Source organism: Mauremys mutica, chromosome 9, assembly GCF_020497125.1.
Source record: "Mauremys mutica isolate MM-2020 ecotype Southern chromosome 9, ASM2049712v1, whole genome shotgun sequence".
In the NCBI taxonomy this organism is placed as follows: domain Eukaryota; kingdom Metazoa; phylum Chordata; order Testudines; family Geoemydidae; genus Mauremys; species Mauremys mutica.
The window spans coordinates 77,255,039-77,495,874 of NC_059080.1; the positions used below are offsets into that span (position 1 = coordinate 77,255,039).

The 240,836-nt window shown below is 42.5% G+C and overlaps 5 protein-coding genes across 5 annotated transcripts; 1 reads left to right on the forward strand and 4 right to left on the reverse strand.

Moving 5' to 3' along the window:
* Positions 1-5,062: 5,062 nt before the first annotated feature.
* TM4SF18 (transmembrane 4 L six family member 18) lies at positions 5,063-13,170 on the reverse strand. Its single transcript, XM_045029233.1, has 5 exons — positions 12,795-13,170; positions 10,681-10,770; positions 9,853-9,995; positions 6,878-7,058; positions 5,063-5,440 (listed from the first exon to the last, which is right to left on the reverse strand). The coding sequence occupies exons 1-5, from the start codon at positions 12,969-12,971 to the stop codon at positions 5,426-5,428; spliced, it is 606 nt and encodes a 201-aa protein (XP_044885168.1). The 5' UTR covers positions 12,972-13,170; the 3' UTR covers positions 5,063-5,425.
* A 10,368-nt stretch (positions 13,171-23,538) lies between these two features.
* Positions 23,539-34,586, reverse strand: TM4SF1 (transmembrane 4 L six family member 1). The gene is made up of 5 exons (XM_045029624.1): positions 32,103-34,586; positions 29,089-29,178; positions 28,850-28,998; positions 25,492-25,672; positions 23,539-24,323 (listed from the first exon to the last, which is right to left on the reverse strand). Exons 1-5 carry the CDS (start codon positions 32,277-32,279, stop codon positions 24,309-24,311), a joined length of 612 nt encoding a protein of 203 aa, XP_044885559.1. The 5' UTR covers positions 32,280-34,586; the 3' UTR covers positions 23,539-24,308.
* A 4,547-nt stretch (positions 34,587-39,133) lies between these two features.
* On the reverse strand, positions 39,134-70,089 carry LOC123376837 (glutathione hydrolase-like YwrD proenzyme). The gene is given in 10 exon segments (XM_045029079.1): positions 39,134-41,167; positions 43,765-43,927; positions 47,072-47,243; positions 47,936-48,020; positions 52,400-52,560; positions 57,157-57,331; positions 58,761-58,891; positions 58,894-58,934; positions 62,282-62,435; positions 69,986-70,089. Coding segments are annotated over 10 exon segments (1,347 nt in total). The 5' UTR covers positions 70,035-70,089; the 3' UTR covers positions 39,134-40,951.
* Positions 70,090-83,899: 13,810 nt separating this feature from the next.
* Positions 83,900-94,677, forward strand: TM4SF4 (transmembrane 4 L six family member 4). The gene is made up of 5 exons (XM_045029625.1): positions 83,900-84,284; positions 84,570-84,659; positions 88,325-88,458; positions 93,239-93,419; positions 94,147-94,677. The coding sequence occupies exons 1-5, from the start codon at positions 84,111-84,113 to the stop codon at positions 94,162-94,164; spliced, it is 597 nt and encodes a 198-aa protein (XP_044885560.1). The 5' UTR covers positions 83,900-84,110; the 3' UTR covers positions 94,165-94,677.
* Positions 94,678-105,678: 11,001 nt separating this feature from the next.
* On the reverse strand, positions 105,679-225,923 carry WWTR1 (WW domain containing transcription regulator 1). The gene is made up of 6 exons (XM_045030617.1): positions 224,624-225,923; positions 156,814-156,950; positions 129,290-129,495; positions 113,746-113,879; positions 112,666-112,778; positions 105,679-109,607 (listed from the first exon to the last, which is right to left on the reverse strand). Exons 1-6 carry the CDS (start codon positions 225,037-225,039, stop codon positions 109,423-109,425), a joined length of 1,191 nt encoding a protein of 396 aa, XP_044886552.1. The 5' UTR covers positions 225,040-225,923; the 3' UTR covers positions 105,679-109,422.
* Between the last annotated feature and the right edge of the window lie 14,913 nt (positions 225,924-240,836).

Below are 240,836 nucleotides of genomic sequence, written 5' to 3' on the forward strand. Positions count from 1 at the left end.
AGCCCCCCAGCGTGCAGTCTGGGACTGTGGTGGGCCCACTGTGCACACCTGACGCTCTCCTCTCTTGCCCATGCTTCCCCTCTCCTTGCCGGGAGCTGATTAAAAAAAAAAGAAGCAACAAGCAACTCACAAGCAACCAGCCAAAAACAAGCCCAACTTCAGCATTTTTTTTTGCAGGTTTGGCATAACTGAAAAGATGTTTACTTTGCCTCCTGTACCATCAACAAAGTTACCAGCTATGTTTGGAGTTCAGAATTGCTGTTAGCACATTGAATAGGGGAATAGGCACAAAGTAGGAAGAATGCAGGTTGGGTTTTAGCTACCAGGCAGAGCTAGCAGTGCTGCTAGTTCAGGGGTTCTCAAACTGGGGGTCTGGACCTCTCAGGGGGTCGCAAGGTTATTACATGTGGGTTCACGAGCTGTCAGCCTCCACCCCAAACCCTGCTTTGCCTCCAGCAGGGCCGGCTCCAGAGCCCAGCGGGGCAAGCACCCGCCTGGGGCGGCCCTTTCCCGGGGAGGCGGCAGGCTGGGCCGGCGGACCTGCCGCAGTCATGCCTGCGGGAGGTCCACCGGAGCCCCGGGAGCAGCGGACCTGCCGCAGGCATGACTGCAGAGGGGACGCTCGGCCGGCGGCTCCTGTGGACCTCCCGCAGGCATGACTGCGGACGGTTCGCTGGTCCCGCGGCTCGGCTGGACCTCCCGCAGGCATGCCTGCGGCAGCTCAACCGGAGCCGCCAGACCAGCGAACCGCCCGCAGCTGCGGGAGGTCCAGCCGAGCCGCGCGACCAGCGGACCCTCCGCAGTCATGCCCGCGGGAGGTCCGCTGCTCCCGCGGTTCGGGGGCGCCTCCCGGGCATGACTGCTTGGGGCGGCCAAATTTGTAGAGCCGCCCCTGGCCTCCAGCATTTATAATGGTGTTAAATATATAAAAAGTGTTTTTAATTCATGGGTGGGGGGGTCGCACTTAGAGGCTTGCTGTGTGAAAGGGGTCACCACACAAAAGTTTGAGAACCGCTGTGCTAGTTACAAAGATCTAGTTTGGGGTTGGTAATTTGGTTAGAGAGGCTTTCACCTCTAGGTCATTATTCCAAATCCAGCCTTGGTTTATCATCTGGTGACCTATGTTTTAGCCTAGACCCCTGAGGACCCTGACACAGGTAAGGGTCATTACCAAGGCAGCATGGAGAGAGGCTTGCATAGCTGCTGCCTATTCGGTGGATAAAGAGAAGATTTCATTCTCTAGAGCTGTCAAACCAGCTCTTTTCATGAGCAATAAAGTCAAACAACTTTGTTTGAAACTACATAGATGTGAAATGGAAGCTTCTGACAGAGTAAATATGGACCAACAAGATGTTACCATGCTGGAGGGACAAAGTGAGAAACAAAGACAAGGGCTCTTGCATAAGCTTATCTCTCTCGCCAACAGAAGTGGGTCCAATCAAAGATATTACCTCACCCACCTTGCTTCTCTAATATCCTGGGCCGGACAGGGCTGCAACAACACTGCACACACAGTGAGAAACAGGGGCGGCTCCAGGCACCAGCACGCCAAGCGCGTGCTTGGGGCGGCAAGCCTCTGGGGGCGCTCTGCTGGTCGCGGCGAGGGCGGCGGGCAAGTTGCCTTCGGCGGCATGCCTGCGGAGGGTCCGCTGGTCCCACGGCTTTGGCAGACCTCCCGCAGGCTGCCGCCGAATTTGCGGGACCGGGGACTTACCGCAGGCAAGCCACTGCAGGCAGCCTGCCTGCCGTGCTAGGGGCAGCAAAATACCTAGAGCTGCCCCTGGTGAGAAACAGTCAATCCTTCTCAGTGGTGCTAAAACAAACCATAAGATACCTACAAATAACATCATTGTTTCCTATGGCTTATGTATCTCCTATCTGGCTTCATGATCTTCTAGTCTCTTGCTCATGTCTCTTCCCAGCCAAACCCATGTCTTTTTGTTCCATACTTAGAATAATTGCAGGAGTGCTTGAGTGAGGGCGGTGTTCAAAAGATACCAGTAAACCATTTGCTGTAAATGTCCTTTAAAGTTTCTGGTCTCACTCAATTCAGTAAAACCTCTCTCAATAGCCACTGTGTGCTTAAGGATATAATACAGGCTTATCTCATTAATCAACCCAGAGCCTGAACAGAATAGCTTGTTTCTTGTCTTTCACCAGTACAAAGGAGCCTTTTACTTAATGAAGGCTTTGCCATGCTGGGGATTTCTGTTCTTGAAACACACCACTCATGTGATTTCACAATCAAAGATAAAGCATCAATAACTTAAATTAAAAAAAAAAACCTTAAAAAAAAACAACCTCCAAAAAATAGCAATTCCATTGCATCTAGGGTTGAAATCCAGATTAAATAAAACATTTGGTTGGAAAAGGTTTTTATTTTCTGCACATTGGATATAAATATTTGGGTGATCAAACACCTGTAACTTCACATGTTTGATTGCTACAACAGTGCCCCAGTGTTACTCTAGTCAAGGAGGAAATGTTCCGGTCTAAGGAAATGCCAAGTGGGCAGCTTCACATTTTGCCAACATTCCTTTCCACCATACACCTCTGACCTCCCATTCCACCCTGGAATGTGATCTTGGGGACTAAACCCTTTGTGACATTAGTCACTGAGACCCGTACACGATGACAAGCCCTTACGGTGTGAAGCCAAGTCTCTTCCCCCATTAAGAATGGCCATCCATCTGGTGCTCTTTTAATCCCCCTCTTTTTCCAAGTATATCCCGTTCCTCTGCTCTCTAATTACAGTAAGACCTCAGCTACGAACACCAGAGTTACGAACTGATCAGACAACCAGACACCTCATTGTGTATTTCCAGTTCCAAGTCAGGCAGCAGCAAAGACCACACACACACACACACACACACACACACACACACACACACACACACACACACACACACACACACACACACACACACACACACACACACACACAAAAGGAAAGGAAAGGAAAGGAAAGGAAAGGAAAGCAGTATTTTTATCTTCACAGTAAAGTTACAAAGCTGTATTGTCAGTTGTAAACTTTTGAAAGAACAACTCTAACATTTTGTTCAGCATTACAAACATTTCAGAGTTACGAACAACCTCCATTCCTGAGCTGTTCATAACTCTGAGGTTCTACTGTAATTCCTCCTTTTATGGAAAATTCCTGTAGAATTTAATGGGAATTAAACTAGTAGCTGTCAAGCTGTCTGGAGTGTCTCAGGAGCATGAGTACCACCCTCAAGGCAAACTGTTGAGAAACAGGCACAAACCTCAAACTGGTTGTGAGTTCTAGACTTACATTTGATCAATCAAGTGTAAACTCCTCAGGCATTTTAATGGCCTACCCAGGGAGTCACAGACAATCCCCTTTGAGCTGCTTTATTCTTTTTCAGAGCATGATGCCTTTCCTGCTGACTTTTATAGGCTCAAAATCTCCCCCCATCTCTGTAATGAGCTCTGTATTTAGAAAGGTATTTGTAAACTAGATTTTTTTTTTTCTTTTTGCTCAGGAGGTTTAGTGTCCTAAGGTAGGGGTTGGCAACCTTTCAGAAGTGCTGTGCCGAGTCTTCATTTATTCCCTCTAATTTAAGGTTTTACGTGCCAGTGATACATTTTAATGTTTTTAGGTCTCTCTCTATAAGTCTATATTATATAACTAAACTGTTGTTGTATCTAAAGTAAACAGTGTTTTTAAAATGTTTAAGAAGCTTCATTTAAAAGTAAATTAAAATGAAGATCTTATCAGTTTAGTGCAGTGGTTCTTAACCTGGGATGCACGCACCCTCTGGGGGTGCGAGATGCCCTTTCTGGGGGTGCAAGACATGCGAGATTTTTTTAGAAGGTAAATCATCGAAAACACAAATTAAGCACAGGTACATAAGTACAACTACTTTGTTTCATCAAACCTATGTATTTATTAAGATTATACATTTTTTAATGATTACTGTAATATACAAAGTTTTCAAGATTTTAAGCTAATTGTAGTGTAATTTTTGATAAGGGGTGCGAGAACATATTTTGAGAACTCCAGACCGTCAGCAGGCTGAGCGGGGCCGGGTGTAGTGTATTAAATTGCCCCCCATAGGAATGTGCTACTTACGGAGTACTACTTCGGACTGCCAGTCCTGATGCTCTGAGTGGCATAAGGGGACAGGGAACAGGGGTGGTTGTATAGGTGTGGGAGTCCCGGGGGGCCTGTCAGGGGTCGGGGGTGTGGATAGGGGTTGGGGCAGTCAGGGAACGGGGAGCACCGTTCACCCAGGCCAGCAGTGGGCTGAGCGGGGGCAGCAGCCGGGACTCTGGCCAGAGTGCCAGTAAAAATTGGCTTGTGTGCCACCTTTGGCACGCATGCCGCAGGTTGCCAACCCCTGTCCTAAGTACTTGTCTACTTGGTGCCGGGCAAAGCACATAAGAGGGGAGTGATTTATGAAGCACTTTAATGTGTCTCGCTCTAACTGTCCCATATAGACTCTACTGGTGTGCTCAGAAAGGACTGTGTTAATGTGAAGTAGGTTCCTTTTTAAAGTGCATCAGCATTCAGCAGGGTCTACATGGGGCAGTTAGAGTAAAACACACTAGTGTGCTTTACAAATCAGACCCTTCTGGTGTGCTTTGCTTTGCTGTGTAGGCAAGCGCTTTTAGTAATTCTCCTAAAATATGTTCTAAAGGGATTATTTGGCTTTGAGTATCTAAAGATAAAGAAACCAAAACCTGTTATTAGGTATGTTGGTGATACCATGTTGAGCGTAGCTGCCTTTCAAGCAGTTGACCCAGGGCTTTAAATCACGACTGGATATTTTTCTAAAAGATATGCTATAGCTGAAAAAGAAGTTAGGGATGCAATGCAGAAATATTGAGTGAGGTTTGTGGCCTGTGTTATGCAGGAGGTCAGGCTTGTAGAAGATCCCTTCTGGCCTTAAAATCAAGTAATTTTCTACTGATCAAAAAATTGAGACCTGACCCTATACACTGATGTCAATGGAAAGACTCCCCTTGACTTACTGAGGCCCTTGGAGACCATTTGAAATATTTATAAAGTCTAAATAAGGAGACGAGACAGTGGAATCTATGAAAGCATGGCAGCTTTACAGCACTTCCTTTATTGAAAACGAGATTTCTCTGTGAAGGCAGTTCCATAGTGCTCATGCAACACAAGCTGGATGGCAAAGCAAAAGAGACACAGTTATCATTGTCTTTCAGGATTAGTTGTGGTTAAGAAATGGCTCTCGTTTTTACGAAAACATGGGAGAGCTTCATTTTTAGCTATCAAAAGCCATTTAAGTGAATATAAAGGTACATCTCATGAGAGAAGTGGATGTGAAAAAGAAATCAGTGGAAAATTCGTTTTAATGGCACCCACAGATCTGCTATGTAGAACAGTAAACGCTGGAGGAGTGAAGCCTGGCTGGCAATGAAGCGTTCTCTGCCACATTTAGATAATCCCCGGCTGTCAAAGGAAATGGGAAGAAGTAAGGAGACTTGTAGCATTAACTCTCAGTATAACTTACAATTTGCACAATGGAAACATCCACATGATACTAAATCAACAGAGCTTCTCAGGATAAAACAGGGCCCATCTGTGTTATCAGTGAAGACAGAAGCAAAGCTCCTATTGACTTCCGTGAGAGCAGTATTGGGGCGCCAGGTGAATCAAACCTGTTTATTACCTGAGTCCCTAGCAAGCAGAGTGTTATGCTGGGGTTCAAATCCCTGAAACAGTGACATCCCCATTAGAGGCTGTTAAAAGGGGATTTTTATCTCCATTTACTCCAGGCATCTTTTATTTATTGAATAATCCTTTGTTTCACTTCTAGTAAGTAATGTAAATTGTGTTGATTTCAACATTTCATAAAGGAAAACCTAATGATTTGTAGTTTCTCTATACTTCTGCTCAGACGTATAGAGCAGCAGCTGCTTTTGCTTTATAGGCCAAGGTAAACATGCTTTAGTTTTCCTTCCCTTCTAGAAACACTTGCCAGTGCATTTTGATAAGACATTCGCTTGCTGTTTAATAAACGCAAAACAACCTGGAGGGTGTGCTGAATGATCTGCCCACGATGAACATTGGGGGCTGCATAAGAACACTAAAGGCTTCCAAAGCCTAATGAATGTGGCCATTCTTGAACTAGCACTTCCAGCTCTACCCAGCTGCCAGAGCGGACGATGAAACATAATGAAACACTTTTATAACGGCTGGCTGCCATGCTGAAAATGTTATTTCACACCATAATGCCTACTAGTGGCACCACCTATTTAAACTAAGGTCATTCAACGTTATTTTTTATTGTAATGTTGTTGTGGACCAGGAGCCCTTTGTGCTAAACCCCTCACTTCTGAAGCAGGGTTTTCTTGGTCATTTTAATAGGGCTCTGCTGATATGTCCCACAGAACAACATTGTGCACATTGACATAAAATACATGCCAAGTTCTTGAGTGCCAAAACCCACCAGGTTGTTTCTTACGCTCTCAGCTATGAAACCCACTTGATATTAAAGACAAACTTGGACTTGTTCCTAGGAGGTAGATGTTCAGTACTCTTCACTGACATCGAAGTCCTGTATTCTCTATATATTAAGTACTGATGTTTAATTTTCAGGGTCATTTTATTTAACCTTCACAGCCCCACATTTCCAATCAGATGAGTTTAAGTGAGAAGCCTGGGATCCCTGCATGTTGTATGGAATAACAAGGTGAATGTGTATAGTATAATATGTTGTTAAATTCACCTCACTACAACGCCTGGTATCAGATTAGAAAGTAATGTTTCAAATTCATAAAAACCAATGGCCAGATCCTCAGCTGATGTAAATCGGCATCTGAGTGAGGTTGATGGAGCAATGATGATTTACACCACCCTAAGATTTGGCACCAGGTCTTTTGTTACCTGTATAAAGACAGAGTAGGTCCCACAGAGTATCTGTTTTAATTCAGCCATCACTTTGAGAAAGCAGATGATCACTTGAAGTCCACTAAGGGCTATGAGAATAGAGAATAAAATGATGTTCCATTCCACTACATGCGCAGGCTCAGTGCACCGAGACCAGGAACTGTACTCAATGAGGTAACTACCAGAGAAACAGAAAAATGGGGAAATTAGACCAGTTTAATGCCTTGAAATTTTACACTCAATAATAATAATTCTAACAGTAATCAGACAAAATAATAAAACCTGTTTGTTCTGACAACCTGGAGCCAAATTCTGGTCTCAGTTACACCAGTTTAAATCATAAGTAGCTCAATCAAACCCCGTGGTGTTACTCAAGACTTACAATGGTGTAACTGAGCCCAGAATCCAGATCAGCGTTCACAGAATGCATATTCTTCATTCACTTCACTGCATTTTTGTCATAGAAGTGTCTGAAGTTCTGCATTTTCTGCTAATGATACAAACTGAATTTAAACAGAGACCATTTAGAACCCGTCTATTTCATGAGTACCAGTCAAGCTGCAGCTGATTATACTCTGGCTGAAGTTGGGGTTTTTAAGCAGCATAGATCAGCAACGCCCAAATAATATTTCACTATGGCAAGTGGATGGAGTGGTGACTGAGGGCACTGCCTAAGGGAGTATCACCGTTTGTTATTCTCATTTGGCCTTCAGGCCACCTTCTGCCTCCCTGCTAGCCCTATAGAGTATGTCATTCACCTTCTCTGTTGTATCATCATAACAATGTGAAGGAGATGCAGTATTGCCATCCTCAAGAGATCAGAAACTGTGAGTCAGATGTCCCTTTCTGTCCATGTGTGATCATTTCAGACCGAAAAGCCAGTCTTTAACGCACACAACTGCATGCCTCTCCCTGGCTGCTCAGATGGAGACACCACTTACCCAGGGGCGGCTCTAGGTATTTTGCTGCCTCAAGCACGGCAGGCAGGCTGCCTTCGGCGGCTTGCCTGCAGGAGGTCCCCGGTCCCACGGCTTTGGCGGCACGCCTGCGGGAGGTCCGCCGAAGCCATGGCACCAGCGGACCCTCTGCAGGCAAGCCGCTGAAGGCAACCTGCCTGCCGCCCTCGCGGCGACCGGCAGAGCGCCCCCCGTGGCTTGCCGCCCTAGGCACGCGCTTGGCATGCTGGTGCCTGGAGCTACCTCTGCACTTACCCTGTCCTCACCCTGAAGATAGGAAATGGAAGGCAGTTCCCCTATTGCTATCTTGACTCTCTCCCTTCTGAGTTTATTCCCTTTGATAAAAGAAGGGTTGGATGGTAAATAGCTTGAGAACCACTGACCCAATTAATGCACCATGATTCACACTAGCACATAGAATTTATTTTATTTTTTAGAATTGATGAGTTACAGATTACATATCAAAGAACTTCTAACTTGTATCATCCATTCATACAGGTGATGATGGCACAAACAATATAGGATTGTTCTAGCCTTTAGCAAGAAGCAGCACTTCCCTGATACCCCTCCCCCCCCCCACAAGACTTCTCTGCCCAACACGGGGTAGCACTTTGGGCCCCCCTCTCCCACTACTCCCTCTGCTTCCGGGGCCCCTTTCCACTCCCCTGCACCCTAGACCTGCCTCCTGCTCCCCCGCATTCTTCCCATCCGTCTTTCACAGTGTCTCTGCTGCCTCTCACTGCCCCTGTGTTCTGTCCACACCCCTCTCCCCCAAACCATAAAATGGCAGGCATTTCCTATGGGCTTGGCTTCAATCTCATTGAACACAGTAGGAGGTGGCAGCCTACTTTAGTAAGGGCAGCTTCACTTCCACATGCTGATAGACTGCAGGGACATGGGGGCCATCTTGCTGGCTTCAGCCTCCTTGACAGTAATGGGAGATGGTGACCATTGTGAATAAGGGAAAATTCCTGCATTGGCACCTTTCATCGTGTTTTTATAAGACAGATTAAAAAACCCATATAACTAGTGTGGTGATAAAAGCATGAGAGTTGGCAATACTGGAAATGGCATGGTGTTATTATTGGTTCCAAGAACCATCACTGTAATCATATTTGCTGGCCTCCATTTCTCCTCTATTAATAAATTACACAGTTTGGGCTGAATCCAGAGTCCCTCACTTGGCATCTGGCCCTTCATGTTCAAATCAGGCTCTTTTTATTTATGAATTAAAAAACAAACAAACAGAACATTGTCATTATTAGTACATATCTCAATGGTGTCACCATAACATAAAAACAGAGAATATATCACACGCGTATAAGGATCCACTTCTTTCGTCTCTTCTCCAAACTGAAGTCAGTAATTCCTATATTTTAGAGCCATGGCTTTCAACCTGTGGTCTGCGGACCCTTGGGGGTCTGCAGGCTAAGATTTTCAAAGGGGTCTGCACCTCCATTCAAAAAATTTTAGTGGTCCACAAATGAAAAAAGGTTGAAAAACCACTGTTTTAGGGAACAATCCCATACTTGCTGAGAAATTTAGCTTTTCATCTTCTTCTATCTAGGATTTCATGACTAGTCCAATGCTTAGTGTGCTCCACTGGAAGTTGGAAGAACTTGACTTTATCTTACTTGAAATATTTGCATATTAAAAAATCTTATCCTTGAAAAGGAGACAGTTTCAAACTTCTGCATTCAAAGCAGTCACAGGTTGTAGATCTGTCCTTGACATATTCTTACCAGCTTTGATGTCTCACTGGAAGATAAGCCGAATTAGCTGAACATTAAACTTTCTCTGTAAAGATGCAAATAATTTTTTTCCTTTGTGTGTTCTGCTCAGAAACAAATTTGAAATATACAGTATTCATTGTGGAGCAAAGATTTTTAAAAGCTTAGAAAATACATATGCTGTGATAATGGGTAAATTTATTTTTATCTATAAATTACCTCCAAAAGGACCTATTTATCTTCTTTCTGTATAGTTTCTTATAGTAGATATAAAGATGTTTCTTACCCCCCTGCAGTGTCTTTGAAGATATAACCCCAGCCAGCTGGCGTATTGCAGAATGGGCCTTGCACTAAGCCCAAAGTAGAGATGATGACACTATATGCAGAAAAAGCAATTCCAAGCAGGGCTAACACAACTGAAATGAAACTCTGTATTGAAGAAAGAATAAATGTTGTCAGCATGGGGGTTTCCCTTAGTCATCTAATCAGAGCCAACCATCAAACAATGTGCCCTGGCTCCTTTGCCAGGTTTGTACCTTAAAGGCATGGTTGTTCAAAATTCAATAGGAAATGGGATCAGGACAACAGTGAGACCATCCCTGGCAATAGCATTCTCTCTTTTGGGATTGCGTCCTCAGGGAAAATGCCAAATTTCTCCAGAGGTCAGACAGTTTTACTCCCATTGGTTTTTAAGCTGTACTTTTCCAAACACATTGTAGGAGGCCAGGAGGGCACCACAACACTCAAGACTTGTTTGCATCCCACTCAGCATTTACACAGATTATTTATTTTCCATCTAATCACTTCCAAATGTAAGAAGGGGGTGTGAGGAGGTGAAGGAGCAATTCAGCAGGGGAGAGAGTTGAAAGATAACAGTCCAAGGCCATCAACTCTTTTGTTTCCTGGGGACTTCACCTGTGCAGTCGGAGGAAGCAACTGGACTTGTGGTAACCCGTGGGGTTGTCTCTACCCTGACCCAGGGTTCTGTCCTAATACAGAGAGAGGAAGGAACTAGCCATAAAGAGGGAGTCAAGGTTTGGCTGGGGGAATGAGGGCGGAGGGGAACTCAGAATGAATGCTGAATAGAGAAACAAAAGGCAAAACAAAGACTCACCCTGTATGTTTTGTTACAGCTCTCGCTCTGGCAGCATTGATAGAACGTGTCACGCTCCAATGTTATTAGAAGTGCTGCTAACAGAAGCATCTGTAAGGGGGAGACTGTAAGATGAGTGGAAATAACTGGAGATACTGCGCCTGATTCTCTCCTGCCCATGCACAGTAAGTGCAAAATGCCACCAGTCTGAACTGGTAGCACTTTACACCCAGTTTGCACAGAAGTGTACAACTACTGCAGGTGCACGGCAGCGGAGAGTCAGGGCCACCGTATTTGTTAGACATGACTGGAAATTTTGCAGAAAAGAACTAATGAGCTTCACTTCTCTCTCTGCCAATTCTCCACATGCAGCTTAAGATTTTCTCAAAGTGTTAAGTTATTCGACATTGGTTGAGTAATTTCACCAAGTAAATCTTGGACTTTCAATCATAATAGTTTCCAACATTTAAAAACAACATATCCAAGGGGCTATGGAAAGGGCCATATGAGGAAGGGAAGGGATGGCCCCCCTGGGCTGGAGGAATGGGGAAGGTAAGAGGAGGAGTGCTAATGTAGACAAGGTGCTGGCAATACCAGCATTTTAAGCATCATGTTGTGTAGATCTGCTTAAAATACCAGCAGCCACCTGGATTTCTGCCTACACTAGGACTCTCATGGATGATCCCACCACTGGAACTGAACCAATGGTAACTACAATGGGAAATTTTAGTAAAAATATCCTGGTGTAGGCACAGCCTGAACCTCTTGCTGTTTGATTCTCTGTAAAATGAGGATAATGGTAACTCTCATGAACTCCCATTAAGGGCTCTGAAATGGAAAAGTGCTGAATGGAAGTTTTGAAATCTCTATATAGAGTATTTCTAATTTTTGTGGTTGGTGTTTCCCAAACCTCCAGCTTATCAGTGTTTCTCCTTTTGAGTTTCTGGGCCTTCAGTAATTTTCTCTGATCACCACAAGTTTGACATTTTTTAAAGTCTGACGTAGAACATACACAGTGATAGTTTCAAAATTAGGTCTCATCTTTATTCATTTAACATCTTTCCCTTTTTTATGCATCAGTAGAAAGACCCTACCAAATAGAATTGACATTAATAATATAAAGTACCTGTCTAAACACATTAGAGGGCTGTGGCTTTTTAACATTGTGTACTATGTTCATAGGAACTAAGGGTGCTGGGGGTGTTACTGCACCCCCTGCCCTGCAGTGTTTTTCACCATATACAGGGTTTACAGTTTGGTTCAATGGCTCTCAGCAACCCCACAATGCAAATTGTTCCAGCACCCTTGACTATGTTACCACATATAAGAATATTAAAAATCTATTAGGGCTTGGCTACACTCGAAACTTCAAAGCGCTGCCGCCGGAGCGCTGCCGCGGCAGCGCTTTGAAGTGTGAGTGTGGTCGCAGCGCCAGCGCTGGGAGAGAGCTCTCCCAGCGTTGCAGGTACTCCACCTCCCCGTGGGGATTAGCTTACAGCACTGGGAGCCGCGCTCCCAGCGCTGTGGCACTGTTTACACTGGCGCTTTACAGCGCTGTATCTTGCAGCGCTCAGGGGTGTGTTTTTTTCACACCCCTGAGCGAGAAACTTGCAGCGCTGTAAAGCACCAATGTAGCCAAGGCCTTAGAAAAAAGTTACTGTGCCTGATCTTCCACTGGCTGTAACTGATAGCTTTATTGATTAGTGGCCATAGCACATCGTGATATAATATGTACAGCATCTGCAGTCAGATTTGCAGTTACATATATAAGAATTTTCACTTTTAGCATAACTCCAAATCCAAGTAGATGGTTAGCCAATCCCCTCCCACACACTACTGCACAAGCTTTGCATATGTGGCAAAAAGCATGCAAATCACCTCCCAAAATCATGTAAAAAAAAATCAATCACATACATGCCAGTTTTATTCAGCAGTCCATGATCAGTGCTCTTGATTTTTAAAGTTGATCAAATTTGCTGCCTATAAAATTAGCTAAAATAATTCATCTCCCCTTTAAAAACAAGATCATGACACAATCACACCTTGCTGCAGGGTTATCCCTGCTGATGTGATTGTGCTAACATCATTTGCACTAGCATTTACAACTCAATAAAATGCACAGAACCGACACTTACCATCACACCAGAGAAACATATTCCTTCAAAATACCACACGTAGTTGGTGAGCTGGTTACTGGTAGCGTATGAAGTTTTCCCATTAGGGAAGTATAACAGGATATTAACAACAATACTCCAAAGTGCAAGAGGTATCAACAGACAACTCAAACAGCCTCTGCATTTTTGTAAACCCATCTCTTAAGAACTTTAAATCCTTTCCCTATTCTAAGCCCACACAGGGCTACTTCTTTTAAAGTTACAAAACCCTGCCACCTTCTTGTTTTGATGCAGTCATTTTGTATTCATGGGAACCTGGTTGCTGGGTTCCAGTGCTAAAGTAAGTGCTTTACTGTTTGTAGAACAAAGGGCAAAATATCACTGGCTGAAGGGCTAGTCTATCTCCTGTGCTGGAGCGTGTGACTGTTTCTTTAAGTAACTTTTGTTTTCCTCTAAGGGCTATTCCTTGGGGAGCTTGAGATTCAAATGAGTGTCTAGAAGAATCAGGAAGGAAGACAACACCGGGTTATAACAACAGCACATCAAGTGTGTGTATATCACTTTTTCATCTTCTAAAACACATGGTTTAGAAATATTAACAGAGTAATCCACACAGCACCCTGCATACAACATGCCTCACAGGTAGGCCCTGGACTGTGGGACCTTCCAAAGTTTACTATGTTCTGAGGGGCAATGAAGTATTATTAGAACTAACATCTTTCATGTACTTTTAAGTTATTATCTTACAGCACTCTTGTGAAGTAAGTAGGTATCACTGTTCAAAAACTGGGTTCTATTTCTGGCTCACTTCTGTGTCTCCCCCCCCCCTCGCTTTGTTTCTTCTGTCTGTTTAGATTGTACGCTTTTGGGGGCTAGGGCTGTTTCTTACTATATGTATGTTTGGAGTTTCTAAGTGCTAAGTAATATCAATTATGAAGAATAACTTGAGCAATGGTGAAAGCAAGGCACAGAGAAGATAAGGATGGTCTTGAGGGTAAGGCACTAGAGTGGAACTTAAGAAATCCCTGGGTTCACTTCTTGGCCCTGGGACACAGATTTCCTGTGTGATGCTGGGCGTGTCACTCATCTTCTTTTTGCTTCCGTTCCTCCTCTGTAAAGTGAGGCTAATAATGCTCCTTAGGGTTTGTGAGTCTAAATGTATTCATGTCTGTGATGGGGCCCATAGAAGTCTCTAGACAGAAAGGCCGTGTATTACCTATGGCTGCAGAGAAAGCCAGGATTACAGCTCAGCATGCGTTGGCCCCTGTGCAATAGCTTTATGCAATATCTGTAAACAAAATTATTTGAAGGGGGGAAATAGCAAATGAGTGGGCAGGGAACTGAAAACAGCAAACCTTCACCCAAAACACAGTTTGTTTGCAGTCCTGTCCCTGTAAATGAGGGATCTCCTCTAATAGCTTGTGTAATCCTTCTGCCAGGTGGAGCCAGCAGCAACCAGGGCCGGGTTCAAAAGCTAGGGGTCCTTTTCCACTGATACAACAGAGAACCAGCTCGAGCCTCCACCCAGTAACCTGGGAAATTTACACACCATCCCTGGACACCTCTGAGAGGCAATACTTCCCCACCCGCAAGCACAGAATCTGAATGTAGAAAAGAAACTTTTAATAAAAGGAGAGAAGTAACTTGGCGTTAATTTGGGAAAACACTGCAAACAAGGTTCATAAACATAAACCATGAGTAAAAGACCCACCCCCAAATAGGTTGGGCAGTGTCCTTTTCCCCTCATGTTCTTAAATCCAGCAACCCAAAAGTCCCTTTCACGTGCCCAATCCTTCTGACCCTGCTTACACTTGCAATGCTGTGCAAATTTCTCATGTACAATACAACAGAACATTTCCCAACCGGTGGTTAATTGTATTGGGCAGTATAATTGGGATCATTAGGGATTATAGAATTATGGAATTGGAGATTATCCAGTCCACCTTTGAGCCAATACAGGATATTCTCTGCAGAATGTTTTCTAGGGTTTTGTCTAATCCAATTTACAATGTCGTAAACAATGAGTAAGGCTACATTTTAGCCATGGGTATTTTTAATAAAAGTCACGGACAGGTCATGGGCAATAAACAAAAATTCACAGCCCGTGACCTGTCCATGACTTTTACTAAAAATGCCCATGAATAAAACTTGGGGAAGGGCTGCCTGGGGGCCCTGTGAGTGCTGGGGGAGGGTGCTGCGGGGGCGGGCGGTGGCACACAGCCCGGGACCGGGGTTAAAGTAAGGCTGTACGGGCCGGTACGGTGTACCGGTAAAAAGTGGCCGCTGGTGCTGGCCTGTACCGCTGACTTAAAGCGCTGCCGTGGCAGCACTTTAAGCAGGGTCCTTTGCCGTGGCAGCACTTTAAGTTCGTTGCTCCTTTTGCCCACCCTGGGCCACCAACGGGGGTGGGAGGACAAAAGAAGCAGCTGCCCCAGGGCCAGAGATTTAAAAGCCCCCGACCCTTTAAATTGCTGCTAGAGCCCCGGGCAGCGCAGGCCAGGCAACGCGGATGGGCTGGCTGGGGGATGCTGACCACCAGCCCTCACCTTCCGCCCAAGGCCAGGCCCCGCCCATTCTGGGGGGGAGGAGGGGGCAGAGCCGGCCACATACCGGTAAGAGTTCAATGTTACTTTCACCCCTGCCCAGGACCCCCGCTGGTGCTGGGAGGGCCCCAGGCAGCGGTGTGCGGCTGGAGACCCCCGCTGGTGCTGGGGGGAGGTTGGCGGGGCCAGCAGCCTGCCTACCTGGCACCACGCCTCCCCCCCAGCAGCAGCAGCAGCAGTTTCAGTGTGGGAGGGGGCAGGAGGTTGGGGCACAGGACAGGGTGAGGTGGGCTCTGGGCAGTGCTTACCTGGGGGGCTCCCTGGAAGCAGTGACATCTCCCTCGCTCAGCTGCTAGGCGGAGGCATGACCAGGTATCTCTGTGCACTGCTTCCATCCAGGGCACTGCCCCCGCCCAGGGCATCGCCCCTGCAGCTCCCATTGGCCAGACTGCTGCAGAGCTCCCTGCATGCCTCCACCTAGCAACTGAGCAAGGGGGATGTCGCCACTTCCGGGGAGCCCCCCAGGTAAGCACCACCCAGAGTGCTCCTCACCCTGTCCAGTGCCCCAACCCCCTGCCCCCTCCAACACCCAAACTCTGCTGCAGCAGGGGAAGGCCTGGTGGCTCGAGAGTGCCCCAGCAGTGGCCAGTGCGTCTGGTGCAGGGGCTACCTGAGCTCCCCCTGAGCCAGGTGCACTGGCCACTGCAAAAGTCATGGAGGTCACGGAAAGTCACAGAATCCGTGACTTCCGTGACAAACTCACAGCCTTAACAATGAGGCATGCACTCACTTCCTTGGAAGTCTATTTCAGAGCCTTTTAGCTCGGGGCTGTCTGGAAGCTTTAATAAATATACAGCATACATTTTCCCTGTTAGTTCAGTCCTATTTTGCCACCATCAAGAATACTGCTCCATCCTCAGTCTGTTGAATGAAGTCCTCATACACCCTGTGGCAACTCTGCCTTGTTTGCTGGCCATTACATATCAGGGTACGTCTACACTACGGGATTATTCCGAATTTACATAAACCGGTTTAACAAAACAGATTGTATAAAATCGAGTGTGCGCGGCCACACTAAACACATTAAATCGGTGGTGTGCGTCCACGGTCCGAGGCTAGCGTCGATTTCTGGAGCATTGCACTGTGGGTAGCTATTCCGTAGCTATCCCATAGTTCCCGCAGCCTCCCCCGCCCCTTTGAATTTCCGGGTTGAGATTCCAGTGCCTGATGCGGCAAAAATCATTGTCGTGGGTGGTTCTGGGTAAATGTCGTCAGTCACTCCTTCCGCTGGGAAAGCAATGGCAGACAAGCATTTCATGCCTTTTTTCCCTGGATTGCCCTGGAAGATGCCATAGCATGGCAATCATGGAGCCTGTTTCGCCTTTTGTGACTGTCACCGTATGTGTACTAGATGCCGCTCACAGAGGCGATTCAGCAGCGCTACACAGCAGCATGCTTTTGCTTTTGCATGATAGCAGAGATGGTTATCAGCCATATTGTACCATCTACCATACCATAAATTGGTAATAAGATGATCGTGGCTACCAGTCCTTTTGCACTGTGCCATTTGCTGCTGTCATAAGTGCCCCTGGCTGCTCTTAGCCAGGGGCGCAAAAGCCAAAATTGGGAATGACTCCCTGAGTCAATCCCTCCTTTTTGGTATCTAAAAATAGAATCAGTCCTGCCTAGAATATGGGCAAGTGTACTAGAGAACCACTGTATCAGAGAACCAGAGAGCACAGCTGCTCTGTGTCAGATCCTGCAGAAATTATGAGCTGTATTCTATTCACAGGGGGTGCTCCTGCAACAACCCCACCTGTTGATTCCGTTCTTCCCTCAGCCTTCCTGGGCTACCGTAGCATTGTCCCCCCACTTGTGTGATGAAGTAATAAAGAATGCAGGAATAAGACACAGTGACTTGTTAGTGAGATATGAGTGGAAGGCAGCCTCCAGCTGCTATGATAGTCCAGACAGGACAGTAAGGAGTGTGTAGGAGAGGAGCCCAGCATCCCTCTGCTAGTTCAGGGGCAATTGAATCTTTTCTTTACACATGAAGGGTGGGGGCTGATGGAGCTCAGCCCCCTGTTGCTATGATGACGATGGTTATCAGCCATATTGTACCATCTACCAGGAAAAATTAGGGCCAGGCGCCCTTGATCGACCTAACAGATGCTAGTCAGCATGGTTACCAGTCCTTTTGCACTGCCCCATGTGCCAATAGGCTGATGATGAGGATGGATACCAGTCGTTTTGTACCATCAGCCATCCATAGCGTGGGGGGAGCAAGGATGTTGGTGTTGAGTGCTGCACCATTGCGTCTATCTGCAGCATTCAGTAAAGATAGGGTGACATGTAAAAGAGTCAAGAGAGGATTGTTTTCCCTTTCACTTCTGGGGGTGGGTGGGGGTGTGCGTAAATTGCCTAGCTATGCCCTGACCCACCGCAGACACTGTTTTTGACCCTAGAAGCATTTGGAGCTCAGCCAAGAATGCAAATGCTTTTCAGAGACTACAGGAACTGTGGGATAGCTTGAGTCCTCCAGTCCATGAGCGTCCATTTGATTCTTTGGCTTTCCGTTACGCTTGTCACGCAGCAGTGCGCTGAGTCCCTGCTATGGCATCTGTCTGGAGATATTTAAAAAATGATTTTGAGCGCTGATAGAACAGATTTGCCTGCCCTTACAGCGATCACGTCCGCATCGTCCATGCGGGAGCTCTTTCTTTATTTTGATTTTTAACTGCATCACCACCCGTGCTGATCGGAGCTCCATGCTGGGCAAACAGGAAATATTCAAAAGTTCGCGGGGCTTTTCCTGTCTACCTGGCCACTGCATCCGAGTTCAGATTGCTGTCCAGAGCGGTCAGTGGTGCACTGTGGGATACCGCCCGGAGGCCAATACCATCGATCTGCGGCCACACTAACCCCAACCCGATATGGTAATACCGATATTAGCACTACTCCTCTCGTTAGGGAGGAGTACAGAAACCGGTTTAAAGAGCCCTTTATACCGATATAAAGGGCCTTTTAGTGTGGACGGGTGTGGCGTTAAATCGGTTTTACGCTCCTAAAACCGGTTTAAACGCGTAGTGTAGACCAGGCTTCAGAATGAGGTTTCTGAAGGCTCCCTCTGGTGGATATTAAAACTCAACTTGATGCTTTTTAATAATAATAATAATAATAATAATGTTCTTTATTTGTATTATTTAGCTTTGTGAGATTTTGGGTCACATTCTGCTCTGTTACACTGACATAAGCCTGGAGGAAAATAAGTGATACAATTCTGCACTTACAGCAGTGTAACTGAGGGCAGAATTTGGCCCAACGACTCCATGCAACTTGAAGAGGCGTAATAAAATGTGGTGCTGCAAAATCCTTTTTGATATTCACTAAATGTTTGTTTCACTGTGAAAAGTGTATAAAGCAAAAGACAGACTATTTGCCCAACCTTACCTGGCCTTACTCAGACAGCTATAGACACCTGAGCATTCCAGGGTATTAGGGACACCACAATAATTGCCTTGTTTTTGGGGGGTGAGTCTGGGCCCTTGTCCATTTCTGAGGAGTTACTGAATTAATTCATAAGAGCCAATGAAGAGGCTGAGGGCACAAAAAGGGAAGTTGTACTGAATAAAAAACAATTAAGCTTCAGGAGGTCGGGATGTGAAGATACTTTGGGGTATATTTTCCCTTTGCTCCCTAAAGCAAACAAATGTATGAGCTGCTTAGGCCCCAGTTAAACTTTGCCCTTGGGGTCCTCTTTAAAGTTGATTCTGTTCTCTGGTTGGTTTATGCACCATTCAAAGCAGCGGTAGGGAAATAGCTAGGAGAGCACAGAAGGAAGCTGTACAATACTAGTTTTGTGATCAGACTGTTCTCTCCACCTTTTCTCTGACGTGAGCCTCCTTTTCCTCGAGTCTTCCTCCTTTCTCCAGGATCCTCTGTGTTTCTTACAGGTCTCTGAGGATCCCTCATTTACCCCCGGTCTTAAGCCCAGATTCCCTACACTGTCTTGGGGCCTGCTGTTGCTCCTATTGAAGTCAATAGCAAACCTCCCTTTGCAGATCTTGGCAGCTTAACAAGACTGGATGGGACAGGACGTCCTTCATCGAGGCTGCTCCATAGTGACCCAAAGGGACATTGTTGATTAAAGCAAGGCATGTCTTATCCAGAAGCTGAATTTTTATCCAGAGCCCAATGGTTAGTTGAAAACCTGACAGCATCTGCTTTTTTTTAAATTGAAGCCTATAGTAAAAAGTGGCCATCTGTGTTTGTAATCCAATTTGCTGCTGTTTCCAGCTATATTCTGTCCCAGTTAGACTACACCTCTCTGAAAATGAGATTTCATGCACAGAACTTAGTCTGCACAAATAACAGTAAACGATGCAATTCAGATGCCTTGTTGCTCAAATTAAGTTCTGCAGATACCATATTAAATTGGCTTGTTCCTTAGCATGTTGTGACGCTAGAACACACAGTAGCCGTTTTATATGTGGTATTAGGCAAAATTGGTAAACTCCAAGGTCAATTTCTCAACCATGTTGATCAATGTTGCAAGAGCCCTCCTTCTGTTCCTGTAAACCTCTGGGAGCAGATGCTGTTACCAAGAGACTTTGATTACTCATGGGGTGAGTGACTTCTCTGCTAACTGAATCAGACTTTATTTAAAGTCATTATTTTCCTAGGGTTTGATTGCTACACTTCCTATACACGCTTTTGTGCATCAGCCATTAATAAAGGATTTCAATTGGATTTTTCGTTCTGAAGTGATCTCAGGGATCTAGCACTAATGCTGCGTACTACCACTACAGAGATCAGGGCTGAGCTCCAGTCAAACTTTTCTCCCTTTGTGCACTAATTCTAAAGCTGATTCTGTCCTCTCCTCTGTGTCCTGTGTGGATAGATAGTGCAAGGAGAAACAGCCATCTGAGCCCAAGGTAAAAAAACGTACAATTCCAATAGAATATTATATTCTGCGCTATTCCCCCCTGCCCCCAGCTTCCCACCCTTCATCCTTAGCCTAAGGTCAGAACTCGGTTTTTCCCTCAGCTTAACTCCACCACTCCCCCGTCAAATAATTCTGTTTCACCACCAAAATGTCAGCCTAGACCATGAGCTAGAGAATATCTTATCCCATTACAGGGAGGACAAAAATGCCACAGCTACAGGAGGCACAAACATATAAGAGCTGCCATACTAGGTCACACAAGTCCATCATACCCAGTAGCCTGTATCTGATAGTGGCCAGTACCTGTACTCTACCAACTTCTTTCCTAGCCTTTATGCTAGCATATAGAGTTCACCTTTAATAAATTCATCCCTAGAGGATGTCTCCACCCTCCGCACCTGTCGGCTTTCCTCTAGTCCTTAGTTTACAAAATCCTCTACAACCAGCGGCGTGGTTCCCTTTTGGTTACGGTTGAGCCCATCTCTTCAGTAGAGGCTACTTCTTCCCCCAAAGGCTCCCCAATTCCTAATGAACCTAAATCTCTTCTCCCTACACCATCGTCTCATCCATGCATTTAGAGCCTGCAGTTCTAAAGGCTGAGTTAGTGACAGTTTAGCTTTAACAAATAGCATCTCTGGAGTTCATCCCATGGGAGTTGAACGAATGACATTGACTGTTAAAATGGATTAGGCACCTAGGCTCAGATCCTCAAACATATTTAGGGGCCTATCTGCTACTGAGGATCCAGGTTCTACAGCTGCAGGCAAACGTCTTCCGTCTGGGAGACCCTTGCATTGCCGTGGATCAGTGAGAGAGATCAGGGCTACATGTTTAACAATTTCTTTTCTGTCTCAAATGTGCATTCTCAATGTGCAGATTTAGTTGTGAGGGATAGTGTGCTAAGCTGCACCTCAGAAATATGTGTTTAACTTCTGGATACCTTAAATGATAGTGATCATCTTCCTCGCTTGGAGTACTATTATATAATGTACATTTCTGTCTCTGTGGAAAGACTGTAGCAATGCAATGAATAATCTCCAGGATTATCCAGGGCTCTGAAATATCCTTTCCAAGAATGTCACACACACAAGTCAAATGACTTGTAACACCTTTGCTAGGTGAATAATGGTGGTCAGCATTTTGTGGCTTGAATCTCTTACTTCTAAGAGGCAAGGTGCATACCAGCTTTTCAGCTGTGGAATGGCACCACCTTGTGCCAATTCATTACTAGCTTGGGGCACATCAATGTGACTTTGCCTTTCGAGATGATATTCATTATATGCTGTAAAACATATCTTGACGGTCTGACAGATAGAGCATTTATTGCAACATCCCTGAAAGACCTTATTGTATGAAGTTTATGTATTATTGAGGGCCGGGATTGTGTATATAAGCTCTCTACAGGGGAGATGTGACAGATGTGAGACCTGGGAATTCAAAAGACTATATAGAATATGTGCCAGACATGTATGGGACTTTTGGGACAAGAAGTGTGAAATGGATTTCCTGAAAATCCCTAGGGAGGGGTTAATGCAAATTCACCAACTCCAATTATGCTAAAATTCAGCTGTTTGAAGCTATGCTCTGAGATGAGCGTTAGTGTCTGCTGAATACCTGTTCCGGGGGCCAAGGTCAAAGGCCCAAGCTGTATAAAGAAATGGCTGACCTGCCCAGCCACTGTGCTGGTTCTGAGACAGTTGCCCTTGTAACTCCAGGAAAACCCAGTTGTGGGTTTCGAAGGACTAAAACCTACCAGTTTTGGAGTTGGGATGATTTCCAGTAAGGTTTCTAGCTTTATTGTTTCAGTATGTCCTCCATAATGCTTCTACCTTAAGAATAAATATGCTTGGTTACAAGGAGCTGTGAGGTAACTTATAACTGCCACCATTAGACTGGTCAGAGCCTTCAGAGAGACAGAAAAATGCAAGTGTTGGCCTTTTTAGGCAGTCTGGTTTGCTGGGGCTATCTCAGTCTTGTTCATGGAGCTGTGAAGCCTTAAAATCCCTGGACACAAGGAAAGAGATGCTGATCTCTGCCCAAGAGAGGTTATAGCTGGGACCAGAAGGCTAAAGCAGGTGTCCTTGGTTGGCCACAGAGGGAGAATACAGGTACATTTGCCTAAACTGTGACAGAGCTTCTCACACATGATGTTGGAAGAAAGCTGTCTCCATTTTGCTCACTATTTACATCTATGATGTCAGGTGATGCCAAATTATCACAGCGTTTGGTGTTTATTCATGCTGCATGATGATCTTCTCTTCTGAGAGAATCATAGGACTGGTCTGAGGCAGACAGGATACATCAGCATGGTTATGTGTCACAGGGTTATTTATTTTTTTAAAATTATACTCAGATTCCTGCAGGGACTTGCTAATGCTCATCTGCAGTTCTTGGGTTGAGAAGTTTGCACCAGAACTTTTCCTAGTAAATAGGTTTGTACAAAAACACGTTGCAGGTCAGATCTTGGTTCTACACCTCCTTCTCCTGGCTGCATTCCAGGTTCTCCAGCATTTTCCCTCGGTCTCTCATTGTTACATTACCCCTAATGCAGCCCCACTGGTGGTAGCAATGGTGGAAGCTCTAGTGTAAACATCTTTCAGGCATTTTTACCATCATGTTGTCTAAACTTGCTCAGATCAAGCTTAGACAACATGGTAGTTAAATGCTGGTGGCCAATGGCAGCTTGCCTACACTTGTGCTCCATTGGTACTCCAGTAGTGGATTTATGGCATTGCAGAAGAGAGGCAGAAAGAGCCTATTTATCTACCAGCAATAATCAGGGAACAGAAGGGACTGGAGGTTGCATCTTCCTCCCAGCTGGAGAAGAGGGTAAGTGCTCCGATCCTTCCTAACAGTGAAGAGTCGAGGAAAGAAATGTTGAAATCCCAGAAGAGCTAAGGAAAATGTACATAGGAAAAAGTTTGACCACTATACCTTTACCTTTATAACCCCATGTGGACACTCTTCTCCTAGTATAAGAGTGACTTTGTGCAGATTAGGTTAAACCCCTTCCCAAGTGATACAAGCTTAACTACAAGCCACTGTTATGCTGAACTAAGAGTGGCCACGGAGAGTTATAATTAAAGCACTTTAGATACACACCTTAACTTATACAAAAAAAATTCCCATGTAGACATGATCAAGAGAAACAAAACAGCAAAAGAAGGCGGAGGGGTTGGGGAGATATGAAGGTGGGTGGAGGAGAGGCTAAAAGGCAGCAAAGCTATAGGAGCAATAAAACTCTGGACCAGAAAGAAAACACTGACAGCTGGTGGGTGTCTATATTCTATTTTATTGGCAAATAGAGAGGGAAAGAAGTTTGAAACAATCCAAGTTACTACTCCCCTCCCAACTCCCCATTTTCCTTTCTTCTGACTTGTCTTTTTTTTGCTGCTGTTCTATCTCCACCTCTTCCCTGGGGAGATAGGGCTCCTCAGTATGTGCCTACCCTTGTCTGTCCATTATTTGGCACCATCTGTATTCTCTGTTAGACTAGATGAATACCAGAAACATGGTATTCATGGTATTTGGTTTGACCCAATTAAAGCAGCATTCCTTCTGTGAGTGACAGCTCCTACTGAGGGCTTCAAGGTCAGGATGGCAATGGAACACTAATGGAAAAAGCAGCTTCTGTATGAAAATCAAGAACTACCATGCCGGTAGTGAGAAACTGTACCCAGCAACACAATTAATCAATCAGCTACTTGCATTATGTTTAAATAAACCAATGAAATCCTTGTATGCAAAGTATATGTTTATAATGACAAAAATCACAGCAGGCCAAATTCTGCTGTCAGGTGCAAACACATAATGACTATTGTGTTCTTCGGCAAGCCTGCACATCTTTCCAAGAACAGAACCTGGCCCAATCTGTGAATTAATGGTGACAGTGCATAGTTTGGTAAGAAGAAATGTAACATGAATAAACTGTTCTCTTTATAATTTACAGTATGTGCAATATAAAACAAGACATTCAAATACACGTTTTACAGAATACCACAAAGATATAATTACAGTGATTTTAGCCCATCTTCAGGTGCAAATGTTCTAGCAAACGTATTTCTGTGGGGGGAAAAAAAGAATACGTGTTAAACAAGGGAAAACAAAATCACAGAATCACATACTTTGTTCATTGTACAAAGTAAAGTTAATAGGCTGTATAATGTGTATTCAGCTTGTGGATCTATTTCCATGCCTGCTAATCCTCAAAAATCCATTTATGACAGAGCCAGAAATATGTCTCAATGTCCCCAGTTAGATCATGGTGGGGAGGAGGAGAGAGAAAGAGACAACAGCTTCAAAGGTGCCATCATAATCTACCATGTCAATAATATCCATGATTAAAGCGCTGTGGTGTAATAAACATGAAACATCTTCTCAAAGAAAACATTTTGAATATCTGCATAAAGAATGCCTTTTGAAACATCTTTGAGCAGACATCATTATGGCTTTTGTTGCATTTTAAGGGCAATCAAGTTTTACCATCATTCTGTACACAATTTCTTTTGTTTTTGAGAACTTTGATCTTTTTCATTGTAAAAGTTGCCAACTTTTTCCTTTCACAAAAGAATAAAAGCTATGGCGGACGGAGAGTCACAGTGAGGGAATAGTGGATGCCAGGGAGAGTGGGTGTTTTCAGGATACTTGAGTGAACCTAGTAGAGCAGACTATAGACCAGCTTGTCTGGTATCCTCAGTAAGCCATATATCACTCCCACTGAAATCAGTTTGGCAGTTTAGCAGATGTTTCAGTGAAAGGTCAAAAACAAACTAAGCCACAAACCTATCATACAATTGTGTAATGTTGTAAAATGGGGGCAGGGTAGGAGATCAGGACAGAGAATTTCTTCCTCACCACAAGACTTAGTTCATGCCTGACGCATATACCTTATTCCCTGCATGGCTAAGGTGACCAATAATTTCAAAAGGTAGAAAAGGAGATTTCCTTTTCATGTGCATATCTAATTCCTTGCATGTAGCTGATCACTTGCCCAAATTCACTCACATTGTATTACAGTCAAATGCCCCAGAGTTTTTGTGAATGATGTGGCTCAAAGCTCACTTACTGAAACTGAGCTTCAGAAGAGGAGCCATGACAGGGAAATAATGGAACTGAATGTTCTCCTGGATTAGACTCTGATGTACTTTAGTTATGGATAATACATTAGGCTATATGCTTTTTATGGGAAGTGTGGTTGTAATCAAATGGTCCCTTGAATAGGTGCACTTACCTCTTCCCGATTACAGCAAACCCCACATATTCCTCCGAGAAAACCGTTGACTACTTGGATGGAACACAGAATTAATTCAATCCCCCCCAAGACTAGAAGAATGGAAAAGAGGGTCAAGTTCCATTCCACGATATTCCTTGGCTCCCGACACTCAGACCACCTGTCACGCTCAAGCAGATACCTGTTCATATCAATTAAAAATGTATTAGAAACTCATGATTCAGTGAAGCGTGTCACCCCCTGGTATTTAATGTATATCAAGCGAGCAGTTGCAATATGTGGGCCTAATTCAGATACTACTAACCTTGTAAGTGGGGGTCAGGGAAGCAAAGGTTTGCTTCATGCAAAACTCCCTGGCACTCTAGAATGCAAGAGCAGTTATTAGGTGTAGACGTCTGATAAACCTAGTCTTGATTTTGTTTTTAAGTATAAATAGAGGGCAGGAGCAGAGTGGTAGGGGACAGAGGTAGCATTAACACACCTTTTTAGTCTCCCCAATTCCAGAGTCAGACAGAGTGACCTGGTCCCCAGCATAATTTAGAGCAGTCACAGGGCTGCTCTAAGTTATGCCATGGCCCTTTTTCTCCTAGGAATGGCCACTAGGATGGGGGCTAGGATGGAATTGGTGTAGAAGACAGCATGCTGGAGGTTGCCCTTTTGCAAGGGTGTAGCGGGGTGGTTACCCCGCTCCTGCCCTGCAGGGCTTAAAACAGTCCTGGGAAAGGGCTGTGGCAGGGGAAAAGCTGGGCTGATAGGGAAAGCAGCCACAGCTGCAGCCAGTGCAATCAGGGCCCAGCTGGCCCTTGTAAGAGGGCAGTGGGCCAGAAGGAAAGAGAGATACTCTCTCTAGCTTCCTAGAGAGAGAAGGACCTGGCTGCCTGGGAAGCTGAGGAGGGTACCTAGGGTGGAGCAGTGCTGGGGAAGGGCAGAGGGAGCTGGGGAGCTCCAGCCTAGCAAAGTTAAGGGCCCACAAAAGGGTACTGGGGCTGCAGAGGGGCAGCCGATAGATAGGCAGAGGCAGCTGGTCCAACCCCCCTTGCCAATGATGAGTGGTTAACAGACTGTCATCTGCTCCAGTGAACAGGGGCTAAATGGAGACTGGCAGTAGCCACTGAGGCAAGGTGGGGATACAGGGTTGGGGGTTCCCCTGGGAAGGGAGACTGGTGGGCAGAACCCCTGGACAAAGGGCACCGGGGCCCAGGAGAGATATGGGGGCCAGCGGCAGACGCGACACCAGCCTGCAGATGGTGCTCCGGGCTGGAAGGAGATAATTCCCTGGACAACTAGCGGGAGGTGCTGTGCCGGTGAATTGTTGCCCCGCCACAAAGGGACTTAAATGATGCACAGCCTGCTGAATGAGCTGAACTCACTGGACACTTCTCAGATGGGGCTCAGAACCGTGCAGGATCCGGCCCTTGTTTTAAGATAGTGATTGCATCCAAAGGGAACTTTGCTCTCCATTTGTCACTGTCTTACATGAGACACTCTACTTGGTATCTGCAAATGCCCTTGAACTGCTCTGACCACAGCATGAACTCACTGTGTCCTAAAAGTAAATGCCTGCAGCTCCTGCCCAACCATCTGATCAGAGTATTCAGCAAAAAATTACTCATCTCCTTTCTGTGCTAGTGAAAGCTGAAGAAACCATCATGACAAACAATAGCCAGGTGTGTTCAGATCAGATTCTCTGCTTCAGGGGGCCAGTGGAATGTAGGTGCGGCTTCCTGATTCTCAGGCCAGCCAGCTCTGCTCTGGCACCAAACATGCACTGCTCTGGAAACAGGCCTCAAGGGGCTACCCACCAGTAAGGTATTGCTGGAGTATGTTGTCCTCTGACCATGCATGCACTCCACACCCTTACTACGCCCCTTACATGGGGGCTGACTTGGAAGTGATGTAGGACTCAGCTATGCCAACTCTATGTTTCATGGGGACTCACTCCACAAAAGGAGAATCCCAAACTAGGGAAATCCAGGGGCTTTGGGGCACTTTTGTGCAGACCAAATAGTTCTATTGCGCAAATTTATATCTGGTCACACTTTTTATATTGAGGGTACCTTCAGAAATAATTTGTTTTAGATGCAGTGTGTGTAAAGTCCAGGGTTTAAGCTTGGGAACATACCTTGGTATCAACTTCAACAGCTGGGTAAATTCTACCACATTGAGTTGCAAATGCTCCCAAACCAAGATGTTCTAAACTGATTTAAAGATCTTTGATATGTGGCTTCTGCATCTTGCTTCGTAACTCTAATAACCCTACTATTAATCACCCTCCATGACACATGGTTTCTCAATATGCTTCAGAATATTTAGGTTTCAAAATTTATAGGATCATCAGGATAGTGTGTTTCTGGTCTCCCTTTTTAAAAACTGATTGTTAATAAAGTCCTAAAATTGTGTCGTCTGTCATTGATTTCCACAAGGCGGGATAGGGGAAGGGGTGGGAATCAGAATTTGGTTTGTGGATCTCCCACAGTTGGGTAGACAGGAGTGTTACCTGGGTGATGCTCTCAGCCCCTGGGAAGGAGGTTGTCATTCATACTGAAATACTAGGGGTCCTCTGATGATAAATGCAGCTTCTGAAAGAAGCACTATGCTGATCACCTGCAGAATGCTAGGGAACGGTTGTTGGGCTGCTTGAGAAATATTTCCAGGCTATCGTGGCTAAAAAGGGCCATATCCAGAGGCCTGTCACGCACAGTGTTTCCTATGATAAGGAATGATGCCGCTTTGGCAGTCATTTTGTAAAGCTTGGGATAGTTGTGAGTCCCAGTTTATATGTTCTTGAGACTTCTCTTTCAGCCTGAGGGTACCCATCAGCTTTGCTGGAGGGGGAATAATCTATGAGCCAATTAAGTGACGAGGCAGGATGAGAGCTGGAGAGGAAGAGAGTGTGTGTGCTGTTTGGAAACTAACAGTTTATTGCAAACACAAATAACTTAGTGACCACACACTGGTCCTGATTTCACAGGTGCTGACTCCTCTTGAAACTTTAGTGGGAGTTGCAGGTGCTTGATACCCCTTTTTATCTTGCTCCTCAGCTGTACAGGAGACGATTAAGCCCCCAAAATGAGAATACAGTAGATCCATTAGTTTCTACAAAGATCAACAGCCTTTCTCCCTCTTGACTAGTTTAGGGTCCAAAAAGCAGTCCTCATTCACCTGAGTAGTCCTATGGAAACAATGGGACTACTCATCTGAGTAAGGAGCAAATTCATGGGACAGTTTCTCCTCTCATTTTACACCAGTGCAAACCTGTGTCAGTGTAATTACCCTCCTATAAAACACAGTAAGCAGTATCGGGTCCATGGTGTTTATATAGTGGAGTGCACAGCTTGCTGGTAAACAGACTACTCACCCTCCACTGGAGTTAGTGAAAGGATAGACCCAGTTCTGTTCTACAGCAGAGCGGCAGTAAGGGCCATGGGATAAACCTAAAGCTGAAATGATGAAACAGTAGCCGGACCCCAGGATTCCGATGATGGCGGCCAGAACAGAGGACAGCATCTGCAGAGTAAACACACAAGAGACTCTCAGCACTCTGACCATTCCCTCTGAGGGGCCACCCAAAAACGATTAAGCAAAAAACTCACTTACTGCACAGCTTTTTCCACAGTTCTCATGCCCGCAGCATCCACAGCAATTATCGTGTTCTAGTCCAATGAACACTGCAGCTGGGAGGAAGATCTACATAAAAACAAATAATTGTGCCTGAGTGTTTGGTAAAGTATCCTACAGGCAGGGAAAAAAAAACAAAACAGCAGGGCTGTCCCTAGGGGGTGCAAGGCCCAGGGCGGAAGTGATGGATTCGTCTCTTCTGGGACGGACTACGCTGGCCAATTGCATCGGCCCGTGGGGCCCAGACGGACGTCTACAGGCCGTGCATATCAAATTCTGTCCTCACTTTGTTTTTATTTAGATTTATAATTTCACTATTTAAAAATTCTACATAGCCGATTCGGTATTTCTCCTATTCTGCTCAAGCGGAGTTCTCCCCTTGGCTTCAATAGGGGCAAGACTAGGCTTAGGGATAGACTGATAAACTATGAGAACTTCATTATTTTTTTTTCTGTTTGTACAGTGCCTAACACAATGGGATCTTGGTCCATGACTGGGGCTCCTAGATGCTACTGCAATTCCAATAAATAATAGTAATAGTCTTCCCTGTCAATCCAACACCGGTTTTGACACACTGTGGGTCAAATCCTGCAGTCCTCTCTCAGCAAAAGTGCTCAGCAAAGTAGATGGGAGTTTTCACTGAGAGAAGGGTGGATTATGGTTTTGTGGGGTCCTGGTCCAGAGTAAATGGGGGCCCCTCCACACCCCTTCCACCTGCAGTCCCTCCCACACCCACGCTGCTGCTGGGGAAATGGGGTCAGGGCTTGTACCACCCCATCTCCTCTCCTGGCACTCCTGCCAGGGAGCAGGGTCGGGGCATGAGGGCTTGCCCTGCTCCACAGGAGTGCCAAGCGGGCTGAGTGGAGCAAGCCCCCATACTCCGACCCTGCTCCCTGACTGGAGCACTAGGCAGGCAGAGCAAGCCCCTTGCCTCAACCCTGCTCCCCACCAGGAGCGCCGGGCAGGTGGGCAGAGTGGGTTGGAGTGTGGGGACACCCATTTTTCTGGGGCCTCCCAATTGGCCAGGGCCGGCTTTAGGCCTATTCCACCAATTCCCCCGAATCGGGCCCTGCACCCAGTGACAATCCCTTCCCTGGCTAGAGGCGCCTTTTTAATTTTTACTCACCTGGCGGCGCTCCGGGTCTTCAGCGGCACTTTGGCAGCAGGTCCTTCACTTGCTCTGGGTCTTTGGCGGCACTTCGGCGGTGGGTCCTTCAGTGCCGCTGAAGACCTGGAGCGAGTGGACGACCCGCCACCGAAGTGCCACCAAAGACTTGGAGCACCGCGCCCGGTGAGTACAAGCCCCACGTGTTTTTTTCGTGTTTCTTTTTAGTCATCCCTGCCGGGGCCCCATCAAAACTGTTCAAATTGGGCCCCGCACCTCCTAAAGCCGGCCCTGCCTGGGTATGGGCCTGTTGGCCCAATGGCTAATCCACCACTGTCCACACTACTAGGCTCTTTTGATGACATCCATCATTTCAACTATAATGAGGTATGATGACACTAGTTACTGAAAAGTAGTTGCAAGTGTTTTGCTTATACAGGATATCTAATATGAATGGAGTCAAAACACAAGAAGTTTCTAATGTGGGTAGAACTGGGCAAAATATTCCACATAGAAAATGTTTTTACTTTATTTTCAAGTTCACAACACTGCCATAGAATTGCAGAATTAGTGTGAAAACGTCTGATGAATTGACACTTCTCCAATTTTCCACTCTGAATCAGTTACAATAAAAAAATTCACACTTGCAAATTTTCAAGCTGCGGTGAAAAGGGAGTGAGCAGCATGACCTAGTGGATTAAACACAGGAACTGCTGAGGCCTCAGCCAATGGCTGGTCTGACTCATATTTTGTACTCATAGCACTTGATAAACACTATCCAGTGATTGCTCACAAAACCCTTAAAAAGGAGGTAAATATCTGTTGTGAGCACTACACACATACTTTAAAACATATGGAAAAGTAAAAAAAAATTCTTTAATTGAAAACCACAACCATGCACCTGCTGGCTCTTAAATGACATACTAGTGCCCAAATCCTCCAAAGACTTGTTTAGGTTCATAACACTATGCACTAAGCAAGATCATTAAAGTCAAGCTGGAAATATTCACATAGTTAAGTGAGTCTTTTAATATAAGCTTCAAGGGCCCCATCTTGCAATCGGGGTCTGCCCTGATGCAGGGTTCCGCTCACATACAGCTTATTTCAGATTCGGGGCCTAAATTAACCATCTGCTGTCCTGTAGTGAAAGTTTCAGTACTTCAGAAAAAGCAGTATATCCTCCTTCCCTATTTCTCCTAACACACTTGGTACGGCAACTCCCATCTTTTCATGTGCTGTATATTTATACCTCTCTATTGTATTTTCCACTCCATGCATCTGATGAAGCGGGTTCTAGCCCACAATAGCTTATGCCCAAATAAATGTGTTAGTCTCTAAGGTGCCACAAGGACTCCTCATTATTTTTTCTAATACACTGGTGTGACAATAAACAACTGTTGAATTTCCCTGAATGAACACCTAGGACATGGCAGCAGCCAGTGCCTTCCAGAAATCTTAGGCACATTTGAAGAAATGGTTACTGCTTTTAATCAAATATTATCATTTTTAAAAGGAGAATAGATTAATAGTAAACTACTTTTATAAAATACAATACAAACCCATTGCCCAAACCTGCCAACATTTACACATGTGAATAACTTTACTCACATGAGTAGTCCCACTGAAGGGTCAGGACCTTATTTTGCATTTCTTTGTCATACAAACTGTGAATGCTCCCCAGATTTAAATCATACAAGATGGCAGATTAATAGTGTGATTAATAGTAATAATTTATATGGCATCACATATATGCTATAAAGTTACAGAGGTGTAACCGCTTGCTAAAAAAGCAGTCAGACAAAAATCCTACAACTGACAGAGAAATATGAATCGTTAAGATGTTCCTAGTAAGAAAACAAAGGAAAACGTGCTAGCTTTAGTTACTTACCAAAATCCCCCCTCCTATAATTCCATGAAGGCACGTCACATACTTGCTAAGCCGATGTTCTGAAGCGAATCTTGTTTCACCATTGGGAAAGTAAAGCAAGATATTAGCCACAATGCAGAGGAAGGCAAGAATGAGCAACTTGTACCCAATGCACCTAGCACACTTTCCAAAACACATGTCTGAAATTCTGTAGATCTTTCTTCAGTAGCTCAGCACTATCACAGACCAGCCTGTACGGTTCCCATCCAAGTGTAAAAGTAAGAACAGGTTATAGTCACACCTTCTTAAATACTCTAGGTTGCTTAGTTACCTGGATGATGACTATATGTCTACTTGAGTGTCAGGCCTGGTTGCAGAATGCAGGAGCAAGATGAGAGGAATATCACCACCCATTTTAAATGAAACATTTCACAACAAACGAAACCCAAGGCAGGGAAACAGTATTTTCCCACAGTGCTGATTTTGGCTTTAATACACAGTTTGGAATGAATTACAGTGGATGTGATTAGGCATGAAGAACAACTTTACGCCATAATGAAAGCTCTTTTGGGAATCAGAAAAGGGTCAAGAAAAATTAAAATTAAATCAACTTCTAGGTTTATGGCCTGATTCAAAACCCACTGCAGTTGGTGGAAAGACTCCAAGTGACTTCAGTGGGCTTTGTATCAGATTCTTAGTGAACATGTAAGAATAACTGAGCCTGCTGGTATTTAAGAATGTGTAAAACACAATCCCATGTTTTCATCAATGAATAAGAACTCATATGGCCTTGGGATGAAGCAGAAAGATGTCTTAAAAAACAAACAGATATGCTCCTAAAGATGTGTCCTTTTGTATTAATTGTCATTATAGACTAAATTCAGGTTTAATTGAGATTTGTTAGCAGCCATTTTTGTCACATCTATACAATGCAAATATCGGTAGAAAATAGTAACTTATTACAAAAATATTATTGGAATGAAAATGTTTGGAGTTCTGACTGCAAGAAATAATCTTAGCAATAGATAATATGGAAATAGCACATGCTAAAACATACTAACTTGTAAAAAAAAAAAAAGTTCCTGACAGCGAAATATACTATAGTAAGGACATGAAAATTATTCTTCCTTTAAGCAGTACATGGCATGTAGAGGAAAAGGACCACTAAACTTAACATTTTCAGACAAAGCAAAGAACTTGAAAGTGCTTTTGTCTCTTAGGTTACACGAGAGAATATCCTCAAACTCTGCAGAACAGGAGCAGAGAGAGAGAGACAGACAAATGGTCAATTTAAGATTAAACAGGACTGACATGAATTTTACATTTTTGGAGACTTCAGTGTGAACTATTAGACCCTCTGTGTCAGTGGAGTAAGGTGCAAAATTATTGTGTGAAGATACTTGTTTAAAAACATATGTAATGAATATTATATATCAAGATATGTCATTAAATCTTCATTTTTAGGGCAGTTGGTTTTTATTTTGTTTTTGTTTTTTCTCATTTCAACTCATGGAAGGTATCAGGCTGATACTGCTTCCATCTAAGAGTTATGGAGTAGATGTGTTGAAAAAGCAGTCCTAAAATCAATGTACTAAGAGTCAAATCCTGCTTCTTCAACTCATGCAATTTGATTTACACACTTGACTTCGATAGGCCTACTCATGCAAGCAATGCAAGCAGGCTTTGAACCTTTAAAAAAACAGTGAACTTTCTTGTGCAGATGTGGAGGCGTCATGGACCCTCCGGGTATTGTAACTTTTGGCCTTGGTAATTTCCTTCAGTACAAGATAATATCCTCTGATTGTCAATAGTGTAGGGTTGAAGTTATTGTGTGTGTTATCTTTGAAGAATTTAAACCAAATGTAAACATCATCCCTTAGATTTCCTCAACAGCAGGAGAGTATATACTCTAACCAGATGAATCTTCAACTGAAAACTCCCTTAATTCTGTTATATTTAATATATAATCTCTGGAAACCAGATACAAAAATCTGTTCTGTTAATACTTCCATATACTTAAAAGTAACAAATTACATATGGTCAAGAATTTCCTATTTAATTTGATTTTAAAAGCATAATTTAATTGTGAATTGAAGTATTTTTTTCCAGACTAAAGGAATTAAAAATGACAGTCCTTTTAGCACTAGAGATATCTAGTAATTCAATATATTTCTTCTATCCTGAAGCCAGTATTTGGCTTGTCAAAAACTGGAGTTTCTATTCTTATTGTCATTTAAGGGACCAATCCTGCATTTGGTTACATAGACAGTCTTCCATGACACAACTAATTTACATGCAGGACAGGAGCAGAAAATACTCTTCTCAACAATTATATTAAGAGCAGGGACCGGATTGTGATCTCACTTCCACAGGTGTGTACATGATGAGCTGTTCCACTGAAGTTACACAACTGAAAGATCAGAATAAGACCTCAAGACTCGTATGCAAGAGCTACACTTTCTGTGCTTAGGATACAAGGACAACTACTTACTTGCCCAGTTATGGTCTCACCTGCCCCAGTGAATTTCCACTCCTTTTTTTCTTACATGACGAACCCCATAACAATGTTGTCTGTCTTGAAGATGAGAAACTCATGCCAGAAAATTACATAACATGTGATGTCAATAGAAGTGCATAATAAAAAGAAAGCACTAAGTGAATTCTAGATTATGGCCCCGATCTTCAGCTAGGGTTGCCAACTTAGTAATATATAAAAACCGGACCTCCAGCAGGAGTGTTGGAACCTTCCCTGCCCCGCCCTGGTCCCCCTGCGGCCTTGCCTCTGTCCCACCCTTTCCTCCTGAGGACCCACTTCCTTTTGCTCCTTTTTCCCCTCCCCCCATTGCTCATTGCTCTTCTCCTTTCTTCCCCACTCGGGTCGCCTGCAGAGCCAGGGCTGGGACGCTGCAGCTGCCTGACACAGGTAGGAGGCAGCCCTGGGTGAGTAGGGGCTGGCGCGAGTGATGACTCAGTGCCTCTCTGCCTGCAGTAACCAGACTTTGGGTGTCTCGTCAGTAGATCTGACCTGACACTGTCGAGTCCCCTTTTTGACCAGACTTACCGATCAACAACCGGACACCTCGACACTCTATCTTCAGCGCTTGCTAAAGAGCACTTGGCAGCACTCACTGCAGGGAGGGTGGGTGAGACACAAAGGTGGCTTAAAATGACCCCATGCACATTTGCACACTTTGATCTATGGCAGCTGGGGCTCACTGGGGCACAGAGATGACCAGTAGATGCCCCTTGTTTACCCAACTACACCCTTGTGCTCACCTCGGGGAGCAGATTTGGTGCAGGAGCCATTAGCGCAATTGCCCTTTAGCCAATGACGTCCCTATTGTCCCAGGTCTGGATCAGCCAATGACGCAATGCAAAGCTGATGTGGGACCGGGTATGGCTCTCGTGTGCCAGAGATCTCGCAATGCCTAAGAGTAAAGGCCACTTACCTCAGTGCCTAAATGTGGAATTTGGTTTTTCAGCGACTCTGAGTACCCAGCAGCCCCTTATTTTTTTAAATTTAACTCAATGTTACTTTGTTCTTACAACAATAAGGGGCAGCTTGTTTTGTTCCCCCTCTCACACACTCACAAAACAATTAGAGACAGACATTTTGTGATGCTGAAAGCAGGCACCAAACCAAGAAATGACTGAGCTAACTTTACACTCAGGCTTTGAAAAGTTGCACAGAGTATAATAAAGTAGTAACTAAATCAGTGAAGAAATGAGCTTTACAAATCAAGTAGGAGAGGAAGAATGGTCTTGTGGTTAAGGAACCAAACTAGGCCACAGGAGATCTGAGTTGAATTCCTGGCTTCGCCACCAGGCTCCCTGTGTGGCCTTGTGCAAGTTACTCAGTCTCTCTGGGCCTCTGTTCTCCATCTGTAAAATGGGGATAACAGTAAGAGTGCCTGTCTCCGGTTTGTCTAACAAGGGCAGGGGCTGCATCTTACAATGTGTGTGTAGAGCACATAATAAAAAGGGGCCCAATCTCAGCTGAGGACTGTTGGCGTTACTATAATACAAAAACAGTTATAATAAAGAAAAAAGGAACTGGGGATTTTGTTAAGTAAAACACATGGCACCTACTAAAATGATTAAGCTTCAGCTGCAATTGCAACTAGTAGCTCTGCTCTCTAGGGGTCAATCCCTTATTAGTGATGAGTACTTGTGACTTCCATTTGGCTCCAAGTGAACCATTCCCATAATTGGCATCCTTGATATCAGCAGCACTGCAAAAAATAGCTGACAAATACATGGGTGGTATCTTTGGGCCTTGCAGTTCTGTTATCTGAATTCTACAATACTCTGTAATGCTCACAACAATATTGATAAGACCCATCACTCTGTATTAAAAATAAAATCAATGTCCAAGTTACATATAGGAAACAGGCCACCTAAGACATCCACTGTATCTGAATCAGAGAGGAATCAAGAAATAAATAGAGGGCCTCAAAGAAATTTGTGAGAACAAAACTGAACAACACGCAGGTTCCTAAGCAGGTCAGCCAGCCCATGTAAAATCAGTGGAGGAGTCATTGTTGCAGCGATAAGAACTGGCCCTTGCTAAAGAAGGAGTCACACCCCTCCATATGTGCCTGGATATTAGAATGAGAAAGCTGGAAAACACCCTAATCTACAGTTCTCATATTGCAAAACAAAATGATCTCAGCTATTCTGCATATGAATTGCTCTCAACAGCAGTGCATGGTAGACATTACCAGAAAACCTGTTCACCATCTCCAGGAAAATTCAGAATGGACATGCTTGAACAAGACTAAGGAAATTTCGCTTTCATGCCTCTGGCCCATATATATGTGAAGAGAAGTTTGTGACTCATTCTGAGGCCGTGAACACATCCTGGTAATAATAGCAATGCCATACCATTCTGCACAACTCTGCTCTCTATTTAAACAAATGGCCCAGCTGATCAATATACCACATTCAGATACAAATAACTGCCCTTCTATGCACTGACTGGTGATAGCCTAATTCTCCATGTGCTCAGCCTTGCTCTTCATCGCACTTCCAGTGTACAACCGTGACACTTATACAGGAACTGTTCAGCATTTCAACGTGTTGCATGCTATGATGTTATACAGCCAGCTTCACCAACAGGCATACATAGCCAGTGTTCCATATATCATCTATAACAAGCAACTCCAATAAATAATACCATTTGGGCAGTTTTATATGCAGATTGCAGATCATAACATAATCTCAACTGGACCTGCCATCCTGAACAGTGCTCTAGGGCAGCTGGTCATGCACAGCAGACAGCAGCAAGTACATATTAAACTGTGTGACTGGGAGTGTGCGCAGCAGTGCCTATCAGCCTCAATCACTGATGAATGCAGCCCAACGGGCTCTGAAAAATAGCTAATTTAGTCCTCGTGTTTATATGACAACCTCCTGTACCCTGCATTAAAAGTGATAAAAGGAAATACTTCTTTACATAATTTATAATTAACCCATGGAACTGATTGCTACAAGATACAATTGTAGTCAAGAGCTTAGTAGGATTGTGAAAAGGATTAGGCATTTGCATGAATAATGAGCTCATTCCAGTTAGCACAGAAAGAATAAAAACGTATAAGGCATGCAAACTGTCTTCGTTCATAAACAAAGCCATTAGCTGACAACCTAGTATGTAAGTAGTAAAGCTGTTGGAAAATTGTCAGCAATACTAAAATTCAGCAAAGAACAGAAAAAATAATTGCAATGTTTGTCTCACCAGCATTATTAACCAGCCCGTTTTGAGAAACCGCAAGGCTACTGCATTTTGCTAAAGGGGTATGATCGCTCTCTGAGTCTGGGCTCTAATGATGTAATGCTGCTAGTGGAATTGTTTTTGATAGCGAATTCTGTGAGTGGAGTTCTGTAAATCTTATTCTGGATCGGTCTTGATAGACAGCCCAATTCTCCTGCTTGGGCAGCTGAATTACACTTCTTAGTCATTAGCTGTTTTTTCTTTTTCTTTCTAATTTGCCTTTGTCCATTTTAATACTCTTACCGAGTGTTCTGTTGCATGTGATGATGCTATAGAGCCAGTTTCACTGATGTAACAACTACATAAAGTGGTCATCACTGGACATTAACTGATGCCTTGGTACAACCGCCGTGGGACTCAGAATGCTCTTAGAGCCTCGTTCAGTGTTCTCTGGTCAAACTCTCTGTTTCAACAAGAGCTACTTTTTGACCGTGTGTATGTCTGGCTGTGACGTTGCATACAACACTGTACCTGTGCCAGTGTTTAAAAGATAAAAGCAGAGGACTAGGGTAGCTTGAGCTCTATTCCTATTTCTGCCACTGATTCACTGGGTGACTTTGGACAAGTCACTTAACCAATATGAGCCCATTTCCCTATCTGTAATACAGGGAGAGTAATACTTGCCCACCTTTCTAAATGGCTTTGAGATTCTCAGATGAAAGGGGCAATGCAAGTGCACAGCACTATTATTAATGTCCTGCAAGCAACTTGTACTGCATACCATGCATGGTAGTGGCAGCGTGTTAATCAGCACAGACTAGCATATTGGTGGCACCTCCTGGTTGTGTAAACTGTGTTCCCCCAGTGCAAGTGGAACACAAATATGCTGATACAGTTTCTGCGTGTTCATGGTGGTAGCACACAGCGCTGTGCAGAATCACTCCCTTTAGACTGAATTGCTTCGAGGCTAGCGCAATGGACTGGGAGCAAGAAAAGCTGGGTTGTACTCTTGGCCCTGCCATTGATTTGGCAAGTCATTAAACCTCTGTGTGTCCATCTGTAAAATGGAGACAATATTAACAATGGGGCGGGAGGGGGACATTTACCCACCTCTGCAAAGTGTTTTGAGCTCTATAGTTTAAAAGGGATCGGTAATGTTAATCATATCAGATTTTAAATTATATTTTCAGAATCAGAAAAATGGTACCTGTGCTCTCTTTATTAGCATAGGCTACCTCAGGTAGTAGCAATTAATAAACAAGTTGTTGATGATAGTTAAATGTTTTTCTAACGATTTTTGCTGGATAATGCCATAACTACTTCTTTGCAGTGTTGTTGTAGCCCTGTTGGTCGCAGGATATGAAAGAGACAAGGTAGGTGAGGTAATATTTTATTGGACCAATTTCTGGTGGTGGAAGGTACAAGCTTTCAACCTACACAGGGTGCTTCTTCAGGAAGTTGAGAGTCTCAGCCAATTGCAAGTGAGGACAAATTGTTAAGCAGAAGGGGTAACGCATGTTGGAGGCAGTTACTTGAAATAAAGTGGGCAACTCCGGGTTAGATTGTTAGGCATGAAAGGTTTGAAGCAGGCAGTTAAGGGTAGCAGGCAGTTTGGTGCGTTACAAACTGTAGTAATGAGCCATAAAACCAGTGTCCCTGTCCAGTCCATGGTTTTTGGTGCCTAGTAGAGTTATGAACATAAGTTCCCAAGCTTCCCTTCTGAAGGTGTTATGCAGGTTTCCTTTGAGGAAAAGTATTGAAAAATCAGTTATGAAGTGATTGCTTTGTGAAAAGTGTGTGCCCACAGATGATACTTTTTTTTTGTCTTTTTCTGTGTGAGTTCATTCAAGAGGGTAGTGACTGTCTGGTTTCACCCACATAAGTTGTTATTGGGGCATTTGATGCCCCAGATGAGATACACCACTATGTGCTTGCTACCCTTAACTGCCCACTTGAGTGTTGTGTGCAGGGAAAGTGCTGGGAATTTGAAACATGGTAGCCACCTCCATCTCCCACTTTCTTAAAACTCATGGAATTTATTTATGGCCATTCCTACCTCCAATGCAGTTGTGGAAAGAATATTTTATTTGTGTTAACAGACTTGGACAGATTGCAGGAAACTCCTAAATATTGATTCCATCAAGGCTGAGTTTCAAATTAAAAGTTAATTTAAATTGTACAGGTAGCATTTAATGAACTGATTTTAAAAAACAGAGGTATTGAAATTTTAAAACTGATAAGTACCATTTTAAACATTAAATCGAAGCTTATGATAATTGCATTCTATACTGAAGGGCAGCAGAAACGTACACTTGAGAGAAAAATACGTGATATATTAATGGAAATGATGTTTCCCTAAAATGTCTCTTAAAATAAAGCATTGTTTCTTACTTTTCATGTAATTTTCTCTTATTTCCATGCAACAAAGGTGGTCACTCTAGACAGAAAACCAATTCTTAGGGCACTTTGGGCAATTAATTTTCCCTCTCCTTTAGTTTATATTCTCTTTCAATTCTTAATGCACCTGTCAAGGCACAAAACAAGATAATCAAAAATGAGTTACTGTGGTCCAGGAATGGACTTTATTTTATTTTTTTTAAACTCCACTGTTTGGGTGAGTGTAACTTTTAGAGCTCTTTAATTAGTTTTCCACAAATATGCTGCAATAGTCATCTGACATTTGCTGTTAATATTTTTACCATTGTTAACTAGAATAATCATAGAAAGTGAACAAAGGCAGAGGGAATTCATTTAAAACTTCAAACCAAAGTTCACACAAATTGTAACTGAAGCATTTATCCACCTCTGCTTGCTACTGATTCCCCAAGCAGGCTTCAAAGAGATTATTAAAGTAAGCCAGATTAGACTCTAGGAAAACGTCCTCATATTAATTTTAATACACTTAAAATTTGCATGCAGTGCTTGTACACTGTCTTTGGAGAATGAGACCTTTGATATAAATTATACAGTGTTTAACATCTCAGAGTCCTTTGGTAGAAACAAAACATGAAGTTGATCTGAAACTGGCTGATGGCTGATCTGTCAGCACTAGGATAAAGCGCATAGATCAGCAAGATCACTGCTCTGTTGGGCTGCAGGTTTTCGTGGCCTGTCCAGAGTATACTGAAATGAAAGGCTCTTAAATAAGCAGTGAATCCTTCTAATGTTCTGCCATACATTCCAAAAGACTTACATTACTTATATCCTGCACGTGTCCTTGAGGCTTCATGAACCCACCCATTACTCCAAAGGAGCACAAGAGGTCCCCAGTGTCTGCTGCAGTAGCAAGGGCAGGAATGATCATGTGGTACAGCCATTTTCTCAGGGTGAGGCAGTTCAGGTGACTTGGAGATTGTGAGAAACTGGATCCTCTATTCTAGAAAACAAATACAAACCCTTACTAATAGAATAGAATCCCCCTGGGATTGCCAAACACGATCCATCTGGCTGGACAAGAACCACGCAGCCCAAAGTAAACATGCACAATCGTTACTAGCTTTTCAAATTGTTGGCCAGCTAGCCCACTGACTGACATCACACATGGCATCACCAACATGTATCAAAAGCTGGGCATGAGCGAGAGCAGCTCACGAAAGCTATTCCTATGCAAGACGTGGAGCACCCAAGTAGCCTCTTGGATATAGGCAGGAGATGAAACTATACATAGACAAGCCCACCCATGCACTCCTGGGGAAGATAGCCTGAGAAATGATCCTACTAACTACAGTGAACAGCTCTCAAATGGCAACATTTTAATAGTGACCACTGTAGCAACTGTTTGGGCCTAGCATCATCCCTCCAAAGTGTGGGGCCCGTGTCTGGGCCTCATCACTGAAGTCAGTGAAGGTCTGTGGAGCTCCTGTTCCCCTCTAGGGGTAAGTTTGGCCTGGGGACACAGTCAGGAAAGGGTCACACGTAGAACAGTTTGTGCCAACGTAGTCGATTCAAGAAAAATATATAAGTAGTATCATGCCAAGAAACAAGTGTATTACAAATGCCCTGGAGATCACAGATTCAGTCTTGGGGTAAAATTTTCAGAAGTGCCTAAGTCACTTAGGGACTCAAGTCCCATTTTCAAAAGTGACTTAAGCACTTAGAAGCCTAAGACTTCTTGAAAGTTAACAGGTGTGAGGCTCCTATGTGCCTAAATCACTTCTTAAAATGAAACTTAGACTCATAAGTCACTTAGACACTGAAAATATTGCTCTGTTTATGTTTTTATTTTTAACGTGATAAAATTGACCATTTTCTAATATACAAGCAGAGTTCAATGCAACCACTAAAAGCCAAATGGTTCTTTAATTATTATTCTTTAATTCTAGTGTGATAGGTAAGGAAGGTGGAGTGGAATAGGGCAGGGGAATGTGGCAGTGAGGGGCGTGGGGCACTGGGGGAGGAGGATGAGATATGGAAGAAAAGGGGATAGGGGAATCGTGGGGGAAAGCAGGAGTCTGGCATGCGGCATCCCCTTGGCAGCAGCTGGGGCTCCCCTGTTCAGCAGGCCCATTGAACTGGAGCGGAAAAGCAGACACCTGGCAACACTACCTTGCCCCCCCACACACACACACACCCCAGCTGAGCCCTAACCATCTTCACTTGGATCCCCGGCAGAGTTCCATTCCCCCTGCACCTGGAACCCCTCAATGAGCCTCTGTGCATCCAGATCTCCCACTGAGCCGTCCGCACCCAGATTGTCCCACACGAAAACCTCTCACCCCACACCTGGCTCCACCCACACTAATCCCCGCCACACTTGGATCCTGCTGGACTGAGCCTGCCCACCCACACCTGGTGCAGAGGAGAAGGACCCCCGGGTGTTTCTGCGGCAGGCCCAGCCCTTGCACTGTGTCAAGGGCAGGTGCAGCCTCACTGCCGAGTCACTGTACCACTGGGGGCTTCATAGTGATCTCCCACCACAATGCAACCAGTGGCCTGTGCATCCCCACTGCCATGCTGGAGCCACATTTATTTACTGACAAATAAAATATGCAGAATTTTAAAATATTGGGTGCATAATTTTTATTTTTTTGGCGCAGAATTCCCTCAGGAGTATATAGGGCATGAAAGGTACTTTAGACAGCAAATTCTCGAAAAGAAAATGTATGAAATAACCTCCATCTCTCAATAGTTTTGGCAATATTCACATATATTTATAATTCATAATCTCCAAATTATTAATTTCTGAACTGCCACTTCTAATCTTTACTTCTGTTTAATGCATATTACTTAATGTGAGGTGGCTTAGCCATTTTGCTAGAGGAAAGAACAAGATATTTCTACATATTTTATCTAGGTATAACACTTACAATCTATTATGGTTCTGCTCATGTTCCAAAGACTTTTTATAATTCAAATTGAAATGAAAATGTACACTCTAAAAATATAAAATTTGAATCTATCACAAATGTATAACAATTTTCCTTGGCTGTGGGGGATAAAATAAAATTTGAAAATAAGAAATGTTTCAATTCCATATCCATTGTTACTTACAGCTAGTATTAACTGGCCAAAAATAAATTAGCAAAGGCTAATTCATTTTCACTGCCCAAGAAATGATCCAAGGAAGAATGTATGTAGTTGTTTATGTAGGAGAGTACTGAAAAATGTACATGGGTCCCATTGTTCTACATCTACTAAAAACTGACTGGACATGTCATTACCGTGACCTGCTGACCATGGCCGTTTATGCTATTAACAGCAAATGTCAGGCAAGTCTGAGCTTGAAGCATCAAACTCTGTTTATAGACAATTTATCATGCTAACTTGGTATAAACCCAAAGAAATACCTATGAAAATTTGTTTTTTGTTTTTTTAAACACTGGTCAACTCATTTCACAGTCTGATCTAACTTAATAAGAAAATATATATTAAGAAATGTAAGTTTAGGATACTGTATGGCAAAGCACTCTAACTGCCTTTTTAGAGAGTTTTCATACAGACTAAACCATGTTATGTTTTGAAAAAAATTCTCACTTGTAAAGTAAATCCACAGCCACCTAGTTCCAGTCCTATGCCAAAGCCCATATAGTTGCTGTTGATGAAAGAAGAGGCATTGCCTTGAGCATGGACCACAGTGAAGTAAACTGTGTCACTTCCTACTGGCAGCAAATTTCCTTTATTATATTTGTCACTGGCTCTTAATAAAATAAAAACCATTAGTGTGCAACAAAAATCACTATTTTATGGCCCAATTTAAATTGCATCATAAGGGTGGCACGTTGCTCACCTTACTCCCGCAAGTAATCCTAGTTGATGTCAATAGGAATATTCCTAAAAGTATGATGAGCAGCATTTGGCCCTGAATTTTTTGGTGTGGGTTTTGTTTGTTAAAACAAAGGGCCAGATTCAGGTCTCTACTAATATAATCTGGATTAACTCCAAAGATAATAGAGTATAACGAAGATCAGAATCTGCTCCAAAAGGGCCATCATGTAAAATTCAACTGACATCATTGAAAGATAAAGCCCAGGAAGGATCCAAAGTCTGTAGTTCTTTTATGACCAGGTAATGCCTAGATCAATAAGTGGTTTCTCCTGTATATCCCATGTTTGGTTAAGTACAACTATAGCACTGCCAACACATTTAAGTAAACATTTTTATCTAAAGTACACAAAAGCAGGCTAGCATGCGTTGGTACTTTTTTTTTTTTTTTAAATCACATTTAGAAATACCCTATTTTAGTCACTGTTCTCTTGAATTTTGAGACCTAGCATAAGTCTTTCATGCAGTTCATTACTTTAAGAATATACATTTAAAATACCCTTTAAAACCACCCTCAATCCCCTGGCTTCACTATCAACTAATGGAATTATTTCTCAGGCATTTCAACTAGAAAGAGCGATATGACAGGGTTGTCCCCTCATCCCTCTTTTTTAATGTCTCACTTGAACCACTGGCAATAGACATATGTTAGCACTCAGCTGTTGAAGGTGTAACTATAAAGAGGAAAAAAATCCAAAATCGGTTTATATGCCGATGACATTTTTGTACTATTGAAGAATCCATCCTCATCAATCCCATCATTATTGAATCTAGTTGATATTTTTAGAAAGATCTCTGGTTTTTGCATGAGCTGGAATAAATCACAAGCAATAACAATATCCAAAAGACTAGCTCCTTCTCAGTTTCATCATTTTCCATTTCAAATATACAAGGAAATATGCTACTTTCTGTCCTAATCGTCCCAAAATAGATTTGCGACACACAGTGAATGTTGGAGATGCAAACAGTCACATGCCAACCATTCACACTTCCTCTATACCTGTCATAAAATGCATGTGGCCAGGAACACAATATTCAGTGCTCTCTCAAAAACTTAAAGCGTTGTTATCTTTCCTTCCCCAAGCTTGTGTATTTTACAGGTGCTGGATGAGTTGGTATTACATTGCAGTAACTATTTTAATGGCCAAAAGAGTTATTCTGAGAAAATGAAAAACTGAAATTCCTCCCTCATGCACAGACTGGCTTAGTGAGCTCTCTACTACTGCGTTAATGGAAAAAATGACTGTCTAATAGAAACATTTGGAAAAAATAGGAGGCTGTCTGTTCACACATTGCATACTTTTCCAGTTTATTATATATTAATCCCTGATACTCATAGGTTGTGTTCTCACTTATTTATCCTTTTAGTCACTTTAATAATTGATGCCTGCATGACCTCTATGTGTTCTGGGGGTGGATGGGGGTGCAAGGGAGGGATTGTTTGGTTTTGTTCTGTTTTTTCCAAGCGTTACAAATAATGAATACTGAATTTTGTTTTTGTATGGTATTTCCATGCTGCACATGTATTTATATATGTTTTATTTTGTGTTTATATTTTATATAAAAACAATAGAAATAAAGTTTTAAAACCCCACCCTAAATGTTTATGCTTAAAAGGGCACTGTAGAGTTTGACCAAAATGTAAACACCTCCAGCCTCCAATGTGTTATTCCTCCCCTCCTGATACTAATAAAACTATCAGCCATACACATACGTACAAGAACAGTGTTAAAACTCCAGCTGGTAAACTGGATAAGCCACCAGCAATGTGCTCAGGGAGCCAGATTTGTTGCAGGTTTCACTAACAAATTTATTTGGGCATAAGCTTTCGTGGGCTAGAACCCACTTTATCAGATGCATGGAGTGAAAAATACAGTAGCAGGTATAAATATACAGCACACGAAAAAATGGGAGTTGCCGTACCAAGTAGGTGGTCAGTGCTAATAAGGCCAATTCAATCAGGGGGGATGTGGCCCATTCCCAGCAGTTGAAAGACGGTGTGAGTATCAACAGAGGGAAAGTTACTTTTTGTAGTGGCCCAGCCAGTCCCAGTCTTTATTCAGGCCTAATTTGTTGCAGCGGCTCATGCACTGCATGTCACACTGTCTCTTGTTTAGTCCCCTGCCACATTTATTCTATACTAGCTGGCATGGGACTAAACAAGAATAGATTTTCTGCCACTCTGTCAGAGCAACAGAGTCAGAGCCCGGGAGTCTGTTTTGCAGAGGATTAGGAGTTTGAGTGCTGCAGGCCTTCTTTTGGAGAGCTGGCAGATTTTTCTGTATCGGGGGCAGTGGTGTATTTACATATGCAACAGATGGGCCAGTGCCCTGGACACCAGCACTTGAGAGACAGAGAGAAGGGTTGCACAGATGATTTTTCATGCATTCTGTGTTTCACTATGGCCTCTTGGATGTCTCTCTGATCACAGGGATCGAGATACAGGGCCTTTTCTTAAATAGAGCAGGCCAGGGAAAATATTCTTAGTCTGGGCCCTGAGCAAGAGAGAAGATCAATCATCATTGGGTGACTTTTACATTAAATTGTTTCAGGGATTCATTTTGAGGGCTGTCAAACTTATTTTAAGATATCTGGGCTGCTCTCCACTTTTTACACGCTATATATAGTGCATATTTTAAATAAAATCCACTCCTTGATTGTAATAAGCCATTATTGCCCTAATTAAAAGAGAAAACTGCCACTTTTATCAATTCATACGTTAAATCATGTTTGATAGTTTCCTATCACATTTCATTTTATCTTTTAGATACAAGCTGGGTTAATGACGTAACACAAACAGTAAACTCTTTGTACTTTACACTGAGCAGTTTAACACAGGGACAGATTAGTGTTAAAAGGATATTCAGACCACAGCATATGCAGAAATAAACTAAAAACTCCAACAACTCTTATAAATAGAGCCTACTTACTACTATAGAATGGACTTTTCTTTCTCACCAAGATCAGAAATGTACTTACACTAATAATCCACAAAAGCAAGCGAAGGAAGAAGCCTTACCTTTGTAAATTAACTACCTCCGAGCATCCTTTGGCATATGTTTTAGAAAGAAGTTATTTTGTAGGTACTGGAACTTTGTCACGGTCAGCACAGAACCAGAAAGTAACAGAGGAGCTGAGTTTTAAGGCTTCAATCAGCACATGTAAATAGTCAGCAGTGTTATGGCCCATGTCTAAAAATGGCAAAAAAATGACAACAGTTTTAGTTTATTTTTAACATTTCAGTGTTTTTTCAGGCTATAAGGACATTGTTTACCCTGCTGTTATTGGACGACATTAATTACTGAATTGATTTCAACGGAGTATTATAAGGGATGGATCCGATCAATTCTTTCCAGGGATACTAGGGAAATAATCATTCATTTTGGACTTAAGAATTCTTCAGAATTTGGCTTATAGTCTTCAGTGGTATTAGGTGTTTTATACCACTTGACCCTATCTGAACAACTCAGAATTTTGAATTGGTATCAAGCTATTTATAAAATATCACACTATTTTTGAAGTTATATCAGGGCCACTCTTCAAAGTAGTAGTGTAACTTGCTAAATTTTCAAATTTATATTAAATTTTCAAAAACACAAATCTCAGAGAGGTTGTTTCATACTAGAAAATGTCCCAGTCCAAGTCCCACTGTACTCTGTTTACTATATTGTGATATTTAGTAGAGAATTATCCACTGTAGAGTGGAGTCATGTCTAGTAACAATTTTATTTCCCCTTCTGCTTGGCTTTGAGGAAAATTTTCTTTAGCGTTGAAAAAGAATATTAACATGTCTGGAAATCTTCCTTTTGTGTCTGCTTAAATTATCCTCAAAGGAAAATTTCACAGACACAGAAAAATTCTTTCCATTGGACATAACCCAGACCTTTAATATTAAAATTGTCTAAAATGTGCAGGATCAAAGCTGTGATTCCTTGTCCATTTGGAGGGATTTCCCAAACATTCACATCCTGGAATAGCAAGAGGTATTATTATTCCCCCCTTTTAAAAAAAATACTTTCTAAAGGTTTCCCGAATATTATGACATACTTATATACCAACAATGATGTAATAAAACTGGGCATTTCTTCAAGGCAAAGAGAAACCAGGTAACATTAAGGTGGTATAGCTTTTCTTTCACTCTACCTTGTATAACAACGGTATGGCGCCCCTATAAAACAGTACAGTATTCTACATCAATGGCCCAAACCATTGTCATTACACTAGTGTAAGCAACGTTGTTTTCCTCTTTTATTGTTGCCATAAAGGATGAAATGCTGGTCCTCTGCCTGGGGGCGGCTTTTGCCCATAAAGTAAATACAGACATTGGCTTTGTAAAACACTTTGAGAATTCCCATGTATAGTCTTTCCTAAATATACGTTGGCTCAATGGAGTATGTGGGAAAATGGGAGCCTATGTTTCAATTATTATAAATAAAACTTATTTTTTGAGTGCTTATGCAAACTTGTTCTCGTAACATTGAACTTATCCAGTTCAGCTTGTTAAATCTAATGTTAAAACCATTAAATTCTATATCTGCTTTGAAAAGTTAAATACCTATTTATCTGAAAAGTTTATCAGCATTAACTGAGTAATATATGGAGTTGCCTGTCTTTGAATATTAAATTATACGCTATAACCCTGTGAGTTTATTTTTAAATTAATAACAAATGAGCCTGCCCTGTGTTCTTTGACAATGCCCTCACTTACATCAATTGGAGTTTTTCCTGAGTAAGGACTATATGCAGGGATCTGCAACCTTTGGCATGTGGCCTGTCAGGGAAATCAGCTGGCGGGCCGGGACGGTTTGTTTACCTGCACCGTCTGCAGATTCAGCCGATCGCAGCTCCCATTGGCTGCAGTTCGCCGTTCCAGACCAATGGGGGCTGTGAGAAGCGGCGTGGGCTGAGGGATGTGCTGGTTGCCGCTTCCCGCAGCCCCCATTGGAATGGCGAACTGCGGCCAGTGGGATCTGTGATCAGCCGAACCTGCGGATGCTGCAGGTAAACAAAGCATCCCAGCCCGCCAGCAGATTTCCCTGATGGGCACCGGCCAAGGGTCGGCGACCCCTGGACTATAGGTTTGGATCTAGATTTGTCCAGTTATTTCAAAAAAGCGTGCGTAAGTTGCTCTGGGTATGTTCCCTTGTATCTATATTTAGCAATATTACTCAGTATATAGTGGGTGTGTATCTATGACTAATGATTTTATTAGCAGGTCAGGAAGCACTGACTGTCTTTTGACATACCTTAGTTAATAGTTGGGTGTGCAAGCACAGCGTTTGATTACGTACATACTCCATGAAAAATGCAAGAATCAACTGTTCATATGGTGAGAATAAAAACAATGCACTCAAAAAATGCTGCTCAGCAGCCCTATGATATTGGATTAGTGGGAATATTTAGCTATCCAAAATATAATTTCCAAATTCATGTGACATCACACACAGTCATTGAATACTGCATTTGAAAACACTTAGGGCCCAATCCTGTATTTTTTTATGCACCAACAGCTCCTGTGGCACTTAATGGGAGTCTGGGATATGCAAAGAGTGCAAGATCAAGCCTAGGAAACCACCAATCCCTACCATTAAAAAAATCTTTGTCTTTTGCATTTTCAATTAACATCATACTTTGGGAAGGCTCTGCACTGACAGCAATGGAGACCTGTACTCACAGAACTGGTAAAAGCACATGCAGTCCTAGCATCCCCACACTGCATTACAACTCTGAAAGGACCATCTTTAGAGGTGAGAAAGTAAGTTGGTTTCCATGCCCATTCAGTAGTTGGCATCTCTGCTGAGACTGCCAACACAAGGGCCAGTGCTGTATGAGTTGTGATAGTGGTTTTCAAGGAGAGGAATCCCATCCATTAGGAACTGTGCTCAGGCCGCCCAGGTGGCTGGAATTTAAATCAGCAAAGTGCAAAAAGGAAATAAGATGCCCATTTTTAACAGGGAAGATAATTAGCCATTGGAACAGATCCCAAGGGCTGTGGTAAGACTCCAAATGATGGAGAATTTAAACCAAGACTGGATGTCTTTCTAGAAAATATGCTCCAGTTCAATCACAACTTGATGGGTGAGATGCAGGAGTCTCACCATGAAATTCTGTGAGTTATGCAGGATGTCAGACTAGGTGATCACCCTGGCCATAAAAATCTATGAGTTTCACGGCATATGAGTTTCATGTAAGTCACTGAACAAAGTTCAGGTGACAGTTTTCTACATTGCCTTATTAGTGTCCTCCCCGGACATGGCTGAACTCCCTGCAGCCAGGGGCGGCTCTAGCCATTTCGCTGCCCCAAGCACGGCGGCACGCTGCAGGGGGCGCTCTGCTGGTCGCCGGTCCCGCGGCTTCGGTGGATCTCCTGCAGGTGTGCCTGCGGATGCTCCACCGAAGCTGCGCGGGACCAGCGGACCCTCCGCATTCATGCCTGCAGGAGGTCCACCAGAGCCACCTGCCGCCCTCCCGGGGACCGGCAGAGCGCCCCCCGCGGCATGCCGCCCCAAGCACGCGCTTGGCATGCTGGGGTCTGGAGCCGCCCCTGCCTGCAGCTGCAAAGAACAGCATGTTTTTGTCTCCCTTTAGGCTGGGGAGGAAGAGGAATCCGCTTGTGTGACAAGGGAGGAGAAGGAGTCAGATGGAAGGAGGGTGTGAGAAAGAGCATCAAGAAAACTGTTGAGGTAGTAAGGAGGAGAGAGGGTACCTGGATATGGGCTTCAAATGTTTCTGAAACTCCACTCTGGTCAATACTCAGTCTTAGTCCATCTCTTTATGCAGATGCTCAGAATAGTTCCTTTCCAACCACCCCACAGTTACACATTCCCAAATCCAACCCCTGCTGGAAAAGCAAAGAAGGGGAGGGTCTGATTGTGATCCCATTGTGTAAAGCTATGGAGAATCTTCAGGCCAGCAGTGGGCATAGGGGAAAGGAAGGGTTTTTATTTTGCCAATCTGGCCACCGTACAGAGGAGAAGTTGTGGGACAAAGGAAAGAATTCCAAAGATGATTGGCAAGGAAACCTCAGTTCCATTCCAGCCTAGGCTGCATGATAGAAAAGTCCTACTCTGAAGTATGAGGGAAAGGGAGGTAGGAGAATATAAAAACAATGACCAATATATGGTAGCTTCTTGTGGAAAAAGCTATGAGTGTGGGGGGAGGGATAGAAGGCCCGGGAAATCACAAGGCTGAATTTTCTCCTAATGCTCCCTTTTCTGGCCTCAGGGTCCAATTCAGCAAGGTACTTAACAACTTGCCTAACTGTAAGCACGTGACTAGTTCTGTTGATTACAATAGGACGGGTGCTTAAGTTTAGGCACAGTCTTGTAAGTCCCTTGCTGAACTAATAACTCAAAATTCAGCATCTTTTTGGCATTATACAGGGGACTCAACTCCTAAGTACTTACTCAGTGAGAAGTCAATGGGAGCTTTCCCAAAGTAAAGACTTCAGGAGGTGTACAAATAGTACCTAGAATTCACAACCTGAATGAGAGAGATTCACTGGCAGGCAGAATACTAGTTTGCTTTCTTTTTAGTATGAATGTTTGCAGATGGATCCCTGCTAAGTGGCAAAGCGCAGCTGCTGGCTACCTCAGCTTTGAATATTAAAACAAACGGCTTAGCTCCTGTAAGTCACGTAGAAAGTTGCACTGGACAGCAGATCTACACAGCTCTTCCCCCTTCCCTTCCCTGATAAATACTGCAGCTCAGTGATTTCTTGCTGAATTCCTCAGATGGATGTAGAAGCTTGAAGGGCATGGAGCTTTTTCCCCATGCTGAACAGACTGTCCAATCTACATTCTATTAAAAATAATTACAATTAAAAGAAATAGTTTCCACTCTTAACTAAAAAAATTTGATTTGCTTTTTAGCCGTTCATTAGCTCATCATATTCACATTTACAGTAAGGCAAGCTTGAATCAAACTCATGGATCAAAACATTTCAAACCTCAGTGTTCAAAATCCAGATCTGAATCAAAATTTTACAGCTTGAGTCCATCTTTAATTTGTAATGAATTCATTAGCTAATTGCTAAGAAACAAAACAGGGCTATGTTTTCTATGTTAGACCTGCACAATTGCACACACACATTACTCATAAATAGCTGATGTGAACATATAGCTAGGATATTTGTATGCCTATATAGCCAGTTAGCCGCCTAGATGGCCTTATGCACACAAATGGCATATGCATTCACAAGGACAAATACTTGACTTATTAGTGCATGGTGGGTATTCGCAGATATAAATTAGGCATGCAAATACATAAGTACACTTCTTCATGCCTAACTTGGTAAACCAAACTCACGATCTCTACCGGGTTCAGAACACTAAACTGTCCAGAATACCTTGTAAATCGGTTTGACTTCATTGGTGACATGGCTTTTGAGATCTTCTAAATCCATTATTCCTCCATTTTTCTGAACAGTTTCTATAATAGCTTCTGCAACACAACCTTTGTAGAATCTTTTCTTGCCAGATTTTGTCAGCTCCTGAAAGAGTTGTTGCACATAGCGTGGAAACTACAAAACAAAGGACATTCTAGCGCGGCAAGTTTGTCTTGGTCTTCATGTGGATTAAACTATTTAACTCTACTGGTTATATCATTTGGATGATTTCGGTGATTTACATGGGCCAGATGTGTAAAATCCACTCTGAGAATGATTGTGCATCTGGGAAAACTTTGATCCAGTTCTGCCCTGTCTTATATCCTATGCAACACATTCAAAGCATTGCATCTCTATTGAAATGGCAGTCTGTCAACAGGGGAGCACTTTGCTTGTTGTCCCTTTTGGTTACTTTAAGCCATCTCTGGTTGAGTTCAGAGCTTTTTGAGCAATGTCTGTTGTACCTAGTGCTCCCTAAGGGTTAAATTTGTCCTGGCTTACACACTTGCAGAATTCACTCACTCACATTTGGTAATCCACACTGCTTTCTCTCTATCCACCACATCATTAGTTTTGATTAGAGAAGACATGACATATTTGCATTGGCAGCACATAGTATTTCATCAGCAATGTACTTTGCATTATTAATACATAGGCAACGTATGGGCCCAATCCTACTCCCCCAGAAGTCAGTATCGAGAAGAAACTCTCACTGACTTCAGCTCAACCATGACTGAGCCTCAAGTCAGAAAGTTACATTTCCATTGAATGGTGAGAATGGAGAGACTTAGTCAGGTTAAGAGAAACTAAGTTTATTAAGCTGAAGAAGCCAAGGTATCACAGATACTGGTGCTTCAGCAGGTAGGGCAAGTAGCTTTGTCTTATAATTATATGTGCATGTATGTGTAATGCATTTATTCAAAGAAGCAAGGGTGTGACAGATACTAAAGAACTAGCATATAGGTCACACAGCAATAGCTTAATGTTAAGAATTGAAGGGAATTCCATAGCTATATAAGTAAGCAAAATACAGGGCAGGGTGCATTTTTAAGCTACAATAATGAGATGCCTTAGGGGTATAGCAACAACCATAGCTTGTCATTACCAAGCCAGGATGCTTACTGTGACTTTAGAATGTTAAATTCTAAAGAGGAAAACTTGCGATATGAAAAAAACAAATTTTCAGATTGAAAAACATGTAGCAGCCATATGGTTATATCTGAGAGAAATAGTCCCAGCTACTTTAAAAGTTTTAGTGATAAATCATTACCAAGTTTAAAAACTATTCATTAATTCATACACTGGACTCAAAATTACTGAAGGAAATCTTTAGGACTTGCATCCGACGAAGTGGGCATTCACCCACGAAAGCTCATGCTGCAAAACGTCTGTTAGTCTATAAGGTGCCACAGGACTCTTTGCTGCTTTTACAGAACCAGACTAACACGGCTACCTCTCTGATATTTAGGACCCTGATGTTTCTTCAGTCTGTTCCTGCCTTTCACAGAGTCTCTCCTATCACAGTTGCCAGAGATAGCAGGGTAAAATAGATAAGCAAAAGAACACTTTTTTTGCATACTCATTTAAGATAAAATAATGTTAGGCCTTGACTGAATGGATTTTAGCCAGTTTCTGAATCTGCAGAGTTGTCGCCCTGTTTCCTCACAGACGCAGGAGGAACAATATGCCCATTTAATGAGAACAAATGTAACTCACACACCTTCTGGGTGTGGTGTTCTGTCCCATCTAGTGACACTGAGACAACTTCCAGAGAGAGATAAAATGAGTTTGCTCTACAGTCTTAGGGCTTGTCTACAGTGCTGTAACTTTCTCACTCAGGGGGGTGAAAAAACACCCCCTAAGCGCAGCAAGTTTCAGCGATGTAAAGTGTCAGTGTAGACAGTGCACTAGCGCTGGGAGCCACGCTCCCAAGTCTGGTAGCTTTGCCTCTTATGGAGGTGGGTTTTTTTAGAGCGAGAGTTCTCCCAGCGCTCTGCCGTGACCACACAAGCTGATTGGGAGGTGCAGGGATGGAAGGGAAGGTGCTGATCGGCAGGGCTGCCAGTGGGCAGGAGGCGCTGGGAGCGGGGGAGCTGATAGGGGACTGCTGCCGTATTACTGTGGCTCTTTGGCAATGTACATTGGTAAATTTTGGCTCCTTCTCAGGCTCAGGTTGGCCACCCTGGCCTAAAGCTTAGATGCTCCTAGGAAGCTAGAAAAAGTAAAGTCTGTAAAGCTACTGGACAAATCCTGCAGATTTCTATATCTATTTCTAATTGGCTGTTAGCTAAGGGCTAGTCTACACGGGCAATGTTAAAGTGCTGCTGTTTCGTGGCATGCAGGAGGCTCTGGGGAGGAGGAGGAGGAGGAGGAGCGAGGGCACAGAAGGCTATAGGGAGGGGGCAGGAAGGGGTGGAGTGGGGGCAGGGTCTGTGGCAGAGCCAGGGATTGAGCAGTGAGCACCCCCTGGCACATTGGAAAGTCGGTGCCTGTAGCTCCAGCCCTGGGGTCGGTGCCTATACAAGGAGACTAACATTAATTTCTGAAGAGCTGCATGTGGTTCTGGAGGCACAGGTTGGCCACCCCTGCTTTAGGCTCATATTAACCACAAGGCTGTCAGAAGACAGGATACTGGGCTAGATGGACCTTTGGTCTGACCCAGTATTACCATTCTTATGTTCTCTCAGGTGAGTTCCCTATGCAGGCTATGGAATATTCTGAATCAGGGCACCCTCAACTTCCTCTGTTTGAAGCTGTTCCACTGTGGATAAATAATCAGAGTCATTGGGCCAGAGAGAGAGCACAAGCATGAGAATGACTTTATTTCCTGGTGGTTCAAGCGTTCACCCAGGATGTGGGGGAGACAGCATCCAGTCCACCTGCTCCAATGATTCTTTAATTATTCATCCAAAGTAGAACTGTGGAGTGCCAGATCAAGGCAGAAACATGGTGTCTAAGGAACTTTTACTAAAAATGTATGCACCGAGAGAGTTTAGGTCCCTACAAGGTTCGGCAGGGGGTGTTTTGTACATACCAGAGGAGCTTGATTCTGGGGTTTAGATGCCTAATATGGCAGTTAGGTGCCTAAATCCTGTTGTGAATATAGCGCTTGATGAACAAGCCAAGTAGAGAAAAGTCTGCGAATAGAAAGGGTTATAGCTGTGGGAGAACTGCAATCTATTGACCTCAGATGTCTGCATTATGTGCGCCTTTACTAGAGGGTTACAAACATTGGGTGGGATAGGGAATTTGAGGGCCTAATTCATTTCATTGCTGGTTAGCGGTTGCTGTAGTTGGTGCTGACAGCACAGTTTACATTTAAGGATTTTTTAAATTTAAATTAATCTGCTGTGGTTTTTTACTATAGCTTTATTTGATCTATGTCTGGAATTTAAGATTCGGGCATACTTGTTATACCTTTATGAAGTTTAGTTTGTTCAGCTTTCAAGAAATATTATTTATTTGTATTGCAGTAGCACACAGAAACCGATTGTGCTAGGCACTGTACAATCACAGAACAAAAAGGTGGTTTCTGCCTCAAAGATATTATAATCTCACTATAAAACAAGACACAACAGCTGGCTAGAGAGAGACAGGTGGAGGACCACAAGTGAACAATGAGACAACATTGGTCAGCATGCTAAGCAGTGGTCTCAGGATTAGAATTTAAAATAGAGTGCATCTACAGAAAGAACGGATGGAGAATACAGGAAAATGACCTCTCCAAATGAGAAATATGTTCAATGAGGTTTTTAACAGGTGGCATGGGATTATTCAGGAGAAGAATCTTCATACAAGACCAATTAGTACAGCTGTTTTCTTGGCCCCATATAAGTCAATGGCAAGAGTCCCACTGACTTTGGTAGGAGTAGGGTTTCACAAGGCTATTTTCCACTCATACCAGTGTAACTCAAATGACTTAAAGAGTTACTTCTGGTTTATACCACCATTAGCGAGATCAAAATCAGGCCCTATGAATCTTTAGCCGCTGCACTGCAGGGTTCCACCCCAACCTCTGTGTAGAGATAGAAGGCAGCAACCTGCTTTGATGTGACAGAGTTTTAGCATTTCAAAGGCAATGGTGAATCAGACGGGGCATTTTGCCCCAGGAGGTACCTGGTACTGAAGGGATGAAAGGACAAACAGTGGGATGAGGTGTGTCGTCTCTCTATATAACAAGGGAGTGTTCCCTTAAGTAACAGGTTACAATCTGGTACCAAGTTGTTAAATATTAACAGGAGACAACTAATCAACTGAAGCTCAATGAACTCCTCTCCTTAATCAGCCAGACTCATTAAGAAACAAAAGGAAAAAAATGTTAACCATTTACAAAAAATGTATCTATTAGAACTGTCCCATTATAATACACACATTTCTGCAGGATATGCGGCATGGTAATCTGGGGGGCATAGTTGTGCAAATCATGTACTATTTTTAAAGAACACAATAAACATTTAAAGTGTTACTTGTTCATATTTTTTACATCTAGTTTGTCTCCTACTTCTGATCTCCTGGTTACCTGATCCTGCCGGACTCCTGCTCTGACCAGTAGGTCAGACCACCCACATCCCAGTTGTGACATTAATAAGGAGATGCATGCTAAAATAAGTTTAATTTTACAAACAAAGCAAAACACCTATTGGTTACTCAGTTGGTTCCAAATGTCCCAGGGACTGTAATCTAAACACAGATTTCCTTATGTCAAAGGTGTTGGCCAAAAAATGGATTGCAGAACTCTTGTCCATGATGAGGAGCGTAGCCATGAATCAGTAGCTCTTTTCCAGGTTTGTTTCCAGGTGCTTGTAAAACATGAGCACCACATTTCCAATGATAGGCAGTAATCTCTGACACAGGAAAACATTTCTCAGCCAATTTGATAGCAGGTTGCAGAATCTGTCCCATGGAGAGCGGAATAAACAATTAGGAAAAAATGACAAAATCATTTCCAGATTATTGCATTTGCAACTTGGGCCCAAAACAGCAAAATCTTGCACATGGGTTTAACTTTACACATAAGTCGTTCCACAGAAGGCAGTGAGACTACTCATAAACATCATGTTAGGTATTTGTAACTGTTTGTAGGAGCAGGACCTTAGTTCTTACAAAGAAACCAACACATAGCGTATCAGACTGCATCAATATGGCACTTTACCTACAACTGTGCTTAAAGTGCTACATTTGTTTTGGAACTTCTGATTCTTATTATTTTACACATGCAATGCCCACTTGTAGCAGTTATAGGTAAGTAATGCCTGTAAGTGACACTTCAGTGGAGTAGCACGGTACCAAATTACTTTTTCCCTCCTGTTCCCCTGTAATGTTTTGCTCAGCTCAGTTTTTACGGCAGGAGAGTATCCAGATTTCAATGCTGACTCTTTATCACTGTTTTTTCTCACCTATTAACAATGAAAGAAGGGCAGGTCTAGGAGGATAGAGGATTTTTGCCATCCCTGTCATTCTGGGACACGATTTTCCCACTTTTCCTTCTTGCTGACACAACGATCGTTGCATGGAGCACAAGCGGTGCCCCGTCATGACTACCCCACTCCTCCCCCAAGAACTGAAAACATCCCATCTCTGCTACACTCTCAGCTGCTACCAGTCTAAGGAGCACAAATCCTAAGTATTGCTCCTAGCTCAGTGCTCAAGTGAGCTTTTGATTTTCAAACACCTCTCAAATATTCTTGGTAGGGAAGAGTATTAGGATGGGATGGTGTCATGATCACTCCCCTAATGCAGTAAGTGGTTGGTAATATGAAAGGGAACTTTAAATGTAAACGGCTAATCTGCTTCTCTTTGGGATTTACTTTATAACAGTTTCCCTCCATTTAAAAAAATGCACTACTGTAATTTTACAAATTAGTGTTTCCTATATAAAGGAACAAAAGGAGAGCCATCTATTTAAACCAACACCTAAAGGTAGCTCCTGAATTTTGCCTTCCCATTCCTTTAAAAATGAAAAAAGCCTAGGAAAGGACATAAACCAGAACTCAAGACGTAACCCAGCCTCTTAGGAAAGTTTAGATCCATATCCAACCTTTGCAGCTTTGTCCCATTAGAGAGATGGGGCAGGAGCAAGGCCAGAGCCAGAACCACAACCCCAAATCTGAGCAAATGTCTGCACTTGAACTCCTCACCCATGAAAATTGTCCTTCAGTTGTGAAATTACTTGGAAAAGAGAAGACACAGACATCAAAAGGAAACAAAGCTGGATTAAACAGAAGATAATGGGTAAAAAACTCACAACACTGCTAGCAGAATTTCTATTTATATTGTACCTAGAATAATCTCTATGTGTATTAAACAACATTTTTAAACAAACATTTTCACTGAGCTTCACCTTTTTGCTTCCATATAGGGAAACAGCTTTGCACCAGCTAGCTGTTGTGCTTAGCACAGTGATATTATGAGCATGGAGGAAGAGGCTTTTTGTCTCATTAAAACTTGCACTTTTAACAGCTCAATGGTCAATGCCTCTGGAGACCTGCCACAGCCACTGCAAGGCAAACAGAAGTGCAAACATAACATGACAAAATATCAGGCCATCAGGTTCAGTTGACAAAGAGCGATAGTAACCCTGTAAGCACAGCACAGCAGTAACAGCATGCCCAGCAACAGCATAAAAATGCACCGGAACAATTATAACAAAGTCACATTTTTCACAAACCAGTTCACTGTGGCCCATATCCTGCAGGCCTTACTCTGCAAAAACTCCCATGAAATAAAACACATTATTTGCCAACCATATTTAAAAACAAGTTATTTGAATTGCCACCCTGACTTTTCCCCTATTTCATTTCTGTCAGAAAGTCAGCAGTCATCCTGTCAGGGACACTTTCTGTGAGGTGCCTTAGCACAACTGACAACTCAGTGGGAATGTCCATAGGAGCTGAGAGTGTGTGTATCAGAACCTCCCAGGATATAGCTCTTGGAAAGTTGGATTTCCCACCTGCATAAAATACTGGGTTCTAGCTGTTTCTGAGATAGTCACTGCTAAAAATAGATCAGAACTGAAATGGGGCAAAAGAAGGTAAGATGGTAATCAGAAAAATGTAGCTTTAAAGCCTGACATCTTATGAACCACTGGGAGTAGAAGTAAATGCTGTATCATGCTGGTCAGCAGGTTTTCAATGAGATACAGCATTTAGGACCAATCCTACAGACTTTGTAGAGCAAAAAAATTCTAGCCTTGGTGACTTGTGAAAAAATTGAACCTTCAAATTGCCGCTGGTCCCTTCAGTTAGTAATGTTTCTGGGCCCTGTTCCAGGATTCAGTATGGCAAGTCCAGGATCCCAGACCAATGTAATTTTTTCCCTCTACTCTTGTGTTTTAAGTTTCAATCAGACTTTATCTCATATTTATTTCCAAGAAATTATCTTTATTTTGCTATCACTTTTATATCGTTGATATAGTTTGCGCAAATTATTCCAATGAATAATGGAAAATATTTTCCAAGGGAAAGGATTCTCTAATGGTATTTCCAGCAGAGAGCCCAAGGGCCCTTAGTACAATTGGATATAGCTCAGAGTTATACCATTAAAATAGTTTCCTGATACTTCGCGGATAGGTGAAGAAAATCGATGTTATCTGCATTAGAGTATTCATTGCTCTCCCTCATGACCATAACAAACAAGAATGTAAGGGCACCTGGAAGTGATATTCTTTCCACAGTAATACTCTCTGGTAGGCTATAAAGCCAACTGCCTGCCTCCTTTATAGCTTCTTGATTACACGTACAATAAACGTCCACTGTGGAATGACAGTTATTTCTTTGCCGTTATGAATAATGCATTTGAATAGAATTCAAATATAGGAAAATTAAACAAACAACTGAAAAGGAAACGAGGTGCAAATCTGGACTCTGACCTCTTCGTAACAAATGTCTCTCCAGTGAAACTGGCGCTGGAGACTGGCTAGCCATCTGGAAGTTCGACTGTAATTCAGAAAAGGCATTAAACAACTCAGCCTGAGGGCACTCATGTAAAAACGAACAAAGAGGACAGGGTAATGATGTTATGGATGTTGTCAAGCCTCGTGTAGACAGAGCCTAACTCTGTATGCCTTTTCTGGTGAAATTCCTATTGAAATCAGTCTAAATTCTGCTCTCAGTTACACTTATGCAATCCCAGGAAAGCCTAGTGGTTTGAACTGGAGTTTTGCCTGTATAAAGGGCTGAAAGATCAAATTAATGGCAACCCTCTCATCTGAACTTGCTCACCCAAAACAATACCAGTCTAGGGTTTGATCCTGTGAGGCAGCTGAGCGCCAGCTGCTCTAACTTCCATGGAACATTCTAAGGCTCAATACTGCTGCCATTCAAGTCAATGGGAGTTTTCCTACTAATTTCAAAGGCAGCAAGATTGGGCCTTTATTTAGGCCATGTCTACACTATAGCTGTTACAGTGGCACAACTGTGGCGCTGCAGCTATGCCACTGTAGCACCATAGTACAGACACTTCTTACATTAACGAAAGAGGTTTTTCTATTGATGTAATTAATCCATCTATCTGAGAGGCAGCAGCTCAATCGTTGAAATAATTTCTTCCTTTGACCTGGCTGGGTCTTCACTGGGAATTAGGTTGACCACACTATGGCACACACGGAGTGAAATTTTTCACAGCCAGGAGTGACGTAGCTTGGTTGATCTAATTTTTAAACGTCAACTGAGCCTTACTCTGAACTCAACGGGAGCTCTCTCTGGAGTCATCCAGTCCCCAATAGATGAATAATTTTTAGTTGTTATACAAGGAGGATTTTCCCAACCTCAGACAAAGCACTTCTGAAAGCCACAACCACTCCAATCTGGCTAACAAATAATACTTCCCTTTTTTGTATCAGCCTCCTGTGACTTTTAGTAATGAATAAAAGTCTTTAGTTATTACAAGGAAATCCAAAAGACCTTCCCTTCCTCTCTGGATTGTGCTTTTATAAAATGAACCCTAGAGATGTGATTCTGAAAGTCTTCTGCATGTGGAATCCCTTTTTAAGCCCATATGAGCTTTCCCCACACAGAGGGCTTACAGGAGCAAAGCCTAAATCAGATGGTAATTAATGTTATTAATTTTATTTTTAATTTGCAATAAAGTCAGGCCAGTGCCAAGTGAAAATTTGCAGAGACTCAGTCAGGAAAACATTTTTTTCTAATCGGGTGTAATGTTCTGTACCCAGAGACCTAATTTTCCCTCAAAAATCAGCATTTGGATCAGCAAAACTCACAGCTTATGAGCCCAGATTCAAGAGTAATAAACTGGCCTCAATTCAGCTGAGTGGTCTGGAAAGAATTCTGTGCCTGACAGTAACATTTCACCCAGATGCTTCTTCCCAGAACAATTAAAGATCTCTTGCTGATACTGCCCTTCTTGTCCCTCGTCTTCAACCCACAGACACTCACTTTTCTTTCACACATTTGAACTAATTCCATGGAAGGAAGGAAGGAAGGAAGGAAGGAAGGAAGGAAGGAAAGTGCAAGAAGAAATATAAAGTGAAAAAGAGATTCTGGGCCAGATTTGCTCTCATTTATAACAGTGTAAAACCAAAATAACTTCCTTTAAGTCAGGAGTTACTCCATATTTATATATCAGAGGGGTAGCCGTGTTAGTCTGGATCTGTAAAAGCAACAAAGAGTCCTGTGGCACCTTATAGACTAAAAGACGTATTGGAGCATGAGCTTTCGTGGGTGAATACCCATTTCGTCGGATGCATGTCCATATTTATACTTGGCTCAAAATCTGCATCTAGATATGGATTAAATAGACAACGAACTCATGTGAGCATTTTTCCTCTCAAGTGCATTGGACTCCAACACAGGATCGTAACTATCTGTCCTTATCTTTGGAACTTACCTTCCACTGAGACCTTGAACCTTCTTTGTGTTTGCATCATAGCAGAGACAGAAACAGGCCAAACCTATGCCAGTACTGCACGGTTCAGTGAAATTTAAGGCAGCAGCTATAGCCACAGCAGCATCTACGGTATTGCCACCATTCTTTAAAATGTCTGCAAGAGAGAAGCCTGTTAAAATCTGATAGACGTCTCAGAATTTCCTTCATAGTGCAGGGGAAAATCACAGCCACGCTTAAAATAAAGAGTCTAGTAAACACCAATTTAGCAGTCACAGAACCAAAGGATTAGATGGGAGTATTTTTATGTGCAAAGTAGAATCCCCTAACTCAGGGCTTTTCAAACTTCCTTGCACCGCGACCCACTTCTGACAACAAAAATTACTACATGACCGCATGAGGGGGAGACTGAAGCCTGAGCCCGCCTGAGCCCTGACACCCTGGGTGCGGGAGCCAAAGCCGAAGCCCAAGGGCCTCAGCCCCAGGCAAGGGGCCTGTAACCTGAGCCTGTCACCCAGGGCTGAAACCCTTGGGCTTCAGCTTGGGCCCTGGGCCTCAGCAAGTCTAAGCCAGCCCCGGCAACCCCATTAAAATGAGGTCGCAATCTACTTTGGGGTCCCGACCCACAGTTGAGAACCGCTGCCCTAACTGTTCAACAATAAAAATTCTGAAAACTGTTTTCTTATTTTAAAAAAAGGTTTTGTTCCTTAGAAAGATAGAAATGCTAGGAACTAATTTCTAAAACAAAAATATGAGAATACTGGCAAGTGGGGAGAGGAGAGGAGACTGAGAGAACATAAGAAACAACATAAACATCCATCAGAAACTCAGAACAATACAAGGGGTGAAATCGTGCCTCCACTGAACTCAATAGAATTTTGTCATTGACTTCAATGGGGTTGTATTTCATCTACAGAGCTTAAGGAACAGATAACAGAGCCTCTTGTGTTTTACTCATCCAGGGCTTTATATTAGTGGTTCTCAAATGCTTTCATTTATACCAGTTCATTAGAGGAAATCCTCTTGTGGACCATCTCCCCATCCTCCATCTTCCCAGCATCAATATGAAAAGAACTCTGTAGACCATCAGAAAAGATCCTACAAAAAGATCCTACAAGTGTCCCTGGGGGACACTTTATGGAGGTACATTCCATATTGCTACATGCCACTGAAATTTACTATGCCACAATGAACATTGTACCGCTCTGAGGATACATGATGTTGTTAAGCTCCTGCAACATGAATAACTCCAGAAAGAACAGGAAATTTACATGAGACTGAAAATGTTGACAATAGCCAATTACATTTTCTCTGAGGGAGATGAAAGACTTAATTTTGTTCCTCTAGTGAATGATCGAGTAGAAATGTTAAGCAGTTTCATGTAAATGTTTCTCCTGTTTAAAGCAAAGAAAACCATTTTTTATATCCTGCTCTGGCAATATGTCTGACTCCATCATGTTGAATGGAAAGAGAAAAACTAAATTATACCAGGCAAGAGGACTGAGACATTAAACAGATAGCTGCTGGGCTCTGACACTGATGAGAACCATGTTTGTGAGTGAATTTGTAACTAGCCAGACACAAAATCAGGGAAATGATTCTGATTTTTTTATAGGAATGGGTTATGACAAAATTGTAGTCATAAAACAAGCATTTAAGAAAGCATGTGATCACGCGCACACACACACAAATGTTTTACATCTAACCCTAAATGTAACAGATTTTCCATCTCTATTGTTTCTGATTTAGCCACTAGGTGAAATATCACCTATTATTGCTAATCCATTCTATTGTTATTCCAGTAATACACAGAGTTCAGAATCAGGATTGAGGCTTCTTTATGTTAAAAATGTACAAGCCTGGAGTAGAAAACACAGTCCATACCTCAAAGAATTTACAAGCTAAATAATAAAGATGCAACAAGTGAGTATAACAACAACAAAAAGGTGTTTACATATGCACAGCTAGATGGTTTTGAATCAATTTGTATATTAACAAATTAGAGAAACATCTGAAAGTCCTACTGCCCAGCTACCTGGCTGTTATTAGTTGGCAATTTCCTATAGAATAGGGGTTCCCAAACTTGGTTGGCAGCTTGTTCAGGATAAGCCCCTGGCTGGCCGGGAGACACTTTGTTTACCTGAGCGTCTGCAGATACGGTTCTCAGCTCTCTGTGGCCGCGGTTCACCGTTCTGGGCCAATGGGAGCTCTGGAAAGTGGCGCAGGCTGGGCCACCGCTTACCACAGCTCTCATTGGCCAGGAATGGTGAACCGCGGCCACAGGGAACTGCAAGTGGCTGTACCTGCAGATGCTCAGGTAAACAAAGTGTCTCACGGCCCTCCAGGGGCTTACCCTGAACAAGCCATGAACCAAGTTTGGGAACCCCTACTATAGAGCTACGCAGGTTTTAAGGGTAGCCACTTTATAAGTCAGTTCATCAAAGATGTTTGGCATGGTGGCTGGCCCCTTTAAAAAGAGTCAGAGTCCAGTCTATCCATGACAGGCTTTTATAAGGAGAACAAGCCTTTCTTGGCCCATCTGTAGTAATTAACTGCCTAGGTGGCTGGTTGGCAGCTAAGTGACTAAGGAGCACCTGTACTTGATAAAAGGCTTCCAGAGGTTAGTTAAGAGGGAGTGTTCCTAGCAGAAGAGGAGAATTATGAAGAGCTGCTAGAGAGACAGGCTCAGAAAGATTGCTGATGCTGTGCTTTCCCAATGCTAGGCTGGACGGCTGATTTACTAGCACAGAGCCCAAGAGGAGGGCTGTGAAACTTTTCAGAACAAGAAGGGTAAGCCTGCCTGGCTTGTAGTAAGCAGGCCCAGGACTGCCAGACTCCTGAACTTGAGAGAGAAGGCCTGTGGGAATTAGCACCCAGGCTCCCAGAAGGATGAACTTCAGGGACTAAAACAATTGTACCCTAAATAAGAATGAACAACTTAAGTCCTGTGTAGCGGGAAGCTTGTCTGGGAGAGAATCATTGTGAGATTGCACAGGAGAGGGTTCCAGGAAGACTTTCTATAATGTTTTCTTATAAAATATCTTCACTGGTAATGGAACAGGAAGTCCTCTGTATTGTGCAGTTTTGTTTTTAAAACTATGGGCCAACATACAGTCAGACAGCTAATGCTCAGGTTCCCAGATGCTAAAATGATGGGTGTGGAATAAGACATTAAAGATCATCTTCCCCATCTGCTCTGCTTCCTTGCCTCAGTGCTAATATGAAGGGGCCATCCACTCCAGGGCTAACAACTATTTACTAGTAGTTTGGTCCCTAAACCAGCTCAGTCTTCAATGATAATAAGAACTAGACCCAATTTCTGTGATGTTTTCTATGAATGGAAATCATCTCCACTAGGGGCTGAGTCAAACCAACCAAACATGTCCCTTAGAGCACTGTCTGCTCTAGCTAGGCCCTACCTAGAGCATTTGTCTTTTCTATCTATAAAGGTTCCCCCAGCCTATTTCTTCTTTTAAATATTCTGAACACATCTGCTTTCCTATGTTCAAGCATGATGCTATTAATGTGTAACTCTTAAAAATATCTGTCTGAAACGACACCTGTCACAGACCCTTATCTGACCAGAAATGTCAAGAACAAAGGTTAAACAAGATATAGGGGAGGTGGTGCATGTTGCCAGCCTCTGCTGTAGGAAGTGGCTGGGGGTAATCTAATGGTTAGTGGAGCCCACTGCAAGGGGAAAGCTAGTGATATCTGGCTTTCCCCTACAGACAATTTTATCCCATTGACTGTCCTCCATATGCTTCACTATGATAGCATCCCGTCTTGCCCTATGAGAACATCAATCCCATACATGATCATCTTCCCCATACCCATGTTGTCTAGTAACCTGTATGACCCCTGCCCTGAATATAACTGGCCTCCATTATGGCTTCCCCTTCTGTGATAAACACCTCCACTTCTAATATGTGGCCCCTTCCCTCAAACATCCCTGTGTATGCTCCCCTCCTTTGTGAGCTGTGCAGAAATGGGCCCTTGGCCTGGTTCACCAATGAGGAGAAATGGGGTCTATCTCTGTGTTTACACATGCGCATTGTCTTGTTATGTGGGTGCCTAAAAGCCTGTGTTCCCTATTGACCTGATCCTTCCCCCTACTGAAGAACAGGTTGGCAAGAAGGGAGGAATGGTCCTTTGCCCCTCCAAGAGGCAAACCAATTACCTCTACTTCCCACCCAACCAAATCCCCTTATTGCCTAAACTGAAATGATGCCACAAATAGGGAAAGCTGTTGCCATGTGTACCTATTTTTAAAAAATTATTTCAAAATATGACACTACCCCCAGTTATTTTATGCAGATTTCCTTCGGTATTTCCTTTTTTTTTTCTTCCTATATATAACTTTTCAACAGCACAGGCCTAAATGGGTTGGGTTTTGGTGCTGGTACGCACCTTTGGTCCCAGACATACTCCCACTGAAGTCAATGGCAAAACTCATAGGCTGTATAGCTGGGGAGGGAAGGGGAGAATAACCACCCTGGACATGGCCCAACCATTTTTTGGCCAGGCCAAACATGAGTGGTGCTGTGACTCGGTGTGTGGTATTGCAGTACCACTCATTCAAATTGGGATTGGCCACCCTTCCATCATGATGGAGTAGCACGTGGGCCAAATTTGAATGAGTGAGTGTTGTGACCTGGCGCATGGGATCAGTGGTGCTGTGACCCTGTGTGACAGGTTGCAATACCACTCACGCCACCCAATCTGGAGGGGATGGGTGTTGGAGGTCAGGCTGTTGGGGGTGGGGAGGGGAGGTTAACAGGGAAAGAGGAGGGTCAGGTGTGGTAGGGGGGCAAACCTAGGATGCTCTGCAGCCCCTGACAAAACTCCCATTGACTTCAGTGGGATCAGAAGCAGGCGCTGAGGCAATCTGTGAACTCGTGACACATAGTGAAATTCAAACAACACACAGTGAATGGCTACAGAAACTATGGGGCTGATTTTTCACAAGTGCTGAATACCCATAACTTCAGCTGAAGTCAAAGCAGTAGCAAGTACTCAGTTCCCCTGAAACTCAGGTCATAATTGCACAAATAGTACAATCATCTTGAGATCCGAGTTTAAAAAATGTGGGTTATGATGCGAGAACTGACAGTTTGCTACATTTTTTTTTAAAGTGTGAAGTACGATTTTCTTTCTCCATCTATTCAATCATAGAACCAAAAGACTATTCCTAAGACCAGTATTTGTTGCAGGGAGCTGATTCCAAGCAACACAACCACTGATACAAACCACTGGGGATCTTTGCAAACAGAACTTAAGCTATGACATCGCCTCCAGGCCAATAAATGTATGTTTAGTCCAACAGAAAATCTAAAAACAAAACAAAAACACGCACCCACCCATTAGAGAGCTGATGACTGAACACAAATCTATCTGTGGTCATCTCTATTAATAAACAGGCAAAATCTTAGTACCTGCTCTCTTATATTTTAACTTACACACTGTAATAGTATTTTTGCCTGTCACATTTCCAGCTATGCTCAAAACTGCACAGCTGTATCCAATTGACTGCAATTAGAATTTTTTGAATAAGTCTAGTTAGATTATTTATTCAACAACTACATTTTTATCTCTGAACAGATTGTGGTTTCTCAAACTTGTTCTTCATTTTAAATTATTTGCAAAAATAACCTTGTGAATAATGCTAGGTCTGTAACTTGTCTGTATATCGTTCATTTTTTAGACCAGGGGTCGGCAACCTTTCAGAAGTGCTGTGCCGAGTCTTCATTTAGTCACTCTAATTTAAGGTTTCGCGTGCCAGTGATACGTTAACATTTTTAGAAGGTCTCTTTCTATAAGTCTATAATATATAACTAAACTATTGTTGTGTGTAAAGTAAATAAGGTTTTTAAAATGTTTAAGAATCTTCATTTAAAATTAAATTAAAATGCAGAGCCCCCCAGACCAGTGGCCAGGATCCAGGCAGCGTGAGTGCCACTGAAAATCAGCTTGTGTGCCGCCTTCGGCATATGTGCCATAGGTTGCCTACCCCTGCTTTAGACCAATATGCCAACCCTTAGCTGTTTTAGGTGGACACACAAGTTGTGTAATATGTTTCCACCTCCTCAGTAGAGAGCATAACTCTTTTCAGAATCAGGTTCCCAGTGTTGAAAACCTGCAAATTTAAGTAATAATTGTGTGACAATTAGCCTGTAGACTTTATTCCAACAAGCTACTAATATAACTGAGGCCATAAGCGTCCTAGAGTTTGGCTAACAAGACCAGACACCGAGTTAAAGCAGTATGGATTTAAAAAAAACCTTGCAAGGGCTCATTCCCCTCAACCATAGCACACAGGCCAGCCTCTAACTAATGCTTGCATAAAACTTTCCCCGTGGCGAGGTTATTCCCTAACTACCTCCTGTGTGGCTTCTTGTCCTTTCCCTTGGAGAAGCTGTACTGCTGGAGCAGATTCCAGCCTAGCTGGACCACATGGCTCCACTCTGGTATGGCAGGCCCCAGCATCACAAGTCTGAAGGGTGCTGTCCATTGCTGGGGTGAGGGCTGCCTTATGCTGCGCTGCCTTCTCCAGCAGAGGCCTGGTGCATGGGCAGAGACAGGGTAAACCCCTCAGCGCGTCCACACTCAGTCTGGGCAGAAGCTTCGTGCCGCCTCTCCCAGCTTGCTGCTGCAGCGGTGAAGGGAAGGGAGGCCCTGGGCATGAGGGACTGCGGGGCTGATAGTAAGTGGCTGCAGGGAGGAGGGCGCAGGCGAGATGCCAGGCCACTCTGCCCCATGCTGCGTGTGGGACGGGCCTGGGGAGCATCCAGCCAGGCCCTCGCACACTGGGATCCTGCATGGATAGCAGGGCCAGAGGGCAGGGTGAGCCCCGGCAGTTGGAGCACTCACTCTAGCGCCTCGAGCCGCAGCCGGCGGCCCTTCCCTCCCTTCATGGGCTGCTGCAGTCCCCTGGGGCAGGGAGCAAAGGGCTGGTGCTCTTCACATGACAGAGCAGGTGCAGAGTGTCCAAGGAAGCTTGAGTATCCCTGGTGCAAACTAGAGCTGTCACTTCCCGAGGCCCCCCATCCCACTGACTGCCCCTGGAACAAGCTAGGGCCAGACTAGAGACCTGCCAATGGGACCCCCAAATCAGGTGCCCAGAAAGGACAAGTGCAGCCAGAGAAAAATAACTGATTTGACTTGGTCTGTTTGGAAAAACCTTCATTAGAACATGGGTTTTGGTAGGGTTCTTTGCAGACCGTTGGAGAGAGATCAGGTAAATTAGCTCACTCGGGTTCTTTTTTTATTTAAAGACAAAACAGCCCAACAGAGAAAGGAAATGTGCTCCAGTAGCACAACTGGTTAGTGCACAGTAATTATAGTGCTGTGGAGTGACGCTGGTGTTGTGAGTTCAAGTCTCACTTAGCACATCAGTTTGGAGAAGGGGGTAACTCAGTGGTTTGAGCATTGGCCTACTAAACTCAGGCTTATGAGTTCAATTATTAAGGGGGCCATCTGGGGCAAAAAACTGTCTGGGGATTGGTCCTGCTTTGAGCAGGGGGTTGGACTAGATGACCTTCTGACCCTGATATTCTATGAAAGGATTAATGCTTTATTTCCCAGATTGGTAAAGTCTGGCAGCATTCAAATCTGTTCTGAAATTATGAGTTACACACAGGGTTAAACACATAATTAACTCATGTACAACGATGGAAAGTTACACATACTTTTTGATCAATTTCTTACCTTGTTTTGAATATAGCTTTCCAGAAGTCGGCAAACCCAGAGACGACATGCTTCAGCACTAGGCTGGTACAGATTGCATATCAGTACAGCCTCCACAAAATCATCTGTCATCGTCTGTGTGAGCTGTATCTAGCGCATTGTCATATTTGGCAAGCTTTAACAGAACATGCAGCCCTCTGACAGGTTCTACATGTACAGGGAACTGGGGGAGCATACAGTTCACGGTAAGCTTAGCATAAGTAAAAAGCATGCTGGGAATGTGATTCAGAGTTACACACTGTTATCATAAGTAAAAAGAATACAAAGCCTTCTAGAAATATATATTGGCTAACAGTTTTAACTGACTGAAGTTTTCTAGTGCAGTCATGTACTGAGGATCGCTTAATGCTTAGAATTTATCTCGATAACACACTTCCCCCACTAAGAGCTTGTCTATACCACAGCAAGAAGTTATTTTTAGAATTTGGTGCTAACATTTTTTTAAACACAACATGCCCTGTCTATGCTAGATATACAGTTGTCTTTTAAAATCAGTGTTTGCCAAAGAAAAAAAGGGAAGTTGGCAGGGAAACAATTGCCAAGAACCAAATAAAGTATTGCAAACATTTGAGATTATAAAAATAAAGTTCTGAACAATTACATCCCAGTGCCCTTCTAACTCATGTTACTGTTCAGATCCAGTTATGGTGAGTTTGGCTCATAGCAACAGAGTGAGATGGCAAAAGGGAATATTTTGTCATATGTTGCTTGTGCATTGAGAACAAGAATATATCATCAGGATGCTTGTTTGCAAAAAGCAGGACAGGATTGAAGCAAAATTAGGTTTTCATTTTGTGGTATCAGCATTCGGGATATTTTCACTCACTCTCAAGGAATCTCTTGCTTCTGAATATGGTATTTCTCTCTGAAGTACAGTTCAATCAGGAGGACAATTTTAGATGCGTGGGTATGTTGCTACATGTACAATATATAGGATCTTTTGAGGCGGCTTCAATGATGAACCTTGATCCATTATTTTGAAATGTTTTCATTACTTATCCTTAACCTTTTCCTGTTGCTCACAGAGCCCTGATGAGTCCAACATAAATATATATGCTAATCTGCCTTTAAAAGAATTCAGGAAACTTCTGCTCTGGCTCTGAACTGAGGGCATGAACCTTAAAAGAATACTGTGCTCTAAGATGGCCATATGCTCTTTCCCATTACATAGCACAAAGGGACGTGCAATGTAGCAACTAGTTACCAAAAGTCTGGGAATTTCCTATGTGAGTAAGCAGTCTCTCAGTGCCAAGCTCCAGCAAGAAATACAATGTACACTAATCAGGCAAAGGCACGGGAAACCCACAAATCTGCTGCCCCCATGTGAAGTTGAAGGTCATGTATGATTGACTCATGGATTGCCTAATCCTGGCCTCATGTTCCAAAAAGACACCCAGATTTGGAAAGAATGTTGGTTACAGCAGAAAGCAAGACCCTCTTCTAGGGCACATGAGTCCGCCCTTTGCTGTGGAAAAACAAGAATGAGTTTGGAGTTCTGCTTTTTAGCTCAGTCTGGATGTCACTTAGCCTTAATGTATTCCTGCTCACGGGGAGTCATAACTGAACACGTAGGGGCTGGCAACAGTGGAGCCAACCAAGGCCTTGCATAAATTCACATTTAGATGAAGAGTGAAGTCAGTTCAAGTCATTCAGTAAGCAGCTGGAACAGAAATATAAGGGGTCTGATCATGCTAGTTGGCCTGCAGGGTTATTGACATAGAGGGGGAGCAGGAGAAATGGTGTCCCCTTTTTTTTTTGGTAAGGTCAGCATCCTCAATCTGGACCTGGAGTAGAAGATTTGGGATTGTTGTTAGAGGAGAGGGTTTGTCAGGAATCCCAACAAAAGTTTTATCATGGCATCTGCCTTTGAGTCACATGTCAACTGGGGGGAGGGTTGTTGAAAGCAACGCAATTTATACCTTTGTTCCTCTCTGCCATGCCAGCATTCACAGCTGGGTGGAAAAGAGTCGTACTCTTGTATTGTTGTTACTGTAGCACCGAGCAGTCCCAGTCAGGGGCCAGGGGAGCTAACTGCTGTACAAACACAGAACAAAAAGATAGTCCAAGCTCCAAAGTGCTCACAATCTGGGGGGGGTAGCTCAGTGGTTTGAGCATTGGCCTGCTAAACCCAGGGTTGTGAGCTCAATCCTTGAGGCCCCCATTTAAGGACCTGGGGCAACAATCTGTCTGGGGATTGGTCCCCCTTTGAGCAGGCAGTTGGACTAGATGACCTGTTATTCTAAAAGATAACAGAGGGTTACAGACAGGCCAATGGGGGAGTACAGAGAGACAGTGATAGTCAACATGTTAGGCAGTGGGCTCTGCCACTAGCAGCCAAAACTGACAAGTTTTGCCTCAGTTTCACGCCCAAGGGCAGGTTTGAGTAGGGATTTGAGGTGGATAATACGGTAGCTGTGTGAATATTTATGGGGAGCTTCTCCCAAAAGTGAGCGGCAGCATGGGTGAAAACACAAAGGTGCTTGTTTAAAAATTTAACAAGTGGGCCATGGAGGCTGACGTGGGCTGAACGCAAGCAGGGGCTAACCTCTGGATACTGAATGAGAGCCAATAGGTAGGGTGGGGATAGGTTGTGAAGGGCCTTGAAAGTGAGGACAAGGGGCATGGCTGCACAAACAATTAGTTTGTGGCAAGCTGGGGTGTGAATCTATTTGCAGGATCCTGCTGCAGACTAATTATCTATGTGCACCTTGTTGATGCATATTAACAGCTTGTTAATGTACTTTGATATAGTCCTCTTTGAAACAGGACAAGAGCACAGCAGGCTAGTGCAGGCTAGATTCACACCCCAGCTGGCTGCAAACTAAGGGTATGTCTACACTGCACAGTTGTCACCAAAACTTTTGTCTTTCACCCACAGGAACTTTACCCCTGTGAAAGACAAAAGTTTCACCCCACCCCTGTGAAAGACAAAAGTTTCACCCCACCCCTGTGAAAGACAAAAGTTTTGCCAACACAAGCGGCAGTGTGAATGCAGCTTTATCTGACGACAAAGCTTATGCCGCTCACAGGGCTGGAAGTATTTTGTCATTCACACTCGCTGACTTTTAGTGACAAGGCTGTGTCGACACAGCCTTGTTGCTAAAAGCTCCATAGTGTAGATAAGCCCTAAATATTCATGTAAACAAGCCCATGGAGCTTAGAGTTGATACAATAGAGAAAAGGGAGGTAGTGAAGGGATGCAAAGAGAGGAGGGGTGATGCAGTCAAAGTGAAGGGCTAGCAAAATGATCTTAGTAGCAGCAGCATTCTGCTGGGATATCAGTGGGGCAAGATTACACGCGAAGGACCAGACAGAAGGATGTTGCAGGAAATGAGATGTGAGATGAGCACAGGCAAGAGTTTTTAGGTGTGTGGAGGGATAGGAAAGACTGTGTCTCAGCAATGTTATACAGACAGAATCTGCAAGTCTTAGACATACTTGGATGTAAGGCCTTAGGGGGCCTAGTTGAAGATGGCACCCAGGTTATAGCCTGAGCGACAAGTGCAATGACCCCCAAAACTTTACAAAAAAATAGATTTGCTCCATCTACAGTAGCTGTGTGCTGTCTGACCATCTGCGCCCATTGTACTATCTGAATTACACACACCCTCCACCAATGGGGAATGACATGAAAGTCAGTGTAATGTGGTGGAGGGGAGGAGAGTGGAGACTTTACACTTTGGAATTTCCTGCCTGTGAAGGCAGTTGGCAGGCTGCAGAAACCCATGGCGACTCTGTCTAAACCAGGGGCGAACAAACTTTTTGGCCTGAGGGTCACATCGGGTTTCGTAAAGTGTATGGAGAGCCGGTTAGGGGAGGGGGTCATGGTCCAGCCCCCACCTCCTATCTGCCCCACCCGAGACTCCTGCCCCATCCAACCCCCCCGTTCCCTGACAGCCCCTCTGGGACCCCTGCCCCATCCACATACCCCTGCTCCCTGTCCCCTGACTGCCTCCAGACCCCTGCTGCCCCATCCAACCCCTCTTCTCATTCCTGATGGCCCCCAGGGACCCCTGCCCCTCCAACCACCCCTTTTCCCTGTCCCCTGCCTGCCCCAGGAACCTCTGCCCCTGCCTGCCCCCTGCCACCCCATCCAACCCCTCCTCCTTCCTTCCTGACTGCCCCCCCGGGATCCCCCATTCAACCCCCTGTTCCCCCCCAACTGCCCCGACCCCTATCTACACCCCTGCCCCCTGACCACCCCCCTAACTCCCCTGCCCTCTATCCAACCCCCCCTGCTCCCTGCCCCCTTGCTGCGCTGCCTGGAGCACCAGTGGCTGGCGGCACTGCAGCTGCGCCGCCCGGCTGGAGCCAGGCCACGCCGCCGCCACCACACAGCACAGAGGACCGGGTCAGGCCAGGCTTTGCAGCTGCGCTGCCCCAGGAGCTCACAGCCCTGCTGCCCAGAGCATTGCGCCAGTGGTGGGGCGAGCTGAGACTGCGGGGGAGGGGGAGCAGTGGGGGAGGGGACGGGGGGCAATCCACCTGGGCCAGGAGCTTGGGGGCCAGTCAGGATGGTCCCACAGGCCAGATGTGGCCCACAGGCTGTAGTTTGCCCACCCCTGGTCTAAACCCACCTAACGCTGGCCTGTGGCTGAATAGCATATGCTGAGTGTGCTGCCTAACATACAGAACTTCCTCCAGTGGTTTTTGTGCCTGTTTGCTGTGTTGTAATAAGCCTCTTATCCAAAGCGTTTGCTTTGACTAATGGATGATTAAAGAGCACACTTCTTCCTGAAATGCTCCCCCTTAGGTCTGAACACCTCCACGTAGGCACACCGGGCGAGATTTCTCCTCTCTCGCACTTAGGGCCCCATCCTGCTCCCCTTAAAGTCAGTGGGAAAACTCCCATTGACTTTTGTCGTGTGAGCCCGGAAACAGATACATCACAGATCCAGGTCTGAGTAACGACAGGAACATGTGTATCTAGGCATGACACCGAATGGAGGCACTTATGGCTGCCCCAGGGGAACTCTCTGGGCACTTAGAGCCAGAGGGAGCCCTACAGAAAAAAAGGCAGAAAGTAGTGAGGCTCTGAAAGAGGCAGGTACCCCAAACAATGCATGCGATTCACTACACTCCCTGCCCCCAGCAACACAAATATCTGAGGGGTTTTATTGACAAAACCAGCAACTAGACAAGTGACCAAATAGCAAGTGTGAAAAATCGGGACACTTTGCGGGGAGGAGGGGAGGCATGGGAGTATAGTTGCCTATATAAGACACAGTCCCTAATATTGGGATATCTGGTTACCCTGTTCTAGAACCAGTACCCTGAATCACCACCTAGAGATGGATCACAAGTCCCACCTATCCTGAGAGCACCTAATGCACTGATATAGCTCCACCAATTCACTGGGAACCACGGGTGTTAAATGCTTTGGGTTTTGTATGGAGGAGGCAGCATCCCATCCTCAGCCCAAAAACTTGTGGAACTATGTCAGTCCCAGTATTTTAGGTGCCTTCCCCAGCTAGACTTTCAGTGGTGTGAGACCCAGGTCCTTACGCTGGAGTGAGAGGAGAATCAGACCCATTGTATCTTTAATTGCAAGTTACTTACTTTTTAAAGCAAAGCACTGAAAATTCCCATGGCATCAAATCCTGAGGCCATTTCATGACACTCTGAGCCAAAATTCTCAATGCAGCCAATGGGTGTTTGACTGATCAAAGGCTGTGTAAAAACTGAGTTTGCAGATGAAGGACCTCTGCTAAACTCCTCTTAGGAAATGCTAAGCACCCTGAAACTCTACTGAAGTCAGTGGAGACGCAGGCGTTCAGCAGCTTGCAAGAGTTCATTCCAATATAGGAACAGGCCCTCACATACTTTTTTCCTGAGCACACAAAGTAAGGTATGTGGTTATTCTGGCAATTCTGCTGAACCTCTTTACTGAATTTAAGATGGATTTTATATCATGTAAAACATATTTTCCTTCCAAATCAAAAAAATCAGAAAATTGAATGAATACCACAATTTTAAAATGTATTATCTATTTAAATAGCGCTGAGGATGTAAGATAGAGTTGGAGCTTTCATATCTTAATCATATGATCTGGCAATTGATAAAAATGTGCTGGGGTTATTAAAAATATGTGATTTTCTAATTCAGTCTTTCCTGGAAATGGCCTCATATTGTGCAGCACAGCTTCCAGAGGTCACAAAATAAACATAAAAGTCAGCCTTTCAAATACAAGTATGGAAAAACGCAGGCTCTGTGGCCCAATCTGCAGAAAATGTCTGCAGTCTTCTGGGCAATATAAGCTCTGGAAGGTCATGGACGCCGGCACCACCACACCCTACTCTGTCAGGGGAAAAGGTCAACCCACTGTGGTAGGCACAATGAAAAACAATCTGTGGCTCCATGGCAGGGAGTGAGACTTGCAGAGCTATACAGGGGAGAGAATGTCATGTAAATAAGCTCCTCCTGATAGCTCTGCATCTTCCAAGTCTCAGGGCCGCACAGTTTGTGGAAGTGAGAGCATCCCTGGTCATGCAACTCCTATCTGTCTATCTATTTACATGGCCCTCATTACCATGATATGTGAGCACCACAAGTATTTAAGAGAAATAATAACAATTGCAAAATATAAATTTTCCCTTCATAACCTGTCAGAGAAAACTTGACCGGACAGTTGATTTTTTCTGCCTGTGAAGGAGAGTAGGATGTTGAGGTTGATTGTGTATGTGCATGAAGAGCTATTGAGGGAAAGCTAAATCCATTAAATAAGTTTTGAAGCGGGTTGTGAACATTGTGAAGTTTGGGGTCATCCTTTTCTTTCATGGGAATGAATTTCTGGCCCCCAGGAATGAATTTCATGGGAATGAATTTCTCGGGCACTCACAAGCCGCTCCCCTCCTGACTTCAATGGGAGTCCGACGTGCACAGCTGACAGAATGACCATGCCACTTGGATTTCAAAAAGAGCCAGGAAAGGAACATGGCAAACTAATAGCAATATTACTACCAGGACTGCTGCTAAGAGTAAAGTAATATGAATTCATAATAAGGACAATACTTTGTTGTTCTTGTGCTTGTTGCAGTCTTTGACCAAAAATGACTACAATGTTGTATACAGTCAATTCTGTGTACATTGCTTGAAAAAAGCCACGTAAAATACAAACTGTTCTGATGGGCCTTCTCTGTGCTCCTGAATGAGTGTGCTAATGGCAAAGGTGGCATTTATCCTGGTATAGACAGTGGGCCAAATTCAGAGGTGATGTTTAAGGTGGCATAAATTAGATTTCTTTTATGCTCAGAATCTCTCGCACTCCCTGAGACATACTTACATTCTACTCATGTGTAAGAAGGTATATGTTAAAACAACCCTTACACTACTTTACCTGCTTACAGCATTTTACAGGTCCTGAGCATGTTAAATGCACTGGCCTGGGTCCCATTACACATGGGTAAATTAGCTGTAAGTTGGTCTAATGGAATCTTATAGATTCCAAGGCCACAAGGGAACATTGTGATCATCTAGTCTGATGTCCTGTATAACACAGGCCATAGACCATCCCCAGAATAATTCCTAGAGCAGATATTTTAGAAAAACATCCAATTTTGGTTTAAAAATTGGCCATGATGGAGAATCTACCATGACCCTTGGTAAATTGTTCCAATGGTTAATTACTCTCACCATTAAAAATATATACCTGTGTGACACATGGCTAGAAAGGGTTAAACATCCTGCAAAATAAATAACCCTCAAAGGACATGTAGGGAGATAATGTTTGTGTTTTTGTGTATTTACATATGCATGAGAAGGGTACACAATGTAATCTACAGTCCTTGTCTATGCTGTATTCTGATAATCAGAGGTCAAAAGAAGATCCTATCATTTAAATGAATTGTAAACACGGGATATCTATCCATTCATCTCTCTTTGAAATGTACTGTGAGTGGTGAAGGAACAAGCAAATGGTCTTATGTTAATTCGTATAGCTAAGTACTGGTGATGGACCTCCTTCAAAGTCATTCTAATTATCTTTTGTTCCCCGAGGAAATCCCAACTTGTCAAAAAGGACATGAAATTGTATAAAAGATCATTGGGTCCTGATTCTGTCATCTCAGTTCTGCCTAGGCTTCATCAGGGGAAGTTTGAGTCACAAGACTGAGGTCCCAGTTATGCTGGCACACCCTGAATACGATATTTGGACATTGGACTATAAACTATGAACTATTTCTGAAAGAACTCTTTGCAGCTACAAAGCTCACCATCTCTGCTATGAATCTGCACCTAAATGAATTGAACTCTTGTCTGTATGTACATTGATCTTTTGACCATACTCTCTCTCTTCTGTTTTTTATAATAAAATTTAGTTTAGTTAATAAGAATTGGCTGTAGTGTGTATTTGGGTAAGATCTGAAACATTCATTAACCTGGGAGATAAAGTTTCCAATCCTTTGGGATTGGCAGAACCTTTTCTTTTATATGATGAAATAAGATTTACAGAAATTTTCGTCATATTTGATGTGGGTACCTGGATGGAGGCCTCAGGCTGGATCACTTTAAGGGAACTGTGTTGTTTGAACTTCTGAGTAACCAGGGAGGTAATAAAGAAGCTGTTTTATGCTGGCTTGGTAAATCTAAGTATTGGAATATCCCCCAGCTTTTTGGGGTTTGGCTGCCCCATTCTTTGCAGTTCACCCTAATTGAGTGACCATAGCTGGCCCCCACTAGGACCCCAGTCACATCTTATTTCCAATGTGAGAGGGTCTAATTTACACCACCTTCTGTATCTCCTGTAAATTTCAGTGAGCACCACATAGGAAATCTATGGCCTTATTAAACACTATGTTCCTCTATGTTTCATCTTGTCTAGTTACACAGGACAAGATGAAAGGTTTTCACTTGCAAATCCTAAACAAAGCCTAAAATTGATTGGGAATCCTTTCTCCCCCAAGAATGCCTTCCTATAGTAGCACATTTTCACCTGTGTTGTTGTTTCTGTTTGTTTTCCTAGTTTATTTCATTTATATAGAATGTATAAATTATTGTGCAATATGGGTTAGATTCTATCCATAGTTTAACTGGTGTAAATCCAGAGAAATTCCATGGACTTCTGTAGAGCTACTTAAAATTTAACTTGTAAAACTTGAGAACAGAATTTGAACCAGAGAATCATTATGGAAATTCTTACTATTGATAGAAATGCGGATTGAAAACTAATTCTAGTAGATCTTAAAGCAGAGGTGGTCCACTGAAAAGCCAAATAAATCAATATTTTCTTAAACGGTACCTGAATAGTCCTTCAGATCTGTCTCTCTCTCTCTAAGGGACATATTCAGTTCTTTTGCTCTTACGTATGCATATCTTTATCAGGGTATATGTCTCATCATTAGTTCAATTTCCCCTGTACTTTATCCATCTGACGTTTAAATTATGTCACTTTATAATGGCATCTAGAGCCAAACCCTGTTATGTATGTCTTATCACACATTCTATGTAGTAAGGAGCAATTAACTTATCAACTAGTAAATGCAAGAAATAAATACTGTGAATAATTTAAGCAAGTCCCTTTTTTGCAGTATGTAAGCATCTGATTTAAAGAGACCTTCTGAAACATCCGATTCTGCCCCGTGATGGAGACATTATGCTGGATTAGATGAACCACTGATGTGATGTAGCATGGCAAATCTTATGTTCCTACTAAGAGTTCTAGCACAGAGAAGAACTTTCCCAGAATCCATTTCCAAAATTCCATATGCTGCTATCACTGAGAGCTTTTGAGTTTTGCCTTCTGTTGTTTCTAATGTTTCTTAGTAGACCTTGTACTGGCCCTGTCTCACAATCTAGAGAAGAGCTGACTTGCTGCTCCCGCTGTTTCTAAAACAAAGAAGAAAGAAGAAGAAGAAACTTATTTTACTGTATCATGCCTTTCATCTGAAAATAACCCCAAAATAGTGTTATGGAAATGCATCTGCCTCTGCAATCAGTGGCATGCTAGACAATGGAAAGAGTTGCCGAAGGACAAGGGAACAAATTCCTACTTGGAAGAAAAATGCCACTGGATCTTTAATATCCGTACAGACAAGACCAGACCTTGTTTATTAAGGTCTCATCTAACAGCTCCCAATAGAATAAACAGTGTAGGAACAAATCCTGATCTCATTTATACTGGTGAAAATCTGGAGTAATTCTACTGAAATCAATGGAATACCTCTAGATTACTCTGGGGTAAATGAGAGCAGAATTTGGCTCCTAAAATCATCTTCTCAACATTGAAAGGATGAAAAGCTGATTTTCATCCTTGTCAGTTTGTATTCATGATTCACGTAGTGCTCATATGAACTCCAACCTGGTGATAACCACACTAAGCCATCCGTACTAACAGTGCTCACCCTTCAGCCTTTTTCAACCAATCTGATTTGTGCTGGAGCGCTGAAGTATAAAGAGTTTGGAGACCAAAACACCTCAGAGAACAGAAGGATGGACCTCTCTGTGATCAGGTCTTGAGTCAATCAAAGGCTTCTGTATCAGCAGTGTTCAGATTGAGAAGCTCTTCGGGGAGCCTAACACAAAAAGAGCAACCATCCAGTATGTGGATAGCATCCTTCACAGCACCACAGAGGCACAGTGGGCTGTCCTAGGCATGGTTGGTCTTGATGCAGCGAACCATGCCACACTGGAATTAGTTAAGCTGACTCCACAGGGGACATGGGAGTTCACAGCCAAATAGTATTTTCATCCAGCCTGACGTAGGAGCTTCCAGTAGATTGTTCCATTTCTTGTAACATGATCTCGTTTCATGGCCATGTTATGCCGTGAAACAGCTACTCCATGGAGAATGTTTGAAACAGGAAGTTGAATGGAGCCTTCCATATTGAGCAGGCATCTGAATGACTGTTTTTTGATTCATGAGGTCTCTTCTATAAATGAACTTGTTCTTTTGTGCCTCAAGTTATTATAATTATTTTACTCACCAGTTCTTGGATTTCCATATGCTTCCAATAAAAAACAGTTTTCAGTGGGTATCTGCAGTTTCCAGCTATATACGTAAGCATGTTAATTTATCTTAATTAAGGCAACAATAGGCATATTAGAAACATATGATTATCAGTTACCAGCCAGAATTTCAGACTGAGTGCTCAGTACTTGCCTGGCTGCCAATATCTCATGGGCAGCACTGTGTGGAAAAATCAGGAGATTGTTCCTACTATTCACTCAACCAGGGGAATAGTTGGCTCAGTGGGTTAGTGCACTAACCTTTACCTGCAGAGGTTCAAATCTTGATGGTTGGACATATTCTGATAGCCTTACACATGCTGAAGTACATTAGTCCTCAAGAAGGCTCACTAAAGTCAACTTGAATAAAGGGATCAGAATCTGGCCTGAAGTCAGATGTGAAAATGGGTTTTGTAGTTTCCTCCATTAACCACCTGCATCACTGGGAGAAGGACTGTACTCAGTTCTACCACCAATATTGTTCATGATTAAAAATTAAGAATTATGATGTGTAATGTTTGTTTATTCCTTGTATTGCAGTGGAACCCAGAAACCCCATTCTTTGCTTAGTAGAAGCAAAGGCTGGAATAGCAGAGTTATACCTCAGTAATGAGTCATACTGGGGAAGCCTACACAGAGCCTGACACACCTGCTCACATCTGTGCTGCTTGTCCCTCGCTTATATAAACATTACATTTAGCCACAAAGAAGATTTCTAACATCACAACTTTTGCCTTAAATAGACACTGTCAGGCTTGGCATATGTGAAACGTGACCTATTTTTTGTTTTTGTAAACAAGTGCTGTTCTTTATACACGCTAGGGCAGATCCCCCAGTACAGTAAAGCTACCTTACTACTCTGATGGTGAAAACAGCCCTAAAATTGACAGATTCTGCCACTTGAACATCCTCTGCCTAAGGAAATCTTTGGGTTGTGCTTGTTCAATGACATGGTTAGTGGCCTTTATGCTACCTGCCCTTCTGGCTTCTGATGCAGGGGACTCAGCAGTTGAAAAGGCAGGTTGGCTGGGTCCCTTTGCAGTCAGCAGCAGCCTGTATAAATTAGAGCCGCCCTGAGGCACAAAACTACTATGAGAAGAAAACTTGTTCCAAGTTTGAATGAAAAATACTTCAGTGGTATCCTTTTGGGAAAAGTCACCTGTTTATGAACACAACTCAGAATCTAAGGGCTGGTCCACACTAAGAAGCGGGGTCGAACTAGGGTACGCAAATTCAGCTACGTGAATAGCGTAGCTGAATTCGAAGTACCCTAGTTCGAACTACTCACCCGTCCAGACGCCACGGAATCGAAGTCCGCGGCTCCAAGGTCGACTCCGCCACCGCCTTTTGCAGTGGTGGAGTACCGGAGTTCGAACTATCGCTTCCAGAGTTCGAACTATCGCGTCCAGATTAGACGCGATAGTTCGAACTCCAAGAAGTCGAACTCACCGCGTCGACCCGGCTCGTAAGTGTAGACTAGCCCTAAGATGTCACCTTGGAGACTTGACTAGAATGGAATCCTTGTCTTCCTACCAGTGCTGAGCATTAGTGTGAAACTCAGAAGAAGAGGGTCGTATGTAGGGGCTAAGTGTGAAGGAAAAGGCCTAAAGTTTAGCACATGTATTAAAAGTCCCTGAGGTCTGTTTTTAACTGAGGCACTTGTTTGAGGGTCATTCACTTTGGTTTGTTCCACCACATTTTGCACATGGCCTAAACCCTATTTGTAAGCTGTGCAGCCTGTTGTGTGCTAGGTTTCCTGGAGTGGGAATTTAAAAACGCTAAGGACCAAATTCTGCACTGTTACACCCAGGAAACCCCATTGGCTTCATTGACATTTTCATGGATATAGTTCAGAGGATAGAGCCAGATTCAAAGACCACTGAAGTCAAAGAGAGTCTTTCCATTTCCTTCAATGGACTATTGATCTGGCCCACAGTTTGACTCCACCACTCAGTATTTAACTGAAGAGACTAGCAGCTTTACTGAGGTCTGTATAGAAAGTCCCACATATCTGGCGTGAGCATGAACTGGGTGTTCTGTAAAAACAGGTGGGATAATCCTTACTATGATTGCCCCAAAGTCCTGCTAAGCGGCATGGAGGGGACATATTACATACCACTTTTTGTAATGGGCAAGGTTCTCATAATACACCTATAGTCATATCAATTTCAGAATTATAACTATGCACAAATGATATCTCAGCACTAAGGCTGTGATACTCCAGCTTGTGCAGATACACACCTGTGCCTGCATGGCACCCACACAAAGTCAACGAGGCTCTTCATGAGCTCAGGGATCTGCCTGCCACAATTCTGCTTGCAGGATTAGGATCTAATGCCTATTTCTGTTTAAAGGGCTCAACATTACTGTCGTCACACAGACAAAACTCTAACTGATTTTAAATGTAAGTTTTGCCTAAGTAAGCAGTGTGGTGTCGGACTCTAAGAAATCCTCCTTTAAGACAACAAAGAAAATAAAAAACACAAAAAAGGAGGACATTCAATGACTCTTTTCTAAATGCCCCCCATTACGCCAGGATGCTAATGGCAAAAGATGCCTATGCAAATTCTGATTTTGAGTGTGCACTAATTCTTAGGAGAGTTCAAAATAAGAAATGCTTATTAGCTTGACCATCCTAAGCCATTTTCTGAGGGGGATTCCTGACTGCAGCTGGCTACAACCATCACAAACTGATTAATGACATGTTTTCTATTCAATGGCAGCTAAGAATTATTTTCCAGTGTGGGCATGGACAGTGTGTTACAAAAATGACTATCCAGAACTGAACAAGATATTTTCCAATAAATGGACTCCGCATGACTGACGGTCTAGTCTGCGCTGGTAGAACATTAACAGAGGCTATTGGTTGTCATGGTAAAAACAGAGGTTGGTCTGACTGTAATCTCATTTATGGGGGGGTTCAGAAAATTGACATCGTGGCAGGGAGAGCTTATAAGTAACCGGAGCACTGGCTTACTAACAGACTGCAACCTCTCCGAAGGAAACATTCTATAGGTTGAATTCCCCAAGGGCAAAACAGAATTGGATTTTGTAAATTATTCTGTGACCCTCCTGTTTAAAACATTGACAAGAATAAGGGGTTTTCATTTTTCTTTAGTTTCGTTTGTAATTTTGTTTAGAAAGTATGTGCTCCGGTGGTTGTGCCAAGTGCCTGGGAATCACCCTCATTCCTCTGGCTGTGCTATGTACTCTAGCTAATATTTTGCTGTTTTTCCCCGGAGGAGAAGTTGTCAACAATAATGAACACATCACAGATGAAGTTTGGTACTTTGGAGGGATGTTGGGATCCGGTGTATTGGTGAGTAGACAAATCGTGAAATTTTCACTTTTATTTTCTAAAGTAAAAGGTTGGGTTTTACTGTAATTCCCCACCACTTGAAATACAGTACAACCAACATTGCAAATGACTCTTCATTGTGCACTTTGTTTAATAAGTAAATAGGCAATTTAAAACTTGTTTTGATTTAGTCATTAAAAATTCAATTTAGTGATAAGAAAAATAAGACACCGGACTAATAGATTAAAACATAAGGTTAACTCAGCATGGTCCAACCTAATCGAACTGTATTTTTATTGTTGGTAGATGATCTTTCCTGCCTTGGTATTTTTGGGCCTTAAGAATAACGATTGTTGTGGATGCTGTGGTAATGAAAGCTGTGGAAAGAGGTTTGCGGTAAGTGGAAAAGAAGGATGTGGCCAAAAAAAAACAAAAACAGCCAAATGGTTACAAACAATGACATTTATATCATGTCTGTCCAGATATATTTATGATGTTCTAAAATGTGAATATGTAGTGCATGTGTTTGTTGTCCATAGCACAAAGTGAAAAATCCTGGTATCCTTTTGTGCCCTAAGCCAAGGATTATTGATGTGCCAATATGTTGTTGTACCAGGACCTCTTGATAGTACCAAGACCACATTTATCATGCTGCCTTGTTGGGATGCCAATGCAATACAGCTGTCACCCTGACATGGCTTGTTAAAAATAAAACAAATTTCCTAAAGACCCGCATTTTGCTTTTCTCAGATGAGGGGACAGTTATTTTTTTTTCTTTTATGGCAGGTGTCTTTTGCTACATTACAGTCACTGTATAGCTTTACTGTGGACTCTACACAATATGTAATGTGGATCTTCTGTAAAATATTATAGCCATTTCCATCGTACAGTTATTTCCTCCTTTTAGCAAATCCACAGCACACCATAAGAAAGCCCCTCACCACCCAACAATATTAAGCAAAGGGTTGAAAAGGGTGGTGGTATGGAATGTATGATAGCAAAATAATAGGTTAAAGTAACAGTGTGTTGAAAGCAGTGTTGCTGTAGCCGTGTTGGTCCCACGATATTAGAAAGACAAGATGGGTGAGGTTATATCTGTTATTGGACCAAATTCCGTTGGTGTGAGAAACAAGCTTTTGAGCTATGCAGAGCTCTTCTTCAGGTCTCAGAGAAGAAGAAGAGTACAAGAAGAAGAGCTCAGTGTAAGCTCAAAAGCTTGCCTCTCTCACCAATAGAATTAGGTCCAATAACAGATATAACCTCACCCACCTTGTCTCTCAGCGTGTTGAAAGGCAGCTGACAAGAAGCTGGTGGGGCATATAGAGTGGTTGCTTCAAAATAAGATCCAGCATAAATTGTGCACCTCAAATTGAAGTTTAAAACTTGACTCGGAATCAGTGCCAATTATAGGGCACGATACAGAAGCACTTTGCAGGACGGCATTTTGTTTGGTAATAGTTCTCCAAACTTTTAAGTATTATGACTTTTAAGGTGGGGGAACAGTGTGTTTCAAATGGAGACAGGTCCAAACACCCCCCTTCACCTCCCCAGTCTGAAAATCCCTGCACTGCACCACCAGGGGCGGCTCCAGACCCCAGCATGCCAAGCGCGTGCTTGGGGTGGCATGCCGCAGGGGGCGCTCTGATGGTCGCCGGGAGGGCGGCAGGCAGCTCCAGTGGACCTCCCGGAGGCATGCCTGTGGAGGGTCCGCTGGTCCCGTGGGGCTTCGGTGGAGCCGCGGGACCAGCGGACCCTCCTCAGGCACGCCTGCGGGAGGTCCACCGGAGCCGCGGGACCGGCGACCGGCAGAGTGCCCCCCCCACGGCATGACGCCGTGCTTGGGGCGGCGAAATGTCTAGAGCCGCCCCTGTGCACCACCACCACATTTTGGGGAGCTGAGATGCAGAGTCCAGTTCAAACTTTTTCTATAATGGGCTAAATTAAAAATATGGATCCAAACACCCTGAAGACATTGAGGAATTTTGGCTCTGGAGCCAAATGTGGAGCTGAACTTTTTGGCTTAGGCGCATTTCTAATTTCAAATGCTACTTCCTCCATCTTACACAGTGGAGGGGTGGAGCAGCTAGCACAGGAGATGGTGTAGCTGCCTCCATTTATTCTATGCCTGTGGAGACTACCTCTACTTAGGGATAGCAGACTTAGCGGGCTGGAGAATTTGATCCAGAATCCTTGTGGAAGAATGCACTTCTCATACTCAGTAGACTAGAATGGGCCAGATTTTTATCTCAGTAGCATGGTGTAAATCCAGAATAACTCCACCAAAGTAACAATTACTCCAGATCTGAACACCTTCGACTAGTGCATTGACGTGACTACACATCTCTCACATGTTGTTTGTTCTTTCATCTTCTCCCCAGGGCCCTGATTCTGCATCAAGAATCACTAGTACAATCCCCTCACGGCTGTGCAAAGTCCTGTTGATTTAACTAGGGCTCTGCATAGGTGCAGCAGGCTGCAGTAGTGGATCCCTGTGTAGGTTTAGGCAGGGGCGGCTCTAGGATTTGCGCCGCCCCAAGCAGGGCGGGACGCCGCGGGGGGGTGCTCTGGTGGTCGCCGGTCCCGCGGCTCTGGTGGACCTCCCGCAGACGTGCCTGCGGAGGGTCTGCTGGTCCCGCTTCTCCGGTGGACCTCCCGCAGGCATGCCTGCGGATGCTCCACTGAAGCAGCGGGACCAGCGGACCCTCCACAGGCACGTCTGCGGGAGGTCCACCGGAGCCGTGGAACCAGTGGACCTTCCGCAGGCATGCCTGCGGGAGGTCCACCGGAGCTGCCTGCCACCCTCCCGCGGGACGCCGCCCCAAGCGCGCGCTTGGCGCACTGGGGTCTGGAGCTGGCCATGGGTTTAGGGTCCAAATCAAACCTTTCTTCTTTATTGCTAAATTAACACTGGAGGGGGTTAATTGAGCTTAGAAGCCACACATTCCATCCCACGGCATCTCACTGCCAATTTTCTGTTGCAACAATTTATTATCCCAAATCAGTTCAGCTGTTGGAAAGCTTTTATACCTACCACATAGTTTGAATTGTTAAATACATTTAATGCTTTGCGGATAGCTTCTACCATCATTTCACCTGAGCAACTCAGTTGAATTTAGCTGGATTGTATACCTGCGAACAGAATTTGTCCTTTCATGTTAATTTGAACACAAAGGCTTATGTTATGGAATTCATATTGTCTTGGAATGATTTAAAGATTTGATTATGTGAAGGTAACAAAATGTTTTCGAAGTGCAAGCAAAGGCTTTGGTTCCTCAGTGATTTTTTTTTTTTAAATAGTCATGAAGAATGCCAGAATAACATTCTTGGAAAACAAAGTCTTCGTTTAGCCACAGAATAGATGCAGCATGAGTAGCAGAAGTATTCCCACCTACGTCCTTCAACTCTGGTCTAAAAGGTCCTTAACCTTTTGGTGTAATATTGTAGTCCATACCTCATGTCCACTCAGTCCTTTGCCTCTCCACGGAAAGTGCCATCTCTGCATTAGTGCCAGCTGTGACGTTGGTTATGATGAGCACAAATACACAATAGGAAGTAAAGAATGTGAAAAGGGAGGGGAAATTTACAGAGGCAGAATATAATTAACCAGACCAAAATTTGATCAGGACACCAAAATTAACAATTCTGCTCTTGCGAAATGTGCCATTGCATCTTCACAAAGGGTTGGGACTTCAATTTTGGCCATGATCTCAACTGACAGAACATTCAGTGTGGCACAATGCCCCCGAACACCAGACAGGGTTAGTACTGATTGAGGGAAGAGTGCCATATTCTGAATCACCATTACCACTTCCTGTAATATCAAGGTGTTCCTTTGAGGTCTTCTATGCAAATACTACTCCAGTCTGACTTGGTTTAAGCTTCTAAGGACCAATGAGAATTGGAGCACAAAGTGGAATGCCTGCAGACATGCAATGTACATTAGAGTCTACTTACATAATGCATTTATCTTAACTGTTCAGAAGTTAGGGTTGAGACTGTACTACACATTCTAATTGTTTGCAGAGGTCAAAAATAACTTCATCTTTTTCTGTCTCTTTCAGATGTTTACTTCTATAATATTTGCTGCAGTTGGACTTCTGGGAGCTGGATACTGCTTTATTGTGTCAGCAGTTGCTCTAAATAGTGGCCCTAAGTGTAACGATGGCAGCAAATGGCACTATCCATTTGAGAATGGGTAAGATACTGCACTGCATCATGCATGGGTTAGCTAGAAAAGATGTGATATATTCACTCACTGAAGCGGTACTGCGATAAAGAAGTTTGTGATGTCATTTCTAGCTTTGTAAAAGCAGCAAAGAGTCCTGTGGGACCTTATAGACTAACAGACGTTTTGGAGCATGAGCTTTCACCCACAAAAGCTCATGCTCCAAAACATCTGTTAGTCTATAAGGTGCCACAGGACTCTTTGCTGCTTTTACAGATCCAGACTCACATGGCTACCCCTCTGATTTCTAGCTTTAATTCTGTTGTGTAAATAGGGAATCACACACAATCACATTACTGAGACTGCAATGTGGCTGCCTGTTGGATGAAGTGTTGCCGTGTACTGTGACAGTACATGGCTACACAATATTCTAGAATAAGAATACCATCCCCAGCTGAAACTAGAGGTTTCAAAGAGCCCCAATTAAGATAAATTTACCACTTGTCAGTTTATTCCTTAGATTTTTAAAGCAGTATGGGGGCGCTAGACTATAATCATATGATTAAGAGTGTTTTTAGTGGGAATCTCAGATCTGAAACTGAGGCTGTTAATATTTAAGAGTTAGTCTTTATGTAATTTTATTTTGGTTATGGAAATTGGAGGGAGTTGTCCACACTATGCAGCTGAAACTTCTTTGGTATCATGCATATGTGTCACTTGTACATATATCCTTGAATTCCCTGGCAGGAGTTTAAGTCATCTAAGTTCAAACTGGAAATAAGATGCACATTTTTAACAGTGAGGGCTGTTAACCATTGGAACAGATCGCCAAGGGATGTGGTAAATTCTCTGTTACTTGGAATCTTTGAACCAAGGCTAGAGCTCTCTCTGAATGATGTGTTGTGGTTCAGCTGAAGGGTGTTGGTCAAGGTGAAGGAACCACTGGATGAAATCTAGGGCCTGTGTTATGCAGGAGGTCAGATTAGATCATCATAAACATCTCTTCTGGTCTTAATTCTGTTACTCTCTGAATTAACAGAGCATTAGGAGTATCCAGAGGCAATATTAAAAAAAACAATCACCCAAACTGGGTTTTGAAATAACCTTCACATTTTGATTGAAATTGGCAAAGCCCAGAAAATGGCAATGAGGTCTGCCATTCCATCCTTATCGCATTGTACTGTGCCTCAGGACTGGCTTTTAGAACAGCCAGGGACGTGTTTGTGCTGCTGTGTTATCTAGGCACGAGATGAAATACAGGTGACTTGTCAGCATTTGCTGGTTTGTTAGAAATGTTATTTCCCTTTTCTCATTGTAGTAGAATTTCCTTTGTTTTGTTTTAATAACAATGTAAAACCATAACAATTAAGAAAAATATTTGAGTCTGAAAATTTACCATTGTTTCCATGTTTGCAACTCCCATTGAAGGTAATTTAACATTTTGTAGCACCGAAGTCAATGAGAGTTGCATCCTCTAATCCAAGGTCAGACTTTGGTGCTTAAAGCGTTGAAATCTATCTAATCTATCCCTGAGATGAAATGAGAGCAAGCAATATACACTAAGGATGAATTTGCTCCCCGGGTTCTAAATGTAACCCTATGATTAATGATACGATTCTGTCATGGAGGTCACAGATTCTGTGATTTTCTGGGACCTCTGTGACTTCTTCTAGGGCAGGACTGTGGAGTAGCTGTCAGCCCCAGGGCTGCCAGAGCAGGAGCCAGCCCTGGAGCAGTGGCCACCAGAACAGCTGGCCAATGGCCAGCCTCAGGCCACAGAGCAATGGCCACCGGAACAGCAGGCTTGGTCAGCCCTGGTGCCACCAAAGCAGTGGCCATCGTGGCCAGCCCCAGGCCCACCAGAACAGAAGCTGTCAGAATAGCTGGCCAGCCCCAAAGCCACCAAACAGCTGACTGGTGGCCCACTGCCATGGTTCCCGGTCTGCTGGAGCAGTGGTTGGGGCTGGATTAGCCCCTCCTAGGCTGGAGCAGCAGCAGTCAGCCCCTGACACAGGAGCAGTGGCGGGGCTGGAGGAGCTGTAAGCTCTGGCAATGCTCTGTTTGTCCCCCCATCCCAGGATATTTTTAGTAAAAGTTATGGACAGTTTGTGAGCTTCCATGAATTTTTGTTTATTGCTCACTGTGACAGGTTCCCCCCCAGGGTGCTACCTGGAACTGGGGGACCACTGGGCCCTCTGACCCACCAGCCTGGGCTCCCTCTCACACTGTGACAAGCTGCAAAGCCCTCCAAGCTTGCACTTTCACCAGCATTCACCCAGGTAGGGACACACCAGCTGCAGTTACATGCAGGCTCTCTAACCACCAGCCTCCCAGCCTAGGACCCCAGAGCAGTACCATCTTGCCCTGGTCAAATCTATCCAGTATATGGGTTTAATACCCGGTCCACCTCTCCCTCAATGTGAAGAGGACCATGCACATTTGTGGTAACCAAGCTGAGATTTTCCCCAGAAACCTTAGTCAAATGCACAGTGGTTTGGATTAAAACATAAAATAAGTTTATTAACTACAAAAGATAGATTTTTAGTGATTATAAGTGATAGCAAACAGATCAAAGCAGATTACCTAGTAAATAAACAAAAACACAAACTGAGCTTAACATACTAGATAGGCAGGATATGAATTAGCAAATTCTCACCCTGAGTGATAAACAGGCTGGCAGATTCTTAAGGCACAAGCTACATTAGCTTTGCAGCTTGGGTTTCCCAGCTTTACATACACAGCCACACATTCCATCCCAGTTCAGTCTTTGTTCCTCAGGTGTTTCCAGGTGTGTTGTGTAGGGAGAGTGAGGTACCATCATGATGTCATTTCCCCCATTTATATCTTCTTCCCACTCGCTGGAAAGCTTTTTTGCTGTGACCTGGGTCAAACAGTTCCCATTGTGCAGTGCTATCTCTGAGAGGTTTCTATGGTACACAGTCTTTGGGGTCACCCTTGTGTTTATGTGCATTTATTCAATAAACCATTAAGATTGTTTGGCCTTTTTACTGTTGTACCTGAAAAGCTGCTTGTGGGTGTTTTCAACCTCACATATTTCAGTAACACATACATCGCCAAACTTCATAACTTCACATATGATGACAGCACATACAACCCAATGAGATATTAATGTCTAGCAGATCAAGACTTTTAGAATGATACCTCACGAGGCATACTTTGTACAAAACATATCCTAATTATATAACAGTGGTGAATAAGGGGGTGCCAGGGTGTCACACCTGCGACTTGTCCCTGACTTTTACTAAAAATACCCATGACAGAATCTTAACCTTATCTATGATACGCATATGCATATATAGATGTACTGAATTTACCACTAGATGTCAGGGTTGCTCTATACAACTGCATAACTAGAACTGTGTAGTAAGAAAAAACACTTGACTTTTGAAGAAAGAAGGATACAAGTTTGTATGATCACTGAACAGGCAGATCTTTGGCATGGATCTTATTTGATGGTCTTTCTCATCTTCTTCCTTGCTTTAATCCCATTAGCTGGAGGCCACCCTACAAGTCCTCTCCCTCCAAAGTGCTCTGTTTGATGCCATATCCTTAATCACACCACATGCTAATATGTCTTCTTTTATGACATCCCACCACTTCTTGGGTTAGTGTCTCTGTCTTTTTCATTCAGTCTTGATCTGTTGGGCCCTCTTACCCACATTGTTGTCAGGACCATGCTTTACGTGACTCAAGCCATCTGAGCCTGCACCCCCTCATTTTTTCATTTATGGGTGTTACTTTGACTTTGTCTCTAACTTACACATTCCTCACGTGTTTTTTTTCTGGCTTACACCACTCAGCATTTGCAGTTCTGTGGAACAGATCATTTGCTCAAGTTTCTTCTTTGTCCAGCACTCACCACCATACATTCAAACTGGATGGACCACCATTTACTAGACTTTCCCTTTTACTCTTCCTGGTATCTTCCTGTCAAATACTACATCACTTAACTCTCTCCATCTGAGCCAGGCATTTATTATCCTATCTCTAATTTCAGCCTCCATTTCCGCATTTTTCTGGATTCTGGAACCCAGACACTTGAAACTTTGCATTTTTTGTATTGTCTGCTCAGCCAGTTTCAAGGATAACTCTTCAGTGCTCACATTACTGAAATTACAAGCTATATACTCTGTTTTTTCTCTCTGCTTATTTTGATCCCTTATCTCTCCAACACATCTCCCTGTTTATTATCTAGACCATGTTTCTACTCACTGCATAGAACAATATCTACAGCGAACAGCATGCACCAAGGTGTCTTCATTTGTGAGTTTGTTCTGAGGGTATCCAGGATGAGGATAAGAAAGAAAAGGTTCAGTGCTGATCCCTGATGTACTCCCACCTTCATCGATAGTTCATTCATTTCACCACTAGAAGTTTTAACTATAAATGTTGCATCTACATACTTGGCATGAACAAGCTTCATATGAAGTTCTGGTACATCTTATTTGACAGTTCTTTCCTGACAAAATAAAATGAAGTATATAATTGCCTTCAGAACATATTTATTCTTTCTTTACCAGCTCTTTGTTCATGCTGTAGTCAGCGAGATGATGTCCATGTTTATAAATGCAATGGAATTATTTGAAATCAAAACTCTTTCATTATTCCACAAGCAGAAATATAAAGTACCATTAATAGTGATGTGGAAATTATTTTAGAGTCAAGTGGAATACAGTGACTCACTTTTCAGATTACAGTAACAACAAACTAGTAGTAACACTAGCACTGCATTACTGATTTACATTGACTTCTATTGTCTTTCTCATCTGCTTTTTTCTTTTTTACACAGGAATTATCTAAGCAACACCACCATGTGGGACTTGTGCAAATCACCTGAAAACATAATTCCCTGGAATTTGACCCTCTTCTCCTTGTTGCTGATAATGAGTGGAATCCAAGTAGTGCTTTGTGCTATTCAGGTTGTCAACGGACTCATTGGAACAATCTGTGGGGACTGCACCTGCTGTGGGGTAAGCAAATTTGTGTCTTCCTCATGTGATTACATTAATCAAAAATGCCTGTCCATATTCTTGCCCCACATAATAGCTTAATGTAATTGCAAAACTCCCAAGTGTGTTATGGAGAAAGGATTTCAATGTTGTTTTAAGTGACATACTGTGGAAGATTTAAAAGATACTGGGCCAGATTCTCAGCGCTGCTAAGTTCCCTTTGCAGTGCTCTTGCGGCTTAAAGGGGACTTAAAACTGCCCTAAGTGGGCACCTGGGGATTACCTGGGCATAGGGGAATCCCTAAATGGCATAAAGCTGCATCACCCCCTACCAGCCCTCCTGAGGTACAGGGCATGTCAGAAGCATGCTGGCGATTGGTAACAGGTGAAGCCCAAACCCACTGGACTCTAGTGAGCTCTATCAGCACAAAAGTTCTAAGGTGGATTTTGCAGTTGGTGCAACTTAGACCAGCCCTGAATTTGCTCTAAATTGCAAGAGGGGCTGAACCAGCCCCACGCAGCCTCGGGATAATTTGTTCTGGAATAATTCCAGTTCAAAACCCCAAAGCATTTGCACTTGCTGAAAACATAATCTGAGTCTCTGACAAATTACAACGTGTGAAACAACACATGTTTACAGAGCTTATCTAATAGACTCCCACAGGGCTTGCAAAATAATAATAAAATCCATTAAAACTCACATGAATATTAACCCATGTAAGTGATCTGTGCATTTTTATCCTTCTAGGGCAATGGAGCTATTTAAAGAGAACGAAGCCTGCAGAAAACTCTTCATATGAGGAGAATCCCTTTAGAGGCACTTCTTTTGTATGTTACTTGGTGAGCCATGTTCCTCCGCACACACTCTGAGGACGAAGGTCTAGAATGAGGGGCATTTCACACTATTGCTATGAAGCCCTGACTGCCCTTCACATGCCATTTAAATCCCACCTCCCAGAATGAATTAAGTGGCTGTTCAGCTATTCCACTTATATTTATTTTTGTAAAACAGCTTCCATCTGAAAAGAGCCTCTTCAGAGTGGACGTTCATCATCTCTTATGAATTAGCTCGCTGACTGGGGACTGATGAATGCTTCTAATACAAGTTCAGTTGTAATTTAATTGTATCTGTTTCTTTTTGACACTTATGAAATGAAAATGCGACAAAGCTGTAAGTTTCTTTTGGACTCTAGAATAAAGTTTTATTTGTTTCTACATAGAAAAGTGAAGATTTCTGTGCTCCAGACCTGAGATCATTAAAATGCTCTTTGTAAAAAGACTGTGTGTTATTAATGATTTTCATTTGAAGTCTAATGGGATTTTCCTTTTTGTTGACTGTGATTGACGCACGGCATCGATCCTGCACAACATGATTATTGTGCATATAAATACAAGGGTAAAAGCGATGAGCACACTGGGCAGCATGGAATGCAATCCTGCAGGAATGAGTGTGTTGTTACTAAGCCCTCAAGTTATTCCTGACTCATATCAGGAATTAGGCAAAAAAGGGAAATACACAGCAATTAATTATGATCTTGCTTATGCCAACATTGTCTTAGAGTCACCCACTATCTGTCTTACTTAGAATCATAGAATATGAGGGTTGGAAGGGACTTCAAGAGGTCATGTAGTCCAATCCCCTGCTCAAAGCAGGGCCAATCCCCAAAAAGATTTTTGCCCCAGATTGACAAGTGGCCCCCTCAAGGATTGTACTCACAACCCTGGGTTTAGCAGGCCAATGCTCAAACCACAGAGCTATTTCTTCCCAGTCACTTCAATCAGAGATGTAACCGCAGACACACCTGAACTAGTTTTAATCTCGCTAGCTTGAATAACTATAGCAGTGACTCTGTGGCAGCACCTGCTAGTGCAGACTTGTACAGCCCCTACTGCCTGGCTTCATTTCTATTCATTTCTGTTATTCAAGCTAGCTAGATGAATGCTAGCTCGGGTACGTCTACACCCATGCTGGTGTCATATCTCTAATTGCATGGTAGACATAGACTATCAACTAATGAAGTCCGCACATGGGACTGGAGACTTACTGCTTACTGTGAGGACTTGTTCTTTTTTCTACTTGCAAAAGGCAAAATTAATAACTACAAAGATAGTGACAACTCTGCATGCTGGTCATAGGAGACCAGTACTTCCCTCAGATGCAACTCCCATAGAAGTCAATTGGCCAAATTTTGTAGTCCTTGTTCAGTCAGAACTTCCACTGAAATCAAGAAACCAAGCCATACAACTCTTTCTCAGTCAAAACTCCCACAACAGTCAATGGGAAGTTGATCTGAACAAGGACTACAGCATGTGGCCAGTAGGAGTTATGTCTGTGTATGTGGGCTTGAAATGTTTGCAGAAGGAACTATAATACTCTGCATAACCAATAACTTCATTTCACTAGAAGAAAAGGGTTTTGGTTTTTTCCCCTCAAAGATATGGCAGAAGAAAAGATCCCACCTTGTCAGCTACTTTTAATGAGTATTCTTCAGAGGCCAGGTCTACACTATAAACTTATATTGGTAGAGCACAACTGGTGGCTGAGCTCTGTGACTTTATCCTCGTGCACAATTATTTCAAATTTGGTGTTAATATATACCTCCAGACCTGTGGTACTGCTTTGGGCACTTGCATGGCCCCACAATATGCCAACATTTTAATAGCTGACCTGGAACAATGCTTCCTCAGCTCTCATCCACTCACCCTTCTCTACCTACACTACATTGATGACATCTTCATCATCTGGACCCATCGGAAGGAGACTCTGGAAGAATTCCACCATGATTTCAACAGTTTCCACCCCACCATCAACCTCAGCCTGGACCAATCTACACGGGAGGTCCACTTCCTAGACACCACAGTACAAATAAGTGACGGTCATGTTAACAGCACTCTATACCGAAAACCCACCGACCTCTATGCCTACCTCCATGCTTCCAGCTTCCATCCCGGACACACCACACGATCCATCGTCTACAGCCAAGCACTGAGGTACAACTGCATTTGCTCCAACCCCTCGCTCAGACAGAGACTAACATCTACAAGATCTTCACCAAGCATTCTCAAAACTACGATACCCGCACGAGGCAATAAGGAAACAAATCAACAGAGCCAGACGTGTACCCAGAAGCCTCCTGCTGCAAGACAAGCCCAAGAAAGAAACCAACAGAACTCCACTGGCCATCACCTACAGTCCCCAGCTAAAACCCCTCCAACGCATCATCAGGGATCTACAACCCATCCTGGACAATGATCCCTCACTTTCACAGACCTTGGGAGGCAGGCCAGTCCTCACCCACAGACAACCCACCAACCTTAAGCATTCTCACCAGCAATCACACACCGCACCATAGCAACTCTAACTCAGGAACCATCCCTGCAACAAACCTCGATGCCAACTCTGTCCACATATCTACACCACCAACACCATCACAGGACCTAACCAGACCAGCTACAACATCACTGGTTCATTCACCTGCACGTCCACCAATGTAATATACGCCATCATGTGCCAGCAATGCCCCTCTGCTATGTACATCGGCCAAACTGGACACAGTGGTGTAGTCAGGTTCTACGTGTTGGGGGAGCAAATATAAAAAAGGAACCCCCCCGGCTCCTCCTCTGGCCATGCCCCCCCTTGGCTCCTCCTCTTCCCCCCCCAGATTAACCCCGGGGCCCGGCTCAGGACTCCTGCGGGCTTCCCAGGGGTGCAGATACCCCCGTCCCCCTGCGGTCCCGGGAGAGTGTCTCCTGCTCAGTGCGCTCTGCAGGTGTCCCCCGCCGGGCTATGCAACCCGTCCCCACCCACGGGGTCCCGTCCACCCCGGGCTCCAGGCTCCTGCGCCGCACCAGGGCCCCCCGTCCAGACAGCGCAGCCTGTGCCCCTGCCCTGCGGGCCCAGCCCCGGAAAGCCCCTCGCCCGGACCCCCCAGTGGAAGGCACCAGACCACCACTGCTCACCTTCCATCCTGCGCCGCCGCCTGTCCCCGGCCGATCCTGGCCCTGCGCCGCGGGTGGATCCTGGCTCTGGCTCGTGAGTCGCTGGCCAAGCCTCACTCCATGGCGCTGCTGGGCCGGGCTGGGCCCTGACCCTCCCGTTGCTGTCCGGGGTAAATGCCAGCCCGGATCCACAAGCTCGCCCCGCTCCCAGTGCTCAGTGCGCTCCACACAGGGCTCGTCAGCCAGGTGGCCTTAAAGGCGCAGGGGCCCTTTTGCCACCCCCCCGCCCGCCACGATGGGATGCGGGGGCCGCGGAATATTTCACTGGGCTGCGAGCCACTGCCGGGAGATGCTGCTGCTGCCGCTGAGCTTTGAGCCGCCCCAGGAAGTGGCTGCAGCGATGTTGGGGCCGCACTGAGCGTGGGGCGCAATGGCCGAGGAGCCGGCCCCCTCGCTTCTCCGGCTGCGCCTGCCGCCCACCCCCCCCATGGCTCCTCCAGCCGTGCTGTCCCCAGCGCCGGCCCAGCAGGTGCCGCTTTTGGAAAATGTGCTGAGGGGAAGTGGCTGCTTTCCCTGCACCCCGCTAGCTACACTACTGACTGGACAGTCTCTACATAAAAGGATAAATGGACACAAGTCAGATATTAGGAGTGGTGATATACAAAAACCTGTAGGAGAACACTTCAACCAGCCTGGCCACACAATAGCAGATTTTAAGGTAGTCATCCTACAGCAAAAAAACTTCAAAGAGAAACTGCTGAGATTCAGTTCATTTGCAAATTTGACACTATCAGCTCAGGATTAAACAAAGACTGTGAATGTCTAGCCAACTACAAAAGCAGTTTCTCCTCCCTTGGTGTTCAAACCTCAACTGCTAGAAGAGGGCCTCAGCTTCCCTGATTGAACTAACCTCGTTATCTCCAGACTGATTCTGGCCTGCATATTTATACCAGTTAGTCATGAACTCTGTGAGAGAGCTCATCTACTGGAGTTCTTTCCTGGGCCAAAATGATAGTGGACAAAATGAAGGCCTAAAGAATTGTGACGGAGGAGACATTGGGGGCAATAACTTACCATAGAAAGCTAAGTGGTACTGCACAATGATGGTTTTAACAACTACTGTAACAGAGATCCAATTGCCAGAGGTAAAACTCACAAATAAGCTAATGTAACCCTGCTATGAACAAAGTTCTTTAGGAGATAAGATCTTTATTTTAAAGGAACATTGCAATGTTGGACTAGCGGTGGAAAGGCACAGTGTTCCAGTGCCACTTACCTCTTCCCCAGGGACCTGGTGCCTTTCGTACCAACCCCCCAAAAAAATCTCTGATAGGAGAAGTTGCCCATTGACCTTAAAAACATCAGGGAAGGAGAGAGAACCAACAGCCACCAGGCTTCCATCAAAGACATGTGACAGAAAGGAGGGGGTTCTGTGGCCTTGCGGCCTTAGAATGCCTATCAGCAGGGGTGAAAGTGAGCTGGTGTGGGCCAGTACATCACAAGGTAAGCTGGTTTGGTTTTTTGGGGTGGAGGGGGGAGAAGGGGAGGAAAGATGGAGTCAGCAATTTGCATGAGAGAACATGGGGAAAAGTTATTCTGCTCTCCAAATTGAAGATAGTGACTATCTTTTTCAGCTCCCATTTTTTTCCTTATCAGTATAATAGCAATATTAATGTAGCTGGAAGCCTGGGATCCAACTTTGCCCCAGCACTGCAATAATGAAGTGCGTATGTAAATCCACATAGGAACCAATTTTGTCTTTGCTTCTATGGGAGCAGCTCAACAGGACTTCGATGGGAGTTTCATGTAACTAAGAACAGAACCAGGCTCCTGCGTATAGCATATTACAGAATATAGGTAAACATGCCCTGCCTCCCCCAGCCGTGCTGGAAGACTGATAATTAGTGTCTAACCTTGTTTTGAGAAGCAAGTTTGTTAATTCAGGAACATTAATCAAGTTTCTTTGGCAGAAACCTTACATGTGTGTTTGCTCAACAAGGTCTTTCAGCTGAGGCTTGAAGAATATTTCTGCTTTAATTCCATGATAGGCTATATTGCTCCTATATCTTCTCATGCCAGACCTGTTATAAAACTGTTTCTTGATGAGTCATTGCCAAAGATTGTGATCTATGGGAAGCCTCATCCATTTAGGAGTGGGGAAGGCTCAACATTTTGGCCTCCCCAGATGGCAATTTAATAGTCCCACTTGCTGGCCTTCTGTGCTTGCTTTTCATCAGCTGCTCCACTGTAGGCTACACCAAGAAAACTATGTCACACATGAGAATCCTGCAAGGGATTCCATGGAAATGCTTTGCCTCTGTGCAACTGTTAGTCCCACTTTTCCCTTGAGAATCCTTACTGGTAATGCTTATTGCCCCAGAGATCATGCCTAGAGAAACTTTGAAGACATTTCTGTGAATCCTGCATTTCACTTGCAATCTTTCCTAGCAGGGCCTCAAAGTTCATCTTTATCTTTAGCATCAACAATAACAGCTTTTTGCTGTTTCTTCTCAAGCTTTTTAAAAAAGAATTCTTTCAAGTGTGATGACTAGAATTGTGCATAATGCTCACACAGCATAACCGCGTCTGAGTTTCTTTACGGGGTTTCCCAGATTTGTCTGCCTGCACTACCCAGATTTTCAAATTTCATGACAAGAAAACTAGGTTAATCACAGTTAACTTCAGGCCGGCCCAAGCACTCTGTTCCTCTGTAGTTCTAGTCAGTGTCCCTTTCACAACTGTGCCACTTGCAGCCCTGGCACCTACAGCTGCAGCCACACTTACAGAAAGTTCTGTGATTTTAGCGGTGGTTCTACATGTCTGTCTCAGGAAGAAAGGCTGAAGTTAAGCAGCCATGAACTGCTTCTTTGAACAAAGATGGGGGAAGGCTGCAAAACTGGGGTGTGTGTAAAAAAGAAAAAGGCACCTTTTCCACCCACTAGCCCTACCCACCCAGTGCTGTCAAAACCTTGCCCTCCCACTCACCTCTGACAAACACATATGAAAATGCTCCTTAAGGAAATACCCTGAAAGGCCCCAAACCAGTTCTTTTCAGTTTACTCCTCCTATGCTATCTGCATATGCAAATCTTTGTCTCAGTTTCATTTCCAGAGCTGAGCTGTCACCAGAGGGCACCAGGTAATTTCTTTCCAGCTATGTTTGACCAGTGTAGACAAGATGCCGCATTCTATGGACCAACATGTCTGTAACACCACGGCATCCATTCCCCAGATGAAAGCCTGGGGCATGTGTTAGTAGCACTTTTTTAACCTGCAGATTGTTCTGCTGCCATGTTTAGCTTGGTAACTTTCTGGCAGGAAAGGAAGAAAGAGAATTGAAAGTGTAGTATGCGTGAAAGTGCAGAGGGGCAAGTCAGCGCTGCAAGGAATGGCCTGTAAGGGCTGAGTGTGGCCATAAGAAGTGAGACACTAGGGAAGTGACACTTGCTAGGGAGCCTTTGGCTCTCGTAGGTGGTGCTTCACTCACGAGGGGCCTTTTCTTCTTTGTTCGTCTGCTGACAAAAAATGGATTTTAATACATTTATTCAGGCTGTTGTGATCAGTGAGTGTACATAATTATTGGGTGTCATTGGGTTTACTATCTGGAGCACAGCAGTTCTTGCCACATATCCCACTAAAAGGGCTGGGGTGTGGTTTTTGGTTTGTTTTTGTAAACCTTTAGTGCTGCCAGAAAACACTTCCACGGAAACTTGTCAGGGACTGAGTCATCCCGGGACTTCATCTTTACCCCACATTCTGTTGTATCACACTTTTATTCATGGAGATGGCTATGATGCACATTTGCTTGTTGGTCACAGGTGTGCCTTAGGGCATGGCTTTCAGGCCATGAGACGTTTACAAGCATAACATACACTTTAAGTGTCATTTCTTTTGCAAAAGTCCTTTTGGAGTGATAATGCAGTTACAAGTAATATCCCATGCTGCTGGACACAAGCCCCTTCTCCATTCAAGGCGAGAGGCTTGTGCCCAGGTTGTGTGAATAGAGGGTCCATCCACATAGATCTCAGGCAGACAAGCTCGGTCTTAGCTCCTGCAGCTCTCTGGCAACACAGCTCAACTATGTTGTCATTGGCTTCCCCACTGCAACCTACATCTCTCCCTGAGCAGGGAAGAAGTCATGAATGGGAACTAATGCCACACTAGATTCTCAGGAATTAAGGCACTGTAAAATAAGAACATTAGCCTGATCTAACAGATGTGAATGACTGGAGACTGATGCTTTTGGCTAACATGGCCATTTTAAAGGAAATACAAGCATCTTTTGTTGGGTAATTGTTCCCTTCGAACTTCAGAAACAAAACTTCTGAAAAGACTCACCAATAAAGTAACATATAGATCGTCTGATAAATGACATTATGCTGATTATTGTATTCAACTTGGTCCACCTGGAGTACTAAATACAAATGGAGAGATACAGCATTTGACCATCCCAGTGTACCAGCCTCTTAAGACTGAGCTTGAAGTTAGACTCAATTCACCAGTCCTGTAGTCACTCTGAGGCAGGCAGAGCCTGTTATGTACTTCTGCACCAGACTGGCTACTGAGCTTGCTTATACACACCAGATGTATTCATCATAAGATCTTTTAATGCTCTCCCAGGTACAGCTGAGGTACCTTTAAATAGGACATTTTACATACATTACCACCTACTGGTGGAACAGAATAATACAGTTTAATATTCCATTACAGAGTCAATTAAACTCAGAGACCAAACCATAATCTATTAAATATATTTGTGCATTTTCCTTTTAATAAATGTTTCACATTAAATAATTCCAAACACCTCCCTTCGGCATCCTAGACAATGATCCACAGGGCAACCAATTTTTCCTGAAATGATGAATCACGATTCATCAAGCTACAAAATGTCAGGGACTCATCAGTTAACTAATAGCAATGGTTTTGTTCCACTGTTAGCTGACAGCGTTTCTACATCCTCACTGCATTGTGCCATTCATATGTGTTTAAATGCTTTCAGCCACTGTATAATGACTCTAGGGCAGGGATTGGCAACCTTTGGCATGTGGCTCACGCAGAAAATTGGTTGGCGGGCTGGGACAGTTGGTTTACCTGCAGCGTCTGCAGGTTCAGCCAATCGCAGCTCCCACTGGCCATGGTTTGCCATTCCAGGCCAATGGGGGCTGCGGAAAGTGACATGGGCTGAGGGATATGCTGGTTGCTGCTTCCCGCAGCTCCCGTTGGGCTGGAACAGCGAACCATGGGACATGCGATCGGCTGAACCTGCAAACGCTGCAGGTAAACAAACCATCCTGCCTGCCAGCGGATTTCCCTGACAGGCCGTGTGCCAAAGATTGCCAATCCCTGCTCTAGGGTATAAGCTGTCATTGCTTCTCCAGTTCTTCTGTGCTCCCATGTCCTCCAATTCTCTCACTACTCTTTCTTTCTGCCCCTCACATCTTTGTTTCTCCTTGGATTTTATTCTTGTCTCATAGTTCTATCCATGTCTGAACTAAAATCTGCCCATCCCCTTCCTTGCCTTAATTTTACCTGGCACTTTGCCTCTGTCTTCACTGATCAGCCCCCAATTGTTACTGAATTTACATTAGAAATATTGGTGCAATTCCCTTAAGAGGTAACTTGAGGTGAACCACACCACAGAAGTCCAATGGACTGCCAGTTATGACATATGCCATAAGGAACTGGAACTAGGCACCAAGAAGCATGGATACTATGTTCCCTTGGAAATCCAAAGTCAACTGGGCCACCTGTTTCTTATCTGTGTCCTGTAGCATTGATGCATTTCCCATGACTTTGAGCAGCAAAGAATCCTGTGGCACCTTATAGACTAACAGACGTTTTGCAGCATGAGCTTTCCTGGGTGAATACCCACTTCTTCATCCGAAGAAGTGGGTATTCACCCAGGAAAGCTCATGCTGCAAAACGTCTGTTAGTTTATAAGGTGCCACAGGATTCTTTGCTGCTTTAACAGAACCAGACTAACACGGCTACCCCTCTGATACTTGACACCATGACTTTGAGACCCACTAAGGTCAAATGCAGCTCTGATTACAAAAGGAAATGCAAGTGTGAGTCTTGTCTTAGTCTCTGGTGGAGATTAGCTCACATCACATAATTATCACACAATTGGGCTCATTAGGAGCTTCTGCTCATGATGAACTAGCTATTTTTAGACACCATCTACAGTTTCATGTAGGGTATTCATTAGTCCAACTCAGATTTATATTATTAATGGCATTAAACATTTGCACTGCGCAGTTACCCATCACTTTACAGCTCACAGATAAGACACATTCCTTTCTCCCAAGACAAGACCTATCAGGCACAGGACAGCTGTTAACCTTTAATGAAAAGATACATGTAAGAAAGATACGTGTAAGATAGTTATATCAACAGGTGCTACAGTAAAGGATATCAAATTCCATAGTAGCATAGTGGAGCAGATGGATGCGGCAGCTGTTTCTAACTACCTTTGATGTCATAATTTTATAACTGCTTGTGCAATGCATTATTAAGGCCCCTCTTTTTTATTAATGCAAGTCACAGTAAATGGATTCTATCCTATTTGACATCTTTGTGAACAGCTTACCAGGCTACAGTGCTTGTAAGTCCTTGAAGTACTTTACATTCCTCTGGTGTAGAATTAGAGTACATATGTAGTATTTGCTGTAGACAAAGGGCACAGAATCAGGGTTTCAGGAAAACAGCCTTAGGAAATAAGATGTGGTTGAGATTCAGAAAGGCTAAGGGATTTGAGAAAGCCAGTCTAACAAGCAAATTGTTTGGGGGAATCCTTCTGTTTTCCTTCACCCCGTGGTCAGCATGTATATGTTAAGTTCTAACTACTTTTAAAAAATTATCACCATCAAAGCACCTTTCCAAAATAGTTCCTTAAGCCTCACAACACCCCTGCGAGATAGAGAGGAAGATAAATTGTTCACTCAGCTGTTAATTAGGGAAAACATCATGTGATTTGCCAATGAGAGAATCTGGATTAAGTCTCAGGAGCTCCTGGCTCACAGGCCTGTATTCAGATCACTAGTCCAAATCACCAACAGCACTTCTGTTACAGTTGGTGGCACAATGTGTTGATGCATTAGCCAGTCACCCAGGGATCAAATCCTGATTTCATTCACAAATGGGGTAGACTCGTAGTTCCTTTTGTGAATGTTTAACCACATCATAAAGTAACCCTCACGTTTTCCAAAACTGGTAGTCTTTGACCAAGAGTCTCAGGATTAGAATGCAGTGTTTTGCAGGTCATGTATTAGGCACAGGGGTAGTTTGGGGAAATTTGTATACTGCTTGTTCATAATAGGATTAAAGCCAAGCAGGCTATAAGGGCTTCATTTTCATGAGCACTGAATTCAGATCTGGCACTTTGCCTCTGTCTTCACTGATCAGCCCTTACATTACAGATCTTCAATTTCATTAGGTTGGCTGAGCTGTAATCATTGGAAGGTACGGCTTCATTTTATCTTTAAATATTGGATCTAACTAATGGCTAATGAAGGCAGCGCTTTAAGAACGGTCCTTTGCTGTGGCAGCGCTTTTACGTTGCTGCCCCTTCCCCTCCCACCCCCCACCACCCGTCGGCGGCCCTGCCGGTATGGACTCCATCGTATGACAGCAACATACGCCACAACACAGTTGTATGAGTGCAGTAACTGATTTTACAAGATACGCGATGTTATGCACTTCACCCACATATCAGAGTGCAAGATATATGGCCCAGAAGCATGGGGAAGTCTAAGTTCACAAGCATGCGTTTAGGATAATTTCAGTATTCGTCTTAATAACACATGGTAGATAAAGGCCAGATTTTCAAATGTAGGCCTGGAGTGTACACAAGCTCATTGACTTGTTTTCAGCAAATGATGAAAAATATTCTGTTAATGTGAAATTCACGTCCTGGGCAGAGGGGCAGCCCCAGGCCAATGCCTCACTTATACTGTGTTGTGAGGGCTTAAGTGGTACATAGACCTTAAGGCGGTGGTCCTCTCTGGAAATGAAATTCATTGAGTGACATTGTAGTGAATGCACTAATAGCGGTGAATTAGGAGGTGGTGTGGGGACAAATGAGTAGGGTACCTCTGGGATGCATGTTGGATGTGGCATGGGTGGGTGTAACCGGGATATCTATCACCTAATACCTACTCATAGCTATTAATAACCTGAACCATAATTCTGTATATTAAGGTTTCTTTTGCTAAATGTTGGCCACTTAAGCCAAAGGTAATCTCTTTCCACAGAACTTTATTCCAAGTGGAGTTACACAATGCTCAGTAAGTTCTAAAATCCTCCAGAAAAATAATAATAAAAAAAATGGTACGGAACAAAAATGCAGCCAAAAGCTTTCATTCATTTATTTATTTTCTCTTGTATAGGATCAAAGAAATAAAAACCAGAACCAAACTCTGGGTACAATAGTTTGATCTGATTGATTCTGATGCATACCCTCAGTATGCAAAATAACCTAAATTAAAAACAACTGCTCACACATCATAACATAAAATTAGAAAGTAAATAAAAAAGTTAAAGTATTAGCACATACATGGATGCAGTGTATAAAGAAACAGTTTGTTTCATCACCCATTTTCCCATATTCAAAAGACATTTTAAACTCTCCCGGCCCCCCAAAACACCCCAGCATTCATTTTCATAGTCAACCCACCCTCCCCAAAAAGTTACATTCTAATAGTGTTATCAGAATACAAGTTGTAATTAACATCCTATTACTCCGTAGCCCCAACATTTATGTATGTCATGCTCAGTGATGGTCAACAGTACAACTGTCCCACTAGCATATTTACTGTATTGAGACAAGTAGACAGTGTGAATTCAGTAAAATAAATGTAATTTCACAAATTGAAATAATAGTGAAATATTGTAAAAAATTAAATTGTTTCAATAGAATTACAAATACATATGCTTTTTGAATACTTATACTTCTGTCACAGCCTGTTTTTAAAGTCAGAAAACTCCTGGAAAGGAGGACTTCACAACAAACAGGATAGTATGGGGGTGGGGGAGAGTGTTTGTGCATGTGATCCAGCTAGGACGACCAGACAGCAAGTGTGAAAAATCGGGACGGGGGTGGAGGGTAATAGGAGCCTGTATGAGAAAATGACAGGTTTCAGAGTAGCAGCCGTGTTAGTCTGTATCCGCAAAAAAAAACAGGAGTACTTGTGGCACCTTAAAGACTAACAAATTTATTTTAGCGCTGCAGCTCACGAAAGCTCATGTTAAAATAAATTTGTTAGTCTTTACGGTACTAAAGACCGGTACTTTACGGTACTTTCCACAAGTACTCCTGTTTTTTTTTGTATGAGAAAAAAGACCCAAAAATCGGGACTGTCCTTATAAAATCGGGACATCTGGTCACCCTAGATCCAGCACATACTCTGTAGAAAAAAGAACACGTTATGGTGTAAAAAATTACTTTATCTTCACCATCATTTGGTTCAGAATGAAAAAAGGTTTGACCTAACTTACGGGCAGTTGCTTTACAGTAGCAATAATGGTTTCCATAGCACCTTTCCATTCAACTCTGCTGCTGTTTTATTATCACAGGAATATGAAAACAATTACAAAATATAATGTTTCTGGGCCTTATTCTCTTCACTCAACCCTCCCGACCTACACCAGTATACATGTGGAGAAGCAGGCACCAGCTTTAGAATTCTGCTCTGTGGATCTTTGTTTGTTATGACAAAAAAAAATAAAATAAAAATAAAAACATTGACTTACTAGTAAATGCTTACACTAACTTTTCTAAACTTTAATTATAAGATTGACTGAATCATGGTAGGGTTCGATCCCTTGGTTTAAATTGTACTATTAAGCCAGTGACTTCAATGGAGCTTAACTGATCATACAGCAGCTGAGGACTTGGCTTAAAAAGTTTTACTGTCAAAATAAGATACTATAAATCTCAAATTCTCTGACTATATAAAGCCATTTGTGTAACTAAAAGAACAAAACCATAGGACCATCTGATTTTCATTTAAGTTTATAACCTGAAACATGATAAATGATACTACAGTAACAACGTTCAGCCGCACTCGGTCCCTTGTTTGTTCAGAAAGATAATTTCCAACATCTTAACGCTTAGGTCTAACATAAGTGGGGGGGGGGGGGGGGAGAAGAAACTAAAACAATGCCCATTCAGCAATATTCTGTGCAGATGCAACTCTGCCTCCTCATCCCGTGTTATATTAAAATATATATATAAAGAACTAGTCTTCTCTGTATAATAGAACTTCATTGGGTAGGTCTCTCCCCTCTCCTGCTTAAAAGACAAGATAGCTTCCATGCCACTGTGGTAACATGCAACCAAGCAGCTCTTCTCTCACAAGGAAGTTTCTTGTATTGGGTTCATGGTATGTTATTGTTTAAGTGAACACGGCTGGTTCTTCTTACATGTGTGTCCCTATCTGCAGCCATCCTTCCCTCTCAGGTACTGTTATTATTTTCTGTTACATAATCATTCACCTTTCCAATCTAGTCCATATTTCTGCCACTTCATCTCTAACCCTTTCACCTGCCTCTTTCCCAACAAGATAGAAAAAATTCTTTAGCGTCCAATATTCTGGTGCATAGATAGGATCTTATGGATTAGACCTGACAAACAGACATTTACACTGAGTGCTACATCTCTTGCTTTCCCCATATAAACTGGATCAAGCTCAGAGACTTGTATTAATGCCTTTCATAAGATACATTTTTTTCAAAATAAAAAGCTTAAATTCATAGATTATAAATAATAAATTCAAAATACTTAAGAATTTCAGGACTTCATTTGCATTTCAGGGAAACTTTGCATGCTTTGTGTCCTTGATGCTTTCTCAGCCCCAAACATTTGAAAAAGAAACCTTTATAGGATATACAGTAGATATGAATATACAGGATAGTATGCCATGTGTCTTGTATACCAACTCTAGCAAGCAACAAGGATTAGGATTTTAGCAACTTTACCAGACATACGAGCACCTGCCTGGTTATCACTGATCTGATAAAGTGACCATCTGTTTACAAGTATTCAGTGACCTGTACAGTTTCATTGATATTGTCAGTTAAAAAACACTACTACTGAAAACAAGAAGAACAAGGCTATTTTTTTTTAACTGCTTATGGTATTGTCAAGTTGTGCCACTCTTCTGTCCTGATTTTTAAGTATATTTTTGCAGTTGTCAAAAATAGAGTTGCCACAGATTTATTTTAAAAAATGTGTTCATGTATTTAGTTATAAAATTGTAGTGCTTAATAAAATAAACATCAAAATCTAAGATGCATTTTTTTAAAATGACATGTTTATGATTTTTTTAACGCAGTGGTTAGTACCAATCTGGTTATTTTACAATATTATTGTAGTGTAAAACTGTTACTGAACCACTCAGCTACTTTCAAATTGGAAGTATTTATCTGGAAGCTATACAGTAATATACTGAAAAATAAACTGCAATAGTACGGTTTGTGCCTTTGCAAATGTATAATAAGGATTATTATAGTTGCTCTGGAATCAGAATTATTCTGTATTCCATACTGCACAATCTTACTAATAATACAATGATTTTAAAGCTCAAAGCTCAAGTTAAATAGATAAAAAAGCATTTGGTACTATTGTCATAAATATAATTATAAAACTGCACTTGTGGTCTGATTCTGTGCAGATTTTTTTGAACCAAGCTGCCTATGTGTGGTCAGCTTTTTTTGTTCATTACGAGTCGTAATTTTAACTGAGAGCCCATGAGTTTAATCATGGACACAGATCTCTATCCCATACTCTGTCCATCTGCGATTCCCATCCCCCCAAAAAGAAACACTTCTATTTGATCTGTAAAGGAAACACAGGTTACAGATGTGTAGAAGCAGTTCTTGAAAAACAGAAAGAAATATATATTTTATATTTAAATTACTGTCAATCAAATTCAGGCACAGGTTAAATTGACCATAAAGGTGATATAGCAAGTCATTAAGGCAGCAAGTGTATATCTGAAGATTTTCAGATGCTCTACCTCTATTTCAAGAGGGAAAGGAAATGTTGGCTTGTAGTAAGGGCTGAATCAGCATTGAGTGATTATTAATTACAGCCAAGTGAGGAACGGCTCACTCTTGTTGAGTACGGACTCCACATCATTGAGGATAGGGATCAGGTCTTCAGACTCTAAAGTCCCAAGGTCTACATTTGTTCCTGGAAGACAGTCGAGGAAATCAGGGAAACGTGTCTGTTGCGAACTTACATTCATAGGAGTCTGCGCCACAGTTTCGCCTGTAAAAGAAAGAAGAGTTGTAGAGATGCTGGCTTCCTTCTAAAAATGATTCTAAAACAATGCACACGCTGAAAAGTGTAGGCACACTTCCCTCTCCTCCCCCACGCCTCCCACAATCACCACATTACAAGTATCTTCTATAAACACTACTGTCGAGCCTCCTTTGCTTACAGAAAAGCATATCCAAAGAACGATTTCTCTTTTGTTGTGCTGTCAAAAGCACAAAAAAGGTCTTTTGAACAGTATTTGAATAAGCAGCCTCTGTCTCCTCACTTAAGCAGTACAGTGAAATTCATCCCTGTGCAGAAGGCTAATGGAGTCAAATACCACTTGAGCACTGTGCTCTGGCTCTCTGCACAGGAGTCAATTTCATCCTTAGCCCATAGTTCAAACTAAGGCAAATGACTGTTTTACAGGAACTTTCCTTTGCAATGTTATTACTCTATTTTTGGGGCTCAATTGACAATAATGAACAGTAAAATAATTAAGGGCATGACTGTGTACTCACTGCACACCCAGAACTCCCACTGATTCCAAAGGGAGTCTTGAGTCCCATGGACTTCACTGACTTATTTCAGTAGCTGAAAAGAACTGGTGTGTTTACTAATCATTTACTTTCATCTTTTAAACAACGTGAAGAAAGTAATACCAAAAAACTCAATATCTAAATGAACTGGACACATGTTTGGAAAGGAAATCCCAATGCAATTGCTCTTCTTGGGAGACTGTTCTCATGACGCAATGAATTCCCACAGAACTAGACAACACAGAGATGTGGAAGAGCTAAAACCAATTCACCTAGGATTAGATTCTGCCATGCTTACTCATGTGGGGTAGTACTTTATTCCCTGAAGAATTCCACTGACTTAGTGGTGTCACGTATTAGGCCAAATGAGTAGAGGAAGAATCTGGTCCTATATTCCCTGCAAATCAAATCTGGGCCAGATACATAGGAAATCCTTCCGAAACTCACTGGCTCACTTTTGGGCTATATCTTCAATTTTCAGTCAGGGGGATTTCACACACAACTCTCTATACTGACAGATGAAAAACAGGGCCCCTTATTGTGCTCCCTTTTTCAAGTTGCCACTGAAGAACTTGGCCCTACACATTCCTTGCATGCCCCAAATTCCCACTGAAATCAGTGATTGATGTAGATAAAGAAGGCTGAGAAGGGGGCCAGTTGCCCCACAAAGATGCCAGTCTGGGAGCTTGAATTGGGTGCTGTTTGTATCTGGAGTCAGAATATTAGGGCCCGCATTGTGAATCTCACCCATATATGAATAGCAGCCCTGCAGCTAACCATATAATAAAGTGGAATCCTGAAGTCACTAATACTGTTAACAGAAAAACTATAAGCAGAGTTCACTCTAACAACAACTACAATTGTTCATTTGCATGACCAGGGAAACAATAAGCAGGTTTTATTCTTCACTATAAATAGAGTTTTACTCTATCAGATTCCACTGCAAGCAGTTGAGTGGTATATGCTTGCTGGAAGTTATTTATATTGTGATAGCACTCACAGGCCTCAATCATGGATTAGGGCCCATTGTGCTAAGTACTGTAGAAGTGCAGCACTGTACTATGTTATATTAACTTTTCAACAGTCCTACATACATTTAGATTGAGGCCTTTCAAAGCCACCTAGGAGATCTGGTTGACAATTTTAAACTCTCACCCTTAGCATCCAATTCATCATTCCTTGCATACCTCTGAGTATTGGGAGGGCAAGGAATGCAGGACTGGGCTCTCAATTGGTAGTGCATACTCCAACTATATCTTAAAGCATCTTTTTATTAGTTAGGCTACGATTTTATCACAGAGGTAGTGGAAGTCATGGAATCCATGACTTCCAAAGACCTCTGTGACTTTATCCCGCAGGGGACTGGGAGCTGCAGTGTACCACTGCCGCCCAGGGTAGCCAGGAGCCACAGGGTACCGCTGCCACCCAAGGCAGGGGGAGTACCCCACAGCTACCAGCTGTCAGAGGTGGTGGGGGACCCTGCAGCTCCCAGACACACAGGCAACTGGGAGGACCCCGCAGCTCCTCAGGCTGGGGGTGCCGGAAGGCTCCCGGCAGCCATGGTCAAGGGGGGACCCCACAGCTGCCGGCCACTGACAGCGGGGGACCCCACAGCTCAGAGCTGCGGAGGGGGGTTTCCCTGGAGCTCTCAGCCCCCATGGATGGTGGGGGCCCCTGGAGCTCCCAGCCAGGCCCCTGCAGCTGCTCAGCAGCTCTTCATTTTGTGATGGATATTTTTAGTAAAAGTCAGGGACAGGTCACGGGCTTCTGTGAATTTTTCTTTATTGCCCATGACTTTTACTAAAAATATCCGTGAAAAAATCTTAACCTTACTTATTAGTACTGGACGAAATCAAAGCCCCAGTGAAGTCAGCTGCAGAAGGTCTATTTATTTCAATTAGGGATGTAAATAACGGTTAAAAAAAGTAACCATGTAACCGATTAAAATTTTATTGGTTACAAGGTTAGACATTTAACCGGGGAACTAGTGGTGCGGGGGGTGCTGCAGCACACCCACGTTTTACATGGGGCCACATTGCCGGCCCCTGCACCCAGGTCCCGGCTGCCAGCCCCAAACCTGGGACTCTGCTGCCGGCTGTGCACCCGGAATCCCTCCTGGCTGCCACCCCCAAGGCGGCAGCAGAGTCTTGGGTGCTGGCCGGCAGGAGTTTAATCATTAACCATTAACCAAAACCGATAAGACTGATGCTTATTGGTTAACCAGTTAACCGGTTAATCTTTTACACCTTAATTTCAATAGGAGGAGGCTTTCATGCATTATAACTTAAGGGTTCCAGTAGAGACAATACTCTTCATAGGCCCCATCCTGTGAAGTGCTGAGCACCTTTAACAAAGGCTGGCATAAATGTGAGCGAAGGAACTGAGCACCCTGCAGGAGGGGGCCCCATGGCCTGTCTATTCCTATATGTGGAAAGATGAGAGATTATTACTCACTTCACACAATTAGAAATTTGGTTATAAAACACAATTTATGAAATTTTAAGCAAAATAAGTATATTCCTTGTTCCTACCTGTGTCCATCTCATCTACATTGCTGAGGAAATCTTCAGGTGTTGTTGGTATACTGTAGCATCCTAAGCCTAGGCCACTGTCTGTGCTCTGTTCCCTGGAATGGTATGGCCCACTATGAATTGAAACATGAAGAAGCCTCAGTAAAGATATTCTTGTCAGAAATAATCCCTGAGGGTGGTGGTTGAGAAAAGGAGAACAATAGTCCAATCACTAGACTTAAATACGTTGTTAGATGGGCACCATGTGTGGTCATTTGCACTAGTACACAATAACATAGAACAAGGCCCAACCTTTGTAACATTTTCAGCTATCTCAGAAACTGCCAGGCAGAAATTTTCAGAGCAGTGCATAGGATTTGGGCACCATCTTCTCCATACCATTATGTAAATATTGCCCTGATATTTAGTCAAGCCTCAATTTAGCTTCCAGTATTGCAGAGACAATTTTGTTTCTGCAACTGCACCCATTTGGAGATTTAAACACATGATTTGTGAATGCAGTCAGGCTTTTAAATGGGTGCAACTGTAAACATGAAACTCAGCCTACAATTGGAGGCCATTTTTCTAAAGTTTAGAGCCAAATATCTAGTGGTTGCTGTAGAACCAGTTTTTATTTTGAAGGGAAAAAAACCTAAAACTTTCTCTAGATATAAAAATTGCATTCCAATAGTTCTGCAGTCTAAAAGAATGTAATCTACCTGTAATACTGTCTCCAACATACTTACAGTACATTATACCACACAGCTATAACCCCCTCTCCTTTATGCTTGACTTTTTTTTTTTTAAGGTCCTCTTCTGTCATCTGAAGCATAAACAAAGTTTTCATCTCACTTGGTCTCTCTCACTGGACAGTACTACTGTCCATATAATTTTCATAAAATAAATGTCTGAATGGTTAAGATGTGGCCAGTTCCTTCTTGAGACGACACCCCTAAGTTTTCAGAGTTGCATTAGAATTTTGCCAATCCTTATAAAACTTTGAGAATTTAGGAGTTTGCTTGGGAAATGCATCTGCAAAACAATCTGTGCCACAGATAAAACAACAGAACCAAACAGTTGATGAAGAGGACATTAACTTGCCTGTTCAGGAAAGGATCCGATCCATTATTTGTAATAGTCCTCATGTCTTGTGTCATGGCAGGTGTGTTCACAGGAGTCTGAACTGGGGCCATATTCTCTGATTCCATGGGAAGTTGTCTGCATAGTGCAGCTTCCTAAATAAAATTTAATAAATAAGAGAGTAATAAAAAAGGTAAAGTTACTCAAACATCTCAGATCCATGGCAGCAAAGTGCCCTTACATCTGAAATACCCATTCTAATAAGAAGTCAGTCTACAATTCAATTGTTTTTACTTGGGAACTTGATTCCAAACACTATAATTATGATTGCTGGTTTAAGAAGTCACATACTGGCTACAGGGGCAGATGTTCTCCAAAGCTACGGACCAGAGATCGGCAACCTTTCAGAAGTGGTGTGCCGAGTCTTCATTTATTCACTCTAATTTAAGGTTTCACGTGCCAGTCATACATTTTAATGTTTTTAAAGGTCTCTTTCTATGTCTATAATATATAACTAAACTATTGTTGTATGTAAAGTAAATAAGGTTTTTAAAATGCAGAGCCCCCCAGACCGGTGGCCAGGACCCAGGCAGTGTGAGTGCCACTGAAAATCAGCTCGCGTACTGCCTTTGGCACGCATGCCATAGGTTGCCTACCCCTGCTACAGACCATGACTAGGTCTTCACTGCAGTTTTCAACACCCTTTATCAAGTGAGCACTCATGCTGCAAAATAACACAGAGCTGCCCATAGCAACTGAATTACTGCACAGCTATTGCATTAGCACCACAGACTGATTGTGCTAGCTAGCAGCTGACAAGTTGTACAAACTTGAACTGTAGCCTATGAACTCCCCAATGAGTCAATCAACTTGAGTTAAAAGCAGCACCACATTCGAGTTAAGGGGGTTTTGTGTGTGGCAGGACACGAGTCAGGAGACGTGCCCAACTTATAACTCGAGTTAACTCTGTATTGAAGCCAAGCCCTTTGAAAGAATTAAAGCATGACTCAAAGTGGCAATTATAAAACTTTTAAAGAACCTGATTCTGATCTCACATTTGTTTTATAGCAGTGTAATTCCATTGATTTAATGGAATTATTCCTGATTTATATTGGTATAAAAGAGATCAGAGTCAGGGGCTAAAAATAGTCTGTCAACTACTAGACAGACTAATTTATTAGCTCTTATAACAGCGCCATCTGGATGAGTAACAGAGTAGCTAAAATATTATCCAGGAATCAGGAATTTGATCCAACAATCTTTAGGGTGAACTGCCTATGTTGTTAATGATCTGTTTCATGTACATTGTACAGAAGATGATAAATCAGTAATTAGAGCTGAAGCAAACATCTGAAACTTGTTTCTAAACTCTCTTTTTAAGAGAGAAATCCAGAGAAACACCCTTGTGACTGTATTTCTGTGGAACAACAGTGACATCTAATGGTAAAATGGATGATTACATAGGGTGTATTATTCCCTAGAGATGGCCCAAAGGAATACATATCCTATTCAGAGGTGTAAGAATCAATAAAGTCATATCAGTTATTCACCTCAATTACTAATTTTTTTAAAAAATGAATTAAAGGAGCAGTTTCTACAAACCCTGGTAGAAAAAGCTTTCTCCATTCAACCAATTTCAGCCACTTTAATAGGAAAATATTTAACTCCTTTAATATGATTGTAACTATTCCCACTGGTTTTGAAATTAGTTTAGTAAAGACGACTTTATGAAAAGCTAAAATTAAGATTGCCTCAACTAATACCATAAAGATGATGTAACAGAATAGTCAGAGCTTCTTTGCCCTAGGACAGGGGTGGGAAAACTTTTTGGCTCGTGGGGCACATCGGGGTTGCGCAACTGTATGGAGGGCCGGGTAGGGAAGGCTGTGCCTCCCCAAACAGCCTAGCCCCCACCCCCTATCTGCCCCCTCCCACCCCTTGACTGCCCCCCTCAGAACCCCCAACCCATCCAACCCCCCCGCTCCTTGTCCCCTGACTGCCCCCTCCTGGGACCCCTGCCCCCATCTAACCCCCCTGCTTCCTGTCCCCTGACTGCCCCGACCCCTATCCACACCCCTGCCCCCTGACAGCCCCCCCCCGGGACTCCCACCCCCTATCCAACTGCCCTCTGCTCCTCGTCCCTATACCACCCTCTCCTGGGACCCCCCATCCCTAACTGCCCCCCAGGATCCCACCCCCTTATCCAGCCTCCCCTGCTCCCTGGCCCCTGACTGCCCTCCTGACCCCTATCCACATCCCCGACCCCTGACAGGCCCCCTGGGACTCCCACTCCCAACCCTCCCTGTTCCCCATGCCCTGACCACCACCCCAGAACCTCTAGCCCATCCAACTGCCCCCTCCTTCCTGACTGCCCCCCAGGACCCCTGGCTGCCTTACCCAGCAGCAGGAGCTTGCAGTCATGACACCTGGCCAGAGCCAGCTGCGCTTCCCATGCTGCCCAGCGGGAGCGGCAGGCCAGAGTGTGGCCTGCGTGGCTGCGGGGGACAGCGGGGGAGGGGCAGTGGACTAGGCTCCCCAGGCAGGAGCTCAGGGACTGGGCAGGACGGTCCCGTGGGCTAGACGTGGCCCGTGGGCCATAGTTTGCCCACATCTGCCCTAGGACAACCAACAACCCTTCTCTACTGGTGTTTGAGGAAAGCAGAGTCAGTCCGGATTGCAGTGAGGACCTTTTGGTGTTTTAAATGGTTGTTAATGACGTTTATTGCTGTTTGCTCAGACCTCTAATCTCACGTGACTGTACTGTAAATTACTCTTTACCTGAAGCCAAATTTTCTCTTTACTTAAGGCCAAATTCTTTCCTCACACATGCAACTCCCTTTAACAAGTATGTATACCTGAGGGCAGAATTTGGTGCCATGTGTTTTATTGTACCTGCAGCTTACTCTTCCAGTGATACCGGCCAATCTGGACTCTTCACTTGTAAGTGAGTAACTGTTACCTTAACACCATATTTTAGGACAGACGCTTGGTATTATGTTTCATTTAATTGTCAAGATATGAGTTAAGTATGCGAAGAGTAAACAGACTCAGAGCCTTTTTGTAACACCATGTCATCTTGTCTGCCACGCTAAAATTAGTATAAAGCCTGCTGGGCAGCCTTCCCACTTCCAATTCAAATCAGGTGGATGACAGCAGATACCCCTAAATTCACTCTCACGTGAGTGACATATGTGGCACTATTACATCTGAATCCTAGAGCACTGCCAAATTTCTACTACTGCACCAAAGCTTATTGAAAAGGATTTTTTTAAAACATAAACTATAAAGACCAACAAAAAAAATCAAGCTGGGAGAATAATGGGGCAGAGGGAGGAAAGAAGAACAAACAAAGATGCAGGAGAAGGTTTGCTAGGCTCTGTTTTGCTACAATGCAGTCTTTAAGCCATTCAAGACCATATTTTAGCAATTTGGGCAATATGTTTTCCAGTCCTAACTGGGGCCTTCATACATTATTAATGATAAGATTTTGGCAAGGGGCAGAAAATACTGACTCAATATGGGAACTATTTATTCTGTTTGCAAGGATGTAAGATAATTTTAAAGTAAGTATAGCCAATACTCTAGAGTAGAACTGTGTCTGAGGCCAAATAACTGTAAATATTAATATACTTCTCTCCCAGGTATTTGGAACCAAGTCCTATTCAGAATGGATGGCATCTTTTTACTGGCTCAGGCTTGTGTCACTGCTCCTGAGGTGTTCCCCCAATTAAAGGAAGGGCAGAAGGCAATAGATGAAAAGCATAGGACATGACTTGCAGGTAACTTATTCCGTCACTGCCAAGCAGAACAAAAACCAAACAACTTTTGATATCTATTTCTCAGGTAAAACAGGACAAAACGCAAACTTTTTTTGCTCCTGCTGCCATTGGGAATTTTGTCACTGGCTGCAATGAGATCAAGATTGGGACCTCATTGTGTGCATCACCAAAAATAGTGAAGGATTAAGACGTGACATTTTTTAATTTGGTCACCTTCATTACCTAAATTTTGTTCCTGCTGGATGTCATGCCAGTTTTGCAATTTCCAGATTGCAAAATAAGTTCATTGGAACTGTAAGGAATATCAGACTGAATAATCTTATCTGTGCAAAGGTGACTGGGAAACCTTCCTGTATGCTGTCAAGTATCAGAGGGGTAGCCGTGTTAGTCTGGTTCTGTAAAAGCAGCAAAGAATCCTGTGGCACCTTATAGACTAACAGACGTTTTGTAGCATGAGCTTTCGTGGGTGAATACCCACTTCTTCAGATGCATCTTGCATCTGAAGAAGTGGGTATTCACCCACGAAAGCTCATGCTACAAAACGTCTGTTAGTCTATAAGGTGCCACAGGATTCTTTGCTGCTTCTTCCTGTATGCAGCAGCCTGAACTCTCAAGGGACCACACTACATAAAACCAACATTTTAACAAGTTCTGGTGCCACTTATAATAGCAGAAGTCCTTGAATATGACTAGAAATAGAGAAAAATGAATGTCGAAAGAGATTGGTCTATAAAATGTACTTTGCTGGAAAAGGTGATATTAGTGATGATCCAGCAATGACTGTGAGTATCTACCAATTATCTATCACAGGGAATCTGCATCACAGCCTAGCCAAAGAAAATCTACTGAGGTAAGAGTTATCGAGGTCACATGCTGGTAGAGGAGAAAGGCCATTACTGAAGTGAATGTTTGTTTACAATCAGTAGGTGGATGCACAGCAAGGGAGTTCTGCAACTCTTTTGATTAAAACTGTCAGATGCCTAGCAGGTATGCTATTCCAGTCTCCTGTGTTTCTACAACAGGTAATGACATACTGGAAGCTGAAAGCTCTCTCCAAGTAATTTTCCATAATTGTTCTCAAACACTGTCAAAGACATAGTTAATTCAGAGTAGCTAGTGAATTCCATTACTCAGAAAGATGTCTTCACTCCACTGGTCTACCAAGTCATTGGGAAAGTGTTATGTTAAATCAAAACGATGGGCAGGAGGGAAGTGGGGGGAAGGAGTCAAATAAGATTTTGAACAATCCGTACATTTCCATAGACTATTTTAAGTTAAATGGAGGATGGAGATAAATACCTTCTCTTTCTATGGAAGACTTTCTAATTAAGCTATCTCAGGAATATTGAGGTGCCTTCTTTTCCCACTTTCTGCCTTCTTACATGAAGCCCCATATGCCTCCCTCTTTTCAAAGACACCAAACAACCTCCACCTCGTCCTTCAAGACCCTGATTCCTCTGGTAGCTTTCCAGTGTTGCAGTCTCCAAGGCTATGCAACGTGGCCACACATGAGATCAGCTGCTTGTTAAGGAAATGCAAAAGGGTCAAAATAAAAGACAAGCAGCCGTCTAATTTGAGTTTGAGGCACCTATATAAATGGCTGTTGCTCCAAAGGCTGAGGAGAGAGGAGTTGCAGATGTAAGCCAAGTAAATTCATCATGAACCAGATGAAGTGTCAGGTTATTCATCTAAAGTCAGTAATGACAGCTGTGCTACTAATGCAGTTCTCTCTCATGAAGATAAGCCAACTCCCAACACTCTCCAATTGTAGTCTGTTCCAGGGGCCGTGGAGTGCCATTTAAAGTGGGGGGGGGGGGGGGAAGGACAGATTCCCTCCCAACCTGACCCTCCTCTTCCACCTCTCCGATACCCTGCCCACCAGCAGCTTAAACCATCCTATTAGTCCCTGTACCTACCTACTCCAAATCTGAGCAAGTGGTGTGGTGACTTGATGCATAGGGTCACAGAGCCACTCAGGTTTGGCTTGGCTGCCCCTCCGTCAAAGACAACGCCTAACTGTTGATAGTTTGGGGGCAGGGGGTGCACAAATTAAAGGTTCTGGTGGTATGCAACAAGGTTCAGGGAAGGGCATATAAACCCCGGCATAAGGGGCTGACAGGCCAATTTGAGTGAGTAGCATTGTGACCTGGTGCCTGGGGTTGCCATGCCAGTCAGATTTGGCTTGGCCAAAAAGTGGTTGGGTCATGGCCTGGGTACCCCCCACTGGCTCCACAGCCTATGGTCTATTCAACACTGGTTTGCTATACCATACTATTACAACCGAGCCCAGTTCTCCTCTCTGGATAGACCAGTCTGTTAGTGGACCCATCTGATGAATACCCCACGGTTATAATAACCCTGCTGGTTCCAGGCAGAGGCTGGCCACAGTTTATAGCTCTGGGTCTCACAGGCATGCTCTTGGGTGTAAACCATGTGTACGATATCCTTCTTGGGCAATGGGCTCCTTGCAGTTGGGCCTTCTTAAATCTCGGAACCAGGGCCTCAGCCCACCCATCCCAAGATCTCAGTTGCTTAGACAAGATTCCCCAGAGTCCACCTGGCTGTGGGAGCTCCAGTTTCTAGTTAAATCCAAGACAAGTGGCTGGAAAGCAAGGAACACAGGCTTAACAAAGAAATTTGTTCAACAATACAGTTTACTCTTAACAGAGCACACTACAGAGTTACAGACCAACTAAATCCTGAACACAGCCCGTTCTGCCCTCTCCGCCATGTCTGATCTCACTCCTCCTGTTTGCCCTGGGTTTGAGCAACATCCTTAAGCTAGGCAACCCTTCCCTGCCTTCATTATCCTTGTCTTCTTCCCTGTGTTCATGGTTTGGCCCTTTGCATAGTGAAGCATCCTTCTTTTAAAACAGTCTCTGTCCCCTTTTTGCTCAGGTGCTTCAGATGGGAGATTTTTGGGGTCCACTCCCCCACCCGCGGTTGGCTTCTGTGTAGAGATTAATTAAAAGTCAATGGGCCTACCAGTAGAAAAGAGTTATTCAGTTTTGATGGCCCTTTATTGCTCTGTCATAGTTTCTCAGACATAGTCTTTCCACTAGGTGTCAAGCCCCTGCTATAAAATGGATACTCTAATCCACAAAGGAAGTTGCAATTCAAAATATAAGTCCCTGAAACAAATTGGGATTCACAAAACAAAATGGATTTCACAATTTGACACAGACATATCCCCAACCGGTCAAGACAAATTCTGCCCTTGGCACTCTCAGGTACAGAGAGGCTGCACTGCAAGTTTGACTCCCAAGGAGAAATTCTATCTGGCTCAGGCCCCTGTTCCTGCCATGGTTCCCAGAATGCACATGCCAGAGCAGTAGCAGCATCAGCCCATGAGAGGGGTTAATGTGCTCCTTGCTCTTTACTCAGCCAGCTCTGTGAACTGGTACAGAAAGGGTGGTGGGTGATGTTCCCTTTGGGACAGCAGCTAGAAGGAAGCAGGGGCTGCACTCCCCAGTGGAATGCTGGGCAACTTGTGCAGAGGCAAAAGGAGAGTGAGGAAGAGCAAGGCTCCCTCCTTTGAATCCAGCCTTTGATCTTTCATGAGAACTGTGATGCAAAATACTTTACAGAACTAAACTGTATTGAAGAGATCAGACAGTATATGGTATATATTGCTGTCTGCTACTATCCCTCATGCATCTCATTAATAAATAAAATAAAATAAAAATAATAATAATAATAATAAAAGGGTTCACCAGTATAACCTATGGTGTAAATGTAAACAGATATCGTTAAACAGGTGCAAAAGGCTGCGTGAATGCTATCTGTAGTGGCTTATTTCAATTTAGTTAAATTACTTTTCCATGAATATAAGATTGTTCACACTGCCTTTTGCACTGGTTTAACTGTATCAGTTTAAAAGCTGATTCAAGTTACACAGATGCAACTTTCTCATACAGACAAGCCCTAGCACTGTCTCCATGCAGAAAGTTACAGGAAGGTTTTTCTAGATCAGTGGTTTTCAAATTGTAGGTTGCGAACCAGTACTGGGTTGCAGAATGGAAGGCACTGGGTTGCAGCGGCTCTGGTCAGCACCATCGACTGGGCCATTAAAAGTCCCATCGGTGGTACTGCCCAGCTAAGGTAGGCTAGTCCTTACCTTTTCTGACACCATGCTGCGCCCTGGAAGTGGCCAGCAGCAGGTCTGGCTCCTAGGCTGGGGGGTCATGGGGCTCTGTGTGCTACCCCCGCTCCAAGCACCGGCTCTGCTCTCCCATTGGCTGGTTCCCAGCCAATGGGAGCTGGTGGGGGCAGTGCCTGCGGGCAAGAGCCAGACAGAGCCGCTTGCATGCCTCCACCTAGGAGCTGGATCTGCTGCTGGCCGCTTTCTGGGTGCAACGTGGTCCATGGTGCTAGGACAGGCAGGAAGACTGCGTTAGCACCCCTGCTGCGCCACTGGCCGGGACCCATCCAAGGTAAGCCCGCGCCCCAACCCCACGCCCCAATTCCCTGCCCCAGCCCTGAGCACCCCCAAACTCAGAGCCCCTTCCTGCACCCCAAACCCCTCATTCCTGGCTCCACCCCAGAGCTTGCACCCCAGCCCAGAGCCCTGACCCTCTCCCGCAACCTAACCCCCTGCCCCAGCCCAGAGCCCCCTCCCACAACCATAACCCCTCATCCCCAGCTCCATTGGGTTGCGGGCATCAACAATTTTCTTCAACTGGGTCGCCAGAAAAAAAGTTTGAAAACCACTGCTGTAGCTCCCTTGCTTTGTAGCTCAAAGACAGCCTTGATACTCAAGGCCTGTCTAAATCCTGGAGTGGAGTAAGCAATCCTCAAATAGATTGCTGACTATGCTACCACTCTGAAGTAGAACAGTCTGAATCCAGATACTATATCTGGCTACATAGTCAATTAATTTGGGCATGAATCTCTCCTAGTTGGACCAAACAGTAGTTGGCATCACATTTTCCAGAGAGTTCAGTATCTGAATTCCCTGGCTAAGTGATTATACCAGTTCAGCTGCAGCACAGAAAACACCCAGACAGTATTAAATTCCAAGTACATGTTGCGAGACTCTCAGTAGTTTGTGCAGGAGCAGTGAGTCCAGTGCTCTGGAAAGAATGGCCATTTTGTCAAAAATTTTCTGACATAGCTGGCCACTTATCATATTGCCCACAAACTAAACAGCCTGATGAACATGAGGTACCATAGCTGTTAAACGCTTTATGTTATTTTGTTAAGTGTACTCTTATCTTCTCCAAAAAATGAAATTACTATAATCATAGCTACAGGGAGAGAGTTACAGAAGTTAAACCAAAGTAACCCCACATTAACTGAAATTTATATTAGAAGGTTTGTGGGTGTGTTTGCAGTGTACTAAAAAATTACAAATACAGTTTAAGAAAGTGTGACTTCTCAAAAATGTCTTCTCTTTCTACCAGCCACGAGAGCACTCCTTCCATATGCCATGCTGGTGTCTGAATTTTCTCCTTTACAACGACTGCCATCTAGAACGGTGGTTTTCAAACTTTTTTCTGGCAACGCAGTTAAAGAAAATTGTTGATGTCCGTGACCCAACAGAGCTGAGGATGAGGAGTTTGGGGTGTGGGAGGGGCTCAGGGCTGGGGCAGAGGGCTGGGGTTTGGGAGGGGGTCAGGGCTCTAGGCTGGGGATGCAGGCTCTGGAGTGGGGCCAGGAATGAGAGGTTTCAGCTCTGGGAGGGGGCTCTGGGCTGGGGCAAGGGGTTGGGGTGTGGGAGGGGGGTCAGAGCTCTGGGCTGGGGGTGCAGGCTCTGGGCTGGGGCCAGGGATGAAGGGTTTGAGGTGCAGAAAGGGAATTGGGGGGGTGGGGTTGGGGTATGGGCTTACCTCGGGCAGCTCCCGGGCAGCGGTGCAGTGGGGGTACTAAGGTAGGCTTCCTGCCTGTCCTGGCACTGAGGACCGCGCTCTGCCTTGGAAGCGGCCAGCAGCAGATCCGGCTCCTAGGCGGAGGTATGCAAGCAGCTTGGTGCGGCTCTCGCCCATAAGCACCGCCCCCCCAATTCGGAACCGGCCAATGGGAGTGTGGAGCTGGTGCTCTAGGCGCGGGCAGCACACAGAGCCCCATGGTCCCCCCGCCTAGCTGCTGGACCTGCTCCTGGCTGCTTCTGGGGCGCAGCACAGTGTCAGAACAGGTAGGGACTAGCCTGCCTTAGCTGGGCAGCAACACTGACAGTACTGGGTCGCGACCCACAGCTTGAAAACCACTGACCCAACAGTCCCATTTCCAATCACAAATGGGGTTAAGCAACAATGTGTCCTTGCTCAGAGCCCTTTTGGTCTATTCTTAGCTGTGATGCTATAAAAAGCCATTCATAGCTCTTCAAATGGCATCACAGTTATAAAAACAAGTCTTACAGTCCAAATTAAGCGCCGGCATTATAACCATTGAGAGCATATTAAACATTTCAAAGGCACGCTGACACAAAAACTGCACAAAACCAACATTTCTGACTCGACCATTGAGCAACTGGTGATGGATCTTATTGCAGAACACCATGTCTTAAGGGTGGGTGTCCACACTTTTGAGAAGAATCGCACTGAGCTGCTGGAAACACAGCATCAGGCATGAAAACAATGTGCAGCTCAATCAACACAAGTAGGCAAATGGCTCTTTGGCCAGTGAGGTAACTGTTCTTCCTGATTTGTTCTATGGAGTCACGCAATGTCCCATTAGTACAAACAGTGATTGTCGACGTTGTCCTTGAAATCGAGGTGACTAGCTTCATTATCATCATCACTCGTTCCCTGCTCTGGTCCAACTCTGCTTTCTGGTGCAGGGGATGCGGTGTGGGGCCCCTTTATAAGCACTGCTGTCAATGATATACCCTCTTGTTTCTTGGGTGACAATGCAACAAAGACCATGACTGCCTGAACAATGCACAGGGGCACAAGGAAAAAAGGCTCCTGATGCTCCCTCCTTCCTTTTGCACAGCACTGCTGGACTAGTTACTATCTAGCCCAGCAACGCAGTATTAGGCATCCTTATAACTGAAGTGCCTGGCAGTGTGCTGTTCCAATGCCATATGGATGACAGGTTTGGAGACGCATGCTGTAGGTCTCTAGCGTTCTAGACAGTAAAAAGGCAAAGGAGGAATCCCTCCTGCTAACCAATTCAGGCAGCCTTTGGCATTCACTTCAAAGAGAAGTGAATGCCCATAATAATCTGCCTGGTATTGCAGTGGATGTTGTCAAAAAGGGAAGGGGATGGGGAATCAGTGGAAACAAAAAGAAAAATAAATAAATGCAATATCCTGAGATTACAACATTGTCAAAATACCTGCTTCTTCGGTGGGTATTTGCTAAAGCTGCCAAAATCTTTAGAGGCTTCAAAGGGGTGCAGCATATTGAATTATTCATTGTATTTGTACATACTTCTGATGTAAACCTCTTTTCAACTGTATGCCAAAGGATTCTAGAGCTCCACTGTCACATTTCCTGCAACCCTCCCTGAGAAATATCTCACTGCACATGCTCAGGTTCCAAACTGCCCTTTCAGAATGGGAAGAGAGAGTGGTTTTATATTGCTAATCATTATAATTCCTCTCCTGCTGATCCTCTCACTTATGGTAGAAAATCGAGCATTTAGACACTGCGTGTGCTTTCAATACATAGGGCTAATGGCCAGGCTGTGCACTGGGTATACCCTTTGGACTGCTGCTGCAGCCCCAGACTCTAGGAGCCCAGCAGCCAGTGAGCGCCCATCCCACAAGGACAAAATGCTGGTGGATCTGCATCTGGAACTCTCCCACGCTGCTTCTCCCTTGTTCAGGCTTCCCATACCTTCCCTTTCTGAATTAGAATTGCAGAATTCTGCCGGGCCCTCTGCACCCATGAAAGTGACATCTGGGATGAACCCTATGGGAAACATGACTTGGCTTGGTTTCCCCTGCACTTCATGACAAGGTGAAAAGTTTCTGAAGTTCAACACTTACACAACCATTCAGCTCATCAAGAGAGAGTGGAAACAGGGCACTTTCTCTGTGTGAGCGTTTCAGACCTTTCCCACTGACAGCTCCTCTAATAACTTCCATCTCCAGCGGATTTTAGAAAGGCTGGTTTGCCTTTTTTCTCTGCAAGACTAACAAAAATAATCGGTGGGAAAGAAATTGGGAAAATGAAATGCTTCTGAAATGACAAGGCAAGGCAAGATTCAAATGAAAGCTGAGTCACATTCTGCTTTTTGAAACAAAGAACCCTTATTAAACATCAACTGCTCAGCTCCCCACTTAATTGCTGAAGGAAAGAGAATTGTTACTTTTTCCAACGCTAGCCTTCACCTACTAAAATGAAGGGGAGGGGAAAAAAAACAACACTCTAACTAGAAACCTCCTAGAACTCTGTATTCCTTCACTGCTGGGTGTGTCTCTCCAGCAGAGCAGCTGCAGAGACGGGAATGACTGGAAAAAGCCAGCCAGCCAGCAGCTGCTGTCAAGCTGAAAAGAGATTTGAGGGACCTGCCAAAAGAATTCCACTCCCTTTCACCCAAACCCTTTTCACCTCATTTCGGTCGCCTAGCAGCAAGCACATACACTTACTCAGCATTTTTTTTTTCTTAGACAGGTTGCATTAAAAAAAGCAAAAGCAGCAGTGAAGGATTAGGCTAGGAATAACAATGTTTCAACAATGAAGCCCCTCAGGGGTTTGCTACACTCCATCATCCTGCTAGGCCTCCGTACTGCTCTGACTGCTGACAAGAAGTTTATAAAGTTCCTGTTGATTAAGCCTACAGGCTGCAAAGATACTTTTTTTCCTCTACACTTTATCTTCTAGGGCAGTGGTGGCCGAACTTTTTCTGTTGTGCCTCCCCTTACCAGTAATGGGATCTGTCTGTGCTCTCCCTCCATTACTGCACAGTTGCCTCTGCACAAGAGCTTGTGCTGAAGGCAAAGCTGGGGGCAGAACTGGGTATGGAGAAGGAGCTGGGGCTAGAGGCGGAGCTGGCCTGGGGGTGGAGAGGGAATGAGGGCAGAGCTGGGCTGCGGGTGGACCAGTGGGCAGAGTGGAGCTGGGGCTGGGGCCAGAGCTGGGCTGGGGGCAGGGCACAGCTGCGTCTGGGGGTGGGCTGGGAGGGCAGTGGAACTGCAGCTGGGGGTGGAGCAGACTGCTCAGTGTGGAGGACTACACCTAGTGTGTCATCATACTTGTATTCACATGTGAAGAAGCGTAATATGACTCCCTGCTGCTTGCCACACATGGACTTGCAGCATCAAAGGGACTTACATGAGGTGCGAGAGTACAGAATTTGGGTACAAGATGTTTGCAGGATTAGGTCTAAACTTTAAGGGCCAAATTCAGTACTAGCATAAGCAGATAAAATTCAGTTGGCTTCAGTGGAGTTGTCTCTGCTTTGTGGCCCCAATTCAGCAAGGTACTTAAGCATATGCCTAACTATAAACATGTGAGTAGTTCTACAGAAGGCACTGGAACTATTAACTTAAAATTTGGCACGTGTTTAAGTGCTTTGCTGAATCCAGGCCTATAACAGGACTGCATTTTGATCTTTGATTTTTTTCTTGTTTGCTACAAATGTAACTAGATGGTGTTATGCAAAGTTTCAAAGTGTCTTGATGCAATCTTTTTAAAAAATTTTTTAAAGTGGGGTCATACAAATATTTGTAGAAAAAAGGATGAAAGGAGTTGTAAACACTAGTGAGGCAAATTAGCATGTTTTATTAGAAAGGGTATTTGCAAATTCTCTTGTGCTATATTTGTCCAGCTCTACTCTTTACATCATATAGTTAAAATAGGTGTCCTTTCTCACTATGTTAGCAATCCTTCCTGTGCTGGTACAGAACACCAGTATTTGATAGCAGAACCTGTAACTTTGAGCCAAAATCTGCACTAACAGCTACACATAGGAAGTCCCAAAATAGAGGAAAATTGTTGATTCTTTGCAATCCATCTGTAGATACTATTGTTACAGTGATAATTCAAATAAGACTCCAAGAAAAAAGAACTCCAGACTGGAGACATCCCAAAGGTTTGATGGCAGAAATACATGGTAAAATATTCTGGAAAGACCTTGGACTTCTTATTCCTTTTATCAATAATGCTCCTAGGCACTTTGAGGCTAACAGAGGAAAAGGAGGTAGTCACCATTCATTACATTTTTGCCGCATATTGGCAAGGAGAAACGAACCAGCTTGCTGTTAATTTGTGGCTTTGAGGAAACTTTCCATCTGTCCTAAAATAAGTTAGGTCCTACGTGGGCAGGCAAACATCCCTTTCTGGTAACATCTGCTTTGATAATCCAGATCTCGGTTTCCCTCTTAAAAGCTTCAACGACATGATGACGCTTTTGCTCCTTGCTCCCCACAATATGTTCTAAACATTCCAGTCTGTTGTCATCACTAACACATCTCCCCTCATTAATTCCCCTCCCTAGGTAAAAAAAGAAGAAGAAAAAGTAGATTCACTTAATTGTGGCAAGATAGTCAGAGGCCAGATTCTGCCACAGTCTAGGGGCGTTTACACAAGGAATTTTGATTTGAGCTCCTCTTTGCTACTTGCACCAATCACTATAAAAGAAATATCTAAGATCAAAATAAGGAATTTCAAAATTCAAAATTATATTGTGATAGTGACTATTACAAGCAAACAAACACTGGTACATTTACAGTACACTAATAAAACACCAGAAATATTATGTCAATTGGTGTCATTACCGTAAGAGAAAACATACTTCTATTTGCTGCCAAGAAATGTGATACTGTATTTAGAAATACAGTATAAACAAATGTTACCCTGAAATAACCACATGTATTTAGGCACAAATCCCAAGTCAAGAAGACTGTAATCATGGAATAATAATTAAAGCAACAGATTTCTAAGATTTTTCTTTGATGAAAATGCACCATTTTTTTAGATGTTTGGAACTCTGACTGCCCATTTACAAGGCACGGTCTATGACCATAATATCCTCAATAAAACGTACTCAGCTCACACTGTGTTCCTAAAGGAAACAGGTTATTTGTGTTCTCTAAGGAAGTTGATTAATATACTATATAAAACATAGCAGCAGCAGAGTACTCCCTAACAGAAGAAACACATCCTTTGCAATTGTTAAAACTGTTTATTTCCTTAAAGCAGTGCAAAGGAAGCTACATATCTATTTCTATTGTATGAGTCATTATAAAGCTGAGCCTTAAAAATAAGAATACACAAAATGTAAAAAAACCCCACACTGCCCCTGGAAAAATTACCAGCCAGACCACATTCATGTGAGATGTAACTCAAAGTTGTACTGTAATCAAAGGGCAAAATGCCACCAGTAACAAAATTTGGCCCCAAACCTCTAAGACAGATTGTTGGGAACAAATTCTGGGAGTTTTGCCATTGTCTTTAATGGGACCAAGATTTGGCCCACTGTGTTATGCTAGAGCCAAATTCTGCTTTCACTCAAATCAGTGTAAATTCAGCTGAGATCAACAGAGTTACTCTGGATTTACACAGTTGCAAAAGAGCAGAATTTGGTCTCTACTCTCTGCTGTTATAGCTATTGTGTATTTAGTTATGAAACTGTCAGGACTTCTTTTTTTTCCCCCATATACGGCACATTTAAATTTCTAAGGACTTTTAGATGCAGAAATAAATAGCCACTTTGTGTTCTGTTAGTTTGTGAAAAGAAACACAAACATCGTGTACTCGCTAAGACTATTTCCTTTTTTTGTTCTCTTTATCTAAAAGAAAAATTAATTCTGGCTGTACTTGTCTGTGATTTGTGCATAGAAAAAAACATAATTAGATGCATCAAATGAAAAATGTTTGCAGAAAGAGTAGCAGTACCTGTCGCAGGAGCTCCTCCTGGCGCATCCTAATTCTCTCCCTTTCCATTTGGATCCTTTGAAGCCTCAGCTTCTGTTGCTGCTGCTGCTGGGTAGTCAGTGCATTGGGCATGTTCAACAACCCACCTTGAGGGTTCTGGGTAGGATGGCTCTGCTGGGACATGGCTGTACTTGGTGTCATTTGTTGCTGGTGTTGGTGATTCATTACTATGAAAGAGAATGATAGACCTGGTTATGTTACAGTGTCTGAATTCTACTTTAAGACAACAGAGGGCCCAGTACATATGTTCTCCATCTGTGTTCAGTGTACAGTTATTGTTCACACATGGATAAATAGCAACTACTCCCTCTGATGAGATTTGACATACGTAATTATTTAATAATTAGTTGTCATTGTTTAAGATTCAAAACCAAAAGTTCAGTTTAGGTTAAGCTCTGATATGTTCCAATACTTATCTAACGTTATATAGTAAAGTATATACATTTTTTAAAATTCAATACATTCCCTTGTACATGACTAAGTCTACAGAATGTAATGACCTGGTTGAAATATTTTCATTATTTACATGTTTATTTTCTTGACGAAGCTAACTGAATCATTGTAGAACGAGTCAGTGGTCTTGACAGTTTTGTAACAGTGGTGTTTTTCCACAACTAGTGGAAAACGAACTTCTGTACATCATTAGTGGAGCTAATGCTGTCCCATGAGTTAGGGGCTAGCCTGTGATGCAGGAGACCCACGTTCAATTCCCTGCCTTGCTACAGATTTCCAGTGTGACACTGGAGAAATCACTTAGGCCCAGATCCTCAAAGGTGTTTAGGTCCCTAACTTTCATTGATTTGAAGCCTTACTCTCTCTCTCATCCTCATCTGTAAAATAGGAAATAATCGCTTTTCCCCACCTCACAGGATAAAATACATTAAAGATTGCGAGGCACACCAATACTAAGGTAACGAGGGCCATAAAGTACCATAGAGAAAGAGGGAGTGTTATATGATGAGAACCAATGACAAGCGTGGCTCTTAGAAGTAACAAAATTAGTTCAGCAGAGGATGATACCAGATACCAACAAGAGCTGCAGTGAAGCTAGATAGCCTTTTAGTCCATTTATTAAAGCTCTGACAGTTTCAAGGTAGGTGAAGCAATAATAAATAAAGAACAAACAGAGTTAATCTGAATTACGGGCACTTTCATAAATAAAAAAACAAAGAAATAGTAATAAATACAGATCAGCTGGCTTTTGCCCACTTTTCCTGACAGATGTTTTTGTGCCTTTTGAACAAAGAGTACTTCTTTTTTCCCACATGGCCTCAGCCATTTTGTTTTTCGGCTGCAGTCAGTGGAAAGTTAGCCATCTGTGCTCACAGTATCAGAACAGTTATGAATAGCAAAACAGTGTAATTTACAAGTTGCTGGTACATTAAACCAGTGGTTCTCAAACTTGTTCCGCCGCTTGTGCAGGGAAAGCCCCTGGTGGGCCGGGCCGGTTTGTTTACCTGCTGCGTCCGCAGGTTCAGCTGATCGCGGCTACAACTGGCCGCGGTTCGCTGCTCCAGGCCAATGGGAGCTGCTGGAAGCGGTGGCCAGCACATCCCTTGGCCCACGGCGGAACAAGTTTGGGAACCACTGCATTAAACCAATCTCTTTAGCAAAATTAGGAGGGAAAAAACACTCTGCATTGAGAGAATATACCAGGAATAAGATGGATTCCATGTGCCTTTCAAAATGCAGACTTTTAAAAGTTTTTACTAAACAGAATAGCCCAAATTTATCACTGGTGTAACTCCATTAGGCCAACTGAGTCAGATAAGACTGACTTTCCAGTCCACAGTTTAAGTCATGGTGTACACTACGAACTTATGTTGGTACAACTAGGTAGCTCCAAGTTGTGGAAAATCCACACCCCTGAGCAACACAGTTATACCAACCTAATCCCTTGTGTAGATAGTGCTATGTCGATGGGAGGGCTTCCGCCACTTGGGGAGGTGGAGATCTATGCAGATGGAAGCAGCTCTCCCATCAGTATAGGGAGCATCTTCATTAAGCTCTACAGTGGTGCAGCTGTACTGATGCAGCACTGTAAGTGTAAATAAGCCCTTAGTCTCTTTTCAAAATGAAAAGTATAATCAATTAGAGATTACAAAGACTAATTTAGATCTGTTTACAGCAGAGGCATATGTAAATCTTTCAAGATTCTTGGGTTGTATGTATAGAATGTGTGATATAGTTAATGTCTTACGAAGAAGATCTAGATATTCCTCAGCAAACTTTATTAATATTTGAAACCTTATCTGTGAGAGCATTCAGATTTGGAGTAGACCCATCAAACCGCACCCTTGATGGAGTATTCAAAACATTTGCCTTTGGAGGATAGCTCTGCAGAGGGAAGATGAGGAGAGGAAGCTTTTTTCAAGTAAAATTGATTTAACTGCACTGAAACTAACTGAATGCTCCCCAAACAACACCAGAAACAGACTGGTCAGAGAGTTAGGCTGTGTCTACACTGCCAATTTCAGTGCTAAAACTTTAGTTGTTCAAGGGTGTGAAAAAACATCTCCCTGAGCAATGAAAGTTTTAGCACTGAAAAGCACCAGTATAGACAGCGCTTTATCGCCGGGAAAGCTACCACCCCCTCATTCGGGGTGGGGGGTTTTTTAATCACCAGGAGAGCTCTCCCCCAGCAATAAAGCATGTTTACACTGCCCACGTCACAGTGCTGCCACGGCTGCGCTGTAACGTGGGCAGTGTAGACATGCCGTGTCACCAGGGCCGGCTCCAGACCCCAGCGCGCCAAGCGCGCGCGTGGGGCGGCATTTTGCCGGGAGGGCGGCAGGCGGGTCCGGCGGACCTTCCGCAGTCATGCCTGTGGGAGGTTCACCGGAGCCGCGGGACCAGCGCACCCTCCGCAGGCATGACTGCGGAGGGTCCGCTGGTCCCGCGGCTCGGGTGGACCTCCCGCAGGCATGCCTGCGGATGCTCCACCGGAGCCGCGGGACCAGCAGACCCTCCGCAGCTGCGGGAGGTCCACTGGAACTGCGGGACCAGCGGACCCTCCGTAGTCAGACCTGTGGGAGGTCCGCTGGTCCCGCGGCTCTGGTGCACCTCCCGCAGGCATGACTGCTTGGGGCGGCCAAATTCCTAGAGCCGCCCCTGCGTGTCACTCTAATCAAGGTAGGTTGTTCTGTTCAAATTCAGGGACCACCAATCAGGGGCAGAATTCTTGCTCAGCTGGTGGCTGTTCAATGATATACATGAAATAAAGCAATAGTCTCAATGCAGCTCCTCAGTTGAGCATGTAATCAAAAGACAGTCAGAACAGGCACTCTCAGCAGTGTGACTGATTTGGGCCTGGAGATTGAACCACCCTCTGATCTCTAGACGTGGTTCTCTCCAGGACTGGGCTGGGGCAAAGAGGTGATATAGAGCAAGGTGGGGAAGCCTGCACTACCGTTTGTGCTCCATATTATCCATGGGTGGAATTCTTCAGTTTCCAGTATTGTCAATCCAATACTTTACATGAGCACTAAAACAGTGCACTTAATTTCCCCTGTCCCCACAAAAACAAAACAAAAAGCCAACCAACGAACCAAAATAATAACAACTAACAATAAAGTTCTCCACATGCATTATCTGAATCCAGATTGGATAATGGTTGGCAGCCACAAATTTCCTTAAAAGTTTATTGACCTTCTCTGCACTGTTCCATTGCCAGTCCCGTAAGTAAGGAATAACCCAAATAGACAAGCTTCCCTCTCCAAACAAGAACACCCCTAATCTCAAAACACCGTCTTATAAGGAAAATGTTAAAGAAGTTTTTCCTTCCAAAGAAACAGGGATTTTTATCTCTTATCTTTTTCTCATTGTTGCTCCTATCACAAAGAAAGCCAAAATTTTAACTGGTTTCTCTTCCTGTCTGCAGACCAGGATGAGTTTATATTATGTGGATGTCTGACCTTCAGAGTATCTGGTCTTGCAGTACTGTAGATAACAATAAAGACAGAATGAGCAACAGGGACTATTGCAAAACAGCAAGCACTACTCAAACTATGTTTCTGAGGCCTTGTCAACACTACACAGTTTGGTTGACTCAAGTTACACAGACAATCAGAAACTGGTTTAATTACATCACTTGTGGGTGTCAACAGCTGGTGCTCTAGCATCAACAGTGAGATCAGTGCACTGTGGGTAGCTATCCCACTGTGCTACTCGCCACCTTCTGCAGCTAGGAGTTGTGGGATGGTGGAGTGGATCGCAGTGCATCATGGACGCGGGCTCAATGTCCTACGATGCAGGTTTTTCTGTCCCAGGATTCCATGGGCTTTCGACTGCATTTTATGGCATTTTTCAATGGCTCCTGTTTACTGCATGCCAGCCATCTCTGTCTGAAAGGATGAATCCTGAACTGCTCTCTACTGCTGTGGTCGCTGTTATGAACATGTCACAGATGGTCATGCAGTAGATCATGAACACCCAATCTGAACAGGAATCAGAGTTGCCTGACTTGCTGTGTGCAATGGAAAGAAATGACATCAGATTACTTTTGGCATTCAGGGAGTAGCAGAACACAGTGGAACATTAGTTCTGGGCTGGGGTAACAAGCACCAAGTGGTGGCATCGTTATGCAGATCTGGGATGACAAGCAGTGGCTGCAGAACTTTCTGATGTGGAAAGCCACCTTCTTGTGCAGAACTCACCCCAGTACTGCAGCTCAAGGACACCAAAATGAGAGCTGCCTTCTTGGTGGAGAAGCACATAGCGATCACTGTGTGGAAGCTGACGACTCCAGACTGCTACCAGTCAGTCACAAATCAGTTTGGAGTCAGGAAGTCAACTATTGGGGCTGTGTTAACACAAGTGTGCAGGTCCATTAATCACATGGACTATGAAAGACTGTGACTCTTGGCTATGTGCAGGAAATAGTGGATGGCTTTGCGGCAATGGGAAACCCTAGCTGCAGTGGGGCAATAGGTGGGAGACATATTCCAAGTTTGGTCCCAGACCATCTTGTGATGGAGTATATCAGTACAAAGGGATACTTCTCTATGGTACTGCAGGATAACCAGGGGTGTTTCACTGACATCAACGCAGGGTGGTCCAGGAAGGTGCATGACAAATGCATCTTCAGGATCACTAGCATGTATAGAAAGCTCCAAGCAGGAACTTTCTTTCCAGACCAGAAGATTCCAGTGGGGGGATGTTGAAATGTCCATAGTGATCCTGAGAGACCCAGCACACCCCTTACTCCCATGGCTCGTGAAGCCTTTTATGGGGAACCTGGACAACAGCAAGAAATGCTTCAACAATAGGCTGAACAGGTGCAGAATGACTGTAGAATATACCTCTGGCAGATTAAAAGCATTCTGGTGCTGCCTTGATGGCAGGTTAGACCTAAATAAGGAAAATGTTCCTGTGGTCATAGAAGCCTGCTGCGTGCTCCATAATATTTGTGAGGCTAAGGGTGAAAAGTTTCCCCTAGGGTGGCGTGTGGAGGTGGATCGCCTGGCTGCTGAATTTGAGCAGCCAGATACCAGGGCTATTAGAAGGGCACAGCAGGGAGCTATCTGAATCAGAGAGGCTTTGAAGCGACATTTTGACAATGAGCACCAGTAATCTCTCTTTCTGTACAGTACTCTGCCATGCTTTTGTTAGCTTGCTGCCTTGCATGAAAACTGTGATGATTCCTGCCCAGAATTTGTAGTCAGCAAATGATCACATTGCTACTATGTATTACTCCCAGCAGCAACCACTACCTGTAGGAGACAAATAAAGATCGGTTATCTTCAGAAAGTTTGTTTTTATTTAATATCAATTAACAACGCATACAAAAGGTTTGGTGGGAAGAGAGATAAGAGTGCAGGGCAGTGTAGGCTCTCACATCTGGGTGTAAGTCCAATTATCATTTTGGAAGCTGACTGAAGGGGTGGAGTGAATGGCATACTGAGCCGTTCCGGGAAGTTGCAAGGAATGTGTGGGAGGAGTTTGGGTAGGGCATGGAAAGCAGTTCTGTATCAGCTGCAGGGGGAAGCGAGTACTACCTGGAGCATGATTAGGGAGTTCAACATCTCTGTTTGCTCCTCCATCACTTTTATCATCCACTCATGACCCTTTACAATGTGCTCCTCACTCTTCTTTCTGTCCTGCCTTTCTATTTTAAATTTTTCCTTAAGGGTCTCTCTCCACTCCCTGTGTTATTTTTTTTCGGACTCTGAGGATTGGAGTACTTCTCGGAACATGTCCTCTTTGCTCCTCCTTTTGTCATTTCCTTATCTGGAAGAGGTGTTCCATCGGTGTGTAGAGGGTTCCCCTGAAGATCACATCTACAAAAGCATAAGAAACATGATTGTAAGTTCACACACTGAATCATTATAATAAAATACACCTCTTTTTACATACAAATCACTTTCTCACTGTCCCCTTGGCAAGCACGCATCTCGGCAAACACCCTAAACACCGTGAGTTCGGCTGGGGAGGAGTGGGGGGTTCGGTGCTCAAGATGGGCAAAGGGTCTAGGTGTTTTTTAAGGGGATCACTGCAGGTGACTAGGGACAATATTGTAAATTCTGCCACCATTTTCCACAGGCAGGGGTCATTGAAGCAGATATCTCACTCCTGAGCATTAGCAAGGATGCATCTCCTGCACATGTGCAGCTTCAGATCTGGTCCCTATGCTGCTTGCCTGTGTGCCACTTTGGTCCCTGCACAAGTGATTGCTGATTGGCAGGGGAAAGTTTCCTACAATGGGGGAAGGAACAAACCAGCTCTGCCAAGGAACCTCCAGCAGAGGATTGGTGAGTACCTCCAGGACAGTTTCCTAGAGATCTCTCTGGAAGATTCCCATGAAATCTCGGTGTGCATTAACACTCTGCTCAGTCGCACAGGGAAATGTGGAGCACACAGAAACACATCTAGTCTTGAACATTTCTATCCCTTCACCCACTTCTAGAATATATAGAGCAAAGGACAGCTCTACCTCATATAAACGAGCAGCATCAACTCAAAAAGATCACTCACCAAGGCTCTCCTCTCCTGCATCATGCACGCCAGAGATGGACTGCTGGGACTGGCTAGACCCTGCTGCATGCTCCACATCATCCTCCAACTCGACCTCCTCGTCCATGACTCCATCCTCGGGGTTGAGTCCACTGTCTGCTGCCTCCAGCCCCAATGAAGTATCAATGGGGCTCATGAAGGTGGGGTTGCCGCCAAGAATGGCATCCAGCTCCTTATAGAAGCGGTAGGTCTTTGGCAGAGCACCAGAGCACAGTTGGCCTCCCGTGCCTTCTGGTATGCCTGCCTCAGCTCCTTCATCTTCGCATGGCACTGCTGCATGTCCTGGTTGTAACCCTTATCCAACAAGCCATGGGAAACCTGTCCATAGATATCGAAGTTCCTATGGCCGGAGCATAGCTGGGACTGCACAGCCTCCTCTCCCCACAGACCCAGCAGACCCAACAACTCAGGTGTGCTCCAAATGGGAGAGCGTTTGCTGCGTGGAGCTGTCATGGTCAGCTGGAAAGATGTGATGTGAGCTTTCCACACAGAGCAAACAAGAAGTGGAATTAAAAAAACTCCGAGTCTTCGAAGTGGGAGGGGCGGATGCCTGTGTACCTGAGTGCAGGGCAGTGGAGTCTGAACTGCTGACCAGAGCGTCCAGGATGTGGCATAGTGGAACATCTCCTGGAGGCCACTTACAACGACATAACCAAATTCGGTGTCTACACTGAAACTTTGTTGATACAACTTTGCTGCAAAAAGCTCTATACCTCTCATCAAGGTGGCTTTATTTTGTTGGCAAAGCAGGAGAGTTTTGCCAGCAGAAGGAGCATTGCAGTGTGTATGCTTCCACTGTTTTGTCGACAAAACTGTGTAGTGTAGACAAGGCCTAAGACACAGAGAGGGTCTGTTTGTCTTCTTATGTAAATCAGGAGTAACTCCGCTGAAGCCTAATGAGTTACATCATGTAAAACTGGGGTAATACTGCAAAAAGTTATGCAAGCACTTAACTTTGCATATGTATGTAAGCATGTGTTTAAAACTCTGCAGTATCTGGGCCTAAGTGACAGGAGAATCAAGCCCAGCATCACTGATCTCTTGAGGAAAATCACAATATATTAGATTCTTCTTAAGTGCAAATCTTTTAAAAGTATGGGACAAATGTAAAATGCTGGAGCAGAAAAAGGCTATGAAAATATCACTGGACAAACACCCTGCCTGTGCAGATTCTCTGGGGGAAGAGCAGGGTGACAGCCTGCATTGTAGCAGTCTTATGGAATGTGTTAGTCATGGATGTCTACTGGCACAGCTACACTGGAGAGTTTACAGCAGCGCAGAGCTCTCTAATATAGCAGCTCTAAGCTGACAGGAGAGAGTGCTCCCGTCGGCTTAACTACTCCAGCCCCTGCGAGTGGCAGAAGCTATGTCGGCGGGAGAACTTCTCCCGCCCACACAGTGCTGTCCACACCGGAAATTCTACAGACCACAGCTCTCCTGCCTCCAGCAGATCTCAATTCTCTTTTTGCACCACAGATGGGCTTCTCTGGGGCTAGAGAAGAGAGAAGGGGAAGAATAGGACAATGCTGCGGAGGTGAACCTCCTAGTGTTATGCCCCCCGTCATCCCTGCAAATACAGCAGGGAACAAGGGACAGGTAGGACCATTCCACTGCCTGTGCTCTCTGGCCTTTCTCCACAGATGGTTCTGTGGATCCAAGTTCTGCTGGACATCGGTCCTTGCCAGGCAGAACGTGGATCCACAGAGCAATGGTGCTGTTCTAGAACTGTCACTCCTAGGATGGGTCTTTAGAAGGGCCTCCGAGTTCTGGATCACCTGGAACTATTCCTGTAGGCCAGTTTGAGTCTTCGGACAAGTCAGTTTTCAGCCTACATTGCTTGTGCAATGGGGATGAGATAATTATGTATCAGCATAACTATCAGTTCTACAGGCATACAGTTTTTCCATAGCCATAGCTCGCCAGACACATTGAAAATGTTAGATATAAAAGGTTGTTTGCAGTGTTGCTATAGCCGTATTGGTCCCAAGATATAAGAGACACAAGGTGGGTAAAGTAATTGGACCAATTTCTGTTGATGAAAGAGACAAGCTTTCAAGGTACACAGAGCTCTTCTTCAGGTCTAGGAAAGATGCTCAGAGTGTCACAAGCTGAAGCAGATTGTTTAGCATAAGTAGTTACATATTCTAAGAGCCCATTCAAGGTGAAGTGGCACCTTTGCAGTCATAGGACAAAAAAGGAGGGTTACTGGGTTACAGATTGTAATAATAAGCCATACATCCAGTGTCTTTATTAAGGCCACGTCTATACTACAATATTATGTCGACCTAACTTATAGTGGCATGCAGCCACCAGAGTTATTAAATTGCTTGCGTATGTGCACACTTGGCTTCTTGTGTCGGCAGAGCACGTCCTCACCAGCTGTGTTTATATTGACTATATTGTCAGTAACAGTCGACGTAAGAGTACACTTATAAAGTCTGCATATGATACCAAGCTGGGAGGGGTTGCAAGTGCTTTGGAGGATAAGATTAAAATTCAAAATGATCTGGACAAACTGGAGAAATGGTCTGAAGTAAATAGGATGAAATTCAATAAGGACAAATGCAAAGTACTCCACTTAGGAAGGAACAATCAGTTGCCACATATAAAGTGGGAAATGACTGCCTAGGAATCGCAGAAAAATATCTGGGGGTCACAGTGGATCATAAGCTAAATATGTTTCAACAGTGTAACACTTGCAAAAAAAAGCAAACATCATTCTGGGATGTATTAGCAGGACTGTGTAAGCAAGATACGAGAAGTAACTCTTCCACTCTACTCCATGCTGATTAGGCCTCAACTGGAGTATTGTGTCCAGTTCTGGGCACCACATTTCAGGAAAGATGTGGACAAGTTGGAGAAAGTCCAGAGAAGAGCAACAAAAATTATTAAAGGTCTAGAAAACATGATCTATGAAGGAAGATTGAAAAAATTGAGTTTGCTTAGTCTGGAAAAGAGAAGACTGGGAGGGGACATGATAACTGTTTTCAAGTACATAAAACGTTGTTACAAGGAGCAGGGAGAAAAATCGTTCTTCTTAACCTCCGAGGCTAGGACAAGAAGCAAGGCTCTTAAATTACAGCAACGGAGGTTTAGATTAGACATTAGGAAAAACTTCTTGATTGTCAGAGTAGTTAAGCAGTGGAGTAAATTGCCTAGGGAGGTTGTAGAATCTCCATCATTGGAGATTTTTAAGAGCAGGTTAGACAAACACCTGTCAGGGATGGTCTAGATAATACTTAGTCCTGTGATGAGTGCAGGGGACTGGACTAGATGACCTCTCGAGATCCCTTCTGATCCTATGATTCTATAAGCAATGCACTGCCTCCACTGATACCACATCAACCTAATTACATCGACTGTGACTCTACACTGATCGGGGAGGTGATGTTACTAAATCGGCATAGAGAGGCACTTATGTTGGTGGGAGCCAAATGTAAGTGAAGACATTTCCACAGCTAGGTCGATGCACGACAACTTATGTTGACCTGACCGTGCAGTGTAGACCAGGCCTCAGATCATGATTTTTAGTGTCTAGCAAAGTTATGAATTTAAGCTCCCAGGCTCAACAGATATGTCAGCTTCCATTTGTTTAACTGCACTTTTTACCAGCGTATCAGTTGGCAAGTGTTCATAGACAAAGTCTTAGGGTACGTCTTCACTACTGGCCGTATCGGCGGGTAGCAATCGATTTCTCGGGGATCGATATATCGCATCTCATCTAGCCGCGATATATCGATCCCCGATCACACTCCTGTCGACTCCGGAACTCCACCAACGTGAACGGCGGTAGCGGAGTCGACAGGGGGAGCCATGGACGTCGATCCCGCGCCGTGAGGACAGTAGGTAACTAGATCTAAGATACTTCGACTTCAGCTATGCTATTCACGTAGCTGAAGTTGCATATCTTAGATCGATCCCCCCCCTACTGTAGACCAGGCCTTATTTTAAATGGGGAATTACATCCCTATGACTTGAAAATCAGTTTTCCCTGGTGAGAAAATTCCCTTCAAATTCTTAAATGGTTCATATATAGACAAATATGGGCCTGATTCTTATCGAACCAGATTTATGCCAGTATAACTCCATGAGAGTTACCTCTGATTTACACTAGCATAAATGCAATCAAAATGAGGTCCCATAAATAAGTTCGAGACATGCTGTGTCTTACTTTTGTGAACTCAACTCAGAGATCTAGCTCCTCAGGTTTTATGTATGTGCAACTTGCACACACAGCATGCAGCTTTTTTTCATTATGGAACTTTAGCAAATCAGAAATCTAAATCAGATCAAAACAAATATCTCCCTGGAATAAACAAGGGAAAATAAGGATGCTTCCAGTATGTTTTTAATCAGAACCCCTCAAACAAAAGAATTTTACAACCATTTCACTTACAATACATAAGCATCCTCCAGAATCACGGGAGAAAAACATAGTCTACCTCCTTGCCAATGGGAGAAACTACCCTCTCTACCTGAAGAGTTATCACCCATTCAGAGAACACCTCATACCACCTCCAGACCTGCATCTGAAATTAAAACTTCATTCTGCACAAATCTTGCTGGGCATTGTTAAAAACATGAGACATCTGTAATCCCACCTTACATTTCAAATGCTGAAGTCAGACTCACCTCAGAGGACCCTTGTGGTGGGATTCACCCACTATTATGGCTGGTGGGATTTCTGCCAGAGGAAGGCAGCTTTAATTCCTGCCAAGGACTCTGCCAGTTGGGGCTTCTGAGAGGATAAATTGAATCAGTACATTCCCCATACACCCAGACTTCCTTCCTGGCCAGCACCCAAATTTTCTGAGCTGTGCTGGCCCCACACAACCTCTCTGATGCAGAGACAGTAGTGGATGCTTTCTGATGCCTCAACATATCCTGGTGCACTTTCTGCCTCTCTTCCAAAGTCTGTGCTGGCAAAAGCCAGCAGAAATGATGTAGTGATTCATCTTCTAGTAGGCATGAAAAGAGCACTTCATCCAAAGCCTTATGGTGGTCTCAATTTCCCTTATTATATAAAACATCTTTGTATGCCATAAAATCAGATGGTTTGCTCACATTGATCATGAATAGTTTCCTCTTTGTCTTATGATGGAGAAAAGTAATCGCCTCCTATTTTTACTTGTGGCAACGTCTATGACTTTCCCCAATATATTATGTATTTGCCCTGTCACTTTCACTATTGTTTAGATCTTCAAGAATCTAAACAATTACTCAACTCATTATGGCTAAAGTCAAAGTTCATTTTCCCAGGAAACGTTTTATTTGGGGCTGCTGGATGAACCCCAGTGTATACGTTTACCAGATCTATACCAGCAAAGCTAATTCTCAGCTTTACAAATATTTACAAATTAAATATTGCAACGGATATGGTCTCTAACTCTTCCAAAAGTAAATCTCTATGGGTATGTCTACAATGCAATTAAAAACCCATGGCTGAATCGGGCCAAGGGGCTGCTTAACTGCAATGTGGACATTTGGGCTTGGGCTGCAGCCCAAGCTCTGGGACTCTCCCACCTAACAGGGTCCTAGAGCTCAGGCTCCGGCCCAAGCACAAATGTCTACACTGCAAGTAAACAGCCCCTTAGCCTGAGCCCCACAAGCTCAAGTCAGCTGGCATAGGCCAGCTATGGGTGTCTAACTGCAGCATAGACGTACCCTATACAATAATTTATAACAAATGAAGTGCTTCCCCAGAGAAGCATTTTTTTAGCAGTTTCCTTTAAAGGGTCAACAGCAACATGAAAATCACATTTCCATCCAAAAATCTTTTTAAGTGCTATTTTATCAAAACCTCAGATTACTATAATCAAAAGATGAGAGAATACAAATATATTTCTCTCTATTATTTCAGTTTGTTTACTCTGACATTTTACAGCACATGGTATATAGTCAGTTTCAAGACTTGCCCTGTATAGTCAAAAAGGTGCCTATCTTGCAATGAAATCAATTTGGGCAAATCCCTGCATGCACATGTGCATAAATTACTTCAATGCCAAGTTTCTCCTATTGTTTGTATGGGGCATCCACAGAGCAACAGGGGAAAGAAACATTAGTAGGCTGGGGAGCAGGGCCGGCTCCAGGCACCAGCTCAGCAAGCAGGTACTTGGGATGGCCAAGAGGAAGGGGCGGCACGTCGGGCTCTTCGGCGGCAATTCACCGGCGGGTCCCTTGGTTCCTCTCGGAGGAAAGGACCTGCTGCTGAATTGCTGCTGAAGAAGCAGCGTGGTGGAGCTGCCGCCGATCGCAATGGCAGCTTCCTCCCCCCGCCGTTTGGGGCGGCAAAAACCCTGGAGCCGGCCCTGGTGGGGAGTGGGAAGAAGAAGAAAAATGCAGGTGTAGCAGCTGAAACTACTTTGAATTCATTTGTTTGGTGTTGGCTAGATTTCAAGTTGACAGTGTCCCATTAAACTGGCAATTCAGTATCAGAAACATAGTTCTCATGGAATACCAATCAATGGATAAACAGCCCGTTTACCTACAAATCTGAGATTTATTTTGAAAAAAAATGCCCACCAGCTTGTCTTTCATCAAACTTGGATTACTATTCAACTTTTCTTGGAATGACCCCAAACTCTTATGGATTTCCTATCTCCTTTCTCATGTGAACCATGTAGTTGACCTCTTTTTTACTAAGTAGGTTACAATAAGACTTTTGTTGCATATATTTAATGCCACTCTCACTTATGGCCTGATCTCACCCACTGAAGTCAATGGAAAACTCCCTCTGATGCCAACCAGCACTGGATTACTCCTTTTCAGTATAAGTATATTCTATACATGGCTGATCTTTAGGATATAATCATATTACACTACAAACACTTACTGTAGTACTTGCTTGATTTCATTGTCACAGTACTAGTTTTTGTTTTTATTTATGTTCATTTCCTACTGTGCATTCTTGTTCTATGAACTTTAAGAACAAACTATTTTTTGTAGATGGTTTATGGATATATTAAGGTTTTACTATGCAGAAAAGGACAGAATTTGCGTCACAAAGAAGAAAAAACTCACAATTCAACACGAATGCTGGTTTTAGTCCAGTGATATTCATCTGGCAATCCAGTGGTGTTATATAACATAAAATGTGCAACATTATTCTACCCTGACATGTTCCAAAAGGCAAGTTTAAGGTGGCATTTCTAATTTGACTCTCTTATAACAAACAAGTTTGTTTTGCAGAATGATGCAAGCCTGCTCAATGGGCAGCTATTATACAACTTACCAGCTCAAATAAAAGTGAACAAAATGTATGGGACAAACTGAGACCTGGAGTAAGTAGCTATAAATTCATTAGAGTCAATGGAGTTGCAACCACTTGTCCAGGTCTGAAGTTGGCCCAATGTGATTTTCTTTATCCAATTAATAAATAAGTTAGATTTTCAGACATTGGCAGAGAGACTTTTAAAATAACGTTCTTTGCTGGATATAAACAAAGCAGAGATCATTTTGTGGTCAAAAGAATCTGCAAGCAGCAGAAGCCAAATAATGCAGGTGTAAATTATTTCTGACATATATGTCGAACTGATTGTACCAACTTTTATTTATTTCAGTGTCAAGCATCTGGGTGCAGCTGTGGATTTTTTTTCCCCACTCTGTTTATAGGCAGTCCATAGCCTAATTCATATGAACTCGCCAGCATCAGGTGTCACGCAGCACAGTCTGATGAAAAACATATGTCTGCCGAGGTAAAAGAAAAATCTAGCCATATTACAGTTTTGACTTAGTCACGACATTGTGAAGAAAAAAAGACCAGTCTCTCCCTTCTTCTCTCTCTCTCTCTCTGCTCCTGCCAACAAAGAACTGCTTGTTTTACTTATTTCCCAGAAACTGCATTAGCCTTCCAACAAGGTCAGCAAAAATGCTGCTTTTCAGTTCAGCGTGCATTTCGTTCCAAAAAATCTGTAAAGTATTAAACAAAAAAGTTGCACTATCCCATTGCACACAGAGCACCTTCACTCAGCTTTCTGGACTGAGAGTGACCATGTAGAAATTTCTCAACAGTTCCAGCTGTATGTAGAGGGGTCTGTGATTTGTACTTTTAGCAACACTTTCCTGTCTTCATTGCTTCAGGTTTAAAACAATCTGCAAGTATAGCATCAGCACTGAATTTAACACAAAACTGTCTGACAGATCTTTTAGAATAACTGAATAAATACCCGGGGTGTTAGCTTTTCTTTAGCACAGCTGGTCTTAAAATGGCAGAGGCTGGTTAGAACTATATCTTAAATTCCTTAGCAGTGTTACCAATAACAACTCTTACTTAAAAATTAATAATTATACAAGTGTTTTTTATTCTTCCTCATTTTTGTTGTTTCTCTGCTTTTGGCGTTTCATTCTAGGAAAATGAACTAGTCAATTCCACTTTCTGGTTCTCTTGTACTGGCACAATGCTCAAATGTTTGGGTTGCTAGCCTTGAATGCTTACATCAAAACAGAAACATGTTTTCATTTAAATTAAAAAATAGGCTTTGAAAAATATTCTAGTGTCTTTTGAACACATCGTTCTTTGAATGTTCCAGGTTCATGCTACTGAAGTTAACTCCTGTTGGTCACTACAGCTTTGTAGCTGCTTCTCTGTAAAATGTGAATAAATTACTCTCATCTAATCTGAACTAAATCAGCCTAAATTGCTTCTCGGTGGATTTAATTTTGAATAATCTGAAAACGTTTTTTCCCAGAAAGAGGGTGGCACAAGCCTCATTTCCATGTAATATACAGGGTCCTCCAGGACGGATTCCACCTCTCAGATAAATCATATTTCATTAACCATAAACATCTCCTAACATTATTCACTGCAGCCACATCTGACTCCTGGCTATACATTTCAGGATATCCAATAATCAAAAGTTATTTGAAACAGAAAGCACTTCTTCACTGCTGGTGATGTATGGATACAGCCCCACTGGGGAAATAACAAACTCTTCCTCTCAATATTACAGATTTCTAGCCAGATTTAAGCAAACTAAGTCTGGCTAAACACAGACAATTCCAAAACACCAAATATTATGTTGGCTATCACTGAAATACATCTTGCCGGTCTTAAAATCTTGGACGCTTGTGTAGCCTTCTCCCTGGAGTCCCATAGTGATAACGTAACCACAATGACATTTTATCATCATCTTCAACAATAGCACAGTTACACCCCCTTTTATCATGGCAGGATATGGAAACTTTGGTTCATGCCTCTATTACTGCTAAAGAGAATTACTATAACTTTTTATTGATTGGACTTCCTGGCTGATTAAAAACACTAAAGCAGGTGCAAAATACCATAAACCACATTATTACCAGGCCCAAATTAAGTTACCACAAAGCACTGTAGTGGTAGGCCAAATATTTTAGTTCACAAGTGAATTTCTGTAATACAAGCCATTGCTAGTATAAGCTGCTTTCCCTGTTAAAATTTACCCTTTTAACATATAATGTCTTCAACTCCCTAAGAACAATTTATTTAAGCTGCTGAAGCTGTACATCTCATACCACTGGGCTCACACTTGCTGGTAGACCTTTGCTCAGGGAAAGAGCTCTCTCTCTTCGTAGTGAAATTCTGAAGCTTTCTTCCTCCAGAGTTTAGTGCAGCTCTCTTTCATACAGAGAGGGAGAATGGTCTAATGATCACAGTACAAGACTGAGGGTATGTCTATACTACCCGCCAGATTGGCAGGCAGTGATCGATCCAGCGGGGGTCGATAAATCAACCCCCGAGCGCTCTCCCCTCGACTCCGGTACTCCACCGGCAGGAGAGGCGGAGGCGGAGTAGACGGGGGAGCGGCAGCAGTCGACTCACTGCAGTGAAGGCACCACGCTGAGTAGATCTAAGTATGTCGACTTCAGCTACGTTATTCACGTAGCTGAAGTTGTGTAACTTAGATTAATTCTCCCCCCCAGTGTAGACCAGGTCTAAGAGTTAGTGTGGATATAAAAGTCAGAAGTTCTGGAGTTTGTTCCGGAGTCTGCTATCTGCTTTGCTGTGTAACCTTGGATGAGTCACTTAGGGCCTGATTTTCAAAGGTGATGAACTCTCACAGACAATACTGAATTTAAAATCAGGCTCTTCGCTTTTCTGTGCCTCAGTTTCTTGATCCATGCCATAAGGCTAATATTATTTCCCTCCTTCAAAGGTGTTTTGAAGCTTAGTTAGTGTGTGTATAGCACTAGAGATGCTCAGCTGAAAAATATTCTACAAGCGCAAGCAGAAGCACATATAGAACTACCTGCCCTGCCAGTAATTGATCCCTTAAAAATATATATTGTGTGCTCTGTAATTCCATCTTCTGAAGCTCCTTGTGTAGAATCTGATTATTTGTGATGCCAGAATCTTGTATTTGATAAGGAAAAATGTGTGAGGAATTATTCCAGGCTGCCATGAACTTAATTTTCACCAGGCCCATTTCTGTGGAAACCCATCTAGTTTCCTCCCCATGTTAGACCAGGCTGCCTCACCTTTGCATACCCACAGCACTTCTTATCACCTTCCAACAGCTTTCCCTCAATTCTCTACGTCTGTATGAGTCCACAGCATTTGGTGACCCTCCTAACTGGATGACAATAGCATGTAACTGATGAAGAAAGTGGCAACAAAGACATAAATAACTTGATCCATATATGAAAGGAGTGTGAGAATACAGAAATTCAGTTTCTCAGGAATGACAGTATTTACACAGTTGTAATACTACATATGTCCACATCAATGCATTTATATTGGCGAATTAATCCTTACAAAACCTGTGAAGAAGGTATGGTAAGTATTATTACATCATTATTCTCACTGAACAGAATTCCATGAGGCAGCCTTTCTGTAGAAAGGCTAGTGGGCAAAGGTGGAGCTAGCTGGGTCCCATAAATACTGCAGATCAGGGCAGAATTCAGAAGTCTGGCAAAGCACAATAGAAAATATGTTATGGAGGAATAAATTTGACAGCAGGAGTAAGAATAAGTAGGCAAGACTGTCTCAACACGGATGCAGGGGGTTTGAGACCCACAGGGACACAGCTCTGCTCCAGTTCTCTCTGCGTGACTCTGCTTCATCTCGCTGACACTTCTGGCCTGCCAGACAGCCTGTATGCGACCGCAGCTTTTGCACTTGCACCCATCAATCACATCTCAGGGCAAAGATTGCTGAGGCATACAAGCTGTCTGGCAGGCCAGAAAAGGAAAATTCCAAGTGGGGAGGGTCAGGCAGGAATTCCATTTCTGGGGGTGCTGCTGCTGTTAAGATTGCCAACAGTGAAGAAAGAGACAAAGAGGATGGTCTAGCGCGCTAGAGATAATGATGGGATCATCCAAAGGCACTATTGTTTTACTAGTTTATTTAGATTGATCAGCACATTTTAACAACACTCTCTAAATACGTATATGGAACGCCTAAATAATTAAACCCAAAAACATTTACAAAGTGACAAAATGCCACCAAACTTCTCCCAAACTAACAACCCCAGGACCCCACTTAATAATCCCCTGTCCTCTAGAAAAAGCATAATAGAACAATTGGGCCTTGCAGTATGCCCTGAAGGTCATAAAATCTAGGCTCTGACTGACCAAAGCAGAAAAAAAAAAAATCTAGATGTGAGGACTCCTCCTTGAACAAGACCTGCCATCAGCTTTTCTCTTTCAAAATGGAAGAGTACAAGCTGGAGCACCTTGGTTACTTTCACTACTGTGAATTCATAAAGAGAGACATGGTCTCTGAGGAAGGCAGGCCCATGAATATTATGGGATTTTGTGTTTTAAGGCAGTGCAGATCATGGAGCATAGGTATAACATGCTCCACTTAGAAGATAAACACACAGATTTTGTGTTAGTTGTACTTTCAGAATAGCCTTGAGGTGTAGCTCCATGTAGAACAAGTTACAGAGGTCCAGCCTTAAACTAGCCAAAGTAAGGATGACTATGGTGAGGTCCACATTTGAAAAGAAAAAATCAACCCCCCCCGGCTGTATATCTGATAGCCAGCAGTAAGCATATCCTCTCAGATGAGGGTGCCAATATTATCTGTGCCATTCTATAAAAGCACCTCCATTTTTCCTGGGTTGAACCTCATCTAGCAAGACCTTAGCCACCTCCCAATCTCTGATAGTGGATAAGCTGTTCCACAGCACTAGCCAGCACTGTTGAACAGGGGGATTGAGAGAATAGATTGCTATCATCATAAGGTCCTCAGGGCACATGTACAATTACCCCAAAAACACTCTGAGTTCTCATAAAGGACAGGAGTCACTCAGGAACAACTATCCCTCTCCTCACTTGCTCAGTTAGAAACCTTTGGAATACCACTGCGAGGACAAAGCAGGCGAAGAGAGCATTTAGACGCCACTATATCATTTTATTAGTCAAAAAGAAAAAAGAATTGTAACACTTTACAACAGTGTTTCTCAAACTGGGGTCGCTGCTTCTGTAGGGAAAGCCTCTGGTGGGCCCGGCCGGTTTGTTTACTTGCCCCACCCACAGGTCCAGCCGATTGTGGCTCCCACTGGCCGCAGTTCGCTGCTCCAGGCCAATGGGAGCTGCTGGAAGCGGCGGCCAGCACGTCCCTCAGCCCGTGCAGCTTCCCGCAGCTCCCATTGGCCCGGAGCAGCAAACCGCGGCCAGTGGGAGCCACGATCAGCCAGACCTGCGGACGGGGCAGGTAAACAAACTGGCCTGGCCCACCAGAGGCTTTCCCTACACAAGCGGCAACCCAAGTTTGAGAAACACTGCTTTACAAAGTCATTGATAGTAGTCTGTCTGCAAAACTATCCACCCTCATAGCCAACTGGTTCCCTCATCAAAACAGGCCTTTTGCCCAAGCACTGTGGCTGAGGGCCTGGTGTGTGCACATAATACCCTCTGCAACCATTAGGGATTCTAGGGCAATGAATGCCACTGTCCCTTGTATGGGAGTAGAAGTTATGCTGACATCCTCACCACAAATTATTTAGAAAAAAGCAGGCTATAGCAGTTGTTACTGATCACTGCCAACTAGCAACATTCACTGGGAAGTATTTTAGCTCTACAAAAGAAGAAGATAAATTACTCTTTCACTTTAAACTGGGAGTAGAGGAAGAAAAGAACATCTGCACTCATGAAAATTCAAAAATTGTACAGGAATGATAAAATTGGGGGTTCAAGACATGGCTCAAAGAAAGTTGTGGGAACTTCACTGGGAGTGGTGATTTCGTTAGTGAGCTATAAAAATGGCTCAATGACAGGACATTTCAGCTTCACCTTTCTTGGATAGAGCATTGCATTACGAAGCCCTTCAAACTCAGAGCAACAAAAAAGTTCCAGTGGGTCAGAAAGGATTGAGCCATGCAAGAATTCTAGTCATTACATAGACAAAACTATTAATTTATCACAGTAATTATTTTAATCGGTGGGTAATACAAAAGCTCCAGACTGAGGGCAGCATTCACAACTGAGCTGTCTTACATTCTGATGGGGCCATTGTGGAAGCACTAGTTATGGGAAGATAAAACAGTTCTCCAAATATATCTGGGATGTATGCAACATAAGGATGCAAATGACAATATACCATGTCAGAAAGGTGCAAAGCTATGCCTTGAATAAGGTCAGAGATGTTAGGGGAAGCCCATGCTTGAATATCTGATATTCATAATAAAGTGGACTCTTAAATAACTAGTAAGAAAAATCCTTAAGAATTTAAAAAAGGTGATTAAAAAGCAAAATGTACTGTCATTCATCTATGACCTTCTATATCTAAGCATCTTTGGAAGGATTAATCAAAAATTCTAAATAGAATATTAAAGACAGAAATAGAGACTGACTTCTTTTACCAGTCATTTATTCCAAACGTATCTAACATTTGTAGTAAGGCCTCAGTCCTGCAGCTGACAGTACACAGCTGTGTGCCTGTACCCATGCTGAGCCCCACTGACTTCTTTGAAACTTAGCCTAATTTTGGTTAAATATGTTCTAAATAGCAGCTACTCAGCCATATAAACACAACTTGAATTATATCAAAAAGTGAAGCAAGTCATCTGGTGTGTTTTCATTACATTTCATATTAAAGCAATTTGCATAATGATAAATCTGTGCAATATTTAATTAAAGGCCAGACTGTGTTCAGCAACTTCAGTAAGAGTTGTACATATGCACCAAAGTAGTCCGACTGAAGTAGCTCCAAGGAACCAGAGTGAAAATCTAAATGATTCTGTGTGTTGCACGATGCACAGTATACAAAGAAATCAAACATTCATGAGGGTCTACTTTAAAAAAAAATACTTGCCTACATACAGGCTAAAACAATACTCAGCAACCCTCTTACTCCAGAGATTGCTATTAAGACCACTGCAGATCATATTTCTTTACAACCCCAAGTTTCAAATAATCCCATCGGGGGTCACAATTTATATTCAAGTTCCGTTTAGAAATGGTTTATAAAAGGTTAATAACTGATTAATAGATGTAATGAGCATGATACAGATGTAAGTAATGTGTGATATACATTGTAAGCATCATATTTATCTGTCTGAGTATATAACAATCTATTAATAATTTTTTAACCATTTATAAATGGAACCTCAATCTAAAGTGTGATCTCCATGAGCTAAACACTTGGGGCAACTTATTAAGAAATAATACAAACAAATAATATACACTTAACAAAGAAGGCTGTATCCTGTGCCTAGACTGATGTTAGCGGATAAGAAAAAATAGCAGACTTGTGTCTCTAGTCCTAATGAAGGTATTAGACAGGATTCATAGACACATGTCAGAATGGTTCACTGTAAGCCCTTTTTTATTGGGGCAGATCAGTTTGGAGACCACTTTTTGCTCACTCTGGAGTAATATTTTTTTTTCTTTCAGTCATTTGAGAAAGACAGCTAGTCTTCTTCACCTGATCCATTTATGTTAGGTTAAACAGAAACTGGATTCATGTGCAGATTCGGCATTAAATAAATGGGGCATATCAAGTGTTGATGAAAGGAAAAGAAATACTATCTTTCACTGAGACCATGTCTACACTACCACTTATGTCAGCAAAACTTATGTCACTCAGGGGTATGAAAAAACACACCCCTGAGCGACATAAGTTACACCAGCGTAAGTGGCAGTGTGCACAGTGCTATGTTGGTGGGAAAGCTTCTCTTGCCAACATGGCTTACTGCCACTGATTGGGGGTGGCTTAATTATGTCAACAAGAGAGTTCTCTCCCATTGGCACGGAGCGGCTACACAAGAGATCTTACAGCAGTGCAGCTGCATCGGTACAGCTATGCTGCTGTAAGTTCTCTCATGTAGACATAGACTCAGGTCTTCAGAGACACTTCCTTTGCTCCACACCAAGTAGAAAAACCTTCACCCTATAATTAGAAAACTCCTCCTGCTAAAGTAATCTGTTCTTAGCCAGATACTAACAATTTGAGACACAAATGAGTGAGAAATTTAGAAATGCCAGGCTTAAAAAAAAAACCCTAACATTTGCTAGCCAATTATATTGATTTTAAGACCAAATTCTGCTCTCAGTTACGCATGTGCAACTTCATTGACTTCTGCGGAGTTGGACTAATCTGACCTAGCATATAAGCATATATTGGCTTTACATGAGTATGTCTAGAACTAACAAGATCCATCAAAGAGAGAAATGCCTTCAGTTTTCTATATTAAATAGCATTTATAAAAACAAACTTTTAAAAGGTAGTGAGAGCATCAGAACTGGTAAAGCTACATGAAACCGCAGATGTGTAGCTCATAAATTTATCACATAAGGCAAAGGAAAGGGCTGCAGATTCTTTAAAGTCTGTCTTCAAATTTCAATGACTGTTCACTATAAATTTCTCTATGCCCGATGCCACGAGCATATTAGGATGTGCTATCATTTAGTCGCACTATTTGCTTTTGATAAAAGGTTTAGAAGTGCCTTTGCACATTTCACAGAAAATATAGCTGAAGGGACGTTATAAACCAGTACAACAAGCTGTACAAAACAGACCACATTTTCCATATCATCACAAGAAGCATAGCAAGAAAAACACATGTTAGTAATTGGAAGTGCAGACCAGGACTCAGACCTGGAATACTTAAACGTCTTGCTTGTAGGTGGCATATCTTCAAAAGAAAAACTTATTTTTTAATTCCTAGAGTGTTGAAAAAGGCAACAGACAGAGGCGTAGACTGCTTTTGCTAAAAGGTTAGGAACCGACTATCGCCAGAAGGGCGGTTTATCTTGTTATCCAGTTTTCATTTTTCCTGTGATGTCTGGTAGGATGTTGGCACAATAGCTTCTGGCTCAGGGGCCGGAGCACTATTCCAGCAAACTGATCATTTAAATGTCTGACATGAACCCAACAAAGCAGGTTTTATAACAACACTGGTAGTGTCACAAAATAGCAAAGGGACATGTCATTTTCTTTTGGCAAAAATGATTTCAAAATAGAGACACCTGATATGGAACTGAAAACTGGTTATGTGTACATCCAGTATCCAGAGTGTGTTTGCATGAGGATAGGTGAAAGTTTTGGGGGGGAAGGTTCAAATCACAATTTTGCAGTCTCTGTAAGTATGAACACTTTCCAATTAGACCAGGGGTCGGCAACCTTTCAGAAGTGGTGTGCCGAGTCTTCATTTATTCACTCTAATTTAAAGTTTCACATGCCAGTAATACATTTTAATGTTTTTAGAAGGTCTCTTTCTATAAGTCCATAATATATAACTAAACTATTGTTGTATGTAAAGTAAATAAGGTTTTAAAAATGTTTAAGCTTCATTTAAAATTAAATTAAAATGCAGAGGCCCCCGGACTGGTGGCCAGAACCCGGGCAATGTGAGTGCCACTGAAAATCAGCTCGCGTGCCACCTTCAGCACGCATGCCACAGGTTGCCTACCCCTGAATTAGACTAAATTGAATTATTTGTTTTTAAATAAAATACTGTTCCTGTTCTTATTTAGTAAGTTAATACAGTTTTCTTTTTTAGGATTTTAACACATACATTTCAGCATGGGTGGCAAGTTTGTAAAAATTTTGGTGGGGCCCAGAACCCGCCCCCAACTCCGCCCCCCCCAACTCCGCCCCCACCTGCCTAAGGCTCTGGGAGGGGGCTCGGCTGGGGAGGTCTGGGGTGCAGATCCTGGGCTGGGGATTAGGGTGCAGGAAGGGTGCTGGGTGCAGGCTCTGGGCTGGGGCAGGGGGTGGGTGTGCAGGAGGAGGTGAAAGGTGCAGGCTTTGGGATGGAGTTTGGGGTTGGGAAGGGGTGTGTGGGAAGGGGGAGGGAGTTTGGGGATAGGAGGGAGTGCAGGGTGAGGACTGTGGGGCTGAGGATGAGGGGTACATGATGCTGGAGGGGGCTCAGGGCTAGGGAAGAGGGTTGGGCTGTGGGGTGAGGGCTGTGGATGAGGGGTTCATGATGCGAGGGGGCTCAGGGCTAGGGAAGAGGGTTGGGCTGTGGGTGAGGGCTGTGGATGAGGGGTTCATGATGCAGGAGGGGGCTCAGGGCTAGGGCAGAGGTTTGGAGTGTGGGGTGAGGGCTGTGGATGAGGGGTTCATGATGTGGGGGCGCTCAGGGCTGGGGCAGAGGATTAGGGTGCGGGGGGATGAGGGGTTCATGATGTGGGGGCGCTCAGGGCTGGGGCAGAGGATTAGGGTGCGGGGGATGAGGGCTCTGGCTGGGGCAGAGGATTAGGGTGCAGGGGGATGAGGGCTCTGGCTGGGGCTGAGGATTAGGGTGCAGGGGATGAGGGGTTCATGATGTGGGGGTGCTCAGGGCTGGGGCTGAGGATTAGGGTGCGGGGGGAATGAGGGCTCTGGCTGGGGCTGAGGGTTTGGGGTTGGAGAGGCTCAGGGTAAGGGCAGCCTGCCTTGCCAGTACTGGCAGGGGGCAGGCACTAGGACCCTGCGGCAGCAGACAGCAAATCTGCTGGGAGCCCTCCGGGCAGCAGGCAGGGGAGAGGCGCGCTGCGTTCTGTCAGGCAGGGACGCAACACAACGCGGCGGAGGGGGGGGAACACGCGGAGGGGGGGTGGCAGGCGGGGGCTGGGACCTGCTCCAGGCAGGGTCGCGGTGGCGGGGGGAGACCTGCGGTGGCCGGGGCCGATCCAGGCAGGACCGGGGGGGGGGGGGGGGGCAGGAAGAGACCCAGCTCCAACTATTGCTGGAGCAGGGCGCCCAGCCCTGAATATTGCTGGGGCCCGGGCCCCACACAAATATATAACCTGCCGCCCATGCATTTCAGTGGTCTATCTAGATCAGTACTTGGATTGTAAAACCAGAAATCATGATACAGAACCTGATACAGAGCTGATGAAAGAAAAGAGTTAGCCTACTGTGCAGCCAAAATTCCCAAGGACTTGCTGTACCATCTCACAAAGAAATAGCTAGGCCCAGTAAAACCCCTGTAATTTGTGTTGAAGAAATCACCAAGTCAATTAAATTAATGTTGACACTGTGGAAATTAATGTTTTACTTCTATCGCAGTAGTGTCTAGACCTAATAACAGACTAGGATCCTATTTTTCTAGACCCTGTACAAACACAGAAAAGATTGCTCCAAAATATGTGGGGGTGGGAGTTTGAATAAAGTGTACGGAGTAGCTGAAGGTGAAGTCAGTGGAGTTGTCCCAGGGATGAACTTGACCCAAAGTATTTTCCTTTCACTATAGTATGGCATCCAAATCCCTTCAAGGAGAAATCCCCAACTAAACCAATGGGCGGTGCCCCACCTGGCTTTTATTTTTAATCTCTTGAATCCTCATTAAGACCCCTCCCACACCACCTTTAATTTAAAAATACTTTTTTTGTTTTGTTTTCTTTTTTAAATCACTACTTAATGGATTTGACTCTCTGCCTTTCCCCAAAATCTTTGGGGAAATCCTGTCTTAAAAGTTATAATGTGTGGGTTTTCTCCCTCTTTTTTTTTTTTTTTGGTACTATATGGTGAAGATAAAGGTGGCAACATCAGCTAAAGTGTTGACATGAGCAAAAGAAAAACATGTCCCATCTTTTTCCTTTTGAGCCTTTATTTTAGGATTGCTATGAATACACAGTGAACCACAGGCAGCTGTGATTTTAAATAATATGCACAGAGCAAAGTGTTGGTATTACCATTTAGTGTGACTCACTAGCCTTTTGGAGTTTATTCAGGTTTCTTCTTCAGATGTCCATTCTCGTGACACATCTGCTACTGTCCACTGACTTGCATAGCACAACCAGTAACAGCTTTGTACTGTAAATATCCAAGCAGTGACAGTTGTTAGGAAAAAAACAAGTGGTGAGAGCGTGGGGTGAATTTACCCTAGGTAGGGGCTAGTCATCAGTAAAGTACTTATTATAAAAAACCATGAAAATGAGTATATCTTTTGTATTGCTGCCATAGGTGACTCTTTACAACTTAAAGATTTCTGGAGTCTTTTCAATGTGTGAAAAGAGATCCCAGCTGAATTACATATGCAGAGAACATATACACACAAACTCAATGGCCAGCTCTCTACTAAAATCTGGTTTATACCCCCAACCAGACCTCTTTGATCTAACTGTCTGATCTTGGGCAAGTAACCTGACCTCTCTATGCTTCATTTTCTCCACGTGTAAAAGAAGTTATACTACTTACCTTTGTAAAGAACTTTAAGATTCTCAGATGAAAGGTGCAATATAAACCCAAAGAATTATTAATTATTATTCTTATTATTTCTTAAGCATATAAGGAAGGTTTTTATTTCCATTTTTAGTTTCCTCTTAAATCTTCATGGCTGTTATATTCACTAAGGCTCAGATTCAGCAAAATCGAGAGGACTTACCGTAAGCACATGCTTAAAGTTAAGCACATTCCTAAGTGTTTTGCTGACTCTGCAGGTACCTAAGAATCCAAGCCATTCAGCAAAAGTATTCAGATTATTTATTTTTTTCATTCTTGAAAATCTAGTATTTAAACTGTTTCTTTTAAAATCCATTCCATTTGTAAGTGGTTCTCACATCCCTCCACCTGACATAGATCAATGTAAATAGAATAGCTTTGTTTTGAAAGCATTTAAGCAACTGCTGCTGCAGAATCTAACAATCTAATACATGCAATGGACTTGATCAGATAGAGGAAAGGCTCAAGGCAGATTTCTTCTACCAGAACTTTGTACTGCAGCTTTGAGAATGATAAAATGTAATGGTGGTGAAGGCATTTTTTATAGAATACTTGAATGTAAAAGTATTGGGGTGATATATTTTTTCTGTCCTCCTCAAAGGGATTTGCCATGGAGGTTCCAAAACAAAAAGCCTCTTGACAATGTCAGAACCTTATCTCAAGCAGTAACAATGTTGTTATTCCCTTGTTCCTGAGATTACAGAAAGAAATAATAGACAGACTTGCTTTGATCCACTGGAGTGCGCAGCCCCCTCCTCCCCCCCCGGAGCACTGCTTTACCACGTTATATCCAAATTTGTGTTATATCGGGTCGCGTTATATCGAGGTAGAGATGTAGTATAATAAACAGCCAGTTCCACTCCTTTTTTTTTTCAGTTAGGAAATGACTTGCAATACTTACCCAGATTTGGCTGGGACATTGCCATTGATCTTTGCGGCACTGGTGTAGAAGTCGCTGCAGGGTGATGGTTCATATGATTCAGTGGCTGATTCATGGTCTTTCGAGGGTCTTGCCATGTCGTAATTTTTTCAATATGACTGCAAAAGGGAAAGAAAGGGTGATCAATTTAAAAGGAAAATCTCAAGCATATTATGCAGATTGTCAGAGCATAGGTGCCATAAAAGGAATCAATTATTCCTCAGATCCTTCATTTATCCATCCTTCTCGATTCACCCCAATCCATTTATGAACACCTATAATGCTGTCCTTTACTTTTACTCTTGAATGAATTGCAGCCCTCCAGTCTTCTATCTGCTGTGACACCACTTTGCTTACCTTTCCGTATGGATCACCTTCACAAATTTGGACAAATGGTGGCACTCACAATGATATCTTTGACAAATTAGATGTCTTCAGGTCATAGGACCTGATAAAACACAGCCTAGAATACTCAAGGAACTGAGGGAGGAGATATCTGAGCCATTAGCGGTTATCTTCAAAAAGTCACAGAAGACGGGAGAAATTCCAGACGACTGGAAAAGAGAAAATATAGTGCCAATCTATAAAAAGGGAAATAACAACAACCCGGGGAAATACAGACCAGTCATCTTAACTTCAGTAACCGGAAAGATAATGGAGCAAATAATTAAGGAATCAATTTGCAAACACCTAGAAGATAATAAGGTGACGAATAACAGTCAGCATGGATTTGTCAAGAACAAATTGTGTCAAACCAATCTAATAGCTTTCTTTGACAGGGTAACAAGCATTGTGGAATGGGGGGAAGTGATAGATGTGGTATATCTTGATTTTAGTAAGACTTTTGATGCTGTCTCACATGACCTTCTCATAAACAAACTAGGGAAATACCTTATAATAGCTCCATGTAGGTTGTAAGTGCATAACTGGTTGGAAAACTGTTCCCAAGAGTACTTACCAGTGGTTCACAGTCAAGCTGAAAGGGCACACCGAGTGGGGCCCCACAGGGATCAGTTCTGGTTCCGGTTCTGTTCGATATCTTCATCAGTGATTTTAGATAATGGCATAGAGAGTACACTTATAAAGTTGGTGGACAATACCAAGTTGGGATGGGTTGCAAGCGTCTTGGAGTATAGGATTAAAATTCAAAATGATCTAGACAAACTGTAGAAATGGGTCTGAAGTAAATAGGATGAAATTTAATAAGGACAAATGCAATGTACTCCACTTAGGAAGGAACAATCAGTTGCACACATACAAAGTGGGAAATGACTGCCTAGGAATCGCAGAAAAAGATCTGGGGGTCACAGTGGATCACAAGCTAAATATGAATCAACAGTGTAACACTCTTGCAAAAAAAGCAAACATAATTCTGGGATGTGTTAGCAAGAGTGTTGTAAGCAAGACACGATAAGTAATTCTTCCGCTCTACTTGGTGCCAATTAGGCCTCAACTGGAGTATTGAGTCCAGTTCTGGGTGCCACATTTCAGGAAAGATGTGGACAAATTGGAGAAAGTCCAGAGAAGAGCAACAAAAATGATTAAAGGTCCACTACAATTTTCACAGAATCATAGAAATGTAGGGCTGGAAGAGACCTTGAAAGTCCAACCCCCTTGAGATAGGACCAAGAAAGCCTAGATCATCCCTGAAAGGTATCTGTCCAACTGCTCTTAAAAACCACCAACAATGAGGATTCCACGACCTCCCTTGAAAGCCTATTCCAGAGCTTAAATACCCTTATGGTTAGAAAAAGTTTTTCCTAATATCTAATCTAATTCTCCTTTTCTGCAGATTAAGCTCATTACTTCAGTGAACATGGAGAACAATTGATCACAGTCCTCCTTATAACAGTCCTTAACATACCTGAAGACTCATCAGTAAGGCTATGATATAGTCACGGTTATTTTTAGTAAAGTCATGGACAGGTCATGGGCAATAAACAAAAAGTCACAGCCAGCGACCTGTCCATGACTTTTACTAAAAATACCCCTAACTAAAACTTATGTGCTGGGGGAGGTGGGGGAGGGCACTCCAGCAGATGCTGCTGCTCTGGGGTGGGTGCTCTAGTGGTCACTGTTGCTTCTGAGGGGGGGCCCGTGGCCCCATTGCTGCTCCTGGGGTGGGGCAGCCCATGGCCCCACTGCCATTTCTCCGGCTGTTGGGGTGGGGAGGCCCTGAGGCACCGTTGCTACTCCTAGACCACTGCTCCGGGGCAGCCCAAGCAATGGCCAGTGTGGCTGGCCCTAGGGATGCCGGACCAGCGGCCAGTGTGGCTGCAGCTGCGGAAGTCACGGAGATTCTGGAAAGTCATGGAATCCCTGACTTCTGTGACCTCCGTGAAAGACTTGCAGCCTTACTCATCAGGTCCACCCTCAGTCTTCTTTTCTTAAGACTAAACATGCTCAACTTTTTAACCTTTCCTCGTAGGTCAGGTTTTCTAACCCTTTTATCATTTTTGTTGCTCTCCTCTGAACTCTCTCCAATTTATCCACATCTTTTCTAAAATGTGGCACCCAGAATTGGACACAGTATTCCAGCTGAGACCTCACCAGCGCCAACATGACAGTTGCCTCCCGTGTCTTTCACACGACACTCCTGTTAATACACACCAGAATGATATTAGCCTTTTTTGCAACTGCACCACATTGTTGACTCATATGCAATTTGTGATCCACTATAACCCCCAGATCCTTTTCAGCAGAACAACCACTTAGCCAGTTATTTCCCATTTTGTAGTTGTGCATTTGATTTTTCCTTCCTACAAATACTTACACATATCTTTATTGAATTTCATCTTGTCAATTTCAGACCAATTCTTGATTTGTCAAGGTCATTTTGAATTCTCATCCTGTCCTCCAGAGTGCTTGCAACTCCTCCCAGCTTCATGTCATCTGCAAATTTTAGACCCATACCCCACTCCATTATCCAAGTCATTAATGAAAATATTGAAAAATACCAGACCCAGGACTGACCCATGCAGGATACCGATATGCCCTTCCCAGTCTGACGGTGATTGACCATTGATAACTATTCTTTGAGTACTGTCATTCACCCACTTGTGCACCCATCTTATAGTAACTTAATCTAGACCACTTTCTTAGTTTGCTTATGAGAATGTCATGTGGGACTGAGTATAAAGCCTTACTAAAATCAAGATGTATCATATCTATTGCTTACCTCCTATCCACTAAGCCAATAACCCTGTCAAAGAAGGAAATTAGATTGGTTTTGCATGATGTGTTCTTGCCAAGACTACGCTGGCTAATCCTTATAACTCTTTTATCCTCTAGGTGCTTACACACTGTTTAATAATTTGTTCCAGTATCTTTCCAGGTACTGAAGTTAGGCTGGTCTATAATTCTCTAGGCCCTCTTTGTTCTTGTTTTTAAGGACAGGAACTATGTTCGCCCTTCTCCAATCCTCTGGGAATTCACCCATCCTCTGTGAGCTCTTGGTTCTGAGACTGCTTCAGCTAGTTCCTTAACTACCCTAGGATGAATTTCATCAGGCCCTGATGACCTGAATATATCTAATTTATCTAAATATTCTTTAACCTGTTGTAACACTTTAGAGTGCTCTACAATTACTTCAGTCTGTGACTTGAGTGGTAAATCCAGCACTCCAGCCCCACTCAAAATCCTTGTGGCTTGCCTCATTTCAGATCTTGAGTGCATAGTCTGCGCAGATGTCTCAGAAGCGGTGGAGAAGAATGCCCTGACACTGTTACTAAATATGAATTGGAAACACAGCAAATTGGTATCAGACTGCTATAGATTTGCTGTGTTCACAATTCACACACACACACACACACACACACTTATCTGTGTGTGTTTTTGCATATTTATAGGAACGAGGGTGCCCCAGGCCCTGTATACAGGACCCATCACTGGTATCTTCACTGGACTCTATTCCGGACCAATTGTCACCACCTTCCTGTTATCACAGTCTCCACCCCTCATCTTAAGACTCCAGATGCCTCTTCCTCTCTGGGAGAGCTGAAAATCAGGTTACAGCTGTCAAGCTATCTGGAGTGGCTCACAAACGCGACTGCCAACCTCAGGACAGACTGTTACAAACCAAGGCACAAACCCCAAACTGGGTGTGAGTTCTATACTTAGATTTCACCAACCAAGTATCAGGTGTGAACTCCTCAAGCACTGTAACAGCCTTAACATGGAGTCACAGTCAGTCCCCTTGGTCCAGTCTATCTTGCCACCCAGGCAAGCTTGTTTTTGTGATAGATGGCCCCTTGCACTAAAAATCACAACAACATTCAGGTTACTTCCAGTCCCAAAGGACCAGCCACCTACCCTGGGCCAATTGTATGTGAGATCTCATACCAAAGTCAATGCTTGTAGCCAATCCTATAATAAACTTCTGAAGATTTATTAACTAAGAAAAGAAATAGAGTTATTTACAAGGTTAAAGCAGGTAAACACACACATGCATTAATTTCAGGCTTAGGTTTTAAAAGTAATAGGAGCTGCTGTAATGTGCAAGCTCCTTATGTCCTTTAGGGCTAAACCAAGCTAAATAGCCGGGGATCCCTTGCTAATGCTTAGAAGTCTTGCCCTCTCCTGAAGTCCAAGGGATAACAATTTCTTCTTTGCAGGGATTTTTATTCCCTTCCCCCAGAGCTCAAGCTGATGGGAGGGTCTGTGCAAATGTCCTCTTCATAGGTGTAGAAGTAGCAATTAACTAAGTATTTTGTCCACTGATGTTCCACAATGGCTTGTCTGGTGTCTATGGGCCCTCTTTTGTTGGAGAGGAGGTGACACCTGTCATGGTAAGCTAGTATTTCACAGTTGGTAATGCTTCTCTCCTGACTGTGGAGAGCTTTAGGGCAAACATTTTTAGTTACAGACAATATTAGCTCATAACATGGGGTACAGGTTTTATATGTAAGATTAATACATGGAGCATCCTACAAGCATTTCATTAAAATCGAAACACCAAACACATTCTTAAAACTCTAATATCCACTTTAACAATACTAATACATAGATGAGCCACACTGGTTTCCAGCTATGTAATTGTCAGTGTTCAGTGAGGCCTAAGGAGCCGTGGCATTAGCTAGCACCTAGTTTGCCAACGTCACAACAGCCTACTGTGATGGTACCATCCCACTCCTCCAAAAACTCTAAAGTCAGGTTTGGATATTGCCAGAAATAATATAAACCCCAAGCAGAAAAAATCCTTAGCAAAGTGAACAAGTAGTTTTGAGGCTGTCTTTATACCTCTGATAATTGTTTGCTTGCTTGTTTTTACTTTTCATTTCACATTTAACCTACTCCCTCCAAGTCTCCACAACTGTAGATCACACACCTGAGTCACTTCCTTTCAAGCCTCGCCTTAATACTTTCTCCTTAGCTGATCACACAGACTATAGCAATACACCTCACTCATGTTTCCCTTCCCCCAGTATTTCATCTTTCCATCTTGCCCTCCATGCAAGCCTTTACCTATTAACATTTCAGCTTTTTCCTTGTATTCTACTTCACTTTCCCTTTCTGTCAGTATAAGAATCATTGTAGCCAGTTCTGTGAAATGATCTCTTTCAAGTCTACCTCCAACTCTAAAGTGTTAGAAATGGTTTGTATGAAAGATGCAGTTATAAAAATAAATTTGGCAATGTTTTCTAGTCAGTGTATAGTCCAATTTACTTTTAAATAGGGTGAGGGGTAATTATAGCAACTGTTAATTCTATTTAAAGGCCCACCATTCTGTGTGAACTGGCGCACTAAATTCAAGTAAAAAGATTAAATTTAATCAGGGTTGTGCATTTGGGACTTCTAACAAACATATAGGGGGGAAAATGTACTATCCAAGTAGGGATAAGCATGTATTAAAACATAATCTTTAGAAATTACGGAAATACTATCTTAATTAATCTTATGTCAGAATAAATTCTTCACTTTCAAGTTATTTTACAATCCTTTAAAATGCAGTCAAGATAAAAAAATTAAGCCAGATTAAATTTTCCTTCTAAGTGACTTTCAAAGGCAGATACAGCTTTATAAACTGCAAGCATACAATCCTTTAGAAGAACTTGATGCACAAGTTAAAGTATTTATGAAGCCAGTTGTATTAGGTAACCCATAACTTGTCAGAACGTGCCTGTGATTCTTACTACAAAACAGAAACCTTAAACTGCAACTACCAATTATGTACAATAGGAAGGGCTTTTAACAAAAAGAAAAACACACAAGAATACTAAAATGCCTAGCTTTAAAATCTTCCTCTCTTATCAAAGTTCCTTTCAGTATTAGCATTCTTGCATTTCAATGATTTCCTACAAGCAACAGGCACTAATAGACTAAGGCCTGGTCTACACTAAAAAGGGGGTTCGAATTAGGGTACGCAAATTCAGCTACGTGAATAGCGTAGCTGAATTCGAAGTACCCTAATTCGAACTACTCACCCGTCCAGACGCGGCGGGGTCGAACTCCGCGGCTCCAAGGTCGACTCCGCCACCACCGTTTGCAGTGGTGGAGTACCGGAGTCGACCGCGGTGCTTCCGGAGTTCGAACTATCGCGTCTAGATCAGACGCGATAGTTCGAACTCCGAGAAGTCGAACTCACCGCGTCGACCCGGACGGTAAGTGTAGACTAGCCCTAAGAAACATGATTACTTTTTTCTCATTCAGACCAGAAGCAGTGATCACATACAGGGTTGCAATACTTGAGTCAGTATTGAAGATATTAATGATATTTGCAATTTATATGTTTATTTTACTTCTTTTGATTCATGGGTATAACAAAGGTACCTATCCCAAGCTCTTATTTGTACATACTTTAAAAGCATCATTATATAAACAATACATGACTATTAAATAAGCCAGCAATTTCTACCCACCCCACACAGGAAAATCAGCAAGAAGAAATAAAGTCAAACCCAAACTGTACTCCACTTCATCCGTATATACCAGGCCTTATCATGCCCCTCCTCTTCTCAAAGCCTGGGTAAATAGATTGGCCTTGCAGAATGCCCTGGACTATTTCAGACCTTGCGCGTGGGGACCAAGCTCCAATGTTACGGCACTTTAGGATGAGACAATATATCCTTACAGGTAAATATATTTTTTAGTTTAACAAAACAATGGAATTGAAACTCTTTGTTTTTATTAATACATCTATCCTAGTACTATCTGTGATATACTATAAATGCCACGGTCAAGTGATAGCTGTTCTTTTGGAAACATTTGTCACATTTGTCTGTCAGAGCGCTTGATTTCTGATCACCAAATTAGGATGAAATGAGTTGCCATTCTGTAAAGGAGGTTTTTCCCCCCTCTTTGTATCATGAGCCAATTCTCCGCCCATTTCATGTTATTTAAAATATGCCCACTGAAGATGCCCTGCCTACAAGGGATTACAAGGAACAGCTCTGCCATTTGCTTCCTGTGAACTTTGTGCCTTTTCTTAGCTATTAGTACAGTCAGGATTAAAACAGCACAAAACATGAAGAAACCAAACAACATCTGATATAAATAAACAAAGAATCATTTTTAACCTAAAATATTTCTAGAAAGTATTATTGCAATCTTACACAAAAATCAGCACAATCTGCACATTTTGTCTTTACTAACTGTAAGTTAAAGATGTAAAACAAATTTAATCAAACAAGCCATGTCACTGCAATAAAACCCTTCTCAGATAAAAAGACTTACAAAAACTGATGATAAAAATGTTCTGCAAATTGCCATGCAAAGCAGCTAGTCACAAAACTGTAGCTGCAACTAATACTGGTATTGTTCAAAAACTTTATCCTGTTTACATGGACAACAATAATCTGTGCCTTAATTATACATGTGAGAAGTAACGCAATGATAACCATGTGACAAGGCTTCTGAACATCCCAAAGAATTGAGAAATTGATCCAAAAATGTAGGGATCACAGATCTAAAACTATCCAACTGCATGAAAAAAACCCCCAGGAATGCTCTATGTAAATTTGAAATGTTCTCAATAGCCTTAGCCAAAAGCCACAAGTGCCCTGAATTGCCTGTGTTGGTGCCAATCTAGCAGTGTACAAACATATCTACTCCGTTCAAAAACATGAAGACAGAGTTTCTAATATAGGGGCTGAAGTATAGTGTTCATATTGTCATTCTCAAGATCAAGGAATTGTTGATCACTACTGGAACTTTTAACTAAGCCCACTAGACAGGTTTTTATCCCATTATTCAAGGAAAAGACTGTGATTGACCGACACTGTTTATTTAACATTACTAGATGTGAAGAGTTATTGTTAGGAAAAAAAAAACAAACTAGTACTAGTACAGGTTTAAAACTAACACCAACTCTAAAAATTAGATTCCAACTCTAAAGGATCTTGTAAAAAAAAAAATTATATGGCATTTAGAGAGGTAGCAGCAAGTATGAAAACAGGAAGATGGTTCATTTTCCACTCATATCCAATGCTGTTTTTTAACATAACAATAAATCACAGCTCTCTGGATAGTTTTTGTTAACCTTTTGGAGACCAAACTAAGCCCTTGCAAAAGCAGATACATCCCCCCATTCCATTGAAATCAATGGATTTATACCAGGGTAACTGAAATCAGAATTTGGCCCAATGTCTTGTTACCTGGACCAGAAAGGTCTAGGTTGGACACTGAAAAAGCTGCATGGGGTGAGCCTTATACCAATCCCAATGACCTGTTGGTTATCAGAACTGACAAGCTTCAATTCACAGCAATCTCTTTTATGCTAAAGGCTGATGAGCAAAACATGGAATTTCGTGAGTGGGTTTCAAACTTTCTTGTAGCTCCTTGTGTTCAGTCTAAAGTTCAAACACTCCTTTAGAGGAGAATCCAGGCAACGCATGACATTCCAATATCAGAACCAATTAAGACAGTGGTTCTCAAAGTTGGTCCACCTCTTGTTCTGGGAAAGCCCCTGGTCGGCCGGGCTGGTTTGTTTACCTGCCGCGTCCGCAGGTTCGGCCGATCGCGGCTCCCACTGGCTGCGGTTCGCCACTCCAGGCCAATGGGGGCTGCAGGAAGCGGCGTGGGCCGAGAGATGTGGGAAAATGTTACCAGTTAAACCTATACGGTTATACAGAGAAAGCACCTTTGCAGATACTTATACTGGAATATAACGATATTGGTTTAAATTTAGACCTTAGGTTATAATGTAAAACTTCTTTGGGGTAGACAAGGCTTAAGAGGTAAGACTTGTTTCGGCAGTGTAGTTGTAGCCATGTCAGTCCCAGGATGTTAGGGCTGGTCTACACTAAGGGGGAAAATCGATATAAGATACGCAACTTCAGCTACGTGAATAACGTAGCTGAAGTCGAAGTATCTTATATCGATCACTTACCCGTCCTCACGGCGCGGGATCGATGTCCGGGGCTCTCCATGTCGACTCCGCCACCGCCGTTCGCGGTGGTGGAGTTCCGGAATCGATAGGAGCGCGTTCGGGGATCGATATATCGCGTCTAGATGAGACGCGATATATCGATCCCTGAAAAATCGATCGCTACCCGCCGATACGGCAGGTAGTGAAGACGTAGCCTTAGAGAGACAAGCTGGGTGAGGTAATATCTTTCATTGGACCCACTTCTGTTGGTGAGAGAGACAAACCACTCAAAAGCTTGTCTCTCTCATCAATAGAAGTTATTTCTATTTCTAAATTACTGTGAGGCACTCACATATTACAGTGATGCGGGCCATATAAGTAGACAGAAAAGACAAAATGCAAGAGTAGGATTTTCAAAAATGCTCAGCTGTGGGCTAACAGTCCTCTCCCCGACATCAAAGGGAGCTTTACCATTCATGACTTCAAACATGAGCTGTATGCCCATGAACTCTGGGATCTTAGTGGCTGTCCCATCTTTGTAACATGGTAAAGCAAAAGTCCTTATCTATTTTTAATAAGATTTTTATGATTCTGTTCCATCTCTAACTCCTAGTGCTTTGTGACAAGTTTCCTATCTGAGTGTGGGCTTCCCACTTTAAAATGTTAAAGTTCTTTAGAATTTTGAGCTAATTCATGTATCATATTTTCAAACTGTTAGGCTCTAAACCCTGACTTCCACTGCTGCCTTGCCAAGAGGGATCAGTTAGTTTAAATTAGCAAGCACTAGCATGAAAAGTCTGTTAGTCCTCCTTTTGCCATTACCCACTCTAATGATAACTTGACCTCACTGGTTTCTATTTCATGGATTTTTTTTTCCAGCCCCATGAGATTCAAACCTAGTCATCAAAAAAGACGAAGGGGAGAGGAGGAGGGATGAACTAATCTGAAATCTATTATTTTGCAAGTGTGCTGTCACATAAAATAATACAAGTTTACAATTTGGCTATCACTATAGTAATCATATGGGCTTCTTTACCAAAGGTTTGTCACAGGGACGAAAAGAGTGGATTTTGTGACTGAGCCACATCAAAGTAAATCTGCTTTAAGGCAAGGGAGAAGCTGATGACTCATCAACATCAACAACCCACATGTTCTGACTCATTTACTGCTCTTCACAGGGTGACAGCTCACATTGTGCTAGAGAACAGTCATCCACTTCCGGCTATACAACCATTATTAAACATTGGGAAATCTGTTTACATCTCTGTAAGCAGAGCCAAGTCATTGCCCAACTTTTTTTTCCTTCCTGTTCCCTGAAAGAAAGGAAGAGGGGGGAAAAGACGTCTTTTCTCAATTCAGAGTAACTGCAAGTGCTTTAGTATTGTACCATGTGGTGGGCAGAGTTTTATATAAATGGATAGTTTTTTTGTTTTGTTTTTTAATTTAAAAAGCTGACCTCGGGCCACAACACTGTGGTCTAGTGATCTCACTCACTGAGCTACACTGCAATTTCTGGTAAAATTACAGCCAGATCCAAGCCACACAAAAGTTCAATGACCCCTAGTATGAAGGCTCCAGTAATGAAAGAGTAACTGTACATCAGGGAGTTAGAGTGTAATGGAACTGCCTTCAATATGTTAGTGTTTCAGGAGCTTATTTTAGAAAACAATCTATTTGCACAGAACAGACATACGGCAAATATCTGCACTAAGAGCTTCCATTTACTGCCCAGCCAGTGACCTCCAACGTGCTCTGAAATAAACCACTCTTTCATGCAATAAGGTAACAGCTCTTTCCTCCCTAGAGCGATAACTGCTACTTTTGGCAGATTGTTATGAATTATACATTTTAATCACCATTTTCCCTCTCTCTAAGTGACATTGTTTTAAGTAACTGTTAATGTCAGAAGCAAGCTGACCAAGTATTCTCTCAAGATCAAGGTGGGACACACCTCACATTCAGAAGGCCTGCATTCAATCAAGGCTCTCGCTTTGCATGACCAAAGTATATGCATATGACCAGCAGAAATCAAGTACTAATTTAAATGTTCTTCACCCTAGTTATTGTCTAAACCTAAGCTGCAGGCCTGATCCTGTGAGGCACTAATATTGAGAGTGTTCAGATTCTTGAGTGCTATAAGGGGTTAAGCTTCAGCAGAGCATTTAAAGTTGCCTGAATGTTCTGCAGGACACTCCCCAGTGCCACACTTCTTGTGAATTCTCACAGACTCTGTCACCCTCAGGACTGACTAGGGAATTTTAGGAAAAAATTCCCACCGGTAACAATGGGAATGGGAAGCCTATATAAAGATAAGGCACCAGCAGCTTTCGATATTTCTACCACAGCAGTTAAACCTGTCCAGTAGGGTTCCCACTGGTATCACTGGTATGGCTGAACCTGAGGTAGCACTAGTGGGATTTCTTTCCTAAAATCCCAGTATAGATTTGGCCTCAGAGATAGGAACTAGTTGCAGGGACAGAGACAGAATATAGCTAGGCTAGAATTACACAGCACTGTGTTTAATTTATAAACTTATTTCTTGTTGTTAGTTAAGGGGCTTGGGTGTGGGTGCAGAAGGGGGCTCAGGGATGGGACAGTGCATTGGGGTGAGCAAGGGGTATGGGCTCTGCGGGTGGGGTCATAAATAAGGGGTTCAGGGTGCAGGAGGGGCCTCAGAGCTGAGGCAGGGTCCAGGAGGGGGTGCGGGCTCCAGGTGGCGGAAGCGGTGATGTGTCCCTCCAACTCCTCGGCAGAAGCATGGCCAAGCAGCGCTGCACTTGCTGCCCCCATCCACAGGAGCATCCCCAGCAGCTCCCATTGGCTGCAGTTCCCGGCCAATGAGAACTGCGGAGCTGGCACTCGGGGTGGGGACAATGCGTGCGGAGCCCCCCCTGGCTGCGCTTCTGCCTAGGACTTGGAGAGACATGTTGCAACTTCCAAGGAGTCACATGGAGCCCGGTAGGGAGCCTGCCAGCCCCACGCCAACCAGACTTTTAACGGTCCAGTGAGTGGTGATGACCGGAGCTGCCAGGATGCCTGGACACCTGGCAATCCTATCTAAGGTCCCTTTACATCGCCAGAGTGGTGTAAAGGCACTTTACTGCGATTGAGACTCAGGCAAGCCTCCATCTCTAAAGATTGAGCCCAAGGTTCAGATGTTTGGTTTTGTTTATTTTTATGTGTATGAAGTCCTCTCATTTACCAGCATTTCAGCAACTGTCTTCTATTATAGAGTACTTTGATTTAGGGTACAGATGAGGAGGAAACCTGTATTATTACCTTCCTAGCTGTTGTTTCCTTTTGCAAGACAAGTTCTGGCCTGCTGCAGCTACTGTTCCCCCAAGCTCTTTGGACACTCCCTACCCAAAAGGAAGTCCAAAGGCTCTCACCTCACCAGTGCTGAGCAAATGCTATACAGAATTCTCTGTGTTTGTGTGCTCTTGCATGCACATGTGTATTTCTAATAAGAAAAAGAAGAAAGTCTATCCAATCCTTTTTCTTTTTCTAATCTAATTTGCTTTAAGGTTTCACTACTTGACTACCATATTATATAACAACAGTGCTAGGAAAGGATTCACCGAACCATATGAAAAAGCAATATTTAATTTTATTAAGTGAATGTCAACAGCAAATCAACATTTCAGCTGGCATGGAGTGTATAATGTCACAGGGAGAGAGAAATAATATGATTTCTTTATCCATTTATTATGGTGGCACCTGCAAGTATCAGTGTCATTAGTGGCCTTGTCAGTGTTTCCATTAGATGTCTTATTTTCAGGGTTTTGTAACAGAACAGTAAAAATTTTGCTCCCGACAGAAACGTGGCATCCCAGATCTCAACCTGGGAGTAGACTTTATTGCACAACTGAAGGGGCGATGAGGAAGCAAATTATAACTATTTTTACATTTAAAAAATTTACACCAATTTAGGATTTTTTGTTGTTGTTGCTCTCCTAAAACTACTGTAATGCTATTTATATGTTTCTGATGTTCCACTCCTTTACTATTAGTTTTATATTATTTTCTTTAGAAAATGAAAGAAAAATTTCTGGTGCACTATTCATATTTTGTCTTTTAGTTAAATTAATATCTTTGGCACATTTAGGCCCCAATCCAGCAAGCATTTAAGCATGCAAGTAGTCCCACTGAAGGCAACAGGACAACCCATTTGCTTAAAGGTAATAAGATGTGCACATCTTATTTTTGTTATCCTGTCTTCCCTATCTCCAATCCACCTGTTTATATCATCCAGCTGTTATATCTGATCTTTAGACTGTAAGAGCTTTGGGTCAGGGACTCAAATTTACAATATGTTTGTACAGCACTTAGCACAATGAGGCTCCGGCCTGGATGGCCTGTAGGCTGTACCATAATGTAAGTGTTAAATAATTATGAGTAGGGCCCTACCAAATTCACTGCCATGAAAAACGTGTCACAGACTGTGGAATCTGGTTTTTTGTGTGCCTTTACCCTATACTATACAGACTTCACGGGGAAGACCAGCGTTTCTCAAATTGGGGGTCCTGACCCAAAAGGGAGTTGCAGGGAGGTCACAAGGTTATTTTTGGAGGATCATGGTATTGCCACCCTTACTTCGGTGCTGCCTTCAGAGCTGGGCAGCCAGAGAGCAGCGGCTGTTGGCCAGGCACCCAGCTCTGCAGGCAGTGCCCCACCAGCAGCAGCGCAGAAGTAAGGGTGGCAATACCATAGCATGCCATCCTTTCTTCTGCACTGATGCTGGTGGTGGCTCTGCCTTCAGAGCTGGGCTCCTGGCCAGCAGCCGCCTCTCTCCAGCATCTCAGCTATGAATTCAGCACTACCTCCAGCAGCAGCGCAGAAGTAAAGGTAGCTGTACCATCCACAACTCCCCCTCCCCCCCCACGCCCCTCCTTTTTGGGTCAGGACCCCTACAATTACAATACCATGAAATTTCAGATTTAAATAGCTGAAATAATGAAACTTATGATTTTTAAAATCCCATGACTGTGAAATTGACCAAAATGGACCATGAATTTGGTAGGGCCCTAATTATGAGAGTGAGCGGGCAAAGTGTAGTGCTTGAACACAGAGCCAACTTTCAAGACAATGGGGAGACGAGAACAGGATTACTTGGATAAACAATTCAAGACACAGAAAATGAATCAGAAAATTTACTTTCTTTTTTCAAAATATTTGATATCTTCTCTCTCCAAACTCCCCCCCAACCCTTTCAATAAGTACTTTCTCCTTCACTTCCTCTCCTGTTTTCTCTTGTCTCTCCTCCACAAACCTCCAGACATTTCTAACATAACCCATTACCTCAAGAAAATTACCTCTCTTGACTCACTTTCTTCTCCCATCATTTGGTCCCCATCTTAATGTCTTATAATAATTGTTATTTGTTTATTGTGTAGAATTCTTTTGCCCCTGATACCTTCACAGCGCTCTAAAAATGTGCTCCTGCCCACGCCTTCCCACTTAAAAAATCCCCCACTGACCACCACAATCTCTACTCTTCTCTTTCTTAGCAAATATCACTCCAAATACTTCATATACAAAACAGTATCCTTCACCAGATCTCTCCTGTCTTCAAACAACTTCACTGACTTTCCATTTATTTCAGGATCCAGTTCAAAAAAGCTTCCTATGTTTTTAGAACTCTCCAGGGACTTGCTCCAGTCTATTTCACAGTACTTTTCTCATCTTACTCCTGTCCCCGTATCCTCTGATCATCTAGTGTTGGCCTTCTTTATGTCTCCTTGAACAATTCCATTAGTAATGGGTATGAGAACATCCTCTTCTGCAGCTCCTTCCACCCAAAAGAACCTTCCTATACATCTCTACCTTATCAGCACCCCATCTGTTTTCAAATCTCATTTGAATACACTAATGCAAGATAAACTCCTCGTAGGCCAGGCAGGGAAGACACAAGTGGGAGTATGTCAAGTTATGCTGTACTGGGGAGGAGGGACATCTCGCTAATAATTAAAAGAATAAATCTCAGTTCTTAGTTGATTAGGCCTTGGTCCCCTCTCAGATAGATTGGAAAACAGCACAGTGTACCTTCTGCATCCTCAGTGGACGGAGAGATGTCCCATTTCTTTTTCAGACTATACTCTAGTCCAGTGCTTCTCAAACTCAGTCCGCCACTTGTTCAGGGAAAGCCCCTGGCGGTCTGGGCCGGTTTGTTTACCTGCCCCGTCCGCAGGTTCAGCCGATCGCGGCTCCCACTGGCCGCGGTTCGCCACTCCAGGCCAATGGGGGCTGCGGGAAGCAGTACGGGCCGAGGGATGTGCTGGCTGCCCTTCCCACAGCCCCCATTGGATTGGAGCGGCGAACCGCTGCCAATGGGAGCTGCGATTGGCCGAACCTGCGGACACGGAAGGTAAACAAACCGGCCCAGACCACCAGGGGCTTTCCCTGAACAAGCGGTGGACCGGCTTTGAGAAGCACTGCTTTAGTCAATCTAGCCTATCCTAACTACTAAAAGCTGTGAGAGAGCTGATTTATTCAGGCTGTTGATAGGTTGCTACACCACATCCACAAGTTGTTTTATTTTTTTAAATTATTGTTGTACTGATATTAACTTTTCAAATGCCTGGAGATCCTGTTCCAGCACTATATGATAAATATTCCACATACAGAGCTGTTTTTCCAGCTGCAAAACAGTTTTTGACATTAAAAACCATTTTATAAGAAGCTGTTTTTCCAGTCACTGAGCTATGCTAAATGTTAAGCGTTTTAACAATTGCTGTTTCAGGTTCTGTGTGGCTGTACTTATTTTTAAAGTTATTTTTCCAGTCATGCAGTGGTTCTAAAGGTAACTGTTTAAAAGCTGATTTTCCGAGCCACTCCAAATGCTAGTTATTTTAAATCAGTAATTGCGCCTGCATTTTTTGTTCATTTGCTTGTTTGTTTGTTGATTCCTTTATACACAGATTTATATAGTGGCACAAAAAAGGAAGAAAAACTTTGTTGAAAATAACTAACTTTTTTGCTTGGTCTTTTACCTGAAGTTAACAACTGTGTAAAAATATATTTGAGTTTTTGATATGTGGACTCTAGATTCTGGGCAAGTCACTTCACTTCTTTGTGCCACAGTCTCTCCACTTGTACAATGGTGATAATATTTACCTGCACTGAGCTATTGAGATGAAAAGTGATACAGACAGAAGTGCAAAATCAAATTTATTATTTTAATACTGTTTCACGATGGATTGTAAGAGGCCATGTAGCTGATCTAGATTGATCCATATGTAAATGCAAGTTCTGTTAGCCTTACAGAATCCTGCTCGGCGGGGGGAATTTATGACCGATGCCTTCAACTTCTTCAGGATCTAAGTTTTCTTTTTCAAAATAGTGGCCTCCTAGTCCATATGGTTAGGGAAAGAAAGGGTGCTTAAAACACGGACTGAATGCAACTGGTCTTGCAGCTGCTGTTATACTGTCTGGCCTGTAGTAGGAGCTCTAGCATCCTGCCTCAGTTCAGCAGTGGAACGAATGAAGGAGCAGCTGCAAGGGCTGCTGCTCCCATCACTCTTAGACCTATGATAAAGGAAGTAAAGATTAATGATTTCCCAAGGAACCTGCACAGGCCTTTCCCTTCAGACCTTATGAGGCTAGGGCCAACGCACTTCTGCTCTGGTGCCCTACAGTGTCCATCATTGTCTTTCCTTCTGCCCAGTTATGGGCAAGCTTATGGGCAAGACATACTAGGCTAGTAAGTTTTCTTGACAATTTTAAATAAATGCAGTTACATCTCTGTGTGGCCCTTATGCTTTCTAGGCTTTCGAGCAAGAGAAAGGCCAAAGATGCTGTGAGTAAGAAAACTTCCCCCTCCAGTTCCGTTGCCAACTGTCTGGGGAACAGAGCAGAAAAATAAAAATAAATAAAATGAAAAGGCCCAAACCCACCTCATTTACTTATACTACCATTATACTACTAAACTATATGGAAATATCATTGGCACTGCCTATTTGGTAAGAGCTGTGAGAAATTTCCTGAGTTCTTGTACAATCACATTTGAGGAAAGGAGAAAAATGAAAGGCCAGAATGGAAAACCCCAATTTCTTAGCCTTTGGACATAATCAGAATGCTGGTGACACTCAGGACAGAGTTTCCTACAATTTTACAAATTTAAAAAAGGATTAATAATTCCTGAAACATGAATTTTTAAGTTTAAGGAATTTCTAAGTAAGCTGTTATTGAAAAAGATTAGTGAATAGCGGCAGCAGAGTGAATTGTTTATAGAATTTGGTTTTGCATTATCACTGGTTAACTTCATTTAACTGAAAATTCCTTTTAATGCTGGAATAAAATGATAAATCAACAGCAATTGTAATTCCTCAGTTATAAAAACAATGAGCTAAATTGTGTCTATGGTCACGTAGCCAGTTCCCACGGAAGTCAGTGGGAGTTGTGTGTGTATGTCCATGGACATCCAATTTTGCCCTACTGATAAAATTCACCTCTATGCAGAAGCAGCCAAAACAAGCCTATGCACTACTTAAGTTCTGCTTAAGCCTTGATTTCTGACACTATGCATCTGAATATGAAGAAACATTACTGAATTAATGATGGTAATGATTTACTATTTGTACCATGTTCAAAGATATGTAAGGGGCTGGCGAAGGCCTTTCAGCCTCAATTCAGAAAATGTCCCTCTTATGAGAGTTTGGGTGTCTTTGTGTTTTTTTAATTTTCCATCTTAATGTGCTGTAATTTGAATATGTACTGTGACTCTAGTATGGTTTTCTGAAGGGATGGGAGCTTTTTTATTGTGGTATGGGAAACATCAGTATTCTACAAAACATCATTAGCATTTATGGAGTCAAGACTTAGTTAGAACAATCTCTGTTGGTAATTACTAGACAGTAATGAATCCGCAATAAAATATGGGATCAAACTCACCCCTGGAACAAACAAGTGAAGTGAATTCAGGAGTATGTTTTTGGCTCTTTACAGTTAATAGGAGTAAATGTGAGTAATAGTCTGTCCACATGCAACATTTTGGATGAAAGAGTTACTACATGTGTAAAATAGCCCTTCTTTCCTTAAGGAAAAACTTGGATTTCAGTTTTTCTCCTCTAAAAGAGGAGATACAGCTATACATAACGCTCTCTCATGGCCTGTTTATTCTCTGCAAAACTCCCAAAAGACTTCAGTGAGAGAAAGATTGGGCCCATGTAATTATGTATAGAAAAATAAAAAATCATTTAAAAAGAAATTTTGAAACTCACAAGTAGATTAAAAAAACATGGTTTTAGCACCACAGCAACGATATTTACTGGCATGGCTCAGCATGGGAACACCAACAGTTCCCTAACTACAGTGGCATAAATGGCACCACTATAATACTACCATGAATGCCTTGCCTGAAGGTGGTTAGTTTGAGCAAGGGTGGGGCCAAAAATCTCTAAAGGGGATAAAGAGGATCAAGGAAAATTCTATAATTAAGCAATATTTCACAGCAACCGATGGCAGCTGTTAAAACTAGTGGGAGAATTGGGTGGGAGTTTCCAGATTAGCTAGTAACATTCTCCCTCACCAGATCAAATGTAGCCTATTACTCTTCAGTAGAGTGTATCACTGCTTCACAGCACTACCAGGGACATCTTATATCCAACACCTGTCAGTGCTGGAGACTCATGGCTGCGCTTCAATTATTGCTGTCATCTTCCTAATCCAGACAGGGTGGGGGATTTATTGTGTTCAGTAAAAAAGATTAAACTGAAAATATGTTTGATTGTCATTATTAAGAAAAGTACATTCTCAGTGGGGCTTTTTATTCCATTTCAGCATTAAAGGGAATCACACTTGTGAGCATCCTTCTTTATAAATGTCCTTTTAATGACTGAAAAAACGCAGCATGTTAATTACATCTCCACTTCAAATAGTTTGAATTTGCTAGCTGAACCACCACACAGGGCCTTACGAACATACCATCCGTACTGCATGTGCAGAGACACCCCCTGATCTGTACGGTTATTCCATGTGCAGAACGGGGGCAGGACACGACTCAGTAGTTGTAGGAGGAAACAAAGTTCTCTCTGTCAAATTCGGCTTCCTTTTGTACTCCCATCCCCCACTTTTGAGGCCTGGAAATTTCTGGTCAACTCCTGAGTTCAGATTGCAAAGTGAAAATGCAGAGAGACCGCCTTATAATGACAATTTTTTGGTTACTGCTGGAATACCATGACACAGTGACTAGTGTAACATATCCCAACAATACTCTCTGGAGCCACTGATATTACTGTTATTCATTAATTAGACTGCAGTAGTTCCCACAGTGTGGGGGGCACTTTCCAAACAAATTAGACAACAGCAGTCATTACCCTGAAGAGATTAAGATCTTTTTTGGTTTTCATTAGGAAATAGGGTGACCATACATCCCATTTTGGCTGGGACAGTCCCCTTTTTAAGCTCTGTCGCAGCTGTCCCAACTTTTTTTTTTTTCTAAAGGAGGCACTTGTCCCATTTGCTCTTGCTGACTTGCTCAGTCAGCAAGAGCAAAGAGGATATATGCCCACTTTTGTCAAATAAAAAGTGGGGTGAGGTATGGCGGAACATACAGGTTGCCAATTTTGATTGGATGAATTCCTGGAGATTTCATCAAATGACATAATCTTTAATTAAAGATTAATCTTTAATTCCTGGAGACTCCAGACCAATCCTGGAGGGTTGGCAACATTAGTGAGAGGGTGAACATAGATGCCAACCCACCCTCCCCACACACACACAGACATACATACACAGCCACGGAGGCAGAGCTGGGGAGGGGAGGCAGCATTCCAGCATGGGGGAGGGGAGGCAGCAGGGTTCCAGCAATTCCACTGAAGAAAATGGGGTTTCATGGAATAACTAAAGGCAGACCACAGCATTTATACATTTGCCTTGACTGTCTCATTACCACACCTAAATTCAGAATCATAATTTTGTCAACAGCCAGTTTTCCCTCTGGCCTCCACACAATTAAGGTCTACTGTTAATTGGAAGAATGCATTCTAACACATTGAGAAGAGATTAGATCACGGGTCCTTACCTTATGTCTACATTCTAACGGTAGTAAGGTGATTGCCACATGCGTAGGCATACCTGAGCTAGCTTTAATCCGGCTAGACTGGGTACGAATATCAGTGACGTCACAGCAGCACAGACTGTACAAGCCCACCTGGGACCCTGGGTGCATTGAGTGGCTACACTGAAGTCCCTGCTGTTGCAGCTTCACTGCTATTGGTACTCATGCTATCTAGATTAAAGCTAGCCTACACATGCTGCAATCACACCTCCAACTGCAATGAAGACACACCCTTAGGTCTTCTGAGTCTGTGAATCTGTTTGGTATTCCCTCAATTGTGTTGGGACCAGAAGTAAAATTTCCTTTTAACAAAATTATAATTTAGAATGTATGTCCTATTTACATTAAGGAAATTCACATACACAGCTACCTCGATATAACGCCACCCGATATAACACAAATTTGGATATAACGCGGTAAAGCAGTGCTCCAGGGGGGCAGGGCTGCACACTCCAGAGGAACAAAGCAAGTTCAATATAACACGGTTTCACCTGTAATGCAGTAAGATTTTTTGGCTCCCAAGGACAGCGTTATATTGAGGTAGAGGTGTAGTTAACAACCTTGCAGACCCTTAGAATAGATGTGTTACACCATTGCAAAGCAGGGCTTACTTATACCAGTGCAGCTTGGTCCAGCCAGTAATGACAATCAAGCCACATTTACAGAGACTACAGTCCACACTCTGCCCTTGGCAATACCCATGCAATTCAACTCCCGTTTTCCTCAGTGGAAGTGAGGTGTAATCACAATAGTGACTTGCGAATTAGAAAAGATTGTCAGTTTAAAGGATGCCCCAAATGAAGATGAAAACTGTGTCATAGATCTAGAGGAAGCTTAATATTTTGGAATCAAGGGAGCCTCTCACACACTCTACTTCAGATAATTAGATGGGAGTGGAACATCCTACCCACAGATGCCCAGCCAATGGGATATTACCAAAAGTTAAAAGAGCAGGACTGTAATACAGACAATCTTATGTATATGCAATAAGCCATTAGAGTATTTTTAAAGAAATAAATGGTGAGGAGAGAAAAACAGTTTTCCATGACCCTATTCTTTACAACAAATTTCCACTATAACATTTTGTATCTGTACCATAGTATGGAAATTTGTCAGGTCAGTAGAATAAATGTTTTTCTACAACCATTCTTTTTTTCTGCATCATTTAAAGGAAATATCATAGGCCTGGTTTTACTTCAGATATTCCAAAGAAGAGAGTTTTATGACTTTTTCAATATACACAACTGCAACGTCCAGTTATTTTAGGCTGCTCCACCTACCCACAGATGACAGGTGAGAAATAATGATAGTCCCTGTGGAAAATTATCCAACATCATGTTCTGACACCACAGTGATCAGTGCTGTATAGGACAGATTAGACTTCAATACATTACCTTAGGATAGACATGGATAAATTTACAGAGTGTATTCACATATTGGTGCTGATCCAGGGTTACGCTGCAGCTTCTTTGTGCCATCGCACTGGCATAGAGTAGCCATAAGCCTGGCAAACCTGGTCACTGGAAGATTCTTCCTGCATAGTGCAATCCTGTTATGCTGTAGGAACACTGCAGCAGCTTCTGTGTGACACCTTGCTCCTAACACAGGGGGTTGGAAATAACACTGCTGTTTCTTGCTGATCTTTTGCTAGCTGAAAGAGACCTGGGGGGGTGTTGGCTGCTGGATGTAAAACAGAATAGCTCTGAGGGCGCACTAATTTACAGTGGCCCTGGAATTGTGAGAGCACAAGGGTGATTTAAGTTACACCTTTGCTGCCACTCATTGCATCCCTGGTCCTGTACTGAGCACAGTTCACCCCTAACAAAGGGGCTGGCCCATAATTTTGCAAACAGTGTTCCTGTTTTCTATAATTAAATTCCTGAAACAACAGGTAATCTATGGGTGGATGCTACACAGAATAAATGGGTGAGTTTAGGTTTGCAGGGCAGTGTATGCTTCATTTCGAGTTCAGTTGTTGTCATGACAATTTGAAAACAAACAAAAAAAGAAACAACCTAGTTAATTTACTACAGGTAGATTAATGGAAATCTACAAACAAGTTTTATCTTCGATATCTGAAACATTTTTCACGAGTGAAAGGACATTTTACTTCATGAGTTTAAAAAAATAAGCTTTTTCCAATTACACCTTAAAACTCCTACCTCCTAAATGTAACAGATTGTGTCTATTCTTAGTGCAGTCTCAAAATACTTGTTGGCACTCACAATAAATGAGTTTCCCTTAGCCCATGTATACAGCTGTTGCAAAGCACTATGGGTGGCTCCTCTCAATAACCTTGAAACAACTGGTGAGAATGGAGCACCAAGCAGTGAAAACAGCTGTTAAATCTTATTTTCTAACTTTAGCATGTTACTTATCTCCTGATACTAACCACTCACTGTAAATCAGGAAAGCAAAAACACCTTGTGTTACTCAAAACCAAAGTATACTAACAGCATTTTACAGGAGGATATATGGAGAGAGATTACCTGATAAAATGAAGAGTTTAAATCTATATGCTAGTGATCTGATTTATACAAATTAATTTCAGCAACTGGAATGAATGAGATTTTGTCCTTTGTGAGACCACTAGAAGCACAAGATCAGTATGTCTCAATCTCTTCTCCTTTACAACTTCAGTAATTAGGATTATGCCTACTACCATCATTCAATAGCTCAACTATTCATTTCCACTTTCTACCAGAAGATGACATTATTGTGGGTTCAAATGACTGTATACAGTATGTTAGCCTGTAGACTTGTCTAATAAAATTCATGTCACTTGCCTTTGTGAGCACTGTTATGTTTCATGAAAATTTCATGAAGCTGTAACAAGGGGACACAATGTAATTATTTGTATTTAATTGATTGAGCCACAGTTCCTGTTTTCCTATTGCACGTTCATTATAATTACTAATCCTGAAGCTGGAACATTACAGAAATATTTGAATATTTATTATCCTATGTGAACTACTAATTAAAATAATTTCTTCACTGAAGAGTTGCTCTTTTTCCTGAATTAGTTTCAACAGTGTTTGCTACTGTGAAGAGAACTTTAAGAATGTCTTGCTAAGCCTCCCTGTAATTGACTGATTCCATTGTTAGTATATGCTGTGGACTTAAAAACATTAAACTAGTTATACAAATGGAAACAAAACACCCTTTGAGTTCTATTGATAACTTAACCTTTAGAGTTTGGATGAAATCCCAATTCTTGAGAGAGGGAAAAGAGTACATTGAATGAAACTATTCTATACAACATTGTCGTGGGATTTTTTTTTAATATATACAGTACATAATGGTATAAATGCATTTGTTTGATATGATTTTACATAATTAATATTTAAAGATACATATGGTTCTTTTACATTTTTCCCATATTTTTATATTGTCTATATGTAATAAATAATCTGAACACAAATATGCCTTTTCTCAAAGATTCTTGAGTGTCTCTGATTTATGAAGATAGAAAAGGTGTTAAATACATTACAAAATGAAAAATAAGTAATTGTTCTTTGTTTGGGGTGGAGAGCCAGACAGAATTTCCCAGTGATCACTCCTTGCTACTTACAAGTACAATAACTGTGTCAAAAAGAGAAACAGCAATCAAAGTTTAAATGAAAAAAAAAGGGCTGAATTGTAAAACCAGAAGCATTAGAAACAATAACTGATAGTTTACTATAGTGTTGATTAGCATGCAGATTTTAGAATTGTTGCTATTAAAAATGGATTAGTAAACATTAATTATTTTTTTTTTGTAATCGACAACTACATAGCAAGAAATTCACCTTTCTAACCAAAGAGCTAAATTCTGCCACTAAGTCAAAGGGAGTTGTGTGTATACGTATCCCAAGGCAGAGAGTGGCAAAGTCTTTACAAAGTTAGGGCAAAATTCTCCTCCTAAAGCTGTACTTCAGGGACTATTAATGCCACCAGAAGTTGTGTATACGGCAGCATGAGTACAGAAAATTCAATGTCTTTCCAACACCATTTCTTTCTGGATCAGATAAGTAACCAGGGTTCAGTATATTACTGTATGAGTAATTTGACTAAAACTTCAACACTTGCTATATTTATATAATTTACAATGGATGAATTATTTTTGATCTGTGATTAAAAAATAAATAACTACAAACATTTTTACCATTATTACAGTATTACCAAGCACATGTTCTGTTTTGGCTCTTTCTTTCTTCGTTGTTGTTACAGAAACAAAATTTGTTTTCCACTTCAGAACCTCATGTTGGACATCTTTTTGTTTTTGACATATTGCAGAACTAGGAATTTCATAAAGGGGACAAAAAAATGGTATTACAGGAGCCTCTGGAATCTTTAAGTGTGCATAGAAGTTGTTCTAATATTTTCCTATGACAAGTTTTCTTTTTCTTGCTCAGCTCAGTCAGAGTTTCCAACTGATAACACAAAAGGCTTTCAGGAATTCATTTCTCTAACGGACAATTCTCTTCCACTGGAAAATTAGCACTACAGTTCAAAATGCACACACTTGTGTAAAGTAAGTCCTGGTACTGCAGCTCTCACTCAGAGATCATTCTCATAACCTCAGCTTTCAGGTCAGCACATTGATTAACTTACAAAAAAGAGGTAACAGCTTCTGGTCTGTAGCTCTCTGACCTTGAGAAGCAGTAGTCTTTAGATTTTAATACAAATGGCAATTGCAATAGTGCACTAGACATACAGAGCTGGACTAGGCCTTAAAATATATTTTCTCTGTTGTCATGGCAGCAGCTTGTTTTTCCTTAAAGCTCAGCATTCCTAATTCTTCAGGACATAAAGACTGTCAATAAGCCTTTAATTAGTTTGCCAAATTTACTTTGACAACAGTATTTTCCCCAAAGATTTATTAAAAATTAAGATGTTAATAATGTATATGGAGAAGAAGTGTCATGCATTAATGGGTCTGCTCCTGGAACTACTCACATGAGTAGAGTTAGTCGGGTGTATATATATTCGCCAGATCAAGCTCTACACTGTAGTTGGAAATATATAGAATTGCAAACACATACCTCAACATTTTAGAAAATATTCTGTGGGTACTAAAAAGATAAATGCCAAGAGAAACTCTGCAGTAGTAAACAGTAGACCAGGGGTAGGTAACCAAAGGCGGCACGGCACGCAAGCTGATTTTCAGTGACACTCGCACTGCTCGGGTCCTGGCCGCCGGCCTCGGGGCTCTGCTGCTGGCCTGGGGTACCGGCCGCCAGCCCCCTGCCAGCCGGGGTTCCGTCCGCTAGCCCAACTCAGCCCGCTGCCAGCCCCGGGTCCTGGCCACCAGTCCGGGGGGCTCCGCTGCCGGCCTCGGGCTCTGCTCCTGGCCTCAGCCCAGGTTGGCCCACTGGACCCAGCCCAGGGCAGTGAGGGGTGCAGACAGGGGCAAGAGGGGGCACAGCTCAGCACCCCCACCTTAAAATTGTTTCAGGTCCACTGCACTGGGATATTTTTAAGCCCTGATTTGCTGCATACATCACTATCACACCACGTGGAACGGCGCACTGCGTTTGACGTTGTGTGTGCCATCTGTCGGAAAAAATTTTCCCCCACTGTAAGTTAAGGGGTACATTTGACAAAATGTTAGCTCCTAAGAAAGCAAAGTTAGATATCCGTTTATTTCAGTGTTCTTGGACAGACACATCTGGATTTATTCAAAAAGACTATGCTGTTTGTGCTTTCTGTTGGGAAAGTGTTGTTTGTTGCACATCAAGTGTTTGACGACATTTTCAAACGAAGCATGAGAAAACCTTTCTTGACGAAGCAGACAAGACTGAATCGATCAAAAAGGCAGTAGCAGGGTATGAGAAGCAAAGCAGTGTTTCTAAATGCTTAAGTGTAAGTAAAAATCAAGCCACATAAGGAAGTTACAAGATTGCACGGTGCATTGCAAAAAATGGAAAGCCGTTTACAGATGGGAAATATATAAAAAGTTTTTCTCAGCAGTTCAGAGGTTTTGTTCAATGATTTGCCAAATAAAGATATGATCATATCTAGAATAAAAGAACTGCCTGTCTCTGCCAGAACAGTTGAGAGACACGTAAGTGAAATGGCAGAAAACATTAACAAAAAGCAGGCGACTGCATTAAAAGACACAGCAACGTTTAGCATTGCAGTTGATGAGAACGTGGATATAAACGACGTTCCACGCTTAGCAGTTGTTGCAAGATATTGTGCTTCCAATGAAATCCAAGATGAGCTTTGTTGCCTAAAACCCCTGCATGGCACAACAAAGGGGGAAGATATAGTGGAAAGTTTTGTAAACCATTTTGAAAAACAAGTTGACATCAGAAAAATATTTTGTGTGACAACAGATGGTGCCCCTGCCATAGTCGGAAAACAGAAGGGATTTGGAAAGTTACTTGAAGATCAAATTGGTCGCCTGACAGTAAAATTTCACTGTATCATCCATCAAGAAAACCTGTGTGCTAAAATTTCTAATTCAGAGCTTAATAATGTGATGAATACAGTGGTGCGAATTGTGAATTTCCTTGTTGCTCGGTCTGCTTTGGCTCACAGACAGTTTCAAGCGCTGCTAGAAGAGATGGACAGTGCTTATAACAACATTCCACTTCACAACAACATTTGGTGGCTAAGTAGTGGCAAGGTTTTGGTGCACTTTGTAAACTGTTTTAATGCAATCAAGGCCTTTTTGTCGGAAAAAGGACAAAACTACCCCGAACTGGATGGTGACAAATGGATGTGTAAGCTCATGTTTCTAATTGACATCATCACTCATCTAAACAAGCTCAACCTCTGTCTCCAGGATGCAGGGCAACCAGTTCTGGATCTTTATGAAACCTGGAAGGCATTGGTTGTAAAACTAGCAGTTTTTTCTCGGGATATTTGAACTTCAACTTTCCGCTACATCCAACACATAAAAGAGCTATCAACACATTGCACTGTCAGTGTCAATGAGACTGGAATGTACATGCAAGAACTGGAATCAGAATTTTCTGACAGATTTCAAGATTTCCAGCGATTTGGCCCAATGCCTTCTTTTCTAATTAAACCTGAAAAGTTCAATGAAAGCAACTTGGATTTGTCTGTATTTCAGTGGATGGGTGTTGAAGATTTCGAAATGCAGCTCATCCAGTTAAAAAGCTCAGAATTGTGGGCATCAAAGTTTGTGGATCTGCGGAGTGCACTTGACGCTACCGAGAGAGATCATGGGGCCTCTATTCTGACCTGCTGGACGTCCCTGCCAGTGAAATGTAACTGTTTGAAGAAAACTGCGTTTGCAATGCTTTCAGCATTTGGATCCACATACCTGTGTGAACAAGTATTTTCACTCATGAAATCTGTCCTCTGTCCCCTGTCCCTCTTGGAGCTGGTTAACAACTGATCACTCAGAAGCCTGTGGGCAGGGCCGGCTCCAGGGGTTTTGCCGCCCCAAGCAGCACACAAAAAAAAAAAAAAAAAAAAAAGCCGCCATCGCAATCTGCAGCAATTCAGCGGGAGGTCCTTCGCTCCGAGCGGGAGTGAGGGACCCTCCGACGAATTGCTGCCGAATACTTGGAAGTGCTGCCCCGCTCTGGAGTGGCCGCCCCAAGCACCTGCTTGATAAGCTGGTACCTGGAGCCGGCCCTGCCTGTGGGCAGCTTAAAGTATCCAAATACGTGCCAGACATTTGAAAACTCAGCAAGGAAAAGCAAGGGCAAGGATCACACTAAACAGATATGATCTGCATTTTTATTTAATTTTAAATGAAGCATCTTAAACATTTAAAAAACCTCATTTACTTTACATACAACAATAGTTTAGTTATATATTATAGACTTATAGAAAGAGACCTTCTAAAAACGTTAAAATGTATTGCTGGCATGCAAAACCTTAAATTAGAGCGAACAAATGAAGACTTGGCACACCACTTCTGAAAGGTTGCCGACCCCTGCAGTAGACAAACATTAAAGTTTATCCATTTGTCACTGCTCCAATACATGAAATTTTTGTTCTGCAGATATATTCAATGAAATAGACAGACATATGAGGTACATTGGGTTGCATTTCAAGATCACCTACTGCTTACGCAGGCAAAACTTCCATTGACTTCAGTGGGAGTTCTGCTTGCAAAGGAAGTATGTGATCAGCCCCTTAGGTGGCTAAGAAAGAATTTCAGCTTTGTGCTTTTTCCAAGTACCGTTCCTCCTTTCAGTGTCAGACAGTCAAAAATAAGACATATTCTTTCAAACCTATATGTGGCACATCTCAACATGTAAACTAAGTTTAAGAAATGTTTCTAAATTAGTTTTATAAGATATAACAACATGCACTTCAGCAGATGGTATCCAGTTTCTAAACAGATCCATGCTGCAGCTAGGGTCATTCTCCGTCTCTGCCCCCCCCCCTCCCCATTTTTCCCTTGCTTTGCATATCTCCCTCCAGCCTGTCTGCCTTGGTGTTGGTTTGAGAATCCTGCCTTCCCACACCGATCATCCTGGGGCCTCAGCCCTCATTGGCCAGCAAGTCAGCAGCAAACCACACAGAGATTAACATTCTTGAGGCCAATCATAGCTTGGGTGCCAGGTTTAAAAAAACAAAATCGACAACCAAACAAACCCACAACACTCGTAGCTCATTCAGATTCAGAAATAATGTGATTCACACCCTGTGGATGATATGGGCAGAGAAAGGGAATATAAGAATCATTCTTGTGCCTGGTGTTAACAATTCCCACTAATCAGAGAGATGCATAGTTACACTTCCTTTTTTCTATGACTTTTTGTCCAAGTGCTGAATGCCCTAGAACCAAATAAACTCCATGAGTCAAATTCTGGGCCCATTCAAGTCCATGGTAAAGCTTCCATGGACTTGAATGGGGCCAGGATTTCATCCCATGTTTTCACCATTCATTGTTTTATCCTGTACCTCTAAGAGTCTCTTAATCATCAGGGAGAAGGTAAAACCATTATAGGGGCAAAATCGCTTGGTATAAAGAAAATTAGAGGGATCCTAAATAATAAAAAGTGAGAGAAAGATCCTGCCCGCTTCAAAATCCCACACAGGGTGAGAAAAAAATTTAAAAGTCCACAAAATTGGGGCATTTGTTGCTAGAGAGATTAGACTGACCCTAAGAATCATCAACCCCAACCCTATGCTGTTCCACTGACTTTATGAGATGAGGCCACAGGGATTCCTGCTCCCCAAGGAATCACCCATCCCCTAAAGCTTGTACAGGTTTCCCAATAAAAGATAACAGTGATACTTGGCCACCACATCCATTCCCCTGGAAAAACCCAAAAACTTCAGAAGGCCTGAAAGTTCCACGTTTCAGCTTGAGACTTTTCATGGGATCATCCATTTGAGTGGGTTGGAGGCTTCTCGGACTTGTGAAAATTCCAAGGGCTGCACCCATACTTGCTTTTATACCCTTTTATTATCCCTGTGCCTTTAACTGTGGTTGTCAGCTTGCTATGGAAAAAAAGATTAATTTTCAAAAAAATGTTCCTTTTTATTAACAGAACTGGTCAACAATTGCTTTCTGTTTATATAACTCCTCCTCCTGATAGCCTGATCTTGTGAGGTGCTCAGCACTTGTTCAGCTCAGCACCTCACACTATATCAAGCTAAATGAGAACCAGAGAGACTACAGAATTTCAATTTCTGGAGTTTACAGATTGATTGTCGGTCATTCACTACATTCTAAACTTCAACTTCTAAAATGCTGGTTACTGCACTTTAGAAAGTCTTAGTTCACCAAATCTGGAGACATCCAATTTCAAGAATTTTTTTGTTTGTTTGTTTGTGATGGAGGGGTTCAGGTAGCAGATGGGTTATTCTTGGACCCCATTTCTACCTTCTAAATGATAAGCTGATTAGTTCTCATGGAAGAAAAAGCAGTACAAATAACCAGGCTAATCGCTAAAGTTCAGAAAGTTGGCCTTTAACAATCTCAAACTACTGTGTATCCAGGAAATCCTGCCAGACAGTTGCTGTTTGCAAATGGCTGGGAAATATGGTCTTTTGCCATCAAAAACAGATGAAAAGCAGGATCTGGTTAAAAGACTGTCTTTGCCCAAAGGAACCCTTTCCAAAATAAAGAAACAGTGTCTGCTAGCTGCTAATTGACCTCAGCTGAAGAAGGGTGACAGTTCTGCATTGGTGCTCATTTCAAGAATTTTAAAATGAGGCCAGGATTTGAAATGAGATTTAGTTGAACACAAGGAAGTGCTGCCAATTCTGACACTGTGGTAAATCCAATGTAAAGTACTCCCTTCTAAAGTAAATCTGCCTTTTTTTTTCCAATCTAAGAAAAAACGTAGACTAGGAAGACTTCCATTAAGCAGAGAATAATGAGCATACTAAAAAAAAAAATAGGGAGTTGCAGTTGGTTACAATTGCACAATTATTTTTAAAAAATAAAATAAAACCCCCAAAGGTTTTCCGAATTATTTTGCGCTCGTGCAAGTCTGAGAAGATGCATACCCTGGAATACAGCATGCAGCACTTAAACAAATTAATGCTGTGATACACAATATCACATAATGATTAGGATACAAACTCTGGCTCTAAATCTGTTGATTCCATAATGCTAAAACAAATGTGGTCTGATCTCACAGAGCCAATGTAACATCTACAATAAACCTGAAAATTGATTTTTCAGTATTTATCTAATCAAACCAAGTTCTGGAAGACCTAACAAGAGCATTTGAATCCATAGTAAAAGTGTGACCAATCTACACTTTCAATGTTAGAATACAGCAATGTAACTTTGTAAAAATAATATTTTCAATGATTGTGAAGGGTATTTATATAATAGATAGTGTTAATGTTATGTAAGGTTCATAATCTGATGCTTAATTTATATATATAAATAAAACACAAAAAATTATTTGGGACAGATTCATGTTTAGTATTTTACTCAGCAAATACTGAGCAGGTACTTTTGTGGGACTACTTGCAGAACTGAGAGTGAGTAAATACTTTTGGTAGATTGTATTATATGGTTTTGGGGGCCTTCAAAATCCCTGTTTTAGTGAAAACATAAATAAAGTGCAGTAATAAAATTCAATAAAATATTAAATGAAAAATTGAATCCCTGACTGCAATTAAAGTAGTAGGCGGCATAAAGACCTCTTTGTCAATAAAGAGAATGGAAATGAAGATAGGTTCCACAAGGAATTTTACCATCTTAACAAAGATTGATGATGATTTTTTGGCATGTTGAGCTCAGACAAGAAGAATAGATCTGTTAAAAAAACCTTTTTGAATTCAAATTATGCTTTTTTCAAAAAGTCAGCCATGTTAAGACACTTTTAAAACTAACAATAAATCTAATAATCAGCTTGTCAGCTAACAGAATGATGTGAATTATAATTCTATTCTTTTCTAATGTACTGTTTTCATATCAGCTTCTTTCATTCAAACCTAAAATTACAGTCTCTTTCATTAGTTAATCATGACCTGGGATATAGATAATTTCTGTGCCCTTAAGGCTATGACCTAACACCACAGATGAAGTCAGAGGGTGTTTACATTACTGTACTCTACACAGACAGTATTATATTACGTATCTTTCTTTGTCCATGAATTTAATGATGTAGAACAATAACTGATAGTTTCTTCAAATAATGCATGAATCATACGATATTAACTATGGAATAAAATGCTGTCATAGTAAAATGGTCTGCTGCATAAATATCAAGGCAAAGTCAAATTTTCTGAAATAAAAATGATGAGGTGAAGCAGTCTCGTTTTCAAAGGAGGAGATGATGCTGTAGCAATGTTCAGCTGCAACAACTTATATTCAATCAAATGACTGGTGCTGGTTTAATTTTAGGAATATGGACCTTTGCACAGGGAGATAATACTGAGTAAGATTCTGCTCTCAGTTAACCACTATTAGTCCTCAAAACTGCCATTACAATCTTCTGTCTGTGTGTTCAATTCTATGCATCCGAAGAAGTGAGCTGTAGCCCACGAAAGCTTATGCTGAAATAAATTTGTTAGTCTCTAAAGTGCCACAAATACGCCTGTTCTTTTTGCAGATACAGACTAACACAGCTGCTACTCTGAAACATTACAATCATTAGAGTTTCTGAAATTTACACCAGTATAACTGAGCTCAAAAGTATCTCTATTATACTAGTCTGGATGCATTCAGATGGTTTACAACACTAACAAGACCAGTTTAACTATATACAGTAAATTATTTTTTTAATACGTTATAATTTGATTAATCTGCTGGATGCAAGTGGATGAAATTTTATTTTTATATATTACTTACTGTTAGACAGTTCAAAATGTTCCACTACCAAGCAAGTTGTTCTGACAGGGCCTGGACCTGTTCCCATTAAAGTCAATGGTAGTATTTCCATTTACTTCAGTGGGAAAAGGATAGGATCCCCTATGTGCTATAATACAGGATAATGTGTTAGCTTGATGAAAAAAACATTCAAATAAAACCAAACTTTTACAGGAGGAAAAAAAGAGGTGGCATCTTTTCTTTAATAATAATAATAATAAATAATAATAATAATAATAATAATAATAATAATAATAATAATCTGCTTTCACAAAAAACAAAATTTTGGGCACAGGTGGAGTAGCGCCCCCTAGAGCTGTGTGGATGTTCCACACTCTACATTTATGGAGGTCACTACATATCCTAAGTGAGAGCCCCTTCAGAAGTGACCATATAAGGCTTCTTCAACTGCCCAACTTCTCCCCATGATTGATGCTCCCTTTGGGCCATGGAAGATGACTTTTGGAAGGCACCATATGATTAATTAAAGAGGAAGAATGTGTTAGATTCAAAAAGAAAAAAACAACATTACACTGTAGGTATTTTCTTACAGTGCTCTACCTCAATAACATGCAAATGTATCTTCTGCTGTTAAGTGCCAACAATACATGGAAAAAACAAATCTATTTTATATGGCATATCCTTGGGAGACCTTACTGACTTAAGTTTATGTATGTTTGAGGTCCACTGTATTCAATGAAAAGGTTATGTATTATTGTGTGCCAGGATTGCATGTAATATCTCTCTGAGGAAGATTTGTGATGTGAGGCCTAGGAGTTCAAAGTACTATACTGAAAATGTGCCGACAACAATGGACTTTTGGGACAATAAGTGTAAAGTGGAGTTCCTTGAAAATACTTAAGGAGTGGTTAATTCTAATTCCCTATTTTCGGTTATGCAAAATCCCAAGCTTATCTGCAACCTGTTCCTGAAGACTGAAGATCCAAGGCTTGAGCTGGATAAAGAAATGGCTGAACTGCCCAGCCTGGTTCTGGGTCTGTATCTGAGACAGTTATCAACCTGTAACCATGGAGGTTCTTTTATTGTTTTTAATATGTTTTCTCTGGAATGCTTTCACTTTAAGAATAAACATGCTTGCTTATAAAGAGCTGTGTGGTAACTAACTCCCAGCCATACACTGAGGATAGCCTCTCAAGAGAAAGCAAAGCAGACATCTTTTATACAGTCTGGTTTGCTGGAGACATCACAGTGCAGACAGGAAACTGCAGCCTTAAATATCATATCCCCCAGTCATGAAGGAATGAGATGCACATCTCTGCCCATGAGTGGTGACAGCTGAGAGCCAGAAGCATGGATGGACCACAGAGGGGCAATACAGATGCAGTTGCCTGAAAATATGACACGGCTCTTACCTCCAGTATGAAAAATGTACATACCTATATGTAGCCGCTATTGCTAGGATTCCAAGGTCTCAACAAATAGTCCACAGGACAGTCACATTATGGGCTTGATTTTGAAAGATAGCCTTTAAACTTTGTGAATGCAATTTTGCACCTGCAATTAATGAGACTACATTTTGGCATCCACAAATTTCAGGCTCAAATGAGAGGGATTTAGATACTATCTGACTGAGCCCAGAGATAAGGAAATTAGATTAGGAAATCCTTTCATAATTTAATCAGATGCAAATTTATGCCCACAAATTTAGAAGCCAGCTGAAGGGCTGATTCATTATTTTATAGTCCATATATCATAACTAGGAAAAGGACTTTGAAACGATCTATAAATCAGTTTCAGACTTTAACAAGCTATTTGTAGGTTAACTGTGAATACTTGATATTTTTGTTTCAGTATTTGATTATTATGAAAATATATATTTTACACCCACACACACACAAAAACCCTACACTAAAACAACATTATTAAGGTCACAAAGTCAAGCACTCAAAAATTAGGAAATGCTAGAATGAAGGTTGTCTGTGCCTTTTGAGGAAATTTTTCCTCCAAAATTCAAAATGTGGAATATTTTGATCAGCTAGAAAAATATCAATGAAAATGTTTGTCAGTATTTTTGCGGGTTTTTCCTCCTCAGACATCAAAAAATTTTGTTGGGAGTTCAGAAAACTTCTTCTAGCTCTAGTGAAAACTCATAATCTTTGCAATTTAATAAGCAATATTTGCTCTTATAATAAAACTCAGGCATCTGTATCCTTTGACCAAGTTCTTTCTTTTCATCTCTTCTTAACACTTGTCTTCACTGACAAAAAAGTGTTTTTACTGTGGGATAACTAATATACATTGGCTATCCCACTTTAAAATCACAGTGGAGACAAGGCATTCTGTTTTACTTACTGTGAAGTAAACTAGCCAAGGTCAACCCTAGTTGGGGATATAATGCTGACCTTGGCTAGCTACCTTGCAGTAAACATCACACATGTATTGTTTCCACTTAGGATTTTACAGTGAAATAACTATGGCGGATTTGTTACCTTGTTGTTTAAGCAGCAAAGACAAAGCCTGAGCATCACGGTGGCCCACCTCTGAGTCTATGATCAGCTGCATGACCATTCTTATTGTGAGGTCATCATTTGTATTAACATATTAACAATAAGGTTTGCTCAGGTTTAAACACCAAACACATTCTTACCACTCTAATATCTATCTTAACAATACTAACATACAGAAGAGCCAGACTGGTGTCCAGCTATGCATTTCTCAGTGTTCGCTAAGGCCTGGGACCTTGGCTTGAGATGGTACCAGGTCTGTCAACACCACATGTAGTGTCTACGCTAAAGTGATAGAGTGGCACAGCTGCACCGCCATAGTGTTTTAAGTGTAGACATACCCTTATTCTCCCTTTAATTACAGTAAATCAAGCATGTCAGCATCTTGCAGGTACAATGTAAACAAAATTTAAAAAAAGGATTGTTCCAAATCTTTCTCATTTAATGAAGGCCTTGTCTTCACTAAGAAAAGATGTGCTTTTAACTGACAGAAGTTAGTTAACACATGACAAACCCTTCTGTAAACATGGCTATTTGTATTTCAAAAATGCCAGTATCTTGACATTTAAACAACTTCAAATGTTTGATTGTGCATTGCAGAGGAAAGGAAGCAAAGGACGTAAGGTGAGAAAGATTTGTATGTGGCGAACGTTGGCCAGACACTAGATCAAAATTACTTAAAATAAAATGACAGTTCTTATATTTTAGGTAGTTAAATTAATACTAAAAGTATGTAACTTAGTTACTGCTATTTCAAAGCATTTTTTTAGTAGCCATCATTGTTTTATTATCTTGGTCATATGAACAGTTCTGGTATGTATCAATGAGTACTGCCATTTTACTATTTATTTCCTATAAAAAGTCCAGTCTGCTGGCAAATTTTTGACAAAGGAAATTCTCAATTGTTTTAAACAAGTGCTATTTACTAGAAATATTATATTTTGTGTATGTGCGTGTATCCTGCATGTTACCACAAATGAAGCTCAAAGTGGCACTTTCCAGCTTCATATCTCTATATTTCTTGTGGGATGTATGTCCCAAAGAGGGTATGAGTCACATTATTTTTTTAAAAGAGTAACTTGGAATATAGATAAAATTGCAAATAGTCTCTCCCTAAAAAAATAAGGGTTTTAATATCATGTGTCCCATACGTAACTTAAGTCTTTAGACTAGGACAGATTTAAAGACACACCATCTTCTTTCTTGCATAATTTTGGCACACCTTAAAATGAGATTAAAATCTAATACAGAACAACATGCCACTTTAATTTCTAGAGACTAAATTTACCTGCATCGTCCCAATTTACATCTGCAGAATAAATGAGATGAGGAAGAAATTGGTAGAGCCAAAGTCCTTCAACAAAGCACTTTCCCCACAGCAACAGTTGAATAACATTGCCCTGCACTTGAGGAAATCAATAACATAATCCCCAGTATTATGCTTCATTGTTTTAGAGGGGAGCATTAGAGAGAGGAGCTGGAGCAGGTCTTCAAATGGGGTATATGTGTACAGGTTTACTTATTTCAAAATGGTTAGAGAATGAGGACCCTTGTATACTTTTGTCTTGAGTTCTCCTACAACACAAGAAGATTCCAAATATTTCTGAGCTGTTCTCTCGAATGGCCAAATATTGCAGACCTTTTTTCACCTAAACTCCCAGTGACTTCAGTCAAGTTTTACTCAATTAAGGTAGAAAGAATGTGACATTAAGTCATTAGATGAAAGTTGAACATTTTTAATACAAGAAGTATCAGTCATGGAAAAGAAAGCCCTTTTGATCATTGTTCATAAAAAGCCCTATCCTGATTCTACAGAAGCAAGTGGCAAAATTCCCATGGGCCTCAAAGGGAGTAAGAGCAAAGGCTCGTCTGCTGCAGGACAGCAATGCATAACATGTCTAACAGCTATTCTCTTCTTTTTGAGAAGTAACTATTGTACGTAGTCAGGAGACTACTCTCTGACCTGATCCTACAGCTCTCACTTGAACAGTAACTCCTATTCAAGTAAAAGGGAGTTTTGTGTGTGCAATGCTGCAGCACCAGGCCCTAATACAGATTTGTTTTTCTTGTTTGTAAAGTCACAGTGTGGTAAAGATTTTAAGTATATATTAATAACTCTTTTACTAAAGAATAGCAATCAGCTCTGAGTAAATATGACAAGTGAAAGGAAAATAAAATTGAAGAGGGATGATTTATGTTTTAGTTCCCAGTTTAATGACTTCAGTGTAAAAATAAAGTACTGTTTACAAGTAAACAAGCAAACTGAATTGGCAAATTAAATTAGCATTGTGCAACTTAAATTATCCTGTAAGAGCTTTCTGCAAAGATCTATGCAGGGTTGGTCTTAAAAACAAAGCTTTTCAAATGAGTAAACCTCGATTTTCCCCCTTCAAGAATGACTTTAAAGGCAATTGTATACATTTACGTCACTAGCACAGCTGCTAATGCTGCTAGAGTTACAAAACACCACATTGTATTTCAGTGGAGGTATGATTAGTGAAGCCTGAGAACCAGTCCTCCTACAAATGTTAGCTAGAGATGGGTAAATTATTTCAAAAACTGTGTAAATAAAGAGTCCTTTTGGTCACAATAGTAATTGTTTAAAGTGGACAAAATACATTTTAAAGGGATCTTCTCTTTCTCTCACTCTCTCATTACGTAGTGTTTAAGTTACAGTATTCTTCATGGGCAAAACTATTCTTCCTCTGACATTTAGTGAGACATGATCAATCTCTCATGGGTCTCATATTTTACCAACCTCAAGGAAGATATTCTTGGAGGCTTTTAATAGTAGAATTTATTTTTCTTTCTTATGACTCTTGATGAACTGCCCATTTAAAAAATATTCAAACAACAACAATATATTGGCCTCCACATTAAAGTGATCACACCAAGAGATCTGGCCGTGATTTTCCATTCTCAAGTGGCAGGATGTTGGGTTTGTCTGCACATTCACCAGTACTCAGCCTAAATTTGCAGTCCCTTCTCTGGCAGAATTCCCATTGAAATCACGGGGAGTTTTGCCTACACAGAGGCAGCAGGATCAGGCCTAGTGTGTGCACTGGCAGCTGTAAACATAAACACATGCTTCAATATTAGCTAGCTTTAAGTTACTGGCTATTTCAGCAAACACACACTGGTTAGGAGATGAAAATGGGTAAAAAAGTCAATTCTGCTGTTACGTGGTTCATGGAATGTTTGCAAGTCTGGTGTATTTTTAAAAAATGGCTACCCAACTGACAACATATCTTCCAAGAGAAAACTACTGCAATATAAAATATATTCTAATCATTACACTGACTACACAGAAAAAGATATCACTAAAAAAAGCTTTGTTTTTAAGAAACAAACAGGTAGCTGCTGTGCCACTGTAACAGCTTGCTGATGTAGATTATGCTATAGGAAAATGTACTTCATCAACTGAACATATCCCGTAGAAGATGACTTTCACAGTAAGAATAATTATTCAAATCCCATCAACATCAGTGAGAATTTGCCTGAGTAAGGAATGAGTAAAACCTGAGTAAGACCTCAAGGTTTATCATAATGATAAATAATAATAGTAATAAGTGCTTTGTACTTCCTTAGCACCTTCCATTTGAGCAGCTCAATGCATTTTGCCAGAATTAATTAATTAAACCACTCAAAACCCCTATAAGACAGGCATTAGTACTCCCTTATTTCCAGATGGGAAAAATGAGGAAGAGAGAAACTGAATAATTTGCTGAAGGCTCTCAAAACAAGTAAGTGATGGAGCTGGGAATAGAACCCAGATCTCTTGACTCCCAATCCTGTGCTTTAATCACTAGATAGCTGAATGGTAAATTCCAGTTTTAAAAAAAACAACAGATTTTGAGCTAACAATGTACACTTGCAAAAGAGATTTAAAATAGTCTCAATTTTTTTTTTACAAATACAAAATGTGCACTACAAGTCCTCATCAGAGATTAGCATATGTTTATTAAAGAATACCTGTTTTGTTCAAGAGCAGCGAATTTCAAATAAAATTATTTTTATACTGAACTGCTGAAACAGTGGAATAAAAATAAGCCCGTGGAATAACAGCTATTAAAAAAAGCAACAGTGCCATTTAAAGGAAAATTCCAATGATCAATTAATATTTCAGAGGCAAACCTGGAACAGCCCTATGCACCTGCTAAGAGGCTTGGGAAATGAGGGCAAGAGAAGTCTTTCCTACTTGTGCACCTGTGTACGGGCCAGACATAATATGGGCTGGGGATAGGGTGACCAGATGTCCCAATTTTATAGGGACAGTCCCGATAGTTGGGGCGTTTTCTTATATATGCGCCTATTACCCCCTACTCCCGTCCCGATTTTTTACACTTGCTGTCCGGTCACCTTAGCTGGGGAGCAGCATCACTGTGTTAACTTGGTGACAGCCTTACAAAAGGGACACAGGGTGAGGCCCTGACACCAAACAGTAGGCAACAAAGCTGGCCTGTGCAAAGAGGAGAAGGCCAAATATTTCATCCACAAAAAGTATGGTGGAGCTTCAGTGGCAATATGCACTTCCCCATAACCCCAAGAAGAATTCTAGTGAAGTCAGCAAGAATTCTTCCTGCTCTTCCCACTGTAGCACAATTCTGGTGCTTGCCCAATATGTGGTTATAACTTAGAGGCAAAGTATAGCCCCAAGTTAGTTAGATAAATATTTACTCTGGGTAGAATTCATGTCCTCTGATCAAAGCCCAAGAAGCAACTAGGGGTGCAGGACAGGTGTGTGCTGGAGGCACAGCTCAGGGTATTTGTGCAAAGGCGCCACAGTTATTGCCCAAGTACTACAGAAGCAGCAACATGCCACTGCACAGCCTCTCTGTGGGGTTTTCTTCTATGGATCAGCCCAAATTGTGGAGCTAGTGGCCATCCCTTCCTATTTGCTTACCTAGCTAAAACTTCCCCACGTGCTACTGCAAAGATGGGTGCCAGAGTTCACAGAGGAACAGAGTTCCATGTATTCTGTCCTTCCCAGTCCCTTTCTACACAGTGGAAACACACACTTTGCACTGCACAGAGCACTTACCTGCCTGTGGCACCGGACACAGAATTTCACATATTCCGAACACATCTTCAATACAGTTTTTAAGAAAAGCTGTTTACACTGTTTCCCCTCAATGTCTGGGACTTTTTCCATTTCTCTCTTCCTTTGGGTTGCTATTTAATGATACTTCCTAGCAGAAGGCGTAGTCGAATGCCGAGGCCAACTAACAGAAACAGCTTCACCCCATGAAGAACTATAACTTTTTGCATTTTTGGTTAATTTACTCTAACAGGGGATTAAAACACTGTTTACCAGGTTAGTGGTTTTTTAACCATATGAACACAGATTAGAAAGTATCTTGTTTCCCATGCATTAAAAAGATGACGATTAGCTACAGACTGCTCTCAACAGACTGTTGAGGCGGCAGCATCAGCACTAGCTATTCTTTTTTCATTATACTCATATCTCTATCAAGACAGTACAGTATGCTTCTGAGTGTCTGACCAGCCTGGGGGATAACGATTTTCCTCTGATAATCGAGAGTTCAGATAATCAGAAGGGCAGGCACCATATAGCCATTCAGCAGAAGGGTGGCTTCATTTGCTGCCGGAGGCTCATCCTCTTCCTCCTCACAGTCCTGACCAGCAGTCTCCGCTGTGCCCCACCCGGACTGCAGCCTCTGTAGTAGACAAGATTCACCAGTGCTGGCACATGGAAGTGTAATATAGACCTCCTTGTCAGCTAGGCCCCCCATAGCTTTTCTCTGTACCCATGAAGGCTAGAAACTATAGCCTGACAAACTTAAAAAGTTTTACTGGTATAACTACGTCCATTAGGGTTGTCAGTTTTTGCTGACATAGCTAACCAGTAAAAGCCCTAGTGTAGATACAATTATACTGTTATAACTGTGCCTACATCTTATTTTGGTTCCTGAAAAGGAATAATGTATACCGGAATAAGCATTGTTAGAACTGTATAACTGCAACTACACTGGGGATGGGGGAGTTGATGCTTTAACTGTATTGGAATAGTTAAAATGGCAACACTTTCTACTGTAGACAAAACTTTTACTTTTTTAAATTAACACTGAGATGCTCACCTAATTCCAAGATGGCAGGAGCTGAATTTTTAAGACAAACACCAAATATCATGAGATTAGTAATAAAATCACAAGAGCTGGCAACACTGAGTATCAACAGTGAAGCTCTCCCAGTGATTGGAATATCTTTTATTATTACATTGCTGTTTTCCACTAAACAAATCACAAAGCATATCAATACAACTCTGCTGACACTGCGTGAGAAAGTTTGGGGAGGAGCATGCCTGCTTAGTATTTACTGATTTAGACACGATGTGAGATGCTTACCCTTTCTAACAGATGATCAGTCGAAACAATAATAATTTACTCTGAGATAGTTAACAAAAATAGTTATGGAATGAATGCAAGCAGGATTAACAGCTCTGTATTCAGAAAATAAAACAACAACTCACACATTACTTGTAGTAATGGAAGCCACGCATGCCATTTGTATAGAGACATAGAAATCTCTGCAACTCCTGGAACTGCATTTTTTGCAAATTTCACTATGGAAACATTGTTTTATTTTTCCAATTTGGACTCTTAAACCCTATTTTTACTGTTCATAAAGCAACATATAAATATAACCCTGGCTAGATATTGGTATAATGCAGACTAGAGCTATGCTATATTGGGATAATGCAGACACATGTAGCTCTGCCAGTATCCCTCCTTTTTTACCTGCAATACACTAATCTTACAGTAAGCAGCACAGACTGCTGATTATGCCATGCTGGTTTGTGGATGTGGACAGATGTCAACAATGGAGAACATAGAGAACTCATGGCACTTTGTGACCAAGCATGCATGAACTTTGGTCCACAGAGGCTGGAAACATGACTGAGCATTAAACTCTTGCGGAACATACACTAATAACCCTTTTTCCCCTCAAAAACATTCTGATCTGGAAACATTTGTTTTCTGTATTATTCTGAATTGTTTTTAAAGAAAGCTATAACAGTAGCTACTGTAAAAATATTAATCTCAAGATTTCCTTTCATAAATTTTTTGAGTCTAAACTAAGTTTTTCCCCCAACTTGTCACCATTAGCTTTATCCAGAGGCAAAAACCATGAAATATAAACTGCCATCCACAAGGGGTTTTATTACATTATTTTTTTCACAAATAGGCAGTTTTGTAGAAAATTATATCATTTGGAACCACTCTGATCTGTTTTGGGTGATTTTCCGAAACAAGTATGTAACAGAAAGCTTTCCATGTCTACTGGGCTCTTTCCAAAACTGATCCTGCAAGGCAAAAACGTGGGACCTCATAGGATATGACCCCTGAACTGTAAGCTCTTCTGGGCAAGAACTGGTGTTTTAGGGGTCCATAGAGTACCATGCTGGGGCTGCAAAAATAAATGAAAACTTCACTAACAGTAAAGTACATATTGCACAGAAGTCAGAAGTGTGGAGTTTATTCTCTTCTCTGATTCATATGGTAGAATATGACTCCAATACTCTGTTCTCCGTTTATGCATGTTGTCATTTGGCTTCCTACATGTGTTTGCAGTGGGTGTTTTGCAGCATGCTGACCAGAATGGTAGAGTTGAGGTTTCTATGCAGATCTAAGGGAATTTTGCCCTCGGAATGAATGATGTCCATAGCAAAAATCTTTTAGTGCATATGCAGTAGCTAATTTTTAATAATACAATAATTCATGTTTTCTTTTTTCAGAGGACCAGAAGCAATTATAACATATTGTCAGCTCCATGTCTCATTCCATTTATAAATCAAAGCTGTTTTTTTAAATTAATATAAGTGCAAACCAGCATCTTAAACTGGTAAATTTATTTTCACTTGTTCAGCCTGAAAACATTTAATCATAGAAGTGCTGATACTACTGTATGTATGACCAGTGCCATTGGTTGTTTTGCCATTATCTAAAGTGGGGAACAGATTCGAGCAACCTTTATTAACACAAGTAGTTCCACTGAATTCAATGGGACTATTCACATGAGTAAGAGTTGCAACAGGAGTTCTGTAGTTTGTAAATGTTAATATAGCTGAGGCCTCACAAACTTATACAGACTGGATGTCCTCTAAAGGTAATCCTTTATTTGCTCACAATTTATTCTGACCATTGGTTTAGTCAAGGTTTTGTATACTTTTATTTAAGGTGGAATACACTGTGCATAAAACTGTTTTATATATGGTTCAGAGGGGTTCTCAACCTTTCCAGACTACTGTACCTCTTTCAGAAGTCTGATTTGTCTTGCACACCCCAAGTTTAACCTCACTTAAAAACTACTTGCTTATAAAAACAGACACAAAAATACAAACATGTCACACAACACCGTAACTGCAAAACTGCTTACTTTCTCATTTTGTTTGTATGAAATTTTAGTTTGTACTGACTTCACTAGTGCTTTTTATGTAGCCTTTTGTAAAACTAGGCAAATATCTAGATGAGTTAATATACCCCCTGGAAAGACCTCTGCATACCCCACTGGTTCAGACAATATGGGAGAAAAGGAAACAATCACAACTCAACATGGGTAACTGACACACATTTACTCTCATATTGTTTGGTACCTGTATAAATGTAATTGTGGGTAATGGAGTCTATTTCACTGTCACTTAGGGTGCTTAACAGCATCCTGTTTTTCTAGGAAGATGAACCAGGCATTTCTGTTTCTCCAAGATTAAAAAAAAAAAAAGACTGAGAAAAATATTTTTCTAATAGAGGCCAGCCTGACAGAAAAAGGAAATGTACATGAGACAATATCCTCAGCAACAGCCATCCCTTTAGTAAAGTAAACCAGACAATATTCCAACACTACTCAAATAAATGCAAACATCTGATTACATCTACAGGGAAAATTTGCAAGGTAGCACAAAATGGAAACTGACAAAGCTCCTATAATAAGGGATATTCATTATACTGGTTTATATGCAAGACCATGTCTTCTTTTAGCCCCTTAACATACAGCTTTCTCTAAGATTCATATTGCAGAAAGAATGAGGAAGACAGAGGATAATCAAGATGCCCGATGTCAAAAATTCAAAGTGAAATGGATGTTTTAAGAGAGATACTTTGCCAGTGCCATACTGCACCAAATAGTAGGAGCAATTAGAGTGCCAATTTTGGGCATTCATTTGAATAGAAAAATCAATATAAATGCCTCCATATGACTTCTTTTCATATGAAAGCCCAATGGCTTTTATTTAAATTAAGTTCAAAACAGTGTTAATTAAACGACATTCAGACTGTGGCAGACTACTGTTTTTAATAGGAGCAATCGCAAATCATGAAAGAGCTGCTTGCTGGACATTCACAAGTCCTGAAATCATTTTTGGGGACCACAAACTGTCAGCACATTATTATGCTACATCACAAGGTGATGATATTGCAGCACAGCATGATCTTCACCCAGATGTGATAGTAATGCAATGACATGATGGCAGAGTTTGGTCCATCAAACAAATTCATAGAGGCGGAAACTATAGCTTGTGACACAAACCAATACAAATTACAAAACTCCAAATTAAGGCCATCTCTCCATCCTTAGCACATGCCATTGTGAAAAGAGAACAAAAAGAAAAGTATGAATTGCTCAGGGATATATAGACAACTGGATGAGGTAAGAATAAAGTTAAGCTTTCAGTGCTCTATGTCAAGAATGTACAGTAACTCACTTAAAAGTCGTCCCGGCTAACATTGTTTCATTATTACATTGCTGATCAATTAGGAAACATGCTTGTTTAAGTTGCGCAATGCTCCCTTATAATGGTGTTTGGCAGCTGCCTGCTTTGTCCACTGCTTGCAGGAAGAGTAGCCCGTTAGAGCTAGCTGGTGGGGGCTTGGAACAGAGCCGGCTCCAGGGTTTTTGCTGCCCCAAGCAGAAAAAAAAAAAAAAAAAGCCGCGATCGCGATCTGCAGCTCTACCGCCGCTTCAGTCTTTGGCGGCAATTCAGCGGCTGGTCCTTTGCTCCGAGAGGGTCCAAGGGGACCCGCCACCAGATTGCCACCGAAGACCAGGACGTAACCGCCCCTTACAGTTGGCTGCCCCAAGCAGCTACCTGCTGGGCTGGTGCCTGGAGCCGGCCCTGGCTTGGAACCAGGGTGACCGGAAGTCCCCTATCAGCTCCCCACTCCCCTAAGTTCCCTGTGCGGCAGCCGCCCAGCAGGCTATCAATTGCCGGCAGTTCAGCTGTCCCGCCCCCACTGCTATGTGCTACTCCCGCCCTCTGCCTTGGAGCTGCTCCCAGAGACTCCCGCTTGCTGGGTGGGGGAGGGGGGGGAAGAGGGGGGCTAATGTCAGGTGTCTCCCTCCCCCCTGCTCCTGCCCCCCACTTACCCCTTCTTCATATAAAGCAGGGTGGGGACACGACAGGGCTCAGGACGGAGAGAGCTTGCTGGCCCCAGCTGCTGTCTCAACTTCCTAATCTACTTAAAAAGGCAATATACTTAGAGTGGTGTCAGCATACTTAAAGGGGCATCTCTCTCTCCCTCCCACACACAGGGTGTGTGTCTCTGTCTGCCATGCTGTCTCCCCTCCCTCCATTCGTGCTGCCTTGTAGAGTGTGAGGCTACATTAACAACAGCGTGTTAACCCCTGAGAGCTCAGCTGAATTCTAGTTCAGCATTTAGCTGTAAGGCATTCCCTGGGAAATATCCCACCCTCTTTCACCCTCTAAAGACTAAAGACTAAAGCTTCACATTCATCATTGCTGTATACAGTATTAAATTGTTTATTTAAAACTTATACTGTGTGTGTGTGTGTTTGTACATATATAGTCTTGTCTCGTGAAAAAAATTTCCCTGGAACCTAACTCCCTCTGTTTACATTAATTCTTATGGAGAAATTGGATTCACTTACATCGTATCGCTTAAAGTCTCATTTTTCAGGAACATAACTACAACATTAAGCGAGGAGTTACTGTAATAGCTTGCGAATGTAGTTTTTGCCACACATTATGTCTCCATCACTGCCACTCTTCCAGTAGGGATTCTGAGAAGTTCTATCCTTGGTACTTTTAGGAGTATAGTTAAACCTTTTCTTTGCAATTTACAGTATGGATTAGAGATATTGACTTACTTTTGATGTTATTGTACTATACAGTAGTTTGAGATGTTTGTAGCATGAGGTTCTATAAAGTATATTATATTGTGTATTGTAATATTTTAATTGCATGCACAGCAAAATAAGGCTACAAAGGTAACAAACAGTTTGTACATTATGCATCCTTAACACTAAAGGTTTTTGCAAAGCTGTTTAAGAATTAATTACTCAACCTTCCCACTCCCAACAACATTTTTTGGGGGGAGGTTGAGTGGTGGGGGTTGTGTTTGTTTGTTCATTTACATTGCGGTAAAGTTAACGAAGATCAATCTTTGTCAGGATTTGCTTACACAGAAAAATAACCTTCACTTTTCTGAAGTTAGCCCAGACTTAATTTTTATGAGCAAGGTATAAAGCCTTCAAAATAGGTCATTGTTAGTTTGAAGTTTAATGACACTTCCCATAACTCTAGAGATGTCACAAATTGAAACCTCATTCTATCTTCGCTATTGTCTGCCTTCAGTGATTTGATAGACTAAAGATGCAGCGAGAAAAATAAATATGAAACCACATCTAATAACTTCTGGTGATATAGTACTAGTTATTACGAGGGATTGAAAATCATGCTTTTATTAAATTTGCCATATACTCTTTTCACTCTCACCATTTACTTTTTGAAAAAGCAGGAAGTGTTTCAAATCACAAAAGTCTGCATAAAAAAGTTACAGTTCAAGAATTTTACAACAATTATGTAGCATTAAAGGAGAAAACTGTACTGCAAACATTTCAGAGATTAATCTTGGGGTAATAAATTAAGTCATTCAGACTAATTAGCTATTGAAGCATTCTACTTTTTGCCAGTCAAGTTCAAAGTGTTGCTGCAACCATAATTTGGGAATTTAAGTTTTTATTCCCCCAAGCTAATATGATGATCAGCACCATAACCTGCAGGTGCACTCATAGGGTGTTGCATGCTAAAAGCAGTGGCCTGCCATTAAACTCTCCACATTCCTGTACTACTGTTTCAACATGTTGTTGGCACAGATCCAGCCTTGATCACGATTCTGCTGCTGCACTAGGATGATTTTATATTTGCTCTGAAACCTAAAGAACAGAAATTTTATGCATAATATTTTGCCTCCATTTCATTCTACTTTTACTTAATCTTTCTTTACCTTTTATTAAATGGTCACAGAAAAACCCTGAAAATAAAGTGTACAGAACAAAAAAATACATATGATTGATCAAAACAGTTTTATAAGATAGTATAATTGACATTATTTCTCCATTAATATGAAGTCTTCACTTTAAAACAAATTTTAAAAGTGCCAGTTAACATTTTTAGGCCGATCTTTCAAGTAGCCTAAAATAATTAAATTCATTACTTATTCTTGGTTCTAACAAATTAAGTGGCGTCCATATGCTGTGTAATACTCCTTTTCTTGGGCCAGTGCTATATTCTTAGTACACCTCTACCACAATATAACGCAACCCGATATAACACAAATTCGGATATAATGCAGTAAAGCAGTGCTCCGAGGGGGGAGGGGCGGGGGAACTGCGCACTCTGGTGGATCAAAGCAAGTTCGATATAACACAGTTTCACCTATAACACGGTAAGATTTTTTTGGCTCCTGAGGACAGCGTTATATCGAGGTAGAGGTGTATTAATGAAGAATCATCCCTGTTACATTAGGAGTAAGTCAACTGTGTGCTTGGATTTTCTTTTTTTTAATTTTATTTGAAGATTCCATTTCAAAGAGAATTCTACTGGGGAAACGAGGAACACAGACCCCACCAGAAAAAAAAGAAAACCTACAAAGGTAAAGGGAGCCAAAAAAATCTAGATAGCATCCTTCAAATCAGAGTAGTCCTGCTTAGATAAGCTAGAAACCAAGAAAAAGAAAATCTGCATTCTAACCATCATTGAATAGGAGTTATCTGACATATTCCAAGGCTGGGGAAGAAGGAAGAAGGTCTCAGTGACAAAGGCAGCTCATTCATCTTGTCCACAGGTATATTTAAATTAACAACAAAACCTGGTGAACAGCCAGGTGAAGCTTAACCATCCCCAAGATAGGAGCATTATTGTTCATTTTCCTAGTTCAACAGCTTCTACGAAATGGAACCAAACACTTCTATTGTTACAAAAAACAATGAAAAAACAGAAGGGAAATTTTGATTTTGAAAACTATACTTTGTGCCTTATCCTGACAAATGTTGAACCCCTATGACTTTAGCTGTAGTCCACATTAGGTATGAGGCTCAAAATCACTCAGGATTACGTCCTATAGCCTACATTTTCAAGAGTGAAAAATGATTTTGGGTCATCTTAGAAGACCCTGATTATTTCCAGAAAGTGCTGAGCACCTGCTCTCTGAAAAACAGTCCCCTTTAAGATGCATCATAGAATCACAGAATATCAAGGTTGGAAGGGACCTCAGGAGGTCATCTAGTCCAACCCCCTGCTCAAAGCAGGACCAATCCCCAACTAAATCATCTCAGCCAGGGCTTTGTCAAGCCTGACCTTAAAAATCTCTAAGCAAGGAGATTCCACCACCTCCCTAGGTAACCCATTCCAGTACTTCACCACCCTCCTAGTGAAAGAATTTTTCCTAATATCCAACCTAAACCTCCCCCACTGCAACTTGAGACCATTACTCCTTGTTCTGTCATCTGCCATCACTGAGAACAGTCTAGATCCATCCTCTTTGGAACCCCCTTTCAGGTAGTTGAAAGCAGCTATCAAATCCCCCCATTCTTCTCTTCTGCAGACTAAACAATCCCAGTTCCCTCAGCCTCTCCTCATAAGTCATGTGTTCCAGCCCCCTAATCATTTTTGTTGCCCTCCGCTGGACTCTTTCCAATTTTTCCACATCCTTATTGTAGTGTGGGGCCCAAAACTGGACACAGTACTCCAGATGAGGCCTCACCAATGCCAAATAGAGGGGAATGATCACGTCCCTCGATCTGCTGGGAATGCCTCTACTTATACAGCCCCAAATGCCGTTAGCTTTTTTGACAACAAGGGCACACTGTGGACTCATATCCAGCTTCTCGTCCACTGTAACCCCTAGGTCCTTTTCTGAAGAACTGCTGCCCAGCCACTCGGTCCCTAGTCTGTAGCAGTGCATGAGATTCTTCCATCTTAAATGCAGGACTCTGCACTTGTCCTTGTTGAACCTCATCAGGTTTCTTTTGGCCCAATTCTCTAATTTGTCTAGGTCTCTCTGTATCCTTTCCCTACCCTCCAGCGTATCTACCACTCCTCCCAGTTTAGTGTCATCTGCAAACCTAGGGTTGTGAGTTCAATCCTTGAGGGGGCCATTTAGGGATCTTGGGCAACAATTTGTCTGGGGATTGGTCCTGCTTTGAGCAGGGGTTTGGCCTAGATGACCTTCTGACTCTGATATTCTATCCTCCAGATCATTAATGAAGATCCTGAACAAAACTGGCCCCAGGACCAATCCTTGGGGCACTCTGCTTGATACCAGCTGCCAACTAGACATGAAGCCATTGATCACTACCTGTTGAGCCCAACGATCTAGCCAGCTTATAGTCCATTCATCCAGCCCATACTTCTTTAACATGCCGGCACGAATACTGTGGGAGACTGTATCAAAAGCTTTGCTAAAGTCAAGGAATAATACATCCACTGCTTTCCCCTCATCCACAGACCCAGTTATTTCCTCATAGAAGGCAATTAGGTTAGTCAGGCATAACTTGCCCTTGGTGAATCCATGCTGCCTGTTCCTGATCACTTTCCTCTCCTCTAAGTGCCTCAAGTTGAACGCACACACCCCACAAGAAACACTGCCTTTGTCAGGAATGGGAATTCAGCTTGCAGATGGATTGCTTCAATGGATTCAGGGAATCCAGGAAAATAAGTATTGCATATAACTCATGCATGACCTAAGGATTAGGCTATCTGTAAAACTGGTAAATAATTAGAAGTACATTAGACATTATAGTTTTGTAAGACAAAGATTGAGTCCAAGTCTCCTGTAAGCCCAATGAAAAACTGCCACATGAGTGTATTGTGGGTGGATCCTCACATATCGGTATGGATCAACCCTTTGCTAGGAAGAAGGTAGATCTGGAGCAAAGCCACTCTTGAAACAGCATTGATTTCTACTCTTTTGTCTTCATCCCACATATGGAAAAGTGAACGGGATGAAAAGACAGTGGGGGAGCCAATGGCAGAATGGATCATCAGCAAGCCAAACCTTTCAGCCAGGATGGGAATAGTAACTCAGGGGACAAAGCAGAGGGTCTAGCCCCTCCACTGGATATCTTCACAGTAACTCAGGGTCCATGTATGAAGCCTAGATCCATAGACCTTCTGTGAAGCCATAAACTTTTTTCCATCGGGGGAAAATATGATGCTAATGCCAAATATTCAAACTCAAAAGTTTTGGAAGCTATATTCCACTTCTGGAAGGAGAAGGGAGGAAGTGCTTTCTATGGGATACTGTATCCCACCCTGGATTCAATCCAGTAATCCCTTATTCAGGTGAGTAATTCTTACTCACAGGCGTAGTCTGAGTAGATGAGACTACTTGCCTGAATAGGCATAGCTCACTTGAGTAAGGATTTGTGGAATCAAACTCTTTGTTGGTAACAGAAAAAATGCTACAACAACACACTTAACCAATTTTATTTTGTAATGCAATCCTTCCAACATTAATGTTTCTTGTTATCAATCAATGTTTTACAATACCTTCATTAGATTGTAGGTATGATAAATAAATTTTAAAAACCTATCAGATCACATGATTTGTTAAGGCGGTGCCTTACTATTACAGCTTGTTTTTTTCCACTGCCTTTTAAGATAAACAGTCATAAAGAATGAGAAAAAGTTCAGCAGCACTGACCAAACAAAGCCCCAGCTGATAGTGTCTTTTAAAAAAATACTTCAATAAAACCTCAACCCCTAAATAGGACTATTAATTCAAAAGTAAAATGTTGACCAACTAAAAAGAGGACTTAAAAGAAATTACAGAGAGACATTTGTCAATTCATGTCTTAAACTTTCCACATAGCTTTGTTTCCCCTTTCCAGATGTAAATTAAATGCAAGGTAAAAACAATAACCACTGCTCCCAAGGGTGGAAAATGTAATATCTTATTGTGTAGTATTCCTGCTGAGTCAGATGCAACCAAGTCTCTGTTATAGCTGATCACGTCAATAGTCCTTGAACTAACAATTCTCTACAAAGGCCTTGACAAGATAGAGCAGAATAACTCTGAAACCCAGATTTAACTCTCAATTGTTTGGGTTTGTGAATAAATTGTCAATAAAGAATTGAAAAATACTTGCATTTTACAGGGACAGAATATACTCAAAGTCAAAAATTACCCAATAGTACCAAATAAATACATCCAGGAATTCTCACCAGCCAGACTTTAAAGTTGACCTCAAATTTTTTTTTTTTTATAATTGGGCTTGTGCCTGTCTCTGTTTCAATATTACGTTTAAAGAAGGTATTTTATTGTTGCTTTAAAGTCTGGAAGGTTCTTTCTCTCTTTCTTTTTAAACTTTAGGAATATCAGGAGTGTCAAGTTTGGTCTTTCCTGGCTTTGCCAAAAGATCTCCTAGATGCTCAGTCTACACGGTTGCCAATTTTGGTTGGACGTTTTCCTGAAGGTTTCATCACATGTCATAATCTTTAATTAAAGATTAATCTTTAAATCCTGGAGACTCCAAGACAATCCTAGAGGGCTGGCAATCCTACGCTCAGAGCATGTATACTGTGAGCTCTTCTTACACATTTATTAAATGAGCATAAGTGTTGAATCTTTAACAGATTTAGTTTCTGGAAAATGTTAGTCAAGCACTGGAATTAAATGTGTTATATAAAGAAAAAGTGTTTTAAACACCTAATTCAAAATCCCGTCCCCTCTACTTGCTCAGTTTCATACTCTTGATTCTTCTGATGTCATCTTTTCACTGATTCTCCAGTCACCATAGTGTCGCCCAAGCATAGACAGAAATCTGAATTTTTAATGTAAAACATGATCCAACAAAGTAGAACCTGACACCCCTTCTTAAAAAAAAAAGTCATGTAGATGATAGGTACAGCCTACACACTGGGTGAGGCCAAGGTGGGAGACACTGTGGCCAGGCTAGCTGGGAAATGAACTGATTGAGCACGTCTCCAGGAGAGACTTATCATGAAGCGCTGGGCTGTTAACTAAGCTGCCCTCCACCTGGGCCTGGAGGGAAAGAAGAGAAGGGTCAGTGGCTCTACCACCTACTCTCCATTAGTAAAGCTACCCCTGCTGGCACAGGGATTGTATATTGCACATGCACAAACACACGTGCCTGCCACATGTGCTGAATCTGCCCCATCATTTTTTATTCAGGTTAACTTCACCTTGCCTATTCATTTTTAACCTGGGCATGGGCAGTGAAGTAATATGAATGTGAAAAAAAAGCATTTTTCCCATCCTTATTTCTAAGCACACAGTTAAACTTCTGTCTGCGTAAGCATGCAATAAGATGCATAAAATGTCAAAACAATTAGGAAAATGTAGTGTCAAAACCAAAATTGGAAAGAATAAAACCTTTTGTAAAGAACTCCCACACTAAATTCTAGTCTTGTCAGCTTGAAAATCTTGACCTTTTAATGTAGTCCAAGACAATGCTGTACAGTACTGGCTATGTAATGCAGGCTGTATAACGTAGTAAACTCATTTACTGCTGCAAAGCCCGCATTGTTTGAGCTCCCCAATGCCTATTCTAGGTGGATTATGGGACAGGAGCTGCAAAGGGATGGTCCAGAGAATGTCTATATCAGACTTCCTACAAGGTTTAGGCAATAGCACAATTTATACAAGAATTACAAGGAGTCCGGTGGCACCTTAAAGACTAGGACTCCTTGTTGTTTTTGTGGATACAGACTAACACAGCTACCCCCTGATACTATGCAAGAATTGACCTTCAACTGGAAAAATTACTTTTGTCCAACTTGTCCAATTATCTGGACAAGCCACGTCTGTCTCAAGTGGAAATGACTGTTTCTTTGGAAGTTTTTAGAAATCCCATATTTTGATAAAAGTTTTGAAAAGCAGACTCCTCATTGACACCCACAACTTGATGCATACAGAAAACCACACTTATGCCCATAAATCAGAAATCACATATTTAGATGACTAACTACCCAGTTTGGGTACCCCAAACTAAATTCCCAAAGTTATTAGCTAGGTACAGAGTCCTTTAAAAATATAATCCATAATCAGCAATGTATTTTATGATCCTATTAAATACCAGTGGTATGAACATATTTTATGAAAGTGCCTTCCTCTTATTTCAGTCAAGTCTCTTCCTATCACTCTGAATTCAAATAAGCAGTTTGTCTTATTCTATACCAGGATGCATTCAGGACAAGTATCATAGCTTGCACAGAACATGCTAAAGCTTCTAAAAATAATCCTACAGGAGATGGCTCCGGTGGAGGAAATTTCTGTCCTGTCAAGGAAGTGCCACCTTCAGGGAAGGCCATGAGATCAACCTCATTGAGCCCTAGGGATCTAGGTTAGGGCCATTCATGTAGAAGCACCAGCTCCACCTTCAGGAATCCTGGGATGGGGGCTCTGTGGAAAAGGTACTACCACCTCAGGCTGCATTTTATCTTTTATAACAGAGACAACTTACCAGCCATTGTGTCTGTTTAGTTTTTCTTAGACAAGGACACTGGGCTAGTCAGTTTCTAACCCATTCCAATTTCTGATACTCATGCCCTTGCTCAATGCTGTCTGTCTTCTATATCTTTCTTAGGTACTTATACCCCCATCACCATTGTATCTTAGTGCTTCCTAATCTTTAATGTATTTATCCTTACAACACCCCTGTGAGGTAGCAAAACACAATTATCTCCATTTTAACAAATGCGGAACTGAGTCACAGAGAGACTAAGTGACTTGCCCATGGCAGAGCAGAAAATAAACCCATGTTTCCTACAGCCCAGGCTAGCACCCTAACCACTGGGCCATCCATCCTCCAGGATATTGTTGTATTTAGGGTTAACCACACTGCATGTGAACACTTAAAGCTAAAAAACATATGATTCAGATCTGTACAGCTGACAGTAAATGTCCTTTGAAGTTTTAGGAAGCAATGAGACATCTTACAGTTTACCAAATTAAAAACATATTATACTCCAATTAAAAAAATACAGACTTAAAAAATATAAATTACTTCTTGATTAAGAACTTCTATTTCAAGTTCATTTTGTGAGGCCTTTCTTTTTACGGCTCACTAAACACTTGAAAAATGGAAATGAGGAATATTGAATAGAAACGGTGAGAGTGAGTGGAACAGGAAAGCTGACCTTGGAAGAAAAAAGATGGAGTGGAAGAGTAGGATTAATAATAGTGTGGAGCGTAACTGGGCCACTCACTATGACTCGGTGACTTTTATCCTCTACTGGGTGAATTATTGGACAGTCAGAGAAGCTCAATCCATAGAGGAATTGGGAAAAGTCAGTATTTAGAAGAGCTCCATACAGAAATGAAAACCCTGCCCCAGAAAACTAAGGAGGCATCAGCACAGGTGCTGGAATTAGGGGTGCTGTTGTACCCCCAGCTTGAAGTGGTTTCCATCATATACAGAGGTTTACAGCTTGGTTCGAAGGCTCTCAGCACCTCCACTATAAAAACTGTTCCAGAACCCCTGAGCATAAGGAGATGTTACTCTAAAAGTTTAGTCTAACTGCAATAAGCTCTGTTCAGCTTCCCAAACAATTGTGCCTGTGCCTGTATATTCTTCCCTTATGTTCAGAAAGCAACATATTTAAAAAAAATGAAAACAAACTAACAAAAAAATAAAAAAACAGGCTCTCCTCAACTGCTGGAGCCACATATGCCTTTTAAAAATTATCACAGGAAAGAAATACTAAAGTACAGTATAATTCCCCTGAGATTTACATTATTTAAGAGTTCATACACCGGGCACAGGCATAACACTGGGTCTGGACTTTGATTTAACCAAATGTAAAAAAAAAAAAAAAAAAAAAAATCACTCTCCCTCTCTATATAAAATGAGAAAAAAATTAATCAATGCCACAAGTCTGTACGTTTAAATTCAGCCCACATGACATTTCCTTGTAGTTTAATTGCTTCCATACAATTTATATCTGCTAGTCACGCTAGGCCCCAGAGTACTATATATGCTTTGTTACAAAGAAGCTCTTGTCCTATAATAACCTCCATAATCAAAGTAAAGGAATTATGGGTAAGGCTGAGCCGACTGAGTGAAATAAACAGGTTTTCAACTTCATCCAAAGCATACTTAAAACAGGAAACGAGTCAAGCCTAACCACTGGCTCTTCCATCAGGATTTGAGAGAGAAAACAGCAGAAAGCTGCAAATGACAGACTGTGTAGTCTCTACATAGTCAGACAGTTGAAATCAGACACATTTATCATTCGGGTTCAGCAGATTACCCAGCATACTGCAGCCTATTTATGCATTATAGAGTTGAGGTGTTCAGGGAGCTTTTCTTTTCAATTAGCTCATATCACTTTAGTGAGTTTTAAAAGTTGGTAACACCACCAACTCACTAAAAGATTTAAAAAAAAAAAAAACAAGAAAATCCCATACTGATAGTTCTCTCTTCTTACGCTGATCAACCCAAACAAGTTATAAATCCTTTACTCCTTTAGTTAGGCAAGTACACATTTTCTGGAATGATCCCAAACAAAAAGTTTAGTGTTCTAGGCTAATAGTATGAAAATATATGTAAAAGGTATTTAAATAGCCACTTTATTTTTGTTACCCTTCGGCATACAATATCTATTTGCAGGTTTTTCCTCCTCTTAAAAAAGTACTAGTAACTAGCTGATATTTGTTTTGAACATTACTGTATGTGGAGCAATCAAATTTCCTGCTGACACGAACAGATAGATACATAGGTGATTGGTGTCATCCATTCAATACACCCAAGGACTTTGGGCCTATTTCACAGACGAAGTTGCATTAAAATGTGCAATTTTATACCAAGTTAGCTAAAGTCGTGCAACTCTGCATGCGGACCCTTAAAATCATATAAATGTAGGACTGGAAGGGATCTTCTATTCGTTAAATCAGTTTTGCTTGTGTCATTACATTTACAGGTGCAAGCTAAACAGATATAACCAGTTTTAAACTGATAAGATAAACTGATATGAGTATCCACACAGGGATTGCATTGGTTTTAAAATAAATCATTTTTAAACCAATTTAAGTTAAACTGGAGCAACTTCTGAATGTAGACAAGCCCTTATTGATAAGTTTCTCACATATTTCACACAAGAAACCTTTCTCAGCAATATTTCTGAGGCCTACCGCAGGGCTCATGTTTAGCCATCTTCAGCTGGAACTTCCAACATAGTCAATAAGCCTTTTAGTGCCGGGGAAAACAATCATATTTGTGCCCCCTAGAGGCAACATGTGGGATGGTCACATGCCCCCCCGATTTCTGCCTCCCATTTAGCACAGCGGTTTTCAAATTGTAGAGTGCGCCTCCCTAGAGGAATGTGCCCCACAGTTTGAAAATTGTCGCCTCCTGCCAGGAGCCAGCAGATCAGAAGCCGATGGAATGGCTTAGTCCACTTAGTCCACACAGCCCCCCAGCGCTCCATGCTCTGGGAGCCGGAATACTGGCTGGCTGCCCGCTCAGCAGACCTCCCTGCCCTGCTCCCTGAGCCAGGCCGCCTCTGCGCATGCTGGTGCTCCCAAATAGAGCTGGTAGCACAACTTCAATCGGCGCCCCAACGTGCTCTTGCCTCAGCCCTGAAGGAGCTCAGAGCTGGCCAGCAACACCCCCTAAAGCCATCCCCCTGAGCCTGGCTGCCATGAGATGCTCCCCAACGTGCTCCCTAGAGTACTCATTCCTCTTGGGCATCTGGCTCTCAGCAGCCCAATCAGACCCCGCTTGCCACCCAGGAACTGGCCATTGCAACTGGGTTACTCTCCCCACACTCTCTGCACGCAGAGCGGAATCACCCCTTGCTCCCCTTGGCTGCCCTACCCCAGCCCCATGGCTTCTGGTCACACAGACTGAACTCTGAACTTGGCCATATGAGCCCGATGCCCAGCCCAGGGGGCAGCTGGCTGCTGGCAGAGCGGACTCGCTCGCGCCAGCTCCAGAAACCAAGGCCATGAGAACTGAGCAACTCCTAAAGTTACCATATTTCAAGCTCCCAAATAGAGGACACTGACAGGGAAGAGGAACTGGAGATGGCATTTGGGGGGTGCTGAAAGGGTTTTTTGGAGGGCACTGAAGGAGGTACCTGTGGCAGGGGTACCCACTGGCAGTGGGCTGCCAGTGCTGGGCCGGCTTAACCGGGGGGCCCCAGCTGCTGCATGCAGGCTCCTGCTTCCCCCTCCCCATTTCCTCCTCTCCCTCCCTCCACATATCCCACCCCATTCCGCTATCCCCTTCTCTTCCCCTGCCCTATCCCATCCCTCTTCCTTCCCCACTGCCTCCTTCCCTCAACACCTCACCCCCCTGCCCCTCTTACATAAAGAGAAATGAATTATCTAGTCAGATCACATATTTACAATTTCCTCCAGTGAAACAATCTGATTTTAAAACCATCTACTCTAAGTACTCACATATGCCTTTGGAAAAGAAACTTTATATTACAATGGAATTAGATATTATTTGTTATGCATATTCCTTCTTTTCATTTCACTCTAAACTATAATTGTGTGTTTAATCTTACATTTGGCAGCCCTTGCTCTTAGTATACAAAACAGACATTGTTAAATAGTCCATTTATAACCAGTGTCAGTAAATATGATCTGTCACTTCAGCTGCAGCAGATCTGTGGAGTCAGCTTACAAACACACTAACTTAGAACTCCAAACTCTGCTCTATTCAGCAGCTCTCAAATCAAGACCCAAAATAGATACTTATCAGTCAACAAGATGTCAAACAGCTCTCAAAAGGACTTTCCAAGGCCTGGTCCACATTTACAATTTAGGTTGATATAGCTATCTACACCCCTAAGTGCTGTAGCTGCACCGACCTAACCCTCGGTGTAGATGCAGCTAGGCTGACACAAGAATGTTTCAGTCGAACTAGCTATTGTCCCTTGGGAAGGTGGCGTTCCTATAGTGACAGAAAAACCCCTTCCCTCATTGTAGGTCGTGTCTAAAATACAGGGTATACTGGAATATCTACAGCTCTGTAGCTATGCCACTAGTGTCATAGTGTAGACATGGCCTATGAACGCTAGACACTGTCTTAACTGCCTCTGAGTTTCTGCTATAAGAGTATTGCCATTATAATTCAATTTACATGATGGATTTATTCTTATACCTTTGCATACAAATTTCATAACTAATGGTAACAAATTTCATAATATGCTTGTATATTCCAATGATTTGCCAATTCAAAATATTTAACCCAAATAACAGTTTGCTAACTAACAACTGGTGAATTATGAGGTTAAATTAAACACACCGCTACAAATTCTGGAATTGATAAACTCTTGGTAATAATTACAAAATGTTGTGCTCCTAAACCATAATGTTTTCATCTGCCATTTTTCATTTAGTTTGAAAGTCTGAAAAGTTTTTAAGTTAACCTGAAAATGTTTTTGTCTCCCATTCGAGCAACTGAAAGTATCACATTTCTCTTAATGATTTTTAATCCACTTCTACACCTACAGTTAAACATAAGCTTGGTTAATAATCACCGCAGCTCAATAATTATTAAAATGTAGCTACAGACTAACACAAAGAACAATTACTTTCGCATGTGTGATACTGGTGGAACATGTTTCTGTGAGTATAGCTTTTTCAAGGTTTCAACACAGGCACTGATCCTGCAAGATATCGAGTGGAGAAACCCCCAACTCCACTGAATTCAATGGGAAGTCAATGAGAGTTGAGCGCACTCAGCACTTCACAGGATCTGGCGCCTATAATGAATTTAGGTCCGCTCTATATTTGAAGTTGCATCACTTTAACTAAAGGTATTATTGTAAGCCTATCTAAAATTAAATTAGTGCACGTTTGAATATAAATGTCCTTTTTTCATACATTGAGTGTAAAGTTCAATTTACGTGCCACAAAATTAATATAATTAAATGGTGCATGTGCTAAATTAAAAATGACTAAACTTTAGAGATTTTACATACACAATAGTTCAACAGTACAACTCACCAAAAGCGAAGATATAATTGAAGACAAATTGTTACCTGTCCTGTTAAGCAACTCTATAACTTACAATAGTGAAGCCTATCCAAGCTTATACCCACTTGACTGGATTATAACAAATAAAAATGAGCTAGCTGATACCTGATGTCCCTGTATCTTACATACTACTTTCTACTATTTTCTCTTTTATATTCTCTGTAGTTTGACTAACTGCACACCTTTGCACCAATACAAATAAAAAGGGCCTAAAAATTAACTATATTTGTAAAATATGTTTTATTTCTAATTAATCTATACACATGGGAGATCCTACTGAAGTTTTCCAGTTCTTCAATTCAATGTTTCGGAGGTAACATTTGGCATGAAAGTTAATTTCTTAAGACTTGGAAATCAACCAAAGCAACACAATTAGCAAACTCACAATTCCCTGCCAATCTCCCTCATGCAATGCACTTTGTCATTAATTGTATGGAAGTTTGCATGTACCATATACATATATTGTATACACTGTGTAATACATTTTAAAACTACACAAACATAAAAGAGACATATAAAACGTAAGATGACTGCACTCAACAACTTGTCTTCAGGAAACTAGTGTAAGCTTTTGAATAATCATTCATGAAGTTTCCTTCCTGTTCTATTCTATTATTCTTGACCGTCCCTAATAACTCACATGTTTATACAAGCCCTGCATGCAACCCTGGCAATGTACTCTTTGTAATTTGTCAGATATATGTAGACTACCTTTAAGCACCATTATTAGCTGGGAAAAGTACCTAAAACTACCAGAAAGTCAATTTTACCTTCATGTAACAAGACAAGGAGTTTAAGGACTTTGTACTAAGAGTATTTAGACTGACATATTATACCTACAATTTTTACTACTAAATGTATCTGCCCACAGACCATAATTAGGCTTGGCAGAATTCAACTTTTTTTTTTTAATCATTTTGATGGATAATATTGATTTTACTTTTAAGCATTTTTTCAATTTTTATCAATTTTCACATTTGTGCAAAATTATGGGGTTTCATTTTTTTCAATTTTTAATCGATTTAAATTTTCACAGTTACATGAAATCATGGGGAGGGTCAGATGTTGTTATATATAATTATATAATGACAGATGTTAAGACTCAAAAAGTTAAAGTTTTATAACCATTAAAACAAAAAAAGTTCAGTGCTACATGTCAAAATATACAGAGCCTTATATCAAACTCTAACAAGTTCTCAAGCTCCATATTTCTTACTTTGCCTATCTGTAAATTTCAATTATCAATGGAAATATTTTTTGTTGGATTGTGTGTACGATGAAATTGACATTTACCTCTATTTACTGATAAATAGGGTGACCAGATGTCTCCTTTTTAAAGGGACAATCCCGTTTTTTGGGACTTTTTCTTATCTAGGTGCCTATTAGCCCCCCACGCCCTGTCCTGTTTTTTCACAGTTGCTATCAGGTCACCCTACTGATAAAAATCAATTTATTTCAAGTCTAACTATAATCTAATTAGGCGCTCAAACTCAAGATGGAAACAGTGAGTATGTAGGTGAAAATATAGTTGCTCATTTTTCTGAGCAGTGAAATTCTCATTTGTTACCAGTAAAACACAAAAAGCCAAATTTTGCTTTCAGTTACTTGTGTACAACCACAATGAACACAGTAGGGTTCCAAATGTGTAACTGTCAGCAGAATATAGCCCACCATCTGCAGCTTTTATTAGTATTTTCTATCATAACTTTCAGCACCAATGTTACTGACCTGCAAAAGAAATGTACTAAGGTTTCTCATGATTGATTCCCAATTATTATCTCTACTGAATTTAAATTACATTTTTCATAATGACTTTTTCAAACCAAGTTTAAATGTGTGTGTGCATGTATGTGTGTGTATATATACACAGAGAGAAAACTCTTCATGGTTAAAAGTGTAAAAGAGATTTTGTTTGCATTGCAATAAAACAATCTTCTTCAAATAATACAGAGCCAAATCCTGAATTCCTCATTTAGTCCTTAATTAGACAAACCATAAAGGACTTTGCGATTTGCACCTCATCAAACTTTGATTAAGAGAATCAAGTTTCAAATTCCACTTGGATTTTCTTTTGCATATTGTACTACAAATGACCAAATCAATGGAATATATAGACTATGTAGTTCCTGATCCTTTAAGTGTTCTCTATGTGGAACTGAATGAACTGACTGCGGGGCTATGTATGAACACCTGCTTCTTTAAACTGTATCAATGGATTTGTTTGCCTCTCCTATTGGATTGCAATGCATCTCCCTTGGGTATAGCCCAGTCATTCAGGTTTTGCACAGGAATGAGGGTTTGACCCCCAAAAAAGTAATTTAAAAATCACAGAAATTAGTAATGGAAAATACTTAGTAGATCAAGTCCATCCCCATGAAAGTGGAGAGAGAAAGTCAAATTTTGTTCTCAGCTACACAGAAACTATGGAAGTTACTCTGGATTTACATCAGTGTAACTAAGAAAATAATTTGGTCCACAGACTCAGGATAAATAATGCATGAGACATTAAAGTTATACTGTTAAACCTGATCTTAAATTAAAGGTACTTTAGCATATATTTAGGAAAATTACTGTAATGGTATATATTTCACCTGTTACCAAAATCATCAAATCTGTTTAGTTTTGATGCGTACATTCTGACACTCAAATTCTCTGTTAATAAAAGTCAGACATAGTTGAATTGTTGTAGAATAAACTTTGGTTTTGTATCAAAACTTTCATACCGACAAAGGACGTTGTAAAGTAGTTCAATACACACATTGATTGTACACAGCAGCCATTGTGGACTCAGAAATAGATACCATATACCGTTGGACGTTATAACCCTTTTTTTATTGAGTGGGAACATTGGCAAGGGGACCAGGATTATCCCCTATGCACTTAGAAAACTGTCATGGAATCACAACCTTCCACCTGGACAGTCACTAGAGATGGGGAAAAGGCACCTAGATTCTAAAGGATGAATGAAATACTCTAAAAGGCATTGCCAAGTGAGTAGCTTTCTAAATCATAAAATTAAAAAGTGAAGATGTATGACTTCTTACCTAACACCATCACACTATACATTAATACCAAAGTAAGCCACACTGTTGCTGCGCTTTTACATCAGTGGTTGGCAGTAGTTTAAAACTGGGAACTACATAAATGTATTATGTACTGAGTACAGCACAGCACTGAGTACATTGTCTGCACTAAACAATAATAAATAGTAATCCCTATGGCACTTTCAGAAATTACTTTGGAATTTGCTATGAAAAAGTAGAATTAGGAAAATATGTATGTATAATAATTGTCTTTAACACTATACATCTTGTTGGTCCTTTTTGGAAAAAGCATATTCATACTGTCTCCTTTTGCTTCCTATCTCCTCTCCCTTTCCCTATTCCATGCACATGCTCAATAATATAAAACGGACCAGATGTGAAACCAAGCTTCCAGCCACCCCTTGGCACTAGAAGGAAAACTTGGGGCATGCCATATAAACAAAACACTACCAACAATTACACTGCTTTTTCCCTGAGCAGGCTTTTACTAATAAATTTTACTTTAAACTGCTAGCATTTACTATAACATTTTTAAAAAATACACAATGGTAAAGATAAAAGTTTCAACCAGTTCCACAAATTTGTTCAGTACAAAAACTGTACTCTATGCAGACCTGTTTATCCTCTGGAATGAAATCACAATCCAAACAGAAACACTGAACACACAAAGAGAAAACACTTGAACCTTAGACTTCATTTGAAATATTAGGCTATGCCTCCTATAAAAATAACACCGTAAGTGGTAATAAGTATTAGTTGAAGAATCCTTATTACTACAGACACATTTCTGCATGTTGAATAATATGAAATTGATACTGTCATATACCAAAAAAAGGACCATGCATAGGCATGTCTATCTTTCCAGAAATCCTCTTTATTAGAAGAAAACTCACATTTAAGGTTTTTCCACACATGCACACACAGCAAAAATGTTTTAGATAACATTACTGCATGAGTGAATGTGTTTATTAGTCTGCTTTCCATCCCCCCACTTCTGTGGTTTGGTATTTAATTACAGGGTGGAGCGGTCCTGGGGCTACTTATGTTTCTTCCAGTCATAGCCAAAACACCCCTACAGGAATTAACATGCAAGACTGTGATCTCTACAAGTTATAGCTAGTTCTTGGTCAGCAAAGCTAACCAAAACTTATTGTTCATTAACATTTCCACCATTACTTTCATTTAATCATCTTGAAAATAAAGATAGATAGATAGCTAGATAGATAGATATGCTGAATTTACATTAAAAATCTTAAATACAAAAATGTAATGTGTTTTGATAAAAGTAGGACAACTTTATTTTTGCTGTTTGAACTTCCTTCTGCTCCCCTCCCTCACAACTGATTTATGCCAATGACTCTGCACAAATAAATGTTGAAGTTTGGATGACAATGTAAACTTTTGAAAGATAGCCTCTAAGAATACACAAAGTTAACCTTATATATGTGGTCTGAACCAAACTGTTTTTAAAGTAAATTAATCTGATTGACCAATCTTATTACTTTTCTCTGACATTACAGATTATTTTTCACTTGGCTCTTAAGAAACATAATTTAAGACTATTTTAATTCAGGATTTCTCCAACAAATATTATTTTCTCTCAAATATATTATACTCAGTGGTAATATTTGATAGTTTAAAAATTGATTATTGGGTAGCTAGGTGTTATCCTCAAAAAAATAATACCGCTTTGCCGTATAACAAAACTTTCATTCCACACATTTTTAATTATAATAAAAAATCCCAGCAATTTAATGACTAACAAATTCTGTTGGACAAATAAAACCCTAACAAACAAACAAAAAGTCCACAATACACACACAAAAGATTCCAAGTTAGACAGCAATTCACACAGACAATGTCAACCTTAATTAAAGGAAAGAATAGTAAGTTGTGAACCAAGACACACCCATTTTAAAAAGTACAGTAAATAAAGCACAAAGTAACATAATAAAACAAAATTCCCCAAAACCTGTCCTGATTTTTTTTATTATTGTTATGGGAGAAAATAAAGAAGATATTTTTATTCGGGCTTACATGTGCAGGAGATCAGAGGGCCTTACTCTTTTGGCCTATACAGCTGGAATGCATCTAACTTTGTGGGGTTTTCTTGGCTGAATATGAAGAGTTCTGTGTGTCATAACTGTGTGACATGGTCTTGGAGGTATAGCTGACAACCAATTTTAAGATAAGATGAATGAAACGAATAATGATAAGTAAGTAATGCTCCAGGATAACTAGCCCATGTAAATAACACATACCTTTTTACACTTGATCATATCTTTTGATACTTCTTTACCAAATGGAATGTAGAATACTAAAGAAAAGGAGTGCAATTTAAGAAATGGACAATCATCTGCAGCAAATGGACTTGTGTGCTCCCATGTGCAATTCCCTTTCCCAGGTAAAAACAGAAGCATGATGGGAAATTGTAAATACTGGTTTTGCAGCTGGGCCAGCATTATGCGCACAGCGCAGGTGAAGGTGAGAGCACAGGAGAGCACTTTGATCTTAACCAAAAGCCAGATTGCTGACAAAAGTATAGTAACTCATCATGTTTAATGCCACCATCAGCCAAACCCTGCAAATACCTGTTGGCTGAGTCCTAACAGGTATTAACAGAAAAACCTGTATTTAAGGATGATTGTTGACAGTGCTGTTATCAGTCTCTTTTTAGTCTTTTCCTTCTTTCTATAGCTATGTCATTGCTCTCTTGGGGACTAATCCTGAAAGATACCTAGTGACAAAGTCTCCCATTGCCTTGGGTGGTAACTCAGAGCACTCAATAACTCACAGGCTCAGAATGTTATCACCAATGTAGACTAACATAAAATGGCAGAATAGGGGAGGTGTATTTTCATATTTCACAGTAACCTGGAGTACAACCAAAGGCGGGACCTCAAGTTCCACTGGGGGAGTGCATAGATGGTTTGGGGTTTGAGTTTCGGAATCATCCTCAGGTTGCAAAAGTGGTCAAGTGATGAAATCATCATAAAACCATGTCACTGATTTTCTTCAGAATACAATCTTCACTAGCTTTACTTCTAGCCCTCTCATTCATTGTTGATGCAGATGGCATATATTATGTCATGGCTGGGTTCAAGCTCAAGGAGCTTCCTATTTCCCTTGATGGGAAGTTGTGCTAAATGAATATAGATCTCCTGCAGCCTGAACAGTTGAACTCCCACACTATTCTTATGTATTTGTTACACTAACAAGGTTTTCTGTCACTGACTGTTTACAGACTGAATATTCTACCACTTTGTTTACAATGAACTCTGGAGTACAGGAATAAATCTATTAAAAGAAATTTACCAAAATAAATACAGTGATTATCAGGCCTGCTTCACTGTTATGCACCAGTTTGATGTCAATGTCAGAAATTAAATATAATACTCTTTTGGACAGAATTATTAACCAAAACAGTACTGGATGATGTTGCCATACATACATCTTAAAAAAAAAATAGATGTCACTAGTATAAGGAAGCATCCAATGCCACTAAAGATATGGAAGCTAAAAATATAATTTACACCAGTTGCACTGAAGAATTACATTCCATTTTCAAAAGCCACCCAAGATATGAAGGATGGCCTTGTATCTAACGTCAGGAAGCCTAGGTTATGTTCCTATATCTACCACAGACATTCACCTTAGGCAAGTCACAAAACTGCACTATGCCTGTTTCTCATTTCTGTAAAATGGGGATAAAAATTCCCTACCTGACAGGAGTGTTGTGGGGCTTAATTAGAGAATGTAAAGTGCTTTTGGATTCTCAGATAGAAAGCAGTACAGAAAAGCACAGTAGCGCAGCCAGTCGATAGAGCACTGGACTATGCCTCAGGAGACATGGGTACTATTCCTGGTTCCCCTACTGGCCTGCTGACCTTAGGCAAGTGACTTCACCTCTCTGTGCCTCAGTTTCCCCATCTGTGAAATGGGAATAATGAGGCTTACCTCCTTTGTAAAGCCCTTAACACTTTCCATCAGTATATTGCTATCAAACAGCAAGGTACCTTTATTATTTTTGTACAGTGTCACAGAACTGTCTAATAAAGGATCATGTTGTTGTGACCTCATGGCAATAAAGGATTGAACTAAAGACACTAAAGCAGCTTAATCTGAAGACCCTCATTTTTGTGAGTTCTATCTGTTATTTAACCTAGTTTACTTGAATGAATGTGCATTAATACTAATTAATGTGGAAACAATGGGAAAAGATAACCTTATATTTCACTGAAATAAATGTTAATATACTGCAACATTTAACCTGTGACATCATTTAGATCACATTTTAATGCCTGCAACACAGCATATACTCACCTGAGACCATGAAAGCAATCATACCTATATTTTTCTCTTGCTATTTAAAAAATCACGTGACAAACCATGACAATTGTATTATGGTGGAGTGAACTGACTATAGTAATCTAACTAAATTTCTCTTTTTCTGTACTAACAGTCAAGATAATTTGCAAATCAAGGAGATAAAACAAACAAGTAACTACAGGATACAGAAACTTCACAAATGGCATATTTTCTCCTATCCCTATTCATTTCAGCCTTTAGTCAGACTCCATCATTCTTTATAGACGTGCCCAGGTCCTCCTAAATTCCTTAAAATGGAGTGATCAATAGAATGTTTCTCTGTGATTTCTACGGTCTCTGTGTATGTGACTTGTGAGAATTTCATAAACTTCTCCATGGCGCCCACACCAATTTCTGAGTTTCAACAACCTACATAAGATCATTGACATCCATCCCAGACCATAGCCTTTGCTATCTCCACTTCAGCATCAACATGTGAGAAATATGGTAACCAGCCAGTTAACCCTCCCCCCTTCACCATCAAGCCCTGGCAACCACCTTATAGCCCCCATAACTACCCCCACAATCAGCTTCAACCTAGAGGAACACGGCAATGACTAACTTCACTTTCAACTGTCAGTAACCCCAGGGCCCCTTTATCCCCACCCCCTGCCCCAGTGCAAGAGTCTCCTTTGCCCTAATCATCAATGTTCTATATAAGGAACCTGGTAAAAGCCCTCGTTTGCCCCACACATCTGGCCGAAGTCCCTTTTACATCCATCTGTCCGTCCGTCCCCCCTGCTCCCCAGCCAGCTCCTGGTCCCTTTCACACAGCCAGTCCCTTTTACACCCTTCCACTCACACTGCCGGGCCAAGCCCCTTTAACACTGCCCCCCCCCCCCCGCCACACACACACACACAGCCGGTGCAAGGCCCCTTTAACGCCCACCCACAACCGTCCAGCGGCCCCTTTAACCTCCCCCCCCCCCAAGACACAGCGGGCCCCAGGTCTCTTTCAGCCCTGCCCCCAGCCCCCCCCCCCCCCTCGGTCTGCAGGGCATGCGGGGGCGCGGCCGGCCCCCTGGGGCCCACTTACTTGAGGAAGTATCTCTGGCCCGTGTGGGTGAGGGCCATCTCCCAGCCGGGCGGCAGCGGCAGCTCGTCGGTCACGTCGTAGGACTGCTGGCGGAGGTGAGCGTGCTGCTGAGCCGGGCTGGGGGTGGCCCCGGCCCCGGCGCCTAGCAGCGAGGCGGGCGAGGAGTGCGAGCGGACGTGCTGGGCACCAGCGGCGCTCAGCCGGGGCGGGTGGCTGCCCGAGTCAGTGCTGGACTGGCGGGAGTGCGAGCCCGAGTCGGGCTCCTTGAAGAAGGACTCGGGCAGGATCTTCTTCCTCCAGGAGCTGGGCTTGGGGTTCATGACCGTGTTGAAGAGCGCTTCGAGCTCCGTGTCCAGGTCCTGGGTGACATGGATCACTTGCTGCCCCGGAGGCGGAGGGACGGGAGCAGGGTTCATCTTCTGCACCGCAGCACTAGCTCAACGCAACAAACTTCCCAACGGGAGGCAAAGAATCAGCAGCGGATCAGGGATCAGGGCAGATCTCCCCTAAAAACGCGTCTGTATCCCGTCAAGGGGCGGGCAGTCAGCAGTGAATGGGGGGGTCCCAGGCAGCACCCCCACAAACGAGGGGATGGGCAATCAGCGAATGAGGGGTGCAGGTAGTGCCTCCCAAATGCCTGTATCCTACAAGGGCCTGGGCGATCAGCAGCAGATAAAGACACTTCAAACCAGCCCCCCACAAAACGTCACTGCACCCCTCCCTGGAGTGCCCGGCGTCGGACACTCAGCAACAGACCAAGCAAGGGGTCCGAGCCAGTCCCCTCAAACACGAATCTGTATCTCGCACGATCGAGTGCATCCGAGTCAGTCCCCACGCAAAGTTATGCAACTTTCTCTGAAACTTTGGCTACTTGCTGCAATTCCCTGGGAGGAGGAGGAGGAGGGGGCGCCTTTAAAGGGCGAAGGAAGCGTTCTCGCGGCTGTCACCGGGCGAGAGCTGGCTGCTGTCCGGATTCCAACGGGGAGCAAGGCACGCGGGGGACGGGGGGTCTGGGACGTTCCGAATCCGAACGTGGGGACCCAGCGAACGTTCTATCTGCCACCAGTGTCCGGATCCGGGCCGGAGTCGCTCGCTCGCTCGCTCTCCGCCCCCTCCTCCCCCCAGCTGCACAGAGGCGGGCAGGATCAGGACTTTGCTTCTTCTGCGCTGGCACCGCGTTGCAAAGGCGAATTTGAAGGCCGGGGGTGACTCTGTCCTCACATCCTCACAATCCAGGCTGCCTCCGCCTGACGCACAAGGCGCTTTGCGCTGCGCCGCGGCTGCTCCCAATCCCGGACTGTCCCAAACAAACTTTGCGAAAAGTTCTCAACCCTGAGAATAAGGCGGGGCAAAAAGTTGGGGAGCGGCATTATTCATGAGCAGGGTGCGCCGGGCAGCCCGAGCCCCGCCCCCTTCTCCTCCCTTCCGAGCTCCGGCCTTCCCAAAGTGGAGTCTCAGCTATGCGAGAAAAGGCTCTGGGGGGTGAGGTCTGCGGGGCTCTCGTCACTCAGCGTCCCCGGCGGCGGGGCTGGTTCAGGTTGCAACACTTGAAGGCACGAGTGGCCTTATTAGGCGGAGCAAAGGTGCCGCCTGGTCGGCTGTAAAGAGAGATCGGCCGCCGACCGCCCAAGGGAGCCGCAGAAGGGCACAGACTCCCCCGGTCTGCTGCACCAGCCCCGATTGCAGCGTCGGGCCAACGTCCCAGTAACAAAGCCAAGCGGTGCCGTTTTCCCATTGTTACCATATTTGGTATCCTGAAGAGGAAACTCGATCTCCCAGCCCCGCTTCCCAGCTCTGTGAGACACACCCGGGCGGGTGGAGCGAGCTTTGACCTGTGGGAGGACCCCTGCCCTGGGGGGTGGGGGGGAAGAACCCTGGTCTCCTGTGCCCCTGTGGGGAGAAGAGCCCTGCCCTGCGGGATCCCCTGGGAAGGGCTGTTCCCCATGGGATCCCCACAACTTGGGGGAGGATGGAGAGTGCCAAGTCCTGCTAGGGGAAGAAGAGCTCTGGCTTACTCCAGGTCCCCCAACTCTTTAGAGGAAATCTCTTAATTCCCCCTAAAGGAGTGAGGTGGCACCAGCTCTCCATCTTCCTGGTAAGGCTTCTCACAAGAGACCCCAACTCTCCCCTCTTCCCTTTAACTGTTGTAGTCTCCTGGGGCAGATACTAGCAAGAGAGCTTCCCCTGCCCCTTGGAGATGGAGTCCATCTGCACTACAAACACAAGTGTCTTTGGGGACCCTGCAGTGTTAATTAATCCAACAGAGTTAATTCCTTATTGTAATGAGGGGACCATGGGTATATCTTCAAACAACGCTGAAGACTCCAGCTCCAGCTGGAACATGATCGGAGGCCACAGTTAAGGTCTCATCCATTCTTCAAGATGGGGGTTAAACCATTCTTTAACAGAGGTGAAGAAAACTGTGTTAACTGGTTGCCTTGACAGTTGTAATTTAGTTGATCTATTTTTTTTAAATTGCCCAGTCTGAACCCATGCTTTATTTATGTGGGGAGGGAGGGGGAAAACTAGGATGTAACCGGAGCCCCCAATATGGATGTCATATTATGAACGGGGGGGGCTGAACCATTTTACCTAGCACAGTTTGGTATAAAGGTGGCAAGTTAAGGTTTGTGTGTCTGCATTTATTTCATGCAACAGATATTTTATATTAAAATGGATTCTGAAACTTCCTTTCCATTGACATTCTATATTTCATTCAAGGTTGCAGTTCAAAGAAATTTCTATAATGCTAGGAAACAGTTTTTTTAAAAACTGATATCTAAATTGTTTCCTCAAACAGCATTTTGGTTCTAATGGAGACAGATTACTACTTTAAAACAATTCTCAAGACTATTCAAAAACTGTAATTCAACTCTCAGAGCAAAAATTTCATTTTTAATGGCAGTTTCCTAGCATAATGAATTTAGAGCTGAAATGCTATGATGACCGGTGCCAATATAGGAACTAGACTGATAGAAATGGATGGCAGTGAGATGCTGAGATCCATAATGACACAAATTATCTGTTTCTAGCTGCACTTTGTCCCATAGCTACACAGAATCTATTTTAAACAGTTTATAAAGAGGTTGGCTTTATGACGACAGGTTAGAACTGAACTTTCTCTAAAATTTTATCATAGACTCACCTCAGTCTGATACATGCATAAGTAGTAACATTTCAGCTATAGCTCTGATATTCTTCTGCATCTGTCCTTACCTCTATTCATCAGTCATATATATCTTACAGTAAGAAATAGGTTTGTCAGAATACATTTTGCTCCATTTATTTTACATCCAATAGCCTAGTTGCCTTCAGAACTTTTTCCTCAGACTTCCTATAAACTAAAAGGTCATTAATATAAAGTTCCACTGCCTCCAGGCCTTGCAGCATCTCACTCATTTTCCCAGTGAAGATTCATGAGGTACTTGATGCTCTAGCTTGTCTTTGTAGCTTTTAAACATACTCTGATAAGGTGTGCATTACTGAGCTATTTGCACATTTCACAGGTACTCAGAGACATTCAGCCTTTGGCTTTGTGCCTCACAATACACCCAGGGTGTGCCCCAAATGTTCTACTATTGCCCACCCTGATGTGGTTTATTTAGCATTATAACAGCCATGTAAAAACACTCTCTAGCAGACATAGCTCTAGCTAGCAAAGGGTAACCTCCTCCCTTCCCCACCACCACATGAATGCAACTGCGGCCATGGCTACACTTGCAGATGTGCAGCATGGAAAAGTGGCACAAGCTATATCAACAAAAGCACATTTTTGCTAGTCTGAGCTATGCCTACATTAGCTATACTCTTGTACCTATAATGGCAAACCTTTTCTAGTATAGACCTGGTCGTGATTCAAAAACCAATAGATGCAAAATGCAATTTGCAGATGTGACGGAGGAAGGCTTCTCAAGTTTGGATTTCCTTCCTTAAGGAGGTTATATGACTTTCCCAAGATCAGCTGGTGAATGAAGAGTAGAGCCCAGATATCCTGACACACAGGCCTGTTTTGTATATGTATTGTACACCCACTAGGGTTGCTGGGAATATGATGTCATAAACGATGGCAGTATCACATTTCCTAAAACATCTAGAATGCACATTTTTGGTTACAACTGAACAATCCAAACATATGTTGTCAACCAACAGTAGGGTGACCAGATGTCCCGATTTTATAGGGACAGTCCCGATTTTGGGGTCTTTTTCTTATATAGGCTCCTATTACCCCCCATCCCCATCCTGATTTTTCACACTTGCTGTCTGGTCACCCTAACCAACAGAATACAGCAATATTTTCTTCACTTCCTGTCCTAAACTGTTGGGTAATGTTGTGCACCATTAAGCAGATGCTATGGTGCACCTCAGAAATAGCTGCAGCTATTGAGTGTGTAAAATTGGTAAGGTGCTTTGTAACTGTTGGGGTAAAAAGCTACAATATAAATATTAAAGGATTGTTTCTAATACACTATCCAGCAAATCATACTTTGATTTATACCTGATTTGATGCTGTGATTTTCAATAAATTATACAAAGGACCATAAAGAAAACCTCAACTATTTTGCTTTTTTCCCCCTGTAAATGAGAACTAGACAATTTTTAAATCTAAGTATATAAAATGCTAATCACTCACCCAAAACAGTAATTAAAACAATTCATCCCTCTTTTAAAAATACATGTATTGCTTTCTCCTGAATCATCCTTTGGATTAGGGCTTGATCCTGCTAACCCTTACTCAGGCAATTAAGGGTTTCCAGATTTGGGCCCCAGGATATGTGGTTTATAACTGATTTATACTCCATAGCATCTTTCTTCCCAAAGAACTTTACAAATTATATACATCCAACACATCTAAAATGCAGTTATCATTGAGGGTGCATGGTGATAAACTCATCTGTACGTGGGACATCACAACAGTTGTGCAAAGATGACATTTTTGCAAAGGACACTAAGGTAAATGTCTATGAAAAGAATACCATGGAATCTTTAATGTTCATACAGGACAGGCAGGACCTAAATTTTTAAGTTATCTTCAGAGAACCCTGTCTATATAACTCTGTATTAACATTTTATGGATGAAGGCCTGAGTCAGCCTTGTTGGGATTTGAACCTGTGATTCACACAGTCTAGGTAAGTCAGACTGCAAGCTGAGACCCCCTGCACCAGGAGTAGCCAACCTGAGCCTGAGAAGGAGCCAGAATTTACTAATGTACATTGCCAAAGAGCCATAGCGATACATCAGCAGCCCCCAATCATCTCCCACCTCCCTTGCCCCCAGTGCCTCCCACTTTGCAGCCCCGCCAATTAGCACCTCCCCCGTCCCTCCCACCTGCTGTGATCAGCTGTTTCACAGCATGCAGGCAGGGCCGTCCCTAGTGGGGTGTGGGGCCCAGGACACCCTCCCACTTCTGCCCATTCCTGCTGTGGAGCCACAGGTTGGCCACCCCTGCCCTACCATCCCCTGAAGCAAGGAGAGAATTGGATTAAGTGATTCAGCTATATGGTTTCTGGAAAGGAATGGCAAACTTGCAACATTTCAGCTTTTTGCACACCCTAAAACCCAGACATTTAAAAAAAAAAAACAGATACATTATGATGTCAGGATGAGTAAAATAAGGGTGGCTTAGAAAAGCCTTTAGCCTCTCACTTCAGGACATATACAAACCACTCATTCCTGAAGTTAGGAAGAAACCTTCCCTATGGGCCGTTTATTCCATAACTGTCCACTGTGGATTTTTTTCCAGGTTTCTCTGACACAGCTAGTACTGACCACCATCAGAGAGGTTGACCAGATACAGGATGGAAATTCCTAGGTTTCTACATCATGTTGGGCCAATGAAGATGACAGAACATGCAGAAAAGGCAAAACTGTCAAAATGAGAGTGAAACGCTAAGGAAAAGGTTATATGAATGACAACAGTGCAAGCAATTCAACAAGTGAATCAAACAACTGAATGAAAATATATTTTATTTATTAGAATAAAAAAATGTTTGGGGACTAGTTTAAGTGATGCCTGTACTTTGAGCTTGCATAATTAGAAGCTATCCTGGTTGCCATTTTTATATAAACCATATATGCAAAGTTTTCCATACTAAAGCTATCATTGTTTGCCATAGGTTCAGGGAGTAACATTAGCCTTGTGCAGATGTTTCCTGACTTTTGCATCCATGATGTATTAGCCATCTGATCTGTCATTAACAAGGTAAATACCTTTTTGCACATTAGTTTATAAATATACAAACATAAATTCCACAGATTCTATTTCATGAAAATTGTTATGCTATTGCCAGTGAAAGTGTATTAAGCTTTACAAACAGCAGGGTAGGCAAATGTGTGTGTGTGTGGGGGGGAATCTTACACCATGTGAAGTGTGGCAGAAATGTATTCCATATGTTCTGAAGCATGCTTGGTCATGGTGGTTTGTATCTCAGCCTGCATGCTATTTTCACTTAGGTAAAATTGGGTGTATATATTTGTTGTTTCTCTTGAAACAGGAGCTTCTTGCACTTTGATAAATGGATTGAAAGGTTGATTGGATTGAGATCTAATTCTCTAATTCATACAGTCTGTAGTCAAATTGAAATTCTTTATTACACAAATCACGTAAATGGCATTTGTTTGCTCTTAGCAGTCTGACCACTAAACCATCTCCAACAGGACTACTAGTAATATTTTAAGCTTCTGAGCAGGTTTCAAACTACCAATTTAAAACAAAACCTGCCACAAAAATGTCCCCTCCTCACCATCCACACCCGGGATCCCCAACGCAGTGCCCGTGGGTACCATGGCGCCCGCCAGGGTGTCTAAGTGTGGCCACATACTGGCCCGCAGACGAGCATCCGCTGAAATGCCACTGACAAGCAGCGTCATCCAGAAGCGTCGCCACCGAAATACCACCGAAAATTGGCAGCATTTCGGCAGCGATGCCTCTGGATGACGCAGCTTGTCGGCGGCATTTCGGCAGATACTCATCTGCCGCCACGGTCCTCCATGGCTCATCGTCTGGTGCACGCCAGACAAAAAAGGTTGGAAACCACTGATCCACACTAATATGGATCAGGTAAAAACAGAGTTTTAAAATTATAGTGGGACAAGTTTCACTTGCTATATTCAATCCTCAACCAAAAAAAGCTTTTATGGTCCAGTACCTCACAACCTGGACATAACCTGAAACAGAAGTGGAGTCTCCACAGAGCTGGGGCTGTGCTCCACATCAGACCCAATAGGGTGAGATAGGAGATTTACTTCCTCTTACTTAGATAAACTAGAAAGGCATAATTTAACCTATAAATGTCATGCCAGATTATCTCTAATCTCAGTTTTTCATTGCTACACAACACCTGTTGCAATCCATGGAAAGTTACAAGATACAAGAGACTTGGGGCTTGTCTACACACAAATTGGAACTGAAACAAAATAAATTCTCACACTCTTAGTTATTTTGGTGCAAGTCTCTATGTGAACAATTATTTCACACGAAGAGTGCACTATTTTGATTTGTCTTTACCATTTTAAATTAAATCTGGCAGATCCAGGAATAAAACTCAAGTCTCCTGAGTACAGTGGATATGGTATGGGACCATACCAAATATAGCTGGGTTTGTAAAATGTGTAGTGAAATGAATAAGGACAGACGTAAAACTACCTCACAAGGCTGTTGTATACAGTGTTTTTGTAGCCACGTCAGTCCCAGGATATTAGAGAGGCAAGGTAGGTGAGGTAATATTTTTTATAGGACTAACTTCTGTTGGTGAGAGAGAGAGAGAGAGAGAAGTTTTTGAGTCTACACAGAGTTCTTCTTCAGGTCTCGGAAACTTACTTGGAATGTCACAGCTAAATACAAGGTAGAACAGATTGTTTAGCTTAAGCAACTAACACACATTTCAATGCCCACGCAGAGCAAATTGGAGGATCAGTACAAAAAAACAAACAACAACAAACATTTATGACTTGGAATACACATAGGGAGCAGGTTTCAGAGTAGCAGCCGTGTTAGTCTGTATCCACAAAAAGAACAGGAGTACTTGTGGCACCTTAAAGACTAACAAATTTATTTTAGCATGAGCTTTCGTGAGCTGCAGCTCACTTCTTCGGATGCATAGAATGGAACACACAGACAGGGGATATTTATACATACAGAGAACATGAAAAGGTGGAAGTATGCATACCAACAGGCAGAGTCCAATCAATTGAGATGAGCTATTGTCAGCAGGAGGAAAAAAAACTTTTTGAAGTGATAATTAAGATGGCCCATAGAAGGTGTGAGGAGAACTTAACATAGGGAAATAGATTCAATTGGTGTAATGACCAAACCATTCCCAGTCTTTGTTTAGGCCACAGTTAATAGTATCTAGTTTGCATATTAATTCAAGTTCAGCAGTTTCTCTTTGGAGTCTGTTTTTGAAGTTTTTTTGTTGCAAAATTGCCACCTTCAAGTCTGTCACTGAGTGGTTAGAGAGGTTGAAGTGTTCTCCCACTGGTTTTTTGAATGTTATGATTCCTGATGTCAGATTTGTGTCCATTTATTCTTTTGCGTAGAGACTGTCCGGTTTGGCCAATGTACATGGCAGAGGGGCATTGCTGGGGAAAGGGAGACCACTTTAAAATAATTTTTCAGAGTAGCACCACGCCTTAACTTGAAATTCAAATAGAACAGATTGATAAACATGTTAATCTTTAAAGCTATTATAGTCATACTTAACTTCCTTAGAGAATGTTCTCAGGCTTCATTAATTACTCTTTGCAAATTGCTGCAAGGTCTTTGGAGGAAAGGCCACATTATCCTAATTATTCTATTATATAATTGTAAAGGTTGGGTCCGTGTTCCTGCTATAGGCTTCCATTTTCAATAGTTATATTTAAAATTCAGCAATAATATAAAATTCCTATTTGAAATTAGTCACACAAAGCCACACCCTGTTTTAAAAACAATAGTCATTCCAGGTTCAGTAGCTTTTTGTGTTCAAATAATGCAAAACTAACTTCATTTCATTACACACGGTACACAAATATATCATAGCAACAGCTCCAAAAACAACATATTACACTTTCCAAAATATTTTTTTAGACTTGAAAACTGGATTAGAGTTAGGGACATTAGCTCAATGTTTTTAATAGTTTATAAGACTAAAGAAGGCCATGTGCTCTCCAACACTAGAAGGGTTGATTATGGAAAGCAACAGCAAAGCCATAAGGAAGGAAGGAAATTTTACTTATTTCCTTTAAAAGAACTCTCATTCTGTGCGCTTCAGAAATGGGTGAGATTTGAAATGAGCACTGTAGAAATTCCAGATCCAAATTTGGATTTCAACTTTACCACAGCTGAGGGGTACTGAGACTGGGGGCACATCTACACTGGCAAAGTTACAGCGCCACTCAGAGAGCACCAAAGGAAAAGCGGTGCTGTGTTTTCACTCTGACAGCTGCCTGTGCAATAACGTGTTCACACTTGCAGTGCTATTTGGAGCGGTGCACTCTGGGAAGCTATCCCACAGAGCATCTCTTTCTCATTTGTTACTAAGACTTGTGGGAAGGCGGCGGGTGGTCGTGGGACATCCTGGGTCCTGTCCCAATGCCCCATGATGCATTGCTTTGCACCCCAGCAATCCCTGTGCTTCCATCTGCATTTGGCACCATCTTTAAACGGTTTGTGTACTGCACGCCCTGCCCAGCCTCTTTCAGGCTGCTGGAATGGATCCTGAGCTGTTGACCAGTATGCTGCTTGCACTGACCAACACATCACAAGTGGCAGTGGAATTATTCCTTAAACTACAAAGTCAAGAGGAGTGTGATGTTGATCTCGCCACGCGTAGTAGCTATGACACAAGACTGCTTGTGGCATTCACAGAGGTGCTGACCACAGTGGAATGCCGCTTTGGGCTCAGAAAACAAGCACTGAGTGGTGGGACCACATCGTGATGCATGTCTGGGATGACGAGCAGTGGCTGCAGAACTTTTGCATGAGGAAAACCACATTCATGGGACTGTGATGAGCTCGCCCCAGCCCTGTGGCGCAGGGGCACGAGAATGAGAGCTGCCCTGTCATTGGAGAAGCGTGTGGAGATAGCAGTCTGGAGTAGCCAGCTTCCACAATGCAACCGATGGGTCGCTAACCAGTTGGAGTCATGTTGATGGACGTGTGCAGGGCCATTAATTGCATCCTGCTCCAAAAGACCATGACTCTGGGCAACGTGCGTGACCTTGTGGATGGCTTTGCACAAATGGAGGGGCAATCAATGGCACACACATTCCAATTCTGGCACCAGACCACCTACCCACCAAGTACATAAATCGCAAGGGGTATTTCTCAATGGTTTTCCAGGCACTTGTGGATCACCATGGGCATTTCACAGATATTAACGCAGGAGGTGATCAGTGCACATGATGCAAGAAGGGGCCCTTAACATAATTGTATGTTGCTTTGCAGAGCTCTTTTTGCTTTCACTTAATAGAATAAAGATTGCTTTCAAACAAACAATTCTTTTATTGAAAGACCAGGGCAGCCTAGAGGATTCAGGGGGCTTGGGGCAAAGCAATTTTGGAGGCCCCTTCCATAAAATAAAGTTGCAATACTATAGAATACTATATTCTCATGGGGGTCCCCGCAGGGCCTGGGGAAAATTGCCCCACTTGCCCCCTCACCCTCCGGGCGGCCCTGTGAAAGACAACAACCAGAGGAGAGAGAAACGAAAAAAAAATAATCGGTAGGGAGGGTAATGGGGGAATGGAAGATATCAAGAGGAGGAGGGGTCCCGGGACAGCTACAGATTTGTGTATGTCCAGGATCATACCCAACCTTTTCCTTTGGAGTACGATGCAGTGAGTGCTGGACTTCAGCACGGCCAAACTGCAGAGGGATGGGTGTTGTGGGTAGTGGGAGTCGACACTGCAGGACTGTGAGGAGGGAGGAGTGGAATGCTGCAGGTAGAGAGTGGAGCCAGGAGATTGATAACAGTGTGTTGGTGGCCCTTCGCAGTGGAGGTGGGGTCACCATTGAGTATCACGTCCAGGTCTTTGTAGAACTGGAAGCTCGTGGGTGCAGCACTGGAGTGGCGGTTTGCCTCCCGTGCCTTGTGGCAGGTGTTCCCCAGCTTCTTCACTTTAATCTGCACTGCAGTGTGTCCTGGTCATGGCCCCTTTCTATCATGCATCTAGAAATCTGTCCATAGGTATCATAATTCCAACGGCTGGAGCACAGCTGGGACTGGACAGCCTCTTCTCCCCAAAAGCCCATGAGGTCCAGCAGCTCAGCATTGCTCCAAGCTGGGGAATCACCTGGTGCCTGGAGCAGGCATGGCCACCTGGAAAGATGCACTGAGACCACTGCACGCATCAGGAAGGGGACTTTCAAATTTGCAAAGGAATGTATGGGGTGCGGCTGACGGTTGGTCACCTGTGGGCAGGGCAGTAGAGTTCAAACTGATGTCCAGAGAGGTGAGAACAGGCATTGTGGGACACCTCCCAGAGGCCAGTCACAGCACTGTAATCACCACTGGCACCGTAGCGCTGTAGCCCTGGCACAAAAAGCTCTACGTCTCTTGTTGGGGTGTTTTTTTAAGAGCGCAGCATCTGCGTGCTAAGTGGCTTGGCAGTGTGTACACCTTGGGAATTCCAGCGCTCAAAGCTGCTTTACTGCGCACAAACTTGCCAGTGTAGACAGAGCCTGGGTTGCTAGTTCAGGCCGTTGGGTTACATCTGCACTAGAGAACTGAACCATTGGTAATTCAATCAATGGAATTATACTTGTGTAAGTGGCCTTGCTGCAGTGCATCCAAAGTAGCCAATATGTTTCAGATGCAGTTTTACCCTGCCTCCACATGGGTACTCTATTCCATTGCTCACATGCTGAATCTTCCACCTTGAACTACAGAGGCAAGGAAAGGGAGGAGTTTGCACAACTGGGGAAAGGGGCCACTTGTACTCTCATGTGAGGCTGAATCCACCCATTTAAGAGCAGGGCCAGCTCCAGGTTTTTTGCTGCCCCTTGAAAAGAAAAAAAAAAAAAGAGCCGGAATGCCGCCCCAAGCACATGCTTAGGAGGCTGGTGCCTAGCGCCCGCCCTGTTTAAGAGTCAGATTGCGTTAATTACAACCCAGCAAACTGTCCCTGCAGCCCCATGTCTCCCTGCAAAACCAGCCCCAATGGTACAAATAATAAAGAGACATACTTTGCAAGGGGTCTTTGACTCCCAGTTTCTCATTTTGAACCTGCTCAGCTGCCATCTCCAAAGCTTGGGACTCTCTAAACTGGACTCTCTAAGCATATTCTTGGGCATCTCCCAGTCCAGCTCCTCCTCCTGGGTCCTTGCTGAAGACATGAAGCTGGTGTTCTCTTTCTCCTCCTCCACATCTGGGTCCCTCACCATCATGGTATACAGAGTGCTTCCATACGATCAAGCAGCAAGATCTTGGTTCAGTGCATCTGACTGGGCGGGTTAGCCAGCTGCTACTTTGGATCTTGTTACACTGCAACTTCAGCCCTTTAATATTTTCATAGCACTGTGTGCTACCCTGAGCAACGCTCTGCTTGGTAAGACATTTAGACACCCAGTCTCAAAGTTCTGCTCCAACTGGATCACCTTGCCATCAGTACCAGCACATCCACCTCTTGCCAGCTGGCAACATGCATAGAAAGTGTTTTTCTAAGACATTAGACATCCTGATAAAGAAGTGGCCCTCAGGACAATATCATTTCTGGAGAAGTTGAGGCTGGCAAAATAGCATACAAACAAACAGTGTATGCAGCACTTGGTATAAAGGTTTCTGGAAAAAATGTAACCTGGGATAGTAGAGTACAGACCATCCACACAGTTGACTTGTATAGTGCAATGGTGTCAGGAGGACTATTTTCATCACAGGGACTATTACTCCAGCACTAGCCATCTGCACCAGCACTGAACTGGTGGAGATTGTTTACAGAGGCCCACCATGCAGTGATTAGCTTTGCTGAAAACAAGTGAATATCGCAGAATATAGCATTTGCTTGTGCACCACTGAGAGAAACTGCATAAGCACATGAGACATACAGGAATGCCTGTGGGATATGCATTGATTATCATTCCCAAATTTTCTATATTCCCACGGTCCAGCTGGAACGCTCCATTCTATCCAGAATATGGCGGTGGAGGGACAACAAAAATACCCCCCTATCTTACCATGATGCCCCACAGAGATTACAAACAGCTGCACATGGTACCAACTGGTCCACAGTAGCTGAGAACAGCTGCAATAAAATAGGTTTTCTTTAAGATGGAAATATAGGCATGCTCAGACCCTCACGGGGATAAGGAAGTGAATGACGAGAGCCTTCTTGGACTTGACCCAAATCCCACTGAAGTGAATGGAGAGACTCCCATTCACTTCAGTGGGCTTTAGAATGGGGCCCAACTGAGGAGAGGTCAATGGGGCAAAATATGAATTGGCTACACAAGCTATTCTTGCACTTACTCTAAAAATATGGAATACCAGCACTGACGCTGAAAAAAAAAAATGGAGATACCAAGTAACTCAGCTTGATTGTAGTTTGCTACTTTATACAATCCCCGTGTGTGTGTGTGATGTGCAACATACGCACAACGAAAAGGACACACAGATGACAGACTAAGAAAAGCTTGACTATTCTTTCTCTTCTGACAATCAAAGGCTAAGCTATATATAGTCTCTCATTTCACATCCATTTTCTAAACTAGCAAATAGTGCTTCACAAGTATCCCAAGGAATCTATAGTAAACAAGTCTTCTCATGGACCAGATGCATAACAATATGACACTGGCATCCAAGGAAAGGGAAACACCATTTATTTCCTCCACACACAACACCCAGTAGCTCTTCACTAATCTTCTCAAGCAGTGGTTCAAATGAATGTGTAATAGGCAATGGTGCCCACCCCTCACTAATGCAAAGCCAATTCTATCAACCTCCACTTTAGCACAGAACTTTGTGTTCTGAACTTAATCCATTCAGAGAACATCCCACTACTGCAAAAGATGTATTGCTTTGTCTGCATCAAATGATAGCAACAGCAGAGTCCCAGTAGATGAGGCTAGTGGATCAAATTTAGTCAATAATTATCAGAGGAACTTATGTGCTTAACAAAACCCTTTCTGATCTTCATAGATGAGATACAGCAACCCTCCTACAACCTGCTAGCTGGTCTTAGGTAATGAAACTGAATAACAAGACTCCACACCAAGGGTCTGCCATTTTTTAAAATAGGAAACAATGCTGATATAAGCTTCCGTTGCAGATGGGAGAGGAAATTTAGTCGTCATTCTGTGAGTGAACAATTGTGTGAGGGAACCATGAACGTTGGCTATTCTCCCCTACGTCCCCCCCCAATCAAAGAATAAAATTAACTAATTAAGCTTGAATCTTCTAAATTAAGCCCCTTTTTAAATAGCAAGCACTGCTACAGTTTAATGCACTTCTGCTGGCTTTGGTTTTAAATGCTACTTTCCACAAGGAGCAAAAAACCAAAACACTAAGAAAATTACAATAGATTTAACAATTAAAAAGTGTATTTTAAATCATAAATCCTGAACAGCAGCAAAGGAGCATTATTATAACATCAACATGGAAGGAGGGAGACAGAACAAATTGAAGCCAAATCACATGTGCAAAACTCCCCTTCACTATCTGTTCTCTGTCCACTACAGTTCCCATGGTGTATAATGCACTCCCACTAGTAACAACAAAGTGATACTAACATCCTATTCACTGAAGCTACAAAATGTTATACTACAGCATGAATGAAATGTTAGAAGTCCCATTTTTTTGCCATCCATGTTAGATGCTAAAAGCCACTTACATTTCTTAATTAAAATAACACTCCCATGCAATAATTAAGTCAATGTTTCCATTATAAACTCATCTTTCCATAGGCTGGAAAACTTGCTACAGCTGAGCTGTCAGAGAGAAAAATCCAAGCCATAGAATTGTTTTAATCAACAAATCTGAAGAAAAAAAAAAAAGAGGATGAAGCAGCAGTTGCACTTTTTCGCTTCTTCCTAATAGCTTTCTTTAAAGCTTAAAAACTATCATTGCTTAACCCATAATATTGCTTTTGCTACTGTTCAGATCACCTGTATTTACAGTAGAACCTCAGAGTTACGAACACAGCAGGAATGGAGTTCGTTAGTAACTCTGAAATGTTTGTAACTCTGAACAAAACATTATGGTTCTTTCAAAAGTTTACAACTGAACATTGATTTAATACAGCCCTGAAACTTTATTATGCAGAGGAAAAATGCTGCTTTCCCTCTTTTTTTTAGTAGCTTACGTTTAACACCCTACTGTATTTGCTTTTTTTTGGGAGAGGGGGGTGTCTCTGCTGCTGCCCGATTGCATACTTCCGGTTCTATATGAGGAGATTCTACTGTATGAACTTATGCAGAGCCATTGGGGTTTGCATGTACAAACTATTATCTAAGCTAGCCATTACTAGCTGGTTGCCAGAACCTGCCAGTAGTAATTACTAGCCCTTAGTCAAAGGGTGCTAGCCCTTAGTCAAAGTCACTGCTCGCAACGACTCCCGCAGGCCGTTCTGGGAATTAGCTCTGCCATCTTGCACTCTCCTTCCAGTGAGTCTTCCCCCCATCCTGTCTCAGGCCTTGTCTACACTACAGGGGAAATTCGATCTAAGCTACGCAATTTGAGTTATGTGAATAGAGTAACTCAAAATAAACATAGCTTAGATTTACTTACCATGGGGTACACACTACGCGATGTCTACGGGAGATGCTCTGCCATCGACTCCCCCTACTCTTCTCGATCCGGTGGAGTACAGTAGACGGGAGAGCAATCTGCAGTCAATTTAGCGGGTCTAGTGAAGACCCGCTAAATCGACCGCCGATGCATTGATCGCTGCTCTTCTATCCCCCGATAAGCGTAGACAAGCCCTCAGTCTGCAGCCCTGAATCTGCAGCCTACTCTTCGTGGCTTGGCCCTCTGGCCAGGTCACTAAGGTCCTCCCCTTCCAGGGAATTCACAGTCTTTCCAGACCTGCTGTCTAGCTGGCATCTCCAATGCCCTGGCCACTCCCCAGGGGCTGGGAAGGGAACCCAGGCCCACTCCCTACACTGAGTTCCAGTCCAGGGACCCACAGCTCAGCAGTTCTGGACTTTCCTTTCTTAGCCCTCACTCCTCGTTCCCTGTACTGCTTCCTACCATTGGTTCCCCTTCTCTCTCTGGGTCTACCAATTCCAAAACCCTCCTCCCT

Excerpts from the sequence above, each read along its gene's own strand:
- TM4SF18 (XM_045029233.1), bottom strand. The coding sequence starts at position 12,971 with ATGGGTTTACAAAAATGCAGAGGCTGTTTGAGTTGTCTGTTGATACCT. Across the intron at positions 9,996-10,680 it reads GCTGTAACAAAACATACAGG|AGTTTCATTTCAGTTGTGTT; the intron begins GTGAGTCTTTGT and ends TCTTCAATACAG. Across the intron at positions 7,059-9,852 it reads TTCAAAGACACTGCAGGGGG|TTACCTCATTGAGTACAGTT; the intron begins GTAAGAAACATC and ends TTTCTCTGGTAG.
- TM4SF1 (XM_045029624.1), bottom strand. The coding sequence starts at position 32,279 with ATGTGTTTTGGAAAGTGTGCTAGGTGCATTGGGTACAAGTTGCTCATT. Across the intron at positions 28,999-29,088 it reads ACTGTGGAAAAAGCTGTGCA|ATGCTGTCCTCTGTTCTGGC; the intron begins GTAAGTGAGTTT and ends TTTACTCTGCAG. Across the intron at positions 25,673-28,849 it reads TTCACTAACTCCAGTGGAGG|GTATCTGCTTGAGCGTGACA; the intron begins GTGAGTAGTCTG and ends TGATATGAACAG.
- TM4SF4 (XM_045029625.1), top strand. The coding sequence starts at position 84,111 with ATGTGCTCCGGTGGTTGTGCCAAGTGCCTGGGAATCACCCTCATTCCT. Across the intron at positions 84,285-84,569 it reads TGTTGGGATCCGGTGTATTG|ATGATCTTTCCTGCCTTGGT; the intron begins GTGAGTAGACAA and ends TATTGTTGGTAG. Across the intron at positions 84,660-88,324 it reads GCTGTGGAAAGAGGTTTGCG|ATGTTTACTTCTATAATATT; the intron begins GTAAGTGGAAAA and ends TGTCTCTTTCAG.
- WWTR1 (XM_045030617.1), bottom strand. The coding sequence starts at position 225,039 with ATGAACCCTGCTCCCGTCCCTCCGCCTCCGGGGCAGCAAGTGATCCAT. Across the intron at positions 156,951-224,623 it reads GGCCAGAGATACTTCCTCAA|TCATATTGAAAAAATTACGA; the intron begins GTAAGTGGGCCC and ends TCCCTTTTGCAG. Across the intron at positions 112,779-113,745 it reads TCGGATCCTTTCCTGAACAG|TGGGCCATACCATTCCAGGG; the intron begins GCAAGTTAATGT and ends TTCAATTCATAG.